The sequence below is a fragment of the Falco rusticolus genome, chromosome 1, assembly GCF_015220075.1.
Source record: "Falco rusticolus isolate bFalRus1 chromosome 1, bFalRus1.pri, whole genome shotgun sequence".
Taxonomy (NCBI): domain Eukaryota; kingdom Metazoa; phylum Chordata; class Aves; order Falconiformes; family Falconidae; genus Falco; species Falco rusticolus.
In genome coordinates this window covers 108,858,231-109,102,023 of record NC_051187.1, presented here as the reverse complement: position 1 = coordinate 109,102,023, position 243,793 = coordinate 108,858,231, and the positions used below count along the sequence as shown (strand labels likewise).

General features: G+C 41.7%; 1 protein-coding gene across 5 annotated transcripts; it reads right to left on the bottom strand.

The window, feature by feature from the left end:
- Nucleotides 1-520: 520 nt before the first annotated feature.
- ARHGAP24 (Rho GTPase activating protein 24) lies at nucleotides 521-221,019 on the bottom strand. 5 transcript variants are annotated; one of them, XM_037395508.1, is made up of 10 exons: nucleotides 220,696-221,019; nucleotides 185,014-185,213; nucleotides 142,606-142,693; nucleotides 36,553-36,675; nucleotides 23,707-23,914; nucleotides 12,134-12,266; nucleotides 9,851-9,924; nucleotides 8,942-9,063; nucleotides 4,319-5,387; nucleotides 521-3,591 (listed from the first exon to the last, which is right to left on the bottom strand). In XM_037395508.1, the coding sequence occupies exons 2-10, from the start codon at nucleotides 185,191-185,193 to the stop codon at nucleotides 3,348-3,350; spliced, it is 2,241 nt and encodes a 746-aa protein (XP_037251405.1). In that variant the 5' UTR covers nucleotides 185,194-185,213; nucleotides 220,696-221,019; the 3' UTR covers nucleotides 521-3,347. The 5 variants fall into 5 exon arrangements, with proteins under 5 accessions (XP_037251405.1, XP_037251420.1, XP_037251411.1 ...); XM_037395523.1 differs by lacking the exons at nucleotides 142,606-142,693; nucleotides 185,014-185,213; nucleotides 220,696-221,019 and adding an exon at nucleotides 87,168-87,489; XM_037395514.1 differs by lacking the exons at nucleotides 36,553-36,675; nucleotides 142,606-142,693; nucleotides 185,014-185,213; nucleotides 220,696-221,019 and adding an exon at nucleotides 32,337-33,709.
- Between the last annotated feature and the right edge of the window lie 22,774 nt (nucleotides 221,020-243,793).

Genomic DNA, 243,793 nt, shown 5'->3' with positions numbered 1-243,793 from the left:
CTCCAGGAAATGGACCACTGTGGGCTGAGCTGAGTGATAATAGCACTAAGCGGTAGGATACAGCAATAAGTGGCTGGAAGGTGACAGTACCACCAAGAATGATTTTAAACCCATCAGAGCCAAAATGAGCTCGGCCAAATGGACAGAAACCTGAGCTGCTGCTCTGCTCCAGGGTAACAAAGACTTTCCTGGAAGATACTCTGACTAAAGAGTTTTACTTCTGTGTCCAGGTAACTAAAAAATGCTAGCTAGTTTTAACAACTATAATTGTGTGGATGGTTTGTATTTTCTTCCAAGACTAAGTCCTAATTTCAAAGCAGGTCAAGATCCCTCTAATACATGAACAAAACAAAAATTCTGATTTCTTCACCTGGCATCAGTCAGGAGGAAGCAGGTCTACTCCAGCCTAAGCCCTACCTAAAATTCACATGGAGAACCACCTTCCCAGAGTCCCTGCAAAAAGGACAAAAAAAATTTTTTTCAAGGATCATGCCCTGAAGAAATCAATGCAGTAGCATCATTCAGTCTGAATCAAGAGTGTTTAATGGCAGTCCTCAAAAAGAACAATACAAAAATGAGGAGGATCTATATACACCAAAAATTAAGAGTTTTCACTGAAATAGTTTGTCTTATAAACCATCTTGGCCATGGTGAATGCAAAGACCTGAAGATAAGCAAAAATCCACTCTGAACTGTGCTCTTGTAGCTGAAGATAAGAAAAAAATCCACTTGGAACTGTGTTCTTGTAGTTTGTGGGTAGACCAAGAACTAACCCTCAGAAAGCAATCACTGACCAAAGAGTCTTAGTTCAGAAACAGGAGTGTACAAAGAAGCCTGTTCAAACAAATAAGGAAAACATGCAGCACATACAAATTAGTGGAAGCCTCCAGTCAGTTCCTGTGAAAACCAAAGATAATCAAAATTGAACACAGAATGCTAAGTACCTGGACTATAAACATCTCCCCTTCTTCCATGCATGTTGTATAGCCTATGGCATTGGAAGCAGATGTGGATGTGAAATAAAATTTATATTCTTTTTCAGTTTCGAATAAGCATCAGAAATAAAATTTTATCAAGTAGCTGTCATTTTTGCCACTGTATCAGCTGATAATTTTGGAGTGGCACCTTTCCCCACTGCCTCACTGGCTGCTTTCTGAAATGATTCCATGACTAAACTTTAGGTCCTCATTTACATAGATCCTTGAACTAGTTTTAGGAATTGTGTATTCCTTTAAATTTTCAGACAGCAACAGAGCTTGAATGACACAGGGACTGCTAGAGGAAATCAAAATGATAAAATTGGCTTACTGGGAATGAGAAAGCAGGACTTTCTCCACCTTGGGATACTGCTACAGGGGATACTGTATCCATCTAGTGTAAAAACATGAATTCCAGTTAAGAAAATATTTATCTCAGAGACTTTGTTGTCATGTCAACAGATGTCAGATACTGCTTAAATTGTGAGTCAACTTTGAGGCCTACTGCATCAGATATCAAGGTCTCATTCAATTAAAAAATCATATTAGCATAGTAATCTGGTTCCTTCTCTCACCATTGTGGGGACATCTTGTGATTGCTGCTAACTGATATAAAACATGCTCCTTCCTATTACCTTGATCTTTCCCTATCTGACTTTTTCTGATTTACACACAGACTGGATGTGCACTAGACATGTTCACAGTACAATAGGCACCCTGACTGGCTACTCTGATGCTCACCAGACACAAATAATGCATCCACAAGCACCATGTGTAATGCTTCATTGTAAGTTAATACTTCTCTGAAATGTAAACCTCATGTTTGCTTCCCAGTATAATTCCCACATCTAGTTAATACTTGTCTAATATATATGCAATAACCAAGAATGTTCTTTGAGGCTACCTTCGTTCTTTCTCAATTAGAATTAAAAAGAATTGCAATATATTTAAGAGACACTAGAGGGAAGCCAAGACATCCCAACAACCCTCTCTAGTAATACAGCTTGCAGTCCTAAAAGCAGTTAAAAACAAAAAATCCTTAACATGGTGTAGAAAATACCAGTTATACTTACTATATATAAAGATGCCAAACAAATTATTAATTTACAGCATGGCTTTGCTGTTTTTTTTTCATTGGCACTCTGCATGCTGTTAGGCTCCAGGCTGTTCCCTCTAGGCATTCCCTTGGTGATGCTGAGAGCCTGTGAACTTTCACAGTTGTAACACTTGACAGTAATCTCATGAAGCATTCAGACAGTATAAATTGCTAATATACACTGTAAATAGGGGTGGTGGATATGCTGGTGTATTTTCTTCCTCATTTGTTGTTTGTTGCACAGTTGCTCCATAATTTCTACTCTGGACTTAAATATTTTGGGGTTTTTTTTCAGCACCCATCACACTCACAACTACCAGGATGTCCAGTTCATCTCCCCTATATGTCCCTTCACCAGCCTTACAAAAAGGACTCTTTCACCCAGAGTACAGAGGCAAGTCACATGCAGATATGGTCAGAACAACTGGTTTATGTTTGTGCTCTGAGCTGCAGTGATCAGGCACAGGGCTTCTTTAGGGTACCTCAAAAAGCTCTGGTTATGTGATTGACACCCCCTTAAGTTCCCCCTTCCCATCTCCCAACTCCTTACTCTGCCACCCACATTTGCTCCCAAACAAGCAGCTGTTTACCCTTTTGCCATTGTCCCCAGTTTTGCTGACTTGATATCCTCATTTGGTCTTTATGATACAGGTGCCCTGATACTTTCTACCTGGGCCATCAATTCCGTTAAAATTAGTACCACTTTATTCTGTGCTGCTGTTTCTCATCCTGCTGTCTTTTTAGAAGTGACACAAATCAAGGTTAACCATCGGCACATATACCATAATATACCTGTTTATCTTCGCTCCCCAGCAAGAGGGGTAACAAAAAACCCAAAACCAAAAAACATTTGATATACAAAATAAGCTGATGGTAACACAATGCCAAAAATAGCTTATTACGTTAAGTGCAAGGGAGAAAAGCCTTGATATAAAGCTTGATTGCAACAACATTTCAAATTACCAGTTTAAATACAAGACTTGCATTAAAATATTTCTTGAGATACATCTCTTGCTCTCTAAGGTGATTTTCTTTTAAATTTATATACACATATCCAGTTGTAACACTTGACAGTAGTCTCATGAAGCATTCAAAGAGTATAACTTGGGTAAGTACACACTGTAGATATGAGTGGTTAATGTCTGTATGATTTCTTCCTTCAAGGGTTCATAACATTATGTTGAGTACTAGCCTCAGACAGGTGACCAGCCACCTGATACAGTATAATACCCGCAAGCCCTTCCCCAAAGTCCCACAGTCTATGCTTCCAATGCTCACTGGATCCAGATGGTATTGCCTCTTTCTGGTCTGCGAGACTCCACTGTCAGTTCTCCAAAAGTGGAGAAAAACTGCTCCATTTCCTTCTGCAACATATCATTCCTCTTCTCTGCATCTTCCTTGGCCCGTTCTGCATTACGCATTTTGATTTCTACCATTGTGAACTTCTTCCGCTCTTGATCCAGTTCTTCATGCAGGGCCATCATTTCTGTCTCCAGGGTAAGATTCCTCTGCTCCAAGCTGCAAAAACGAAATAAAAGCAGACAGCTCCTGAGCAGCACTCCTCACTCACTCGAGCAAAAATGAACACCACCAACAAATTCACACACAGGTCTTTCCATTTAGAAAACTTAGACTGCATTTTTGAGGTGTACCTACAAACCATGGCTTCATCAATGAACCACTCTCATAGGGCAATCACTTCAGTAGCTCATTTAGAAAATGCTTAATAACATCCATTGGCAAGGTGCACAGTAGTGAACAGCTCCACCTAGTTCTCCAGGAACAGGTTAAAGACTCTTTTCTCTTCTGGAAGTGCTGACACCCAGCTCCTGCTGTAGTTGCACTAGTGTCACTTACAAGGTCAGAATAATGCCCTGAATGCCTGTGTTTCACTGCTAATTTCCTTTCTTCACCTGATTTATCTGCTGTATCTATTTGCAAATATAGATCGACAATTTCAGAAAAACTGCAATCAACATATTTTTGTCTAAAAATCTGACCCTATATATATTTTTCATGCCAATAGGATAGCACATCACAACCATGACAAACAATTGCTCTGAAACAAACCCCTTTGGATCATATCACAGAAACAATGTCAGAGTATGTCAGCACCAAAGGATAGGAAACTCAGTGGCAAGCACCCAGTCACTGCACCTAGTGCAGACTGATAGCAAGTCACAAGAGGGAAATCTCGGATTTATGCTGTAAAAGGCAGTCAGATGGTAGAGCCAAACCGTCTTACCTTTTTATCCTTGTCTCATACTCTAGTTTTTGCTTGGCCATCTCTTGCTTTAAGCTGGAGACCAGGCTGTGCAAAGCACTGTGATTGTTAGTACTGTTGGCCACAAACGTTTCACTGTTATCACTGCTGCTGGTGGCTCGGCTGCTGTGGCCCCCCGTACTCCTCCTGTCACTTTTGTTCTCATAGTCACCCGGGTTAGAGAGATCTTCATGTGGTGGTCCATCCAGCACAGAGTCTTCAAAGTTACCTGCATAAAAGTCCTGCTCAGGGCAGGTGGTGGTGGATGAACGACAGGAGTTGGAGTGCTCAGGGAGGGATATTTCACAAGAGGATGTTGACCAGGTTGCACTGTCCACACTCTGTTTGTCATCAGAGTTCACCATAGAGAACTGCTGGTGGACATTGTCATAGGTGGAAAGCCTGTTGTGCTGGCCTGACTCACTCACCGATTCCTTCTGCTTGTTGTCCCTCAGTGTGACGTAGCCATTGGACACCCAGCCTGGGGTCCGGCTATTGAGGGTGTTGCTGTGCCCATCTGTGCTAGAAACACCCATCCGCACACCTCCGTTCTGCACGCTGTGTGTGCCCATCTTAGTCACTGGTCCTTTCAGGGACGACGTTCTCCTGGTTTGCAGGGTACAGTTTGGTAAAGTCTGGCTCTTCTCAGGGCCCTCCACAGAGCTGCTGAAGGACCCATTGGTGACTATGCCACTGCCTTTATTAAAAGCAGGATTTTTTTTCACCATGAGTGGTGGGCTTCTGGTGACATCTAGTTTCTGGATGCTGTTCCTGGGGCTATTTGTCTTGCTGCCTGGCAGAGCAGTTGGAGACTCATTGTCCGTACTTCCCCTTTGGGGAGACTCAGCCTTGTCCCAAGAGCAGCGCCTTACTGCTGTCTCCTTGGTGTTGTTGTTCTCTTTGTTCTGTAGCTGTCCCGCAGTCACTTTCTTTGGCATTTCATTGTTGTTGTTGCACACCTCAGGTCCCATCTGAGGGTCTGCATCCTTGGGAAACAGCTCGTCATGTTTGCTAATCATCACTGACATTAGCTGCTGGACTACTACTGTGCCTGAAAGGACACACCAAGTACATGGTCATTAATGACCTGTTTTGTTTAGGGCATAAATGTACTTTATCCATCAGATCCCACAAATACTTAGCAAATATTCAGCTTATACAAACATTTATGCAATGCATCCATCTGTGTAACACCCTGAATGTTTAACACACTTGAAGCGCCTCTGGCTACCAGGCCAGATCAGCACCACCTCTTTCTTCCATGAAACCAAGCCAGCAGGCCTCACAGACTCTCTAAGAAAGAAACTTTTGCGAAGAAGCTACTACCATGAGAGTAACTGCATCCCAGGCAGACCACAGACGGAGATAATGAGTAGCAAAGGATAACATCATTCTAAATGATGTGTTTCAACTCAATATGATGATCACTTTTAAAAACAATGTCTTATTCTGTCACGGCACTTGTATTTAGTACCCTAACAAAAAACAGGCAGGCAAGGGATTTTTGTTGCTGGAACACAAACGTTTTAGTCTTTGGAGCAAAACAGGGCAGTAATGAGACAGAATTAATTTAATGTGAATGCTTTTAACCACTCCATGGTGAGACTATACGCAATCAGGAAACTATGCCATGTCATAGCACGGTACAGAACTAATGCAGGACCACAGCTTGCTATTTGCTGTAATAAATGGCCACCTTTACTCTTAAAGAGCAACTCCTTGGTGTGCACACCACTTGACTCCACGGTAATTTACATACTAGCATTTATAACTGGACTTGGGGTAATACAGATGTGCAACTCTAATGCATTAAGCAGACTCTCATTAAGGGTTATTAAGAATATTTCAGGAACAGCGTCAAGGTAGTTATAATAATAACCACCCTATTTTTAAGCTCCTAGAGAGCTTTCAGAGGCATACTGTGCTCTTCTAATCAATAATTTCCCACTGTGCAATATTGTTTCACATCAACTAATTTGTAATATTCTGGATCTTTATAACCCACCCTTTTAAATTACAACTACTCAGAGCCAATTCAATGTGGGTACTCAACAACATCTTTTTTTAGTGTTCTTGTTTGTTTGCTAAGGCAAAATCATACATTAGAGCTTCATGGCAGGAAAATTCACTTAGTTACTCCCATGGTACATTAGGTGTATTTCTTCTGAGAACATTAGCTGTTTCAGGCAGAATTTTACTACAAACATTGCACTGTACTCAGGCAACTTTCAGCACTGTGTTTGACAGGAAAAAATTGCCCCATGATTGGAATTCTGGAAAATGTCTCTTGAAGCAAACAAAAAGAGCTCCTCGTCTCCATTGTACAGGTATGGTTACCCATAGCTGCACGTTTGGCTTTGAATGACTGCAAGAAAAGCACGCTGTATCTTCCAAAAAGCAAAGAGCAATGAAGAAGGGTGGCCATGAGCACCAATCAATGTACAGTCTTTGTTATAAGTTCCTATACATTTAACTATGCATAGCCCAATTGCAAATCAGCTTTCTCTCATGTCAAATCTTAAAGTTATGCTTAAAGAGAAGTCATAAATCTGTTCAATCAAACCTGTTTCTCATTAGTTAAAAGATATATGTATTTCCCTTCAGTCAGTGTAGTATCCATGCCATTTCATACAGCAGCCACCATCCTTTTAGGGCTGTTGATAAGCAGGCTGGAAAGTTGCTTCCAAGAACTGGAAAAACATACTACTTTCCCTTTCCACCTGGTTTAAAGAAAAAACAACTGAAAACTTTCTTGCTCAAACTTTCAAAAAACCCCCTCAACTCACAACCTTTAGGCAGCAGCCCATTTGGAAAAATATAAACCTAGAAGGTAGTATTTTATTTAGAAATGTCTAACTCTTGTCTCCCCATCCCAAATCTCCATCTGCCTCCCTTGCCTAGGGTGAGCTGAAGATACATGGTATCCCATCAGTAAATGTCATCCTGTGAGATACTATTCTCATTGACTTCAGTAGTATAAATCAGCTCTGTGACATCTCTCTCCAATTCCAATCTAATAAACAATTTGAAGTACTTTTTATACTATTTAATTCAAAAGCATGGGGAAAAAAGAGACAGTTTGCTGCCTGACCAAAAGAAACATTCACAACAGTTATCTACCAGGCTTCTAAGCTCTGCGGAATTTCAGAGTAAGAGAAGCTACTATTCCAGTCAGTCTGGCAGTTTCATAGGTACAAAGAGACAGGTTGAAAGTGAAGTGATAGACAGCATATGTGCACACACACAAAACCCCTAACTCCTGCAAGAGACATGACAAGATAGTTGAAGAGGAAGGAAACAAAGCAGGAAAGACTCTTGTGTTTCTCTTTCAAAATACCATGGGGAGATGATATAAGATGCATAAACTAGCACTTTAATGACACAGCAAAGCTTATCTCTGCACCCCTATATCAGACAGTCACAGTGCATTTGAGACAGGTATGTACAGAAACCAGGGGGAAGACACAAATGCAGATTTAAGGGTATTTGAAGCTACACAGGTTGATGATACACATGCACCTTCATAATAAACATGCACGTAAATTGGACGCCTGCTCTTGCAAACTCTTTTGAGTCAAATGCATGATCAAACCATTCTCTGTGACAATGAGAATCCAGACATTAAAGTTAAGATGACAATTAAAATCCCTTTCCACATCAGGTTTTCTGCCTTATCTGAGCTGCTGTTCAGATGACTAACCCTGGGCATTCACTGCTTTCATACATGGTTTGGAAGTGCCATGTTTCTGTTCACAACAACATAGTCATTGCGTTAAGAATTAAAAGGAAAAAGAAGGGACCATAAGACTACAGAAAAACAAGTACATGAACAAATGATACGGGGAACTTTATCTGGGAAAGAGAAAAACATCAAAAAAAAAATCCATACGCTCTCAAATAAACTGTGAACACTGCATTTTCAAGTTTTGGTAAGTTTTTCAGTGCAGCATCTGTGTGCAGCCCTAATTTCTAAGAAAGTTAAGTAAATCTTCCATATAAAGAAAAAAGTGTTTCGAGGGAGAAAAGGCATCATGTACTTTATGGACAATCAAGGTCACAAAGATTAAGCCTAGGAGGAAATTAGGGGAGGAGATTATTGTGGCCATATTTTTGTCTTAATTACAGCAAAATGCTACATCTGAACATTGCTGTAAATAACAAAATGCAGCTGACAATTTGATCACTGTTATGTAAGGCACATAATATACCACTGCCTTGTGGGGGTTTCTACATTGCAGTATGAACTTGTACTAATTTTTTCTCATCGTTAAGAATCACAGTAAAATATTAACTGCACTCCAGCTGCACATGCTGAGTAAGAACACGCCATATTTGCAGCAAGTTTTGAGAGAAAAAGTACAATTTTAGTGAAGTGGCCAGGGTAGCACAATCTCATGCAAAGTCTGTTTGCAATGCGCCACGTTTCAGTCACTTTTATAGTAACCTGTGCAAGCTTTAACCCAAACATTCATTTCAGTTGAAGAACTCTGTGTCTATAAAACAGATATACGGAACTTGCTGTACATGTTACATGGACTGGTGTGTACTGTTAATTAACTTAAAGACATTCCTTCTTCTATTACAAGTTCAGTACAGTAAGCTCACCCTCCATGATAGTCAGAGGATCTTCCACTTTGGGGCGAAGGATGTTAGGGCCAAAAACAGTTGCCAGATTTTGCACACTCATTTTGTTTACACCTGAATAAGACTGGACTTCATCAAGGAATCTGTGGGGAAGACAGAAGCCTTTAAGGAACATGTAAAAACGGAAATTAAAAACAAACAAACAAAAAAGCACGTGATAGTTCCTTAACATAGTTCAAGTATTCCCTTCCAATTCCTTACAGAACATCTTGAAAACTCAGGGCTATTCTCTACAACTTCTTCAGATTTTTCTTCAAAATGAGACATTGTTAACAAAATTTAAATCTCAATCTGGACTGATGATGAGATAACTCTCTTGAAGATGGTAACCTTCTCCAGCATAATTAATCAACTGCTTGGCTCATAAAATATCCTCAAAATGCAAACTGTCAATTTTTAATAAAAAAAGTTTCTATCATTTTAAAACACATTTTTTTTACACTGGGCACTTCACAAATTGCAAATGTGTAAGACACATTTTTTAAGATGTTAGATGTATCCTTGAGACTATTCTATATATGACAAGGCATACACAGTGTCCAAGGGTAACATGCTTCAGGAGTGCACAGCCAAGGCCTATAACTGCAGTTAGAAATGGGAAAAAACAGAGGACAGAAAGTATTCACTTCTACCTTCTTGTATTTCTTGCTGAGTGTGGCCCGCTTATGACAGGAATGTCATAACTGTGCACCTTGATAGGGCAAATTAGTAATTGGTCATGCAGTAAACCTGTAATTTTAGTGCATTCACTTGAAGTTTACCAACCCTCCCACAGAGTAATGCTTTTCCTTCAGGGCACATATGCAGACACATAAGTCTGTCAGCTCACACTTACAAACACCATTGTGATATTCTCACAAGAGCACTTACCTACAGATATATTTTAGCAGATTATAATTGACAGCTGGCAGGCTCTTCACTTGCTTCACCAGTTCTTTCAGGCCCTTTAAGTGGTTTAAAAAAAAAAACAAACAACAAAAGAGTGGGGAGTCACAGTTTCTTAGTATCTTACCAGAAAAATATTAGCAATTACAAGACAACAAACACATTGCTGAAACTGCAGCATTAGATGCTATATACAGGTTACCATCAGGAACAGCTTGTAGACCCCATTTTGCAGGGGGAAAGCTATATTTGACTAATAAGGATTAGCTCTGGATAAAAATAAACAAGTAAGTAAATAACTTGGTTTCATCCTGTCTTTCCCTTCTCTCTCACTCTCTTTTTTTGACCAGCAGCTCCTTTCCTCCTGCTGCTGATAAAAAAGCTGAGGCTCCCAATAACAGTTCTTATTTGAACTAGTTGCCATTTTCATATGAGAAACTATTCAGGTATTTTACCCAGCTCTGGTCCATAACAGATTCAGACCATTAAACAGTTACTTCAGTTTGTGCTCACCCTGGGAATGGGACAAGCAGAGTATCACACACTGATTTCTGTGCCCTGTGAAAACAGACCCTGGCTATGCTCTGTACCAATTAGGGCCTTTAGACTCAGATTGGAGTTTTGATGCTTCGCCAGCATCAGTAGGGTTTTGATTAAAATATGGTATGAAAACAAATGCAAATTGAGATGTGTGGACCACGATAGTGCACAAGTCTGCTGTCTGTGGGCTAAGAAAAGAAACAAGATGCACAGTTCTTTCCCCTAACTGTGAACGCACTTTTAACTTCTGCACGGAGAAAGATCAACTGAAAATCTAGTCAGACAACTTTATAGCTGGACTGCTAAGCCACCATAAAGAGGACTGAAGTGGCTCATCACCTATAGTGCTGATTTTTCACAAGCTATCAACACCAATTCCAGCACCAAAAGGCCACTGCAATTTGAATTTTGCTTTCAAAATGAATTTAATAAAGTGCATCATGGCATAGTTGCAGAGGAACTACATAAATACACTTTGGTCTAAGCCAATATAAAATGACTAAAATTTGAATCTGAAAATGAGTGTCACTGCAAGTATAAACTGCTTGATGAACTCGAGCTGTCAGGTGGCTTTACATGGGAGCTATTAAAGGTTAGAGACATATGCAACACACACAAGCAAATAGCTGCAACTTTAGCTCTGAGGATCCCCTGCAATAACTTGTGCAAGTAACAGCTCAAACTAAACCAGCTGAACAGCCCACTCCCACCTTTTGTAAGCAGCTGACAAAAATATGCACCTTGTAGCAAAGGCCAGCAAAGAAACCAATCTGATTTCTGTGGGTGTAAGAGGTTATGACCATAGAAGACAGTTTGCCACAGATCTTTCTTCCCCCTCCCCGTTCCATTTGGATGGGAACAACTGCCACCTCTGCTTGGCAGTCATCAGCTGAGGGCTCAGAAAGGAGACAGACTCTCAGTTAGAAAAGAGGGGCTCCTACTCAATTAATTAATTAGGCAGGAGGGATTCCAGTTCTGGCAGGATTTGAAATGTCAAAAAGGAATTAAACAGAAATAACCACCTTAGAAAGTTAGGGCAGTAGATTGAAATCAACAGAATGAGCCTATTTGTATTTACTTTGAAAATAGCAGGGTTGACTTCATTATCTGTAAGCACACAGAACAATGTAAAAGCAAGCACTTAGTTTCTTATGTCTTCAGACTAATACATAGCAGGACCATGCCACCGCAGGGCGCATTATCGGTCAGAACCCTTATTTTGCTCATTGGGTTATGCTGTTTTAAGAGTTTGGAAGGCGGTCCGCTTCCATCTTCTTGAGGCCTTCTGATTCAATGATAGGCAACGAATAGAGAACATTGGCCTTCAATCAAAAGTCAGTAAAAGTTGGCATCTTTTTGTTGGCACTTCGAAGAAAATGACCCCTGATTTAATAGCAAGAGATGGTTAGCAACTACCCAGACCCTTCCTTTTACATTTCAGAACAATAATCAACAAAAATGTAAGCCTCTTCTGTGTAAAATGGAAGCTATTGACCAAAATGATATTTATTTGAACTGGATTCAGTGTTATGCAACTAATAGAGCTAAGGTTATGCTATGTACCTTTATTTAGACTTGCAAATTATCTAGGTGGCAAAAATTTTCATATAAACCCAGCGTCCATTAATAGATTCACATCTTAAATTAGGATAGGTAATCACCAGCTTCTCTCCTCTTCAAAATCACAACAGGTTATAACACACCAGCCTTTTATTTCATCTTACTCACCGTTTCTTCCTCCTTGCTGAGCATTTTGGCACAGGAAAGAAAATCTTCATATTTTGCGTATGGTATGACTGGTTCTGGGAGTTCCCTTAGGTACAGCTTAAGCAGCGATGCCACCGTGTGCACATCTGTATTGCTGTTGGGTTGGAATACAAGAAGCTGTTACTGTGAATCAGGATAATACTGTGAGATTGACAGGCTAAAACCCCCGCCACTTCACTTTTCCATTGTCACCCCAGATTTTACTCATCAGCACTTCATACATTCATAGACCATATCTATAATCTGTGGGGTTTTTTTAGTTTTGGGTTGTTGGGGGTTTTTTTCCTATAAAAACCTCACAGTATCTCCAAGCAAAAGTGTGTCAACTCTTCTGATTTATTACTATAAATAATTACACATAAGGCCCTATTTGTAGGCACAGATGCAATGAGATCCTGGCTGTCATTGACAGGCATCTTATATCAGGCATGCAAAATCTATCTTAACTGATGCTTTTCATTTTCACCCGACCCAGAAACCAGGCATTATATTTAGACAGTGGGGATTATTGTTTTACCAGAAATGGCCCCAGCTCCCAAAACATGCCCAGCATGTCTCAATTCCACTGTATCACCATCCTCCCTGGTATCACTATTAAGTAAGCAAGTTGTAAAAGAGACTATATATACCACAGGTGTTTAGTTGAAACTGCCTGATCTGAATTACAGTTTTTTCCCTGCCATGCATCTTTTTCCTATGGCCTCCCACAAAATGACTACTGTGCCTTTTAGCTGTACCATTAACACTGAAAACCTGAATATAATTTACACACAGAACTGTAAATCCATGGGAAATTACTTTTAGCTCTATCCTATACCACGTAAGCTAACGTATTGCAAGTCACCAAACTTAGAAAATGTCCGAGTGCTAGCACAACAGGTTATAGGACTGACAGTCAAAGATCTGGCAAGACTTATGCTTTCTCATAATTACATTTGCAGAAACTTAAGGTATTTTTTCGATACAGCTAACAGGTGCCAAGGGTATTTATCAGGTGTACTAAAAGTAAGAAGATGGGGAGAAAGATTTAAAATCACAATTTCTGAGTATGCAGTAAAACTTGCTTAAATGTTCCTGCGGTGTGTAAAGTTACACTATGGTAACTTAGGAGTACTTCTCTGAAAAGAAATAAATAGATAAAAACTACAAGTCTCTTGCGTTACTTTTGACTCTCTGAGTTTAGCTACTCAGGCATTTACTCAAATTCTTACTGGAACGTTCTACATGCTTTCCCTGGTTCAGATAAGGAGTTGTACTACAAGCTAGTATTTTTCCCTCTAACTTCTGAAAAATCAAAAACCCCAGATACTAAATTATGCTAATTTCATTTCTAAGAAACAGAAAATGTACAGACATTTCCACAACATGTATTATTGTGTATTTTCTTTTCCTCTGAAAACTTCACACTTGGAACATTTTTTAAACTCTCAGTCTCTCAAAGGGAACCACTGGTATTTGATGCACTTAAGCTTTGCTAGAGGTATGTTAATCATTATTTTGGAATGATCTGTTAAAACAATAATGGCTTTCACTAAGTTAAATGTTAACAAGAATGATGGGAACAACCTTAGATTAACGTGGTGTGGTATGAGCAATCTAAGTCAAAACAGGCGAGAAATGATAAAACGCTGCATATATTTAAAAGTTAACCACCCCCACCCTCCTTGAAATAAATTCCCAGAAAACATTTCTATTTCAATCGTGAATAATTCCCAGCCAAAATTCCAAAAAGCATTTTCTAGAGAAACTCTATAAACAAAGCACTAATAGAAATCTGCATTTTTAAGGAAGGTTCAAATTGTAATCCCTTGATTGCAACCCCCTACTTCGTAGACTGGCTTGGATTCAAAACAAGAATCCTGTGTTTACCCCGCCCTGCTTCTTGGATGCATATATAACTGTAAGGAACAGTACTATATATGAAACTAGATATAGTTGTACTATTTTATGATATTTCAGATGCTAGCGTAGATTTGGCCTCCAACCTTTGCCTTCTACCTGACCCCAATCCAGATGCAAACTGAAGCTCTTCTTGACGTCCTGGCTAACAAAAATCTTTACAGACTGCACAACCCAAGGGCTTGAAACCCAGACCCCAGCGATCTCTCAGGTAGCTGCTTAAATGTCTGGTTGCCATTGGTGGCATTAGTTTTTAGAGCACAACCATGGCATGCCCAGGCAGTTGCCACTATTCAGCCTTATCCAAAACCCAAATTTTACAAAGATATCTTCAGTTTCCTAAATTGTTGGTACATCAGGAAAGCAAAAAGGATACAGAGGGACTGAGTTTTGCTAGTCAGACTCTGAAGAACAACAGCAGCCACAGAGAGTAGATGTAAACTGGCAGCCTTAAGACAGTGCCCTACATTGCAGCATGAAAGCGGGCACGGGCCATCAATCTGCAGAGAATTTAACTCTGATTCCTTGGCATTTATGATCTTTGTGAAGATTTTAGTGTTAGTATTTTTATTATTTAAACAATGAAACTCCCCAGGACTTGCTGAAGAACTGAACCACATCTTCACGGAGACTATTTACATAAAACTAGAGAGGCCTTTCCAAATACAAGATTCAAACAGGTTGAGTGACACAAATTACTGAAGAACAATTAAAAGTTAGCACACACGTCTCCCAGTGAGGGGATTAAGCAATATCATCTTCCCTTTGTACTTCCAGGATCATTCTTCCTGTAATATATAGGAATAATTTTACAGCAGTCCTTTGGAGTGAAGTGGAACACTTGCTCCTTGAGGGCACAGCAGATGGAGGATAAAAAGACTGAAGAAGGGGGAAAACCCCTGAAAACTGATGCAATTTGCAACTTTCTCCTTTCTATGTGAAGTAATAATAGAAAATCACTGTGAAGGGTTAGTTGAGTGCTAAAAACCGTGGCTCTACCAAGGAAGAACCAAGAGAGAAATGGGAAGGCAGGATGCTGAGGAGCAAGGAAACAATAAGAAATATTGTCTTCTCAAACTAAGCTCCCGAAGGACATGCTGTATACAACCCTGCAGAAAGGTGCTTTCTGTGGGGGTTAGAAACCCAGGTTCTAAATCGTAGACAGGGACACACTCACAATTTATTTTTTTTTTTAAAGTTTTTATTTGCTTCTGCTGACTGGATGTTAGGGCAATACCTCAGGCTGCCACAAGATGGTGGGACTGCAAAGTAAGATTTTGGAAAATTTGTCTTGTTTTTTTCCTAAACTGTATTGGAACACTGCTTAGGACTTAAATCTATCTAGGCAGAAATTACCATACAGATCTTGGCAGCATAAACAAATATATGTACATACACACATATACTGCCTGTAAAGCTCTTTAAGAATTGGGTTTTATTGTTTCTATTTAGCAAGTTAGACAAAAGCTAGAAGCTTTCTTCTTTCAATGTAAATATTGGTATAAAAATGTCAGTATATTTATAATAATGTAACTGAGTGATTCATATAATCTGAAACGTATTGAGACCTTGCAGTCTAGTACTGTGGTTTTTTACCTTTTGTTTTAAAATACAGAGGAAAACTTAAAAACTGGCAGACTTCATTTTATTCCATCTGTATTTTAGGTGTTTCAATCCACAAATACCACTAAGTGCATTTCAGACACAGAGGACAGCTGTGAGTTTCAAAGGAGTGCTGAACTGTAAGCTCTTTTGAGGATCAGGAGCATTTATTTCCCTTTCCGGTCTGCAGTGTAAGTCAACCAACAGCGTTTATGTATCTGCCTTGATGTGGGTCTCTCCAGGACCTGTAGAGGACCTTTCCTCCTGGACTTCTTCCAGCTACAACTGATCAATTTAAGACAAGGCAGTATTTCTCCCTTCAAACCTGACCTTGCTTATATTCTAGGACCATTACAGCCACAGAAACTTAATGATTATACCTATCTTGGTATTTCTTTTCCTATCTGACAGTGTAATATCAGAGTGTTTAATGATTACACGTTCATATTTAACATGATTAAAAGTATTCATTAACAAGTATTAAAATAGTGTGTGTCAGTTCCAGCAGAAAATCCTCTGTTATCTAAATTGGATATCCAACCATCATTAATCGAGGTAGATTTTCTCCAAGTGCACAATGAATAATTACAAGCTTGAAATGGGAATGACAAAGCACAAAGCAGAAAATTGAATGCAACGCAAAAATCATCAGCAGGCTGAGAAAGTCTATTTTGGCATGTCATGCTGGAAAGTCCGAGAAAGATTACTTACCTTACTAAAACATTAATACTGATTTACTGTTGATACGTTTCCAAAGGAGCATCCCCCACTCTGCCACTGTCCATGCAAAGGCATTACAAATGCAAATGCACCACAGCCTCTCCTTAGTCATCAGACTACACATATTTAAAGCCCCATTCATCTGAACTTTGTTATTAATATCCCTCACGGCATTGCTGTTTTGACAGCACTTTCCTTTGTGATACCACAGACGCTGTGGAAGTGGCTGTCAGACCGATTACAATGCCTGGAGTTTTTCACCCTCTCTACCATAAACAAAAATTACTGAAGCCCAGCAGGTCACCAGAAATCCATGCATACCCCTCACACTCGGACAAGCAGACAGAGTGTTCAGAGAGCTGGAGTCAGCGCTTCAGAGCACAAAGCCAACAAGCTCCTCATAAACTCTCAGAGAGGAAATATTAACAGGGCAAGGTCACATTACAAAAAAGATAAATGCTGTGCCAAAAATAGCTCTAGATCATGATGACACATAAACAGTTTGCATAAAGAACAAACAGTAGGAAACAAGCAGCTGTGAGGCTATAATTTATTTTAAGAGTTCTGGTAATAAAACAAAGGAGAACAGTACAGTTCAGTTTGTGTATCAGTACCTCCCAGAATTATTAGAATTACAGCTCTATCAATGTGTCACAGATCACAATCCTGGAAACAGCCCCCCTCACCAACATATCCTGTACCCACCACAACGTTTGCTGACTGCATCCTTGCTTACCTGCATTCAGGTCTGTAAAGCAAGTCCCATACCAGTAGAGACATTTTCCTCACATGCGATTCCAACTGGCTGCCCAGTGTGTATCCTTACTGCCAGTCTGCAGACAGCTTAAGTGAGATACTAGAGCCCATCACATACCAGTGATGAAACACCGAGTAAGAAACATCAAGGGAATATTACAAATGTGCATTAACTACACACAGAGAGAACTGGAGCACTATTACAGCTGAGAAGCCAGTACACTGAGGCTAGGAAGGCAAAGCCTGCGTTCAGTAATGTTACAGTGAATCCAGAGACGTTCAGCTGATTTTGGGAGTCACGCTTTCGTCCAGAAATTAAAAGGTCAGGTCAAATGTATAATGTAACTGGTTGAACGTCCTACGTGAATGTTCCCATGTGTAGGTATCTTCAAAGCATTACTCTCTGTATCATCTCCCTATGTAACGCTTATCTAGTACAAGTAGCAGAATTCATAATCTTAAGTACCAGCTGAAATCTTGCCTGCAACTTGCAAAACATATATGAAAGCATTTACCATTTCAAGTTGTGAGTTGTCTGTCCTCTCCTTGCTGCCACAAGAGCCTCGCTCTACTGCAAGTTAAAACTGATCTCAATTATATTTCTGTTTAGACAGAGAGAAAAACCAAACACATATTCTGCTCATTTATCCTTGTGCTCATGATTTTAACAATCCATGCTACCTTCCAGGGACACATTCAGGGGAGTAAGCAGTACAAGGAATACTGAAAATTGACAGACTCTATTTCCAAGTTAGACATCCACTCCAGTAATTATAACAGCAGCCAACTCATTCAGGTTGAGAGAGTGATGCTTTAAAGGCAGCAATGAAGACAGCAATTTAGGACACAGAGAAGAAAAGACAAGCTCTATGGAAGGACATTAAAAATTACTTAGAAAAATACAGTTTCTTAAAGAGACACAGAAGCGCTTTTAGGTAAGGTGGGCAGAAGCCTAACAATCAGATGGGTTCCCATCAGGAAAAAAAATCAACCAGTTCCAACGAATACACTGCTAAATTATTTTATCATTTGATAGGTTGTTCAGAAAGGTTGTTAAATTTCTACAGGATTGTGCAGGGATTGCAAGTATATAAGAGCCACCGCAAATAAACTACCTGTTCTTGTTTACTGGAAGAGAACACCACAAATCCCTAAGTAAGGGTGCTTTAAAAAACACACTCTCAGACCTTCCACATAGCAACAAAATATCATCCTTTCTTAAAGGTGACCATAGCCATCTAAGAAGTCATTTGTCATTGGCAAGAGAAATACATGGCTGCCTTTTTGTTGTTTGGGTTTTGTTGTTTGTTTGTTGGTTTGGTTTTTTTTTTAATAATCACAGCTGACACACCAACTCCATTTCTAAAACTGAAATTCATGCAAAGCAACTACAAATGTTCATTCACTGCCAGTACCTAAAAACACACACTCCTGCAGCAGGGCACCAATTAAACTGATTTAATGACCCTTGCATCATGCTAGAAACGTGCCTCCTAATGTGTATTTAATTGCTAGACTAGGTCTTTAAGTTGTGCCATATGCAGAGGTTCTTTCTGCTAGCTGGTTAGAAAAAGCTGAAATTAGATAGGACGTGGAAGGGGCTCCAGAGGCATAATTGATGAGCAGATTGTGAGGATCAGGGAAGGAAGCCTGGAACAGGCAGAAATGAACAGGAATTTTCAGCGGCCTAAGGCCATTTGTGTTTGGCAGGAAACAGCTTTCTAGTAAAGACTTCATTTCACATAAAAATGTTTTGTTTTGGGATTACTGTAGTTTCCCACTATGAAGAGAATAAAGCTCATTCCTTGTGGGGAACTATCTGCCTCTAAACAAAGAAATTCTTATATACAGGTTTGTATTTGGAAAAGAAAAGAACAATTTTCATAATCAGTGATTTCCAAGTCAATGTCTACTTCCAGTCTGTACAGTGCCAGTGCAGACTGCAGCCCACTAAGACAGATCCAATTTCTTGCATTCACCAAAGATTTAAAACATTCTTTGTCTCTGGAGGAGAATAAGAATTGTGCACGTGCTCCTTCTCACCTTGAGGATATTATGTTAGTAGTGTCCTCATCATTTTCTTGTTTTGCTTCTTCAGTCCCAGTGATTAAATGCACAGGAACATACCAGTTCTACGTTCTGGATTATTTGACTCCAGTAAACAGCATTTGCCAGCTATCACATACTGCCACTTACATACCCTTTTCCTCAGCTGATTGCAACGGTGACTAGAGCAGCAAGTAATATCTTGTCATATAACGTACTGCATTCCTCTTTAGAGGAATTCATACCCATAAGAGAATGTAATAGGGATGTTGTTTTGTTAAATATGCATTTATGTGCTTTTTTTCTTTCCTGTGCGTACACACAAACACAGGCAGGTCAGCTTTGTAACTAAACTCTTCTGAACTACTCGACTATATACATCAGCGATAGCAGTTACGAAAATCCAAGCCACATACATCAGTCAGTCGCAAAAGTATTAATATTTGATTCAGTGACATTTCCAATATTTATTTGCTCCCTAAGCAATCTTAACTCTCATGTCATCTGGTAGAAATTGTGATGAACTGTAGATGGAAAGAGGTAATATAAAAAGGGAAATCCAATTTTGTACCCCTTCTAGGTAAAAATTGTAGAACAAACCCTTAAGTTAATTTCCTTATGCAGTGCCATATTCTCTGTGCTAATTTTACAGAACAAATAGTTCTAATCCACTTTGTATCATTACCAATGTATGATGTGTAAAGCAGCTGTGGGATTTTAAATTTAAAATATAAGCCACACAAGCAGAGAGAAGCAAATACCATAAGAGCAAGCAAAATGGATTCCCCAGAGGGAACAATTTTACAGAGGTGGAGCTGTACTGGAAATACCAAGGATATTTCAAGTAGTAGCAAGCATGAGTGATTGCCTAATTGCACTATTAGTTCCTTAAAGCAGATTTCACAATACGTTGTTGTGATTTAACCACTGGACATATGTGCAGATACATACAGAGGGAGTGAGGTATTTATTGATTTTTGGTTTTAAACTGACATAGTTTTCAATTGTGGGGTGTTTTTTTCTTCACACAAAAGGCCTCAGCAGTTTCCAGTTGTAGCACTTGTACCTTCCCTTTCCATGACTGCGAGCAATGCTGATGTTCCAGTTTTCATACTGGGAGGCTGGGGTGTTGGGTGTTTCAGATACCGGGTTCTCTCATTCTGTGAGTCTGAGAAATTTCAAACACTGTTTCCATTCTCATACACGTAGCTCACAATTCTTCAGCAACATCTTATCCAACAATAAGATCAAGATCAATTAACACATGAAGGTTTCTGCCACTCTCTGACTTGTCCTGGATTCAATCTGCATTTTTATAACTGACTTCAGTGTTGGAACATCCACACTCATGTGAGAGCTACCATTTGTCAAACTTGTTTTATGTTTAAAAAATGGCTGCGTTTTCTTTTGAGCAAAGCTATTCTTCTTTCGAATGCACCACATTTGTTCCGCTTGCATACGTTCTGTGGTCATCTTTGCCAAAGGGGTGCTGATAGGAACACAACATGGGAGAAGGGCAGGGGCTCCACAAAACTGTGGGCAGCAGCTGAACTCGGGACAAAAGAGCAGATCTGTGCCTTTGACCTTTATCTCCCAACAGCTGTAAGGTGTTTCAAGATTTGCAACCATATTAAAACACATATGACATTTTAAAGGAGTACTAATCATGGCTGTATGGTCTTACCTTTGTTTTTGCTTTTAATTCTACAAGTTACATATTTTAGTGAATTAGCTAAGACAGCACAAAGAGAAGAAGGATTATTTAATAATAATATCCCACACAAACACATTGACAAACCTACACACACATTTCAAAGCATCTTCACCTGCTCTACAGTCTTTTTTTGACTTTTGTGCACTTATACACAGAAAAAATACCAGTATGAAAAATATCAAACTCTTCAAATATCAGCTCTTTATATTAGTTCCTACACGGATGACAGCAGCTAGTCTTTCTCCCAGTCGGAGCCAGTGACCCAGCACCACTACAGAAGTGTGACCTGGATTCCATTGTGTTTTGTGCCCCCTCAACAAAACTGTCAGCTCAGCTCTAACTGCAAAAGTCTTTATTATTATTGATGTATGAGAACAGGAAAAACATAAATTAATAAACAGAACCTTAGTAGATTTTGCACTACCAGACTTTTGACTGATAATAACATATAATTACAAATTAACAAAGTGAATCTGGAGGTTCATGAGAAAAAGTCAGCATGGACCCCTAACATATATATTTTTTTCTTTTCTCCACAGCAAGTTTTCATATTGTGGCCACTTTCCAAGAGCTCAACTTGCCAAACAGGTTGCATCAAACCCAGAGACCATGCCGCTCTTCAGCACAATGAAAAGAAATGTTACCCCAAAACAAGGTAATCACATAGGCACTCTGTACAAACACTGTGAAATGAACTTCACCTCAGAAGTTTAGAAATGGAACAAAAGGTTAGAGGAAAAATGTAGACGATCAATGGAAACAACAGCAGAGATTAGAACTTGTCTGCCTGAATTCTGGACCATTGCTACACCTAAATCATACCTCTCCAAACTCAAACGTGAAAAAGTAAATAGAAAAAGTACCCTTCACAACGCAACACATGGACATACAAGGTCAGTGTTCTATAAATTCTCAGCTTCAGAAGCAGAACTGCAGGACCAGCGATTTATAGGCAACTCCTGCTGATGCTTCTAATTGCTATAGTAGACATTATGTGCCTTCTTCACAGCAGTAGCACGTAAAATCTCTTCTCCATTTCGTCTGCTAAAGCTCAGCTAGCATGCCTATTCCTGGGGCTCATCAGTGTGTGCTACAGATGTTATTAGATAACCTTGCAGGGAAAAAAATTGCATGCAGCTGAGCCCCAGTCTCATTTGTTTTGAACAGATAGAATTTAGGCACCTTTTTCAAGCTGTAGCTCTCAGTGGGGTGTTCAGTACATCATCTTCCTGGAGTTTGGGGGTGGCTTGTTTTCTTAAGCATTTCCTCCACAATTATTTGGCTTACAGGCACAGAAAAAATAACCTTTTGTTTCTGCCACTTGCCTACTTGTATCTCTGGTAGAGGTTGTTCCAGAGACATGACCAGTACTACTTATCTTAACATCCAAGTAAGGAAAATATACCCAATAGATGCTTCTTTACCATTTTTAAGTAAGTTACACAGTATTTGAACAGTCAGTGAGAGTGCTACAAACATCTATCAGCTAACACTGTCACTTCTCACAGTCCTCTGGCTCCTTAAAGCTGTTTTCTGGTCAATTATCCTAACTCTCACATTCTGATGAAAAACTAACAAACCTCATAGGAAGACAATTCACTTTTCTTTTCCAAAGCATTACAAATTCTTGACATTTCTTAAAGTGAGGGACAGGAATGAGGAAACCTCAGAGGGAGATAAAACAGCATTACAGATGTCTGTCTTCGGTGCATCTGTGATATACCTACCTTCATGCATAACGAATATGCTCACTTCATAGGAATAGGGAAAGGACAGAGGTGAATGATTTCCAGCAATCAGGTTCATATCATGGCATGTTTTTGCACTAAACGATCAAGCTATGCTTTCCTTCTCGTTACTTGCATTGCTATCAGTCGAAGGTCACACAAAATAAATGTAAGCTGTCTCTTCTTCCTAATTCACATTAGACCCTCAACGGGAGTGATGTACCCTGATTCCATTTTGGAGGTGTGTTACAGATATCACTTAGGGCATACACTGAAGACTACCACTAACAGTCTCTTGAACTGGAATTTCATTACCATCATGTTAAATCTGATCAGAGTTAAAAGGCTATGTGGCATTCATAATCCACTGGTTCTGTTTCTCTGATTGCATACTCTGAATATGTGGACTACTGCTATCAGTGCTTATAGAAGGAGAGCTGAACTTGCAAAAAGATTAATATTACAAAAGACTGAAGTCATACACAGTTCTGTGAACAGGACTGGGTTCTTCCTTGGCCCAGAAAATTCTCATTAACTTCGCAAAATTGTGTAAGTATTGGAATACCAATTGGACCTGGACCCTCAAAACCACATAGGTTTGTTACTATGGTCACAGTGACTTTTATTTTAAAACCAAAGGCCCAAAATTATAAAGGAATACATAAAAGTAGACTTCTCTTCCAGTTTTCTAGGTAACAGAACATGTTGAAATTGGTGACAAGAGAAATTCTTCCTTTGTCTATTTCAAATGATACTAAGATCAAGGCAATCCAGATATTTTTGATTAAGCCAAACCATTAGCATTACTTTTCCTAACCAGCTTTTCACAAATAGAAATTCTCCAGAAAAGCTTTGAAATCAGACATCAAAGTCGGGGGGGTGGGGTGGGTGGGGGTGGGGGGCGAGGAAAAGACATTTTAGAGTGATAACAGGAAACACACAGAAAAACCTACAAAAACATGTCATTCTGTATGTTGCTGCCACGTGTTTTACAGCACTGTGGGTCAGCCGGTACAGCAGATCATGTCCTGTCTAGACTTCAGGGAGTGGGGACAGCTGGAGGATTTTACCTGTCAAAAGAAGGCTTCTCTCCACAGTCAAATGCATCCTGTAACTCCTTGACAAGATTAGCCTGCCCAGGCAGTCGAAAAAGGCCTTCTTCCTTTAGCCCCCGCTGTCGGATAAAATCCACACACTGTTCCACCAACATAGGAGCCAAGCGGTTCCCATAACGCTTTTCGTATCGAACAGTATCTTCCAGCTTCTGGCCAAAAATACCTGCATGAAAAAGAGAGATGTAACTTGGCTGAGATCCATAAAACATTTGAGGAGCCTGTGTCTTCCATTACAACCCATGCAATTTACAATTAATTTAAATGCATGGACAATTAAGCTACTCTGTTCTTAAGAATAAAATGCTCAGTTTCACCTTTGATACTCTCATGGAAATACAGTGCTGACATATTTCGCAACAATACTCAAAAATATTATTTAAAATAAAATACTATAAACAATTTTTCAGACCATAAGCATAGAAAACATAGAAATAATACAAATAGGATTTTCTGTCACAAAACTTCTATTCAAAAGTGATACGCATCTCCATCTACTTTGTTTCATGCCTAATTACCTATAAAAGAATAAGTACTTCCTGTATCAATTTCAATGGCATATAAATATTACCTTTACACATGGAGGGCAAAAGATTTATAAATACAGCTCAGGATGTTGCTTCTAATACACTGAATTATTAAGTTTTCCACATAAACAAAGATCTTTCCTATAATCTATTACCAATTGCATTATCACCATCTCCTTTAGCAACAATACATTTTGTGTGTGACAAAAGAACCTGAAATGAAAGGTGAAATATATCAGACAAACTGCAGGAAACATGCATTCATACTTAACCTCAGAAGAACATGGAGATTTTTTTGACAGAATTAACTTCAACGCTGATCTGACGGTATCATCGCTACTGCTGGAAAGACAGCAACCCTTCATAACTTATTATGCCCTCCATTTCAAATTGCAGAGCCAGCCATCATAGACAGCATCAGAATAATATTCAGGCATGTCATCTGTGATGGAAGGTCTCTCTTGAGACCACTGTTTGTTGAATACTATTGGTGCTGAAGTGAGGCAATTCAATTTCTATATATAACACCACAATGAATAGTTCTGAAGCAGTCGTGACCAGAAACTAAAGACCAAATAATTATCTATGCTTGGAAGGCTCCTTTTCCAATTATGTATGGTGTAAAGTGGAAAAAAAAAAAAAAAAGTCAGTCAAATTGTGCCCTTCACTGAGCACACAGTGCCTACTGGTTTAAAAATGTTCAACAAGGAGAACAGACTTGCTTTGGTTTGTTTTTTCTAAAGAAAGCCCAAAGTTGAGCTAGTCAGCTTTCGCTTTTGGCCCAAAAACTTCATCCACCCATAAATTACAATTACATGAATAAGTAACCACAAGCTAAGGTAGCATTCAGATTGAAGCATCCTTCAGGGTAACCTTTGATTTTTCTTTCAACAAAAGAAAGGTAACTCACACCTCAGTTGTAAAGGGAAAAGTTGCCTTGCGTATGCTCCAAGATGTTATGTCAAGTGGCTGTCAAGCTGTCAGTCACCCATACTGAAGGTCTGGGGTTTGTATTTAAGTGCAATTATTTTTACTGTAGCACAGGAAATAACTGGAGAGAGTAACTGATGTCCAACTAAGATGTCCAGAAAGTATCCTGAGATGCAGAGCAGCATATTTTGTGATTTCCATGGTACCCACATTTGTGGATGCCAAAACCAGCAGTAGGTAGGGGGACTGATCATCACACACTCTTTATTAGATCACTTTTTTCCGTGTCATACAAAACCCAAAGCCCAACAACTGGCAATTAAAGCAGGATTTTTTTGAATATCAAAGTGAGTCAAGCTCAGAAGAATACTGACTGATGCGGAATATTTGGTGTCCTCAAAGTTCAGCCTCTTCATGCTGGCAGAGGAGTTAAAATATATTTTCTTAATTCTTACATACCTTCCTAACCTCCTGCAAACTGCCTACGGGCATAGCAGGAGTATTAAATGAATTTGGGTTTCTTGTATTTGTCTGAGTTAAGAGTTGCTGCTGGTCAACATAGAGGAAATCCTCAAGTCTCTCCATTTTCTAGACCCTCCTTTTGAAAGTGATGGAATTAAGGAGGAAGGTCCACAGAAAATCAGTTAAGAAATGTGCATGATTATTAGAGTTTGGGGATTTCAAAGTCCTTAATGTACAAGAAGGCTGCTGTTCAGCACCCCCAAAATTGTTTCTTCTCCTGGCCAAACGAGCCCCACTTCCCTGCCTCTCCTCAAAGGGCGTGTGTTCTAGCTCCCAAAAATCTTGGTGACCCTTTGCTCACCTCCCTCCAGTTTTATCTTCTCCCCTGCCTTTTTTGTTTGTTTGGGGTTTTTTGTTTTGTTTTTTATTGGATACAATATTTGGAGTAAGGTCTAAAAAATGCTGAGCAAAGGGTTAATCACTTCCCTCTGTCCACTTTGCTCCTGCTGATACTGCCCAGACCGCTGTCAAAGCTTCCTGGCTGCCAGGTCCACTGCTGTCTCGTGTCAAGCTCAGTGCCCTCCAGGGCACCCAGCTCCTTTCCAGAGCTGTTTACCTGGAGTTAATCCTTCTAAGGTGTAGGATTTGGCCATCCTACTCCAGTTTGTCCTATGAATATACAGTCCAAGCTTCCCTTCAAGAGCCCATGAGATCTCTTGGTTTTAAACACAAGAGTTTTTGCCTCTTTTAAAAAAAATCCACGTAGGATAGGATATTCCAATTATATGATGGATAATTACAACTCATGTCCACTAACAGTACAATTAGTATGAATAAGCTTTGTCCTGTTGGCTATACTTTCTTCTCTCCATGCTAACATTCTTTAATCAGCAATGTGCATATTGCAGCTTACATTTGCAGAGGAAAGAGTAAGTTCTCAAACCTACCAGACTGCTTTGAAGCTCCTATTAGTAATGACACTGCAGTGAAAACACATCACTTTCTATTAATACATTTTTTGGGATGCTGCTTCCCCCTCCCCCCCCCCCTTCATTTCAGATTTGGCTTTCAAAGCATGTCTAACAGATGATGAATAAAATCAGAATATGGGTTTTATGCACAGTGGGAGCAAAAACTGTTCCGATACTATTATAAATTCCTGATGCGCCACAACACAAAATGTATTGAAAACAGGTGGCAGCCATAAAGCATTACAATGTCTGTAACTAGTTTGAAAGAGTAATTTTTAAGACAAATAGAAAGTAAAGAGTGATTCACATACAAAAGGTGACATACATGAAATGGATATGACAAATTGCATTGTTCTATTGGAGCAGCAAATCACACTACTGAATGAAGAAAATCTTAAAAAAATGTATCTGAGGAAAAATAAAACTTGATATGATAGAGAAGTAACCAGTGTCAAGAAAAAAAAAAATAATGCAAATCAGAGACTAAAATTTCCCGGTTCTGGTCCCTGAAGTGGAAACATTGAATTGTTTCTACTACTGACTGCAATAAGGTACACTGTAAATTAAGGGACTTCTGTTGAGACACTTAAAATACACATAGCTGGGAATGCCTGAAGGAGAGGGAGAATAACCACATCAGTTGTCTCAGATTTGACAGATAGGATTCAGATCCTACACAATCCTCAAAACACAGTTGCATTGAGTCTGGCCACATACACACTTCATGGCTGGAGGGGCAGGTGTATGCCCCACTATCCTCACGTCAGATAAAGCCTCAGGGACTTGGCTCCCCATCTATACGAAGGCGATAATACCGTATTTACTTCACGGGCATGAGGATTTCCACACTCAGCTTTGGAAAGCTCATAGGTATCATGGCAATTCTGACAACCATGTAATAACCTAAAGTTAAGACCCTAAGTCTCATGGAAAATCACCAGGTCACACTTTGAAGTGCTTCCAAAGTCACCATTTACTATAGTCTACATTCTCCAATTTGTTTGGCTTTGGAATTCATCTCAGGCAGGCTTAGTTTGGTTTCAAAGTCTAGGCTGAATTTCTCCAAAGGAAGTATTTCCTTCACCTAACAAATGTAGAACACTGCACCAAGCAGCACTTGGCCAAGAAAGGGATCAGTCACGATAAACCTGCACAAATATTGACTCCAAGTTACAGACTTGCTGATGCCTTATGGAATATGTACTTTGTTGCCAGGGGCAGAACTGGCAGGAACATGGCAATTTTGCTTCCACATCACATTGTCATAACTTTTACCTTGTTCATCAACTTTCTGGTGTCTGTTGGGTCTTTTGCTGTTTTAGAATAAAAGCCATGATCGTTGCCCTGCAAGATGCACTTCTTCCACTGTCCCTTTCTAATGCTTTTATCCGCTCTTATGCCATAACTAACTGCTACAGAGATACTGCAAATTAATAGTTTACAAAGACTAAGACATCGACTACTACAAAGCAAGGGCAATGCTGTGAAGAACTGTGGTTGCAAACATACAGTTACCGTGGTGGTTGACAGAGGCAGCAACAGTGAACACTATCAGCTAGCTATACCTGGTAAATACTAGCATCTCCCTCACAAAGAAGCAAGGAAAAGGCAGTCCAACTTACAGAGACTACAGCATAAACCAAAACCACAGAGATAATTTCACAGGCTGTTTTTAAAAAGTGAACTTCCACTACACTATCTAAACAAGAACACCTCTGTGGAGAGGTAAATATAAGCCCTCACAACTCATGTTGTAAGCCAAACCCAAGTTCTCTTCCTAAATATCGATGTCTCCAAAATCCAGAAATGTACAGATGCACAAGTGCTGACCTGCGGTTTCATTTATCCCTGGATAGAGTGCCAGACGGGAAACAAACAAAGCCAACAAGAAAACTTGAGGTTCAGAATGGCAGCAGTTTGGCTTCCCCACAACTGGTGGAAGGCAGGGAAATGTACAGGATTCCAGTTCTGACCAGTCACTAGATTTAATCAGCAGAACTGCTTTTTCGGAGAGGCCTTTGTAGATCTTTAAAGCTATACCAAATTAAGCCAAGATCACGCATAACATCAGAGGAAAATCACATGCTAGAAAAGGGCATGCCGAGTGGTTATTCATTAACTAGAACATTCCCGCAGCAGAAGTTTTGTAAACATTTTGAGAAACTAGATTTCCAAGCCTAACAGATACCTGTAAAGCTTATGAAAGGCATTACAGTGCTAGATCCAAATTCTGCATATGTCTACTCAAAATTTGTGAAAGCCCTGTGGTATTTTCAATGGTATATATTCACAGTTAGAGTATGTTTTTAAAAATCTAAGAATGCTATTAGTCAGTGATTCCCTTAGCTACTGAACAAGGCAGGGGTCACATTTCAAGTCTATCGACTCCAAGCTTCTGATTCAGTAAGAAAAAAGGAGAAAGATCTAGGCAGTGGTTCTGCCTCCTTGCTTTATAAGGAATAGTTTGAAAAAGCCTACCTGCCGCTCTAGCTCTACCACAGCACACGTACTTAGTGAGGCAGAAAGTTTCTGTCTTTCCCAAGCCAGACCTCAGCAATTCAGATGATAGCATAATTTTCAGACAGTGTAAAGCACAGAGGGCTGATGCTTTCAGGAGAGGGCCTATGCCTGTATGCGTGTTCTTTCAGTGTGCACCTGAGCATCTCTGTCCTTCCAAAACAAGTTCTGAGTTTATAGGCTATACTGATCAGAAAGGGTCAGTTAAGGTCAAAGGAATTATCTCAACTTAGGATCTGGATGAGAATTTTAAGCAGCTCTCAACATCAGTAATTCATTGACAGTGAAAATACAAGATCAGGTCAACAGCTTTCAACAGCAGGGCTGGGAACAAAGGTCCTGGAATAACTCAAAGAAGTGGTGGTCATGGCCACATAACACTTAAAATGGAGTTCTAAATTATTATCTATCAGCTTTTTGCTCTGCTGTTCCCCAGCACTAAGTCTCTTAGAGTGGATCAAAGGCAGGGAGTATTTTCTTCTTCTCTAAAGAACCTTGTAATGTACAGAAGAGGAAAATTTCCACCAAGGAAAGCAGCAGCAGAATTTTGTTCCTGCTTGATGATTTTTTTTTTTCCTTCAAGCCTTCTCCTAGCCCACAGTCAATGTGATGCCAGCACTAGATAAGGTAAGATAAACTTCTGCCCTGGAGTTTAGTACAGCTGCACACCAGAGGTTACTGCTTAGAAAAAAACAATTCTGAAACAAGAGCAGAACTAGCTACAGGCAGGAAAGTAAGGAAAGCAATTTTAAAAACATCGCTGGGAAGTTATCAGAGAAGTTAACAGAATGGGAAGTTATCACAGTCTATTACATCAGGGCCTGCACCATTTCTCTGGTCGTGGCCTGTGACACCTCCTCCTCGAAAACTCTCCTCATCCAAGTTCACCATGCTAGTCAATGTTCTCACCACTGCGTGCCAGCAAAGCTACCCCTCAGTTACTGCTTTCTCCACTTACCCTGCATGTGCTCTCAAGAGGTTTCTGTGGTGGTACTTAACAGAGAACATCTTCTCTAAATTGGATTTTAAAGATCTTTGGCTCTGGATCTGCTCAGATGCTGCCCTCAGAGCACTGACTTCTCCTATGACATGATGTCCAAACAGGTCTGACGTTTAATTTTTCGCTGTCTATCAAAATACAGCTTGGATCTGCATTTCCAGGAGGGGTTGTATACCTTGTATCATCAGTGAAGATTACAATGTATCTCTGCCTAAACATACAATGTCATGATTCCCTTGTAGTTCTTCCAATGACTAGCCAATGGTTTTCCCTGCTAATTTTGTTTTCTGCATGGTTTTGCACAGCTGTGAACTAAATGCTCTGCTTTATCCAAGTATGGGCTAGGTTTGCCTTTTTTTGTATTTGGGTAAATACAATCTGCAAATTTAGTTACAAGAATTCAGTATGCCAATTAATAAGACAAGTGTTGTTGCCTGTGCATCCATAGTGAAGACATGACTGAAAGTCCAATTAATGTTCACCTTTCTGTTGACTTCAGTGGGACATGGACCTAGTTAAACATGGGCATCCAGCATTCTGCAGCTCTGATCTAGGGGCCTCTTCACAGAAAATGTGTATAAAAAAGCAACTAAAACAAACAATATGTAGAGAAAAGTAAATGAGCAGCGTGGCTTCCATCCTTCTGTCCTCTGCCCCAAGCACAGCAGCTTCACTTGCAGTTTCAGACATGAAGAGTTTCTGTGTCAGAACATACAGGGAAGAATCAACAGCTGAAGCTCTTCTTGGAGCAGCTAAGGCTGCAGCCAGGCACAAAGGCAGCTGTCTGCAAAACTACCCCTTAAGCCTTTATTCAACTTCCAAACATTTCTCAAATAGTTAAGTGTATAAACAGGGCACAGACAGCTCTAATTCACACCGACACCTTGAAATGCACGAGCATACTTCATACAGACACATCCGTGTCCTCCTGGCCAGCCTCCAAAGGACTGAACTCCAGCAACCAAGGGAAACAATGCATCAAGGGGGGGGGGGGGGGTACAGGGGGGAAACAGCTTTCAATGCAATCTTAGCTGCAGGTGGTAACTGCTCTGTGCTGTAGTTCTGTGGCAAGACCCTCACTGGCTGTGATCCCTCATTTCAAGGCATTGCCCCTGACTGCCTGCACACATAATCCTCAAAAGCAACGATGCCACTATGTCGCTACTGAGTCTTGTGAGCAAAGAGCTGCACAATTTTGCAAAAGGACAAACGGCAGCATGGAGGAACACTTTAGAGACTAACAGGAGACGAAGATGATTGTATAAGCCCTGCGTAAAGATCACCTCTCATACCTCAGAACAACATGACAGTTGAGCCCTTTCACTTAGATTTCTCTGTCCAGCATTGTTTTCAAGGCAGCACCAAAATTCTCTTCCCACACACAAAGTTTTGTCCTTGTCATAGAGGTAGTTTCTCCACGCCAATCGCAAGCACTGTGGCACCTTATCGTCGTTTATCATATCTCTCTCTCTGACATGTTACCTTCCAGTGCTTCCAGCTGACATATTTTGAAAGCCAGCCTCCTCCTTTGCCCTCCTCCCCCCAGTACTGCCATGCTTTGCTTCAACAGGAATATGTGCAATGCAGAAGAAAACTGGCTTTAAACATCTCTATGCAGCAGGTGGAAAGACAAACGCAGGCTGCAGGGCAGCAGGATGAAGTGGCAATGCAGCATTTGCAACAGGACAGTACATTGTAGGGCTACACTTCAATCCATCAGAAATCTCTGAATCCAAGGACTTGAGTCTTCTGCACAGATGCACATTTATCATGTTGCTTTGCTTCCTCTCTTCTCTCCCTTCCTCCCATGCAGACAAAATGCAAACCCAAACTCTTCTCCCTATGTTTTGCCAGACAAACAGGCAGCTCAGAGCATCACAGGTCTGATTCCCCCACTGCTCTCACTGATTTTTGCTCAGAAGCTCTGCAATAATCTTGTGTCAAGCCACCTCATTCAGGCAGCCCATTCATGGGCTGTCATATAGAGGAGACAGTATCAGTCGGCCAGCTACAAACAAATGAACAAAGGAGTAAATAAATCATTCCTGGAATGTTGGCATCTGCATTGTTTAATGCTTTTGCTTCGGGTCTCTCATCTGCCCCTGCACACACAGCCCCCTTGACTTCTCAGAAACCATGGCTTCACGAACAAAGCAAAACACTGCAACAGAATGGACCTACCTTTACGGAAACTAAAACACCGCTTAATTCTCCTATAAGTAGTTTTAGGAATGAAAGGAGCTGCTGCTAAGGCACCTGGGCTGCGGACTCCAGCATTTCTGTCTTCAGGCATCATACAGGCCAGAGCCCCCACGTCCCTCCAAAGCTCTCCTTTACCAGCTGCATCCAGATGAAACACCACGACTGCTCATCATACTGACTGCTGAGGAGTTTTTATAATAGTGTATTTTCCTCTGGAGCTAGAAGATTTGTGGTCTTCTAGATCTTGGGTAGGGCTTGAAGTGATTTTAATGTTCTCTTCTCTGCTTCAATTTTGCTTTGGGGAACAATTTCCTTCCGTCTCTCTATTTCCTTTCGTTTCTTTTATTTCCTGCGGCAAGACAACTGCCTGTTATGCAATGCCACAACAAAAGAGTTTCAGCAAAAAGACGTATCTTCCATTCAAACAGTAGTGTCTGCACAGACAGAGGGGGAGAAAGACCTCTTCCTCCCAGCTGGAACAGGGGGTTGAGTGGCAGAGACTCCAATTCCACAGAAAATGTTAGCGCTTCACGGCGCGCAAGGGGAGAGAGAAGAACAATACCAAAAAGGCCACTGAAGAAAACTCCAGGATACGACACTCCTTGCTGGCTCCCTTTATCTCTGCAACCGAGAAGCAAAAACAACAGCCCCTTCACCCGAAAGGCTCTCTGTCCATAACAGATTCCTTTCAAAAGGCCTTTTATATACCCAGCTCCCTGTCTGATGTTCTCATGGGCTTCTTGCTTGTTTTATTGCCTTCGAACTACCAGAAGCTCTCATGGGAGAGGCGCGTCAGATGCGGCAGCAGCGCATCTTTGCCGGCAGGATCCTGGGGAGCTGCTGAGGAATACGTGCCTGCACACGGGGATGCTCTGCTTGCTCGCTCCCTCCCGGTCCCATGCCTGGCAATGGCAGCCACGGCTGCTGCCGCCGCCTGCGCCAGCCCCTTGCGTGCAGCAGGTGCAGGGAAACGACGTAGAGGAGTGAGCCGCTGCAACGCAGGTCTGCCCGCTCCTGCGGGTGACTTTGCCTTGACTTCAGGCGGCTGCCGTGTGCGGCAGCTTGAAAAGCAAGCAGGCTGTGCCTGGCTCCTGCAGGAGGTGCCAGACCTTACACCGCTACCTCTGCTAAAATGCTTCTTTTCGCCTCCTCCCTCCTCCGTAGTTGCCAGCTCTGCAATTAAAGCTCAGGCCTTTCCCTCCTGTAAAAAATTGCCTTTTTAATCTAATCAGGAAAGGAATTTCGTGTGCAAACAGGCATTACGTGCCCTGGCTCATTTACATCTCTTTTCCCTTTCAGAATTTTTTCCACAGTCACTCTGTTCTTGCGGTGCAAAAAAAAAAAGCTGTTTCTGATCACCTTAGCAGATTCCCACCCGCCCCCCTCCCACCTTCTCTTTCTAGCACAGGTTAAGAAATAACAATTTAATGATATGGTTAATCATTTACAGAGCTCTTTGCTCTGGTACCAGGAGTCCTTTCCCACTGCCAGACAAACTTTAAATATTAGCGGCTCAGACACATCCATTGCACGTGCATGCACGCACACACACAGAGCTTGCTTACAGTGCTTAAAAGAACCCGAAAATTCAAATATGTTAGTCAAAGTGGCACTTGACTTGTATGACACCAGACTATTGTGGTTTACCATCTACTACTGAAATTTAGGAAGCCGATATAAAACGGGTGTTTTGATTTATTAGCTGTCTGAAATAATTTTGTGTTGCAAGTAATTACTTGTTATTGGCTAGTCATCATCACGGGACTGCAACTTTTCTGTATCTTGTTTATAGCGAATGTAATAAAAGTATTTTTAATTCAGTGGCTACAGCTTACAAAGGCAGACTCCTAGACAACTTAACCCAGAAGTGCCCTTCTTTAGAAGGGTCAGACTGTTGCAGCAGCTGTAGCGACATGCATGTAGCAAGGAATTATACGAACGGAGTGTGTCCAGCCACAGACAATTACAGCGCAGTTAATAGGGTTACTGATAGCTCAGGCTGTCAGCTTAAGTAACAAGTAGTTAATAAAATGGGGGACACACTAGAAAAACAGCTCTTAATGGTGACACATCTCACTGCTTTTGCCTTGTTATCATGGTCGAACCTTCCCGTGAATGCTAAACCCAAAATCATGTTCCATCTATTCTCAAGTTTTCCAAGGAGTTAACTGTTTGCTTCCCAATACAAATAACCCTGAGTATTTGCTCAAGAAATCCAATAGGAAAAACAAAAACATGCTTAGAAATGTTATAACTACAAATATATTTAAAATATGCAAATCAGCATGCAAAGCCTTCAGCAAGGTGCTTCCCTCAGTAATTTGCATTGAACACTCCAACAACATTGACGGTGTCCTCAGAATTTTCCTGGTGACTGGAAGGATTCCCAGCTGTAAACCAGAAATAGCTCTTGCCCTATAAAAGTAAATGAGGGGCTGGTGAAGAAAGCATAGGGTCAGGACTCAGGAGACTGTTTCTATTCATAGCTCTGTGCGTGGCTAGAAACGGAGTTTCACCTAATCTCAGCTCCCTACCTGTGAAATGTGGGCACTTCACTTGCAGAAGAAGTGCAAAGGTTGCTTTTCCTCATTATTTGCCAAAGGAAGATACTGTGGTGCTGGAAGCCAAGTGCAAAAAAACTACAAAATGCTCTTCAAAAAATCCAGTTCTGTTATGCCCCCAAATTTATTGTTGCCACAGTAGTTTATGCTGCTACTGGACTGGAGCAAAAGAACACTGAGGAGCTCAACACTAGCCCTGCTTTACAAAAAGAAAATTGGGGATGGGTAGTCTTCACGCTATATAAACAAGCAGTCTTCCTACCTAGCTTTGTTGCAGACGACAGTGCTCCTCCCACCTCCCCTGTCCCAAACCAACTCAGTATGCCTGTAGAAGGTCGCACCTTTTGAGACACTTTGTGGGTTTTAGGGTTTGTTCTTTTTTGTTTTGTTAACCATCCTCCTATAAGACCTACATGCCCAGGTCTTATTAACCTATAGGGCCAGATCCCAGTAAGATGACAGCTTAGCACCATCTTTCGAGTGCGCATTTCCCCAGGAGGAGCCAAAGAGAAGACATTCCTGTTTGAAGAGGTGCCAGGCAGGCCCCAGCTGACCAAGTCCCTCAGAACAGCCTACCAGAGAAGCCAAAGCCTTCTCCTAAGAACTGTGTGGCCTGAATAAAGCACAATGGAAATTGGGTAGTTTACAAGAAAAGTTTTGATTAAAATGATAGTTGACTTCAACCCCTTCCCATCCTCTCTCCTGTGGTCCACCTGGCAGCTGAGAAAAAGACATTTGCAGTCAGCACTCAGAGTTTTCAGTGATAAATGTGCTTCTTGGTCATGAAACAGCACAGGCAATCCTGCCTTACTTTTCCAGCAACCTGCAAACAAGACCAAAAAGCGTCTGATGCAATACAGGTGCTCCTTCACAGTGAAGAAATATTTCTGTCCCCAAACTTGGAGATTTGAGAACTCCAAGGAACAGACTGATTAACGTCATGACATTTTGTGCAAGGATATCAATCATACTTGTATTATAATATTATAGACATTATCACCAGAATAATAATGATGAACATGATGATAAAAATGTGCAGCCCATTCAACATAAGAGAGCTTTTCTAAAAGACAACTAGACATCCAACAATAAATTTTGATCCAGTACTACTAAGTATGCCAATCAAAAGAAGTGCACTATTAGCACTATACAGCTAGTATGAATATTCTGAAGGTTATATTGGAGTGCCTACCTTTATATAATGATATTACTCGTCTTAGCTGTCACTTGCAGGAGAATCACTGACAGCTTCTTACAACAGGCAGTCATGAACGAAATGGATGGTCTTTTAGCTGGTGACCAAAGGAATTACCCCCCACTTCTTCCTGTGAGAAAGCTGATTTCATAGAAGACCAGCCTTCTGTGAAAATTTCCCCTTGCCTTGGTAATGCACTATTATGTGCTATCCTCACCAACAAAGTGGTACCAGTTTAAAGCTTTTAAATTCAGCACTCTGCATGGGAACATGCCCAATACCTGCACTGCAAATGAAAACAAAGGGTTTACTCTACTTTTTTTGAAAGATCTAGACCATCCTCCTCCACTTCAAAACTCTGGCTGTGACTAAGACAACAGAAGAACCACTATGTGTCTTTCTGTATCTGGGAGCCTCGCGTGTTCAGTCACTGACTCACCTCCTCCAAATGGTGCCCATATAACCCTGCGAATGGATTTCACCCAATCCTCCATGTCATTCTGCGTGCTCGCCATAAGAAGGTACGTCTCATGATTAGCTGTCATCCGCTCTCGGTCTCCTCCTGCAACAGAAGATAATTGCACTTATAAACCCTTTTGCTTTCCTGCCCAGCCAAGTTCCTGCCAGACGGACTGCTGAAAGCCATAATAGCAGCTCCATAGCAAGCAGACACAGATACTATGCAGTGGAGTGTTTATCGTCAGACACGGCATGAAAAGAAGGTCCTGTAAGTACATTCCCCATCAGACAGCAAGAAGTTGTCATGCTTCCAAAAGGAAATGAGAGGATAAATGTCATTGGTAAACAAAAACAGCCCCATGGCATTCCAAGAACCATGGGGGCCTGCACTCATCTGTAACCTGATATACGCACTGGAAATTTTGCAGCAGTTATTGTACCATGATGGAGAGAATAAGTACAGAGAGAGATAAGCATGCTTTGAACAAGCGAGGATGAATCCATTTTTATTTTCAGGAACACAATGTGTCACATTCATGACAATGACATTTGATATACCCAAGCGTTGCTGTGAATCTCTAAGGAGAAGGCAGCCAACGCTAGCAGCTGACACGGTACAGCCCACTGCCTTGGATGGGTCTGATGAGAATTAGATTAAGAGGGAACACGCTGCCTTATTATCCTTTATTCAAAGGATGGATCGACACTAAGAAGGTCAAAACCAGAACTTGGCTTGCCACAGCTCCAGGTTTTTACACTTCTAGTACTGCTTTGCCTCCATCCTAACAGGTACTACGTTAGTGCCAGAGCACATGGGGATTCAAGCCACCCTTCCAGCGCTGTAGAAGCAGCAAACCCTTCCAGACAGATAGTGCCAGACATTTTGAAGCCCTTGCATCGAGCCACACACACACACAAACAGGATGCACCTAGAAGTCTCTCGAGTTCTGTGTTGATCTCTTTCCAGCTGCCCCCGTCCCTATTTTTGATTTCAGTCATACCTGAGGCATCTCAGTTCATTACAGCAGGAATACTGCTTCTGAGAGGTCTTCTGAAGAGTTCCATGCTCAGTGCTGCACATTGGAACAGCTATGTTTCTAAAGAGAAATTTTTTAAGGGCTATAAGATCTAACCACAACTTCCTGGCCCAACTGTTCTGCATGAACCTAGTTGTATAGTCCACACTTTACAGAATTAGGATACACAACTGTGAAAGGGACTTAACTGAAAGTTGGTGAACAGAAAAGCTGGATTTTCCCAGACATGGGCAGATCCTACTCAAGACTTATTCTTAAGGTTTACATGATTATTCAAAACTTAAATTTGAACTTAGGGATAAAGAGAGACTCTGGTTCTCTGCTGTGAAAATACAGTAATTTATATACCATATATTCCCCCAAAAGGCATCCAAAGAAGTAACGCAACAACCTGAAGCACAATACATTTTAGGCTATACCACAGTTTAAAAGTCTGAAGAACACTAGTTTTCATCTAAGACATAGTTAGAAGGTAGGGATGAACTATTTTAAGCACCAACACTAGAGAAACATCAGCATGAGCTAAACTGCATTGTATGTTTTTGGAATCTTTTCAGTGACCATCATAAGAATTGGTAGAAAACATGAGTCTAACTTATATGCTATGTTCCATCGTTTTTACCTTTCAAGAAGCAGAGGATGAGGGTATGGGGAGCAGGAAGCATTAGCATTCCAAATGGTAGTACTCCCCATCAACCCTGCCCAACAGAAAGCACGCAGTCAGGCCCTGGAAATTTACTCCCCATCTATACCTTTTACACAGTCATTATGACCAGAAAGGGGACAGATCTCTCTAACTCAAGCACGAAGAGTAGACAGGATACTGTATACAGTCTACTTACACTGGCATATTTTACGCATCGTCTAGAGTTCTCATCCTGAAAAGACCCAAAAATAAGATACAAACAGAAAGCCTCAGTATGTTGCCACAGCTATTAAATACAATAGTAATAAATATAGTATAGAGAAAAAGCATGCAACACAGTTGGGCACTTTGTGTGGCTGATAAAAACTGAAGAAAATTATACATATATACTTTCACATTGTACTGCAGTTTTTTGGGGGTTTTTTTGGTTTTTTTTTTTTTTTGTAGCTGGACCAGGATTCTATAAGATGCTGTACAAAAAGACACATTCATACAAAATACATATCAGATCCAGGAATAAAACAAGAGGTGACCTGATTTTCTTACTAAAGAGACACAAAAGAAGATGACAGCCATAGCCACGTGGTGGTGGTCCTCAGTTGTCTTCCACATTCTTTTAATAGCCTGCATATTTAAATTCAGCAGGGTTTGTGATATTTACTCAGTTACCACGTTATGACAAATGGGGGGGGCGTTCTCCATATAAAGTAGATAAATCCCAGAAGTCTAGATAGTTAATTTACAGTGTGGATTCCAGAGCAGTACTCTAAACAACTCAGGTAAACACCCACTCAGCTAATACACAATGTGTGTTTAATTTTCTAGAGAAGGAAAACATAATGTTTGGTTACATTATCTTTTGGTATGAGAGAGAAAAGCTTTCCTAACAAAAGGAGCTTCACTATTTTATAGCAATTCTGCATCTGTCTACTTTGTAATTCAACTCCTTTCCTTCACACAACAGTATGAGACCTTGCAGGACTCTTCTACTTATGCATTCCTTTAGTTTTTATTCAAGAACTAAGGCCTCACTAGAAGATTTTATGGATACAATAGCACGTGTTGTATTTGTGTTTTACCAAAAATGTTAATTTTTAGTGGATCTGTATTTTAAATACAAAATTAACCAGCTCAGAGGGACAGACAAGAAGAAATTACCATGATTCAGGAAAGAGCCATCTCAGATAAGCAGTATCAGATAAACAAAAATAGAATTAGAAGGAACTTCCCAAATCTTCAGTAGGTTCACAGGACACTTCTGAAAGACGCTGTTTAGAATCTCCACTTCACGTGTTTTTTTTCCTTTATGATATTATTGTTATGATTATAACAAAGCATGAATAGATAACAATCTCCAAAAATCAGACATCTATTCATACCACAGATACTAGCAGTAAGTACACCAACTTGAAAACGGTGCTCAGCATGAAGTCCGTTAAATGTGTGAATGCATCCTTACTCCTTTCCCTTTGGGTGTGCAAATCATAATGTATTTTACCTGTATTGTTACATAGCTCCACATTATGCCTTCTCAAATTTGCTTTTCTGCATTTCCAGTCCAAGTACGAGAAATGCCTAATCTTGTGTGTCACGGCCTGCTTGTGAATAGCCAACTTGAGGGTCTGGAATATGACCCCTGCTTTTTTCTTTTTTTTTTTTTTTTTTTTTTCATCTTTTCCCCTTGTTACTTTGCAGGTGTCATAGGACCTGGAAGGAGCAGAACCCAGTCTACCTGACAGAAGAAGTTGACTCTGGCGTACTGAAGATGAAAACCTGCTGTTTACACAACTGCTGTGTATATCCTCTGTCTTCCAGCCTCTGGTAACAGCCAGAAGTAATTTGATCTATACTGTTTCTCAAAACTACAATATAGTTTCATGTATTTTTATTCCTGCAGCTATAACCAATCCCTAATCTGTTTTATTTTCTTGGCAGCATCAGAAATGAGGTCTTATTTATTGAAGAAATCTAACCATAACATCTATTTGAAGTGGAAATGGTGAAATAGCACAATGCCATGATGAATCTTCCACTTCCAACGTGTCAGATATCTCCTCCTGCCCTCTGGCAGTAGCCATGACTTACAGGTTCCCAAGCGCTTCGTCCTGCCTCCTTTGGGGACTTAGTAACCAGTAAATACAGACTGCCGCTGTGCTTTCTCATCAGGACAGCCTGTAACCACTCAGCCCCATGCTGGGCGCAGCTTTCTGCACCGAGCCAGCGCTGCTTTGATACAAGCAAGGCGAGGTACTTTAAGAACTCTTGCCAGCAACCGGAAAAAAACGGTTAAAATACGGAAAGGCCAATTCCTGCAGGGATCCACTCTGCAGGGGAAAAGAAAGGGAACAGCCTGCGCTTCCTCATACAGCAGCACCACACCACACACTCGGAAAAGCATGAAGAGGTGGTGACTGAATTTAAGAGTGATTGTTTCCTGAAATACCAGGCTCAACAGCTCTCCAGCTTTTTACCTTCAATCAATTAAATGTGAATGCACAGACCTTTTGCATTCAGCTGCGGACTGGGGGGATGTAGAAGTCCTGCAAGATAGTTTTTCTTTGTAGTCTCTTCCTGTCTAACCCAACACCTTACTCTTACCTGAATGTACCCAGGCCAAACTCCACATGAAATAGTTGCTTGTCCTTTAGAAAGCATCTTGGATTTCTTGCAAACAGTAGTTACAGCATTCTTGAGAATGGAATGTGAAGGGATTAAATTCATACCAGCTGTTTAAAAGAGAGTTTTTTTCCCAAGAGGAACATAACATCAAAAACTAGGATTAATCTGATTTTTCAGGCACATGCTAAGCCAAGCAGCCAAGCATATGTTCTTACAGATGTGTTGGTGAAGAGGATGTAGGGGCATTGAATTTCTGCCTGTCAGCTGGGGACTGACTTCTGATGATGCAGGTGTAACACAGAGCTTGCAGACAAGAGCTGGTGGCATGGCTTTTGGTTTTTCTGTTGTTTTATTTGGTTGGTTATAATTCTTAAAAGCTTTATTCTGCACATGCCTGACATTGCTCTTGGTCTTCCTGACTGTGTAAAACTTTACCAAATATTTACAGCACGCTCTTGGTTCAACTAGGATGAAAAAAGGAGTACATAGCCAAAGTTCCAGTCACTGCCACCTTTTTCTTTTATCACAAAATTAAGGTAGTCTGGAGAACCAAGGTCTTAATGGTGCTGCAAAAACTCACACTGAAAAGGACAAGACACACTATGATTATCAGAAACAAACACTCTGTATTTACAGGAGTTTCAGCATTACTTTTGAAGTGACTTTTTACAAAATATATGCTGTATCTTCTCATCAGAAGAGACCTGCTCCATGGAAACTATACAGAACATCGTATTTTCCAGCAACACTCAACTTCCTTACAACTTTCATGGCACAGCTTGTAGAAAACCTCTATATCATGAAGGAGGAAAGATGTCTGTGAACTGAAGATGAGATGCTGGACTTTGTGAAGCTGAAAATCAACTGGGAAGGCTAAGACCAAGGCAGGCGAGGGGAGAGAGCTTGAACATGGAGTATAAAAGAAAGCACCCTGGAAAGGTCTCTATTTAAGAGACATTATCGGAGCCACCAATGATGGAAACCTCAAGAGCCAAGAGAAATACAAAACTATCACTAAGGTAAACTGAGGAAGTTACAGGCTCCTTTGCATGCTAACCAATCAAATCCTAAAATGTCCGATCATTTTATCTTGCGCTGAGCTCCCCAGATACTAAATTAAAGATACAACGTGTCAAGTCTAGCATTTCATTCAGATCCACAAAAAACACTGTCTGGCTTAATATCAAAGAGATTTGGGCAATCACATACTTAGCTTATTATTTGATGACTCCTGAAATTTTAGGATCCATGTTTTGAAGACCCTCATGACAAAACCAAGTGCACAAACTTGGTTTTAGAAAAAAAACCCCAAAACTTAAGCTAATAAATTAAATATTGTCACTACTGTAGCATTTCTTAGTATCCATCTCAAGAGATGGTGAAAAAAAAAAATTTCACTTATATATGAAAAAAACCCAAGAATTTAGATATACCAATAATTGAAACAACAAACTTCTCACTGGCCCTATTACGCAATATATGGCAAACAAGTTTCCAAAAATCATAAAGATATTAAGAAGAAACCCCTATGTACTTTACAAGTCTTAATAGTGTTAGGTGAAATAATATGTTGGCCCGTTTTCCACAGATGTCAAGACGGATAAATCCATCTAGATGGCTAGATGTTACAACGCATGAATTGCTATCATAAGAATTTAACTCCTAAGCATTTTCAAAAGGTGTTCCATAAAACTTGAAAAATACCCTCTGTTATTTCTTTTAAAACAGAGCAGTTAGCAGACCCAGTTGATTATTTTGATCTCCACTACATACTTGCATTGCCTCTAAAGCCTTGATGACAGGTAACAAGACTGAGCAGAGGAAGATATACAGATTACAATTTCAATTCTTTTACCCAGGACTGTCCTATTACATTTTCTATTCCTGTTTGGCTCAATACTGCTCTGTCTTCTTAAAGGATATGACTGAATCACCTACATATTTTAAATGACTAATATCACCACCACTGAGAAACCTCAGCTTTGAAATATAGGTATCAAACTCACCATTGTTTTACCACCCAACTACATCAAGTGCACTATTAAATTTCTCTCTTCACAAAGAAATAACACATTTCCTGAAGAGGAGAATTAAGTAACTGCAAACAAGGCAATAATGAAGATACTACTTTTTAAACACTTCAGTACAAATACAGTTTTCTGCTGCTAAATCCAAGCTGATCTTTTGCATTAACAATCTTGAATCACAGTTTTCTGCACCAAGGGTGTATTTGGTTTTGGGGCATATTAGCTTTTCAACATGAAGGCTGCAGCCTAATTTAAGTGCTAAATGGGAAAAGACTGCTAACACAAGTACATTCCCTGATGAGCATTGTGCTCTATCACAATTTCCCCACTTGCAGAATGCCTGGAAGACAGCAGGGCTTTTTCAGTAGGAGGAGTTGTTTTCATGAAGCTCTGAACCAGCTGCTGTTGGATCAGGAAATCAGGCTCAGGAAATTTATTCCTCACGTGTAACACAATGAATACTCTGTACAGGTAGCTTTCTTCTGTGGTGCAGAGCTACAGCTGCGGCACATCTGTCCATAAGAGTAAGTTTATTGTCTTGCACAAAAAAAGCATAAAGTCAGTGCCACCTTTAAGCATTCTGTTTACTGCACAGCTACCAAGTGTTTCTCCTAACATAATAATTATTGCTTAAATACCTGAGCAAAAAAACTGTGATGCTTGCTCATTATCAGTTATAATTGTGTTATTATACATGTGAATTCAAATCATCCCTCGTACAATACAAAAGTGCTGATTTTTTTCAGAGACTTAATCTTTTCAGGCATGTCTTGTTCTTCCTCCCCCTTAATTTTGCTGCCCTTCCTTTATTCCTAGTTTGTACTTCCACTGTACTTGAGATTTCATAATTATCCACCTCATCCTCAGACACACATCCCAAGTGTACCTATTTTGTAGAGTCCGTTCCTCCTACCCTTCCCTGTCACCAAGATGCTGGTGCCAGCACAGTGAACTTTTGTATTTTGCCCTTCCCCAGTGCCATTCCCACCTGAAAAAGTCTCATCTCTCTTCTTGCTCAAGGCACACCGCCCAGAACATTTTGTTTACAGGTTGCATTAAAAGGCCATCAAGCTGTGTGGACTATCACAGCTCTATGCTTCACCAGCTGCTGAGCAGCAGCACACATCGCTGCCTTCGTAGTTAATCAGTACCATGTGGAAGTCAGAGGCAACTTCTTTTGGAGTGTTGTTGATAGTTTTCAGCTTTCCAGAATTTTTCAATGTTGTCAGCATTGTTGTGATATAAAACGTGGTCTGAACCGTTATGTTTGCTGTTCTATTATTGTGAATGTCAGCTGTTTTCAGAGTTGCTGGTAGCGTTTTCAGCACTCATTAATGATTCCACTTTCTTATTTATGTGGAAGTTCTGTCAAACCACACAACAGCAAAACCCCACATTTTTTTACATTTCTTTCAGCCATACTGAGATGAAATCACGTTTTTCTGCCTGTATAGCGAAGATGGTGATGAACTCACAGAAGCAGATGGATCAGGGGGAAAAAAGGTCAGATTTAAAGTATGTATTATATCTTTACAGAAAATAAATTGCTTCAGTGCAACTGACTGCAGATATCCTAAACACACACTCTGGCACTCACAACAAACCTAGCAAACATTCTGACAAAGCATGTATTGTAATTCTACCTGGTCTTGACATACTATTACACTTAGTGCAGGGAAGTGGAGAAATAATTTGGTGGATCCACAAAAGACACAGTCAGCATCACTTCCCAAGAAGGCTTCTCACTCTTTGTCTCTTCTAATGGAATCTCACGTGAACTTTTTTGGTAAGAAGATGTGGAAAATATAAATAAACAAAAAAAACAGACACTGGCCATAAGAAACCCACTCCTCTATGTCCTTCATTACTACTAGGATTTGAAACATACATAATATTGATCCAGTTACAGAAAAAAACCCCAACATTGCAGGCCACACTCATCAATGGACACGTATAGTGCCATCACAGTGCCCTATTTTCAAAATTTCAATCACAAAGAGCTTTCCTTTGAAATTACGAGTTCAAGAAAGTAAAAACAAAGCCGTCCTGCCTAATGTCATAAACTATTAAAAATACACTGTGGCTTTTTTAGTCAAAACTTGTACATACAGAAGTTATAAAATCAAAATGTCAAGACCTTATTCTTTTTTTTTTTTTTTTTGGACAAAGAAAGTGGTCTATGTCCGTATTTGAGTTTTCTTCCCCCATTCTTCTCATATTGTCAACAGTTTCCTGGGGACAGAGACAAAAGAGATTTGCTTTCTGAACTATAGCTTGGATTCTTACAGACTGAACTTACTGGTGGCCTTCCAGAAGACACGACAGAGAGAACATGGGTTTTTCAATGACTGCCATCCTCAAATGTTTCACTGTTTTATTTCTACTACCTTTGTACCAGGCTATGTCATTTCTACGTCTGGACTGCAATAACCGAGACAGGGGTGGATTGCTACAGCCAGGTCTCAGCTCTGTGGCACAGCTTTTCGTACCCCCAGCCACTGACTACCAGGGTTGTATTTGATGCTGTGCCTAGAGGGTAGGTGATTTTAAGGAGGAACACAGAGTTATTCAATCAGATGTCAAAAGTCCTCAGCACTGAGGAGTTCCACCAATAAGACATATTGTTTCTAATAGGAAAGCTTCACAATGCAACTGAAACCTTTTTCTGTTACGTGTATTACAGATGGGGGAGGGCAAAAGTACAGAAACGGCTCCACATTTAACTGCTACATCTGCCTACTGTCTGCTATCTGATCATTGGAATATTGCTGCAGTATCTACAGTTTCTCAAATTTAACAATTCTTAGCCCCTAAAAATACTATTTTACTTACTCCTTCCAAAACCAGTTAAAATATGTGGAAAAATATGGCTTGTTATATGACTTGCCAAGAGGAATCAATGTATTTATGTAGTTGAGAATGAGTGTGAGGGTCACAATGTCAAACGTTAATGGTGGTGCCAGACTTAGTAGATGACTTCACTGTTACCTGTTGTAACTGGTTTATTCTAAAGAGAAAAGCATAAATACAAATTATCATAGCACACTTATTTTCTCTGTCCTACATGATACACCTTAAACATAAATTACTGCACTCCTGTCACTTGACAACAAGAACCTTCTTCGAAGCATCTCAAGTTGGACACCCAAAATGACCATTATGTCACTTGAAATTTGGCTGACCTCTAAGTTTATTTTAGAGAAAGTCTCTGCAAATATATATCCATCTCAGTTTCTAAGGCGAGAGGGGAAAGCGCCCCATGGATCTGCTGGTCAAGACATAGTCAATGATGTTGAAAGATGCTTTAGAGGAAGTTAACTGCAAGGACTCTGTTTTGGCAAAATCAAGATCCTGGAGCTGTTGCTGCTAGAGAGATGGCTGCTCTGTGCTTCAAAATGCTTTCTTTGGTTTTCAGCCTCACATCATGAATTGCACTGAAATGCAAAGACTCAACTTGAAATGGATTATTTTTAAAGTTTAAAGTTCAGTTCCACATCACAATTGGTATGGCATTTTACCGAGAAGGAAATTAAAACTTCTGATGATTTTAAGTAAGGAACGATCAATACCTGAACATCCTCAAGCATAAATTCACCCAGGGACTGGGAGGACTTGCCTATATACATTGGCACATGAACTTTAGGTGGCAAAACTAGCATGCCAAGATGCCAGACCTAGGATGTCCTCAGAGTCTAACAAGAACAACACTCAAAGCACATGCTCACTTCATCTCTTCAGCATCTACTCATGAAGCTCTGCGATCCTCTTGAATATGGACTATCCTGAGCTTTCAGCAGGTCCCAGTCAAGATGCTCTCTTACCAGTCTAAATGCGCTCTTGTGTGCACAACACAAGGCTGGGGGGGATTAACTCAGTACAAACCAAAGATGAAGAGCTAAATACTTGTGGTATTTCTTTAGAAAGATGCCAGCCAAAAAGAAGGCTTTAGTTAGGATGTAACTATCCGGTATCCTGGGACAATCAACTGTGGCTAAGCCCTAATTTGAGCCAGTCTTCTAAATTCTGTCTCATACAGTGGCCTATGGCCATTGCTGCATGCAGACAACCAGACAATGATATTGTTTATTAATTCTCAGGGAATAAAACTGACCTGTCAAGCACAGAAAATGTTGTATTTCTGCTAATTTTACAGACAATTATATTGTAAACAGACAAAAAAGATACCGTGTTTCCAACAGCTTCCAAGAAAAGCAGTTTCCCTTCTCCAGCAGGAACTGACCGTACTCTTCCAACTTCTGGACACAGTGCTTTCCAGTCTGCACTGAATTACGCCCAAACATAGAAATACTTCATTTCTCCAGAGAGCAGTCAGTTATTTCAGCTCATATCTGACTTCAGTTTTGATCACAGATAAAAATAGTAGCTCTTTGTGGCATAGATAGAAAGCCAAAAGGATGCAAATATCCTAACTGAGCAAGTGCATATTATGCATACACACAATTTCACCATAACACCACTTGTTTAGTAATGCAAAGTCATGTTTTTAGCAGTTTAGAAAATAAATCAAGAATTAGTTATTCAATAAAACATATGGGCTAACTGACATATGCAGAAGACTATTCAAGAAGACACAGTCAAGTATCAGCATAACACTGTCTTGGTTATCTAAAGTAGCATGAGATTTTAGCCATTAGTTCAGGACCTTTATTACACAGCTGCTCTGAAATCAACCATTTCCAGCAACACTGTGCCTCTCAGCACCATTTTGGGATATCAGTTCAATATTAAACTCGGACAGAACATGCCATTTAATGAATTATCAGCTCAATTCTCCAGTCCTTTTAATGTCTCTGAAGTTTCTAATACAAGTACAGCTTTGCTCAAGAAATAGCCACCAAACAGCAGTTATCTGCAGAGTACAGACAGTGCTTATTGTTCTGTAAATCTCCACACCTTGCAGTAGAGCAGATCAAGCTAAGAATGAGCAGAAACCTAATTTCAGCTTTGTTTTGTTATATATATGCCACAGACAGACACACGTTGATAATACAGTCCACATTTCCCCTTCTCATTCATGGGCACAGCATGATCCAGAGTGCGTATATTTCTAATTTGGGTAGGTCTATACTCTTGCCTTGACACCTGGCGCCTATATACCACAGGATGTCTCTCTCAGACAGAGATCACTTGGGTCTCATTTCTGGCAGTGTACGCTAACAGAAAGTACTTGCAAGGAGAAACCCAGTATATTTTGAGGTACTGCTTTTTAAAGGGCATTATACAGGATGAAATGCTAACTTGGTTGACAATACAGAAAAAATGTTAAATGGATAATATACATACATCTTCACAGATAGATCTTGTACAAAGAAAATGTTGTCTTATGTCTACTTGCCATTTCTTTGAAACACTGGAAGAGGACCACTGATGAGGTGAGACTCCTGCCAGCCACAGATCTGTCTCTGACAGGTGAAGATGGCCCCTCCTTCCCTCTACACTGACACTCGGTCAACTTCCCACACAGAATAAATCCACAGAAACCAGGACACACATAGCAAACTCAAAACCTCTTTGCCAGCAGCATGCACAACATGGGAGACGCCCATTGTGGGTCCACTCCTCCTTAGGAAAAGTACCAGGAATTCTTCAGTCCCAAGAAATGAAACAACACTTGAAGACTGATGCCACCTGTATGAACAAGGAAACAGCAGACATCAATGCCCTCCATCAGGCAGACATGGCAAGGAGGGATAATATTACGCTTAAGTCCAACAGTAGCTGTTTGGCATAAAGGAAAATTGTTTCTTGTTTCACAAGTACATCACTGGGCTAGTCAGAGAGGGCCTAGCAAAGACTTTAGGCTCAGCTAGTCATAGGCTTGAATGGTTTCAGGGCCACTGTGAACGAGTGGAGCTTCAACTCCTCATACCAGTGGTTTTGCCCCCAGATCCTCATTCCATCTGAGAACAACTCACAGATATGCTCCTACGATACACTTTAAGAAAGCAGTCAGATAGTTAAATCTGAAGCAGTCACCATTCTTTCTATGGCAAGGAAGAACTGCCAGAATGTGATTCATCTGAGCTATCTTTGGAGCCTCTTCTAGGATGAGATGAATCATACTGTAGAGATATCACTTCTCTTCTGAGCCATTCATGCAGGCACACTCGCACACTCACATTAGCTTTGTGAGTTCATGGATGTGTGCACATGTGTCTGTGTGCACACGCATGCTTTAAGGATTCATTTCCACATGTGAATGTTAGCACCTTGTTCCCTGGGCTGTTTTGGACCACACACCAACTTTTAGACTCACATGATTGTGAGGACGCAAAGAAATACTAGCATTTCTTAAATGGCTGGTGGTTGAAAACATATCCCACAACATCTACTAATGATTTCCTTAGTAAGAAATATCAGAAAATGTACAAAGTAAGTAAACTTTAATTAAGCAGAAAAAGTTAATCAGACACTTGCTCTTCCTACTAGGAAATCAAGAAAAACTTCATATAATAAAAGTCATGATAGTGCATGAGAGGTAACCACTACGTATTTCTGATTTTGGCACATGATTTTTGGCAAAATTCTGTGCATTGGTGGAAGGATTCAAACTCTGTTAATAGGAAAAGTGACAAAAAAAATCCATCAGTGACAACCTGGACACCAGCTGGATAATATTGAAAAGATGGCATCTATCCTTCAGGTAATCACTGACCCTCTCTAGAAGCACAAAGCTTCAACCAGGAAAAATGTATAAGCTTGGGGTAAGGACTTAATGATGACATGCAAATATCTGCTGCTGACCAAGAGACAGGAATTTAACTGCCATCAGTTCCTTTGAAAAAGTTACTGTTCTTACCCACATCCCACACTGTAAACTGAGGCCTCTATATAGAAGATAGTACAACTTCCTGATGTCCTCACAGAGTAACAGAAGAGCATGCTAATGTTAGTTGGAAGTTAGCAAAAAATATTCCGCTGAAATTTAACGAGATTCTCTAGCTATGTTGAAAGCTACAAAATCATTGAATAGTAAGTTATGTTCTTTTGATGGATTCTTTAAAATTCTGCCTTACGCTTAGTTTAAGTTTATTAATTCAATCAAAGGGTTACTCATTCATTGACAAGTTACTGTTCGCTAAGGATGTTATTCCATATGGAGAGTATGGAATATACTTTTGTTATGTGTGCTGAAGACAGAGACAGCAAGCAACTGTCCCTAAACCATGCAGCATATATGGCAAAAGATATTTTTATAAGAACAGGAATAAAAATTATATGATAAGATAGAAGTCAGTAAGAGATATTTGCCAATAAGATGACTAAACTCATCACCAAGACCTCCTATTCCTAATATAGTGGGAACTGCAGGATCCCATATCATGCTGTGAATGGAAGTTGCCAAATCCTAAGTGATTTTTTTGAGAGGTGACTGGTATCTTAGACTCTCTCAGTATCAATGGCACAGCTTCAACTGGCAAGTATCAGAAAACTTGTCAGAGAGATGGCTCTTGTAATCTTTTCCACATAATTTCTAGAATTTAAGTTTTCTGATAGGGATACAAACTCTCTGATGTTTTTCCAAGCTGAAATGCTGAGCCCTTCCTCCTGAACTACGCCGAGGCACTCACCACGGGCAGAGGGAGGCTGCCCTCAAGAGCAGGGTGTTTTTAAGTGACACAACCCAATGTAGGGGCACAGCTGTGCTCCAGAGAGCTGAGCAGGTAAGCCTGACACAGCGCTTTAAAATTATTTCTCCAAGTATTTTTTGGTGTAGCCAGCAGCTGCCAACGAAAGAGAAGTTCCCCATCAGAATGAAAGCCAAGTTGCTTCTCCCATGTGCTACAGAACAGCCTCAGACTTTACTGGATGCTGTGGTCAATCTATCAGACACACCGCAATTCACCCCCCCCCATTTGAAATAGTTTCCTCCCTTGCAGTTTTCTGTCCGAAGTTAAACGCTCAGTTTAACACTGTTTTATGCACCCACAGAGCTAAACTGTAAGTTTGTTACCTAGCCCAAAGCCAACAACAGCAGGCGGTGCAGTGGCCTCGGAGCAGTCTGTGGGAACGACTGCAGTTTGGGGGTCCTGCTGCTCCTACATGGAGACAGAGTGCAACCAGTCTCACTCCACCCTTCTCCGAAGGGCTGCTCAGCCAGTACCAGGAGATGCAGAAGAAGTGCTTTCCTACATAGCTGCGTCTGCTTCTGTTTTCAAAATGAAAGAGAGCAAATGAAAATACTTGAAAGATGATGTTTAGATGAGACCCATCCATGTGTTGCACTTGCAGCACCGTTTTCACTTCCTTTCAAAGAATTCATCTTCAAAACATCTCTATGGTCAGAAATATGGCATCTTTATGAGTAAAATAATAAAAGCACCTAAAAGGTAAATAATTTTTTGCAAAGCTTTACAGAAAAAAAAAAAAATTATCTACTGTACAGCTCTGGGACAAACAGCGTAATATAATCTCTAGGGCTGTCCTTTCTTTGCAAGCACACTTCCCCTGTCACTTTCCAGACTCTCAAGAAAATAAATTGGATACAAAGTCAATTTGAATGTTCAGGTTTTTTAAACTGATTACCTAGAGCTGTGTTCTCTGTTTCTGTGAGCATTCTACTGTAAATACATTTACTGATAACAAGGTGAACAGGAATACAGTTTCCATCCCACATGCTACGTTTTGAAGTTGTAAGCACAAATATTCCTGGAAGAACTACACAGTAACTCTGCTCTGCAATAGGAAAACCCAAGTTGATTAGGGCTAATTAAACAGGGAAAGAGACTAAAACTTACTACAAACTTAATTTTGCAGATCTCTATAAGAGATCTTCTTGCCTTAGACAGATGGTCAATATCCAGTTAATCTTACCATGTTCCTTATATATTAAATACATCAGCTGATGCCCAGTATTACAAATTACTCTGTGACTACACAGCACTGCAGTGGAGAGACTAATGCTTGACTGCCCGGTTTTGAGCAGTAAAGACTTGTTTGAAATGAATGGCACGAGAACTGACTTGAGTGACCAAAGGACACCCTGATAAAAAGACAAGAAGCCACATTACTCCCCAGTTTATCTGTCTGGAGCTGCTACAGTACCCACAGATGGAGAAAGAAGTGACCTGGGCAAGGGGAGGAAGCAACGCAAACCAGGCTAAAAAAATCCCACCTTCGAAGCAGGGTACATAATACAAGAACCAGGCTGTACTGAGATGTGTGCTGGCTGTGGCCAGGGTGCCAGCCACACCTGAGTGAGCCAAGTCAAATCTCACCTTGGTAAACCTATGTGACAGTCCAGGGACAACACTTCAGAAAAAGCCCTTAACGTGGAAGGGCTAGTCAGCCTGTGAGAAATGCTGCGCTGCCCTGCTGTAAGATGGAGTTGCTGCCCAAGTCAGCTGTGGCAGGGGAGTTTGTTTTCTGCCACAGTTTCTCACTCTGTCTCTGACCAGACTCACTTTTCATGTAAAATCACTCCCAGAGAATTAGATTTTAGCCCTTGCTTCTGAGAAGGAAAACAGCCTGTTTGATTCTCAAATTCGTCTGTTCTGTTACTGGTATATGCAGAGTAAAAAAAATCATTTTATACACAAGAACTTGATTTCTTCTCTAATGGAGGATTAACTATCAATGTCCTGAAAGGCATCTGGCAGCAGTAATCTGCAAGCTTTCCTTCTTAGGGGGCTGGACTACTACAGAAAAAACTTCGGTTCCAGCCGACAGTGTGCAGACAGATCAACAAATGGATTAACACAGTCCCAAAGGCCCACAGATCCAGCCCTGTATCCCAGTGACCGTGTTGGTGCTTCTCTCCACTAGCCAGTTACTGTAGTAGTTATGCTGTGTAGGCCCAAACCACCGTATAAGTTTTTCAATAGTTGGACACAGGAGAGGAGAACAACCTCGTTTTCCACAGTCACATAGCTCTTTGCTACTGTCTTGCCCAGGAATCTCAGAGAAATCATGCCATTTTCCTGAGCTTCAGATACCATGTTAGCAAAACCGGGATGAATGCCTTGTGCCTTACTCTGTTCATTATTTTGAGATTAAACACTCTGTTTAAATGCTGACAAAATAATTATAAATGAGACAACCGCCTACGGAAGAGAAAATGAAAAAGGCAGTGTAGTATCTGAGGGGAGAGTATAGGTTAAATCAAAACGATGGTGGAAATATAACGATACAATTAGAGTGGTAAACAAATCTAGAGGTAATTAATTACTATATTAAACTAAATGTCACTGTGCATTCTTACTGTGTAGGCATAATTCTCACAAGGATGCCTTAAATAACTCTGAAGAACTGAAATGCACCAAGATTGCAATTTAAAAAACTAATAGCAAAGTCTACCATTCAGGACCGCTAATAAGATTTCTGCAGTTTAATAGCTTTTTTTCCCTTAAATAGATCTTTCTTAGCCATTTAACTAAGCTCACAGATCTCTGCTCTCAACTTTTGAGGGCAACTTCCATGACTGTACTAAAATACACACCATACTGCTAGGTCTGGGAGACAGATTTGTTGCCACAGAGGCTGGGACACTGAAAAGTTAATTTCTTTCAGTAACTGCTTCTCAGCAAGGCTCAGGTATGATGTCCAACAGCTCTGCTCCAGTGTGCAGTGATAAAAAAAAAGGCGTTCATTTATACATGAATGGAACCCTGTTTGTGGGTTCCTACAGACCCATCTAGGCATCAAGACTTGAGGCTTCCAAAGCAGATATTCCCAGAAATACGGGAGTCTCCTACTGCAGGGTGCTCTTGAAGCCTAAGGCCTCATGAAAAAAAATCAAACTCTTAGCTAAAATGAGGAACAATATCACCACGTTTAGAAGAAGTTTTTAGCTACAACACAAAAGTATTATTTCTTTCAATCCAAACAACCTGCTGTAAAAGATGCATTCTCAAGGGCTTTTTTTTTTTTCTTTTTTCCTTCATTTATTTTTCCATAGGCATCAAGTGACCAGCCATGAGAAGGTTCCTTTGGTGATACAGCCACAAGGCATCCTTCCACACAGCTCAGAAGAACAGTAAGCTTGGGGCTCTCCCCTGGAACTATCGAAGTCTCTACTCCAGCACAGTTCAGTGGTCTGAGCTTTCATGTTAGCTTAGCACATGGCTCTGTCCTTGTTTGCAAACCTCTGCTGCAAGCAAAGGGCTGGCTCAGTTTACAGCACAAAACGTCCTGAGCCTCTGCCAAGGAATTCTAGATGGCGAGAAAATGAAGCACAGGTGCTCAAACATGTTTTAGTTCAGCATTTACATGCACGGTGATAGAGTAGAAGATAAAATATTCATGGAATACCAACTAACTTGCTACAATTCAGTTTACAAATAGTTTAGAAAAAGACTGACCATTTAACACTTACTTCAACAAGAAGCTAAGAAAACAGTTAGGCATTATCAAACAATGTTAATCTAGTGGCAGATAAATACAATCGCTCTCATTTCACCTCCCATTTAGCTCTTTATTTTCTCCCTACTTATTCTGTGTCCCAAGCCACATAGCCCTGATCCTTCGTTCTTGTTTTTCTTTCATCCATCACCCTGACTTGTTTTACTTCTGAGGAGTAGGTCCACTACTCATACACTCAACAGTGATGATCTGTGAAATCCATTGGTGGACTTTCTGAAATCTGTCTGGGAACATGAATAACTAGTCTGAAAGCTGTTTTCTCATCAAATGCCTCCATTTGTGTATCCACTCGAAACTGCCAGGACTAGGGCCCATCCATGCCAGACCAGAAACGATCATGAGCCATTATATTCATTACATGAGTCATTACATTCAGCAGCTGCTGCTTCTTTGGAAATTTCCTTGGACTACATGTTTGCTCGAGGAAGAAGAAAGTATTTCCACTCTTGTGAAGAGGGAACATGCAAAAATAATCAGGAAGGAAAAGTTACATCCATATGACAAACACAAGCAACAAAGGAAGGTTTCAGGAGTTGTCAGAGATGCAGGAGCAAACCTTTAGGTGAGAGGGACAGTCTCAGACCGCAATGGGCAGCTTTCACCTCTGCCAGAGGCAGAGAAGGTTCGCCCTGAGTGACTTGCCCACCTGCCATCCCAGACTGATGTGCAGAGAGTTCATACATGAAGGACAGACCAAACAAAACCCAAAACATTTAGGAATGCTACTGATTTCAGATGACTTCTAATCTCTTGTGCTTTATCCTCAAGCAAGCAAACACAATTGTGTGCTTAGTAACACCACACAATGTCTAGCTATATTTTTTAATTATTTTTTTTTTAAAATGTGATAAATGCTTCTGACCTTACGGGTCTGAAGAAGTAATCCGTAAATTGCAAGGCTATCACCTGTGGAGAGAGCCCACAAAAGGTTGTGTTTGTACTAAGACAGGATCTCAGGAGTGACCTCTGGGGGTGGGATAATGGGTGCAAGTTTCAGCTCCAGGTAGGAGTTACTGGACAAGGACACACATACCCTGGAAAAACCAAGGGAGGGGAGTGTGACAGCAGTGCCTGGGCTCTTTCTGTTTAGACTCCAGACGTCTAAAGCAGCTGGGATTCCCCATCCAGCAAACCTGGCCCTCAGGATGACTCTGGATCAACACTTCACATACGTGTAATGTGCTCATGTGAACAGCCAACCAAAACTGAACAACTGGCTCTGCTCCATTACTTGCTTTAACTCAGGTACCCCATAAACCCAACCATTTCCAATAATAACTTCATCTAACTTTGCTATTATTAATATTACTATTAATATAATATTATTATATTAAAAACCTAACATTTACTTTTCCCAGGCTAAAACAAACATGTTGAAATCTAACAACCAACTGCAGCACATGTGAAATAGCTTCACTCATCCTCCAGTCACACAATGAAAAAACATGTCTTGCCCAAGGACCACCAGATATACACAGCCCAGTCACACCGAATCAGGAGAGAGGCACCGTACTGCAACTGGAGAAGAGCATCTCCTCCCAGCAGCACAGACCACCTCCCTTACAGCTCCATAAAACAGACGGGCACAGGAAGAGATCTGCTCATCCATTAACTGCCACCCTGACTGTAAAAGGTATAATGCTATCACCTACACACCAGCACACTGCCACTGCACATCCCAAAGTATATGGTTAAGTTAGCCTCATTCAGCTCCACTTAATAAGCAAATCATGGCCTCTTGCAGCAGTTTCAGTTTATGAGTAGTCTTAAGATATGGCACCATGCAGAGCTCATTACGGTAATCCCCTCCTGAAGTAATGAGATGTTGGATGAATTTGGTAAATAGTGCCATAGAAAATAGTTATATTCTAATGAGGTGCAGATGGAAAGCAAGCAGTGGGTATAATAATCACGTAAGACACCCTATTCCAGCTGCTCTTTTCTCTACATTTTGGACAAACAGTGTAAACTCCAATTCCTTAATCCAGGAGTCCCACTGCTTCATTACCCTGCCACCTCTCCCAACCCATCTTGCATGGGCCTCAGGTACCAAAACAGTTATCCAAAGGCCAGGCTTGCATGTATACTGCATGAAATCTTCCATTTCACTGTGTGCTGGTGTGAGACAGCTGTGACACTGACATGTTTGACAAATGTGTCCACTTATTTTCTTTTGCTAAGCTTTGAAATAAGGCTTCAAGCCTACTGAAACAGCTACAAGCTGCCTCAGTAAGACCTATGAACCAAGAGCGTGTTTGCAAAACAAATTAAATTTCTCTTGGACACTACCAAGGTCCATTCTCTCTTGGAGATAGCAACAGAACCACTTGAGTTTCTCTATTAGCATTCAAACATACAACTGGGGAAAAAACACAGCTGGGTACCAAGCCTGTTCTGTCATAGCCTGTGACTGTTAGACTTCCCTCAGAGACTGCTGTAGGAAGGTGCCAGGCTCACACTTTCAGCAGATGCTGATTCTCAGCTGCCTTTCATGCAGGTGGGCTCTCTAAAGGCACTGAAAAGGAAGTTATTGCACAACATTTCTGCAGAGCACTGCACTTCAGAGCCATCCTGGAGCAGACTGTACTTACCCACCTCAGTTAATATAGTCCTTTGGTAACAAGTACTGGTATGAACCAAGAGAACCCTTTTACTGCTACCCACAGTACTGTAGAGGCCAGAGATACATGCCGCCGGCGTTACCTTCAGCAATGGAACATACTCTCCCTGTTGTCACTTGCCAGGAGTTGTAGCTATGGGTCCCTAACTGGACTTCGCCTGTCCAGAAAACGGACTGCTCCGACCACTTCCCCCCACCATCACAGCATGGCTTACCAAAACCCCAGAACACCACTGGAAGTTTTACATACCTTGCAGACCAGCTCACCTCGGCCCTCGCTCCTGTCAAATCGGGTTGTATGGTTCTCACAGAGACCCTATTTTACAAGTGGGAACAGGGAAATGCTGCTCAAAATGTGCTAATACTGTATGCTGCCTGTAGCTCAGGTCACAAACAACTTTCCAGCCAGCTCCACAGATTTTTGCGGTGATATCCTATGCACAGAATTCACCTGTAGTTTCTTGCAAAGCACATGTTTCTTTGCAGTCTGCCTCTCCGTCTCCGCTCCCTGCAAGGAGTGAAGGAGGCTTATAGTCAAAAGACAACAGACAAGGATATCAGCAGCCTACCAAATCTGCTCAAAGCCATGCAAACAACAGCTCTGACCTTGGAAGCAGTCAAAACAAAGTAGCATCTTATCTTGTACCCTGCTGATTAGCTGGAAGAACACTTAACATGGCAAGGAAGAAGTACCCCTCACTACACACAGAAAAATCCTGCCTGCGTTCAACAAACCAACCCAATGGTAAATTCACAAGAGTAAATCCACAACAGTTACTTTATGAAAGGAGGTGGCCGAGTCCTCAAAGTCAGCTACCTAGATGCCATCCTATCACCAGGTATTAGGTCACTTGCCATTCCAGCCTTAGAACTCAGTGTCCTTGTGTATCAATTATTTGTAAAGGTATTGTTAGCCTTGAAAGCGTAATTATTCCTTGGACAAGAATGAAGAAGGACAGAATGCTTGGAAGTATTTCTCAAGGGTGCAAGAAGGTTTCTGGTGTGTGCATGGAGGTGCAGGAACCACACCGGAAGGTAAAGGCAGGGAGACCAATTCCAGTGCTGGGAAACCGCAACAGGCAATTCCATTAGAGAAGAGTTTAGGCTGGTAGACTACATTTGGGATGAACCGCTAATCCTATCCCATATGCAGGGTTAGAAAAGAAATTGGGAAGTTCATGTCATTTGCATCACAAACTATACGGGTCAAAGTTTCTTTGCAGTAAGAAGGTGAGGTGAAACAGTTCAGCTAGCTGAGTGAAATGAGGAACTTCATTTTGGGGTTAAGATGCAGGTCTGGGAATTGAAATGTAGCTGTCATCTAAAACATCTTTGCTGGGTATTTCGTTTGTGTGTTCATTTTTTTTTTTTAAAGGAATTAAACGCTATCCATAGAAGTTATCCCAGTGCGTGCATTATCAGGTATGTAACAAACTTCCTCTGATGCCAAAAAACCCTACTGCAAAAAGGAGCAAGTTGAGGGAGACCATAGGATTTGCAGCAGCCAATGGTTTAAAAAAAGCAAATCCTCTCTGAAGACAAACCATGCTGAAATTGTTCCCAGGCTCGATTCGGGGAGGGGAGGCGAGGAAAAATGCATATACTGGATCAAGTTCTGAAAGAAAACCTTGCACTTTCTAACCCAGGCAAGTGTACAGAGGCTTCCTTTAAAAAACAAACAAACAAACAAATCAGCCAAATGTGTTTCCTATACCTCAGCTCACTTCCTCTGTATTTAGTCTCTGAGCTGTTAATTTAAGGGTAAAGGAGTTTTTGATCCAACCATGGACTCCATAAAACAAGTAACATTCAGAGAGCCATTTTTGGCAGAGATACCAGAGAAATTCCTAAGTCTCACAGCCAAGTTCTGGGAACCAGTAATTTACGTGTTCATTTGTGAAGGCCAGGACCTGGAAGCTACAGTGCATGAGAAATTTATGACTTACCAAAACACAGAAAATTAGATTCATAAAATGTCAGATGACAATGTACTTGTTAACAGTAATTAATGAATGGCAAGTATATCACCATCCCGTACACCAGGTGATGACATTTGGGTACATTTACCCAAGCAATATGTTCTCCTTTCTGTACCCTGTATGCTGAACACACTGCTACATGCAGTACCGTTTCCCGCAGTGCCATCACCAGAAGTTCAATATACTGGAAAAACAAGGAGGCTGCTATACAGATCTGCAATACAGGCTGATGGCAAGACATTTATCTATTGTTGTGCACAATTTCAATAGCTTTTTCAATCATGTCATCTGCAAATAGTCAAAGCTGAGCAGAAACATTTAATTAAAAGGTGTCTGAATTTTTCACTGTTTGTGATGACTTGGAAAATAATGAGCTACTTCAGCTCCTGATCAAAGTAAGCTCCGTGAGTGGTCTCTGAGGTTACAGAGATAGACAAGCAGAATTTAGCCCTATTGAGTAAGCACAGACTTTCCACTGGCCTACCACAAGAACAGAAATTTACTGACGCACCAGTTTTCAAGGCATATATGATGGTTACTGATATGAAGAAGCTGCCACTGAATGGACTGTATATTGCATGCAGTCACGGAGCTGTTCTCAGCCTAAATCCTCTGCTGAAAATACTGTGGTTTTTTAGTACACAGTCTGTACTTGAAATTAAAAGTAAAAAAATTATTTGATTCATAAAAATAGAAACAAAAAGTCCCAACAAACAACAGAAACTCCAAATAAACCCAAAGCATAACTTCTCTATCAGAGAAATTAATGCAATTAGAGAGTCATAAAAATCATTGCAAAGCACCCAAAGGACCAACTCAGCAGTTCCTCATGTCTCCCTGAGCCTGCTGAACGCTGACTGTTTACAGTGGAGGCATTTCAAGCTCAGCTGCCCACTGGGAACCTCTGTCCCATTTTGAGCTTCAGGATCCAGTTTCAACAGGAAAGCTGACGTTACTGAATCAACAGGGCTGAGCTGCCGTGCCCTCTGTGCCCCCCATCTCCTCCCTGCCTGGTGAGCTGCACCAGCCACACAACAGGAGGGGAGAGCCACTTATCAGAAGCAGCATTAACTTCTTCTGTGAGAACAAAAGCCTCAGGTATGGGCCACAAAAAGATAAGCATCTGGCTCCTTCTGCACCGGGAATAGCTGGTATTTAGACCCCGGTGCGTCCTGAAGGACACACTTGAGGATTTTAGCAGGCTGTACCTGCCTAGCAGCAATGGGCTGAGACTTGCTTCCTTGCTCTTAACCAAACCTAGAAAAGCTCTTGTGCCCCCCTTGAAAGCACAAACATGAGTGAAACACAGCAGTGGGAGAGTGCAGGAGTCAGGCATCTGAGGTTTTCAAAACCACTGATCCTGTGTGAGATGTGGTAGCACCATCTGCAAGCCTGAAACATAAAGAAAGGGCAGGTCCCAAGTGACGTTAGTATGTATGCTGTGAAACAGAAAACTGGGCACAGAGAACCTCCCTGGGTTGAGAACCACTGAGCTGGGTGAAATGCCATGTGCTGGGGTTATTTCAAGGAAAGAAAAAAAAAAAAAAACCAAAACAAACAAAAAAAGACAGAACTGCAGTTGTAGCAGACATGCACCCAAACCTATCCACACCCCCAGGAACCAGGGACTGCAGTGATTCTGCGCTGCAGTGGGGGGAGTCAGGGATGGAAATCCCCAAGTATTATCAGAAATTACACCCATCACCAGTGGGGCACAGACCTTACCACTACAGAAGGGCCAGTGGCTGTAATGACCCTGTGACCCATTTTCGACACCACGCTCTGCCCCAGGAAGGCTGCCCAGGCTGCTCCTCCTTCCATTCAAGACTGGCCGAGAATTCGCTCAAAAAGGTGCTGGGGATTAATCTGCTCCTCAACAAACGAATTCCCTCTCTGTAACAACCTCAGTGCCAGACTGCATCAGCTGACCGAAGTCAGATGCAAGATTAACAGCTTTCAGAGACATCCATTAACAGCAATAAAATATAATCATTATGTGTTTTACAAACTCTGGGTAGGTGATAAGATTTTTCCCTTGTGTAGATCAGTCTATAGCAAATTAAATCCCTAATGTCACTACAGATATTTGTATTAACTTCTATCAAGCTTGATTTTAAGCTGCCCATTTCCCTTGAGACACCACTGTTTCACTGATTACAATCTATACATAAAAACACGTTTCTGGATCGACACTTTTTCTGTATCACATATGGTAACAGTTATATTATGGTACTACACAACAAGCAACCAGCCAATTCCAACCCCAGCACAAGGTGCAAGTTGGGAATATTTCCAGTGAGAACAATAGGGTTAAACTGGTCCAAACATATTAGCAGCCAGCTTTTGCAAGCTAATGTTTTAACTAACAATAAAAATGTAAACCTCTCTCCTGTTTCTTTCTCTAACACCTGTTGGTACGAATGGCAGTCATGTCATGGAAGAACGCACAACTGAATATATCTGAGCCTAAAACATTGCTCAAAAAAATCTTAATTTTCAGTTTTATGGAAAACACCACTGTCTCTCTCATTTGGCCTTCATAAAGATGAATTGATTTTTCTTTTTAATCAGCTGTAAACATACGTTTTACTTTCTAATTATGTCTTCAAACAAACTTTATCAGGGAAACTATTCAGAGAAGAAAAGTAACAGCCCCCGAACACTGTGGCAGAGTTAAGGATCACACAGAAGAAGAGATACTGTTCTGTTACACCATTTCATAACAGCAGTCAGAAAATCCCATTTTCTTTTTCTCTGAAAAACTCACCTTACAAATCCAGCAGTCACAAGCAACACCGCAGCCAGCTCCTGCAGTGACACTGCACGTGCACACCACGTCGGGATGTGCTCCAGAAAACCCTTACGACTGCGAAGTGCCTGTGTATCATCAAGCTTATTTCAGTGCAAGAATCCTGGAAAACTTAGGCTTCAAACCAGGCAACTGATCCACCCTCAGCTTTGCACCCCAGAAACTCAACCTTCTGATGTCTCTGCTGACTCCTGCCGCCCTGACAAGCCTGGGCATACAGCACAATGGGCCTTGGCACGCCATTTCTGTGCAGGGAATTCAGGGCAGCCACTCTTACCTTTGATGCTGTGTGCTTTTAAATGCCACCATGTCAGCCATGTGCGGTGGGGTTTCTCCCACTCGCTAAATGTAAATCGAAATAAGTTCTTAAATCACCAGATGAACATCTACTCTGAAACATATTCAAATATTTATTAATTTTAACTGGACTTTTTAATCCTTTAAAGAGGACCTTTCAGGATAACTCGATTGTCCAGGGTTAGGCATTTTCATTGCATTTATCTCTGGACTAAACCTAGCTAATCAAGCTGCATTCATTAACCACAGACAATTACTTAATCCACTATTTTTGTAACAGGGGCCAGATCCCACACAATGTTGTCATACCACTTATTCTTTCCTAAGAGGGGAGATGTAAAAGAAAGGATGAATCAGGCATCAATATTGATCCTAATTGCCAGAGTTACAAAACTCCAGTTTGCAATAGAACTTTCTTCACAGTTTGGGATTTGCTTTGAATTTACCTCTCATTATAACATATGTAGCTGGTATGCCCACCACCTGCTAAATATCCTGCTAAGGGCTATTTAGAGTAGAAAACCTTTTTAACGATCAAAATTACATTTCTATTAGATTTGCTGCATACAATTTCTCTACGGGAAATCTGAAACCGAGTGTCATTCAGTGCTACAGCCTCTGTTCTGCTGACAGGCAAAGGGTAAGCCAAAATGAAAAGCTGATTTGATTCCTAATTTAAATAAATTACAAGTAACTTTCTGCTTTCTTTGCCAATGCCTTAAACAACTCAGCAGTAATGGAGAGACTTTGCAGCACTCCTGAAGCTCTTAGAAAAATAGGATATGGTAATTCAGCAGTCCCTGTAGAAATCTGAAGTATTTTCAATAAGGTTATGACTGAACATTAATAAAGGAATCCACAGCTTGCGATACAGTATTGCTGACAATATTTCATTATTAAAATTCCTAGAGGGCAGCAGGGATCCATCTATGAAGACAGCACTAACATCCACAGCTCTGAAAGGAAGAAAGCAGAATTTAGGCTATCGTTTATTAATAAGCTTTTTACACTAATTCAGAGCTCATTCTGTCAGTTCTGCAGTCCACCTAAAGCATATGTTAAAGCACAGTGGATGGTATTTCAAGTTGGTGTGCAGTTGTCTTCCAAACTTTACATTAATAGACATTTTACCTTAGTTTTGATTCATATAATGGCCACAGCAACTTCTGATAGAAAGAACAAAGGCTTTAAACCATGTCGTTAGGTGTCTGTACAGACTGATGTGACAGGCATATTAGTATTGCACAGTGACTGCAATACCTATCGAAGACGGTACTTCCAACTTGGCATATTGTGTCTGTAATCCAAGAGTGGTACTTGGTAACACATAACCTCGTGCACACAGTGCTATAATGAGTAATTAAAAATGGGATGGAATTACAATCTTAATTTCCCCTGACATATTTGAAAAAAATACACAGTTAGTAAATTGCTAGATCACAGGAGTAGACATGGTGAGCCTGGGGCTAGAAATGTAACGATTCACAGGAGTAGACATGCTGAGCCTGGGGCTGGAAATGTAACGATGTACATCGTGTCACAGTTCCTAGTCTGAACCTGCAAGTGGTCTGCACAAGCTGAGCTGGAGTGGACAGGATAGAGGCATGAGGTGACTCCTCTGGCTCCAAGTCACCCAGTGACCATGATGGCAAAGCAGTTTATTTCACTGCTGACCACTGTAGGACAGCGTGTAAGCCCACGTCCACCAGCTCTTCCTCTGGCACTTTTCATAGGGGCTACACACGATGTATTTGCCTGCAAAGCTGAAATTAACAGTAGTGAGATGGAAGAAAGTAACACAGAAGGGTGTTTCCCTAGTTTTCTGTATTCAAGATATTGCAGACAAACATTAACTGGCAGCTGCAATTTCTGCCAGGTGCTTTAAATTATATGGATAAATATGTGCAGCCATAATTATTGCAGATGGGTCCCCTAAAGACCGTACAGAGCGGTGGTGGGGAAGCAGGCAGTGGCTCAGTGTAGGCAGCAGGCAGGAACCTGTGTCCAGGGTAAGTGAACACTTTGCTTATTACCTCCTCTGGTGGGAGAGCATCTGCTCTGAACAGGGTCACAAAAAGCCACCTGTCTGCTCTGCCACATGGGCATCAAAGGACCTCCACAACCTGCCGAATCTGCCACATTTCTGATCCAGTCCTGTTTCAGCTGTGGTGCTTCAACGGTCACAGTTAAGCTTGATTACTGAAGAAAAAGTCTCTAAAACCTACTGAATACAGCACAGAAACCAGAGGAAGAAATCAACCGGTCTAGAAATATGTGCACGTATGAGGTGATGTTTGGTCTTGTTCATGACAACTAAGGCTAACAAGAGACAGCGCCTGTGGTCCCCAGCCCAAGGCTGGACAAGGCACACAAAGGAGCACTCTGCCCCATTAGTCAGCTGCAGATGACATTTCTATTTTGACAAGGGTTTTACTCAGAATGTGACCCTGTACTGCACCCAACCTCTGGACACCAAATGCAATGCAGGTACCAGTTAGATTTACGGTCCTGAGCTCGTATTTTCTGGTTTGTGTTAAGAGCAGCAAGCATCTGCCAAAACTCGTTTCCCCTCTTCTATGCTTATTTAACCTCTCATTACAGATTCACAAAAGGACCTCAGTAAAATTAGGCTATTACAATCCTAAGGAACCGTGATTTGTTTAGACAATACGCATGAAGAATGAGAATATAAAATATCTATACCAAAAAAATGACATTTTCCATACTACTGTGGCAAAAGAAGAATGAAAACACAGTTTACACTGAATGTCCTTCTCCCAGTAGGTAGAAATTAGATATCAGACATGACATAGTGTTTGAAAAAAAAAAATCCGGTCAGGAAGTTAACCATGCTGTGCTTGACATTTGCAGCTTGAGCCTCTTTTGTTTCTGAGTATGCCTTTTCATACATGTACAGAGGAAAAACACGCAAACCAGCCTGTCCTGGCTTCCTCGGCCCCATTTCTGGTACCATAATTTCCACAGACTCGAGTAGATCATTCTTAAACTTGGTCTAGTTGCATCATTAAAACTTAAGTTCTTGTTATGGTTAATATCTGCACAGTCATGGAAAACGTGCAGGCTCGCACACTCTCCTAGGCTGCAGTAAAACTAACCTGTGCTATTATTTTAACACAGATAGGTAAGTCAGCTTACAACAAGCAATTCTGAACATGACATGCCTGCATACTGCTGATGTGATGGGTGTGGAGATGCCTGGATAAGGAGAGTTGGCCCCAAAGGCTTCATTCCAGTTATGCTCGTAGTTTAGCGTAAGGCCCAACTATATTGGTTCATAAACCAATTGTTTTGTACTGCATTTAACCCTTGTGACACACATTAAACACCTAGATTGTATTAAGAAGCCATTCTTAAAGCACATAGCTGCTATGGCAACGGTTTTTGTAGGAAACAGATATTCTCATCTATCCACAAAACCAGCAGCTACAATGGAACCTTGTATTCTTGGTGATACCCCAAAGAAATACATCCAGTCACAACAACTGAAGCAAGCAGAGTGCTGCTGCCATCAGCAGCGCCTTTTTCTGCAGCTTGATGGGCTTTCACTGGAGATGCTCTTCCTAAATAAGGACCCCTAACGCAGGTTAAATAACCAAGGCTGCCTCACAAGGAACTGCTTCTGACAAGCTGCTCAACAACAGCAGCTCTACTCTATTCTCAGTACCGGCAAAAGGGATTAATAGCCACAACTACTACAGTGCAGAGGCACGGAAAGGTGCTGAACAGCCACGGATTTATTAAAAAACACAGGCCTTCCAGGTTGCTGTGCATCCCTGGCATATTTTAATGAAAGAGCAGAAAGGCAGCCACTTCTTTTCATGATCTCCTGTAGGGGACTTGGCCTCATGCTGGCACAGCCATAGCAACCTGGACAACAACGGAGTATCAAGGCAGATGAAATCACAGAGATAGAAATACAGTAACTAGCCAAGTGAAGCATTTTCATTAGTAGTAGCCCTGGACCAGAAGGCAGCATCTGAGCCCCTACCCCTAGAAATGCTTTGGTAGAGCTGACAGCTGAATCAAGCCTTTGTGCCTTGAATCCACGCTATTTTTCATTTAACACTTGGTGTAAGGCTTGTGTTTCAAACGTTCACGGAGGAGAAGGGTACCTGAGATTTAATCCTCAGCTCTCAGGGTGACAACAACTCCTACCTCAGCACAGCTTTGGCTCACAGCTATGACTTTCCATAACACACATGTGGAGCTCCCCTTTACCAGAGGCCATTATGACTGTGGAAGATAATAAAAGCCAGTTACAAGAAGGTGAAGACTCTAGCTGCTAGCAGATGCCACGTTGCTAATGACCCCACAAAGATGACATCAGAGCCAGGGCTTGACCAACAAACAGCCTCAGCAGATGCCATCGGGGCTGGCTGTCCTGGAGCAACAGGAGGGGATACGGGAGAAGCAGCTACAGCTAGTTCCGAATTGCAGAAGCCTTTGCCTGGCAACCCCGCTGCCCAGACAGCCTTATACCCACCCAGGTAGCTGTTCATTCCCTCTAGGGCTACAAATATTAAAAGAATACATCACATCTGTGTTGTCCTTGAAACACTGCCACTTAATTTTCATCAAATCATACCACCTGCTGCTCCAGAAGGAGAGTCAAGAAACAAACCTCTGCTTCCCTAAAAAGCAAACAAACAAACAAACAGAAAGATGACAAATGGCTCCCTACCGAGCAAAGCCCCCCACTCTACTGATCGCATTTAGCAGCACAAGCAGGCTTTTTCCCCCATCCTCTCTTCAGCGTGGTGTCAACAACCTGCCCCAGGCTCTGTGAATTAACTCCCCACAGGAAAGAGGTGACCTGTGGCACAAAAAAATATGTTTTTATTTTTCAAAATGCATTTCCAGTCCAGCCAGCAAAAAGCAACAGGCTCCTTCAGTAAGGCTGTGAGGTAGAAGGTTAAAGACAGTCTCGAGACTCCTGCAGCAAGGGAGCCTTTAGGAGAGGACAGGCTCTCCAGTCCCTTGGGCTCCGCGTCCCTCAGACACACACACTTACATGGCAAGGAGAGGAAGGGTGAAGGAAAATGTGGTTCAGATAGGAAAATTAACAGCCGTAGAAACCAGGTCTGCTTCTAATTGAACCTGCTCTTAGCTGGGGAAGACTCATAGTGGGAAAGTCAGCATTTCCTAAACTCACCCCACAGCCTGGGATTCAGTCTGCTCTGTACCACCAGGGAGTCTAAGGGACCTCTGCTTTTGTTACTGTTCCTTATGAAAATCTCTCTCAACAAATACCTTTGATCCCCTCATAACTCTATTTTTGAATATCTATCACTGGCTGCCACCCAAAGGCAACACACGCTTTCATATAATCAGGATTTTTCTGTCATATGCATAACTCAATTAAGAAAGGAAAAGACACATATGTGAGCATATTTTTCAGCAGTTTGCTCTAGACTGGGAAAGCAGTTATTTTCTTTAGCTGCTGCTGCTATAAATCAAAATGCGCAGATAAAATATTAAGATATCCTTATTTATAGCTATGTGAATAAGTGAGTTTGTGGAGTGCTGGCCAAAGAAAACAAAACAGTCACTTCACTGACTCAAAATGACAATCTTTTTGGCTTCCTTAGTAAAACAAAACTGAAAATGCTTATTTCAGAGCAGTAAAACTACATGGTAATTCAATACGAAAGAATTTTATTCATGTTATGCCGCATTTTAATATCAATTTCGATAATTTAAAAAGATCAGGCTCTTTCAAAAGGTAAAACAACTCCAAACCTATTATTTGTTGAAAACATCAAACAAAATCTATTCCTATTTTTTACCTGGCCCATCTAGTGAATTCACGTCAACTTCATGTATAGCTTCAGTCAACCAAGAATATCAAATAAGTTTTCCAGCCCTCTTAACACAGCACCCAAACACTGGTTAACATAAAATACTTTTCCTCCCTTTCTAGTCTCAGAAATTTGGTCTTGAACAAACACTGCTTGCAGCAACTGCGCAGTCACAGGCAATGGGCAAGCCCCTCTGTGGCTGCAGGCAGCACTCTCAGCCTGGGGCGCAGCTCCCTGTGGCACCAAGCACTGACTCCAGCCAACATCTGTTTCGATCCTTTCTGCTCTCCTCCATGTACACCAGCCTTACCCACTAGAGTAAAATGAGTATAAACACTTAAACATTCGTTATTACACTGATAACTTGTTCGTGGGCACATTGATGGTTGCTAGTTCAATTTGATACCATGGCAACACATTACCTGGGATCTGGCTGCCAGCTGGGGAATTTCGCTTGTTTTGCAAGCAAGCTGGCATTTTTTAATTCTTAAAACAAGCCATTAAGATGAGTAATTAAATATAAGGCACAAAGAGCAGGAACAATTTCTTTGATCTGTCACTACACCAATCCAGAGAGATGTGGTTTTGTTGTTTGGTTTAACAGAAGAATCCCAGCAGCAAGAAAGGAGATGGCAACTGGCTCCCTGGGCCATAGGTCCAGCCTGAGTTGAAGCCCGTAAAATGCAGCCCAGTTTCTTGACCTGGCTCAAGGAGCTAACCGTCAGCATGAAAGCTGATCTGAACTCTCAGTGTTCCCAAATGATGATTATAAATCTTTTTTTTTTTCATAATGCAAACAAATATTTCTGCCCTCACAGTTTCTGTCGCATTGTATACTCAATAGCCAAACTGAAAAGAAATGCATGATCACCAAGGTGTAAAATGAATAACCACAAACTACTGCTTAATATCCCGAACTGGTGACTTTTGGTTATAAGTCTAACACGAGGATACTTCTGAGATAGTGCCTCTCCCCTAGTTGTTACCCAGTTGCAGTCCCCTTGCAACCATGACATTTCATTGTTATGTTCATTTAGAAAACAAGCAATGTACGTTCTGAAACGTTACCCACACTATAATGCGTTTGCTCCCTTGCACATTGCCAGTCAGCAGTGTCAGCCCTTCACCTGGCTTCTGCCACTGAGCAATATCCCTGTGCAAAGACCACCCCTTTTTTTTGGTACTCGGTGCGACAGCCCTGCTCCAGGTGTTTTCATACCAAGCCCTGGCGCTCCCTGGCTAACCCTGAGCCGCCCCACCTGTAACACCATGATCCCTGCCTTCCCTACACTGGAGGAAATACAAAAGCACGTCTGCTTTTCACACTCCATGTGCTGAGTTAGTCTTCCTTAAAAAGTTATATAGTAAAGGCATAAAGATGACAATCTGTCAACTCAGCAGACGCCAACATCTCTCCCTTACTCTGACATCTCTTGCTAGCTGAGCTCCAGGGGCTGGCACTGCCGTGATGTTCGTTCGGGGGGGCATTTCTTGGGGATCGCCTTCAGCCATAGGAGCCAAAACCGCAGCACCCAGACTGTCAATTCCAGCCTTCGGAGCTGACCTCCAGAGCTGATGCAGGCAATCCACAGCATGGCCCCTTTCCCTCTGCTCTTCCTCATCATCTGCACTTGCTGGTCCAAGGCACCTTTGGGCAGTAACAGCTTCTCCTGACCTTGCGTCTCCTCTCCCTCTCTCCCACCTGTCCCCCCATAGCAACCTCAACCTGATTTTCTCAGAAATGTGTCCATCACTCTCCACCATAGGGAGACCGTGTCCTAGCCCACAGATGGTATTTAACATATTGCAAAATGTTTATTTCCAACTCATTTCCGCTTTGTTATTCTTGCAGTCTTCCATCTCTTGTATTTTCCTTAAGTCCTTCAGCTGGGAACAGAAAGCCCAATCCTAGGACTATAAAACAAGCTTCCACAAGGAAAGCTGTTCTGTGAATTGCTCTTTTAACAAACAGGGAAAGGATTTAAATGCCAAAGAGAAACACAACAGTGATGACAGCGCTGACTGAAACCTGCTTGATAACTCCTGCCTGTATTTCAACATCCCCTCAGCCAGAGCACATAATACAACCATTCTCTTCTGAGCAGTCTCAGTCAATATTAATTAAAGGTGGAGGCATTTTAACACAACCGCCAGGCTGCTTTCTCAGTCTTCGCAACAAAGGCATCTTTTTCTTGCTCCTGCTCTTCCAAAATAATCTCCAACCCTGGCTAAATTTAGATTTCAAGGGAAAATGCAGAAGGTCTGCAAAAACCTCGTTAAAATGCTCCTTTCGCTGGGGCAAGGCAGATGATTTTATTTGCAGAAAACCAAATGGAGTCCCAGGCTAGGGGCAAACATATGCCCCAGTAAGGAGAGAGGTGGCAACGGGCAGTGTGCACTAGCAAGCAGGTTTTGCTTTCTGCAGTTTGCTTCTGCAAAAGGTTAATCCCTGATGCATTTCAAGGAGGCAAACGCCAACCTGTCGTACATGCAGCCGCATACAACGGAAAGATTTTTATGGCCAAGGACAGAAAGGTCAGGGACACTCATCAAGTTCATGCTTCTCCCAGAAAGCTACACTGCACAGCAGATTTCTGAGTACGAGCCTCTGCTCACAGTCAAATGAGCAGGAACTAAGGAATACAAACCTCCAGGTGCTGGGAAAGGGGCAAGAAGGACAATATGCAGGTGCTATAAAGGACCTTGTTTGTCCCAGGCATCCCATATGTTCCCTGTATTGCGCTATCAAGCTCTGACAAAAATGAGCCATTAATATTTCTAAGCGTTTAACAAACAGATTTGGTGCACAGGTGGTTTATACAATACTAAGGCTTGAAAGGCCACATAAATGGAAGAAATCACATCCTGGTGAGCAACACTAGAGCAAAGCAGGACATTTGTTGCCCCCAACATCACATGCATTTAAGCTGAGTCTCACTAGTTATGAAAAATTTATAGACCACATCTTTCAGGCAGCTTAAGACACTATTATCTGGGGGAAATCCCTCTAGCTCCCAGCAGAACTGGTGAGCTAAACCTTGCAACTGAATTACGCTACAGTAATAACAAAGAGCAGAAGCCTGTGCTAACAGCAAAACAGACATTCAGTTTAGCTGTGTTTGCATGGCTTTTCTACACCTTGGGATCCTGCTTCCTTCAGAGGGAGTGGCCTCAGTCGATCCAGATCCCACTTCAGAGTTCACACTCCGTGTGATCGCAATGCAGATGCAGCAACGGTGCGTGTGAGATGCTACTGCCTTTTCTCTGAAGGTGTCGATACAAGCCACTGGAAATGAGAGAAAGCTCAAGCATGAGATCCCACAAGAGTTACCCAGGCAAGTCCCAGTAGCCTAGTGTGTTGAGAGAGCTGAGCCACGAGCAAAACTGCTTTCCTCAGCATCTGGGTTAGAAACAAAGCACAGATGGCTGAACAGACAGGAGGAGCCAGTTCCTTCCAACTCGGTGGTAGCAAAGAGGAGGGAAAAAAAAAAAGCTTACATGCAGTTCAATACCAAAGTCAGCAGAAGACTGAAAATCAGGAGGGGAAAAAATAAGGAATTTGACCATCAGAGTAAGGAGTCTTTCCTATCCAGATGTAAAACGTAACTACTGATCATTGAACGAGTACTACCTCTAACTTCGTCCTGCCCACAGCTTGCAATTTTTCCTGAAACTATATAAAATACCACATCTGTAATCTCTGCAAAGTAGCCTGTCACTTGCAGCTCATCCCCAGCCTCCCTGCAGGAGCTCTGCTTTCAGGCAACTCCTGCATCTGACGCAACTGACCTCTCCTGGCCTTAGATACAACCAGGGTGCAGAGGTGATACATGCAGCCATTCCCTCCATGTTATACTCCCATCTCATCAACTGCTCTATTCAGATGAAAAGGCTGGCAGATGAGGTATAGCACTGTAAGGAAGAGGTGCCGCAAATAAACTTTCCAATATTTCACAGGTCATCCTCTGAGAGACAATCACAATAAATCCCGATTTCTTTCTTGAATTATATTGTTAGTTTTTTCCTCACAGCTGTATTTCAGAATACTCTTGAGTACTTGCATATTTCAGTATGTTATTTCCCTTGCATATTTACAAGAACAACACTTTACCATATAATTCTTTTTTCACCTCATTCATTTTAAATCTGAGCATCTCTTTCTACTGCATAAAATTTCTTTTGTAGCAGGCTTATGTTAAAAAAAGTTGTGCTTTTTTATGAAGTCTCTGACACAAGAAGCTGCTATTATATACGAGATGAGAGAGTTACATTAATGTTGCTGTTTGCTGACAACTGTCCAAACTACCACAATTCTATGCCACTGTGGTGTGTAACAGCTACCGTTATACAGCCGGCATGGCTGCAGCGCAGAATTAACACATTCTTGACTTGTTCCGATTCTGATCTTGTTTGAGGAGTCCAGAGGCTTTTTCCTCAGTCTTGTGATTCATTTTTGATGGGGAAAAAAACCAAAAACAACAGAACCCCACGCACACAAATAATCCTGCCCTTTTATAGGACTTAGTGAAACGAGTCTCTTCAGGAAAGGAAAATCATTTGTATTCTTACTATTTAAAAATCGTGACACTCCTAAACAAGACTTGTCTTCTGTCAGGAGCGCTGGGAATTATTCTTAGCACATGCTGACATATACGCAGGCTTTTCAAGTATGGACACAATGGAAATCCCTCATCAGGAAGCACGGCTCTGCCCTCCAGCTGAAGGTGCATTATAGCCACAGTTCCTACACGCTTATTCTGAGGAACTGACCTAAGCTGAAATTTCCACATTACAGAAAGTTTCAGCAGATGCAGGCTTTTGCAAAGAGATTCCAGTATATGCTGCATTGATGTAAGCATCTTCACATAATTACAAATCACAGTGCTGGCAAACACATTCAACCAGAAACACAATAAACTTCACCTGATGATATTTACCCTGGGAAAACTTGTAGCTTTCAGTATAACATTCTGAAAAAGGGACTTGTCCACTTTACCACAAACACAACGTCCCTCTAACCGCTGTCACTCCTTTTACTCGCACAGTACAAAACCAAAGAGCACACAGAGTACCTCTGCTCATTACTGCTGCTGCTCCTGTCAACTCCCAACCTTTTTTCCAGTTTCTCAGGACAGCAAGATACACTGGTTTGTCCCAGCACAGCCCCACCTTCAGCTGTTAACAGGCCGTATCCGTACTGCTCTCCACCACCGGTCCCATGTCGGTTTTATTCCCATTAGAGCAGCTCAGTCTGCTGCCTAAACAGCCCCGGACAAAGATTACGCTGCCACAGCGGTTTCTACATGGAAGAGCCATTTCTTCTTAATGCCTGTCATGCCTGTAGCAGCGTGAAGCTGCTCTGCACAACCCTATGACCTGAAGTCGGCAGGGGGAGCGAGATGGGGCTGCCTTCAAGTCAGCTGGCTGCCAACCACCAGAGAACAAGCTTTCTTTCCTTCAGGGCTGATGTTCAAGGCTTTTTTAAAAACCCACGTTAGAAAACGCATTTTGATTTGCCAGATGTAAGAGTGGCCTGCAAGGGGGGGTGGTGACGAGGAAGAGAGTGGTCTATTTAAATCCACAGCATTATACAGGTCCAGATACACGCACCCATTTCTTTTATACTATATTAGTACACAGCAACCTTGTTCTCTGGATATGAAGTGCAAAAAATTAATCTAAGGGGATTCTTTCAGTTTAGTCACGCAATTTTGATCAATGCATGGTTTCAGCTGCCCTAAGAGAATATTTTGAATTGTTGAATGTATACAACACACTCAGAATTAGCCAAAATACTGATCCAATACATCAATGAGCTGGAGGTGCTGAAGCAGATACAAGCTACAAAACCCCAAGCAGCATGTAACAAAAGGGATGGACAGCACAGCAGTGATTTTGCAGCCATGACAAGGGATATCGATGCTATACATTACAGAAAAAGAACATGCCTGTCATCTATTTTTGCAGCACCTGGATCTCAGTACTGAAAATGCTCAGGTACCTACCAACAAAAAGGTGTTATTCAGTACATTACATTTTCTAGACTAAAGCTACATTTTTATCCTCCAGCCTGTCAGTTCTCCCCAAACTGGAAGATAACAGCACCAAAGAAAATTTTAAGCCGTGAACTCTCAGCATTTCCTCTTGCAGTTCCCATATGTAGTGCCGGATACGCAGAACTGCATCGTGCCTGCTTATGGCCAAGAAGCATTTCCTCACCCAGACTGTGGCTGCTTAGTGACTTCAGTCGCATTAGTTAGAGAAAAACTCAAGGGGGAAGGATTCTCTTCCCTATGTACACGCTCCACCACTGGGAATCCTAACATGAACTCTGAAGACAGGCTGTCAAAAATAAAGGTCAAGTTCACTCTGTCCTCCTGACCCTCTTCCTGCCTGTTTAAGGGAACAGACTTACCCTAGTTCATGATGCTGGAGAGACACTGGTTCCACCTGCAACACAGCAGACACCACACAGGCAGACAACAGGAAAAAGGGATATGAAGCAGAAGGGTTTGTGCGGCTTTTTTTTTTTTTTTAGGATTTTCTCCCCCCCCCCCCCCCCAAAGAAAGCAAGCTTTTCCAAGTTGGAAGAGTTCTAACACTGAAATTTCCTGCCAGTATTAGTAACCTCTTGCTGTCATGATTAAAGGAATTTCAAGCTTTCTGGTATTTTCAAAATAGTCAATACCTAGAATTAGCTAAAAAACACCCAGGCATTTAACTTACTAATAATAAATTATTTCCTGTAGGCTTAACATCCAATGAAGGCATTGCCAGGTGTGAGGTGCCAGCTCGCAATGCTTTGTTCCATTTCCTTGCTGCAGCAGGGCGTCCTTTTGGGTTTGCTGTGACCTGCAGGGTAGGCAGCAGCACTGCAGGCAGCTGGCACTGCCACGCACAGCTCCTGGCTAACAACTAGAAGCACCATGCGCTGCCATACCAGGCTGCTATCAAGCAGCTGCATCCTCAGAGAGCATCACAGAACCATAGAATTATTTAGGGTGGAAAAGGCCTTAAAGATCAAGTCCAACCATTAACCCAGCACTGCCGAGTCCACCACTAAACCATGTCCCTAAGCACCGCATCTACACGTCTTTTAAATACCTCCAGGGATGGTGATCCCTGGGCAGCCTGTTCCAGTGCCTGATAACCCTTTCAGTGAATAAATTTTTCCTAATATCCAAACTAAAATTTCCCCCTGGTGCAGCTTGAGGCTGTTTCCCCTCATTCTATCGCTTGTTACTTGGGAGAAGAGACCGACCCCCACGCGCCTACAGCCTCCTGTCAGGCAGTCGCAGAGAGCGATAAGCCCCCCCTGAGCCCCCTTTTCTCCAGGCTAAACACCCCGGCTCCCTCAGCCGCCCCTCACAACACTTGTGCCCCAGCCCCTTCCCCAGCCCCGCTGCCCGTCTCTGGACACGCTCCAGCCCCTCAGTGTCCCTCCTGCAGCGAGGGGCCCAAACCTGAACACAGGATTCCAGGGGCGGCCTCACCCGTGCCCAGTGCAGGGGGACGGTCACTGCCCTGGTCCCGCTGGCCACGCTGTTGCTGACACAAGCCGGGATGCTGCTGGCCCTCCTGGCCACCTGGGCACGGTGCTGGCTCATGCCCAGCCGGCTGCCCACCAGCACCCCCAGGCCCTTTCCCCCCAGGCGCTTCCCAGCCGCTCTGCCCCGGCCTGGAGCGCTGCGTGGGGCCGGTGTGACCCCAGGGCAGGACCCGGCACTCGGCCTTGTGGAACCTCATACAAGTGGCCTGGGCCCGTGGATCCAGCCTGCCCAGACCCCTCTGCAGAGCCTCCTGCCCTCCAGCAGATCAGCACCCCTGCCCAGCCGGGTGTTGGCTGCAGACTCGCTGGGGGTGCACTCGATCCCCTCGCCCAGATCACAGACCCAGATCACACGAACCAGGCCCGGCCCCAGCGCTGAGCCCTGGGGAACACCCCGTGTGCCCGGCCGCCAGCTGGATGTGGCTCCATTCCCCACCCCCCTTTGGGCTCGGCCAGCCAGCCAGCCTTTTACCCAGCCCGGAGCGCACACGTACAGGCCACAGGCAGCCAGCTTCTCCAGGAGATGCTGTGGGAGACAGTGACAAAGGCTTTATTAAGGTCCAGGTAGACATCCACAGCCTTTCCCTCATCTACCCAGGTCAGGCTGACCAGCCTGTAGTTCCCCAGGTCCTCCCTTCGGCCCTTCCTGTAGATGGGCGTCACACTGGCTAACCTCCACTCTTCTGGAATCTCCCCGGTGAGCCAGGACTGTTGATAAATGATGGAGAGCAGCTTGGCGAGATTCTCTGCCAGCTCCCTCCGTACCCTCGGGAGGATCCTATCCTGCACTGCAGACTTGTGCATGTCCAAGTGGAGCAGCAGGTCATGGACACCAGTTTCCTCCTGGACTGTGGGGACTTCATTGTGCTCCTCATCCCTGTCTTCCAGCTCAGGGGACCCAGCACCCTGAGGGTAACTGGTCTGGCTGTTAAAGACTGAGGTAAAGAAGGCACAAAGTACCTCAGCCTTTCCCTCACCCTCTGTGGCAGTGTTCCCCCCTTCGTCCAATGAAAGATGCAGATTATCCTTGGCCCTCCTTTTGTTGCTAATGTGTATCTGAAAACATTTTTTGTTATCTTTTATAGCAGTGGCCAGCTTAATGGGCTTTTACCTTTCTAATTTTCTCCTGGTATAACCTCACAACTTCTTTACAGTCCTCTTGAGCTGCTTGCCCCTTCTTCCAAAGGTGGTAAACTCTCCTTTTCCCTGCTGAGTCCCAGCCAAAGCCCTCTGTTCAGCCAGGCCAGTCTTCTCCCCCGCCAGCTTGTCTTTCGGCACACACAGACAGACAGCTCCTGCCGTCTTGAAGGATGCCCAGCCTGCCTGGACCCCTGGGCCCTTCAGGACTGCCTGCCCAGGGATTCTGTCCACCGGGATCCTAAACAGGCCAAAGCCGGCCCTCTGGAAGTCCAAGGCAACGGTTCTGCTGACCCCCCGCTCCTTATTTCTCCAAGAATTAAAAACTACCATCTCACGATGGCTGTGCCCAGCACAGCCTCCAACCACCACACCACCCACCCGCCCTTCTCTGCTCATGAACAGCAGCTCCAGCGGGGCATCATCCCAGGCTGGCTCCCTGACCGGCTGTGCCAGGAGTTACCATCCACACACTCCAGGAACCTCCCAGACTCTTTCCTCCCCGCTGTGTTGTATTTCCAGCGGACAACTGGTAAGTTGAAGTCACCCAGGAGAACAAGGGCTAGCAGTAGTGAGACTTCTCCCAGGTGCTTCTAGAATATTTCATCTCCCTCTTCATCCTGGTCAGGTGGTCTTTAACAGGCTCCCACCAGGATATCTGCCTTGTTGGCCTCCCCCAATCCTCATCCATACGCATTTGACCTTGTTACCATGATTGAGCTGTAGACAGTTGAAACTCTCCCTAACACAGAGGGCTACCCCGCCGCCTCTCTTTCCTTGCCTGTCCCTTCTGAGCAGTTTATAGCCACCCACTGCAGCACCCCAGCCACGTGAGACATCCCACTGTGTTTCTGTGATGGCAGCTATGTCATAGTTTTCCCGCTGCGCAATGTCTTCCAGCTCCTCCTGTTTGCCTGTGCTCCGGGCATTGGTGTAGATGCACTTCAGCTGTGCTATCGATCTCACCTCCAACACGGCATGCTGCCCCCAGGCTCATCTCTAGTGAGCCTGGTTTTACCCTCTTCCCCCTTCATACCTGGTTTAAAGTACACTCAACAAGCCCTGCTAACTCCTGACCTAGGATCCTTTTCCCACTTTGAGACAGGTGAACCCCATCTGTCACCACGGGACCTGGTGCCACATAAACTGACCCATAATCAAAAAAACCCAGAATTCAGCCAGTGACACCAGGCCTGGAGTATGGGTTGGTCTGTTTGCTAATAAAGTGCTTCCCAGTATTTACATACCAGATCACGGGGCTGCCCCTCTTCATTCTGACGTTACTTTTTTCTGGTTTTAAGTGAGTATTACCATCATCTTCTCTTGTTTTATTTTATACTGCCTTAACTCACCCCATAGTCTATCACAGTTCTTCTCTATCAGCCATCTGTATCAACGACACAAATGGTCTCAAGGCAAGAATTCAAAACAATTTTAAAATTATAACTGCTCTTTCAAAACTGAACAACTATCCTGTGGCAGCAGAGTTCAAGGCCATGGAAATCTGTTGCTATAATGCCTCCAGCCTCCACTGCTTTAATGAGGCTTTCTTGCGGGAAGCAGCTCCACTCCTGTGGGAGGGACATGGTTTTATTACTAATCTGTCAAGCTGAAATAAAAATCAGTTGTGTCTAAGCCTTCCTTCTAGAGTCCCAGTAGAAAAAAAAAGGGGGTCCATTTTCTAGGAAGAATAGGAGAGAAAGAAAATATGTGTGCTGCAAACATCAAAGTAATAACACTCTAAGAGTTAACTCCTCATTGATTCTCATTTCACCTTTATCAGCTCATCCAATTTTGTTGTTGCACAAGTGCACTTACTATTATACCTGCTTATGCGTGCTGAGTAAAAGAAAACAGTACAACCACTGCCAAGGACTTCTGTAAACGAGGGTTTTGCCTTATTTGGCCCAGCTGCTGCTCTCTGCTTCTTTGCAACTTCCACAATCAAGAGACTGCTTTGTACAAAGCCAGTGCTTCAGCTCCCAGTGAAGTGTTTCAGAGCACCAACAGCGAGGACTGCCTTCCCATGGCACTTCTGCTGCCCCACGACTGTTACACCAGCGTGAGCACCTTTTTCCCTTTTCTCTCAACAACAGAGCAGCTTGTGTTGATCCCTCTTGATTTTTTTTTTTTTTTTTTTAATTAGGAGAACACAGCCTGCATTCAGGACATTCAAACGCAAAATAAAGCCTCAAAATCCTTTCAACAGTGTCATTAGAGTCATTCCACCTTCAGCAAAAGTAAATAACCAGGTAACCAAGGATAAGGAAGATTTTATATGTGAGATGGATCATAGTTGAAGTGACAGACACAACTAGTGGATTTTCACGGCTGCGGAAGATCAGCAATGATGCCCTGATAAGCTTCCTTCCTTGGTGGTCCTTAAAACTGGTTATTACATATTGTTATGAATAAATGTGGTACCTTCAGCTCAAGCTCTGTGCACTGCCATTTTTCTGATAAAGTGGTCAGCGACAATACAGTTGCAATCTTTTTTTCCTTTTTGTTCAGGACAGAGTCAACAACATCCTGTGATCACAATGGGAACAGGAGCCGTCTTAACACCGCACGTTGCCTCTTCACAAAACCTCCAGTTAATAGGCTTTGCACCAGCAGCCTCGAAGAAGGATCTGTCCCCTCCCTGCATGGCAGCACACCACACAGCAGCTGCGTTGTGCCATCAGTATGGTCCACTCTGTCTGGTCCCCACTTTTCACCAGGCACAAATGCGACAGCCTGACAAGTGCATTAAAACTTAAGCTGTCCAAAGGCAGCCAGACAGAAACTTTGTGTACAGACACCCCAGGGTATTCTTCCTTGCTTTAGCTTCCTAAAAATAGCTCTTTAGAGGGGAATGAGGCTTTCAGGGTTTGCTTGTTGCTTTTTTAACTAGTTTTGAAAAGAATCCCTCATCCATAGGCTTTTGTTGCTTTTGGCAACCCACAGGTCAAAAAGCAGAAGAGGTACTGACAAAGGAAACCTGACCTACATCTTGCCTCACTGTGCGAGGTTACATCTTTCCTGGGCATGCTTATGTAATAAAGGGGGATGGCGCACATCAACAGGAATTTGGGAATCGTGGGCTCTGCTCCTACCTCCTCAGTAGCTTTTTGCCCAGCTTTAATTTTGCCTTTAAAATTTCTCTGCCGAATTTTCCTCTTTCTGCAAAAAGCAATTAAGACTATTTATTGACCTCACAGGGGAGACATAGTCCTTCAGTTAATTAAAGCTTGTAAAGACTTTAAGATCACCCAGTGAAGGGCTTTATAGGAATGCGCAGTGCATCATAAACCCAGAAAACAACCCAGCAGAGACACAAAGGTCATATCCGAAGTGTGTCAAATGAAGATCCTGTTTAGATTTAAAGAAAAAAAGTTGTAACTTAAATTACTACATGCTTTCCCACTGTACCTTAACTAAGATGTTACAACACAGTAATCTGAGAGGTAATAATTTCATATGCTACTTGGTGAACTGGAAGGAATGTGTTTAAAGACGATTTGCAATCAGAGATACATGGCAGAAACTGCTAACTATACATGTTGCCGTATTATCTGCTTGACGCTATAAAAAGACAGTGAGGTCCCACACGAGCACAAGTAAAAATGCCTCTCGCTACTACTTATCACTAGCTTTAAGCAAAAGCCTCTTTAAGTTTTAGTGTTAAAAAAAGAAATCAGCTCCTTTCAATACTTCAGAACCTAAAAGCTGCCAGTGACTGGGTTCTTACAGGGTTGAAGGACAGGATCTCCTGAGCTGCAAAGGGGAGTGAGCAACGTGCAGACAGGGACAGGAGAAAGCATGTGCAAGGGCAGGGGACTGGCTGCTACTTCTACCGCAGCAATCTGCAAGGTTAGTGGCAGATTTTGCCCCCCAGGGCATTTCACGTGTACGGCTGTAAAGCAAGATAGCATGCACCAGCTTTAAAAACCTGCCAGCTGCCAGCCAGCATCACGAGTCAAGTCACGGATAAGGGCAAATACTTGACAGTCCTTGATGTAATAATTACATAGCAGTGGCTGCACCACTTCATGAGAACTTGCTGCTGCCTCAGGACACTTGCTAAGCAGGAGGCGGCAAATGCAGTCAGGACCACACAGCCAGAGAGGGAGGGCTGGCAGGTGAGGACAACCCTTCAAGGAGAGCCTGGGTACCTTACCTTAACAGCCACAGCAAGCACCTGTATTCCTGCTGGAGAGCTGGCCCAGCAAACACTTTTGGCAGTTCACCTGGGTGCCTTTAAAGCTACAGAAAGTTTATGTAATTTGTCATCTCTGCCCTAAATCCCCACAGCATTGTTTCCTTCCCCTAACTCTCCTCCCTATACCACACGTGAACCTTGAAGTGTTACATCAGGTTTCGTAAGGTTGGGAGGAGCACAGGAGAGGGGATGAAGCTCCTAAGCGGTCACCCTTCCTCTTTTCCCTGATGAACAACACACTATTCAGGGAACCCAAAGCCCTTTACAAAGCTGATCTCACCAGTGGCCTCACACCCTTTTGGGACCAGACAGTGACTGTTTAAGGTAAGAACTTGTATGATGAAGGATTTCAGCATCTTCTTTTGCTTCACTTGACAGCTTCCTCTGCTCTTGGGCAGCAGTCTCCCTTTCACCTCCCCAGCCACAAGGCACAGGCTTTGCCATGTATCAGAGTACCCTGGGGGAAAAGCAAAGTGAGCTGCATGTTTCCCAGTCTATCATTGCATCTTTCGGAGATGCAGAAAGAAGGCAAAGATAAGCCCACGTTCATTTGTTCCCCTCAGGATGTCAGTACTTAAATGCACTAGGTTGTGGCTCAAGATTCATTCCTGCCAGCAACGGCCACCAGACAACACATGTGGGAAGCGCGTAAGGTGTGCAACCTAATTTCTACAGAAAGAGTGTGCATGGTACCATTCACACAGGCTGCAGAAAGGCAGATGATACTGTGGTTCAGCAGTGAGGTGGCTGGCACTAACCTGTCACCATGCTGTTTCTGAAAAAAAGTTTGACTTTGCTTAAATCTGACCGATTGACCTTGTATCGCTTCAGCATCTCCTTCTGATGACGGCAAAGCTTCCAGCCACAGCATTTCTGATTCACTCGTATGTGTCCCAAAATCTGATTTACAGGCTTTTGCCAGTAGCAACCAGGATGAAAAAGCTATTTGTGGGTCTGAGAAAGAAAAGATGATGTATAATAGGGAAATATAACATTCAATCCAATTGCACAAGAATGAATTCTACTTTCAAGCCTCAAATTAAGCTTAAATGAAAAAATTATTTCCTGAAGAGCCATTTCTCATTCAAAGCAGCCACAACTCCTGATTCCGAGTGCCTAAATACATTGCACACACCACTTTTAATACAGATTTTTCCATTTTATCTTTGACTATTTACTACAAGCTCCAATTGCATGGCCATCTCTCCCATATTTTAAGTCACTCTGGCCCTACACTTTACACCTTCACCCTATCATTTCATTAGTTTTCATGTTAGGAGTGTGCAGTAACAGTAAGCTCGAAAGCCACTAACCCTCCTTTTCTTCTATACCGACACAAAGACCTCAGTGGCAGGCCAGCGGAGGACACACACACAGGGTGCACACCACCTCTTTCCTCTGGTAACACAACAACAACAACTGGCTCCCCAAGTGGCAGACGTTCAAAATCCACAGAGAAGCATGGTGGGGGTTTACTGCCATAGGAAACATTTTGGGCTTTTGTCTACTTAATATTGGAAACTTCATACATTCTCGTTAAAAATCCAGCTCTTCTGCAAGAGAGATACCCCATGGGGAGAACCAATTGAACCAAGTGAAGCCTGAAGCGGAACGTAAACAGGGAGGCTGAAACAATGCGATGTTGTTAGCTCTTCCACACCACATCTTCAGGAAACACTCAAGTACACAGATAGATAAGTATTATCTGTATTATCTCACACTGGAACGGTTCAAAGTTGCATCTGAGGAGGTTTAGACCAGACATTGGGAAGCATTTCTTTACTGAGAGCGTGGTCAAACACTGGAACAGGCTTCCTGGGGGGCGGGCGATGCCCCAGGCCTGTCAGTGTTTCAGAGGCATTCGAACAATGCCTTTAATAACATGCTTTAACTTTTGGTCAGCCCTGAAGTGGTCAGGCACTTGGACTGGATGGCTGTTGTAGGTCCCTTCCAACTCAACTATTCTCTTCTAGTCTATCCTATTCCCAGGCACATGACACTTGTTTTTAACAAACATTCTTTACTGCTTCTAGCTGCCTCAGTTTTATTCATTGTAAGTGTAAAATGTCTGTTCAGATATTCATTGACATCTTTCCCACCCACAGAAGCTGAGCTTTTTACTTTTGTGTGCAAGCGAGGCCACTTCTTTACCATGCTGCCAGATGGACTGAAAAGTGCACTGGTCAAATCAGCTACATGCAAAGACAGTACCATCCAAGAACAGCACTGGGAAACTGATAACAACAACATGAATCTTGCCAAGTTTGGCTCGGTACCTTTACAAGCTACCAATAACGTCAATCTGCAGTCCTGTCCAACCTGCATATTCTCATAACTGCCACACCACCTCCTTAAGCAATGCCTCCCACGCAGACACTCCTCCTAGTGACTGCACTGTGCAGGCAGCCCATGGGGTTGTTAAGATGTTACCTGCAGAGACAAGCCTGCTCCTGGCCAAGCATCACAACAGGCGACGGCTGTGGGCTAGGAATCCTGCACCCCACTGGCCAGTGCTGCAGCACCTGGTGCTCTGTGCCAGCCCTCAGGGGATGCGTGCTGCTCCCACCCTCACGTCAGTAGCCTTCCTCTTCTTCCTGACCTTAGACACCCATGATGCATGGCCTGGAGACCCACAGTTCAGTCCCCAGCACGCTGGCATGCAACCATCAGACAGGAAAATCTCTGGGAGTCTGAAAATTACTTTTCCATTGACCATAAAATTTGTGGCCGTGTTTTCAAGAACGCCGTTCCCACAGCTGGGGTCAGGTTTTCGCAAGGAGTAAAGAATCTATCTGCATACCTGGAAAAAGAGAAGGTTCTCAGAAGCATCACAGGTGCAGCAGCTCTTGTAACAACCTGAATGACCTGGTCATTTTGGCAGTCTGCCACTCGCTTTCATAGTTAAATCAAAAATGTATTTTTCACAAGATCTGTTCCCAAAAGCAGGCTATAACTGCTCTTCTTCCATGAATGGTGAGAACTTGCAATTTTTACATGCACTGCATTAAAGCACTTCATAAATATGCCTTGGAAGAAGAGAGCGCTGCAGTCAATGGATAATGTTCAGGTTAAGTACTTCAGTAACCTGCTACCATCTGACATTCACAGACAGAAAAGTCAATGACTTAATTTAATGATTTAAGGATTAGAATGAGTTTGGGTTTGTATCAGACTTGGCTTAAGAAGGATGAGCTGGACTCATTAGAAAATGACATTTAATTAATCAGCTACTTCTAGTTAAAATTAGCTAACAAAGTTCGGGGGGGGAAATAACAAAAACAGAAACAGAATGCAGTTTTAAACCAAATTTGTAACTGTGATTTACAGCTCCGCACTTATAGGACATGAAAAGAGAATTAATTTGACAACTGTTCAGATTCACCAATAGATCAGAAACCAGTATTTCTTTGAATTGACATTTAAATGACAAACTTAGTCCAGACTTCAGAGTTTGCTTTTGAGCTGCACTGCTTGGATTTACAGTCTGCAAGAGCTACCAGGTACAGAGCTCATGTGCAATCCATCACTTTTTTATCCCAACTGAAACAATAAAGCTAGAAGGATACTGCATCTCCTTGAACTAAGATTTCTGTCCCATCTCTGAGCCTGCACAGATGTTAAAGTAGATGCGTAACCCCATTTTCGAAAGAGATGGCAGGAGGCAGTGGCAGGCACCTGCAGAGCAGGGGAGAGCAGCTCTGCAATATCCATAACCAGCTCCAGAACAGGGGTGCTACAACACCCTGCAGTACCACCTCCTCCAGCTGTGCTCAGGGCATGACAGCATCTCACCCACTGACCTAATTAAAAGGCTTAAGGGTCTGGGGGAAGAGATAAAAGAGATTTTATATCCAAACACTCTGTAAGCACATGCTCACTTTGTAATAGCTCCCAGGAGCATTCCAACTACTTTCCTCTTACCTCTCATATTGCACCATTCACAATACCAAAAACCAACTCAACTGCTGCTGTTTTGGGCTGCCTTCAAGCAGGGTAGCTGGCAATAACTGTAGGTAGTTGAAAATAACTGTTCATCTTTTGCTTTAAGGTACCTCTTTCCAATACAGAGGTACAGGAATATCAAGATTAGATGATGCAGTAAGTCACATGGACTGTCTCGGGCGCTGAGCTGATTCTAGCACATACTAGTCATATAGCGCATCAGTCACCTAAAAAGGTTTCGGAACTGTACTGTGCAGAAGTATCCTTTGTGCAAATGCAAATGTGGCACTAAGACATACTGGCGAGTGTTTCCAGAAGTGGTTTGTTTGGTACCTGCCCATGAAACACTCAGGATAGCTGGAGGAGGAAGACAGAAAGATAAAATGCTGATTAAGAAACATCCAGCCAAGCTTTCCAGCAATTTGGTGAAGTACATGGATCTGATCACCATGAACAGCTTTAACCTACAGACACATACAGTGTCTCCCAGAGAAATGCTATTTGCCATAGCGCTATAACATTTGTCATTGAAGTTTTAATGAAATCTCACCCACTTCTACCTTTTCCAGAAGAAAACCCAACTCATTCATCTTCCTTACTCAGAAAGTATAACAAGTTCCAGACAACTCAGACTCAAGTTTACTGAATTCAGGGCATGGAGTAACTGACTCTTCATTCCACTTGCCTTCATTGTAGTAACCAGTGCTGAGACTGACAACTCAGCAGTGTTGAAGTCTGTTTCTGGAGAATAAAAATCTGAATTGGCCAGAATCAATGAGAACAAAACAGGGTTTGTTTGTTTGTTTTAAACAAGCCCAAAACCATTAATTATCTAACTGAATATGAACATTCTGATTATTATCTAACTATCTGAACTCAGTTCATGCAAACATAAGCCAAGGCATGCTAGAGCTACTCTGCCTGCACCATCTGCCCTGTTTATGCACAATGCACTCATACAGTGAGAACACACTGAAAACTCGATTATGAAACTGCTGCTTCACCTGTCTTTTCAAATGCACCTAAAGCATAGCTGAGACAGAGAACACGACCACAGCAGTGCAGAGCGTGGTGCAAGAACAGTGCATTTCGGTAACAGCCATTCTAGTACACAGAGGAGGCTGCAGCAGCTCAGCACGCTGAAAGCTAGGCAGGATCTTTAAACACAAGAGTTCATGGGAATTCAACACTTCCCCTTCACTGCATTCTTTACCAAACAACTCAAAAGAGGAGGCGTCTATTTTAAGGTAATGGTATCATTAAGGGTAAAACAGGAGTAGTTATTTTATAACACAGCAATGCAACTAAACTGCATCAAGGCTCACCCCAAAGTCGGGGTCTGACCCTGAAGCAAGGAATTTGCAAACGCTGCACAACCGAGCTAAAACAAAAAGGTGAAAACGCAAGACAGCACTACCCAAGGTATACTGCATATGCAAAAGTTTCCTTGCCTAATTCCAGCCGCTGCTCCAGCACTCTGGCAAAGCTGGGAGCTCCTGTGTGACCAGCAGGCTGAAATCCTCTCTCTTAAAACAAAGCAGGCTTCAAAGCTGTTACGCAGGATCAGCCCTTGTGAACTGAGGAGGTGGTGGGCAGGACGCTGCCAAAATCCGACAGCTCGTCTCTCTAGCAGTATCACAACAGGCTGTGACACAACACGTACTAGTGTCGGTCTAGGAAATAAATCTGAAGCTCTGAGCTCTCACCTGGCACGAGCACAGGCTGGCAGCAGGGTCAGCGCCGGCGCGGGCACCTCTGGCGTGACTGCCAGTGCCTGCGGGGCTGCCAGGAGCCACGGCCAGCCCGGCCCCTGCTCCCGCTATCTGCCGGCTGGCAGCAGTCTCTCCCTGACTCCACCGCCCAGGAATGGCAACCACCTCGCCCCTCGGGACACAGTGCTGCGGGGGGCCCGCGAGGGTGGGGACGAGACACCCGAGGAGCGAGCCCCAAACCTCCCTGGGCCAGCTTCCCTCGCCTGGGACCAACCTGCGGGAAGCACCGCGGGGACAAGCGGGGGTCAGGAGGGCTGCCATGGGGAGACCACAACACCGGGGCTGAGCCGACGCGTGTAGGCACACACTCAGGCACACACTCGCGGAGTTTGCCAGCAAGCCCTCCACCCCCCAGGCAGGTCTGATCAAACCCTCCTCAGCCAGCTGGCTGGTCAAAGGCAGACTATTTTCTTTTACAAGTTAATGCAGTTAGCAGAGAGGAACAGAGTGTAGTACTTCCTACATGCTACTCACCCGGGCGCTGCAACGGCTGTATTCCTTTAAAAGCAGAATGCGTTCGCTTTGAGAAACTCGTTTATGGTCTTTTGCTAACTTGCCCAAGATCCTGTAAAATCCCAGAAAAGGCTAGGAAATGAGAAGAGACGATTTAAAAGCCGACGGTCAGGACAGGAATTTATGGAATGAAATCTTTAAGGGCAGGAGCAGATAGAGCCAGCCAGCTAACGCTTTCATGCCCTGTCTCTTACCAGCAAATTCATTTTGTGAGCAGACCCAGGGTTATAAGACGATTTAAAATACCTGCTTGTGATGTGTGCTCCTCTGCATCAGCTGGCAGTCCTTGGCGTTGCTTGTGCGCTGCCGTCTCTTGTCCTCCTGCCTTTTCCAGGAGACCCTTTGCAATCACAATGTCGCAGTTCCCCAGGCCTTACAATCAAGTGGTTTGTTGTAAGAGAACTAAAAATAGTGCTGAATTTTTCACTGAAGCACTTGCTTGAGTGAACATAGTGCCAGTCAGCCCATGAGTTAGTGAGCTGTACAGACCTTTACTATCAAATATAGCCCAGATCTTCCTGGAAATACAGCAATTGACTTTTTTTGAAATATGTTCTTTTCTTTTAAGAAAGCACAAAACAAATCCTGTTTCTGACTGCTAAAAGACAAAATGAGTGGAGTTGTTTTAAGAATATCCTCTGGGAAAGAGTGAGTCACTTAAGCTGCTTTTATGATAAAAGATCCCTGGAGGAAGTCTATCTCCTTAGCAGTCTCTAGACTGTTCAGAGATCCGTATGCCTCTCTGAAAAACAAAGTTTCACGTTGTTGGGTTTTTCAGTTTGCTGGTGTTTGTCTTTAATAGTCTGAGCACCTGCTTCCACTGCAGAGTTAGCGCTAGCACGAGAAACAGAGCAGAATTTCATTCTGGCTAACACCTCAAGAGGATGATTAACAGAAGCACCTGTCCTGCAGAGCTGTTAATAAGGTCCACAGAAAAGAGTACAAAGTGGCCCATAAGGACACTGCATATGAAAGTATGAAAGTTTACGGCATAGGTCAACAAGTCCAGGAAAAAAAAAAAAACAAACTCAGAGGGAATTATTTTTGCAAAGCTTTTCATTACTGTGGCCTGAAAACAATCACTGAAGACAAAGGTTGCAAAGAATGTCATTCAAGATACAGATGCCAGTGCTGCTGCTGCCAATGTCCAAGCTCGGATCCCAGAAGCAGATTTCGATGCAAATCTTCCAGTCAGCACATACCAGACTCACCCACGTTCCCACAGTGCCATACAGGTGGATAAGCCAAAAAATGAAAAGGTACAGCTGACGGCTGGCAACAACCACTTACAGCATTTTAAAAGGCTTTTAAAGCCACAATCATTTTCCAGGTAGTTGCTTCAGCTGTGAAGCGGGTACCAGAGTACACCTGAAAGCAAGCCAGGATGCCTGAACCACAGAGTTAAGTCTTACTACTGCCAGTGGATGTTACTTTGTAAAGGGATCTAGAAATCCAGACTCATATCACATAATACACACCAGTGAGCAGATAGCATCTATAATGTCAGTCTGTGCTACGCTGAGTCCCTATATGACTACACTTAGTGACTTTTTAAGTCAGCATAAACTTGCAAGACAATTACTTCTTCACCTCAACAAATAAACAGCTGCTGCCAGAGAAGCTTTCCAGAAGTAGCTCTCCAGGCTACAGTAGTACTGTACATACATATTTACATATATGCACGCACACACACACCACCACCACCACACATTAAGAGAAACATATAGATACATTTATTTTAAATGAAAATTTTAGGATGAAAGTGAAGTTGGAGAATTACTGGGAATATCAGAGGAGAGATACTGGTTTTAGTTCATTTCACTGATTTTCTTAGGAAGAAGCTGAAACCAAAAAGATCAAAGGTGGTTATGTGGCCTGTTTGGCTGTTAATGTAAAACTGTCTCCCACATTTTTGTTTCCTCTCAAATATCTTTGAACATCGCTTCGATTTTATTTGTTTTGCAGTAGAACTGCAATATTTTTGCCCTTGTGAAAAGGCTGCCAAATTCCCCCTCCTTTTCACTGCTGACAAAACATGCTGCACGGCAGCACAGAACATACATAGCAGCAGAGGTAGCCACAAACACAACAGCGTCTTCATTCCTGCTCCACTCCCCAAATATTATTTATAGAGAGAAAGAGCATTAAGAGAACGCAAAGTTCTCGCTAATTTAGCCTCACTTTGCCATCTGCTACTTCTCATGAGTTGATCCTAATGAGAAACTACTTCAAAACATATTTGAGGACCAGCTGCACCGTGTGAAGTCACCAGAGGAGGGGAATATTCCCCTTCCAATACATCATACTCTGCTGCTACACAGCAGCTCCTTCCCTGCCGAAATCAAGGAGAACGCTGCCATTAATATGAACACAGCCCTGGGTCACAGCCGCTTGCAGTCATGTTGAGCAAGTATCCCATTCAATATTGTTTTTCTCAGTAATTCACAATTTGCTACCTGGTCAAAGGGGCAATAAGAGAGCTACAAATATCACCCATACCCCCCTGAACAGCCAGCTTTCTGCAGCTGCTTCTCCTGCAGCGCACTCATCTACGGAGTGCTCACAGAATAACAGGTTGGAAGGGACCTCAAGGATCATCTGGTCCAAACGTTCTTGGCAAAAACACAGTCTAAACAAGATGACCCAGAACCCTGTCCAGCCAAATCTTACAAGTGTTCGAGAATCCACGACTTCTCTGGGGAGATCATTCCAATGGTTGAACAATTCCAATCGTTCTCATTGCAAAAAATTTTCCTCTAGTGTCCAACCAGAATCTTCCCAGAAGTAACTTGTACCCATTACCCCTTGTCTTTTCCATGTGATTCCCTGTAAAAAGGGAGTCTCCATCTTTGCAGTCACCTTTCAAATACTGGAACACGGTGATAAGGTCTCCCCTGAGCGGCCTTTTCTCAAGGCTGAACACCCCCAGTCCTCGCAGCCTTTCCTCACCCGGCCAGTCCTCTGGTCATCTTTGTGCCCCTCCTCTGGACCCTCTGCAGCCTGTCCCCGTCTTTCTTGTACAGCGGGGACCAGAACTGAACACAGTATTCCAGGTGTGGCCTCACAAAGCACCGAGGGGGGTAGTGACTTCTTTACCTGTGCTGGCGATGCCCTTGTCGATGCAGCCCAGCACCCCGACGGCTGGCTTTGCCGCAGCGCCGCGCTGTTCACTCGCACTGAGCTTGGTGTCCACCAGGATCCCCCGGTCCCTTTCCGCAGAGCCGCTCCCCAGCCGGGTAGATCCCGGCCTGTCCTGCACTCCGGGGTTATGTTTTCCCAGGTGCAAGACCTTACACTTGTCCTTGTTGAACCTCATAAGGTTCTCGTTACCCACTCTTCCAGCCTATCCAGGCCTTCCTGCAGGGTGGCTCTCCCTTCCGAAGCATCCGCTTCCCCACTCAGTTTGGTACCACCGGCAAACTTCATCAGGGAGCACTTGATCCCACCGTCCAGATCGCTTATGAAGACGTGAAACACCCTTGGGCCCAATATCGATCCCTGGGGAACCCCACTTGTGACAGGCTGCCCGTTTGCAGAGGAGCCGTTTGCCACCACCTCTGGGTGCAGCCTGTCACCCAGCTCTCCCCCACCGCACGGACACTTGCCCAGGGTTCTCTGGGAGGAGGCTGTGGGAAACTGTATGGAAAACCTTGGAGAAATCCAGGTGGACAATGACCACCGCTCACCCCACATCCACCGAGCAGGTTACTTTGTCGTAGCAGGCGATCAGGGTCATCCAGCACCACTTGCCCTTGGTGAATCCGCGCTGGCTTTTCCCAGCCACGTGCTTCATTTGACTTGTGATGGGCCCCTGGAGGATGCGTTCCGTAACTTTCCCAGGGACCAAAGTATGACTGATGGGCCTGTAGTTCCTGGATACTCCTATAAGCCTTTCTTGTAGGCATGCGTGACATTAGCCTTCTGCCAGTCTTCTGGGACATCCCCCCATCTCCACAACTTCTTAGATTATGGAGAGCAGCCTCATGATGACACCAGCCAGCTCTCAACACCCCCGGGTGGCTCTTGTCACGGCCCAGTGATTTGTAGGGGTCAGGTTCCTGTAACAGTTCACATACCAACTTTTTCTCCACTGACGGTGGGTCTGTGTGTGCCTCAGCCTGGACTTTCGTTCCCAAGGCCCAACGAGCTGGTAAAGACAGAGGTGAAGTAAGTGTTGAGAACCTCTGCCTTTCCAGCTTTGTTGTTGGTGACTAATTCACCGCTCCTGTTCAACAGTGGGCCAGTGATGTTAAGTATTCAAGAGGCAGCCACTGCCTGAGGCTTCAGACATTGGCTGGCACTACGCAGGGAAGGAAGAGTGGAAATACAGGACCACGGTTGCCAAGATTTAGATAAGTTCACTACTGAACTTGCAATGAGGTTGCTGCTGCCACTGCCCTGCAGACAGCTGAACCACATCACAGCAAGTATGCAGCACCCGTCATTGGAAGTGCTGAGGTTAAAGCTCTCTGTCCTCCTGAGAAAATACCTTCTAAACATCCACCTAAATCCCTCAGAGTACGACGGTCCCATACAGTGGTGGGACAGACTACAAGATTAATTTGGTTGGGAGCCAGCCCATAATTCTGCTGCATAGTTTGGTCAAAAGCATATGAGTATGAGCAGTAGTCACCTCCTGGGCCCAAGAATACACTTGAAAACAGTGGTTGTTTTTTAACTATTTGAGACAAAACCTCTAAAGCTTCATACTATAGGATTCCTCATTACCAGCTGGGGTTAGCCTGAATCTCCTACATTACCACACTGAGGCGAATCAGCTGGGTTTGGGAGAACACCAAAGCAGCCCAGGGAAAATTGTGCCACAAGTGTGCAGAGCTCCCTGGCCACTTGTTCTACTGGGGGCTCACAAGTGAAGACTCTGAATGCAAATGATCACCAGTCAGATAAATCGCTGCTCCCAGTACAAATTTAGAAGCTATTACCTTCTAATTGCTTTGATGCCTCAATTTGCCCACCTGCAGAACTGTCAAAAGCAACAGAATGGGTCATTAACATGGCAAAGTCACATTCACATCCTTAGGTAAGCGGACTCTGCGATTTGCTGTGGGAAGCTCAGCAATGCTGTTTCTGTTCCCCAACATTTTTCTAATTGGGTGTGTGTATTTACATCTTAACACAGAGGGAACAGGGTAGATGCTATGGGAGCATGACTTATGAAAACACCACCACCAAAAAGTGAAGATTAATCACCGGTGAAAAGTGTAAAGCATGATACAGAACATAACTCCATATTCCGAAGGACTGGTCTAGTAACTCAAAAAAACCCCAACCAACATACAACTAATGTTCAAAACCTATTCAGTGTCTAAATCACAACCTTGAGTCGTCACACTGTGTAAAAGCAGAGGAGTGAGTTACACTTAGGTGACCTTGGCTTTTTTAAAATAGTTTCTAAAGCACAGGAATTACGGCTCCTGATCAAGCACACCAATTCAAGCAGAAAATAAACACCATTTCTGTGTGTAAATGATGAATTACACATTTCCCCTAAGCAAATCAATAGCCTTACAAAGTACACTACATCAGAGATCAGGCTCCCAGCTTCTGAATTCCTTCAATAAGAATTACACTATAAATAGCCTTCCACCTTTCCTGCAGTCCATGGAGAAGGCAAGAAATATCAGTCCCCTTTGTCGTCTCGCACTTCTCCTCTCTGTTGCACCAGGGAACATTTAGAACAATCTTTTGTAAACAGCACGTGTTTCTGTGTCTGCCCCAGCACCGGCCACAGCACCGTGGGGCTGCGTGCCTGAAGTTTCTGAGTATCGGTTGACACCAGGGCTGCCCAGGCAGGGAGCAGCTGTGTGTGTAGGTGGGCAGGGAACAAGGGGAGGGACAGGGCGATGGGAAACTTACCAACTTAACTGCCTGCAAATGTCACCATCCCGACTGCGGCTCGCTGCATCCAGACTGTTTCAGAAGTTTTCCTCTCCTGCCAGCTGGCCAAGATAAGGGGGACTGTTTCGCCAGACATTTTGCTTTCTTCCCTAGTACCATCACCAGAAATAAATTACATTTCTTACCTGATGAAACACACTGCTTAGTAATTTCTGCTCTGCCTCTAAGGTCCAGGGTCTGCTGTTTAAAGTATTTGCCTCAAATTTCCAATGTCCCAATGAAAAGATCCTTCGTTATTACTGGAGCAACTGTAACTGAGCACACTGGGATTATTTTTAATACTTCATGTGACTTCAGAAAGCATTTTTTTTCATAGTGCATGCTTAAATGGGACTTGACCTTCTTCCTCCCTTCATTTTAAGTAGGTTAAGGCAGGAACGTTTTCAGAGGTGTCAGCTGGGCTACACCCATGTGAAAAGGCAGCAACACCCAGAAATGTGAATTGTAAGGATCATACGCTAATGTAAATTTAGCTGGCCAGCATATCCCTTGTGGTTTATGACGTATTTTTAATAGTATGATCACATATATACTAAGGAATGAGGTATGAAGGAAGACAGCTAAGCAGCATAGCTACTTACAGAATACTAATGAGGGGAATCTTTAAAGTACCCATCGGTACCCAACTGCTTAGGGAATTTAGTGTGACAAGAACACTTTGGGTAACACTTCTGTTAAAAGCTCCTAGAAAATGCAGGGATGTACAGATTTGGGTCTGCCCTCCACATTAGCAGCAAGTCTAGCTGTCAATAAAATAATCTCTATTGAAGTAAAGCTATCTGCTTGGCCCTCAAAACTACTAAAAGCAGCAATACAATGACAGACATTACTACACGTTCCTATGAGAAGTCAAACTGTTCTTTTGGTTAATCTACTGGGTAAAACTGTGTTACACACATTCCACGGGTAGGTGAAAAGTCAGTCACATGCACAACCATAGCTGCAAACTAAAGGACATACAAAGAGGGAGACAAGATTACAATCACAGAAAATGAGAATCAGGCACCAAAATGATTTCCTGTGAGATACAGATGCAGCATCTGGTTTTGCATATTCTGACACAGGAGTAAATCTTCCCATGTGCTTTCCTCCATTTCCTTCCAACTTCACTGCAGTCCAAATCCAATTCAGCTGATATGTAAGAAATGAGTATTTTTCCACATGTTTGTGCATTTGGGGTTTGAGTTGGTTGTATTCGTGCAGCCCACAGGGATGCCCAAATAACTCTGAATAAGATATATCGGTATCTTCTCATGGAAGCTTCTGTCAGCTGTACCATGCGAAGGGTTCTCAGCTGCACAACCATTTAACTCGCCCAATGACATTTTTGGCTGCTGTTCTGCCTTGCAACTTAGAGAAACCCTCTCCAGGAGGGAAGGAGTTGCCAAAACACGCTACTTTTCAAAGAGCTTACTCCTAAGGGGAATGGGAGACATGAGAAATGTTATAGCAGGTCTGGAAGAAAACACCAGAAAAAAATTATTGTGTTGATGTAATCCATAAGGACAACATCTTTTCTATCTTCCTCTTACATCTGTTGGTTACATTTCAAGTGCACAGGTTCATAAACACATTTATACACAAATCGCACTTCAGACAAACTCACTTCCAGTTTGGATGCTGGGAAAGTATGGTGTTTGTGCAACGCATCTGTACTTCTGACAAACAGCAGCTGTTATTTGCTTAGTTTAAAAAAATGAGTAAACAAGAATATATTAATTAAATGGGGAATTCAGAAAGCTTAGATGTGGATTCAAAGCTTATTACACAATCAGGTCAACTCTGAGTCAAGGAGAGCACATGAGAGAAGATGGAGCATATTCTCTGTAGTAGTAACTTGGCACTTTATTACATGTGCCACTAACATCTTGTCTGACATAATCAAGGATGGACTTCGGTATTTCAGGTACTTAAGCAAAATCAAGTCATATATATGCTGAGAAGTGGCCATACACTTGCTCCACCTGTGTCTCCTTCTGCATCACTGCGAAATGCTGGTTACAGTACCGTCTCGGTTTCAAATGCAGAGAGGAAATCAGAAAATAAGCAGAGGTTTTGAAACTTAACATGGTTTTGAGGTTCGACCATGAAAAACAACCCTCTAGGTGAGCCAGAAAAACACATCACTTGCTCTTACATGGAAAAATCTCTCAAATTTTTGCCTTTGGGAAACACAGACAGCACAATCCAGCAAGTCACAGGGTTTGTTTCCCAGCAGCTCAGCGACATGTGCCACCAGGGGTACAGTTCATCTGCAATACCACAGTGACGAATCCAGCTCTTTAAAGCTGTTCCCTCTTGGGTCACCAGTTCAAAAAGAGCCCCGATCTGAAATGATGGAAACCTGCTATAGCCTGACACCTGCGAAGCAGCGCTGATGAAATTAGACCTTGGTTTCACTCTCGCTGCTGCTGGAGAAGCATCGCCGTAAAAATGACGGTAATCAGCAGCACCTCTGATACCCAGCTCAATAAAAGAGGCCAAGGGCAGGGCACATGTGGAGGATGGACTCTGACTTTGGCCCATTATTTCTTTTTGTTCTGGACAGAAAGATTTACAGAAGATACACTGCATCTCTGATCTCTTAAAACTCCTGGGTATTTTTTTTGTTACCTGCCAACTCTCAGAGACGCTTGGCAATACTATCATTTCTGCTGGGCCATGCTAAACTAGATACTGATAACCACTGTTCTGCTGAGAGGGTGAAAACACGCTTCCTCAAAAGCGCTTGGGGTTTTTTTATGTCATGTGTGGGACCTTCAAAGGTCCTACAGAAAACTGTGACTTACAGCTAATTTATAAAACGTTAATAATACACAAATCATACATATGGGCTCTGGTAGTTTTCCTAAATTACAGCATCAATGCCAGAAGTGACCTGTCTCATCCTGTGTAACTTAGTCTCTGTCAGGAGATCAAACACTGTTCTTTTCCCATTAGGGCATGGAGTAATGCAAGCTCATATTTATTGCAAAGCTTCCAGGAGAGGACAGGGCAAGAATGAGCTGTGCATCACCACTTCCCAACTCACACACAGACACATCAGCTGCAATTTGACAGCTAGGATGAGTAAGTTATTCCAAAAACATAGACTCGACAGCAAGCTGGAAGGTAAAGCTAGATTTCTATACTTTGCATTGCTCTAAGTTTGAGAAAGTGTCAAGGGAAAACACAGAAAGAAAGCAGAAATCTCGCTTCTCTTCACGAAAGTGCTTTTGTGCAGTTTATAAACAGAGACAAAAGAAGAGTTGTGAATACTCATTTCCTATATCCCTCATAGGTAAATCCTAAAATAATAAGGGTCTACTGGGTATTATCTACCATCTTCCTGGGACTAAGACAAAAAAACAGTTATTCCTATGGCTAATACTAATAAAATATATTTGAAAAAGGAGATAGATAAACAGACTATTCCTCTAGGCTTCAGTAGACACATAAATATTTTTATCCCCTTTCTACAGATAGCAAAACTAATGTAATGCAGCAACAATTCCCTTGCTGTTACCACTACTCACTCCACCACTGTTGCTCCATTGCTAACCAGACTAAAAATAATAAATTACATATTTGCTTTGCCCAGGGTAGAGATGCCCTCAGCAAACACATCCCTGTTCTGCAGTCAATGTGGGGGGGAGCAGTGATCTTAATTCCAATTTGGCTTGCTCAGTATGGGGTGGGCATCCCTGAGGAAACCTGGAATTTATCACTTCGAAGAGCCTCCTACCTGAACAGTCCATTTTTGCTAGCTCTTGGAGCTGAGCTGTCACATTCGCTGCACAACTTTTAGCAGCTACTCAGAAAACCCTAATTTCTTGGTCAGTCCAGGCTAGCAAAGAAAGAAGTTATGAGTATCGCCTAAAGGGCAGGATCAAAACATGCTGAGAGCAGAGTCCTGTCAGAAGACATCTAGGCTTGCTGCCAGCACTCCGTGAAGGATCTATTCTACACACAAACAGGGGCTTGGGGATCGAATCGCAGCTCCAATGTTATTTACCAGCTTTTTACTTTGACGAGGCTTGAAGAACGTAACTTTTTTCACCCCTGAACCAATACAATACACTTCCAAGCTCAGAAGGTCTTAGACTGTTTGGATAACCTTTTCCGATACTTCAATGAACTGCACACTTTTCCAAGGAGCTAAAGCACAATTTCTTTCCCCTTTCATCCCAAACACATAATCCTTATGGAGTGCCAAGAAGCTGAAACGCCCTGAAGGGTGCTATGTCCTACGTGCATCTGTGTCTATTACAAGCATATTGGAAACTCTTAGGAACTAAGGAAAATCAGGCCCAACTGTGTGCTAAGGAGAACCGTTCTCCCCATGTAACACACATATAACACAGAGTCCACAAGTATAAGCACCCACAAAGCCTTGGCTCAGGTATTCTATATGTATCTATATCCTACACACTATCACACTGGGAGACACAACTGTTTAATAACATTTGGAAACAGCCAGTACTACAATAACGAAAATTTTTCCAACTGGTGCAATTGTACAGCAAGGGGCAACCTTCCGACAGGGTATAATGCACAGGGTATGTTATGTCCTGTAACGATCCTTTAAATAATTTCAACTAGAGTACTTAAAAAACATACATGAATTTCTCATTAATACTGCAAACGTGGCATGTTCCAAACTGCAGATGTACATTTGCAATCAGGAGCATAAATTTCCCCTATTTTGTGTATTCTTCTCTACCCCCTTCCTTGGCTTTATACCTACATCTGGTATCAAGCGACTTCTTTATTTGATGCTCATATTGCTTTCTTCCTAAAGCCTCCAGACAAAATGTGTACACAAGCATGGTATTACAGCCAGATTAACAGCACTTACAAAACCGCGGTGTCCTTCCAAGTACTAGATGAGCTACGGTCCGGCATCATCAGGATTCACAAACATGCCTGTCTTAGTTGACATCCTTCCTTCAAACAAACTAAAACAGCTCAACAAATTCCTGTGGTTACAGTGATTACACAAAAACTGAGACCAAAACCAGTGCAAGTTGTGGGTATTTACCAGAAAGCTTGCTACCTCTTGGACAAAAGGTGGCCTAGCTGGTCAAAGACAACCTGATTCATAGCTGTTGCATTTTGAAGAAACTGGATGCATAAATCTGAAGTCAAAGTTATTATTTTTACCAAGTGCCATTATCAGGGAAGAGAATGTGAAGCTGTGTTCCTGCACTCTACCCAGACTACTAGATTTTATCCATAGTTTCTCATGCAGTCATTCAATCTTTTTAAGGCATTTAAATATCCAAGTTCTGACAAACCCTTTTGTTTAGATTCTTGCAACACTTGAGACGCCATCCTGCAGCTGAAAAGGCAGGAAGCAGGCAGCATTTTGCAACAGCACCTTTTAGCATCAGCTCACATATTACAGCAGAAAGATGATCTCACTTGGAGATAAGAGCATTGGCAGACAGATGAGTTACCTGAGCTTAATAGGTCAGTGTACCAGTATAGCAGCACCAGCTCCCAAAAAGCTTCATCTGTTCACCAGCTATTTCAGCTCTGTGTAAGGGGGAACTCAATTCAAGTAACACACCAACCACAATACACTTGCTATTTTAACAGACTGTTGCATGAAAAAGTTGGATCAGCATGCTTAAAAAACCTAAATAAAATTGATTTTGGATTAAAATTATCACTTGATTTCCCTCTTGGCCTTCCTGAGAATTGAACCTCCTTACACAATTGAGTTGTAAAGATTTTCTCTGAACTTATAAAAGCCTTTTATTTATAACCACATCTCATCATATTCACATCCTGCTCTAATCTATTACAAGTTGAAGGGATCACAAATACTAAAGCATAAACTAAATACACTCGGCACATTTATGCATTTAAAGCACTGCAATATTTTACTTATCAATTTCCATTTGAGTAAGAGCAATCGTCTCTTGAGTTGACTATTTTGTACGAACCCAGCAATACATTGCTAGCAAAGAATAAACAAACAAACTATGTGGGTTTTGTTATTAATCTCCATTTCACAGCTCTTCTGGCCTATCTCTCAAGAACTGCCACCAATAGTGGCTGTGCCTGGACAGTCATCTTTCTGCACAGCCACAGCCACACAGGCGGCTCCTGCACAGTCTCTATACTACACTGTCAGTTAAAATGCTGTCTCTTGTTGGCAGAAGCTCCCCAGCATCAGACTTTGCCTCCCCCACCAGTCACACCACTCTTCCACCCTGAGGAATGGCAGCAGCCAGCCAACAAAGCGTCAGCAATGTGGCTGATCTTAAATCTTACAGCACAAAGATCTTAAGGCATATCTTAAATGTTTCTTCATCTGTGGCCCAAACTGACTATTGACTGACATTTAGTTATGGTAAATAAATAATTTTTATATACCTTGTACTACCTGAAATCGACAGTAGCAGTCGTGGCTAGCACTAGGTAGCGATGTGTTAGTAAAACAAGACCTAATATCAAAACCAAAACCATAATATTTTTTTTTGTAGCTCAGAAACAAGGTGCTACAATACATATTTTGTTACAAATACTGACACTTTGGCTTAGTAACCCCAGTGCTCTAGGGTTGGTGCATCAACCTGAGAATAACCTGAGCATGAGGCATTGCTGAATTATACCCTAAATCTAAGAAGCTGTGGAGAGAATTGCAAATATAACCCACCCAGATGGCACAATCTTATCAAAGTTTAACATGTCAGTCTGCTCATTTAATTAAAACCCTTTCCTCTCCATGGTTAATGGCAGGTCTGTAGAGCAGAAATGGCACCAGAACAGATGTTAGTGAATTTGTCAAAGCGGCAGGATGATTGCGCTGACTACAGTGTCTTCTGAAGGACTACTCTATTTACATTCCTACTGATCTCTCATGTTAAATCTGGTAAATATTACCTTTCCTTTGGCTGCTCTACAGGACAGCGTAAGCCAAGTTCCTTGGTGAAAGTTGTTCACTTTGAGAAAACACCAAATGATTACAGGCAGACTTTTTTACGATTTCAGGAGAAAAACCTTTAATGATGAAAGGCATGCCCTAATTTCAAACATGCCTTTCTGCACATCTTTCTTCTTATCTGTTCAGAATTCCTCTGAAAAACTGCAGCCATGAGTTAAGACAGGAAAAAAGAACTTGGAGATTGGCTTGCATAAGACAAGGGCAGGCCAGTATCATAATCCACTTTTTGGTGGCATCAAGAGTGTTTATGGCAAAGTGAAATCTGCAGGTGCACAGAGGAGTCTCTCCGTGCACCCTGATGTCCAAACCAGAGGCGCAAACCATCCATCACCAACCATTCTGTGAGAGCAGATCTGGACACGAGAGGGCAGAGGTGCCTGCAAGCTTTTGCCCCAGGGACTGAACCATGTTAATGAAACTCTTTTAAAATGTTTGCATTACAAAAGGCAATTCAGTTACCAATGAAGGCAAAATAATTGCCAGCAATGTCAAAGGGAGGCACAACCGTTTGAAGCAAAGGTGACCCTACACTGTTAGTGAAGCAGGTTAAGAAAATACTACATTTTGATAGGGTAACATTTTCTTTTCTAGCTAGGGAAGTTACACTTCCAAAGACTAAAATATGCAATGTATCACAGTGAACAGTTTTATCTCAAAATCCTGTTCAAGGAGCCAGAGGCACACAGGAGCGCTGCAGGGTCAGCCACGCAACGGGGAAGGACAAGGTGCTTCCAAAAGAAACAGTTAGGGCCGTCAAGTTGCAAAGGAGGCACTATACAGAAGTGCAATCCCCTCTTACCAGAGACCTGCCTGTTTGAACAAAGACCATTCCAGGCGGAATATGCAAATTTTCTCATTTTTGTAATTCTGTGCAAATCTCCTTGCATCCGAGATGCTCCATGATAATGAGAGCTATAGTTTATGAATGAATTGTTAACAGAGACTTTACCTGTCTTCCGCAAGAACTGTTCCGAGAGCTTTTCAAACTCAGTTACCATCACTTCAGTTTATTAGTATGCAAATTAAAGTAATTAGACACTAAGTGGCTCACTTAATTTCAAGTGAATAATAAAAGATAAGAAGAGGCTGAAAAACAACCTGGGTCCACGCTAAGGTGATTCACAAGCCGTAAATGTCAAATTATACTTTATAGCACTAGGGAAGGTGCAAAAAGAAGAGGAACAAAACTTTAGAAGGATCTGAACGGATCTTCAGCATCTTTTAACATCATTGATCCCACAGAACCCATTTATAAAATTACCATACGACTTCACTTTTTCCTTCTACACCCACCTTCGAGCATCCCATTACTCACACTTAGCTGGAAACCAGCAAATGCCAACTCATTTGACATTATCTAAGCATGCATTTACGCAGAACCATTGAATGAGCAGCTTCCTTCCGAAGGTTCTCTCACACGGGTTTTAAGGTACAGCTCAGCATGAGAGCTGCCTTGGCTTGGCCCTAGACTCCCTTCACTTCACGAGGTGGACTTTGTCATGCCCACAACACAATGAAAGAAGAAATGAACTATTAGTTCCTATAAGGAAACACATAATGGATGTCTTCAGGAGCCAGAAAAGATTTCTTTTTAGCTCAGAAAAGGGTTTAGTCTTGGAGCCTGAAGATGAGCAGTTCACAGGCAGGTGGATTAGGATGTAAAAGGACAAGACTAAAAGGCTGGTCCAGCCGTGCTCCACCAGCGTAAAGCAGCAAGTTGGTGCTCCAGCTGCAGGCTGGGGATTCACAGACCACTAGTTACCCTGCCATTGCCGATCCCCTAGTTGTGCCCTATATACACATTAACGTTTTTCTGCTCAAAGCTAACGCACTAAAGGCCAACATAAAGGAAATGAACTTGGAGCAAGTCCCCTGATGGATTAGGGACTGGTTATTTTGTTATATACAAAAATATATATTGTATATATAATTTCACCAGCAGTAATTCCTTCCTCATTCGGCACTTATTCTTAGCTACTTTATGGCAAAATCCAACTGTACTCATCTCTTAGAGAAGACGGAGTACCTTTTTGCAGAAGAATAGGAGGTAATGCTGAGATGCCCACATCTCTCTAAGACAGCTGGTAAATTATTCCTTAATTTTCAAGTTTACTGAACACAACTATGTACTTCTGTCTCAAAAAAATAAGATCCTGTGCAATCACTTATTTTCTACTTGCTTCTTAGCATAAATGGGTATAAATGTTTCATGAACCATAAATGTTTCCAGAAAGAGATAAATGTTGAGCAATTACAAATGTAATCTTCCTCCATTTTAATGTGATATCTATTTGCACTAAGGGCAGATGGATCACTTGAAACATTATGCATCTGCAGTAAGTGGCATGGTACCCAGTTTTGCTCCCTGTATAGTCTTTTCTTTCAAAAAACATTCTAAAGCTATTATTTGTTTGCTAATTTAATAACAGAGATAAAGATAATTCTTGTAAGTAGATGTACCTCGAGTTGTCCTAGCTCTGATCTAGGGGTGACAATCTTTAATTAATGTCCATTAGCAGAGGAATTACCCTTGCTGGGAAATGGCTGAGCAGTAATTTCTTTGGATAACATATAGAATACATAACTGGGAGTAATAAAGGAATATGTGAGTGTAGGAAAGCATATATTACAGCACACTTCTCCAATGTAGCTGTAAGTAAAATAAACTCAGATCACTGCTTTGTTTTGATCTTGTATGGAATAAGCAACTGTGTTGTGAAAGGGTTCTATCATACCGCTATAGCTCTAAGAAATTTCTGGATCTTACCCCAAAACCCTCCCGGGTGCAGGGAAGGCACACACCACTGCTGGTCCAAGGAGGGCTGAGCCTCACAAAGAGCCAGGCAAAGGCAGGTGACCCAAAGACATGTGCAAGTTCAGACTGTGGACTCCATCCCCAAAAGTGGGAGAGGACAAGCACTGTGTCAAGTGGAGAGCAGGCAATGCGGTACTCCAGCAGCAGTCCAGTATCCCAATGCCACCCATCTCCACTTAGCTGATAACACCCTTGCCACTTCTCCGCTGCTACCTTGCACAACTCATTACTCGGAGGATGACCTACAGAGCCGGTTCTGCTTTGCGATACGGTTGACTGACCTGCTGCTGGAGAGCCCTCCCAGGCCTGCAGTTACCGACATCCAAACTACCAGCTGCTTTGTGCTGGGCAAGGGAAGGAAATTCAATACATTCACAGCCATGATACCCATTCTAATTGGTATTACTATGGGGCTTTTTGTTAATTGGAAACTCATTCAAACACTTTCTTCACCTCCAGGAAAAAAAGATTTCCAATAAGAGTTTTATAAAGTTCAAGCTGATCTTACTTACTTTAAATAAGGGTGGGTGGGGGGATGGGTGTGTATAGAAGAAAAACCACACAGGCGAGTAACCTCTCACAGATGTCTTGTTTTACTTCACAGAAAGAACAACCATTTCCCTATACCACTACATTTCTCTGAAAGAAGTCAGGCCAATTTTCCAGTTTTTTTCCTTTCTTTGGTACATACACTCTGGAAGAGCAAGACATCTGTTGAACTTCAGATTTTAGAGACTGCTGAGCTGTAGAGTGATCTGATTATGCAGTCAGATCCTTTGGGAGACAGTAAGCTACTGAACCTTCATATGCAGCAATGTGAATGTGAAGAGATGAACTAAATTAGCATCTAACACATTTATTAAAATAACACCTGGCAAAGTTACCTTTCCTATTAAAAATAATGTCTGCTATGATTTAAAAAAAAACAAACGACATATCGTTTGGCTGTTCACAATTTCTGTTGTCACTTACACTTGCTTTCCTTTGAATTTAGCCCCTGAAGCTTAGTGAAAGCAGTCTGCTCCCTTACAGTATGGTTTACACACTTGGGTTGCACACACTAGTCATGAGAATTTCATAATTGTGTATTTCTCCACTCTGACTTTCAAAAGGCCAACAGAAATATCTTTACTCATGCAAAGTTTTGAAGAACACACCCTTCTATTGCAAACTAACAAGACACCAACTGTGTTAGATTGGAAGAACAATGTCATCTCCAAGTGATAATGTCTTAAAAAAAAATATTGCTCACAAATGGAATAGCAGAGTTCTAAAAAAAAGAAAAAAGTAGTTAAAAAATAAAACTTGCAAGGGAATGTTGCGGATGGAAAACCGTGAAGGAAGCAATCTCAAGTCACTCAGGATTTATTATGATGTACGATTCATTACTTTCACAGATGCAATTTTTGATAGCTTGAATTCCAAGATTCAGCAATTTTAGTGGAAAGATTCATAATAACCTGTGGGAACAGCTGCATTTGCAGCTATTAAACATAGGCACAAGAAAAGATGTTACGCTATGCAGTGACAGCGAACTGAAGGTATTGTGTTAATCAGAGTCCTGCAAATACTATGCTTAAAACGAACATTGTTTGTGGACCCTCTAGCAAACAAAAGACATTTAAGGGGGGGGAAAAATAGTTATCTCCTTCCCTCTTTGGAGAGGTGTGCACCTCTGGAGTTTCATCCCTAAAAAAATACTTGTGTCAACTGCCCATCGTAACCGTAACTCTGTTTTTTTGTTATTATTTTTCAACTTAAAGCAGCATACGTTTCTGATTTTCCCAGAACGTTTCTGCTAAAGGAAGGTTAAAACGTCTCTTGAGATCTGAACATTTGCTCTTAATGATTTAAAGCAAAGCCAGTGGCAGCTGCTCATCACTCAAACTACTGCCATTTTCCCTGACAGCTTAACTGTAACTTGTGACATTTCTTAGAGGAATACAAAATGCAATTTTCTTCTCACACCAATTTCAATACTGTATTATTTTTTTCAAGTAAGTGATAAAAGAAAAAAATAAATATATGACTAAGCATAGAGCTACCGGCTCCCTCATACCTGATGCAGTAGTTGGATTATATCTGCTGTCTGAAAACACAGCAAAACATAAAGTGCCTTCTAATCTGCTGGTATGCTTGTGCTAACTTTCAAAACACTGCACAAGAACAGCAGCAGGGAACAGAGGATGGCACAGCTTTTTGAATCACCTAAACAAAAAGAGTATTATTATGCTAAGCTCGCTAAAGAGCATGTATCCTGGTGGGCCAGTGTAGGGACAGAAAAGCGATGGGCAAAAGCCTCCTGAGAAGGGGAAGGAACAATACGAGAGTGCTCTTGTTTTCATGTGCATATGCAATAACCCCTTCTGATCTACAAATGTCTGATTAGCTGAAATGACAACAAGCTGTGTGCCCTCCAGCTGGTATTTGTGACTGAAGTTTAATGAACCAGCACTGAACCAAAAACATGGAATAGCAGAAAAAGCAAAAACATAACATAAAAACATAGGAAGAAAAATCAAGTTAAGCATAGCTGCAGTTTCCAAATCTCTAGGTCATGGCGAGTGGGAAATTAGATTAATATGTGGTTGTGCAAAGGTTAAGGAGTGGGACTTCTCTTCCCACACTTGAAGGGAAAAAAAAGAAAATGAAAAGTTTTTTCCAGGTCAGCATTTGTTTACGGTTATTAGGATTAAAGGTCTAAGGCTTATGGGAAAAATGTATCTCCAAGTGGATAGCTTCCCCTTTTTTTTGGGACCAGTTTAGTATGGCCTGCCACGGCTGCATTCATGCCAACTCCAGAGCTGAAGCAGTTCTGGGAACAGACATGCCAGAGTGGAGAGCATGCCACTGTCCCTGATCTGCTCTCTCTGTGTCTTCATTAACTTCAGAAAACTGCAAAATTTATTTCATGCACATACAAGATTATGTACTCAGGTTTTTGGTGACTGACTTTCAGTCTCACGCACTGTAATGCCATCACAAACAGGGATTCATGCATTTTGCAACTACACTGGTGCAAGCAGCTATTTCCTCAGCAAAAATTTCCAGACTGGACACCCCCCTACACCCCCCCTGCGATTTCCCTGTATACATCCTCAGTTTGCAGCCAGGTGTGTCAAGGGCAGTCATCCAGCTGCTGCGAGGGGACAGGGAAAGCATGGACAAAGGGCTTGGAAACCAGGATCCTCTTTTCCTGAAGGGGAACTTACCAACTGAAAAAATTAACAGCTTCATAAGCATAATTATTACTGACTCAACCTCCCGGGCATGCATAAGGAATTACTCCTCTTCAGAATTCCCTTTTGCACTCATGTCCTAATTAAAATGGGATTTTATAGATGCATATACAGAGACAGTGTATTATAAAGCACTAACTCTGTCCATCTCAGAGCAATGTATTTTTGGTTCTGCAGTTTTTCGCCTGCAAGAGGACATAAGGGCAGCCCTGCACACAGATTGCTCATTGCCATGGCAGCTGCGCCCTGGAACAATTCAACCGTCCCAAGCAGACAGCACTCGGAAACCTCTGTGACCTCAAATGAAGTTTCCAAATACCATGACCAAAACGAGAAGCGCTACAGGTCACAAGGGAAATACTCCTAAACATACTGAGCACTGAATACTCTGTCCCCAGGGATTCCTTGTCATATAAACCCATGCCGTCCTGCTGGGAGTTCATGCTGCATTCACAAAGTCAGAGCCTATGCGTTACTGGTACTATTAAGCTGTAACATCTCATCTGGTTCATCTGTCCAAAATATCCCCCATTCTTTTCCCAAAATGCAGTCAAGAGTAGGAAAAGCAGTCAAAACAGCACACGCTCCCTTCTCCTGACTTCTACAGCAGACACGCATGCACAGAGCTACGGCACTTCCTGGAGGGAGCAAAGGGAGGGAGAGCGCTGGCTGTGGCACTCCCAGAGAGCTCAGAACCATTCATCACATTATGACCTGGAAACTGGTTTCCTCCTCAGGCCCAGGGCTGACTCATGCATCTCAGCTCAAGCTGTCTGAGCTACGCCGATCTGTGGCATCGCCTACTAGTAGCCTTTTGTAAGACTGTGCAGGCACATTAATAATAGCTATCCGGGAGATTCTGCAGGTCTTTGGGCATCTGTGGGTCTCAAAAAGCTGAGGCTGCTGATGATGGGGTACCAGCCACCCCGATCATGAAAACTCAAGTGAACCCTGATGACCCACTTCCCAACAAAATCCGGTCCCGAGATGATACTTTACATAACAAGGCAGGTTTACCTGTATTTCCCAGCACTCAAGTAACCAAAGGCAGATTTGCAGTTTAAAGTTCCACCAACAATATAGTTTGATCTTTAAAGTTCCATTTGATTGTCTTCATTTTTAGACAGGAAAGAATGGAAAGGTCCTCGCAGCACTGGCAACGAGCTCTTAGTGCATCTAAGTAAAACATGAAAGGGTTTCATCAAAGAAACTCCACTGTCAATTCTTCAAGAGGTGACTGGATACTGCGAGAATGATTTGGCTGATGTTCGCCAGCAGCTCATGGAAAAAAATACTCGATTTATGTTAAACCACAGTAAGTCAGTTTGACAGAATGCAGAATAAAGAAGGCCCTTCCACAGGTCTGGCAGAATTAGCCAAGGAAAAATTCCTAGATACTGCATATAGCAAGACATTTTGCTGTGCAATCACAGCTTCAAAAAAGGCTGAATTTGTCCAGTGTGAGAATCAGAGAATTATTTGTGGGTGTTATAAACATGCTAATCATCAATATCAGCATTTGCAACCACGTGTCACGCACACTAGAAGAATTAAGTGGCATCCAAACTAGACTTCTTTTTTTTGCATACATTTAACTTGATGAGAAAATGCAGCATGCACATGGCAAGGGGGAGTCAAGCAACAGACTATAGGAAAGACCAGGTGCAGAAAGAGTAGCATGAGGGCCTGAGCAAACACCAGGCACCAGTACTAAGGAGAAGCTGCAGCATTGTTACATACATGGTCATCCCAACAGAATACAAAGTCACAGGACATGCTCACTGTGCTTGCTCGTTGTACTTCCAAAAAGTCACTGTCCCCTACCAGAGTTATCTTCTTCTTCAGTAAGAAATTTGGGAAGCGCTCCCCAATAGTGAATATGTCCATTTACTCATTCATGACTGGAGAACTGCTCTACTGACTCTACAGGTTCAGTGTTGAAATTGCTCTAAGTATGCCTTCCAGGAATCACTTCAATTTGCTGACAGGGTAAAGCATCCAGCCACTGAAGAGGATTACCCCCCCCCTGCCCCCCGCCCCGGGTCCTCAAAGCTCTGAAAGCCTCTGAGAATGGTGGCCTTGGCACTGAGAAGCACTGAGCACCGTGCCTGGACAGTCCTCTGTACAGGCATTGCACAGCTCCCTTGCTGACTCCAATTGTACACTCCAGCAGAAGCCGCATGCTGACACTTCAGACTACATTCCTCAGTTCCCCGACTGTTCTGTTTGTTTTTCAACAGAGGCAACAGCCTAAAGCAATGGAAACTGTGGGAATTAGCTGCAGTGTGTGAAAACACCGTTTACAGTACTTCAGTGTTCAGGCCTGTCAGACAATATAAATTCCTCCTGTATGGATGCCTGTTGCTAGCTAGCCCAGTCTGGACACGGCACATACCCAGAAGGATCCCTGGAAGCACTGAAGCCCAGCAGACTGTCCCCGTGAATGCAAATGAAAATTATCTCTCTTATGCAGAAAGGGAAAGTCTGAGTAGGAGAAGGGAGGAAGGTACCGAGCCCATGTGATGCTGTGGGATTTAGGCTGCCTTACTTTGAAGGGAGCAAAGTAAACCTCTAGCAATTATATTGGTGTAAAAATAGGGTGTGCACCTCCTTTGCCTTATCTCTGTGAGGCAAATCTTTTATTCTACTACCCATGATATCAAAAGCCTAGTGTAAAAGCAGTCAACAATGTTAACTCCGGGGGTGGGGGAGATTAAAAATGTATTTCTATCTCTCTTCCCTTCTCTGTACCCTCCTCCATCACGTAGCTGCAGGCAGCAACACCGAGTCCCCTTCGCCTGCTCAAGGCTGAAAAGAGCCACTTCCCTCAGCCTCTCCTCTCACTGCTCCAGCCATTCCCCTAACAAGTTAGTACGTCAGGGTCTTCCTTGTGCTGGAGATCCCCAACCGGACCAGGTGCCCTTCTCTCACTCTGCTGCAGTTGGCCTCCCTAGCCCCAGAACATCCAGCTGAAGCCTGCACAACTCCTCACCCACCATGTCCACCATGTCTCTTTCCAGGGGGTCAGGATTCCTCAACATAAATGTGTCCTTACGTTTCTCTACTGCAAGAACAACTCAGGAGATAAATGTGGAGTTTGGGTAAAATCCATAACTCTCAGAGCACACAGAAAAGGCAGTAGTCTGTATAATGTTTCATTTTGTTAGCTTTCTGTTGTCAGGATGCCAGGAGGATGTGGCCTTGGAAAGGACAGATGGATTTGCCCATGCAGGCAACAGTCACCAACTCAAGTGAGAAATGCAGAGCTCCACAGAAACTCCAGCAGAATGAGTGACACCCATGCGGACTCCAAACGGCACTCACCCAGCCAGCACCAGCTAGGCTGGTTGTACATTCACAGTAGGAAGCACAAGTCTTTAGGAGACTGTGTTGTGTAATAGTGAATACACCTTTTACAAGCTAAAATGACTAGCTGAAATGTATCGGCACCAGAGGAAAGGCAAGACTTTCCATCTAAACTTTGGTGTACAATTAATTTGAACAACTTGAGTAGACAACAGCACTTCCTTAAGCGGTATCAATCCACTTTCAAAAAGCAATGGGAAAACACCCATGTGCACTGCTCACTGAGGAATTAATGTGAAAGATTTCAAAGTGGTTGTCTAAGGTGAACAATGCAGTGACAAGATTAGATAGCCCACATTCCTGCTGCTTCCTGCAGTATAATGCCCTGTTATTTCCCAGTTCCTAAAAATGCTATACATTTTTATAATTTATTACTGTTGGCTCTTGAAAATAGAACTTCAGCTACCTTCAACTACATATAAAAGGAAAGGATGCCATAGTGCATTTAAAATACTCAAATCAAGCTACAGATAAATCCAAACTGTATTTTCTTTAAGCATAAATGCAGTCCTCCTAAAAGAAGAGACAACTGGTAGCGCCTTCAAAGTTAACTACTTGAGCCAAAGGACTGTCAAACTTACGCTACATCAGATTTCTAGTTGCTCAGAGAAACAGAACATTTGCTTGACGTCCTGGTGAAACTGTAACCTTGGACAGACAACATGAAGGTACAAAACCCACAGAAATAACAGCAGGAACCATATCTAATGAACATGAACAGCACCAATACCACCACGTCCCAAAGAGGCAGGTGGGCAACAGCTTGGCAGTGCTTCAAGTTTTCCTGCTTCTTCAGTATGCAGTGAAAGTGCAGGCTGATTTTGTGACCTTTCCACAGAACAGCCTTATTGAATTGCATCTCTTCATGCCACCTGGTGCAAGCCAGGCATAATAAGCATGCTGCATGCCCAGAATAATTTTAAGTTTTCAAAATTAATGCTAATCAATGTCAACACTGCTTACAAGCCCTTTCCATAGCTTCACAAACAGTCCAAATACAGGGGAGATGATCAAGTCTCAGAGCACTGGCATGTTCCAGCTGTTAAGACAGCCCAGGTTGCTAATATTTGGCCATCCTATATAGCAAAGGAGAGATGGTAAAAAAATGGAAAAAGAAAAATAAGAAATTTATGACAAATGAAAACTAAAGGTAGCCTGTAATTTGAAAACACAAAGTACTTTCTCATTTAACTTCAATAGTATCTCAGCACAGGCACCAAGAATCACTTTTTGCTGTCCAAGTCCAAGACACAAAGCTCTTATTTCATGACACATGTCTGAGATGCCTTGGTAGCACGCTCCTGGACTGTGCACGTGAAGTATATACAAATAACAGAAATAACTGCACTTTACTCTTTATTGAATGGCATAGAAGCAGAGTGCTGGAAAAAATGGAGACAACTCAAAATTGGAGGCACTGTAGGTTACAGCCAACTCCTCAGCAAACCTCTGCCAGAGACCGAGGCTCTACGGTGTGCCCTGTTGGGCATGCAAAACACAAAATCACTGTCCCTTACCACTATCTCAGAGGTCCCATATGCAAAACTAACATTTTCATGCAGAATGTGAGCCACTCACCCACCTGCCCATGCCCACTACTGGTTGCTGCTGTCTGCTGGATGGCAGGGATTGCAACAGCCATGTAGCAAAACACAAACAGGCTGCTGGCGAGTACTAGCTGGGGTGTAAAGCTTCCTCGGGCAGCGGCAGACCCATGGGTGTGCTACTCTTCAACGTCCCTTGCAAAACAAAGTTTATCCGTTCCTGACCATGTGTAAATCAACATTTTCTCATCCAAAATCTTCATAAAAACAGATGGACACTATTTTTCTTAATTATTCATTCAGGAAATACAGACCAACAGTACCTCTTAGGTTACGGTGGGCAAAGTACCAGAAGGGATAGAGGAACAGTTTCAAATTCTTGTCCTTCTCCACTGAGAGCAGAACAAGGGTATCAGGCATTCTGAAAGTATTTTTTAAAAAGCTCTGTCAGTCTTTCAAAGAAAGGCAGTACATCATTCTTTTTCTGATTATGACTTGACTTTAAAACATGTACATTACTGAAATAGTTTATTCTCAGTCTCAGCATTGTCACTAAAAACCTTATTAGAAGGAATCCATAAATGTCAGTGAGGGATTGAGAAATATGCAGTGGACCGGACTGATTAGCTATAGTAAGCAGCAAGCTGTGATATTTTAACCATCTTTTCCATTCCAGTACATGCATATTTTGATGTCTTTAGAAATGCATGTGAACTACTTCTGTCCTCATACACTACAGAAATCCAAACTGTGAACACAAATCAGAAGATGTAACACTATCAACACAGACAGGCAATTATACCTCTTCACCTCTTCTAAGTTCAAACTCACAAGTTATTAACTGCCAATCTCTTCAGAAAGTAAATGTACAGTTGATGCTCTGGACATGGTTTAATAGCCTACAAGGGCAACCATTTCTCTGAACAGGAACTAAGGGGATTCTGGCTGTAATATTTAGTTTCTAAGCTTCCTGCCTTCACTGTTTTCTTGAACAGAACAAGTTCAACTAATTGAAATAGCAGACCCACGACAATCCTGTCTCCTCATTACTGAGATTTTTTTAAGTTATTTGTTTCACTGATGATTGAAGAATAAAAGAAAAAAAATGTATTTGTAACATATGTTTATTACATTTTTGGAAGGAGAAAGCAAATAATTTTGCACAGGCAGTTTTATAGATAATTCAGTCTCCCATCTTGGCTTGCTCTGTGTTGACTCTGAGTTCTCCAGCGAGCTACAAATTACATTACCTCCCAGGTTTTACGTCCCAGGGCTCCAATTACAAGAGTGGGCTTTTTCTGGCTTTCACAATTTCCTAGGTTCTTCTGGGATGAAGTGCCCATTCCACGCTGACCCTCCTCAAACAGACTTTTCCACCAGATTTATTAACTCTAATCTAGTTGCCTTTCAGTTTCTATCTGGTGCCTGGAGCATGTGTCTGCTCAGGCACATGTATTTGGTGCTCCCGCAGGAGTAACCAGCACACAACCTGGTCTAAGAGCACACACATTTCGAACATATCAAAGATTTATGCACACAAACACCACATCCACATCTCCTGTAACAAACACCCATAAAAACCTAAGTGTAAAGATCATTACCCTGAAATACTCCCAAGAACACACCTTGCCTGGGGACACGCTGCCACGACAACCATTTCAGCACACCCCCCCACCCCTCCCCACCCCCCACTGAATGCAGTCTAACAGTATCTAAGCTGTCTTATCAGTTTAAAACCACATTAAAGGACAAGGGCATATGCTCACTGTATCTTTCATGACTCATGTTAAACAAGTAAGCAACACTTTTTCAGATTTCTACTTATTTAACACAGAATTTTGATGAAGAGAGAGAGATCTAGAACTGTTCTTGTTCCCAAGATCCCTGCTCCCATCCCCAAACTAGCTTATCAGTGAAGCTCATGCCTTTCTTCCCATTTAGCTCTAACTCTCAGCTGGTCTGAAGCTCCCGAGGAACATAATTACTTTAACATCTAGAATTTATGCTGGATGCGTAAAAAACATATGCAGCATCCGCCACACAGAATTGCCATTTAAAGAAGGCGCAGAAGTGGTTACCACAAAGAATTGCTTTGAGAAGGGCCAGGGACGCCAGGGTAGGATTCATGAGTGTGTCATTTCCCAGAGCAAACATGCATACAGTTTTGGAGGCTTCCCATCTTTTATACATAAAGCCATTCATTTTCCTCCACAAGCAATAACAACTCTCTCACTCCCTGTGTGCTGGCACCTACCCAAAGACAAAAGTGAGCATATCCATGTTATTTTCCAGGAGAAACTGGACTTACAATGCTTCCCTCCTAAGGCTGAGTAACAAAATCCTGCCCAACTACCAGTCATGCACATAAGGTTCAATCACACCCTTTGCAGGGCAAGGCCCACCAGGAGTGGGAATGAAAGGTCACATTGCACCCAGAGCTCAAACCTTCTTGTTCTCTGCAGAAACCAGTGCTCCATTTCATAGTCCCAGCCTTAAAACTGCCTGCCCAGACAAGTTTTGGGCCCAGTACAGGGCCTCTTCAAGCCACTGCTCGATCACGCACTCAGCTATTTACAACAATGACTTAAAGTTAGCACAGGCAAGGGGAAAAGGCAGTGAATAAGTGTCTCTGAAGGGTATTTGTCTCTCTTTTAATAAATCTTTTAATAAACCTTCAATAAATCTTTTTAGCTCTTCTATAATAAATCTCTTAATGAGTAAGTCTGGGAAGTACAAGGCTCAGCAGACTGGAAAATCCCAGCTTATAGAATGATTTCCTCTCTTCCACACCTTATGGCAAATCCTTTATTGTCCAGGGTACCTAATGCCCTAACTGGTGCTAGGGCTTCACTAGGGCATGGCACCACACACATACATAGTTCTTAAGGACCTCCATATAGTGGTCACATCCTAGTAACTTAGGGTATCCATTTATGCTTAACACACAGCTAGGCTGAAGGAAAGCATTGTGTCACAGAGAGGCTTGCTGCATGCATACTGGGGCGCTGGAAATACTTAAGATCAGATCATTGAATTCCAGGCTTACAACAGGCTTAGCTGGCCTGCATATACCACTGCTATAAGACAACTAAAAGGTATGACTCACAGCCAGAAAAAGTGCTTTTATTTGCCAATTTATTCCTTCCTCAGCCTGGTGACGCCCAAGGACCTTCGCGTTTAATAGAACTGAGTGTTTAAGCGCTAATGGAGAAGGCGTGTCTCTCTGCTCCAAAAGGCTACGCTGGGAACTCACACGTACTGGGGCCACCTGTTCCTTCATGCATGATGAATAAATACCACATGGCTCTAACAGGTATTTCAGTGTTTCTGATAACAAAATTCATGCTGTGCATAATACTATATGAAATAATCTCTAAAGCTGGACGCACATTCACACACAAACCCTAACAGCCTCAAAGGAACAATTCCAGACTGTTACAGAGAGGCAGTTGCGAGGCATGTGCCTTATTCTCCTTGTGGCACAAGTCTGAATCTTTCATTGAACAGAATTAATAAACATGGTATGATAAAATCCCTTAGATTTTTTACTTCTTGAAAGAAAAAAATGTATTAAGTCAAATGATAAAAACACATTCACGTGTATTGTCTTAATAACGCAGCATAAGCTGGGATTATCTGTCCTGTGTAAAAGCTTTTTACTGCTGTGCTTTTACTTTATCAACAAAAAATTGAAGGACTAAGCTACAGAATGCTTTTTTTGCTTGTGTGCCTGCAATACCAGTCACACAAATATCCAAATTCCTGACTGTATTGTAAAACTATTATCTGTACATGTATCAAACAGATATCACAGTTATGAGTGCAAGTATCCCATGAATGCAACTTGGCCCCTAGTCATCAGACAATAAAAATTACAAGGAATTAACTACCCAGCTAGTGATGCTAGTTGAATTTCTCTTTTATTTACTTTCTGAGTTAATGTAAAACCTTCAAACAGCCTGCAAAAATTTCAGCTTTGGGGAAATACAAGTGTCCATTGGGCACTACAGTTTGCAGATACGGACTTACTCTCCTAGAAATGAAAATATCTTTTCATAAACCTAAACTTCCATAGGAAAACCTCCTGTACTACAGCATTAACTGCCTCCACTTGTCAAGAAACATTTGTCTTAGGAGGGATCAAGTTAATGTTTATGTAGCACTGAAGACAAATACATTCTCCCATGCTAGATCTTTAGGCTGCATTCTTACTCCCAGAAATAAAATACTGTTTGGTTACCTGTCTTCTAGGGAGAAGTAACAAGCAGACACAGTTGAAAGGATCTAAACATCACATAATGACCCTAACAATAATTATGCTATGAAGAATATATCGGAGCAGAGGTTTTTCAGCTGCTGTCATGCATTTTTGCTGATCTGAATATCTGGGCTAATAATTATTTAGAAGGCCAAGCCATTTCCTACAGTGCAGTAAGTGAATAAGCGTCCAGGTCAGATGTAGATTGGAGACCCAGACTTTGACACGGCTTGCCAGTGGGTGTGAGCTTGGGCTTTATTTGTGTATTGTTTCTGAAAGACTCCTTACATTTGGCTCATTCAACAAAGCATCTGTTAGGTTTCTTTCTGCCTACCTTCTTCCACCAGATTTTAAGACCATGACAGTTCAACAAGGTGAAAAGACCAGCAGACAGCTTGCAGCACCCTTTCTGGGAGCTTGTCCCACAACTCAGAGCTGCACTAGGAACCACTGAAGGCAGTCACGGTGCACAGGTACACAAAACACAGGTGCGTGTTTTGGTTAAGCTTTCTGCTTTTCAGGGCCAAAGTTGAGCAGAATTACATCCGGTTTCATACTACAAAACATACCAGAACACACACAAAACAGAAATAGCACTGTGCCTCTGTTTAGAAAAACTAGGGACTTCGTACAACCTGAACTAAAACTATCCTAGTTTTTACTTTCTGGTTTTAGAATTCTCTTTCAATACAAAATTTCCTTCTTTAATTTTAGAGACTTAAAATGAATAAATGATGCTCTCATGGCTCCCAAGCATGTTCTGACCCCTAAGATAAAGGCATTGCACTCAAACCACAGCCACTATAAGCCATGAATTCATCACAACCATCACACACTCTACACCACCAACAAGAAAGCAATGACATGGTCCAAGCACTTGGAAGAGTATCACCACATGAAGAAGTAGGAGAATAAAACCAGGAAATGACAAACAGAGAGTGGAGAGCCTTAGCAGTAACAAGTTACGAATGAAAACCAAATTTTTCTTACTTTTATCGGGCCAACACAACTTCATTCCAGCAAACATCCACACCCAAAGGAGAAACACAGGTTTTGCTTCCAATGAGCCTGTGCAATCTGAAATGGGACAGGTGCTCCCAATACAGCTGCGGGAGGGCCACTCAGCATCAGAAGGCAGCAGTGTTTGGCCAACACAAGTCAGCTAAAGGGAGCTGGCCAGCCTCCAGGGCTCCTCACCTGCTGATGATGGAGAACTATAGTTGCAAGCCATGTCAACAGCAAATGTCAACACCTCGGCGCCTATATTAACTCTGCTTTTTACGCCCAGTTAATACCACTGAGCGACTCAAACCGCAGCTTCATCTGGTTAATGGTATCAGCAAGGGTTATCTCACTCCAAGGTAAATAGATATAAACCAACTGGCTGTCAGTATTGCCTCCATTAGTGCTCCACCAGCTATGTAAACTGTCCTTTGTGGGCACCTGCTGCTTCCACTGCTTGGCACATACAAGGTGCTTCAGCAGGGAAAGCCTGAAAACACAAGTAGATCCACAAGGGCTGCACAAGTGGGTAGCTGTCGACAGTAAGCTTCAGCAACAGCATGAAGGCAATTTAAATGAGATTCATGACAATTGCACACACTGCAGGAGAAAAGCTGAGAACCCCACGGCCACCAGTGGCAATGGTTTGGCTGCACTGATGTTCCCTCCCAGCAAAAAATTAAGGGCAAGGGGAAGAAGGTGCAAGACAAGCAGCTGGCCCAGGGCCACCATCCCAGGCAGCAGGGGACACTGACAGAGGGGAGCCAAAAGGCAGCACCACGAGGGACAGCATCCCCAGCCAGCTCCTGCTGGATTGCAGCGAGAGCAAGGCCTCCCTGCTTGTGGGACTGGAGATTGAGAACAACAGTTTATTGACCTGCATGTTTTGTTCATCCAATATCCACCAGCAATCACTTCAAGGAAAAAAGGATGCTCCCAGGATCCATATTTCACCAACTAAGCATTGACTCCAACATTCATGAGTGCTGAGAACAGAAGCACATTCATCTACCAAAGATTTTATCACCATTTTTCTCCCAAACCTTGAGCAATCTTGTTTCCTAGGCAGTACAGATCAGGAAGAGGGAAGATCTTGAAGCCTTCCCTTTAATTGCTAGCCCTTATCCACCAGGACACTTCCCCCATTGAAACAGTGTCCTCCTCACTTGGTCCCTCGAGAAAGCAGCTTCTGAAGATGACCAAGATCTTAAGAGTACTGTAAAAACTCAGAGTGCCACCACATAATTTATTGCCTGTGCTTCTCAGAAGCTACAAATACTCCCAAATTTTCTTCCCTCTGGTTCCCAGAACAAATCTGCTGAAAAGCATACAGAATGTCTGAGACATCAGATTGATGTTGGCTGCCTGCTATTCTTGGAAACACCTTTGCCTACAGTCTCCCAGTTACTCCATCAGTAATGAAGTGAATCTAATCACTCTGCCATGAATCATGGAGCTGATGGGCTATATTAGCTAGGAAGTACCAGGGAGCAGCTGTTTATTTTAGTGCTATTTGAAGTCATTAAGTAGCTATACCACTAAATCTTCTGAGAGGGGGAAAAAAAACAAAAAACAAAAAACCCCACTCAGCTCAGAATGGGAAGTGTTTGTACATTAATGCCCTTTTCTTTTTTCTTCTGCTTTCTGCCATTAAAGAAATTTAAAAGTTCATCTTTGGCTGAGCCTCATGAGACATACTGATACAATTTCGTAACGTGCAGAACACTGACAAACATGCTGGCTTGTTAAAGGACAGAGCAAGAATATCTGTATTTCCATATTAACTTCCCTGTAAATTTTCAGCAGCATCAAGAGAAAATCTGAAACCCCCTCCCCCCACCCCCGAAACACAAATACTCCCCCCCAAGCCAGAACGTTGTCAGATTTTGGGTACAGGTAAAAAAGGTGAAGATTAGCTACACTTGAGCTTTGAAGTGGTATTTCTAGAACTAACAAATACTTTATAAAGATGAAACTACACTTGCTTGCTCATTTTAAAATATGGTACTCTTCTATCTAATAATTATTATGTAAAAATCTTATCTTTTAGGGGAAAAAAGTATCCTTGGTATGGAATAAAAATCTTACGCTAGGTACAACACTGAATTGTTAGGTATGTATAGTTTACAGGCAAAAGAGCTTCCCAGGAGGAGGCTTGTGTAGAAGATGGAGGCAGAAGTGGAAGAGTTCCGGTGTTGCACGGTTTGTTTGAAGTTTCTCAAAACCACTACCATGCAGATGGATTTTATCAACACTAGGCACAAATTCTGGCCTCACAAAGGAGAAAGTTGTTTGTTTTTTAAACATCCTCATGTATATGAATAAACAATACCAAGTATACATACATACTTGTATTTATACACACACATACCCCTGCTGAGTATAAACATACCCTGTAGATCCTTTCATTATTAAAACTGTGTTGCTTATCACTTAAATAGGACTTGATATTCGCAAACATCGTTCCAAGTCAATTCAGATAATCAGCTTCTAGCTAGTGAAAGTCAAATTCTTGATGCTGTTCTTATTTAAAGGTCAATGCATTTCAGAGGTAACTCAGCCTCACAGTCATCCTCTTTTTTTTCTTACAATAATAAATTATAGGCAAGGAAGAGCTTAGAGGGCATGACTGTGTGTGTTTCTCCTTACTCTTTTCTTGTAGTTCTATAATGCAATAAGATTCACACACAACAACTGACAAACTTTCAATAGTATTACTTGATTTTCCACTTGAGAACATACTTTCAGAGCTGTGGTATATCTTATTACATATACACATTTGGATGCAAACTGGAACAGACTTCCTGACCACAGGTGGTTATCCAATTCCTTGCAATGACTTGACATACACACCCCCCACACCCCCCCCCCAAAAAAATAATCACATGGAGCAACAGGGAAGAGAGGATGTTTAAACATAGCTATTACGGCTAAACTCAAATCTGGTACTTAACAGTTTTCTACCTAAAATGCTCTTTCCCATTTCAATGTATTAAGGTACTTTCTATACTGTTATAATTTGGCTGCAGTCTTGTTTATATTGAAGTTGCTGAGAATTCTGCCACTGGGATCGGGAGTCACATGTAAAATTCTAAGTGGTGATTTGCCAGACAGACATCATTAAATGTTTCCGATAGATCCAAAAAAAGAGAAAGTACATTGTAAGATTTTTCAAGTATTTGGGAGCGTGCTTCTTGCGAATTATTGGAATCAGTGAGCCAGTCACAAGTAGGATCAACAAACGAGCATCTGACTAAGTTACGTCCCTTCTGCATTAATGAAACCATATGTTTTAGTTGTAACATTGCCTCTTATATAAATATTAAAATACTGCCAACTGAAGATAAGAATATGCAGGCTACATACTCTCTCACAAGGTGCTACAGCACTGAACCGTTCTGTGACAGGATTCTAATTTGTTACAAATTTTGGTTCCTTTCTGGAACAAATTTATTTCTATAATAATATGCAGAAGAGCTTTGCAGTACTGATAAAAATGTAGATTCATCTCCACTGAAAAGTCAGTTTTGCCAAACATTTTGATCATTTTGAAAGATGAGGTGTAGCAGCACAGACCAACACTGCGGCAGCTTCTCAGATGATAAATACTGACTTTCCAAAATGAACCCCTATACATCTGTCCACTTATTATGGAACTACACGTAAAGAGGTAGTTCAAAGACCAGAAAGGTGTCACAGCCCGGTCTTCACATTCACTGAAGTTATTCCTACCCCTCTGCAGCCTGAAGCTGGAGACAACCAGGGAATTTCAAGTCAAGATCACCTTTTATTCTGAGTGCATACATTTCTTTAGCCCAGGCAATACCCAGTGCAAACTTTTTGTTTGTTTTAAACACAGTATTATTGACATTGCAAATACATCAGAGAATGAGAAGATAGCTCCAAGATGACGCTGTGCCAGGACCTGGCATCTCAGGCTGCAAGCTGAGCCCAGTGCCTGGAGTCCCCAAAGAATTAGTATTCTGCCTCCAAGTCTACCATCCACTCTTCTTATTTTTAATTAATATTTAGCAGTAAGTTTCAAGTAAATTGCAATGCTATCTACCCCACTGAACACAGGATCGAGTACTGCCCATCAGAGCGCACAGGGGAAGTGGCAGCCGGAGCTTCTCCTGACAAGCCAGTGTCTGCACCCGTGGAGCTCTCCTCTCTGAGGCTGTGTATCTGGAGGGAAACTTTCCCACTCCAAGTTTCCGTTTCTGCTTTGCATTCTCTATTACAAATTAAACTTGTCTGTGCAGCAGGGTCAGTGAGAGTCAGGCCCGAATACAACATTGTCCAATTTTCCTGAGACAGTATTATCAACCAGAACATTAAAACAAGAAAATAACAAACCCAAAACCTACAAGTAGTCCACTGTACAACATTTGCATAAGATGATTAAATTAACCTCTGTTTAAGAATTATGGTTCTTTTCTTTACATCACATGGGTGAAATACTAGTTAGACTAGTATCTGGAACATTTTACCCTAACCACCGAATATTTAAATGTTTAATAGTGGAACAGGAAAACAACAATAATTAAAAAAAAATCTTCATAGATGCCCAGAGGCCATTTGGGGCCAGACTTTCAAGTATTCCCAGAGTTACACAGAGATTAAGGTCAAGTGTCACGACAAACATTTGACATTCAGCAATCTTTAGTAACTGTGTGGGTGCACTTCCCTTCAAAAAGAAGAGTGAATCATCCCTCTTCAACATAAGCTAGTTTTGAAACATGTCAATACAAGGTGGAACATTTAATTCTTATTTATTATTAAAAATGTATTCAGGAAAGGCTTTTCTGAAATAGGTGCATGTGTCAAAACACATCCTAGGTAAACAATCTATATTCACATAATACAATCAGTCACAGAAATGCTGTAACCACCAGTGTGCAGCATCTCTCTTGTGCACGCATGCTTCTGCGCAAAACGGTGAGCCTAGCTTTTTCCCAGCCCTAACAGAAAGATTATAGCAACGAGTTAGCAGCAGTGCTTCAGGTCTGAGAATAGGTATTCCTAATCTAGTCAAAAATACCATTTCAAAGTTACACTTTACCCTTTTAAAAGCCTGCAGGTGATTGCTGTGACCCTCACAGGCACCACTGCACCTTGTCTTGCTAGCCTGCACCATGCCAGGGCTCACAGCGGTAAGCAGGCCACCGCCAGTTCCAGAATGAAGCCACGTTAGTGCTAAGCAGAGGACCAGAAGCCTAGAGCACTCTGCATTTGTCAGAGAATTTGCTTCTGGAGATATTTCACAGAATGGCTGCTCTGACATGGCTGGGAGCTGAGAAACCTCCAGGATCTCCTAGGGAGACCTAGATATAGAAAGTCCTACAAGACACAGATGTAGAAAGTCATGGAAAACTCTGTTTCGGCACAGCAACTTCTGCACCATGAGCCAGGGTTGGTTTCATTCCCACTGCTGGTCATTAGCCTGAATTCTATGACAATTATGAAGCACTGTTTATGTTACTGTTTGGAAGCCTCCATGCTCTTCTGCACTCATCTTCCAAGCAGAGGAGGAGGTAGAAGAGCTGCACGTTGAGGCTGAGAGCAATTTCAGACTATCTGTTGAGCAGCAACACGAGCAAGACGACCCCCTTAAGAAAACACTGCTTGTCAGAACACGTTGCAGTTGGAAAGAAAATCTCAAGTGTATTGTACTTCAGGTGAATTTTTCTGACATCGTAGCATTAAAGCTCATTTTCACATACCTAAGAGCCTTCTAAGGATGGGAAAGGACTGTTCCCTAGAGAGGAGATACAGGCTATTCAATTTTAGAAACAACAGTTACTTTCCAAGTGGATGCAAGGGATGATTTCAATTTGTGACAACACAGCATGAAGATCGTACATAGTTTTCCACTTGACTACTATTCACAATACAACAGATATTTCAGCCTATAAATAATTCTAATTAATTTAGCAGTTTTATAGCATTTATATGTATGCTTTTCAAGAATCCACTTTAATACAATCTGATTCTCTAATTTTTTTCTTAGTACGTTTTTTAATTCTTGTATTTATTTTCCATTAACTACTTCCATCTGCTAGATGGCTGAACTACTGGCACCTTCCAGAGGCTTTTTCTGATTACCTTGATTTTTTCTTGTACATAGAGATTAATTGGTGTTTATACCTGTTGTCTGCCAACACTTCCTGAAAATTCAGTCTAGCAGCCAGAACCGAGCTTTTTTCTTAAACCCTAGCTGTACATCACACAAAATGGTTACAGCAGCTCCTCTACTACCTCAAATGCTCTCAAATTTTCAAGCAGCCCTGAGCAACAAGACACCTACATCACTAAGTTATTCTTTGTAATTGCACGGTAGCATAGAGAGTGTTTTGGAATATAACTGCCTACCAGGAAAGCAACTGGAAAGCTTTTTATATAAATCAAGCAAGGAGAAACGGAGCAGCCTACTGAAACTTAAAACTTACATTTGTATATGAAAACTTCTTCCTTGCACAAATCAGTGGGGTTTTTTATTTCAAAATAATTTGTAATTTAAATGCAAATTGAAGAAACTGTTTACATATTTACTTTCTCTTCTTGTAAATATATATATTAATTGAAGACACATTTTAATGCCTGTTGAGAGGCAAAACAATCTATCCTCAAGTATACATTCACCTGCTGCCTGTCATAACTTGTTGGCTTTGAGATTATACTAGTGGGAAATTCTATTAAGCATTCATTGCCATTACTTTCTTGCCAGTTTTGCTTCCAAGGCTTGATACAACATCTGAGGATACCCATGAAAACCCTCCATCTGTTCATACTTGATACTCAATTGAGACTTTTTAATAGGATGATTCACCTTGGTAGGTAAACTGCTGGAAGAGGCAAGACACACGAAGTTTTACACAGCTTAATACATGCGATTGAACCCTCCTTTCTTTCCAGCACACAGCATCATGGTTTTATTTTGGCTACCAAAAGACACGTTTCTCTGCCTCTGTCAGCTGGGCATTACTCACAGCTCAGACTACAGAACAAAAAAGTCAGTATCAAAATCACAGTCAGCATCCTATGCTGGTTCTGGCAGCTTCATGACTTGATCATTTCAACTTACTAAATTTAACGTCTCTCTGGAGTTTCTCTACCAGCTTCCCGAAAAGATTATCATTGCTTATGTTTAATTTCTGAACATAAAATAGTCACAGGGGGGGAAATGACAATAATAAAAGTCAAGAATAGGGCTCTGCTGAGAAACATGCAGTCATTACCTGCTGGATAGATTAAAACTGAATTCCCCAGCCTGAAAGTCAAGGCTTGGCTCAATTCTTCCAAGTCATCATACACACAACTACGGGACTTCTCATAATTTGTTAGCAAGTTAACTACATTGCTGGGAAAAGTTTAAATTGAATTACACAGAGGCCAAACTGTCCTCACTTACAATGAAGAAAATGCAGGATGACTTCAATTCACTTGGACACTGTAAATAAATCTAAATACAAAACTTTCAACTTTGAAGAAGAGATCTGTATCTGAATGAGGCAGAGTAAGTTGAGTAGTACATACGCACTCTAACTACGTACACCAGCAAATAAAGGTGAGGTGACAGAATACCACATTCTTTGCTCACATGAGACATTGAGTGAATTAAGTAGTCTGGATTACCCAATACAGAAACAAAAATAGAGCAGGAAAATGTTGTTTGGCTTCCATCAAAGTTATCTCAACAGATCCAACCACTTGTCTTCAGCCCACTCAAAATTACTGATATGAAAAATACATAGAAATCCAACCTTTTCTTCAAAACATCATCCTACCGCACTGTCCAGACAAACAAACAAACTGCTATGGTCATCATCCATTTTCCCAAAATATTTTTTTTGTCCAAGCAGAGAATTTTACTCCTCAAAAAATATCATCTATAAAGCAGTAAGTCGTCTTGCCATGAGCTGCCAGAACTGGTAACAGGCACAAAAAGTGCAAATTTCCAGACAAGAGATGAATGGAGAGCAAAACACAGCTGTGACTGTGTGATGGTACCTACTCGCCATACCCACCACGCGTCAAGTCACTCCACTAGCTCTGCTTCATACGTCTACGTCAAGATTGGGAGCATCCTTAATATGGGCTAAGGCTTAGAGCATCCCATGCAAACCTGAAAAGTCCAGCTTGCTTAACAGCAACAGGAAAGGCTGACTGGGGTGTACAACAGCCTGCTGTCGAAAAGTGCATTAGCAGGCTGATGATGGAAGGAGCCAGCATGACGATAACCCTGCTGAAGGTGGGTAGCTTTCCAGGCTTACCTGGGCAGGGGTGCCCTAAAACAGCTCCCCACGACTGCTGTGGCCACCAAAACGGGAGGCTGCAGAGGGCAGCACTGCCGTGCACTTGACTTGCATTACCCAGCACAGTGTATCATAGGCAATACAAATGAAACATTAACTATATGAACCTCATGGTTGCATGGATCAAAAAATTTCCTTGATTTTAACGTCTCTCTGAATAAACAGTGGACTTTTAACGGTATCAGACTTTGTATATGCTGACACTGTAACTGGCCCTTGATAATGAAAGCTAGGAAAACACCCTTTGCAGTCCTGCCCACACGCCTCCACTGCGAGACTTTCAGGAGCACGGTATTTCACGAGGCTGCATGAAGGCTTTGGTCAGTAAGATCAGGGTGGTTTACAGAGGCTAACTGTGACGTGGAGCAGCAAGGACAAGAGCAGCATTGCCAACTGTCAGAGACCACAGCAAGGGCAGAAATACAGCTAGTTCCAGGTCAGGAAGATGGAGAGAGGAAGCAAAGGCTCATCAGGGACGAAAAGGGAATTGCAATTCTTTCCCTTAGCAGGAAAAAAAGAGCTGGAAAAAGTCACTGAGTACAGGAACAGCCAAAGGCCTGGCTACAATACCACTATTTGCTGCCACAGGATACAAAATCTGAAGTAAATTGGAAGCAGCCACAAACAAGCGGTGCTCTCAGCTAATTGCCTGGCACTGTATCAGGGCAGAGTTCAGCCTATTTACAAGGTCTTTACATTCAAAAGGTCTTTGTATACTACTTCATCACCCACCTCAGCAGAAGGAACAAACGGATTTAGAGGAGCTGATCTGTGAGTACTTAGATTAATTTTAAGGTTGGACAAACTATTTAATAGGCCTGTTTAGTAGCAGAAATTAGGAGAGGAGTTCTTTGTTAAACTGCAGAACAAAATATTGTTGTGGAGCACAGAGGTCAGACATCACTGCCTCAGATGCACAAAAATCCAGCTTCGATTTAAATGTCATTTTGTTTAAGAGCTGGTCGAGATTATAGAGTTAAGTGTATAAATTAGCAAAGCGACCACTAAAAGAACTGCCATACACTCCACATATCATTGATCTAATCACCAATTTACAAAAAACATTTTTGACATTACTGTTAAAGAGAACAGGGATTCTACTAAGCAGAAGCACTGCACAAAACCTTAATACTTTTCTTTGCAGTAAGTTACACCACTGAAAGAGGCAAGGGCAAAATGAAGAGCTAAGCACAGTATTTAATCTTCACCTATTCTCTTCAAAAACAGAAGCAGGTTAAGTACAACAGACCTCCAAGGATGTACTCCAGCTACATCAAGGCTGAAACCATCCAAATGCTTTTGGGAGGGATTTTAGTTGGACTCTGAACTGTATAAATTACCTGCTTTAGTAAATAACAGTATTAATATTACAATAAACAATAATCAAAAAGCATCGAGGCATACAGATGGTGACCAAGTAAAATTACAGGTTTGGGTTCAAATTAGTTCAAGTAACTCAGCAGCATTACATTTGTCTCAATTTCATTTATAGACTAAGAAGCACAAAACACCTTAGGAAAAACACCGTGCATTGCTGCCTCTATTCCAGACACAGGGACTCGAGCAAGGGCTAACAAATTTTGAGGGAATATCACACATGGTATCCAGCACTAGTAATTATTAAATGTGCATCTCCGCATGATAGATCGTATCTTTTCACACAGCAATTTAAGCTGTTGAGTTATGGTGTCATCAGGCAAACACTTAATTACTATGGAATAAAAGCCTTATTAAATCTCTTCCCAGCCTCATAAGCAACAAGGCAACTTATGAATGTGACTGAATCTTCAGGGCATTTCCAGGGGAGTATTCTCTGTCTATTTACTTAAATAACATGTTGTTATGTAGTTGATGCTGTTAAAACAGAAAAGGAATTTAAGGAAAGCTGATGCATTTAAAAAAAAATAGCTACAGGTCCAACAGTACTGAATGATACTCCAAGAACGTAAACCTCTATTATCCCAGTTCTGATGCTGACACTCTCTGCCAAACATACCTGAATTGTGGTTTTATCACTAGATAAATAGAAGTCCAAGAGATCAAAAGCACTTTTAAGTGGAAAATTACTTTCACACTTCTCCCATCATCTGCATGTGTGGACAAAACTATATTCAAAACATAATAAATCACCATATACACATACACCTATTACAGCACCTCCTTTAAGAGAGTCCACTTCTCCACAAACCTATATGGCTTTAAAAAAACTGACATGTAAAAAGCCTTTGGGGATTCTTTAAATGGGTTTTAGTGCACTGAAGTCTAACTCACCTTTGATAAGGCTTTTAAACTCCAAATATGCATTTGGAGTCAACAAAGCAATTACAGCATTTTAAAAATTTACAAAGATTAATAATATGGAACCACAATAAACTGATTTGCAACCATTTGTGGCAAAATACTACTCTTCAATTCGTATGAATTGCCTCTACAGATACCCAGAAACAACAAATCTCTGGAGAGAAGACGTGCCTGTCCATGGGCCCAGCTTCTGCTATAATGACAACTTTCTCAATCAGCACTGCAGACTCTCCTACAGGCCCATGCTGCTGATCTCTGGCTGCTTTCCAGGAAGGACTCCTCAGTGCTCTAATTGTGTGTGGTGCACCATTTCACATGTTCACAATACATTTTTATTTTTAATTAAAGCAGATTTATGTAAGACACACCTTAATGCGATTTTTCCAAAACAGAACAGATGGAAGCTAAACATGCTTTTATCCATCACAAGACTATAACAAACTACAGGCTGCTCTCCCTGCCTGGATTCTCCTTGGCCATTTTGGAAGTGCTCCTCTGCAATATTGCAGATGGAAAGACAGCACACACATGCACGCATGCCTTGAGCAAACGAGCTTTATGCTATGACTATTCATTTGCCTTTACCATAGCTTAACTTGACTTTCCATTGATAAGGAAGTAACAAAGGTATGGCCCAAATTATTTCACATTCCCCCAACAGAAACAATCTCTTTTATATACCTTTTTAGTAGCCTACCGTTTAATTACATTATGCATTCTTAGCTCCAACCACTATTGTCTCTCATACCTTGATTTCACTGTTTGGCTTCCCTGCTCCTTAAGTACTTCCATCTCTGTGCCATTTTATTCCCGTAGCTGACATGTTAGTATTTTGCTCTGTAAGCAAAAGGTGTACCTGGGTGGTTTAGGCAGTTTATCTGAAATTTTTCCTTAAGCCTTTGATTTCTTCTCTGTCCCTAGAAAATTAGGTCCACACTTAGAGATGACAGGAAGCCATAACACAAACTGAAAGGCGTGAGGCTGCAGATGCCCTGTCCTTCTGAAGGAAATCAGCCCCTGGTGTAGCTAATCTTGTTTGGGGCTGTTTACCCAAGTTCAGCAAGGTCTCCACTGAGCCAGCTCATTCTCTCATCAGCCTGTGTAAGCCTCCTGTTATTACCCCTCTAACGTCACTAAGAGCTTTATTGGTGTTATTGTCCTGGACAGGCATATTATTCCACCATGGTTTGGGAGCCTCTTGCATGCCCCATGGGCAAGAAGGACCCACTCACTCCTGGCGTAGGTGTCCTTTCACAGCAAGAGCAGAGAGGCACGGGGTGTCTGAGGCACCCCCCATCTCTCTCCCCCAGCACTTGCACTACTGCAGCATGCAAGGCACAAACACAGTTGCTATTTTACCACCACGTCCCTCCCCGCTCCTATCTCTTACTGAAGACAGCAGCCTAGTGGGCACGCTGCCAACGCCTTACGCCAAGGTCGAGGACAATAACGTGCTGTGTGCCCTCGTGGTTGAGTTGTGCCAAATGGTAGCAGATGGTGTCTCCTCCCCCAAGACCCTGTAGCTGCAGCGATGCAGTTGGCAAGCCACAAAGATCACCCTTCCCTGGGTGTTTTCCTCCTCCCTCCTCCATGTTGGCATGCAGCAGTCTGGCTGACAAGGCTGTCACATTTTCCAAGATCGCCCTGAAAGAAGCCCTTTAGGGAGCGGATCCTCCTGCCAGCCTTGGCTGCACACAGCCAGTGCATGGATAAACGAGCAGGCTGCCCTGGACATGCACCACCCACAACCCACACTACAGAGCGGGAGTGTCAGCTGCTGCATACAGCTTGTTTGAACCCAGAGCAGCAGTCCTGCTCCCACAGAAGAGACTGTTTGGTCTGCAGCAGGAGTCTACATAATACCATCAAGCACTGCTCTTTGACATTATTCCTTCATTAATCATCAGCTAAATTGTAGACCAGCTTCATTAAGACCTGACAGCCAACCTTGCACTTGTAGTTTGAAGCAGTCTCTTCAATAACATATATTAATCACATGTTCCTCCTTTCTATTTCTTCCTGAAAATAAAAGCTAACCACTCGCTGAAGTTACGAATATAGTGGGGATCTGAAATACAGCACAGAAGATCAAGATTTCACAACCAGGTATGCCTATTAGCTTTATAAAAGACATACCATTTAATTAGCAGAGATCTCCATCTCCAGAGGTAGCAGTACAAGCTAGGCCTCCATGAGGAGAGATGAGACAATGTCACCCTGGGCAAAGCCATTACATCCCACAGAAAGGTTTTCCTTTTCTGTCAAACAGGAGTCAGGCTAACCCAGCTTTTACCATGCTGAATAACAAAACAGCACTATGTACTAGTATATAACTGAAAAACTGGCAAATATGAGGTAGAAATTCTGCTTTTAAGCCTTAAATTTGACACCTGTGCTGAAGAAACAAAGACAAGCGAGGTCGTCACACTCACTATAGGCTTAAAAAGTTTTGTCCCACTCCTCTAATACGAGGCTGAAAAAGAAGAGAGATGACACTTTATTTTAAATAAGGATCAATGTTCCTCTAGCACCAGTAATGGGAAAAGGAGGAAGATGAAAGAGCCTGCAGAAGGACTGGATGAAGAGCAAAGGATTTGTGAGCATCTTAACACCCACGGCAGGGCAGAGCATTAGGTCAGGCAGCAACACCCAAGCACATGAGAAAACACAAAGCATATCTGCCTTAAGATGTATAAACTTTAGGAAAATAATCCAATTTCTACTCAGATGACCTAGGCACTAGCAAGTACCTTATTTTGAGGATGTTTGGCTAAACCACCCTTTTACCCAAACACAGCCTGCTTTTCTCACTACTTTCAGAGATGAGAGGGCTACACTGCCTGTGTATTTTTGCCTCCCACATCAGGGGCAGCAGCTCTGTGGTGCACCAAGGAGGTGAGATCTGCCTTCAAACTCAACAACCAGCTTTCCAGATAGCTTCAGGCAAGTCACCTAGTCTCTTGTCTTTCCTGCCGTTTTAAGTGGGATACCACCAGCGATTTGACAAAGGAGGTATATGCATTTTCATTTATTTACTTTTCATATCTGCAGAGGTTCTTGATGAAAATGGCAACGAGCATGGGAATTTCATGTTATTACTGCAGAAGACTGGCAGACATCTGTACTACAGAACACCCCACCAGATGTTGATATCTTCAATGTCTATACTTTGGAGCATCCCTCCATAATATTTGTCTCACTTCTTCCTACAATGCTATTGTCATTACTTAGTGTATTCAAATACAGATCATCTTTTAACAAATGAAACACAGAAAAGGCACACAGGTAACTGTAATAAAAACATTATCGTCTTATCATAAAAATTTGCATGTTGACTAAAGCTGATGGATCCTCATTTCTGTGAGCAAACAGCAAAGTAATCATTATCACAATTGATCAAAATAATGCCAGTGATGTGGATATTTATGAAAATCTTTTCTCAAAGAGCTTGACTTACCACTGCCTCTGTAGTGTCCCACTACCGTCTTCCCAATTCACACAATTTGTTTGGGAATCTAAGTTTGAAGCTGTGCTTCATGATGTGCCAAGGATACTGCTGGCATGTAACAAGCTAAAAACTGAAGCCCTGAACGGGGTATCCAACGCAGAGGTGAAACTATTACTTCGTCGGACTTTTTGATGTCGCCACTAGAGGGACATACCACGAAACTAAAAATCATGAAGCTGGTAGCTGTCAAAGATGCCGTTCAGACCTGCTATTGTAGTTAGGAAGATAAAAGTCATTTTGTTTCTTTTGAGACAAAGTTTGTATTTACACACCAGAGAACGCCCAAAGTATCAACACACGTGATTTTGTATTCACAAATAAAACGGTGTGTCCATGGCATACAGTTAACGGACGCAACACAGACATTGCTGAAGACCTGCTGTAGCTTCTCAGCTCTTCAAGCCATACAGTTAGGGTGTGATTCACCTTCAGCCCCACCGAGTCTGCACTATTAAAGTTCAGGACATTCCTCACACCTTAACATAACACTGGGAAAAAGCCAATATTGCCCCCCACAATTTGGTCCCCAAATTACTATAAAAAATTGTCAGAGCAACAAGCTCCAATTACCTTCCTCACTTCCCGCAGACCACCTGGCTTCGTGGCAACTCTCTCTGCATGTCTGGCACTACCTAAGCCATTTGCTAACATTGATGTTGATTGTCAAGCTCCAGTGCCAGCTGCAGTGCTGAGGCAGAGGAAAAAAACCACCTCATCATTGCTGTGATTACAACTGGTGGCATTTAAAAGAGGGTGGGAATAAACAGAGTCCCCAACTATAATTTTCATGACATAAGCTACATCCTCACTAAGAGCAAATCTGGCGTACATGTATGCTGATAGTGGAAGATGTTCATGACAAATTTGAACTGTTTGCTTTCGTGCCACCTAAGTTTTTAAAGATGCCAGTGCCACTATGTTCCAAACTCTTCTGTGTAGTAGATAATACCACTGGGTCACACAGCGAAGCTCATCCAAACATACCATATTGTTAACTTAACCAATGGAGGAAATACACACCAGAACACATGCACCATGTGTTAAGCGGGGCCAATAAAAGCAGTCTGCTTCTGAATTAAAAGACAAGTGAAAAATAACTTTTTAACTTCAGCTTTATGTACCATGCTTGAGTAATGGCAAAGGCAGGTAAAGAAACTGAGCTCATTCCAAATTTTATAGACTCTGTGCAGTCTTCTGCCACATGAAATTAATGCCACCTAGAACAGATGGTTGAAAAGTAAGTAGAGTTACTTTACAGGAAAGAAAATGAAAGCTACAAGTGTTCAGGAGTTTTCAGAAGTGCTTCATCTGTAACCTATCTTCAAAACAGACCCTAACTAGTAAATAGTATTCAAAAAGCAGGCAACATTACTACTACTTCAATATAAATACACACACTTTTAACCTATAATCTGTACTCAATTCACAAAGATAGAAGAGATCCAAGAGAGCAGCGTTTATATATGAAAATTTGTGATAGCTTTTGTTTCACTGACTTCAAAGTTACATACCCAAGCCCTACGAGTGATCTAGGTAACCTGTTTATTCTGCATATGCTGCATACCTCCAAGACAACATTTAGAAAGGGCTTTTTTAATTCTTACATAGTTCTTGCATCTAGATTTAATTCCTTGAGCTTTAAAATCAGATGGCCTTCACTGCTATGATTTCTATTAATTTTAGGCAGAAAAAATACCCATGAATGAATATTTCTATAAATATAGAAATGATGTTTAGATCAGCTATTGCAGGCTCTTCTCTGCTAGATACAAGTGCTGGAATTCTACCAGAAAAGGGACCGCATCTTCTGAATGGGAAAAGGTGCCCCATCTCCCCTTGCAAGATAAACAAGATATTTTTTGGTAGTTCTTTGGCAGCCCAAGACTGAGTCACACCAATCTTGATCTTTAAACAGATGTGATATCATGAGGGGATCTTCCACATGAAAGAGAGGAAGTAAAACTATTCATATCACTCCGCAATATGTGTCACAGTCCTGGTCTTGCCTGTTCCCCAGACCCACAGTATAAAGGTTATAAAAACTTCTTGTGAGCTATCACTAGTTCAGATTTACATTTACATTCACAAGGCTTATACCTCTCACAGGGATGCAGGTATCATCTCAACTAAACATGGGAGGACATAAAAGCACAGAGATAGTAGTTGGTCCAATATCATGGAAGGAGTCACTGCTGGAACTGGAACAGAAAGCAGGTATCCTGAACTTGGTGCCTTCTCCCGGTGTTGTTCAGTAGCCATGATAACAAAGGCACAAAAAACATGGTTAAGAGGAATATTACGTGCATTGACCTGTAGGGCACGGAGCTTGAAATTAGTAGATTTTATGGTGCCGGCACAATAGCTTGGTAGCATGACCTGTCATCTCATCTGTAGAACTGGGGATGATTTGGATTTTGCTTTTCTAAAAACTGCGAAGGAGGCAAACCTATCATTGGCATGTCAGATATTTGCGCATCACAAGAACTGATGCTTGAGATGGAAAAGAGTTCATTCCCACTGAGCCCTCACCACTAACCTTGTGAGAAACAAGCAGCAAAGCTTCAGCTGGCTTCATTTCTCCGGCTCTCTGACTCCATGCATTTCCGAAGGTCACTTAAAAAAAAGCAGTTTAGAGTTGTTACAGCTTCCTTTGAAGGACGAGAACAGACAGTGTGCGAATGTGTCCACACACAGAGAGGTGGCTCCCTACCAAATACATTTTTGAGAAATCACTGTGTTAATAAGGACGGCCATGTGTTCAGGAGATCTTCAATAGGAAACAAGCAGCACTCAAAGCTGCTTTAGCACACTATGCCATTACATGGAGATATCTGTGCACGGAAAGGCTGGTGCCCATTTGATTAAACAGGCTGCCTGCTCCCTCCAGAAAATATCAGAGGTACAATTAGTTCAGCCGGCAATATCAGCAATGCCCTTGAGGTCCTGTGCTCCTGACAGCTAATGAAGAGGCACTGCTGGCTGTCAGCATGTGCAGAGGGAGGCATTCATCTTTGTGGCAGCACCAATTAAATCCACCAGGGTCACACCAGGAGGAAATAGGAATTCAGTGCAGGGAACAAGTCAAAGCAGCTGACTGGTTTAACTGTTCATTTTTGGGTGTTATATCATGGAGAAATGGGAATCAATCTTGTGCTAGCCATGCTGATGGTGAAGGGAGTACAGAGCATCTGCATGACAGCAAAGGTAGAAACAGTGCTCTGGCGTGAGCATATGCACACTATGGAAAGGCATTTTTCGCAGGAGGGCAGGAAACATTTTAATACATAATTTTCCCCTAAAGTCAAAAGAAGGGAATTTGCTTAGTGCAATGTGTTCCTAACACTCTGCTGAGCCTTCAAGGAAAGATACTTGTCCAACATGTGGGTGTACCCTCACCGTGGACATGGCAGTTTTTCACAAGGTTACATCCTTACAGAAAACAAACTGGTCAACTTCAAAATAAAAGGGTCCAAAGCCTTCTAAAACATTTCCATCTCAAGACATCCTATACCAGTCACAGTCAACCACCTACACCAGTCACAGTCAAACACGCCAGCTAATCACCTTCCCCCTTTGGTGCCTCACTGTAGAGTCTTACCTTTCCCAAGTCCTGCTGTCATATGACTTCTAAGACTGCAAAGTACTGATGTCAGAAGAGAAGAATATTGGAATAAAAGCTACGGTACTTGGCATCCAGCCTGTTAAAGGTACACGGGAAACAATGTAGATACAAACAAAAGTGCTTGTTTAGCCAAAAAAGTTTTATCTGTAATTCTGTTTTGTCTTACTTGTGTCCCTTAGGGAAAACACACAAATGAACTTGCCACAACCACATTTTCCAGGCCTTCATGGATCCTTAATTAAAAACACTGTCAACCAGTAGGTGAAAAGAATTATCACCTAGTGTGGCCTTCCCATTTCAATTGTCTGAGAACTCATGGCAAAAGTCTCAAAGGACTTTATCTACTAAGCACTGCATATGAACATGGAACCAAAGAGTTTTTAATAACTTTACAACACACTGGCAGCCATTTATCTTCTCAAACCTCATAACACACTTGTGGAGGCTAAAGGGCCTGTTTACTGACAGTGAAATCAGTGTGACATACACATATGCTAAACAGATCCTTCCTGACTCAGCCATGGGTGCACAGACCTAGGCAAATCTAAGCTGATTAAATATAAAATAGCTGCCCTGTAGAAACGAAACAACATCGCCCTTTAGAACTAAAAAAATAATCAAGCTTTGGGGAGTGAAAGCCTACTGTAGCTGTGGAAGCAAAACAGTTCCTTACCCAACCATTTACGTAAAGAAAGCTTAAAAAAAAGAAACCTCAACCCCGTCTCATACTCCCATGACAGAACAGTTAATCTGCAGGAAACTTCATTTGCCATATGCTATGCAATTAAAGATATAAAGAAAAAGGCCTGTGGATACCTTTTTTCTTTTTTTTTTTTCTTTTTGTCTTGTGACTAATGAAGAAATAATTCTAACAATTTCAAAGTTCTGGGAATTAATATTTCACTCCTTTGCAGAGATTCTTGAATAAAGTCATGGGCTTTTGGGAAATGCTCTGTAGTCAAAGACTTCAGAAGTCCATAAAGTCAGCCTAGAAACCTGATGAAAGACTGCCTACTGTTCTGAGAAAGCACAGCATAAGAATTTCATGCCAGAAAAATGAGATTCAAACATGCTGTGAACAGTGACAACTGAAGTTGTCGAAAATAATGTAAAAATACTTCATAGGGCACTCTTCACAACAGCTTTGGGGAGCACTTTCCTAACATCAATTTGTAAAACCTATTGCAGACTTCTAAATTACCTGAAAATCATTCTTACAAGAAAAGCTGTGATGCAAAAGCAGCCAAATGTTTGAACAGTATGATAGAAGCAAAGACTGCCAGAGTATCAAAACTAGGTCCTGAGACAGACTTGTACATGGCAGTCCAGCAAAACTCCTTTTGTTTCTCAGCCTTTCCAGCTGAAGCACTTGGGAAGGTCGCTGAAGTATATTAAGTACATACTTTGATGTATATCCCGTACTCCTAGCTGAAGAATTAGTAAGTTGTCTCATCACATCAATCTGTTTGGCATGTTTTCAATTAGTACCACAACGGGAACCAACACTTCTATTGCACAGCATCACTGAGAAACTGCTTTCTGAAAACATGTACGTACAGAAAACTTGTGCACAGAGAGAGCTCACCTAAACCAGAATAAAAACGGTGTGATTGTCCTCAGCAATCTATTTGGGCTTGTTGTCTTGACTACAGCTCTCAGGCCTGACAAACTGACCTTAAACAAGCAAAAGCATACAGTGCTGAAGGTAATTCCTGCCTTCAGCAATCTCCTGCATCCACAACTCAAGAAAGATCTTGCATTCCCCGATGGGAAGGGAGATTAGCCCAGGAGCCATACATACAAGGTATCAGTAGACACAAAGCAGCAGCAGAGACAACAGGTTACTTCCCTGAAATATTAGTTATTTCCTAACAGTCTCAATAACCCCTAAGAATTAAAGCGTGCCTTAAGCTGCAGACACGTAACTTGGGGCTGCACTGAGAATGCTTTTAGAGGGATGAACAGACTTTGGTTAACTCAGTACTACCAAAGTACAAATTCATCCAGTCCGATGCCCATGCTGAACTATGATATTTTGCCAATGGTGAAAATACAGCACAGACATACAAAGTTTACAAGCAAAGGAGTCCACAAGGAGTACTGAAGATCACCATTTGGAAATGTATGTTTTAGTTTAAATAGTAATAATTAAATATTAACACTCATGCAACTGAACAACTCATCAGAGAAATCTTTGGGATATTTGTGTCTCTAGGGAAACTCATGCGTTAGAGCAGAGCATGCAAACAAATTATATGCTAAGGAACGTGGTCCTGTAAGCAAGCTTGTCCTCAGTGCTGTTTTCTTATTAAAACTGCATTGAGGGGACAAAGAAATACATCATTTGATAATATTCAAATGGTGAAATACCATTGGAGTTGTCATCTGGCTTCTTACCCGTGAGGCCAAACTGTGAAATGATTTATCACTCTCATAGAGCTGGACATCAGCTGCCACATAAAGATCTCAAATAACAGCAACTGGGGAGGCAGCAGTATAAGCAGTTCAGTTTTCAGGGTCAAAGTCCAGTCAGTGATGAAGCACATTCCTTCACCCATTCAATAACCATCATCTCTTCTAGGCAATTATCTACATAGTTCCAGAGTATTTTGACCTGGATGTGCTTTCTGAGTGCATCAGGGGATGAGGATTCATGTCCTGGGAGGTACTACAAGCATCCAGACACCCCTGGGAAGGCCACAGGCTCCTACTGCAAGGCTTTCAGTACTGGCCTTGCTCAAAATGCCTCCAAAGTGCAACCCTCAGTAAAGCCAGGGGACTCCAAAAAAATACACTCAAGCTTTGTGTGAAAAACAATGGACAAGTCTGAGCTTCCCACATATCTTGGTGCTCAGCTCCTCCTGGTGCAAATGCGGTACGTCAACTCCATTCAAGCAGGAATCAAGTTTCCCACCTGCAAACCACCACACAGACAAACTACAGTGCTTTCATGTGCCTCTGTTCTGCACCTCTGTACTTTCGGGTGATGTCTAGTTCACTGAAACACAGCTAGGTCACCCGATTCAGTTCTGCGTGAACACAAACTCCTTCCCCCATTACACCTGCAAACCAAGATAAAAACCTCAGGTTGCCTTTCGAAAGGAACAAGCACACAGAATAGAATTTTAATCTTCTAAATAAAACTAGTAGCAATCAGCAAATAAAACACAATCACTTGAACAAACCTACTTACACAATTTTGCTATATGTGCATATTTCCCATTAAAAAAGTATTTATTTAAACTCTCTTGAGTATGAAGCATTCCTGTGAGTGCAAGAGAAGCTGTTAGTAACCATAGATACCACTAATCACCTCATCATCACACTGACTCTGCTACAGAAAACTCCTGCACAGAAAGGCGGCACAGGCCTCATGCTGTACAGCAGACAGTTTCACTCCTGTAAATTAAATTTGCCAGCGCAACAAAAGAAGAAAAAAAAAAAAAAAAAAGGAGCAATTTTTAGTAATAAACTATGTCATGACTTAAGGAATGAACAGAATGTTTTCAAAATGCAAAATAAAGGCATCTGTATTTTAATTACAGCATCAAAACCGCAAGATACTTGTCTCCACACACATTTCTTTCATTCATCTTCAGAGATAGCTGTATACAGAGAATTTCATAGTATAAACCTACTCCCACGTACATTCCCAAAATAATTTACATGTATTACCAATAAACAAAGACACACACAAGTTTTCAGGCTGCCCACAGACATAGATAAAAAGAGGACTTGTCACTATTGCCTTTGGGATTACAACTAAAATTACTTCATCTTTTAATACAAGGAAAACAGAATCCAAGAGCAGTGTGTGCTTCAGTGCCATACATTTAACACAACATTCATATAAGCTGACAAATTTTAAAAAACCCTGCAAATAGAACCTGTTGCTATGCAGCTGTTTTCTCATATGAAAGCTAACAAAGGCTAAACAGAACCTTGGCTACAATATATTTTTCTCTATTACACTCAATGAGCTCAGTTTTGTTGCTGTCAGCCAATAAAACTGATTTTTATACTGAGTCACGAAGAGGCTACAGATGACAAACAGCTCCATTAAAAAAGACCAACAATACTTGCCTTGAGAACCAACTGTGACACAATGATGGCGGCAAAGCTCGCTTCATCTTTGATTAACATACAGCTGACACCACTTCTACAGGTACTGTGATGCCTCCACACTCAGCCTGAGTCTCAATCTTAATTCCATCCCCCAAAGACTGGTGCTGTGGCATGAAATGTCCTAGCTGATTGCCCAAAACCTTTTTTTTTGGCATGAATTCTTAGCATAATATTTCACCAGGAGAACTGTTCCAGTATGAAGTCACTATAGCTACGTGCTTGTTAGGAAGGGGGGAAAACATAAATATACTGGTGCTATCCTAAACACAGTCAAAACTCCATACCCAGAATTAAGAATGCACAAACAAAACAAAAAATACTGTCTGATTCCCAGGGAAGTGCTGGATAAATATTGAAGGCAGCCCAAAAATTAATTGCAAATTACTTTTAAATTTAACTGCATAGAAAGATGGCATATCAAATATTTTGTGAAGTTACAAGAGTGATCATGCTCTCCCATCAGCATTGTCCATCAGTTCAGCAGCTTGCTTTCCCACTGTCAGTGATGCTGCACAGGACTTTGTAACCTGGGGTAGGACGATCTTGGGATGAGGCTTGGCACATAAGGGCTCAGGCTGGAAGAAAATTGAGTTAAAAGTGCCAAGCAATAAACAGCCAAATTATAGGAGCAGAAGCAACACAGATGGTGGCTGAGACAGCATACCGAGAACTCAAAACACGGATGAAACATGGCATTCTCTGGAGGCTTTCTAAAATTTAGGCAACTGCAAGTTACTGTGGTAAAAGCATTCAAACTCAGCAGCAAAGTACCGTTTCACCTCCAAATGTGATGTACACATCCCACCAGACACCGGTGGTGTTTGGGATGGGTTTGTACACAGGAAATGAGTGATCTCTGAGGAAAGTGCTTGAACATGGAGAGGAGGGCCTGCCTTCAAAACGTTAATGGTTGACTGTTCAAGCCTTATTCCATTACCATTTCCTACTATCCTGTTATCGGCCAAGTTCTTTCCTTTCAGGGAAAACTGCAAACTGCATCTGAGGGCGCTTTCTGCAGCGCAGCTCTGGCAGGTCCCACACAGGCAGTGACCCTCTGGTGCCATACAGCTGCCTGCATGGTTGCACAGGAAGGTTTTTGTGCCTACACCACACACACACCTCAGGCCTACAGTTAAATATTCCACACTCGATGCCAAATTCACATAGACCAGAGGCATAATAAGCATACTCAGGGTGAACATCATCAGACAGATAAAGACTGTCATACGAATCAGGACATATAGAACACCAACTTCAGCAAAACCCTTTACATCAATGTCTTCACCTGTGATGTGGCAGCAAAGGTGGCATCGCAGCCATCCTGAGATAGGAACAGCCCATTTTTGTGCACTTCCTTAACAGCACCTTCTAGTTTAACCTGCAGCAGGAACTAAAGGCCCTTCTCCCATGGTCATGTCTATCAGGAGGAGAGAGCATCATCACCGAAATCAGTGCTCCACATCCCCTGCTGCAGAGTATGGACCCTACTTCAATAATCGCAACAGCTACAGCTGCAGCAGCTCAGCTTCTCTCTTTCCCATCTACAACATCCAGAAGAAATACAGGCCTAATTTATGAAATGCCTGATAAGATGTCCCATTTTGCCTGTAAATTTTAGGTAAGAAAGCATTCTGTGTGTTTGGGGAGGAGGGGAAGACAGACAGACACACTTTTTCAGAGCTCTCTTTAATTTTCAATGGAAACAAAATTTTAGTCAACCCTAGACCTGCAATGTTAATAATTGGTTTCTTTCAATATTTCGAAGATATGAAAAAGATACAGACCACAGTGAGAAACTTTTTTAAATGTCATGAATTCAAACTAGGGTGAGCGTTAAGCAAACCTCACAGATACCATGCTTGCTTTCTTTGCATACTAATCCCTTACAGCACGTAGCTTTCATAATAAAATCCCTTGCCATGTATAGAATCAAAATAAAGCTACACTGTGCTGAGCTGCATCTGCAAATTCCAGTGAGCAACTGGCCTTCTTAGCTTTGAAATCTACTTCATATTTCTTACACTTCTACAACATATCAAAATCTCCATGCATTAGTCAAGACAACTACATTTGTGCCTTGGCTCTGAGATGGTTTAAGAACAAGAACACAGAGGTGAGTTTCAATAAGCATTATCCTCTATTTACCCTTTTGGATAGCCACAATTGGAAAAGTAATTGGGTGATTATTGAAAAGTAACAGGGTGATTAACAGAACACATTGAATAAACACAGTGGACTAACTGGGTGTTGCAACATAGAATCATTTAGGTTGAAAAAGTCCTTTAAGATCATGGAGTTCAACCATTAACTCAGCGATGCCAAGTCCACCACTAAACCGTGTCCCTAAGCACCGCATCTACCTCTTTTAAATACCTCCAGGGATGGTGACTCAACCACTTCCCCAGGCAGCCTGTTCCAGTGCCTGATAACCCTTTCAGTGAATAAATTTTTCCTAATATCCAAACTAAAATTTCCCCCTGGTGCAGCTTGAGGCTGTTTCCCCTCATTCTATCGCTTGTTACTTGGGAGAAGAGACCGACCCCCACGCGCCTACAGCCTCCTGTCAGGCAGTCGCAGAGCGCGATAAGCCCCCCCAGGCTCCTTTTCTCCGGGCTAAACACCCTGGCTCCCTCAGCCGCCCCTCACAGCGCTTGTGCCCCAGCCCCTTCCCCAGCCCCGCTGCCCGTCTCTGGACACGCTCCAGCCCCTCAGTGTCCCTCCTGCAGCGAGGGGCCCAAACCTGAACACAGGATTCCAGGGGCGGCCTCACCCGTGCCCAGTGCAGGGGGACGGTCACTGCCCTGGTCCCGCTGGCCACGCTGTTGCTGACACAAGCCGGGATGCTGCTGGCCCTCCTGGCCACCTGGGCACGGTGCTGCCTCATGCCCAGCCGGCTGCCCACCAGCACCCCCAGGCCCTTTCCCCCCAGGCACTTCCCAGCCGCTCTGCCCCAGCCTGGAGCGCTGCGTGGGGCCGGTGTGACCCCAGGGCAGGACCCGGCACTCTGCATGGTTGAATCTGTATTTACAACTCTTCAGGCCCAGCCATCCAGCCACTTTATTCCCCAGTGAAAAGTACACTCACCTAGGCCATGAGCAGCAAGTTTCCCCAGGAGAATGCTTTGGGAAAGTGTCAAAGGCTTTACTGAAGTCCAGGTAGACATCCACAGCCTTTCCCTCATCCACTAGGCAGGTCACCTTGTACAAGGAGATCAGGTTTGTCAAGCAGGACCTGCCTTTCATAAACCCCTGCTGGCTGGGCCTGATCAGCTGGCTGTCCTGTAAGGACGGTGTTCAAGATGATCGGCTCCATAACCTTCCCCAGCATCGAGGTCAGGCTGACAGGCCTGTAGTTCCCTGGATCCTCCTTACCGCCCTTCCTGTAGACTGGCACCTCATTTGCTGAATTCCAGTCAACTGGGACCTCCTCGGTTAGCCAGGACTGTGATCAGTGGAGAGCGGCTTGGCGAGTTCCTCCACCAGCTCCCTTAGTGCCCTGGGGTGGATCTGATGTGACCCCACAGACATGTGTGTGTCCCAGTCGTGTAGCACTGACTGTAAAACTGTTTCCCCCTGGGTTATGGGGGCTTCATTCTGCTCCTCGTCCCTGTCATCCAGCTCAGCGGGCTGGGTACCTGGAGGACAATTGGTCTTACTATTAAAGACTGAGGCAAAGAAGGCATTAAGTACCTCAGCCTTTTCCTCATTCTTTGCCACTGTTTGTCCCCGCATCCAATAAAAGACAGAGATTCTCCTTAGCCCTCCTCCTGTTGCTAATGAATTTAGAGAAACTTTTTTGTTGTCTTTACCACAGTAGCCAGATTAAATTCTAGCTGGGCTTTGGCCCTTCTAATTTTCCCTTGCATAACCTCACAAAATCCTTCTAGTCTGCCTGAGTTGCCTGATCCTTCTTCCAAATGTCATAAACTCTGTTTTTCCTGGAATGCCAGCCAAAGCTCTCTGTTCAGCCAGGCTGGTCTCCTTCCCCACCAGCTCAACTTTCAACACACAGGCACAGCCTGCTCCTGCATCTGTAAGATTTCCTTCTTGAAGGATGCCCAGCCTGCCTGGACCCCTTGGCCCTGCAGGACTCTCTCAACCAGCCCCACAGGCAGGCCAAAAACTGCCTTTAGAAGTCCAAGGGAGCAAAGAAAAGGCTGGCAAATAATTTAAGCAATACAGAGAAGTCAAGAGTACCAGTCAGTTGACAGGGTAATGTTCTTTAAACAAATCTACGCCCAGGAAAAAAACCACCACGCAATCAAAAAAACCACAACTGAAAATAAGTGTAGTGTTTCAAAGCAGCAATGCCTGCTGTTGTTACAATCTGTCTATCCACCCACAGTGACCAGGGAGCATTCTTAAATTATGGTACTGATGTCATCAAGTCCATGTGCTATACTGATAAACTGTTGATGCTAAGTTACAGATTCCTTTGTTACCACAGGACACACTTTACAGCATCCAATATAATCTAAAATAATTACCAAATACACTTGTGCTGTCACTATGCCACTCAGGGGTGCAGCCCCTTGCCATGAACAATCATGCTTTACACTGAGAAATAAAAACCACATCCTTTTCCTACACTGCCCGGAGGTGAATGAAAAAATTATGAATGGAAGTATTAAAAACCAATTTTTTTTTTTCCCCTTAAACTGATTCATTAATCACCCTCAGCTTCTATTCTGTCAGAACACACTACAAAGACTTTTTACATAAAGTAGAATATCCTACCTGGAACAACTTCAAAAAGGAACTTTCCTGGACTTTCTTCATTGCAGGGATGCTCAATTACTCTGTTGCCAGGCAGAAAGATGGTACCCTAAAGAAAAAAAACAACAACAATAAACATGGGATTAAAATGGCTACCACGCTTCTGATAGACTAACGCTGCTTCTTTTTGGACTAGGGGTATACGTGAATTTGTGGTGGTGTGGTATTGTGCCTGGGCAGCTGACTTCCAAAATGAGACTGATGAGGGATTATCCCAAAGCCATCATCATAGATTCCCTTAACCGAGGCGTTCAATAATGGCTTTAGGGTTTTTTTTAATCTCTTGGGTTTTTGAGACCACGTAGATTTTTGTACTAATTTCACTGTGCTGCAGGGAAAATTTGAGACCAAAAGAAAGGGTTAACCTGGCCCTGCCGGTGAAAAGCTATGAAGTTGCACGTGTGAGGCATATGAACTTAACAGCTAGGCTTCTTGGCTCTAGCCAAAGGATATGTGTACAGAAGAGTAACTTCGGTTTGTGGGGTGCATACAGAGTTCCTGCTCTGTGCCCTTTCACCAAACCATTCCCAGGAAGCAGTACAGAGAAAACATCCCACTTTCACCCACTGGCAGCACCAGCAGACCAGCACACCGCAAAGCCACAGCAGGCACAGCAAGAGTCCTGTTCAAAGACGCATTTGCTACAGGCAGATAAGGTGTCGGATCACCTCTGTTGACGGGCACTGAATGCCTTTATCACAACTTTACTACCTTGAGAAGGCAGATGGGGAGTTTTAGCTGTGCATGTTTGGTAACACTCGTTACCAAAAACAATGCCTGCAACCCCCAAAACATTTCTGAGGCTGCAGTGAAGGCATAAATCCCATGCCCACACCCTTGCCCTCACCTCCATTAAACACTGCGATACTTCTTATTGAAAACAGATGAAACAGAACAGTATTCTGCTGAGGTGGTGTTAGCAGCAAGCATTAGCAGTTGTGGGCAGCTTTCTCCACTCACTACATATACAGATATAAGCGTCAACTGGCTTGGTCCAATAACTCTACTAGAAGCTATTTTCCTTTGTTCCCGCTACAAGCAGCAACTGTTAATAGCTGTCACACTCCAAAGCCTTCTGTGAAATAACTTATTAGGCAACAATAGTATCATAAACAAAAAAGATTATACAAACAGGAAAAGATAAGTCACAACATAATTCAACTTCTCATATAACAGCTGGAAAAAAACCCCAGCAAATAAAAGGAATACATTTTTCTGAGAATTACAGGAGACCAGGAATAAGAATCTCTAAAGAGCATTTTTAACTACATTTATTTTATGTCACAGGTAACAGACCATTAAGACTAGTATAATTTTCTTGCCCACTTTGACTTGCAGCTTGAGCTGGTTTTACCTAAAAAAAACTCCACCCAGTACACAGGATAAGCAGATCAGAGTCTGCAGGAAAATTCACTGGCTCAGGAGCTTGTGTGGGTACAAGGCAGGCTAATTATATGTCTTGCTATTCAATTAAACAAAAATACGGAGACCTAGCCTACAGCACTGTAAACTAAAATCAATTTATGAGACAGTAAATGAAAACTCCATTCAACTTTGCTGTTGTTTTAGCAATAGACATGCTGCAGCCTCATTACACTGTGATGCTTTCTGATTCTCTGATGTAAAATCCTTTTAGTATTTACTTCACAGTGAGCTGTCTTAATGACAGATTTTTGAGAACGCAAGGACAAAACAGTCATCATATTTATAACCTTAGCGCCTTCAAACATATTTCATCTACTAAAACATGAAGCCTAAAGCCACACATAACAGCTAAGTTAATACGAAGGGAATCCAGACAGCAACACCATATGGAATGTTGCTGTGGTTTATAAAGTAAAACATGTCCTCAAATGGTAATTTTATTTTATTGTCTATTTTCAGAACTATTATTGGAAACATCAGTGCATATTTAAAAATATATATGGGGTTTTTTTTTACAAATAGGAAAATAGCTTTGTTTGTGCAATCTGCACCTGGATGCCCCAGACTAGCGGGGAAAGCCTACGAGAGCGCTGCAGCTCTTTCACTTCCCATTCTGTCTGCTTTCACACCCATCTGTCTGCCTTCACCGTTCAGCAACACTTCCCCTTTGCTAAGTTTTGTCGCTATCTGCATGACTGTTCCAAGGCTATCTGGAGTGTCCCTTTGTTTAGTTTCTTAGTAGCTGGCAGTGTGTTTCACATGAGTGTGCTGGCAGCCAGGGAACATATCTGCACTGTAACAAAACCCCTGCAGCCCCTCATGTGGCACAGCCCTAGCTGCCGAGTATTTGGTACAAGCAAGGAGACCCCAGTCCCCACATCACTGTCAGTCCCCTTGCTCAGTTGCCTTTGCTGGGCCATCCTTAGAGCTCAGACAATCCAAAGAGTACAGGCTACCAGGGAGTTGCAAAGGTTCAACAAGTTGATCCTCTGGTTTTCCCCTCAAGTATCTAATTCCAGGGGGAAATAAGAGAAAACCACCCATATAGTCTTAAGACAGCTAACAAGACAGTTATTTGCATATAAAAGATGAAGGTGATTTCCAAAGGAAATACATGTTTTGAATTGGGTATCAGTGCATGTAAATGTTCCATAATTAGAAAACTCCACATTGCTTCATATCAAACTCTACAAATCATACACAACTGTTAAAAAAAACCAATAATCTCAACCCAAGAGTACCAACTGGACCACATTAATATTTTTCTTTCAAAAAAGAAAGAAAAAACAATGGTACCAGCAGGGAACAACACATGCAGTCTATAAAAATATAGAAAAAGGGGAGCAGGAAAAAAAAGTGGTCCTGAGCCAAGTCCCTGCTTGCTCCCATAGCCATTCTGTTTGCAGATTGTGCTTCTACCAGGTCAGCAGCTTTTTGCAGAGCTCCTGCTGCATAAGCCTGGGTTGTTTTTCTATTTCCAACACTTCCGTCGTTACCAGGGCAGTTCTGCTTCTCTAGCTGAGTGCTTTGGGTGACTCAATAGGATGCAGGAGAAGACTGGGTTGCTCAAGAACCAACCGATACTTTCCCCTAACCAAGTATCAAGCCCACTTTCAAAGGAGCTTCTCACACACATGGATTTTACTACAGTATGCTGTTGCTTCAACCAAAGATACCTAAATAGCAGAACAACCACCTTTTTGTTAAAATTAAAAATCTGTATATACAAAGCCTTTAACTTAAGAAATAATATGACTACTTAGTTAACAAACAGACTGATAAAATACTGCAGTGCAGCAAGAATGACATAAATCTACTTCGTATTAGAGTCTTGCTCAAAGAGATGTTTTATTCCACACTGGTCCCCTGCAACACTTTCAGCACAATTCAGCAGATGATCTTCATGAGGAAGCATGGAAGAGGAGACAAGGTGGCCACAACACAAATGTTTCACATGACAATCAGTTGAGAAATGGTATTTCAGTTTTGCACATGCCATGTAACACTGTAACAGCAAAGCAACCCTGTGCCTATTTTTGTTTTCCATTACCATTTCCTAGGCACACTTTTCCCCAGCCTTGTTTGAACTTTGTTTTCTGAAGCAGACTTATCACCTGTGTTCAAAAGATACCAGGTTTTCCCCAAGAAAGCTTACAACACAAGGAATTCCCATGCCTTTAAGATGCTCATTGGCAACGACAAAGACATGATTTTCAATGCCTCTGGATGGGTTTTACTGAAGAAGGATGTAGACACATGAGGAAATTTAACTGCTTTCTTGTCAAAATCATGTCCTCAGTATTTAGTCTAATAGAGTTCCTGAAGGCTTAACTGCTCTATTTGCTTGCTTGTAGTTTGTTCTGCCACCCCTTAAAAAAGTTACTTCATAAGTCCATGGTATCAGCATTTATATCAGATGTTCTTTTTGCCCTTCCAACTTGGATGATTTATCAAAGATCACTGAATTCTATTTCAGCTTTCAAACAAAGTGCTGCATTTACATATCTGTTTTTCTTGTTTCATAGGAAACTCTTCCCATGAATTTTTTTCTGGTACTTCGGTATAGTTTCAGTTATCTTAGAGGATCTTCACATAGTTTCTTCCTCCTTTGCCTGTCTGTTGCCAGAGGTTGGTTAGCCACAACATCACAGAAGTGGCTACACTGGTTTGGCAGCAAAGGTTTCCAGGATCTTATCCCTGCCAGAGTGCAGACTCTGAAGAAACACAGCCCAGCTACTCATGCCTCTCTGCAAGAAGGCTCCCCAGTCAGCTGGACTGCATCCCTCAGGAAAACACAGTCCTCAAATAGTGCTAAGGTCTGCAGCCCCATGATCAACTGCTATTCCCCATGCCAAGCTCTCTCCCTCCTTAGATGGTGCCAACCTAAACATCTCCACAGCTCTTAGAAAAGTTTTGCTCAGAGAGGGAGGAAGGGGTGAAGAAGAAACAGCTCTCAGAGACACACTAAGGTCAACACCCAGGAAGGCGGCAGCTGATCAGGAGGATGAAGAGGCAGAAAGGATCTTTGGGTACAGGTATCTGATATACGACTCACAGCTGTGTACAATGCAGTGCTGTTATATAGTTTCATGTATCACTGTTGCTGTTTCTGGGAAATTTTGAGGGTCATACTCAAGAACAACAATGCACTTCAACTTGGATAGCATCTTAAACTGAAAAATGCTACAATTAGCAGATAATACTCTCCAACGCCACTTGTATTTACAGGATCACAGCCTGAAAGGCATCCACTCCACTTCACAGTAAAGCCTGTTAATCAACCTGGATTAAACAATATACCTGGTGCATATGCAGTTATATACATATATGTATATTTCTGCATGTACTTACAGACATCATGTGATGCATAGCAAAGAAGAATAAAGTGAACACACAAACTGATACCGGTTAGAAATCCTCATTCCTTAATTAACTACTGGTTTTGCCTTTAAACTATCACAATAATAGATTACCTCAAATCCAAGTCAGCCCTTTGCTATGGCAGGAACCTATAGACATGAGGTGAGAAAAACTTATAGCACAGGAAGAAATCCCCTTATACCGACGTCAGTAATGAAACCTGCGCTGTGCTCACTAAAAGCACAGTTTGACTGCAGTAACTACTTAAAAATCCAACTTGATTTCCACCATTACAATCTATTTCCAAGATCCCAGTCCAATCACTGCAAAAGGGCACAGAAACTCTGAAAGCCAGCCTACAGAGAGACTTTAACTACTCATTTAACTACCTACAGAGAGACATCGGTATCTCAGACTGGGACTTGGGCAAGTTAACAAGCTGGCTCCAAACCCCAGAGGAGTGCTGTGGCAGAGGCAGAGAACTGCCTTGGCTGCCTCTAGCTGGGCAAAGCCCAGCAGATCCCAAGCACACTTGGACCTGCAGCACAGCATGACCCAGCAATGTTCACAGCACACTGGCCGACATGGCTTGGCTTACTTTGTCCAGCGCAGCATCTCTGGTTTGCTTTCACCCTTGCACAGCTCTGATGTTTGCTGTTACTGCATATCACGAAAGCAAACTTATTTCTAGAGCCTTGTCTACAAAAGCAAGCATCCTCTGCCAGAGGCCAGAGCTCTTTGCTTCAAATTCACTGGCCCCTCTATCCAGTTCAGCAACAACAGTCAATTTCAAAAAATTTCAGTCATTCCTGTTGCTGTCCTACAGTTACCTATCAAGTAATGCGGTGTGATTACATAGCAACAAATCTATTAACAGGTAGCTACCACCAGCGGGCCTAAAAGGTCGTAACTGACTCGGTGTGAATTCTCTGCCTACGAACCCCTAGTGATATTTTGAAGCTATATAATTGCTGTTCTTCCATGTAAACAGAAACTATTTTTGTTCGGAGATCTCTTACCCCCTACATACATTACGGGTTTAAGGTCTTACTGGGAAACACTACATAAAGAAAACAAATTTTACTGATTTTACTGAATTGCCACTGTTAAATATACATACTATCAGATTTTCTAGCACACAACAGTGCGACAACAACGAAAAAGTTAATACAAGCTCTAATTATAAGAGAATGAAGGAACCAAATGTTCTCTTACAATAATTTTTTCCATTGTAAGAGAGTAAGATTTTTAAATTTTTATTGTAAGAGTGGATTTTTATACCACTTAAGCAACCAAAGCTCAGGAAGAACTACAATTACTACAGGAGGTTATGCAGTCTTCGTCTTGCAGATATTGCAGTCATTTACAGGTTTTCAGTATGCACAGGGAGAGAACAAGTGCTATCATATTTGAGGCATCAGGGCAGGGGATGGAGGGGGGCAGCTATTCTGATTTTGGGGAGGTATGTAACAGGCCAGGAATGAAGACGGAGGAGGACAGAGAAATTACAAAAGAAATAGGGTTGGTTGGATAAAATTCAGTCACTACACAGCATACGTTTTTCTGGCATTAATTCCATTGCATTTGACATTTTCTCATCCCACTATGTTAACACATTACTCCAGTCTGTTTCTGTTGAAGAACAAGAATCGCCATTTAGTTCTCAGAAATTCCACAGACCAAAGGATAAAGGAGATTTTTCCTTTACCTAAGGAAAGGTTCAAACCTACCTCATAGCTTAATATTCCAAACAAGAAGTAAATTCACCTCTGTGATGGTGAACACCACATGTACTATTTGTTTGGCAACGAGCACAAAACCATTTCTTCTGACATGAGAGAGCTGGCCCTTTTACTAGGATGTGATTACAGTTTCTTTAAGGATTTTTCTATCTTTCTCTCCACCGCACATTTCACTTAATGGTTGAGTGCCCCTGTCTGCTTGAGAGAAACTTCTTTCCTCAGGAATGAAGTAATCTTGGCTTGAGCAGCCACTAGAAAATACTCCCTTTTTTGTTCAGAAGAGAAAGAAAGCTCATATCAAGTTAAGCTGTAACACCACAAAAGAATTAAGTTTGCCTAAAACCAAAGGCCAGATACCAGCATATCACATGCCTACAATTTCCATTTCTGTAGCAAGGGCAAGAGAGAAGAGTGACCATTTTCTGACCATATTTGAGACAATGCCTGAAATTATTAATTAATCTGTTTCCCAGTATCATCCTGTACCTTACAGTTGAAAGTAAAACTTAACATGCTCTCTTCCCACCTCTAAATTCTGCCTGCTATTTTAAAGAGTTTCAGACAGATCTTGGATCAATATGAAGCAGCTTCCCCTTCTAAAGCAGAATTTCTGTGGTATCTAGAGAAACTTTAGCGCCTCTATTTTACCCAACTTCTCCTGGCTTCTCTCTAATGAATGAGGTTATTCAATTATATTTAGATGGGGTGAGCCAATTCATGAGTAACGCTCTTGAGAGTTACCTTGTGCATGAATGCATGGTGTGCATCTGATCCCACACAAACCTTCCAGAAGGAGTAATTAGGACTGTGATTTGGGAGAGGGAGACACACATGATGGAGACTGAACTCAGTTAACAAAACAGGACAGGTCACAGGGTCCAGCAGCTGAGAGATGTTGCAGGAGCTCTATGATATAAGGTGCTTTCCTGGGGAACCCACTCTGCAATTGCCATGTCGCTTACAGGAAGGACCCCTTGCTATTTTTTGAAGGCCAAGAAAAAGGAGACACGCATAAATAAATTTTGAAACGGCACTGAGTTTAAGGGCTCATAAGTAGAAGCTAAGAACATTATTAGATGCACGGAAGTTTTGATGAAATTAGGCTTCATAATGATTGTTAAATTTTGATCAACAGACAAACAATGGGATTGGGCATTACTGAATTACTACAGGAGAGAAAGGCAGCTATAAAAAAAATGTTACTTCCAGTGGCTCTGGTGAATAAGAAATGTAGCTTTTTATTAGATAAAACTATTTTCTCAAGGGAAAAAAGCCAATAAAGCACAAGGTATCAGAACCAAGGGCCAAGTCTTTCTCTACAGATCTTTTTCACAAAGGAAATTTACTGACTTTAGTCCTAAGAACATCTAGGCCAAAAACCTGCTATTATTCCCCAACAGGATGAGACTTGGCAGGAGAAAGTTTCAAGCATGGCCTCTCATTTATCTGTATCTGTATCTCTGGAGCTCTGTATCTCCAGTGACAGTCTTGACAGGTACAGCAACACTGTGAGAGAATGTAGCATATATGATTGAGCAGGTTAAATCAAGTCAGTCATTAAATACTGAACCAAACATTTTTCAAGATAAGATTCAGAGGAAGCAAAAAAGGCCTTAAAACTGAACTTCCTATTCTCCTTGGTTTCTTTTATTTTGAAAAAGCAGGCAACCAGTGGTCACTGCACACAGTTGCCTTACTTCCAAGAGTCAAGTGGATATCATTTATACACTCTATTTTGTTTCATTCCCACAGCTGATGGAAAGGATTAAGGTCTAGATGGAAAGAAAAACATATAGAGTGACCAGAACTGCTAATGATAATCAAGTGCTTTGCTGGGTCTCACTCTGAATTATGCTTTTGCAATTATGAATTGCAGTAGAATTCATTTAGGGGGAAAACAGTCTAACGACGTGTGGAAACACTAACGCCACTACATCCTTGTTTGAAGAAATACAGCTGGATTGTTATGGTTGGCTTTCAGAGGAGATCGTCAAGACCCGACCCACTGTAACAGTTAACAGATGAATATAAGTGATAGATATCACAACACTGACAGGAGCAAATGTCACCCTGGAGCACAGACGATAGATCAACAAATAACTTGTCTGTTCGCCTCTGAACAGAAACAGCCTCAGCCCCAACACTGGGCCCAGCCCGAGACCCTGTGCTGGAAGGTGGGTGCAGACCCAGCACAGAGAAGGTGGAAAAAAACCCAACACAAGCGGTCAGAGTGTTAAAACCTGCACTCTGTCCCTCAAAGCTGGTCAGTGGGCCAAAGCAGCAGAAGCAATTTGCTCCAGGGTAGCCACTTGCCATAATTTTCTGAAGATCATCAAAAAGGACCAACAGAAAAAATAACAATGCCATAAAATAATAGTCAAGTGAAATCAATAATTAAGATTCCACCATCTCTAAGTTCCATGAAACCCTGTCAGAGAGGCCTTTGCAGGTGAGGCAGCTTACTCAGGTAAGGTCTGAGGCAGGTTCATGGGGAGCCCTGCCAGTCACTCCAATTTAGCACCAGAATAAATCCCCTTTTACTATCATTTAAATACAGCTATCCTAATACACAGAGTCACAAAAATAGCAGTGGCTAAAACCATGGTCAGGTAAATCTGAAGCAGAGGTCAGACTGCTTCTGACCATCAGAAATATTTCAAAGTTCCTCATCTAGGATCATTATCATCATCCTTCTCCCCCTGCTTCCCTGCCCCTTTCTTCAGTACTTCATATTGGCTTAGCTTATGATAACAGCTTTGCTTCTGACAACTTACACTACACTGTTCTTATAAAGCCTACAAAAAGGATAAAATCAAGCTTTTAAAACTAAAAAATCAAATGAGAGAAATTTTAAATTCACAGAAACCACCTTTGTTCCCTAGGTCCAGTGTGAACAGAAGAAATAGTAAACAGCTGGAGAGTACAGCCTCCAGAGACTAGCTCTGAAGCACAAGATAAAGACAAGTATTTATCAGGAATGATTAATATAAAACAGTTCTTGCCCTGAGAAAAGAAATGATTCAAACCAGTTAGTTCAGTTTGGGGTTTTTGTTGTTGGGTGTTTTTTGTTTGGCTGGATAAGGGTTTTTTATGACTTCCATATTGAATTTAAGACATAAAATCCTTTCCAACCCCAACACACAGTTTTCTTCCAGGAAAGCTATACACAGCCAAGTATCCCACCTGAGGACAATCCATTTCCAGGTCAATATGTAGTAAAGGTTGAAGTTGCTGCAGATTTCTTAGAACTTATACATAAAGAACAACTTTAAAAGCATAAATAAAGAAAGATGGCAGACGAGACAATTCCACTGAAGTAGTTTCTTCCTTTCCTGTGCAAATATTCTTCCTGGCTTTTGGCTAGCAAGAATATGCCAGTGGAGCTTGCCTGTCCTGTAAAAATTATCATCTTATTGAAGAAAAGAAATAGAGTTTCACACTGAAAAATTTTATAGCTTAATGGCAACCATTAGCTTTCTTTTGCAAATTTCTTTAATGTTTATATTGCTTGTTGTTTAAACATCTATACTTTGTTTATATTTTGTCTATATAGTAAATATTTTATTAGAATGATTTATAAATGTTACTGCACTATAAATACTGCATTGACACAATAAATAGCTCACTTAACTTTCTGGCATCTAGTGTAAGATACTTTGCTGGTCCTTGTCTAAGGGATTACATTAATTAGCAGTGATCCTATCCCAGGGAGACTGGGGTCATGTCTTCTGTGCTACATGAACAATTACACAGCAGGAAAACTCTGATTCACTGATTACAAATTACTGCTTAAGCAGTACAATTTCTGTACAATAGATTTTTTTCCAGGTTTTACTTTCACTTCACCATATTAGTCTGCCTCTTCCACTCTGTGATACTGTTTCCAATTTACAACTGGACTTCTCAGATAGCTTCTCATCTTTATAACTGATCTGAATCACACATTTTTATAGCTTTTGCATGAGATCTATCTGTTTCTTAATCAAAGCATTAATAATGTGTTGAAAAGTATCCTTAAATATTTTTTTTTATGCAATAAAAATATTTTTGATTTTTGGCTGCTTAAAAGCTGCCTTAAGAACTGAACCATTTGATACTTGATGGATGCAAGTATACAAAACATTGACATGGTTTGCCATGAAAAGCAGAGGCTTCTAGCAAGATGAAGGTGTTCTAAAAACTAGACTCTTGGTCAAAATAGATACCTACATAAATCTAAGAATTAAAACATACTATCACAACATGAGGTGGAATTTTGAAGAGACAACATAAATCAAACACTTGTTATTTGCATCTGGAAGTTACTGCAGGGTGCTATAGCTCATTTTGCCTTAATTCTTTCTTAAGTGCTGGAAAGAAGGGAAGCAAGAGCTTTGTAGAATATGGAACTTGCAGGTTTCACTGTACAAAAATAAAAAGTTTCCTATTATATTTATGTAAGCCTGCTCAGAATACAACCATTGGATGTTTTTTTTGAGGGCAATGCTTAAACTACTAGCTATCATAGAATGGTGTGGGTTGGAAGGGACCTTAAAAATCATCTAGTTCCAACTCCCCTGCCATTGGCAGGGACACTTTCCACTAGACCAGGTTGCTCAAAGCCCCATCCAGCCTGGCCCTGAACACTGCCAGGGATGGGGCATCCACAGCTGCTCTGGGCAGCCTATGCCAGTGCCACACCACCCTCACAGTAAAGAATTTCTTCCTTGTATCTAATCTAAATCTACCCTCTTTCAATTTAAAGCCATTCCCCGTTGTCCTGTCCCTACATGCCCTTGTACAAAGTCCCTCTTCAGCTTTGTTGTAGGCCCCTTTAGGTACTGGAAGGCTGCTATAAGGTCTTCGTGGAGCCTGCTCTTCTCCAGACTGAACCACCCCAACTCTCTCAGCCTGCCTTCATAGAAAAGGTGCTCCAGCATCTTCATGGCCCTCCTCTGGACTGGCTCCAACAGGTCCATGTCCTTATTATGCAGTACTCCTGGTGGGTTCTCACGAGAGCCAAGTAGACAGGGAGACCTGCTGGTCACACTTCTTTTGATGCAGGATAAAACATGCCAGATAAGCCATAATTTAAATAATTATAAAATCCAGCCAGGATTAAGTGGGAGCTGGTTTAGGTCAAGTCAAGATCACAACACTCCCAAACCTCCAGACCAGTTCAGTTATGCAGAATAAATGCACAGTTCTGCAGTTTGATTAAACAGGTTTTGGCGAGGGCTTTTTGTGTACACACGGTTTCTTCATAATCCTCAACTTGCACCCTGCATTCAGGGCTCTTTCAAGTTGGGCCAAGTGCATGAACTGATCTAGACCACAAAATCAGCCTAGGATAATGCAAAAAAAAACACTCAAGGACAATCACAAACAAATCCTCTCACTGCTAGTTTAATCGACCTATTGTTTCCCCTTGGATGTTGCTTTCCTACTTACCTCCTTCGACAGCCAGGACAGGAAGGGCAGTTTGCTACTCCAGGAGGAATTTACAATGTGCATAATGAAAATCATACAGTCATAGGCTAATGCAAGCTGGAAAGGGCTATACTCAAAAGTTAACCATAAGAAAAAAAAAATACTTTCCAGCCTTTATCTCAGCAGTTTGGCTACAAGGATGCTATGGGTGACCATATTCAAAGCCTTGATGAAGCTAAGCTATACAGCTGTTCCCCCCATATCCAAAAGGCTCCAGAAGGACCCAGTCTTGGACCTTACCAGGGACTGTAGGGAGGCTGACCTTTTGAATTAAAGCTGTCTTTTAAAAATAGCCAATATTTTTCAGGATTATGCTGTCTCAAAATAGCATTTTGTTAAGTGAGAATAAATAAGACTTTTATAACCTAGATTTTTACTCACTTCTCCTAATAACACTGAAGGTATTTTACAACATTCTCTAAAGGTACAGAAAGAATAAGTGAGTGTCCTTGGTTTTATTACAGCTTTTTAGAAGTTTTCATATTTAAGTACCAAACTAGCATTTATAAACTTTTCCACAAGACAGCGTGACAAGCTTTCTTCAGAGCTGTTGGGGGGTAATCTTGCAGAGTGCCAGACAGTCTAGGGTAAAAATGGATTCAGGGTGACTGGAGGCCAACACTGTTAACTGCACTGTAGCAGCTGCTCTGTTCCAAACAATATTAATATAAATAGTTTAAATTCCATGTTGCTATTTTAATAAATCACCAAAATATAAATGGCCATGAAGGTCTTCACAGCCTGTAGGAGAGATCACGGCAGCCCTTACAAAAGCAGAGGATGAACTGCAATTTATGCAAAAGGAGAAACTAAGACAAAGTTCACACAGCAGGTGAACAGAAACCAAATTCCAGGTTTTCTGGCAAACACACTAATACTCTGGCCACTGCGCTGCTCCCTGCCTGGAGTTATTTTTGAAAAGGGGCCTCTCCTCCAACTAACAAGAAAAAATAGTTCAGACCAGTCATCAGCTATCAACACTCTGGAGTCTGCTTTTCTGAAAGAGAGACAGCCTTGACACTCTAAGCATTTTTAGATGTACATTTATTTCTGTTGGACATTTTATTTTCTTCAAAGTGAAAACACAGGGCAAAGATGTCAAATCTGTTAGTCCACCAATCTGCAAGTAAAAATGTTTACCTTGGAGCCCAACCAGAACTGGCCCCGTTTTCTGGCATGCCCACAGCTGCAGAGTACACTGACTACAGCTGGAGGCTGGGATCATCATGGGAAAACGAGGTACAGATTATGACATGGCAAAAAAAAGGGAGGGGGTGTCTCAGATTTAGAGCTGCTTGTGACAACTGTCACATTTTGTCACCTCATGGGACAAAATGTAGTTTACTCAAAAGAAAAACAGAAAAGCTCCTGAATTCCTATCTCACACTTGAGCCACTGGCTCAAGGCTGCTTCAAAGCCTATTGAAGTCAGAATAGACAATGAAAGTAATTAATGAGGTTTCATTACTACTTTTAAAGGATTTAATTTTATAACTCGGCGCTGCTAGCAACGGCTATTGTTGATCAAGACCATTACTTTGCCTATGTACCTTATATATCTCTTCACAGGTTTCTCTCTTGCTATTCCACCTCCTTACACACTGCTTGTACTTTTTCTAGCACCTTTCTACCTTCTACATCACTTCTACAACACCAGAGAGCTTCAGTGTGGTCATTGCATAGCTTAAGTAGAAGTTGAGTATTGTTTACTCAGCAAGAAATGTTTTATACATGCACAGTAGGTGAAAGACAATCAAGGAACTACATAGCAAGCATCCACTATGCTCCTGGATGGAAAACAAGAGTGGTGATTCATTGAAGAGCATAGGAAAAAGGATCCTAGGAAGTTGTAATCTTCCAAACCATTGCCAAACTAAAGCCCTTAAGTGACCCACTTAACTTGTCAATGGTAAAAAACCAGCACATAAAGTTTCCATGGACTCTCAGAGGATGGCATTTGTCCTTATGCAGATGTTTCAAGTCCTTGAACATTTCAAGATATTCCACATCTCCTACTTCCCCTCTGAAAACAGGCTGCAGAAAGGACACTGGGGTGAACCCTTCTCCCGCTGCTGCAAAAAAACCCTCCACACTAAGCCCCATCCTACAGAGCTTAATGCACTCAAAGGCTTTCCCTCTTATTGGGTTTGTGAAGCAAGATTTTGCTAGTGAGGGAGGCTACAGGGGGGGCTTCTGTAAGAAGCTACTAGAAGCTTCCCCCCATGTCCAATGGAGCCAATGCCAGCAGGCTCCAGGATGGACCCGCCACTGGCCAAGGCCATCAGCAATGGTGGTAGCACCTCTGAGATAACATAGTTCAAAGGGAAAAACAACCTGCACAGCAAAATTGCCGCAGAAGACAGGAATGAGTGAGAGCAACAACTCTGCAGACACCAAGGTCAGTGCAGAAGGAGGGGCAGGGGGTGTCCAGGTGTCAGAGCAGAGATTCCCCTGCAGCCCATGGTGAAGCCCATGGTGAGGCAGGCTCTGCCCCTCAGCCCATGGAGGTTAACGGTGGGGCAGATATCCACCTGCAGCTGTGGGACCCAACACCGGAGCAGGGGGATGCCCAGAGGAGGCTGTGACCCTATAGGAAGCCCACACTGGAGTAGGCTCCTGGCCAAACCTGTAGAGACAGAGGAGCCCAGGCTGGGGCAGGTTTGCTGGCTGGGCTTCTGACCTCATGGGGAACCCACGCTGAAGCAGTCTGCTCCTGAAGGACTGCACACCGGGGGAGGGACCCACGCTGGAGCAGTGTGTGAGGAACTGCAGCCTGTGGGAAGGTCTTACGTTGGAGAAGTTTGTGGAGGACTGTTTCCCATGGGAGGGAACCCACACTGGAGCAGGGAAGAGAGTGAGGAGGAAGGAATGGCACAGATAGCATGTGATGAACCGACTGCAACCCCCATTCCCTGTTCCCCTGTGCCACTTGGGGGGAGGAGGTAGAGAATTTGGGAGGGAAGTTAAGCCTGGGAAGAAGGGAAGGTGTTCCTAAGTTTTGGGCTTAGTTCTCATTATCCTACCAGATTTGAATGGTAATAATTTAAACTAACTTCCCCAAGCCGACCCTGTTTTGCACATGACAGTAATTGCTGAGTGATCTCTCCCTGTCCTTACCTCAACCCGCGAGCTTTTCATTATGATTTCTCTCCCCTGTCCAGCTGAGGAGGGGATAGAGCAGCTTTGGCTGGCACTTGGCATTCAACCAAGGTCAACCCACCACACTCACTGTCATACCCAGAGGTATTAACACACTAGTACATTTTTGGTTTATTCTGAGAAACATATCTTATTCCATTCAGAAAAATCCAGAGCAACTGATGTCCCAGTAATCTTGTGGCACAATATGAGCTTGGGCATCCTTCATCTCCTGACAAGACACTGGGTCTGTGTGGCTTTGAATAAAAAGCCCATCCTCACGGCTGAGCTGCACAAAAGCTACGTTTAAGATTTAATGGCCGCCTTCACCAGTTTGCTGCAATTCTAATTAAAACACCAGAGTTGCTCCACTTAGAAGCATTTGCTAAATGATATCTCAGAGTGCCTGAGATAAGGGAAATCTCAGCAAAGGCAAGTGACAGCATTAATTTGACTTTTTCTGTTAAATAAAGAACAGTTCATTACAATCTTTAACAGGTGGCAGGTTTGCCACCTCAACTGCATGCAGGTTCTAGACAGATTTATGGTGCCTTTCATTTTAAAACATTTATGTGAACACATTTGCTGAGATAAATTAACTTGTTCACAAAAGCATCCTGTTCAAGGCTGCCGTTTTAACTGTTACATCAATCAAATCATGTTGTAAAAACGTTAGCATCAATTTTGACAATCAGCATCTATTATTTATAGCTTTGGAGCTCTCTTCATTAGTTTCCTATTCCAGTTCTGGTAACTTTTACATTTTAAATATACAATTGTCAAGGAAATTTGGAACACAAACTGGCTTAATGTAGCTGGATGGATAACCTAAGCAAGGCAGACAGTTGAACAGCTTCTGAATGTACCCCCATAACAATCCAAGAAGAGACATCTAGACTCACAGGCAGGTTTTGGAGTTGGATGTGGGGGTTAATATGAAACGCTGCTTTTATGGAAAAGCAAGATTTCAGCCATTCCAAGGCTTTTCACCGAATAGCTGTCCCGGGAAACATCTGTCTAAAGGAAGAGGGATTATGCTGCTGTGATTTCCCATTTTTACTCAGAAATTTAGTTATTTGTGGATGCACAAAAGCCAGGCACAATTCCCACCTTTTCCTATGAGCACCCAAAGGAGAGGTCCCTCCTGAGGCACAGGTCAGGGAAGATTGGGTGCACATAACACTTAGGAACAAGGAACGGGTTAAACATTCCCACTGCAGAGGAAGAACACCGTGGCCTCACATCTCGGATCCCATCCATCCAGCTAGGAAACCTTCACAAATGCTTGCTGTTTAGCCCAACAAACATTTAAATATGAAAAACTAGACCAACACAAAGAGCCACTGAGTGACAGCCTAAACCTAAGATGGAAGACTTTGGTTCAAACTCATTTTCTGCCTATGTCAGTGGACGTATCTGCAGAGGCTTGGAGCTATGCAGAATTAAGCAAGTCATCATAAATTGTACTGCTACAATCCACTGTTGGAGCCCCACTCAAGAAGTGGGACCCCCCTGGAATACACTTAGCACAAACAGAACAAATACGCTCTCCAGCCTGAGAGCTCCCTTGAATTGCGAGATGTTAAACACAGTCACCCAAACACAAATAGCAGCAACTTCATTTGAAGCAATACTATCCATCTATTTTTAGCAGGGTTTGTGTTAGGGTACAAAAGGCTATTTTCCACAACTTTGAATTAGAAACCCCCATCTCTAAACCACCTCCTTTTTCCTTCTCATAAGAGTTTGTATCAATGATCACTCCAGGGAAACTTTTCTTTCTTGTCTTTTTCTCCCTTTAAAGCTGAGAAGATTAACTGACAAGGTACTATTCCACTTTGAGGGACTGAGTAGATTTTTATTGGGAAACACCAATTTGTACTTCAATTTAATGACCTCCCTCCCAAGCATTAAAAAAAGGCTTGTGTTCCCATTTACACAATGATTTTAAAAAGCTTGAAGTGTCAAGAAAAACTTAGGATACAGAAAATTGTGTTCAGACACAAATGGCTTTATCATCTAGGAAAAACAACGCAAGTAAAAAAGCCTGCAAATGCTCCTGTCTGATATTCAGTACACAGCCCTCATCACTGAGTTTCAGAGCATTTTAACTGATACACAGCTATTTTGCACCACATACTCAAGACTTAAGATATCTCTGGCCAAAAGGCCTTTTAAATATGAGTGCCCGTCAAACGAATGACAGCCACCATCAGCCTCGTGGGATTCTTGTCTCTATTGAGACAGCTATAGCATCTATCCAAAGGGTGGGTAGGACACAGCCTCACATTATAGACACCGTAGAGATTTTCGGGGTTCTGTCACTCATTATTATTAGTATCATGCTAGTATCAAAAGAATTGCAGTTTGTCCTGGTCCCTGCTGTCCTGTGCAATGTCTTTGCAACAAACATGACATTGGAAAGTAAGACAGCAGATAGCGGAGCAACAACCACCAAGCCCTTTTTGGCAAATAAACTTTTAAAAATTATTAACTACCATTTTTTCACCCATCCAGTATCAACTCCTGAACTTGCTGTTCTTAAAAGAAGAGTTTTAAAACCAAATTGTCCTCATTTGCACAGGGGGAAAAGGACCCATCTGATAACCCCAAGCTCAATAAAGACACTGCCATGGACATGCTGTATTGAAATTTCTTATACTACTCAAGTACAGCACCCATCTCAGTTTCTTCTCCACTGCACTGTGTTCATGCAGTTTGTTGCAAACTTCAGCTGTTAAAAAGCAAAAAACATTTTTATGTACCTTCTTGCTGACAAAGTTAAATGTCCTGTTTAAAGGTACTCGGGCAAGACTCCTCTCAACAAAACTTTTTACACTGCCCAGTCTGTTTTAACAACCTTGGAATGAATCTTGATCGAGACTAGTATCAATGATCTCACCAAAGCCAAGGTTTAACCATTAAAAACAAAAGCCAACCACCACCACCCAAGACTGCTGGGTTAGTCCACACAGTGTTGGCGCAAAATCCAGGCACAGCACCATAGGTTCACTTCCCAGTTGTAGCTCAGGACTCCAGCAACTGTGAGTTCTGTGATAAAGCTAGGCTAAAAACTTCATGAAGGTGCTCTAAACTATTTTATTCCCTGCAATCAGTTATTACATGTTTTGCTACCAATCTGCCTTCCCAGGCAGGACATAGTCTGCAGTGCTCTTTAGCACAGAAAAGAAAGTTAGCCCTTCGCTGCAGTGATGAAAATGGGAAAGACTGCCAACTTAACCGACTACTCTGCCCACATCTCACAGGCTTCGATTTAGCCCTGCATGGCTGGGCTCTGGGTACTTCACTTGGATGAGATGAGTGCCTGCAACGAGTGTTGCCCTCGTAGACTTGGCCTCGATAGGAGGAGCTTCTTTTCCCACGTCCGAGTTGGAAAGAGCAGCTCCAGAAAGCCAGAGTCATTCACGGAAATATTTTCAGACTGTCAACTGAAGAGTAAAGAGGATTTCAAGAATGCAGCTTGAGGTCACCCAGTTTTTATCAACTACACAAGCCACTCCACTTGGCCAAGAACTAAGAAAGCCTCTCTCCCTAGCAACAAGTCCAGTTGTACATGCTGCTTATTCAGCTGCAAATACGGCTTTTATCCCAGAGGTAATGGACTTAGAGAAGGCTATTCTTAAACACTAATAGGCTAAAAGAACTCAATTATTTTCATTTAAAGACTAACGAGGCTCTCCTGTGAGCTATTCATTTTGCTACTTCAGGAGCCATGCAGCACTTGTACCACATCCAAGTAAATAAAAGGGAGGAAAAAAGTCATCATGTCGGGCCCTTTTAATAGACACAGACCTCCAACAGCGCTGAAATTCCCTTTATTCCCATCAAAAAACCCCTCACAGTACATAGAGCAGTGTGCAAGGGTCAAGCTGTAGACAGAAACGATTATCACATAATTGCTTATCATCCCTAACAGTTCAGGAATTTTCACAGCAACATTTCAGCATGTAAACTGCGTATGGGACAGAAAACACTTGAGTACTGGTTTTCTCAGGCCACTGATATTGACCTGATATCACGATTAGTCTAATGCATAAGAGCTCCTTTCTGACAAGATCAAGAGATTATGTGAGATTACAAGGAACAGGACCAGTGTTATCAGCTTACCACCTTCACTTTGGGGAATGAGTCCTTGTGAAGGCTGCCTGCTTTATCTTCCTCTGTGGCCACCCAAGACTGACTGCTTACAAGCCTCTAAACATACTTTTAAAAACTTAAAACACATAAGGGGGTTGCTAACCACTGGAGGGCAAAACATTATTTCTGGTGTTTGAAAGCACGGTGGAAGACAGCCTGTATCTTGTGTGTGGAAGTAAACTACTGTTTGGTCAGTATCTGTGCACTATTATTATTCCTTCTACCTAACAAATATATTGAATGTTTCTTGCCTAAGTCATGTAGTGATTATGTGGCCTTTGCTGCTGCTAAAGTTTATTAAAACTTCACTGAAAGCATGAAGCAAAAACACAAGGCGGGGGGAGAGAAAATTAAGGCATCATTATTGAGTGCTATGTTTCATGTGACTGCCATCAAGATATAATCTCCATTTCCCAAGTCACTGCGATTTGATTTGTGGCCCTCTAGCTCTGTCTGTTCCTCATACAGTGCTAGCCAAGTACACAACACAAAATGTGCCTCTAGGTCCCTCCTCTGTCTGCCACCACGATAAAATGGCTGTCTACACCTAACTTAGTTTCCTGCCAGCTCAGTCATGACACGTTAAATCCTTCTGACACTACTTTTTTCCCCCATGGCTGTTTACAACCAATAGATATGAGTCTGCTAAGGACGCCTGCACAGACCAGAGAGCAGAGGTAATGGCCAGAGGCAGCAATGCACCACCATTCAATCTCACCTCCACTGCTTCAAGGGTCCTGGGCACCTTTTTCCATCATTTTTGCTCATTCCCGCTCCCATCAATTTTCCATGAAAAGCAAACTATAATAAAACCCTTTCCAAAAGCTGTTTTATTTCTCCAAGAACCAGACCATCCAAAGTTCACTTCCTGGTACTACGTGTTAGACAACAGTTTTGTTTGCAATGCGTGTTATTTTCTGCTCATTTCCTCTTTGCCATTTAATACCTGCAACGTGCCAACGAATGACAAACATCAGAGGGAATGAGACAAAGCTCATCGCATGTCTAATTAGACAGACATATCCATAATTAAGCTCCTCACTAGTATCCACAACTCATGAAACAGGTATCATATATATGTAGAGCAACACGTATTCAAAATAAAAGACTGTTACAGTATTTTCACTATGTATGCAACAGAAAATGTAAACTCCTTATGATCAGTGTGTAACTCACTGTACCCCTCCCAAAGCAGCTTTTCTTTACCAAGAAACACAGCATTCAAGAGCAACATCTTAAGCATGAAAAGCTAACCACAAGATGAATTCTCCATTTAAGTAATAAGGCTCAAGTTCCATAACATTTCCTGGAGATTAATGATCAGCCGAAGGAGTTGATAACCAGAATCAAAGACAAGCGAATTCCCTAGGAAATGTTGCACGAGGCCAGCTCATTACCCACTGTGGAACTGAAAAATAAGGAGACCAAGTTCTAGGGCCCGTCCTTAGGCCTCAGACTCTAAAGTTATTACTACACTTTCACCATTTTCAGAAATGTGCATTTTATTAATAAAAATTAAAAAGCAAATTCAAACAGCTGAAAGACTCCCCTCCAAATGCAAGCCACTGCTGAAACGCAAGTTCTTCTGTCCGCTAACCAACATGGCAGGCAGCTCAGCAGGCACTGAATATTTTCTCATTCATTTTCATAGAACTTTGCTAAAATACAGAATAATTTCCATAGGCACGTGCTTTCTGCAAACAAAGAAAAAAATTTTTTCCATCGCTAATGCCTTATTGATGTATTTTAATTATCCACTGCAGCGTCAGGCTGAGATGATAAAGCAGCAAACTGCAGTTTTACACATTCAACTCGTCCCTGAAAAGAGCCTCATTTTTCATATAGTCAGTGTATCCAACTGAGCACCGAAAACTCATCAGTCATGCCTCCACAAGTTTATCTCAAGTTTTATTTGCACATTCAGGTAAGCAATTTTAAGCAAGCAAAAGGCAATCTGACTCCCAATCTAAATGCACAGGCTGCGGAGTCAAAACCTTTCACAACTCAGTGTAAATGTCGTTAAGAAATGAGTAACAGCTGGTGAGAAAACATCAGCTTCTGGCATGCAATAAAAATGGAAGCAAAATCAGAATTGCCTTATAAAACACAGCAGTTCCCTGCCGAATTTTATCTGGCAACACCTGCAGTCACCCCTCAGTCTGCAGACTCTGAGAAATGGCTGAAAATTAGTCTTATATCAGGTTACCTCACCAAAAATTATGTGACCTCCTGGACAACTGCTCACACTGCCTCCACGCAGGGCAGCTGGTCATGCAGAAGAATGCTCCCCTTGCTTTTAAGACTTTCTTCCCATCACTTCCATGTCATTTTAGGCATCCCACCGTGAACCTCATAACCACAACCAAGGACATCCCTTCTACTCCAGCTAGCTCCATTTTATAGTGCAAATGATGAATGGGGACAGTCGTCCATAATTTATTGGGACTCTCTTGATCCAAAACTGTTGGGAGCTGTCACCCCTGCTCACTGGCCTTCTGTGTTTTAACGAGATGGGACAGGAGAGACACTTCTGGAAAACTCATGCAGGAGTTAGTAAAAAAACCCTGTGGTTTATTGTTTGATGAAATAACTCTGTGGAATTCAATAGGGGATAATATATTCCTTACAGAAATGTTTGGAGGTCATTAAACATTTCAGTATTTCAGAGAAACCTCCAGTATAATAAAGTAGTGAAATTCCTTGCCTGCCCTTTTCATTTTAAGTGATACACAAAATTTCCATAAAGGTTATGAAGAATTTTAAGGTTGGAATAAACAGTTAATAAATTTCAATGTTAACCTCTTGTTCCTCTTTAAGCAGGAACTAGCCTTCAGTTTCACGATCTGATAAAATAGCACAGCAGCAGTATTTGCCTACACAAAGAGTGAACAATCTGTGATAAAAGCGCTAAGTGCAATGCAGCATTGTTTAAAAATCTCTTGCAGTTATCCGAAAAATCTATCAAAAATCCAGCACCGAGAAAAAAATCCAATACATTAACCTCTTAACAGTGTCTGACTGTAAAACTGTTCCTTGAAAAAGAGGTAGAGATTAGCATCCCACAAGAGCATATAAACATACATAACCATGTGGTCTATTTTACAGTGGTATCAAATAGAGCAAGAGAGCATGGTAGGTATTCTTTACGCCTGGTGTTTACATTTTATCATTGACAAATAATAAGACTATCAGCAGGAGGTTATTTTACAGCAAGCAGCAATAGGACACAGTTAAGATACAAAGTATCATTACAAGATTTATATTTCAATAAAAGACTCAATAAGAAGTGGACAGGTTCCTGCACCAACATCTTACCATTCCAAAGCCACGTCCCTTTTACTTTAGGATGACATGAAAGACATCTTTGCACAATGCTAATTAGTCTCCATACTTGCTTAGCTAGGAATATCTACAGGAACTAAACCACCACCTGCCTCTAATACCACAGTGCTAATATCTATAAAAGCATGCACATGAGAAGAGGCCCATTTTCATTTATGACCTAAGCTAGGACAAGAAGGATGTGTATTACCATAGATGATTGGATACATTTGGCACAGAAAGGGATCTGGCGGTACTCCCATCACACACATGTGATTTTTCCCTGCCCATTCAGCTTATGTGACACTGGAAAAGTCACTCACCCACCAATAAACTTAGCAGGCAAAACCAGAGCAGATGGAGAGGAGCTGCCTGGTGCCCACCTGATGCTAAGTGACTACATTAATCCCAGTATTATCGTGCAATTCCGGCAGATGTCATCTCTGAGGAAAACACTTAACATAATTGCCCATATGTAAACACTTGATACACATACTATTTCACTGTGTCACCAGCTCTGTAGAAGCCATGAACACTGTGCAAGGTCCAATGTATTTTACCATTACGCTCTGTAGTAATTATGCACTTCCAGTCTCACAGGAAGTTATAAAAAGTCTTTTTTTTACCCTCCCACAGCTGAAGACACAGGGCCCTTACTCATTTTTTCAAGACAGGGTAGTTACTGTCTCTTTAATGTAATTTCTAATCTCTTACAAGTAAGTTTTCTTTTCACTTTACCCCATGCAAAGCTTACAGTTCCCTCCTGCAGGTGACTGAAATAAGCAACGCAGACCAAAGAAACTATCACCATACCGAAAAATTCTTCTAGTGAAGAGCTACCAAATTTCAAAGGCAGACTTGCAGATTCCTGCCAGCTGTGCTTATGTTCAATTTACTGTTAATTCAAAGGTAACACAAAAGCCATTTTGCTCATCCTTAAAACGGTTACAACTCTTCCAACAGGTGACTGGCACAGGGCTGTAGGCACCAGCAGCCATACCACAGCCTTCAGACACCATGCTGCAGAAGAGGGTATTATCCCAAAGCACCAGCCCACCACACTTGCATTCCCTAGCTCTGGCATGCTTTCACCAACCTGCTATGGACACACTGAAGGCGTATCAAGACATCTATGCAATTCAACCAAGCTCTAAACACATTCAAATCTGTGTTCTTAAGTGGGAAAAGGCAACAGGCAGTCAGAGCCAGGCTGCAATGAAGACTTGCCATTTCCATGGAGTCTTTATATAACACACTGCCCCATTCTCTGCAGCTGCAGAGAGCTCTCCCCCCTTTATCCCTTACAAAATAAACTCTGTGGGTTTAAAAGAACATTCTTATTTTAGGAACCTAACTTTGTAGTTTCACCAGGTTCTTTCAGGTGAACAGAAAAATCTCATTCCTCCATTCATTTTCACAGGGTTGGTTGGGTTGCTTGTGCATGCAAGTGCTGAACGCATGAAACTTTTCATTCCTTCTTCTGAAGGAACATTTTGCCTATTTTCCACTAAAAGGCAGGCCTTGGGCTGACAACAACAATAAAAAATGTGATTCCTGGAACTCACTATAAAATGCTGCAGAACTAAAATAAGTGGGATATTTATTTGTCCATCTTGCTGATGACAGAGCCTCGCATTTGCAATTCCTCCTGCAATGACAACCTCAACCTAGGTTAAAAAACCCCAGTGTCTCAACCACTATAATAGTAGTGACTTAGTTTACCTAATATTTTTTTTTCTGTGTATGCAGCTGACAGTTTTGAAAGGTCTTACCTTAATTAGGTTAGTCCAAGCATGCCACTTCAGGTTCCTGACAGAGTCCGTGGCTTTCTCTTTGTCAGTCAAAAATATGTGTCACAATCAGTGCACAGAAATGTGCATCCTATGTGGATTTAATCCACAGATCAATCTAAATTATCACCAATTCCATTTGATTCTTTTTCAATAAGCTACAAGCCCCCTCCCCCCCCAATAAGGTCTGTATATTTTCAGAATATTAACTACAATTAAATCTTCTTTCCAAACCCTATTAGAATATTATCTCTACCTGCTTTCACTCACACTCTGCAATGTTTTTAAGTTTAAAAAGGGTTTATTATATTATTTGTACACTAAAACTAACTGTGGATAACTGAAAATATCTGAAAACCAAAACCTAGGCTTTTCCTTCTGGGATACTGAATTTCTCCCTACAGAAGATTGCACAAGCCTTCATATATTTTGCAAGCTAGATAGTAAGACTTTCTGAAACGACAGTTCAGAAACTCTAACTGTTCATTCAGATACCTGCCATGCTAGGTTGGGCAGACAATCGTGTAAGGATAAATATTTGTCCAGATCTACACCCTTAGGCTTCCTGCCCTCCTCTCCCCCAGGCCCCCAGCCTCACTTTTATCCTTTCTAGACATTCCCAGTACCCTCCCACCCCTAAGATTTTTTTGGCACATGTTCTTCCACTCCACCTAACGAACACGAGGGTGAGGGAAATGTGAAAGGCCAGTGTTACCTGGAGTAACACTATGTCAAAACACAACTGCATCCTGAGCATGCTTTGGATCAGAGTGCAAGACACAAAATGGGACTTTGTCACCAGAGCTAAGTGACACAGGTATTCAAGTTTCTACCACTCAGGACAAACACAGGCGTACACAGAGCACAACTCTTCTCACACTTACCTGAAGCACACCTTTGTCCAGTGGTTATTCCTCCTTCACTACTGACCTAGTTCAGAAGGAGGCAATCACGCCTGAGTAACAACTCACTGCTTTGAAAGGAGAAATGCCCAGGCCTGAATGCTGGTCACTACAGACTTCTCAAGCCCATCAAGGTCAGTGCAAAACCTGTACCACCAGCAGTCAGGTGACGGGTAGCCCACAGTACACTTCCAAGCTGCCCTAGATGACACAAATGCTGAGAACTCGGTCATTAAAAGATACTGTGCAACAGCTGCATTGCACTACTCGCCCAACTCAGGGCAAGGAGGCTGCCAACACACAGCTGAAGAAAGTTAGCTCTCTAAATAATTAACCCTGGCAAGGCACATAACTTACACCTGACTGTCCTGAATCACAACCAGCTGTTGTCTCCTGTACCCAAAGCTGCTTCTCCTGGTTGTCAGCAAACTGCCTCCCTGCCCCTTTGCTGGTATGCAGAAGAAGCTGTAGCATCTATTTTGACATTCTCCCCATTCCTACTTGTGTCTTCACACCACTTCAACCAAACTCATGCCCTTCCTATGCCTGTGCTTTTCAGAAAAGCATCTGCAGAAATCCTGGCACTGCTGCTCAGAAACTCATCTTCACCATTACAGAATCTGTTTTTTTCATCACTCCAAACTTCTATTGCCCAGCATAATAATAAAAAAAGAAGAGTCATTTCAGATACTACTCTATTTTCATGCCAATGAAAACTTGCCCAGGTACCCGTTTCAGTGCCACCTTCTAAATTTAGTAGTCCCACTGCTGCAAGTGCCCCTGTTTTGGCAGGTAACATCAAGGTCTATTCTGAAATATTTATGCCAGTCAGAAGTCCAGAGTAATCATTATTGTGTACCAGTCTATTACCAACCTTAGTGGGTTTTATTGGTTTTGGTTTTTTTCGTTGTTGCTGGTCTGAGGGTGGTAGTGGGTTTTTTTTTATTTTTGGTGTGGGTTTTTTTTTAAACAAAGTAGAAAGCCAGGATCCACTTTCATAACAGGATTTAAGGTATTTCTCAATAACAATATTTTCACTGTTACTTTTACTGTTACTAAATAGCCTTAAACCAAAAAGATAGCAAAGGAAAAAAAGTCACCATCATGGCCATAAAAAAAAAAAAAAAGACACTGTCTGTTTTTGCAGATACAGAGTAAGGTATTTATATAACTTTGGAAAATTTGTGTAACAGGGTTTACATAAATTAAACTGTACCTAGAGTCATTAAAATGATAGAACATCTGTTATGCCTCAAAAAAAGGAAAAAAAAAAAAAAAAAAAGGGAAATTTAACTCCAAAACTGCTACAGCATTCATAAGCCCCCAGGTGAGACCTCCACTCAGAGACACACAGCTACCAGGTCATCGCAATAGCAAAGGCACAGGTTGCTTTTACATGTTTGACTTCAGGTTCATACCCCTGTCTACTTTGTATTGTGCGCAGACAATGCTTTTCAAAGGACTTAATGAGTGCTATGTCAGTCAGGCTACGTACAAAACCTAAAATATTTTCTACTTCTACCTGAAAACACTGAGGCACTTCTGATCTAGTAAGGCACTTGCCAAATGGAATGTAGTTTCTGCTTGTTAAGATAATGGTGATGTCACCATCCATTACACCAGTCCTACTTCCTCCCCACCCCCCCTAAGTGCTGTAAAAAAACTAGATACACTGATACGCAGTGCTACAAACAGTCATTAAGGAATATGAGGCTTGAGCAGAATTCTACAGTGAAGTAAAGCTGGGATACCTGAAAGAAAACAAACCTTGCAGTAACAGAAGAAACACTGCTAACTGAGCAATCTTCTTTTGAAATCTACTCAACACTGTCAACTAGATTGTGCACATTTTTCACCCCCGACAAGAACAGGTGTGAGATACAGATACAGTCTGCATGTGTGTACCTATCCAAAACTCTCACTGCTTAGTCCTTCCCTTTGCTTTTACGCAAACCAGCCAGGCCAAGAACCAAAGCTTCCCTCTTATCTGCCTGGTTCCCAGAGCCTCTGTTTTAAAATTATTTCTAATCTTTTTACTAGGCTTTACACGTAAAATGGCTTGTCCCAGAAATTTTGGTTTTCTTAGAAAGAGCTCACAGAAAAACACTGGATTCATTTGGAAAGTAACATGAACTAGGAGCTTCAAAGCATCATACAGGATCACTTACACTTCAGATAGGAAGTCAAAAGACTCATCTCTAACACTCTTCCATTAAAATACTATCTTCAGCATTTTCCTTTCAGTCTGTAACATGTTAGAATTCAGGGGTCCTCAAACTATGGTCTGCGGGCCGGATACGGCCCCCCAGGGTCCTCAATCCTGCCCCCGGTATTTACAGAACCCCCCTGCCGGGGGTTGGGAGGGAAACCAAGCAGTCGCAGATGACTGCCTGCCACTTCATCCGCGTGCCAGCCCCCTGGTTAAAAAGTTTGAGGACCCCTGTGTTAGATCTTCTCTTAGAGAACCACAGCTTCTCACCTCCTTCCCAGCTCAGCTCCAGCACAGCCCAAAAAACAGCCAGATCCACAGCCAGCCTGAGCGCAGCAGCCCTTCCCGAAACCCTCCTTCACCCTCTCCGCCATGTCTCACCCCAAAGAGGGCAGGCAATAATGGCACTCCCTGCTCCGGTGACACTGCTACTATCTGAGAGTTATGCACCAGTGGTGCCCATAAGAAAAATTAATGTGGGCTTCCCAAAATTTTGCACAGATAATTGTATCCCTTAGTAAATCTCTTCCTGAAATATTTTAGGTAGAACAAACCCTACCTTACTGCAACACCACCTTCTGAGTCAAGTGAGAAGGCCTCCTTCCAGTACTTAATTCTTGCAGATATCTCTTTCACTCCCCTCCCAATCATTGCATCACTCAAAGCCGATGATACCAGTTTTCCTCTCCAGAGGGACTCTCCAACACCTCTCTCCTGCTGAGCACACAGTGGTGGAATTGTCAGCTGTCTGTGTAAGCAGTTAATAGAGAAATCTGTCATTCAACCTTCTCACTGACCACACATGCATTAATGAACTCCACAACGTGCAGCAATTCTTTTCTGGATAGCATCTACTGTTCACAGCCACCCTACATAAAAAGCCTTTATGCTCCTCCTGAATGTTTGCAACACACTGGGGACCTGCTGGACACAGTTCACAGGATAACAGGGGGTGTGTGGGGGCTGCCTGTAGCTGGTTTCATTCTTCAGCAGCCATTTGTCCCATTGCTGGCATTACCACTGACTAGAGAGAAGCATACATATTATTCTAACATCTCAGGAATGCCTTGGCATTTTACAGTCTGGTATGTTTAACTTTATTTCTTTTGTCAAACATTAATTTAAGAGTGTCTACACAATAAGACTTTGAGAGCGTTCTGTAAAAAAGCCCGTCGTCCTTGGTATCACAGGGCATCCACTGAGCATATCTTCACGAGTTCTACTGTGAGCTGCCTAAGGTTTTAAAAACAATAGTGGCTGAAGTCTTTCATGAGAAAGTACTAGAAGCCAAATGCTGAAGCTAATGCCATTTGCAGATGCACACTGTGTCTCACAAGCTGAGCCAAGCAGAATAATGCAAGCTAATAATTATCCTCTGAAGAAAACTGAGAGAATGTGAAGAATGGTGGTTGACAAATTATTAAAAGTCTTACCAGCTCTTTAGGTCTAGAAGTCCAGCTCTTCCTCCCCACATGCACCTGCTGCAAAACCCTGGTCCTGTCTCTAGCCATCCATTTAACATGCTCTTGTCTCGATCTCAGGTTACATTCTTTGAGCCTACACAACACAGTTAAATTTTCTCACACAAGCCCCTCTCAGCACTCCAGGGTCCTCCCGCACAGGCTCACACGCTTACATTCACATCCCAGCTCCCACAGCACCACGTTCAAGCCCCTCATCTGAGAAAGACTGTAATGCTCTGCATGCATATATTTAACCTCCCTTGGAAATTCCCCCTGCTTGCACCCTCTTGACACCGCCAGCTCGAATCACACTCTGCCAGCTACAAACGTCAATTGGACTAGCTCATGTTGGAGCTACTAGCTCCACAAAGGACTTTCGCCTTAGGATCCCAGTACTAGGCAACATCCATCTCCTCTTGTCATTCTACCAGTACCCCCTTTCCAGCAAAGATAGCAGGACAGGGGTGATGGAAATCCATCATCCCTGCCCTGCAGATGGTTTCAGTCCTGACACATGAATGCTGCTAGAGGAAGCCAAGTATGAACAGTACTTAACAGCTTTTCACCCTTGCCAGTCTCTACTTCCCCAGCTCTGCTCCTCTCCCAAAGCACAGTGCAATGAGACTAGGAGAGGGAGAGGAGCAGGAGCACACTGTGGACATTTAGAGTGGACAAAACAATACGAATTAAAACCAAACCAAAGAACAGACACTTTCTGGCAGACTATCCCAGTCAAGTACACAAACTTGTTCTTCTTTTCAATAGTAATACTTTCTTTTGTATAACAGGGTAACCAGAAAGCTTATGAAGGAATACTTGCTTAAGTACAGAGGTGAACTCAAGCCTTTCAAAGAGAAGAGGGTCTGGAAAGCATCCTGCATTTCTAGGGTCCTGTAGCATACTGGAGACATGTAACGGTTGATCACTGTACCAGATAACAAGTCATATGGCTGCCACTGCAGAGAACATCACACAATTGAATTATCTGCTTTTGAAAGCTGTAATTATTATATTTTTTTTGTAAATACAATGAATATGCATCATTTGAGTAATGAAACCCTTTTAACTTCTGAAACCTGGTGTCTTAAGAGCAGCACCGGTACTGATGGTTTTATAACAGAGACCCCATGTTACACAGAAATACACAGAGGCAGAAACTGAGCAGGACTCCTGGCAATGGAAAGGACTTTGAGAGACACATCTGTAGTACAGACTCCATATGCAACACTCGTTTAGTCAGGACAAAATTGCTCCAACGATTCGAAGAACAACAGCTCACTTATACAGCTATTCTGAACATCACATCAACATTTTCAGCAGGACACAAATAACCATGGTAAGTCCCAATGCTGTCACCTTCCGGGATAACAAGAAAAGCAGCAACCATGTAACCTAGCAGACCTTCCTTCTGTTTAATTAAACATTTAATTAGAAATAGTACTATACTTGTGCATGAGTCATCGTATCAAAAAAGTGCAAAAATATAGCTGTGTTGTGAATGCAAGCCAAGAATGGCTATCTTTGTTTTACTTCATGTTCTCTTCATGTCAGCTTAATAGCTTAATTAGCTTTACTCGCAATATTAAATGCTCTCAGATTTACAACAGAGACCCCATGTTACCCAGAAATACACAGAGGCAGAAACTGAGCAGGACTCCTGGCAATAGAAAGGACTTTGAGAGACACATCTGTAGTAATCAGGCTGTAATCAGCCTTTCATGCATTCAGAGCACTAGATGTGTTTTCTTCACTCAGTTGACTGGATACTTCTTTCCAGTGTGGCAAAGGGACACCAAAATGATCACTGAGTTTACTAGACTAGCTATTACACTGAAGAGGTTAACACAAATGCCATCATGCTCGCCTGGTTTTAAAATTGGATGGAATGTGTTTCTTGCAGTCACAAACACATCCACAGGCCTTGTCAGAAACATCACCTAAAACAAAGGGTCATAATGCATTGGTCCTAAAATCCTGATTTCACACTGGAGTAAAGGCTGGGTTTTCATACTCCAAAGTCACAAGTTCCTTGGAAAATGCAAAGCTCCTGCTTGCAGAGAAGGGAGAAGGATTAGACCTTCTCTTTCTAGCGAAGACTGATCCAGAGCCAAGAGCCAGCGATAGCACTGATGTTTGCTAGACTTAGTCTTTTTATTGAAACAAGTGTTTTATTAGAACTTGGAGACTATTTTAAGGCAAAAAGCTCACTATTTCCTCTCTAGCATGTCCTTGACAGAAGATATGTGAATCCTTGGCTGCAGCTGGCTGAGAACAGCTCGATTACTCAAAATGCAAGGTTTTATCTTCACCTTGGTATGAGCCACACTGTGGAAACTTATTTTATGTGTTTCTTCTTATTGTCACATTATAAAATACTGAAAATTTATTTTTCTCTGTACCCTCCAACTCAGCTCTGGTTAACCTATTAAAAAATGAGGCAATTGGCCAGAAAATTGAAAGCCAAAACCTCCAGTATATCAGAAAGGCTGACACAGATGCTCTGTACGTTTTATTTTTCAGCTGTGACCCGTACTTCTTTTTCCCAGATAGTGCTGGTTATATAAATGACATTATATAAATACAGAAAGAAAATGAAGAAACACACCTGGAATAACAATCAAACCCAGGAAGCAAAAGGAAAAAGATCTTCCATTGATCTGAAGTTAGTTAAATGAAACATATATGTTTTACAGCCTAGACTGTGAATGAAATCTAACACTAGACTTCTTCTAGACTAATCTGTGAATTCTCAAACCAAACAACATAGCTTCAGGAGTCTACTGTGACATGTGTCTCGCTAAGCCTCACTCTTACAGTGTACAGAAAAGCTACACTATGTAGCTTTTTACTCCTGGCAAGACACTTGGGCACAGAAGAGTTTTGATATTGTATGGAATTTAACACACCTTCATTTAAAGGAAATGAAGGTTTGATGCTCATGTGACTGATCTGGCGTTCTTGAAAGGCACAAAGAAGGTTACGGCACAGAGAACTTCACACTGCTACATCTCTTATTCTTTCTAGACACCACTGTACATCTAATCCAAGCTCTACCCATAGCCAATCTCTCTGCTCTTAAACATTTATTTAAGGAATTGTGAAAACAGATTGATCTCATTTCGCCTTTTCTCTTTATTCTTTTCAGAGAAGTGCTAACAGGAGTTGTAACATACCAATCACACTACCATTTCTCATGAGGTGTTTTCTCAAAACAATCTTTCTCCTGTTGAAATGGATTGTTTCTGTAACATGCAAAAGTTCTATAGCACATCTGTCTCACTTATGGGAAACTAGATCATTATGTTGGATTTAAGAGTATGCAGATGAAGAGGTAGTACTGCATTCAACAAAAGACAGCAAGAAAAGCTGTGAAGCTTGCTCCCAGATACTACATGGTTAGTGATTCCATACTAGAATTGAAAGGTTGTATAATAATGTGTACTAAGCACAACTTTATTTGCACAAAAAACATCAGGAGAAGCACAATATATAAATAATTTTCTAAATACACTTTCAGCTTGCAAAACCTAAACAGAGTTTCAGTAATTGCTGGTACACAATGTGGTGGGTACCGCTTTTAAGCCTAGGGAGGAAATCTGGTACCTTAACACTAGGCAGTACGTGGCACACTTTAAAAGGAATGACAGACCAAAGTTTTTAACAATATCCTGTCTCCCTCAATTATTAAACCTCTTGTCCAGAAGCGGAGCATTATTTGTTGCTCTTCAAGTGAGGAAAAGGCAAAGAAGCAAGAGGAAAAAAACTGCAAGTGTGTTTCATTCTCACTGGGGAAATAATTATCTTAGATTCGGACAAGCTGTTCATGTATTTATTTATTTATTGCATCCTGCTAGAGTATTTGTGCTTTTTAAAATGTATTCTTAGGATACCAAAGCTCTGATTAAACAGGCAAAGGGGTTGGTCCCCACCAAAGACCAGTTGGGCAGCCTCAGGTGTACCCTCTATGCTCCTCACAGCATAAGGACAGAAACACACCAATTGCTCTAGTAGATGTAGGACCATGGCATGTAGGCTTTTCATCGCTCCCCATCCTTCACATGTCTAGCACTATTTCGAGGCTGAAACAGTCATCCCTTCAAAGTCAAGGAGACCTGCCATTTTGCCTTTGCTTATGGAATAAAGGAAAACTTAATTTTGAAGCAACAGACGTTATGTAAAGACAGAGGGAAAAGGGGCAGGCAAGCAGTCCTATAACAGAGCTGAAACCTATGGATTAGGTGAGGAAAGTCTACGGTGCTGAGCCATCACAAGAAGATTCTTGTGAGATCTCAAATGTAATCTGACAAATGCACATACAGAGGCTTACTAAAGCATCAGCTCATTACCGAGATTACAGCCTTGTGTCTGTTCTCCATCACCTGCATGACCACACCATTACACTAATGCTTGGTTCACATCAACAGGCTTCTAAAACACATGCCTGTGTCTATGAAAGTCCTCAGTACTCTTGAATTGCTTGTGGTCATTATTGAAGAGTTAAAAGCATTTGCTTTTTTCTCGGAGATGCTGCAATTACTCAGAGCAGGAGCTCTTCATGGGTAGATACATAGGCTTTTAATGGGTTTTATTCTGCAGCCCAAGCAGTAACAGAGAAAGCTCTTGTTAGCCCAACTTTTGTGCTGCAAGTCTGCTGAAAAGGATGTCCCTCCCGCATTAGAAGTTAATTTAGCTGCTTCTGTTACCGTTCAACCCTTGGTCTCTGTTCTGAAGCTGCCAACACAAATACCACCTGTGATGACCATTCTCAAGAATTTGTTCTGTATGAAGGGATTTGAAACGTCTGGCTCAGCTTGTCAGGGAACATGTGCCAAGCCAAAGGCTCTAATAACCAAGACATTGAAGAAGGGGGGGAGGGGTTTGTCCACAGTGTCTATGTTACGTAGCATGTCTTCACCATTTTGCTGCATTTGAACTTGCATAGGATTCAGGTCATTTTTCATGTGATGAGCCTAAGCTCACACGGAAAAGCACTCACACAAGCCAGCTGAATGAAGCTGAAATCAGTGGATTTGTACAAATGCTGCTCAAATTATTGGTAGAATTGGTTCTCAGTTACTACAGCAGTAACATTAAATATGTCCCTTAGCAATACGCAACAAAATAAGCAAGCACACTTAGGATTTTTTTTGAACAGGGACGTTAATTATGGCCTCCACAAGATAACATAGCACCAATTGAACTTTTCCACATCTCAAGCATTCTCTTTAACAGCATACACTAAGCTAAAAGCTACCTGCAGCAGCTCTGGGCTGAGAGTTGATCAGATGTCATGGAATTTAATCAGTCAGGCTCCAAAACAACATCTGTATCTGTTAATTATCTCAAGCGTTTGCCCTTAGACAAGACAAACTTATCACATAGCCTCTGCTACTGGAATTAATGGAGTACAAAAAAAAATATTTACTTTTATAATGGTTAAGGCTCCACATGGGCTTCAAAAAGAACACATTAAATTTACTTAAAGATGAATTTGATGATTGATTTCCATAGTTTCACCCATACCCTCACATGTGCTGTGTAGCAGTATTTATATTAGTTGCTTTACTGGTACAACAGCTATTAAGCAAGGAAAGCTAGAAAGAAACATCTAGAGCAGACCACTGCTGCACATGACAAAAGGCACTGGACTGGCACTGCACTGGAGTTGATAACACAAAACCACTAGCATGATTAGCAATTTACGTCAGCGGTCTTTCCAACAAGAAGGTGGTAGTATGAAGACAATCAGTGACAACCATCACAACATAACAAAGTATTCTTTTTTAACCAGCAGCAGCCTGACACCATCCTTACTCCTCTCCACACAGGTTCATTAACGTGTTAAATATACATTCATTAGCAACCATCAGAAACGCATTTTTCATCTGGTAGACAAGAGAGAAAAGCAGAAAGAGTATCTCCCCTCTCCTGCTCCAAACCCTGCCAACGGGCACAAGCCAGAAACAGAGAGGAAGAAAGATGGTGCAAGCATAAAAAGAAATGCAAGACTCAATACAGTTAGACTGGGTAGCCCCACCACCACAGGAAAGCAGTTTTGTACCACATAGCAGCTTCTTACATCTGGAAGTATTGCTGATCCATGAAATGTGGTGAAGCATAGCAAGCATTTAACTTTACTTCAGAGTTACCAAGCTATTACAAAGAAGCTAGCTCCCTGGTCCCACAAAGCGAAAGGTAGGGGCAGTTCTTTGATCATTTGGACTAAGCAGACGCATTGGCCACTAACAACTGAAATTAAGCTGTTGGCTAGTTTACATCTTATTAAAGTGCCTGTGTTTTCCAGTCTTCCAGGGGAAGGTGGGGTCAGAGCTGGATCCGAAGAGAGAGAACAGCAGCATGCAAGAAGGAGGACTGCACGTGAGAGCTGTTTTGAAAATTCACTTGCATTCAGGGAGAACAAAAGGCTACAAGCCCTCAGGAATGAAGTCTGTGCAGATTTAAAGGAATTGGTACAATAGCAGGATGGTAGTTTGCAGATGCTACAAGTACAGTCACAATGACATGATTGCTATGTGCAAAGCTAAGGGAGACACTTAGCTTTACATTTGAATTTACCTTGCATTTCACTGAAACCTAAAAAACAGCTTTATGAGGGAAATGAATTTCCAACAGCATAAGCTGGGGCAAAGCACTGACCAAGAATTGCTTGATTTTGGCACAGAATCCATAACCTTTCACAGTGTTTAGCTACACTCCTGTAACTACGAGGCAGTTAATGCTGGAGGAGAAAACTTTTTTTCTTCCTATGAAAGTTTTTGAGACTCCTACTGGGTCAAGCCCAAGGCCTCCAAAGTTTTTCAAAGAAACAAAATAAAGAACAATCACTGAAAATTCAAGCTAACGGTTTTGGTCTAAAAGGAGCAGAAAAGGGGATTAAAGTTGGAATTTGATCACCTCCAAGTCGAGCACCTCAGTGACTGATCTTGTGCTATTTGTCTCTGGTTGAGGACAGAAATTCAGTCCTGCAAATTTGAGAAACGTTTCCCAAGAAACAGAATAATGGCATTAGGAACACCCTGGTTTCAAATAAACTTAGCCTTATCACACTAATCTCTTAGTACAAAATTCCCATGGGTATCTACTGACCAAAGTTTATTACATCTTTAATAGCACTTACATAAGTCATTGCAGTCAAAAAAAAAAAAAAAGTGTCTCTATGAGTAAGTTGCTGAAACCTGCAGCAATAAATGATTTTAAAACTTACAAAGGCACACAGGTATTAGAAATAGCAGAACTTGCTACTGCATATAAAAAGCTAAGACCTATCCTTCAATAACCATCCCTGTATTCCAGAAATCTCACTGAGTTGCAAAAAGCCTGCTTATATTCATATACTAGAGGGGCCATTCCCTGAAAACCCATTAAAAAAGGCCCCAAGCAGTTTGGGGGCTTTCCCTTCACTCTCTGCACTGGACAGCCACCACTGGAGCAGTTTACCATGTGACACAGACCAAGCTTCAGATTGCTTTGCCTGTTGCTGTTGCCAGGTCATACCTGTTTCTGCCTCACACAGAAAAACAGCCCGAGATGCAGCCACTCACATTGGACAGGATACAACGCTTCTTGCCTCATCTGAAACTCAATCAGTGACAGAGTTAAGAAGTAAATTTTCAGTTTAAAACTTGAAAGACCCTCATGTTCTGTGGATGGAGATCAAGAATGATCAGAATGGAAAAAAATGCATTTGTCATAAACAGGATAGTATGTTACACAGAGGCTTCTCTTCCTTCAGCTAAGTGTTTCAAGCAACAGGAAGTATCCTTACACCAGGAACACATGGCTAACCCAAAATCTATTGCTAGTTTGTACGATGCGTGCAAAACTCCAACAAACAGCACCTTTAGTGAGCTTATGTGAAGTCAAAAGCCGTGAAAGGAAAGAAAATAAAGGAGAGATCACACTGCAGACTGCTGAATAACAAGGCCACAACTGCATTGAGCTCAGTGTGAGCCAACTGCTCTGCTGTAATACCCAGCAACAAGCACTCCACAAGCAGAAATTATTAGAAGGGCTATACAGTCAGTCACAAGGAGGCTCCATGCAGACATCTGAAAAACAGGGCCACTATTTCTTGTCTACTTTGTATTTTTTTTACACAAATTTCACCAAGACCAGCTGAAAACTTACCAGGACTGCTCCAGAGCATGTACTGTCTCAAGTCATTGGCAGCTGAATGCCAATACCATGCATTTGACTTTTTTTAAAAAATCTTCATTTACGGTGTGTTGGACATCCTTCCATTCCACTGCACCCACATCAACTGTTTAAAGTGGGCTTTCTTTGTGGAAGCTTTTTGTTTGGTTTTTAAGCTCCATGTTCACTACCTTGAAATAAACAAATATATCCAATGGCTAGTAATAGAAAGCTTTTCTGGCAAATCCTTTCATTACTGGCAAAAGTCACTACTGATCTCAAGAAAATCCTATACAATTTCATCCAGTATATTGAGTTTCCGGTGAAATTCCTGAGAAACACGCTTTTGCTATCAACCCCCCACATTTCTTGTGACACCTGCATAATTGTATTTGATTGATTTCTCTCTTACAGTTTGCAATAGGTTTTAGGTTACTCAGCATTTCAAAGCACTGCTCCTACACAGGTGAGGGCTCACCCTGAGCACACGTTCATCCCAAGACCATTTCTGTTTCCTAGACTAATAGCAAGTGTTTTGCCCAAACGTGGGGGAAAAAAAAAACAAGCCACAAAAAATCATCCGTGATCTGGACACTCCTTGCTATCTTCACATCAAGTCCCTGAATTTGCTCCATGAAAAGTGGAGTTTTGAGCAAGGCTCATGAAGCCAAGTCTGCAGAGACTTGGTGCTTCCTATCTTCCCCTACCCAAGACTGAGGGAGCTGCTCTTACAAGTCAAAGCAGTATCTACTGAGAAGCTGTTTTGCTTGCTACAGCGCTCTTCAGTATTTACAGGAAATCTAGTTCTTGTGCCTTTCCAAAGACAAGGACCAAAGCGAATAATACTCCGATCTCCCTTCCTGAAAATCCTCTGGGCAACAAGGAGAGATGGGCATTTCTTGTGATGCAGTTCTAAAGTGCATGTACAATTACGTATTTTCTCCCCACCCAGAAATGTTATCCATTCCTTTTTAACTTGTAAAAAAGCACCATGCTAAATCTTTAATCATATTCAATACTAATACTAAAATATTTCCCCTACTAACAGGCTGTTTCAAATTAAGTAATTATCATATTAATTTCTATTTAACATATTCATTAGAACCTTTATTGTAATTTTAAAATGCAACTGAGTTTTGTCATCTTCCCTATTAATGCCATTAAATGGATTTTTCTGTCAAAGAAATTTTTACACAAATTGAATGAGAAGCATGTATTTTGCCAGAAAGGAATACTTCAAGATATATTCTATTTGTACATCAGAGACAGTCTTTTCCCTTACAGACAAACGGTGACCTGTACTTAAGATTCCATCTGCCACTTGCTCAGTTTCAGTCAAAGACTGATTCAAATTCCACATTTAAGATTCACACCTTAGCATTCAAATCTACTGTCCCTTCCCAGGGTTTGTCTTAAGCTCCTGTGAGCCACTGAATTCTGCTTAGCATCACTTATACCAAACAGTGAAGAGCTTAACAAGCTCCAGAGGACAAAAACTGCACACCAAAATGTTCAGGATGGGATATAAAAAGAAATAGCAGATCACTGTCTGCTTTCAGGCATACACCACCAAGTATTTCTTGAAGGCTAGTTCATAGTTCTTTAAGACCTCTCTACTGTGCACACCTCAAACTGAAGTCCGTAAACCAAGTTGAGCAGCAATGACACTAAATAGGTGCCTAAGCCTAAAACACTGTTTTGACTGGATGAACTTGCCCATTCATGTTCATTTACAACCTCATATCAATGATGCTCCATCAGTACAGGCTACCTAGCTTTGCTCTGATAAACTCACTCACCAGTAAGACCAGGAGAGCGCAACAGCAAAGATAAAACAAGGAGATGATGCTTGGAAGCTCCCTCTTGCTGCTCACAAAACCACAGAAAAGGCACGCTGTCTCACTGAGAAGGCACTGACTTCCTTCTCCCACCTTCAATTAGGAGCATGCCAAGCCAGACACTGCAGCTGGTGAAGTTAACCATAGGCAGAGAAGAAAGCAAGAAATACATTTTCATGGGTTGCATGTAAACAACAGCTATACTGTGAAACATGGAATGCTAAACGCTGATTTCTTTCAGCTGCCCACATTTCAAACTCAAAGCTGACCTTCAGATCTGGCATAATACTAGCTTTCTAATGCATAATGGGCTGTCAGGAGTAAGGTGACCTACGAAGACTGTAAAAAGAATTAACAAGGCAAAATCCAGTGTCACTTCCAAGAAGTAAAAATTACACAGAATTATCAGAAATCAGATTTTATTTCTTCACATGCCTTGTTCACTTATTTGTTAGGGGTTTTTGCCTTCTGGAATTAACTAGATTATTGCAATCTATACTCACATCTTCAATAAACAGATATGCCATCTTTGCCAGATCCCCAGAGACATTTCAAGGACATGCAAGCAAAAAATAGCTGCTATTCTTACTGATAAAACATTACAAGGGAAAGATTCTTGTGCCTGATGATGATAAGCAATCAATGAAAATTCACTGACCTTGACTGTAAAGCTAACAGCTGTGTACCGCTTTTTCTTCTGTTGTTCCTCACTAGCTCTGTGTGCCTGTAGGCATCTGACACAGGTTGGCAGAGACATTTGCCCACACTCACACTGAGAGTTAATGACTTTTAAATGTAATAATCTGACACCAATGAGATGTACACATATTGATTAAAGCATATGTGGTAACTATCTATATTACTAGCAAGAAATGAGCATGCTTCAGCAATTCAAAAGCATTTACTGATGGTTCGGATGCAAGATGGTATTTTTCTTTACTCCCATTATACACAGGCATTTGTAGAATAAAGTCTGACAGATACTAATATTTTTCTGAAATTCAGTTCTTTTCACATCTCCATCACTTTCAAAACCAGAAACATCGCGGCATAATTTCTGGTACAGACTGGACAGAACCCAAGCCCAAATAAGACTTAAGCAGACTAGTGATCAGGATGGCTGCTGAATTCACACCAGAAAGTGGATTCTGCTTTTCTTTAATTTGCATTAAAGCTATAAACATAAACGCATTTGCTTGCCTTGTCCTCTCCTGCAATAGTTCTTCTACTGTCTATAAACATATATACACAAGGTGTGCAATTAGAACATTCCTCAGGATCACTGCTCTTCTGTCTCCTTCCAAACACAACTAACCAACAAGCAAAATGAAAACTATAATCTAATTTGGAAAAAAAAACCTCATTAATTCTCTTCCATTATATTATTGTCTAAAAAAGTTACTGTACAATTGTACATTGTAGAGACTGTACAATCCAGTAGTGAATAAACATGTACTACTCCTATATACAGATCCAATACCTAGATGGCTAATGTAACAAAATACTACTTGCCATTTCCTGATGATATCCCTAAGCACTGAAAATTCATGGTATCAGTGAAGTTCTTTGCTTTAGCTCTCCAGAGTAAGAACAACAGGGTTCCCAGAAGGTCACAGCAATTTTCTTGTCAAAGTTAATGCAGAAAACTCTTCAGTATGGTTACATGGGGGAAAAAAAAACATTTCAGTACATGGCACTGAACCTGAGCCATATTTCAGGAACTGAAATTTGTGCAGTTTGCTTCAGAAACATTCCAAAGGTACACCAAGGTGAGATATTGACTGATCCTAATTCAGACAGACCCATTCATTTTCCAAACCTACTGGCATATTTTAAGTTACACTTCTGTTGGCTTCCCCCCCCCCGCCCCCAAACTTCGTATCTCTAGGTGTTCTTAGGAACTTACTTGAGACAAGTGGAAAACTCAAACATTTAGTTATTTAATCAACTGCTACCTAACTTATCAAAGGTATCAGAAGATCAGAGTCACCACCTCCATTTCACAAAAGTAAATAGGATTTCTGAAGTCACCCCACAGGTCAGTGGCAGACAGACAAGATGATAATTTGGGCTCCACTGTGCTGTACAAAGCTCCACGTGATACACAACCGTGTCACTTCTCAAAAAACAATTATGTCCTTGCATGCAAACATACTGGCAGATGTCAAGTGCTAGTTGTATTCTGGAAACCCAGGCTCCAGCCCATAAACATTTTTATTTTGATGGCTACTTTTTACACTCTTGATTAACAAAATATATACAGTGAAAGATACATTTGATTTCCCAGCAATATTAGCTATTTCCTATTCAAAGCAGTCATACTAACATATACTTCATAAATATGCAGTGTGCTATTAATTAACCTATACTATTTGGGATAGTTTTAAGGGCAAAGAGCTACCAAGGCTGTGAAATTGATACTTAGAAATTAAGTCATACCAAAACCTTCTTTACAATCACCTCAAGATTGAATGGTTTTCTTAACATGTGCACCATAATGCAAGCTGTAAAGCTTGGCAAAGTGTCATGACCTGTTCCATACAGGAAGCGAGATTAGATAGGCTTTACATTTCTGAGAAGCGCCTGCGAAATTCCACATAAAGGTACACCCATCAAAAATGTAGTAAGCGTAAAAGGCATGAGTGCAGATGTATTTAATACCTGCACAGAAGTTACTCAGATGCCAGAGCTTTTTCTGAAATCACAAGCACCTAGGAAATGATTAATATATAGGATTATTATATTCCTGTAGGTGCTAGCACAAGATCTCTCAGCTAACTATCACAGAAGCTCAAGCCTGCCCTGACCTGAGAGGCAGCATTATTTCCCTGCTCTTAAGGCACTCTAGAGATAGGCGGCCCTACAGCATGCTGGTGAAAAAACTAAATAAATAGGAAAATAGAGGAGCATTAAGGAGCCCTAAATCGCCACAACAGAATGAGGCAACAGACAGTGGTCTGTTCCACACTACAGATGGCAATGTATTCAGGCTACAGTCTTACGGGTTTTCCTATTTGGGAAGACACAAAGCAGGGGTACTCCACATTTTAAACAGCAGAACAATAGGCAGTACCTTTTCAAATACAGCTTGTTCATCTGCCTCAATCAAGTCCATCTGACTGACTTTTGCTACTTGAACTTCATGTACACTTTGCTCCATTTAAAATGCTACGGTGAGAAAACCTGACCTGGAAAAGGAAGTTTAGAAACAAGCCTGACGGGTAAACAACACTAACTGCCAAGATCTAACACAATTTTGTGTTCACTATAATCAAAATCCCAAGTTGTACTGAGTCAGTGACAGAGACAGACAGGTCTGGTTCTTTAAACACCAAACAATTCTGCTTGCATTAACTTATTTTCCTCCCTCACCTCCCATCCTGTCTCCTCCTTTCACTTACCAAGGGCTTGGTTTCATCTTCATCTTTGAAATAGTAAAGCTGGTCACCCTTGAGAACAAACCAGCGTGTGTGCCAGGTCTTGACGAAGCCTCCTTGCTTCCTCAGCCACCCACACTTGACAGCACTGTGCTGCCCTTGGCTTGGTGGGGGAGTCTCTACAGAGCCATTGTGTTCTTCCATACTGGGACTGGGCAACTCTCCTGTTGAGAAAACAAGAGGAAAAAGTAAAATAATTAGTTTATTATCCAGGCGGTAACTTGGTCCTTTCAACACAGCTGGAAAAGAAACATGCCCTGACTCCAAGGGTGTGCTAGAAAACCATTTAGCATCTACCTGCTTATTCGTATACTGGCACCCCATCTGCTGAGAGATTACTTGCCTATGAAACAATAATAATAACACACTGAGCTGCTAAAAAGCAGGCCAAAGGCAGAAGATTTGCACAAGTACAGCGTAAGAAATTTTAACTGCCACCGAGGAAGACATCAGCTGCTTCCTGAGGTCAGTTCTGCTGGATTACAGGCAGTAACAAGGAATGAACTTGCAGTATGTTTTCAGACTAAGGAAAGCAGTAACCTTCTCACTACTAGACCTCTTGATCTAATATTCACTGACAAGCCTGGGGCTTTCAGGGAGTATTAAAGAAGCCTCTGCTTCCATGGAGCTTGATCCACCAGACACGCAGGCTTATTTTGTTTTGTTTTACTGAAGTCCATTTAATGGAATGGTGACAGTAAATACAAGAATAGCTGCATATCCCCTCATACAAGAAACCCCCTGACTGAAGTGGGTATGTGTCCGGCCATGCTTATTATAGACATTTTGCAAATCACACAGAATTTTGGTGCACCAGCTCAAGGCATAAGAAGTGTGTCAAAACCAGAGCTGAAGTGTGGAATTAGAGAAAATTCCATGTGGCTTTTCAGCTTTGTTAAAAATATACTTTTTAACCATCTCTAGGCAGTCATGAATCTTTCTGATGGACTTCGTACATACAATCATGCAGTCATATACTTAACCTTCATTGTCAGAAGGCTCTTCCTGATCCCCCATTAAGTCTAGAGCTCAACAAACTCAGGATTTTGAGTTGCAAGCTCTATCTTCAGTTGAAATACAAATCAAACCCACACCTACATGTGCCAAATAGCATATACCTAAACAGAATAAAATGTGATTACAACCACAAACACAGCAGCATGCAAAATTAACGGTGAAATTTTACTGTAAGTGCTTCAAGAACAGCATGTTTCTTTTCTTTCTAGGCTACCGCTGGCATCCTTTCTTGCCTAGTCAGGAACTTAGACAGCTGTTAGGGTTTGGGAAAACTAGCTTCAGAGGTAAGCTATTTATTGTTTCTAAACATCAGGGTGGGAAAAGAATAAAATATTCTAGACGTTGCAGGCAGGAGATGTCTCTGACTAAGAGCAAAGCTTCCTGTTCTGACTTTGGCAAAGGAGATTGGTGAGTCCAAGCCTGGCACTCAAGCTCCAGTCCCCTCTACAGAACTACATTACTGAACGCAGGAACAGGCATCAGCATTACAAAGATGAGTACTTGGCTTCTAAAGCAGATTAAGAACAGAGATCCACATTCATTTGACAGATGAGACCATCCCTCTGACAATACAGGTGCTTTGGCTGGATAGTGCTACATCATTGTAAAATAAATTGCAATATAATCAATCAAGAAGAAACAAATAGATCAATAGATTGCAGTCAAGAGTGTTTTACAGCACATTTTTCCTTTGTCTCCCTTCTTCCTACTGTTCATACTTAACCTTCTTTGGAACAGCTTCTCCAGCTGCCATCTCTGTGTGTGTTTACACCTTCTGCTTTTAATACCCGCACACTGCCTGTTGTCACGTCCCAGCTTTGGGCTGGATCCTGGAATCTGATCTCCATGATTGAAATTCTTAACTGCCCTGTGCCACTGAGGTTACAAGCACAGAGGTTTCATTGCAAGGTACAAATTAGAGGATCAAAACTTAAGTCACTTGGCATTCTTCTCAGAAAAAGGAAAAGACAAATCTTCCTCCTGCCTCTTCACCTACAGCCACCTGGAACACTTGTACTGTTACATTTACTTGAGCAAAGTGTGCCTGCAAAACATACAAACGTGTCTGGCTCTCAACAGAGCAGACAAAGAATTTTTTTGTGCCCAGGGTTACAATTACATCCTAACAGAAACAAACCACCTGATAAACCCCCAGACCACACTGACATAGGGTTTGCGTGAGGGTTATATACAAAGTACACACTCTGAAAACTGCAGCTCTGGGCTGCAGAGTGTATTAGATGCTGCAGTGAGTTCTGAGCAGAACTTTGCTTCCTTCTGATCCGGAGCTGTAAGGGCACATTCAACTACCACTAGAAAAATCAATAGCTTGCTTTCTTAGTGCCTTGTTCATAAATGTCTGCTCACACTTCAAAGTGGTCTGGGCTTTTGTCATATTTTTTATTCACTTCACATTGTAATAATTAACTATGAATGCAACAAAGCAGCGGCCAAGCAGCCTCTGAGAGTCCTACAGCTTTATCCCTGGATGCCCAAGCTCTCTCACTTGTTACCTTAGCTCTTTAAGATGAAGACGACAAGTTAATTGAGATTATTTGCAATAGGCAATGATAAGATAATCTCCAAGAACTGACTTCATCCATACACAGCAGGTTTGGTTAGACTGACTTGTACCCTACCTCTGCTTCTCACTGAGTGTGGTGAAAATATATCAGGAATGAGGACAGGCTGCACTATATGAGATCATTCTCTCCAAAAGGAACGGCACACAACTCATAACTGGCATTTTAAAAATACAAACAGAAATCTCTTAGACGCTGCTGGTTTTTGGCTGGGCCAAAATAGATGCCAAGAAGCAGTCCTCCAACTCACATCCCTAGCAAACGAATTAGCTAATATTTAAGCAAAGCATTGTAAACAGCAGGTAAGGTACTGCAGCTGAAAAAAGGAAGGAACAAAATCATAACCCGTAGGCTACCCCCTGCTCCTTACTGCACAAATGCAGAAAATCACAGCTCTCAGCTGCAGCTAACCTGATCAGTTTATCTCTGCTGCTGCTTGAGCCAGCCTCAAGGAAGGGGCAAAGGAAGAGTTTAAATACAGACATTGTGTGTATCACTGTAGTGCTAAGGACACCAGGTCCTTATTAGGCTTGGACCACAAATAAGAATCTAAATACCAAAGTCAAAAGCAATTAACTCCTTGGATGAAAGGATATTTGTAATTTCATTCCACAAAGTCACATTTCACTGGTGTTGATACCACTGTACAAACTAAGCATTTGGATTTTAGCTAGCCAGGGAAAAATGTTAATTGATCTACATCTCTGTGTCTAGTAAAATTTCTATCTTAAACTATTTCTGCAATACTGAAACAAATGAGGTGTGGGACAGATGACATTCTACCATTCCCAAGCCCTCACAGGCAAGCATAAGATCTCCTTTAAAGCAGCCGTTGATCTTCAGACACTTTCTGTACAAAACAGTTTCATTTCATTTATTAGTGATTTAATTCTCTTCAGCAGTTAAAATTTCAGCCACCTAACTTGCTTTTGTTAAGAGAAATTGTATTTAGTCATGAGTTTAAGTTTATTTGTTGTTTTCCATCTCTCCTTCCCTTTCAGAATCTGCCTACTTACAAACCAGACTCGGAATCAGAAATTCCAGCAGCTGGCTCACTTTCACTAGTTGTTTTTACAGCTGTTTCAACACCAAGATCATAAAAATAAATTGCAGAAATATCAGGGTGCTGGCACTGATGCAGAGAACAGCGAGGTGCAAACAGTATGTAAATAACACATGACAAAGTGTGGAATTACATCAACATACTCCAAGCCCTCTCACTCTTGTAAGACGAGGCAAAAAGCCATGCATTTTCAAGCACTAAATGAGCATATTCCTCAAACCCATCTTCTGAACGGGAAACACAACTTGTACTTGCTGCCAGAGTCAACTCTACTGACTTGGCCAACCTCCAGTTTAGGTAATGACCAGAACTGAACAAATGCTACACAGTCTGTTCATTTGGGGCTGGCTGCAGGCTAACTCTCCTGGGCTTGTCTGGACATTGGGAGTGCAAAGTAAACAAGATGAGAAATGTTCCCTGATGCACTGGCTCTGCATCAACATCTCACGGTCTACAGAGGCCATCACCATTTTCCATTGCTGGCCCCAATCCAGCTTTTTGTGCTGCCATAAGGGCATCTGCCTCTGTCACTAGTCTGTCTAGAAGGCAAATAACTGCACTTAAGTTCTCACCAACACGGAAGGGCTGTGCCAGTACCACGCACAGAAAGCGGTCAAGTGTTTCTTTTCTCCTCAGCTACCACTCACACAATACTTGAAATATGGAATTGGGCAGCTCCCCCAGATCCCAGCACGCTGCCAGGAAATAGTCAGAGAAACTCGTTAAAGCAAAGCAAATCCAGTTACAATGAAAAGTCACAGGATTGCACCAAGACGTTTGGCAAGAAACCCTGATGGTTTGCAGTATGCTTTTATTCTCACTGAAATTTCTCATGGCCAAGATAGCGCATTTCAAGCATGCAAAACATCATCAGTGTTTGCTTCCAGCAACCCTTCTTCATCTTTGCCATCGCTCAGGTGCTGTATCAGGTGCTGTATCAGGTCCTTTGCAGCCCAATATCAGCCTGGCACAAAATAGATAAAGCTGAGAAACCACCAAAGCGCCTGCCCCAGAACCATGCTCCTCCAGCTTGTCACAAGGTCTAACTCCTTTGCCTCTCAAAAGGGTAAGCAACGCAACACCGCATGGAGATGGCTTCTCCATGTCAAACACATTAGCAGACATCCAGTAAAAGGCTGTAATTTTGCATCAGCAATTGACTTGGTCACTGATGAACGTATCTGCCAACTATATATACACACACACACATATACACGTGAAAAATTTGAAAAAAATCTTTGTGACACGACTGTTCTATATAAAATTAGATTACTTCAGTACTGTAACACTTAAATGAAGAGGTATAACTTACTTTACAAGCAACACTTAATTTTGGGTTCCTTTCTAATTATTACCCATGAACTATATAGAGCATAAGTGCTTAAGTTTAAGGTTATTGCTATCTTTCAGGTATGGAGTGCTGCCTCTGACAGTTTCCCTTTGATTTTTCTTGATTTGGTCTGGCTGAGTAACAACTTCGTAAAACTACTTAGTACGTGAAAACAGGGTCTGTATTTATCTTGAAATGTGTTTCAAGACACCTGAATCTCTGCTACAACACAGGCATGCATCTGTAAGCAACTGCTGCAGGAAGCAAAAGACTGGCCTATTTCTCACCATCAGGTTGCTCCAAATCAGTTGCTGCTCGTCTGTTGTGTCAACAGGATATTGCACATGGAAGGAAAAAACATGTCAAAGAGGTAAAAAAATACTTTAAAAGAGACTTGACTTTCTGCTAGTGCTTAGCAACGATTTTTACAAGATGCACATTGCGAGGAACGTCTCAAGTTCTGTCACTGCAAGGACAGATTTTAAAGTATTCCTGTCTTGTTCTTTTTCAAAAGCTACGGCAGTGTGCCTGACAGTAGCTTTCCTCCACAAGCCTTCAGAACAGACATTATACTTTCATCCAGAAGGTTTTTTAAGACATCTGAGAAACCTTTTGTACTACTGGCAGTAACACTTCTAATCACAGATACATCTGGCTGTTCCGCATTCCCCACTCTCATTTTTGTCCTACCAGGGACTGCCTAAAGATATTTTGCTTGAAAGGATTTAACTTCCAAGGCCTAAATAATTACTACTTATTCAATAAAAAGTTGTGAGAGGTGTTACCAGCAGTCAGATTGTAGAAGGCCTGATCCACTGCCCAGTGAAGCTACGGGAAAGACTCATTACTTATCAATGCATTTTGGGATCAGTTCCAAAACAAAGATCAATAGTTTTGCCACAAAATTGAGGTCTTGGTCAAATATAAGTCTTTAGTATGTGATTTGTAGTTCCATGCCAGAACAATCCTACAGAAATTCCTACACTAGCCAAACTTTTACAAGCCCACTGTTTGCTTATAGGAATTCAAGCACAGCTAGAAATAGCCCCAATAAAATGGCACTAGAGAATTTATAAAGAACAACAGAAGGTACTCAACTTCTTGTGAATCATAATGGCAGCTAATTAATAAACTGTCAGGCACCTTTGAAAACATCAGCTTTTGTGTGTGCATATTTATTTGCTGTGGTTGCCAGTAGTGTTTGTATACATATGCATAGAAACCCTATAGATGAGGTCTGGACACTAGTTCACTTCCCCTCACTGTAATCCCACAGTACCAGCTGCATTTATCCCAGTATGAATCTGCCCATGGTCTAGGGTCACTGACAAGACATGAGACCTACCTTTTAGAAGTCACGTAACAGACTAGTCTCAAACAACTTCTATGTTGACAACAACACTCAGCCTAAGCTGGCAGATGGGAAGCTGAAGTGTGCCAAACCTTTGCAATTGCTCTTGAAACAGCAATGATCAATAGTAATGACTCTGTATTTAGTGTGGTCTTTGGTACAGAACGCTGGCAGATACGGGACTGCAGGGTCGGAACCTCTTGCCTCCCCTTTGTCCTTTCTGCAGTCAGCACCGAAAGGAGCTCAGTTAGTCCTAAACACTTAATTTCTCTGCTTGATAGAACGTATTTCTTCCACATAGAGCAACAAAATCATATTGGCTTCCTTGGTAGAGATAACTGGGTAACAAAGTATTTCAAAGTGTCCCCCACGTCTGTCAGCTGCTGCTATGTGAAGGAAAGCTACTGCAGCAGTTCTATGACTGCAGCATCATGCTGTCACATCAGTACTTTCGGTAATTGTCGTAGGTAAACTTCTGCCGCCTTTGCCATTTGGTCCTATCCTCTTTAAATCCATGCAGCAATATTTAGACATGCCCTTTCTTGTCCTTCCACTGCTGTTGTGGCAGCAGGAAGCATAATGAAATTGTCTAGCTAACAGCCCTTTGTCCATCACAGACTCTCTTCTGGCCCCTAAAAATGACATTTTGTTCCCTCCATCACCTCTTAACCTCACTGCCTTTCCTGAATCAAGATGGACTCCACCTGCAGAAGAACTTGTGTAACTCAGTAACACTGTCTTTGCTACACTTCTGCATGTTACTGACACACTTAGGTCCTCAGCTTTTTCCTCACATGGTAGCACACGGTTGCAAGACAAGGTTGCTACTACCACTGGATTGACATAGTGAAGCTACGATTAGAACCGAGTGGTCCCTCATCTTCCAGGTTTCTGCCTAGGCTTCCACTTCAGGTGTCTTATTCTGTAAAACTGGCAATGTTAGGGAGAAATTGCATATAGCGGAAAATCAGCTTTACTATCTGGAGAAGCATGCAGAAAAGACAGAAAGAGCCTCTGGTGGCTGAAAGGTCAAGTGATGCAAGATGGACAAAGAAATGCAGAACAGTTGGCAAGTATCACAAGCTGAAACACTGAGCAGTGAAAAGGTCAAGGAGCAAGTCAAAATCAGCATCTGGAAAAGCAAAAAGATATTCCAACGCAGAGACGTCTCTCCCAACCATAGGGTTATGCTGACACTGAATCTCTGATGCTGAAAAACCTCAAACTCTCTTTACAGCCTCATACTTTACATGGAGAAAGTAATCATAAAAGTAAATTCATCCCCATATGTGAGTAGTGAATACTTCAGCACTTACTGGCTTCACTTACAAAAGAATTGATTAAAAGTTGTGTCCAAGCATGATCTCAACAGATGATCTCTCAAAGTATAAAAATACTCTCTGGCACTAGTTCTTTTTCTGAAAGACTGATGGCAAAAGGCATCCAAGTACAGATGTCCACAGCTCCCTGACAGTCACTGAAAATGGAATAAGGCTCCTTTAGGAAATCCAGTGTAACAGGACTTTCTGTGTTGTCCTATTCACAGCAGCTCAGGCCTTCAACACTCCTTGTAATACTGACCAAAAGAACCAAGATGTTACAAGTTACATTCACTAAGTAAGCTGAGAGGTGGGAAAAATACATTCTAGTTTCTCTATGGCAGCAAAAGCCTCCTCCCAAACCTGCTGCAATTCTAAATCGAAGGAGCACACAGGTTCTGCAAAAAGGGTTTGTGGTTGCTGGAGAGTGGGAAGAAGGAAGGAGAATATTTTCTGCCTGCACCACACTCCAGATTCATCTCTTGCTCTGACCAAAGCTAGCCCCAGCAAAGTTCCAACTCCAGCAACAAGCAGCTAGCACAGCAAGTACTGGCTGGTGACGTCTCTCCCAATACACAGATGTTCAGAGCAGGAGGAACCTGATTTTTGGGTGCCTCCACAGAAGCCACAGTGGAAACAAAGGAAGATTCAACCAACCTCAACTCACCCCAAAATTACCTTTTAAGTCTTACATTAGTTCATATTTGATAAACAGAAGTCTGTGGACTTGTTTTTGACATATTAACATGTCACACAAACTGACCTCCTTCTGCTTTGTTAAGTACAATGTAATGTGTTTCCTTTTCAGTTCAAAGAAGTTCAGCAGCATTTGGTATTCCGCTGAGAGTGCCTTTGAAGTAGACATCTCACACTTGGAAATGTGTTCCCCAGAAGGACTATGGCATCACTGAAATATGCACTTGGGAGCATCCCACCCCAATGTCTCAGAGGGACTGACAGAATCACAGCACCCACCTGCACTGAAGTTCAGAATTACCGTATTCATCTCTCAGCTCCAGAGGCTCATGGGCAGCGCAGCACCTGGGGGCAACTGTAATGGCATGTGTGTTCATGTTACACATGTACTGTATGCATCCAAAAGAGCATCTGGATAGTAAACAGGCAGTCACGTACGGTACACAGGTAGCGAGCACCCCCCAGCTTCAGGGAGTATCTTGGCGCCATCCCAGCTGAAATAAACAGGGGCAGGTCAGAACCAAGGGCTCACACTTGGCATGCTCAAGGGTGCATCCGCTTCCACTCCTACTAAACCCAGCACCAGAGCCAAGATTTGTGTCCTTTCTGCATGCCAGCCCCAACAGGACCTAAACTTACAACAGACCTACTTTTAAACAGAAATCAGTATAGTTTTAATGCTGTTCAGAAATGTTTTATATAAATGGTAATTGCTTCTGACACTTAAAAACATTAACCATACTGACATAAATTTCTGTGTTAGAATACTGGAGACAATATAGTAAAAATTTTTAAAAGCAGATGTGTGTCCTTCCATGGAAAAAGCCAACTCAAAATAAGCACCATTACTTTGTAGTCGACATTTCCATCTTCTGCCTAGGAAAAGCATCAATTTGTACCCATGGAATTAACATCTCACTTTTCTAAAGCCAAGTTCACATCAGAAAAATAGAGTCCACAATCCTTCCTATATTTCAGAAAGCAGTAGTATGTTATGCCATCTAAATTGTTTTTGTAAATGGAAGTTTATGCTACACTAATAAAGCCACTGTGGCACTGCCTTTTCCAGTAAAGCTCTAAGCAAATACTGTTTCCAAATTCCTAAGCCATCAACAAGACACTACCCCTTGACTCTGAAATCAATTCATATGGAGGAAGGCTATACATTCATGTAGTCCTTATCCTTTAAAAATTAGGATGCTAACATGGATGTGCACGGATGCTAACACCTACTTTTCCAGCTTGTAGTAAAGGAACCATTAAAGCCAAAGTTGTAACTCTCTATAAGGTATGCACCTACAGTCTTCAGGCTCTGCTACTATAACCCACAGTGAAAAGGTGAACACACCTTTAAAAGCATGCTGTATTCAAATGTGTCTGTCTGGCAATTACATAAAATGCACAACAGAGCTTAACTGCATGCTGTCAGATCGCGTAACCTTCCTGCTATGTGAATTGAGTGAGAAGCAGAACTGAAGTCAACCAGTTACTTGCTAAAGTGCTCTTATCTTCAGCAACCTGGAAGCTAACTAAAATGATGTAAACATCTTTTTCTGGCATTGCTCTGCCAAAAAAAAAAAAAAAATATATATATACTTGAAACCCAAGTTAAGTTATTCACCTAGTACATGATTCAGAAACAGGAGAGATGCATGTGTTACAAAACTTAAGGTAAACATTTCTTGTTTACTGAAAAAAAAGCACCAGCAAGTAACAAGGCAACATCAGGCACTCTCAAGGTTGTAAGCAGACTACAAGAAGAGAGACAGTTGCATTAACTAGGACTAACACTTCAGAGAAACAATTCAAAGATGGCAGCCCCTGAATCTACAGCCACTTTGAATCTGTGCTAAGCATGTTCATGTTTACATAGTTCAATTTATTCAGCATCTACTTTAAGAGAGGCAAAGTACCCCGAGAATATAAATTCCTTTTATATGAAGGACATGATATGAAGGACAGTGCTCATTAACAGCACAGAATATTAAGAACAAACCAGCAAGACCTGCCTTTTCCTATTATCTCCCTTTACAGTAAGGAGAGCCTGTGTTTTTATAAATCACTACCTGCAGAGCAAAATATCGGTGTGCCTGCAGGAAAGAAGGTTATCACCTACATCCAGAGGGCCTTACTGTCTCTGTACAGACATCATTGCTCCACAGTGTTGCTCCCTTGATTTTTAATTTCTCTCCCCATTTAAACAGCTGTGATTTCACAGGTCTGCAACTACTGCCTTGGATAAGTACACCTTGAAGCATGAACCCCATGAGCAGATTTCTCTAGTTTGTGAAAGGGGAAAAAAAACCTCATTGTTGGGGCTTCTCTTTTTACAAACCTGAACATGCGGAATTTACGTCAATGTTAGTAACGTACCACTCATTTTAATAGAGCTCATCCCCTACAGCATGAAATCACAAGGAATACATACATGGACCTGGATCTGGGTCATCTCTGTAGCACTACTAGAAAGATACAGCACTGTATTAAAGTGTTTTCTTCCCAACACAGGCCCCCTTTTCTTCACACCTAAACTTGTAACACATGGTGCTTAATTCTGAGATGTCTGCAGCACTAGCTTTGAAAACATTACCAGGATATCTCCAAGATACACACTTCCTTTTTGTGACAACATAAGTTACTCATCACACTTCAGCTTTTTTTTCATCTTTCAAAAATTTGCTGACTGTAACTGAACAGGCAAACAAACAGGTTAGGATAACTCTTGAATGATATTATCTTCTTGAGGAGTTGCCAAAGCCACCGGTCATCATGCCAACACATAAGGATGCTTGGAGACCAAGTTACATAAAATTGCACTCTTAATGTCAAGACCATCTCTGTAAATTACCTGCTAGTTTGGTCAGATAGCTAATCATCCCCACCCTCCTGCCTCCCTCCAAATTACCATCCTCAATCATGACTGAATAAAACTCATTCAGCATACCATCAGAAGCAATAAATTACAGGACAGGAGAAAGTAACCACATTCACAGGGATATTACATTTATAAGTTAACAGCAGACAGTCACTGACTTGCCAAGTAAGCGTGGTTTGAGGACTAGGATCACCAGGCTTATCAGCAAACTTTGCTGTGCTAATGGCTCTAGCAACGCTGTCAGCTGAGGTCCTGGCCTCTGTGGCAGCACAGGGTTAGCTTGTTCCTGACTAGCAGGAAAGTACATTCTTGGTCTGTATACAGCCTGCTCTTCCTTTTGCATTGCCCAGTGGAAAAGCAGCATCATGCAACACAACAAACAGGCATTCCTCTCCCAGGGACTCTCCTTTTAGTTCCTAAAGCCTCAATCCTTTCCCGAGACCAGTTCTTTAAAAATTGTCACCGTGAGATAAGAAGCCACAACAGCTCTGTGATACATACAATCAGCCAATGTTCATCAGTAAACACTACAGAATAATAAAGAAGGAAATACAACAGAAAGGCCTTCCTACACATAAAGCAACACTTCCACACCAGAATGAACAGGGCCTTCCCAGCCTAATAAACTCACCGTAAAGCTGGGAGAGACATACTTGCAGTGCAATGCCCACAACAATAAAAATCAAGGAAGCCTGACCACAAATCAAATGGTACAAACAAGGACTCATATTTTAAAAGGACAGAAAACAGAATTGCACTGACGTAATTGATACTACAGTCCAAGACTTGAATAGACATAAAGATGGAGAACAGAAACAGAAGTACAATGGAATGTAGCTCCTTGCACTTAAATATCAAGTATATCTTCCAAAAGCTAATGTCCTAATGAAGAGAGATGTCATGATTCCTGAGTGCTATTTTACAATAATTCCTACCTGTAATATTAATCTCTTACTATTAGATGAACTGTTTATTTCCCTTCTCCAAGGAGAAAGGCATTTCATGCAAGTTGTACACGGTAGTTACCATATCCAGTTTCAAGCTTTGCTCAAGGACCAATTCATCCTCATATTCCTGCAGTTTTGCTCTTCCAGGAGTTTCAGCAGCCCTGAGTAATGCATATGCAAGTTATCTTATCCTTTCCTTCTTTTTGGTGGCTACAGGTTAAGGAAAACAGGACAAAATCAAATTCCTTTCATAGAATAATTATTTTTTTCCTCTGCAATCTACAGCAGGTGTCAAAATATTTGTCATTTCAAAAACATTTATTTTTAGAAAGAAGGAAAGGATACCTTTCTTTCCTCACTTGTAACCTTCAGGTTATCTACAGCCTGTACCAACACCATCCTGCATTTCAAAAGTAACGTATTTAATCTATGCAGGAAACCAACAGCAGTTTAAATCAATGCCTCAAAAATTCAAATAACTCCTTACTTCCCCAGCACTGATTGTTTGACGATGTATTTTTGCAGATTAAGGTGCATTCTGGAAAGTACTAATTACGTGAGGTGACTGCTAAAAGAAATACAGTAATCATCATCACAGTTTATTCCACGTGCAAGTCAGCATCATAAGAGCTGTGTACAAGCTACAACTGTCACTTCTATTATTTTAAAACTATCGAGTTATGTACAACTTTTCCCAAGGAATTGTATTTACAAACAACCTCTAGAACAGACATTGCAGAAAAGCCAATGTAAGGCAATTAAATCTGTTCTTCTAGTAACTTCATACTTCCCTTTTCTCTGCATCTGCAATCCTAACTACACTCTTACTTCTTCATCTACTCTTGATAAGTTAGTGATTTGAAAGTGAGCTCTCTTCTTCCAAGGTAGAAGGCAAAATTTCTAAATATCAGTGCCATAGGAAGTAATTTTTCTCGAAGTTGTCTGCTTTATATCAGCTTGACTCATCACTTACTTAAATTTAGGTGATTTAAAGAATCAGTCACCAATATTCAAGTGAGCGGAGGTTATCTTTATTCAGCAGCGTTGGGTGCATGGAGGAATCACTCCACCAAAGTCATGCACACCCGAAGTGATGAACTATCTCATATTCATACAATAAAACAATGAATATTCAATTAACACCTATACATATTCACCACCTAAACCCACCTCCTCTTGCTTCGTATGTTCATTAGCTTACTAGTCCTTCGCGCTTGTGCAAATTCTTCCAAGAATTGTGGGCAGGGGTCTCCAGGACGTGGGCAGTGGTCTTTGGGAGGAAGGCCATAGGTCTCCCTCATGGTGTACTTCTCACCCTTTGCCTGGAATGTGATGGTCTTGCAAGTTTGCAGTGTTCTTATCGGTCTGAGCTAACTTATGTCCTTGTCAACTATCTGTTTCTTATTCTTGTTTCTTTTAGTCGCTCCCTCTAGATAACTTATAAACAGGTCCCTTGTTAAAGAAAGTTAGAGAAAGAGAAACAGACCCCTTCTTTCACTAGTTATTTCATTCATTATTTCTTTCAAACTATATGGTTACATGACCTAATTACTATACCTACATTCTTTGAGTAAATATATTTACACTTAACTTATTGTCCCTATTCCATACAATTTCTTCATATTATTAGGACCAGGTGTCTTTCTAAAGATAAAAGAAATCCGAAGCCTCGGTAATTAGTACATTCTTTACGTCACCAATTCAAGAATTTAGTGCATCTTCAGAGCCAGTAATGAGGGTCTCTGAAGGTTTATCAACTCTTGGACAAACAAAAGCATGGGCACTCTGTTCTTTAAATAAATTGTACATAGTTCATTATTCATAGGAACTAAGTTTAATTAGAACAGATGCAGATGGAGTAAGATTGTTCAACTTATCTTCCAACAGACACAGTAGTTCTCAAGACAATATTTCAACCTTTATGAATGGAAATATATAATTAACCTTTTTAAAAAAACAGACTAGCCAGTGTAAACAATGGATGACATTGCAGCAACAATTGGGTTTTCTAGTAAAGACAAATAACTTTGCACTTAGGGAGGTTTGCAGACCAGATGCCCTGATTATTGTCTTGTGACCTAAGTTCTCTTTTTAGATTAGCTCTGGAAAAGCTTTTCTAATTCTTCACTTTTTTGTTTTCAATTATTCCTAAGGCCTTTGCCTTTTAGAAGACATAAGACTGCTGGTGCCACTTCAGAACTGTTAAACAGCAAGACTCATCAAAACCAGTTATTTGACCTTGCACTTCCTAACAAAACAGTCAAATGCCCTGGAAGTTTCAAAGAAATAAACAATAGCTTTATACATAAAATTTTCAGAATTGACAGAGAAAAACAAGCACAGCTAACAGATGTCAGACTTATTTTGTTTGTGGATGGCATTCAGCTTCTTTGGCAATAATCTGGTAAAGGAATCTGGACAAAATATGCGCAAAACACACCAAAGCTTACAAGCACCAGATCACTTTGCCTCTTAGGATAACTAAACTTGCCACATGCTTCAGCAAAACAAAAAATAAAACTGCTAATGCCGTTGCTACTTGTGACAAGGCACTGTAATAAAGCAGTAGCATCTACCTACCTTCTGCATCAAGGCCAGCTGAAGAGTCTAAGCACAAGTTACTAAGATATCAAACATCACCAAGTGGCTTCTGTTAGGGTGTGTGAGAAATTGACAGGAGCAGCCAGCTCATTAAGGACTTCCGATCCGCACGCAAATACAGGCATCAAGAGCTGAGCAGCAGCAGGGCTCCTCTACCCTACACCAAGAGCTAAGCTGAACCACGGCTGACCTAATGGCTTCAGCACTGGCTCATTGCAGCTCTCTAGGCTCGGGCCACACCAAAGAGATATGGACCACAACCTATAAATGGGTAAAAGCACCTAGAACTAGAAATCCTCTGTTTACACAAACAGAGGAACAGCTCCAATTTGATGCTTTCGCTCACAAAGTACTTGCAGTTATATTTCATCAGGAACAAAAATATGTTTCCGGTATTGCAGCTTTCTGCTAAATTAGATGCAGATGATGAAGGGTTTTTTCCCCCAGACATATGGAAGACAATGCAGCTGAAACCTCAGCTAGGCCTTGAAAGATCCTGTACATAAAGCATTAAGCTTTCTACAATGCACAGGGAATCCAGGCAGTAACTACTATGATTTCATTTCATAGTGTGATTTAGGACGATATTACAAGACAGAAATGTTAAAAGAAAGTAATAAAAGCCTTTCATGTACTCCCAAATAAAGTCAGATGTTCATGTGTCATGTATCTGGACAATCTCTGCTTTCAATGGAAGCCTGATCTCCACTTCAAAGGGAGGAAATTAGACAAAAGGGGAAAGAATGTACACCTCAGTACTGGCAGCCCCAGGAAACCCAAGACCAAAGGACTAAATCCATCACTTTCCTAACACCCCCAAGACAGACCAAAGCCTACAAGACATTTAACTGAGAGAGAAATTGAAAGCACAAGGACTTGCAGTCCTCAGTCTCAGCCACAAGTATATAAACCTTGCTCATTTTATTATTTGAATAGTCACAGCACAGAAAAAAACCACTTCTGTATGTCCATTGCTAATACAACTTCTGGGTATCGTTGTGAAAAGAAGCTATGCCCTCCACCATGTGTAGGTGGCTTTATTCTTTTAACTGGTGTTGCAGGCAGCAAACGCAAGTTTAACGAGGGTATACTTTTAGCTTCCTTAATGTTTAGTTTGTCCTCGAATATTAAACTAAGGTTGACAAAATCCAAAACGCTAAAAGCACACAGTTAAGTCCCAGCTTCCCAGGCTTTTTGCCCATTCTGAAAATATTTCTACACATCAGAAGTTATTTAATGGTGAATGAATTCTCCTTCCAAAGCTCCATCCTTCAATACATAGCTTGATAGCAATTAGTTTGATCTGTAAGCTCTGCAGTAAGTAGTTTTGACACTTGGGAGTAGAATGCAAGTTTTTCATGTGATGCCTTCCTCTAGTACTTGCTGATCATTCTGAAAATTGGCTATCCATGCTACAAGTTAATGCTTTAGACCTTACACAGAGTATGTTTGAAACTTCCCCAAAGGAGCAGCTATTTCTGACTTAAATGCCACAAAAATTTTGTGAATAGCCTGAAATTTCAACTATTACCATGGCATTTCCAAGCATACACATACACTTTAGTGTTCAAGTGCTGTCAAATATTTCTTACTCACTAAGCAAATCATAGAAAAATTTCACTTGCAACAACTCACATGGTTCTTTAAAGCTTGTTGAACAACCTACAAAGCTTACCATTTTACATAACTAGTATGAATGGGAAAGAGGCCTGGGTTCACATTCCGGATCCAAAAAAACGCAGGTGGAGGAGGAGTGTGTATATTAAAACCATTGATTTTAAACATCTCCCTTTCCCCCTGCCCCCTCCCTAAACAGTACTTCTGTAAATTTAGCTCAATTTATTTTCTGCTCCAAATTGGCAAAAAAACATTCCCTTTGTAAATATTTTGGGACAAACAGAATACATTCCCAGGAATTTACTAGGCAATGATTTAGTTACTAGTACTTTTATCCAGTTCAGTCACACAGCTTTTCCTGCACACCCACATAGGTGATCCAAGCACAACACTGGCACAGCTGTCAGCTGTGTTGAGCCTTTAACAGCTCTACACCTGGTTCAACAACTGAGAAGCATAAGGGAGGCAGGGCAAAGACAGTCATGAAAAATTCCACTTGCCTCTCTCAAACGGCAGCAGAGAAACTAAAACCAGCCTCCACCTACTGTCCCCCTCCTAAACAGACCTGTATGCTGTGAAGAACGCTGTAAGAAAATGCTCCTGTCCTTATGATATGGTTCATTTTTCCCAAGGAGGGTAATGAGCTAAAAATGCACATTTCTGGCAACCAAAAAAAGACCTGTCCACTGTACCAAGAGGACATTTTGATTTGCCAGTCCTGTAACAAGACTGACAATATCTACCACAGCCATGGCTACACAAATCTTTGCAGAAAATGGTGCAACAGAGGTGTTTTCACTGAAAAACAATGCACAGAAGGAGAAGAGATGACACAAAGCAGTACAGCCAAAACCTCTCCATTTTACTTGGTTTTTCAACCCCGAAACATTTACCAACCATTTTGTTGAAGGAGTTTGAAAAAGGCATTCAAGAGAAGCACCTCACTCTCCCAGTGGTATCTGATCCAGACTGCCAATTCTGCAAGATAGAACTAGACTATGAGAACAGATAAGGAACTGGGAACCACAACCCAAGTGTAACTTTAGGGCCCAATCATAATCTTTTCAGTCCCAAAGCCATCATAAAGCACGGATGACACCATATCCAAAGACATCTACTTTTGTCAGAGGGGCAAATGAACCTAGTGACCAATGTACCACTGATGCTCTACATCCAGGGTCTACAGCTACTGTGTCATCACACAGAAGTTACAAGAGACAATTCAAAGTCTGAAGAAAACATGACAATCAGTTCTTTACATCTAGAAAATAACTTTACATCTAGAAGATAATGAGATAGTGATGGGAAAGAAGAGGGTTGTCAGACAGCAGCTCTTTCACAGTATTAAGAGGCAAGATGTATACAGAATTTTAAATGAACAATATAAACAAAGAAGTAGACATTTATCATAGTGACCACTTTAAGTTGATACCTAGTAATAAATCTTTGTATGTGATTTACTGCCAAATCCACGTACAAGCTCAAGTATGCATAACAGCTCCTGAGAAGATGCATAGGATCATTTTAAGAATGTTAAAAGTGCAATTGTGACCTAATCAGACAGTACTGAACCTTAGACATCACATTCTCAAGAACTTCCCCCCACCAGCTTTCTAAATATTTTGTCATCTCAAATTTGAATTCAAGCCCTATTTTTCATCAAAACTCATAATTTCAGAAACACCCTAGTATCTTAAATGTCAACACAAAGTATATTACTTGTTATATTCGACACTAGTTTACAAGATGCTGTCTAAACCATGCAGTATTTCAATTTAAAAAAAAAATCATGCAAATGATAAACCCTCACTAATGGCTACAATTACATGAATAAGTGCCTTCTGGTGGAAAGCGGTTTGGGAAGTTGTTGCCCAGCCCTCTTCAATAAAATACCCAACTGGAGTGTTGCACAACTCCTAAAAAGAGGAATTCAACAGTACGAAAAGGTGACACATGCATCTTCACAATAGCTCTTCTGTGCAGACAAAACACAACTTCAACTCAAAACAGATGTTGAGGGGAGCCTGATCATGTCCCTGTGTCACACTTTACACAGAGGACTGAGACACAGTTTATCCTTTGAATTAGTCACTTGTGAAGAAAACAAAGTGAAAGGAAAAGAAAAGTGGGATGTCATCACAACAGCAGACAGACAAAGTAAGTCCAGACACATCTGGATGTTATGAAAGCAAAATATTTTCAACATGACTTCCAGGTTTTCTCTCTGGCAAATACACATTAGATGTGCTAAACTCTAGTCCCAAGTTATTTGAATTGCAGTTTAAAAATACAAAATAACCCAGAAGCAGCAGCAAATTTCTGCTGGCAAAATCAAAAAGCCTGTGATAAGCAGCATAGCACATGATGGAATGAAAAAATCAAAACCAATTTTAAGAGGAACAGATTTCAACACAGTTTTCCAGAACAAAGCTGCTTTATCATTTTTATTACAGTTCATGGGGGAATTTTACTTGATGTTTGCTGTAAGGAAGGAAGGACGGACCTAAGGAACTCACGCAGCATTGTGGAATTTCCTGAGAGATTGCTGAGAAATCTGGGGTACCCCAGAAGATATCTCATGTCTGGGACTTGGGGAGCATCCTGGCATATTTCACCTCACACTCCAGATTTTTGTAAGAACCTACCATTCAAGCAGCCCTGTGGCAAACCTTTTCCTAAGGAAGTATTTAAAGCTTCAATCTGCAAAGCAAAGCCTTAGCAAGTTGTGCTAGCATCCCTGGAAAAAAAGGCCTTGAGAGCAGTAATTTGGAAGTGATGGTACAATTTACAAAACTCAGGCTTTGTCAAAGCTATTCGGGATTTTTCCTTCACATCCTAAGGCAGTGAGGTCGTTGGTCTTGGACAGAAGCCTGCCTTTGAGATTTTTAAGACAATTTGATCCTCATGAGAACTGCAAGAATCACATTTGATGGACAAAGAACAGAGAAGACACCACAACTCTGGCATTTTTCTTGCAGGATTCACATTTGAAAAATACAGTAGTTCGTCTTTTCTGATAAAAATAGCCTGAAAGGAACACCAAGCAAACAGAGATCTCTTTCCTCATTACAGTTCCCTAACAGTTGTAATATATAACAAATTATTTGCAAACTTATTTTCCATATTCAGTTGGAAAGCACTACATCACATCAACGTATCATCAGAGTTGTTTACAGAGTTTGATTCTTCTCCACTGGAAACAACAAAGACAACTTGGAAGACATTCAGGGCAGAGGAACGAAGATGAGCATTTGCTTGGACTGACACCCTGACAGCCAAGAAAAGAACACAAAACATTCCACAAATGTTTGAAGGGTGCAAACACCAAGCAGAAAAACAACAGCTTAAAGGGGAAGACTATCAGCTCTCATTAGCGGCTTAGGTAGTACATCAGCCATATCCACTGGCAGCAATATACACCACCACAGTTACCTTCCCACAGCATGCTTAAGTGAGTAAATAGTCCCTCGTTTCCAGAACAAAAACGAGCACCACCTTTCCACTGCCCAGCAAAAGCCTTCAAGTGTTCAGTGAGTGACTACTGCATCTAACCATTTCTTCAGAGCCAGAAATGTATGTACACCACTTGGCACAAGTTAATTTTTTCCATGCTGTACACCTTCATCCAAATTTGTACTAAAAAACCCCATGTCCTGAATGGTATTCAAACATCTTTACCATTCTGACAACTATGATTCCATAAGCCCAAAGCTGTTCATGAGGATTCTGTACATAAACACAAAACATATATTCTGAAAACATGCTGCTTTTACTGTTTAGCCAAAAGATTTCTCAGTATTGCTACTGCCAATTGTTTCAGATTTCCCATGTTTTGAAGTTTGCATGATTTCACATCAAGCTCAAGATGTTAAGTATGGTTCTGAATTTATGAAAATACAGAGGTTCAGGAAAACACACCTTAGTATTACTCACTACTAATTACTTCCACAATGTATGAAGAAATCTTCCTATTTTTACAGTGTTTTTCACTAAGACAGCATCCACCCTGTACAGGTCAAATCCAAGGATTGAAGCATATGAACAAACTTGTGGATGTGTGATGGACAAAACAGCAGTAATGAAGAAACATTTCTACCTGTGAACAATTAAAGTAATTTTTATTCCATGAACTACATCACGTTGCGGGAAGTTTTCCTTTTTCATTTCATAGATTGACACAAACAACTGGCATAACCATAAAACTCTGTTCCACATTTCTCAACTTGCTACTGGCTTTATACTTGTTGCTTATACTGTATTTACCTGATTCTTTTTTTACTGTTATGTGTTGCATTTTTTCAGCAATACTTTTTCTGCCTTTTATTGGGTTTCAGGAGATAATGAACACAATATAAATGGAAGCATTTGTTTGGGGGAAAATTACATCAGCTATCAAAAGCCCACAGCAGATGTATCTTGAGGTCATGAATCGAATCCCTCATGCAAACAGAATGCCAAGATATTGTCAGCGACACTTAGGGTAACAACAACAGTACTAAGTCCAATGGTAACAGGTTTTTTTTGAAAGAAAGGTGTGTCAAACTATATTGGTAAAATAGTATAGATTGTGGAGTTGCTGACACCTCTACGGCAGGTCAACATACTGAAAAAAACAGTTCAGTCCAAAAAGCGCTGAAGGCACATTAGCATCCACACGTAACTGCCCGGTTTTCTGCACAGCAGTTAGCTGGGTTTTCTAAGGACTCTGGCAATTTTTAAGAACCTGTCTGAAAGTAAACATGGCAAACTGCAAAACACACTGCTATGTGAAGAGTATAGGTGATGCTCAGTGGAAATGACCCACAATTTCACCACATAAGAGGAACATATTCACCCTAAATCGTGCCATGTATGCTACCTGAATGAAAGCACAGAGTAATGAATGAAACATTATTCCTTCTGGTCTGCTGTACAAAAAGCCTGCAATTAAAACCAACTCCCAGGTAGGTTACAAACATAAAGACACCTGGAAGCTTGCCTTCTGTTGTCTTCAGAGAATTTTTTATTTGCCAGCCCTGCACACCCACAAAGGGGCCAGTCAAAATCTGGCTGTCAAGAAGAATGATAAAAATTTGCTCTTATTATAGCATATTTGTATTCAGCCATCACACAACATACCATTGTACTTTGATAACAACAAAAACCTTTCTGATTAACAGCTTTTCCATTTCAGCTGCAAAAAAACCACAGCAAGATTATTATAACTATGCAAAAAAGTATGTTATCATGAAGACCTTTGCTCTAAATTAATTATTGAAAAATTACTAAATCATTCATAACATACTTTCGAATTTGCTGATGCTTAAGCCTATTTATGTGGCTTTTAAAACACTGTAACATATCCTAAGTGAGACCATGAAATTATGCACGACTAACTGAAATGATGGGGGACTTATTTTCATCATTGCTCAAAAAAAGCAGCAGTTTCAAGTTCACCATTACATTTAAGACAACTCTCAAATCACTAAAATACTTAAGGTCGTTTGTAATCATTTCACTTTTTGTTTTCCCACCCCAAATGCTCAAAGTAATGCATTTTTGTAAAATATCACTCTTAACTATTCAAAGGTTTCAGGTCTCCCAAATTCTACAGCAAGATAAAATCCAGTATTTTGCTTGGTTGTGCTTGATGTTTGTGATCAATAACAAGACATGGTGTCTGTTTCCTGACTGATGGAAAGAATTTATTTTCTTGCAAGGGAACACTTGCAAACTGTTCACATGTAGTATTTCCTTTTCACAAATGCCTTAGAAAGTTTAACAGCTGTGTAGAGACACACATTCATGTTACAAAACGACATAAAGCATGACTATTAACAAGAAGCAAATACACTGAGTAAGTGCCAGCTAGGGGAAAGTGAAGTGGTGCAAAAGCCAGGAGAGCCATGGTATATTGATTTTTCTACCACTGAGATCTTTTTTCCCCAGCTCTGCAAATTACATAATTCTATTTAAACTCATCTGTATGGACAATGAACAATGTTTAAAACAATCCAACGGCACTTCTCAAGGTGGCAGGCTGAAGTGTCTTATTTTTCCTGTAATATGCTTTCCAGATTCCACAACCCATTTCAGCAGAGAATTTGTAGAACCCCACTCTACACATCACAACGACCTTCACTTATATCCCTGAAAATCAAGGTCATTCTACAAGATTTTCTCAGAGTAAGCTAGCATAGCATATAACAGACCAATGGGTGACAAAAGATAAATTGGTAGAAAACCATTATAATTAGGAATTTAAGTGCTTTTAGAAAGTCCATAAGGAAATAAAGTGATATGGCACCAAGAACCAATCACATACATCTGAATTTCATTTGTTAGCTGTTAAAACGTTGCCAAGTCAAACAAAGAAGTTCAATTCACTCACAAGACCAATCTTAAGCCTATACATCACTAGCAGAAATTGGCACCAATGGATCTAGAACTGTTTTCAGGATCTCTAAGACCTCTAAGTATCTCTAATAGATCTACAAAGAAACAAAACATGCAAGAAAAATCACTGCTTCTTGTCCATGGACTCCTTGTCTGAACAACACCAGTTTATCAAAGTCAATTCAATCCTGTCCTAAGTGTAGATGTGTTAAGACCAAGGCTTTCTTCCCCATTTCCCAAGTGCGGAGGCTTTAGTATTGTTCTCCCATCTCTAGAACACCTACTATGAGAAATTTTTTCAACCTCCACAAATTTAATGACCAAAAGAATTAGCCATTCTAATGTTACAATGGAACACCAAGGCTTTAATGAGAAATGCTACTTAATATTAAAGCAATATTTGTTTACTTAATATTAAAGCAATATTTGTTTTTCATTTCAAATGTAATGTAAACCAATGGAACTGATAATTTTATTACACTAAATGACATAGCATATATATGTATTAAACTAGGACAGTAAAAATCGCATAATGTAAAAAAAAAAAAATTCAGATCATTCCAACCAACCAGTAATTTTACCCTGTGCCCTTCTGTCCCAGGATGGCAAATAAGTATCTTCTCTCTCACTAACACCATCTTGGGATTCAGTGTCCTTTTGATGACAGCTTGGTCAAAACTAATGTATTTTCACATAAGCTTTCAGCTAAACCTTCCAGTCTTGCTGCAGAGCTGTTTCAGCACTACCACCACCAAAAATATGACAAATTGTGGCTTAAAAATACTCTCTAAAGAGCTCTGTAAAATTTTAATAGGCTGGTTAAAGAGGGAGAAATTACAGGATCACGTCACGATTTCCACAATACTTTACTTTTTTTCTACCTTATTAGCCTCAAAAAATCTGCAAATGATGGACTAGCCAAAAAACACAGTTTCTTTTTGTTCCACTTTCAATGAGCCTCAGAACAAACTACTTGCTCATATCAGTTTCCAAGCAATCTGTCTAGGCATCCAAGTTTATAAACTAGAAGAACTATTCAAGCCTCCTTTCTTTTAAACATACCCAAACCAAGAAGCTTGTTTAACAGGCCTGATATGCTCTGTGATTTATTCCTTGGCATTTCCAATAAATCATCTTTTTGGTTTTGTGATAAGACTTCAGCCCTTTTATTGCTAGCCATCTGTAGCAGATGCCAAAAAGCTGTGTTTCTGTGTGCTTCTGAAAACACACACATACAAAAAAAAATCTACTTTTTCCAGACCTCCAGGAGCACGCACTTTCTGAGCTCAAGTTTTCATCTTGGTTTTTAAGCAGAGACTTTAACTTCACACTAATCTAAAGAGGACCTTGCTACCACCAGCTTCACACATTTTCCAAGCCAGCATCTGTAAGTCTGCATGTATCCTTTCAGCTGTACTATCATACCACAGCCAATATTCAATACTGGCTGGAAGTGTCAGTAATCTTCCCATACGGAGAGATTTTAGACATGCTTGATACTTGGGTTTCCATGATTCTAGGCAATTCCCGAATACCTCTGGTTATTCTCCAAGGTAGCGTTACCTCTTCACTGCTTCAAAGTGCGGATCAAAGGCAAGAACAAATCTTATTGAGGGATATAAAAGAAAACCTACTCTATCTTACTTATTTACTCATTCTCAAAAGCACTGGGGTGGGCAAATGCAAGACATACAACTGTAGGCACTGCAAGTCACAACTTCTATAGTAGAAATTCCACATAAGTAGAAAAAATGGGCAGAAGAGCAGTTCTTCCTGGAAATCCCGAAGTACCTTACCTTGCTGATACTACTAAATATTCCTTCAGTGGAAGATTTGGCTAATTGTACACCTTTTCTTTTATGTGAACATGCTATAACAGTAAAAATGGGCAGACAGGGACCATCCTTCAAGTAAAATAGATTTCTTTTTTCTTATCTGCCTTTTGATCCCAGATGTAATAAGTGAGAAGACAGAAAATGGAAAACAAACACTGCCTTTCAATACATAAAGATGTAGAGGAGGTATGCCCCACACATATTAAAGAACAGGACTTCATAAAGCTCAGTAACATGCAAAGAGAAACTTTCCATGAGAGAAAGATGTAGACTCAATGGGAGGTATCATAGGAGTTTTTTAGTACTTCAAGACTACTTCAAACAAGATGCACGCAAACCATATCTCCGTGAACACCTGATCCCCGTCTAGGGATGAAAGAAGCAATGAGGCTCTGAATCATTAAGGTACATGACACTGTTCACATTTAAGCTCTTTAAGGTATGTAATGCAGGAACTGAACAGCCTGATGACTTGTCACACACAGAGCAGCCCATCACGTGGCACCTCCAAGGTTCAGAAGAAAATGCTAAACTCTTCTACAAAAAGAAAATAGAACAAGTAGTGTATCTGCGGCTCAAAAATCAAACCGCTGAGTGAAACATGTTATCACAGCTCCCATACACTTTTTCCCGCTCAAGACCCATGTCGTATGGAGATTTGCTGGATATTTTATGGCATTAAAAAATAAATACAACCTAACTTAAAGTATCTTCATAACAGAGTGGCATCACAGGCCCCAGACACTCAGTTTTGCTTTTGTCTGTACCCAGGACATTCCCACCAGCCTAAGACACTGCAGCTATAAAGCAGAGGAGGGTATTCAGCTCCATAATGATGTATGTCATAGTGCCACAACAGTAACCAAAGTTACCAAAGCTAACTTTTCCTCAGAAGCCTAAGCTCATGGGACATCACAGGCTTGCAGCCCAGCTGTGCATTTTGAGCAACATCACCTCCTACAAAACATCTGTTATGAACTACAAATGCTTCCACACAAACCTTTCATTTCCCCTCCATCAAGCCTACTCTCGATGCATAGCCCAGTAGCACAGACCTGCCCTTGCCAGAGAAGGCATAAGCAGCTCTGTATTTTCAAAGAAAAACCTAAGGATCCTTCTTGACTCAAGGTAATAACAACTTATAAGGGAGAGCCAAATGGCAGGTGAAAGCTTTTAATGAACTCTGAGGCAAAAAAAAAAAAAAAAAAAAGGCAAAACCTTTCTGACTAGTCATTTGAGAAATAATTAGCTCCTCGTGTAACATTCCCACATCTATCAACACTTCCCAATCTGTCTACAATTCAGCAGTCCAGCAGCACTATAAGGTAATCAGTCTGCAAGTGAAATTGGATCTATTCCCTGTGATACCTACCTGCCCACAGCAACACCTCAGTGACAACTGCCGGTTTTTCACATCCTCAGAAAAGAAACTGAAATATCACAAAGGCATGTCTCTCTGAAATCTCTCAGTAGTACTGTTTGTATCCCATCATTCCACTCTTTTCTCCCACCACTGCAATAGCGTGACCTTTTCATTGTTGTTTCATCATCCTGGGTTCATTCAGCATTTGGTGTAACAGCACAGCCTAGAAATTATTTCCTTTACTAGGTATTTCCACCAGGTTTTGTACAGTAATTTATCATGACTTACTGGACATCCAAGTAAGGTGCAAAATACTTACTGCATAATCATATTTAGACTAACAATATCTAATGTGTCCTTTTGGCTAAGGCATTATTTTCTAGTAGTCCCTATGAAAGTATGAAATGGCAAAACTCACGTTTCACAGCCTTCTTGTTCATGCTGGGAGATGAAGATCTCCAAAGCAGTGTCCCAGGGGTGATGCCATCAAATAACACGCAGACATCTGAAGGGAATCTCAGCATTTAGGATTTTATTTCTAATGCTAGCAGAGGATCACCCCTATGCCAAACTCCTGTTCTGCACTTTTCCAGTTGCCAAGGAAAGGTGTTGGGAGCTGTGTGAGCCTGTGTTGTACAGCAGTGCTAATGATGGCTTAATCTTGTTACATGATAAATAGTCTTGACGCTGAACGTGCCATGTGGTCCACACTCAGTTGGCTGCTTTAGTCCTTTCCTGGTGTCAGCCAAGAGCACTGTGAGCTTTGTGAGCCCAGCTGGTCAGCAGGAGCACAAGAAGTGCCCGTGGAAATTCAACGCATATTAAACAGGAAAGGACTCAACAGTCAACCACAAGATACTTTAAGTGCTGAGCAAAAGAAACTGTGCCAAGTTCCCCAATTTACAGTCATTATCACAGCTGCCCCCTGCTCCTTCCCAGAAGCTTCCCTCTCCCCTTACGCCTGGGAGAAGGCAGGATTTGAAGGAACTGATGTGGCTACTCCCACACAAAGACCCACAGACCACTGCAAAGGGCAGAGTCAACAACCATTTCTAAGTGTGGTAAAGCCTAGCAGTAACAGCTGACTAAACCAGGAGTCAAATCATCATGGCAAATGACCAGAATTGTTTGTAACATCAATGCTGAAACCTAGCAACTTCTTCAAAATCAGTAAAGTTATGAGAAATTAATTAATAGTTGGCTTATTACAGGACAGAATCATCACAGTGAAAATAAGGGTCCTACTGCAAGCATGTTTATTTACCGTCAGTTTTATTGTTGCCTTGGCACTTCTTATAATACATGTAAAATATTCCTATGGTTAGGGACCCGGCTATCCTTTCACAACTGTCCACACATGACAAACAGGCCTGACAGGACAGGACCTCCCAATTCATTAGGCCCAGCTTCTGAAGCCCCATGGGAGCCAGCAACACAGTTACTTCAGATACTGAAAAAACACCATCAAAACAGCTATTTCAGTATTTCCCCTCACCCCCAACCCAGCAGTCCCAAGCCTACCCAGGAACTCCTTACTCTGTTAGAATTTTTTTTTTCCATCCCAGCACACTCATGGTCAGCCTACACAAATTTACTCCTGCATTATCACCCAAAATAGTTCTGTTCCCTTCCTGATGTTTACCGACCTGATGCATTTATGTGCAGAGATTAAGGCTGCTCTCTCATTTTCAGTGCAATACACAAAGACATTTTCTCTTAAGAAAGAGGTCTGAACCATGGCTGGTTAAGCCTAGGCAGCAGGCATCACACACATACCAGGTTACAAAGAAAACTAAACAACCCAAAAGCACCAGGTCTCTTTTGCTTATGGACAGATACATACTGGTTTTGTAAGCTTTCATTACTCAAAAACACTACTTACAGCATGCGTTCTTACAGTTTCTTGCTGCTTACTTAGTTGCCCCTCTCTCGAGAAAAACCCAACCCAACCTAAGAAAGCCTGCTGGCATCAAGACATAGATCTCTACTTCTACAAATATATGTTTTTTCTAAATATTATTTATTATACATTTATGGAGGATGAAGTTAACTGACTCCAGTCTGAGCCCTGTACTCTCCTCGGAGGCAAAGGGGTTTCAGCATCATGCCCCAAATGTTAATGTTTTACATTCCATTTAATTTATTGACTTCTGAATAATTTTTACTTGAACTGTATTTAAAACGGCACCTTCAAGAATTCCCACAGCCATATAATGGAACTGTATTTGCTTTTTTTAAAACGGTGAATAAACCTGTCTTACAGTGGATGCTGAATGATATTTGGCAACCCATATGAACAGAATTAGTCTCCAGTCTGGAAACCAGCTACCGACCTGGAGGGAGGGAAGGGTTGCTACTATGCTTTCATTCTGAAACTTCATTTTTAGCCACACTGCAAAACTCTGTCAGAACAAGCTTTTTGACCGGGATTTCTCCTATTCACTTCAAAACTCAGCACATTTTACATTGGAGTTACTGAGATCAAATTGATTTAGGTTCCAGCAATGCTATTAAGATCCCCAAAGATTCTGAACTCTCAAAGCCCATTTGCAAAGCTTTCTGAATACAGAGACTGAACAGGCTTTGTACTTGCAAACATAAAGTAAGAATTCACAATCCTTTTAAAACAAGGTACATCACTATCTCCAAACTACAAGTTATTGGAAGTTTTCTCATTCTCCAGGCAGGCCCTTTAACATTTTTCCCTCAGTTCACTTGCTTTTTAGGAGAAATTAAAAAGACCAAATAAAAGAAACATCTGTGGGAACAGCTGCACAAATATTGCAGCTGCCAGAGATAAGATTTCTTTCTAGCATCCAAGATTTCTTGTTTTGTGTTTTGCAAGACCGCTTAGTAGTGGGTAACCACAGTGACTATCCATGCATCTGACATGTAATTTTGATCTCAATCACGGATAAGAGGTAAAAGCTCAACACAAACCCACCATAGAGACACACAAACACACACAACCAGAAAAAAATCAGAAACCCAAACCCTTGAAGGAAATGCCCAGAGGCACCACCATACAAAGGTTATACAGCAAATAAGCTGCTTGCTCTGACTTCTTGTGGACAATCAAAATACCAGGGTAAGTAATTTATAATTATAAGCAGATGTACAGCCCAGCTTTTTCACTGTTATCTCACATTTAACACCACCACTAAGACCCCAAATAACTCAGCACAATTTCCAAGACAATACTTTGGTAATTCGGCGATGATATCATTAAATAAATAGATTTCCAAAAGTCTGTCTTCATCTCCTAGATACATGTCTGTCTTCATATATTTGTCTTTGATTTGCAGCAATCTGTTGTGCTCCAATGGGAAGCATTAAGAATGAGTTTTATCGTACTCTGTGCTATATATTAGTAACTGTAATTCTTATTTCTCAGTCAAAGCCCAAGTAGGTATGATTAGCACTCTATTACAGTATTAATCAGCTGAAGTAGCCAGTTATAAATACATATGGCCATGATGGCCACAAGCTCTTGGAGCTATCATAGAATGCGCAGCTCCTCCAGACTTAGGGATTTACTGAAACTTTTTTTCCTCCTCCAAAATACTGAAAGAATTACCAGACATTTTGGCTGTGGAGGGCAGTCACCACATTTAGCTGATCCACAGCGCAGGATCTGAAGAACAAGGAGCAGAGCTAACTGTCTGCAGCCTCTGCATCATTTTTCTTTCTCAACCAACTCAGGAGGGGCCTTAAGCATACTTTAAGTCACCCTTGACTGTAGTGCTCTCCCATTTGCTAAACAGTCATTTAGCACACTGGGACTGTCAGAGCAGGGTAGCGCTTCAGCTTCTTATTTTTTCACCTCTACAGTGCCAGCTGTCAAGCTGGGTATGTAGAGAAAGACTTTCTACTTAAATAAGCTCCAACATGCTTCAGGGGGTCTGCTCCGCTTGAAATCATGTGATCCACTCTTGTGATTCATTTTCTAAACACTCACCGTCTAAGATTGTGCACGCACGTGCCTACAGCACTACTTGGAAACAGGGTTGTAATCTTTAAAAATCAAAAGCACAAGGATTCATCACAACTTGCTTTGCAACATCAACTCTTATCCTTCCTTACAGCCACACACTTCCAGCTGAAGAAGGCAAGCCTTCACGTATAGCAACAGCCTGCTGTAGTCATTCAGCTCCTTTCCATCAAGCCACAAACAGAATATCAAATTATTTTTTCCCCCTATAGAAGGAACATCCAAACAAAAGAGGGTCAAAACTGAACAAACAGATGGCTACAAGGGGATGGAAAGAGTCCACCCAGCCCAGCATCCTGTCTCTAACTGAGACTAAAGTAAAACCTCAGGGACAAGCAGGGTAACCCAGACAAGCATGCAACAATTTTTTTGGCTAGCTACCCTTAAAGCTGGATTTTCCCTTCACTAACCACAACATTTTCCAGCAAGCCCTTGTGCATCTTGATTACACTTTATTTGCATCTTGTGCACAGTACTATCTCCTTTCATTTGTTTTGAGCCTGCTGCTGTCACTCTTGGATACATCCTGGGATTCCTGTACTGGAAAATGAGGGAAGAACTGGCCTCTGCTCACCCTTTCCTTGCCACTCGTTAATGCAGTTCTCTCGGTCATTTCATCTCCAGGCTGAAAAGCTCCTTCCTGCTTCACTGTTTCTTGGATAGAAGCTGTGCTATGCCCTTGACTGTTCTTCTCACCCTTTTTTAAACCTTTTCCAGCTTAAGCTGCAAACTACTAGCACTTTCAGGCAGCCAGCAACTTCCCTGGTGTCACCACTATCCTCCTTCACATTTTTCTTCTCACAAAGGAGGATGTGGTAGCTGGGGGAGCTTAAAGAAACAGCTAGAAAGGCAGCCTAAGGAAAATCCAGGATGCTACCACTGGAGCTGAGGTCAGGTCATCTGAGTAAGAATTAACCAGAAGGCTACTTTCTCTGCCTACTGAAGGAGCACTTCACCTCCTTGCAAAACAGGGAAACACCTCAAAATATGGAAATAACCAACACACTTTGGCCCAGACCACACTAACGCAGGAAAAAACATGTTTGGTTCTCCCAGTTAGTGACCTAGAGGGATCATACTGCCCTCAAGATACAGACAAACTTCTGGGTTTTTGCGTTTTACTTTTTATAACACTTCATGATTGTTCAATTTGGCAGGCCAAGAATATCAGCCCAATTAAAATTTAAACTGCTCTAAAAGCAAAGACACATGTAGTAAAAAGACAACAGGACACACCAGTTAAATTTTGGAAGCAACAGACGTGCAAGATGTCTTCACTAAAGAGCTACTAATCATAATTGCTATTATACAAAATTGAACAGAATTAAATATAGGAAAATGAATGTTATTTCATGACAAGAAACTGTATAAACATTGCCAAGGAATTCAAGACTTGTTGCTAAATTTTGTCTCATTGAGCCATAGAGAATGAAAGCCCCTCCAAACTAACCAGTACAACAGTAAACAATGCAAGTTTGTTAAAATCACTGAGCTTGTGTGCTCCTTCAAGGCCTCTGGCTTGGTAGAGCATGACACTTTCATTAGGAAAGTCCAATGAAACAAGAGCTGGGCCAGCCAGACAAAATTTATTCAAACAGTTAACAGATAAGTCAAAAACCATGACTGTAAAAAAAAAAAAAAAAAAAAGCATCATACTGCAGGTGGTTTCTAGTCTCAGGGGATCTTATTTCACAGTTTAGCCAATGACTTGGAAGAAAATTTTTTTTTTTAAAAAAGATCATGAGTTAAAAACTGTGCAGGTGACAAGTACGAAGGAAGCCGTTAATTGCAAAGAGGAAATGTGACTAACAGACAGCTGTTTGTGCACCAGCCCATGTGTTCTTGCTCAGCAGACACACAAATTGTGAAGAACTGACAGCACCTGAGAGCATCCTCCTGAAGAAAGAACCAAGGTCCCTGTTCAACACAACAGCCCCATCTCTACTGACATCACAAGACTATTTAACAAGGAAAAAGACAGTATAAAATCATTGTGTCTCTGGGTTTCGCAGGACTACACCCTAAGTATTACCTCCAGCGCTGGTAAACATCTAGAAGCATTCTGGAAAACTGGAAACCATTTATTAAAAGGCTGGAATCACTAAAGAATGGGAGAACATAATGAAGGAACTCTGTTTTCTGCTTTTACAAACAGAAAGTAAAGAACAATAGTAACTCTAGAAGGAGCAGAAATTTGTATTGAGAAGGCTATTAAACGTACAAAAAGCTAATAACAACCAGAGCTAACAAAGCTGGTAGTTAAAGACAGTGAAATAAAACAAGCAGTAAAGCACATAATTTAAGACTGATGATAATTACACCAAGTGAATATACTGCAGAGCACTGAGAGTTCATCAAGTGACTTTCTGTTAGCAAAACAGGATAATTTTCAAAAATAAATGACCTAGCTTATAAATGGGACCTAATCAAGGACCCTTATGGTTCACATTTGATTCGTAATCAAATACAAAATAAATTTACAGCTTCACTCCAGTCCTTAGCATCCACACTCTGATCACAAAAATGTAACTGGCAAAATGCTGAAGTAGGAGGAGTCAGGAAAAGTACAAGAAGCTGCAGAATAGGAAGGAGTTTCTCTGCATGGAGCTCCTCACATCAAGATCTGCCACCTAGACAGGCTGCCACAGCCAGCTTGCTAACCAAAAGTCACTTCATAAACTCAATGCTTGCAGGCACATCCTGGATGTACCTATTGAAAGTGAAGACAACAAAACCATGAGGCTTGGCAAGCACCAGCTGCTGGCTGTCCTAGCAAGGTTGGGACACCACAAGAACCAAAGCGAGCTGCTTCCTAACACTATCCAGCTGCTTCTGGGAGCTCATGCACAGTGCCATGGCGAGGCAGCCTGGCTCCTGGCTCCCACAGTACTGCTGCCACCAAAGGCTGTGTGCCCTCCCCACTGCTATAAGGCTGGGATTTCAGCATCATTTGATTACATCTCTACAGATTAAGGATTTTTATCTGTCTCAGCACAGGACTTGAAGTCTGCTATGCTGCTGAAGCTGACATACACCCATCTTTGAGATGCCTGGTATTTTCATACCCTTTTCATTGCTATAGAACTGAGCCACCTTTTCTCCTCCAATTTAAAAAAAAAAAAGGCAATTAATCAATGTTTTCTAAATAAATGCAGGCAACAACTATAAAAAAATATCTAACTTGAAATCATTGCTTTTAGCATAATAACAGAAACCAACATAGACCAAATCTTACCACTAGTACTTTCTGCAGTCTTACATGTAGGATGAGAATCTAAGCTGGAAATTTAGCCTCTTTTATCTTTTTAAGTTTCTGTTCCTCCCAAGACTAGCAGTGGAGTAACAAGTTTCATAGAAAGCTGTGTGTTTCACTATCATCCAACATTATCGGCCACTCGTCTTAACCTGGAGTCCTCCACATTACAGAAAGTCAAGGTCCAGACAGTGAATGAAGAAACCCTATATACCAGTGTTTTTCTTGTTTTAGAATGCCAACATAAAACCTTTTCTTTTTCTTCCTGGCTGAAAGCTAACATACAGTTCATTCACCTGCAAGACAGTTTACAACACCAATGCCACCCCAATATTATAGTGTCGCACTCTGTTCCAGAAGGTTATTTTTAAAAAAAAACAACTCCTGTCAAGCATTCCCTCTGTCCAATATAGATAAAGCAAGTAAGTAATAGCTCCAGGAATAAAGCATACTTCCAAAGGCCATCAGGTCACAATAAAAACCAAACAGCCTGCAGAGAAGACAGCTAAAGGTAATATAGGATGCAAATCACTTCAAACTACCCACTGTGAATTTCAGCTCCTTCCCTTCCCCCCCAACCCGGTGTGTTTAAAAAAAAACAGATATTGAATCAAGCAGCAAGAGATGAAAAGGTCCTAAGAGAGACCTGTGTACAATAGCTGCACATGGAGCTCGAAGGGGTTTTCTCTATTCTAGTTACTTCTGAAGACATGACCTTATCAGAAGTTCAAACTATTACTTGTGAGGCAATTTCCTTTAAGGGATCTTCATTTCTAGCTTTCTTAACTCCATCTTATGAAAACTAAACCTAGCTATAGGACCACTAATAAAAGCGATCTTTACACACCAGCCTGCATGCAAACACAGGAGAGTCTTTAAAGGAATAACCCACAGGCTCCCTCTCACTTGCACACAGAAGTGCTTTGCCATACAGTGCGAAGAAGTGGTGTCTTCCACACAGAATCATGTTGCTAGCAGAGTTTTCTACATGGCTTTATTTTTTATTTTTTTTTACTTACTGTGGGCCTTTCTTTTTTCCCTTGGGTGGGCAAACTATTTATTCCAAACTAAACTTACTTAATTTCATTAAGAATGAAAACCAAGAACAAGAGAAGGAAAAAAGCAGCTGAGAGACAGGACAACAATCAAAGAAGAGGCAGACAAATAAGTTTAGGCACCATGCACAAAGAAACACGAGTTCGAAGCACATTTATTTTTAACACAAGTCACTGTATCACGTACTAGAAGATGCCTTTTGCAATAACATAACCTGCCACAACATGAAAATTTCATGGGACTGGAAACAAAGCACTTGACTCTCACTCGCTTTTCTCTACCTCTGCTTTTAACTCTACATGTCTTCTTGTGAGTATGAGGTGCCACTTCAATGATTTTTAGCTAGGACTGGATGCTTTGCCCCTTGTATTAATAAAAAACCCTCGCTTATTTCTTACCTCACAGGAAATTCTTTTTCCCCGAATGTACAAAAGTTATTGTCACCTTCCAGGTACAGAACTACTCTGCAACAGAAAAACTTAACCTAACAGCATCTTAATACCTGCTGATCTAATAAGAGCTTTCACCTTCTCCCAGCACCCATGCTACTTAACACAGACAAACAGAATTCAGATTAGACAAATTCAGTGTTATGAACTCACTATGCTACACAGGGAACTAAATTGGTTTCTTGTTTCTACCTATACAGGACAAGGGTACCTATCTAAAAATACCCTGCTGTTTTTTTCCAGTCATCTGTTGTAAAAATGTTTCTAACATCATCAAACATGAATTACTTACTATTGCTGACACTGCTGAAAAAAGAAAACCCCCAAACTGACAACATACGTTCATGTTACTACTATGAAAGATAGAGAGATACATACAAGCCCAACAGAGGGGAAAAAAGGGGAAGCCAATTACTCCATTAAAAAGAAATCCACTCAGTAGCTCAAAAATCCACTGAAGACTCTCAAACTCTTTTGTGATTACTATCAGTGTCCTTGCTGTCGAGTCTGTCCCAGTGAGAACCTTGATTCTGAAAGCCTGCTACAGATATTTGTGTACGAGGAGGAAGATTTTAAGACAACCATCACAAATTCGAAGATGAACACTAACATGGAGATTGCAGAAAGCACAAAGGGCTTTTAGTTATATTTAAGCTAACAAGTAGTCAGATGACACATACTCTGCTTGTACCCCTGAAACCAACAAAAAGGAATCCCGTTACAAAGTATTTGACATTGTTAGGAAATAACAGCACACACCACCACTTCGAGATGCCCCCACACACACACACCCTCCAGCAGGCAAGACCAGCCGTAACACTCACAGACAGCTGCTGCCACTGCTTCCTGGTCTGCAGCAATTACTCGTCCTGCAAAGACCACACGGTTTTGTCACCAAGAGAAAAATCACAGCGATGCTACCTACCCGGGTTTTAGCTGCAGCGCTGACCCAGTCCAGCGAGAGCTCCGGAACTGCCCCAGACCAGGACTCCTACCTTCCACAGGCAGGGTCAATATTCTCACCCATAAACACGGTGGCTTCTTGAGACAAATTCGGAAAGAGTGACAGCTTGTTTCAGCTTGACTGCACTCCGAAGTTTCTTTTCCTTCCCCCTCTCTCAGCCGCTCAGCCGATCCGCGCACACCCAAGGCTACCGCCACCACACAGCAGCTCTGCGCTCCCCACCGTACGTCCTCCAGAAATCCCAGCTGGCGCACGAGGAGGAGCAGCCCAAGAAGTTAAAAAGAGTGGCTGTGTGTGTATGAATGTGTAAATATACAGTACGAGAGGCTGGAACGGCCTCCCAGGGCCAGCCCGCAGACACAGCCCCGCGTTTCAGATTTCATTGGCAGCTGTCAGCTCTGGAGCGCGCCAGCGGCACTGCTGTAGCGCCGGGGAGGAATCCGGCCCCCTTCCCAGACATCTCTGGAAATCCCAGCGACACGGCACCCGCCTCCCCGACAGTGCCTGGAGACCCTCCGTGAGCTGCTTCACCATGCTGCTGGTGCTGCGGAGCGGGGTCTGCGCTCTCAGGGGTAGGACACAGCCGCGCTACGCACTGCGATTCCTCTCAGCGCTACCATGCGCTTCTGCCAGAGACCTTACACGAGCAGCCGCAGCAGCAGCAACTCGATCGTGCCCTTGGGGCAAGGGGCTCCTCTCCTGCTGCATACGGCCACCAACTGACAGAGACACCCTGTGACCCTACACAGATGTTTGCTGCCGCCCACCTCCTTTTTTATTTTCGCCTGTGATGCCTCTTCAGTCAACCAGACACACTCTTAAGTGGTCTTGACTCATCTACTTTCAACAGCCTGCCTCTCTGCGACTGGGTACGATGGTCTGTTTAAGTGGGACTAAGGATTTTACCTTGGGTGGACCTGACAGAGGTCTCCGTGGAACCTGCACAAGGTCTGCATGCCTTTTCCCGCAGGCCCAGCCCCAACTCAGTCACACAGCAGAAATCAGGATGGGAGTTATGATGGGAACCGCAGCTGTAATTGGGTTTCAGGAGCCGCTGTTCCCTCTCTGAATAGCATGACTGTCGTCTGTTCCCGGGTGACTCAGTGAGCGTGAGGCTGCACTCTTCCCCACACTTGGTGCAAGTAATGATGTGTATCCTCTGTCCTCCCTCCCACCACCTCACTCCAGCACATCAGATGCCACAGTACTGGTTTTAGGTGGAAAAACAACCTCTCTTGGAAAATATTAATTGCCCTGTGTTACTGGTCACATCTTTCAGATCCCCATCAGGAGAAAAAGCAGCAGTCTCTAATACTATACCACAATGAGGTTATAAGAAAAAATTACTACTAATAATAGCTGAAAACAGCACAACAGTACACTTTTACACCCAGTTTCCGCATACTGTACACACTTAAGAAAAAAAACCCTGCCCATTTTCAGCTACACATACCAGCCACGTGGTGTTCCTCTAATGACTGGAGCTGGCAAATCTGTAGAAGCTGGAAAAGTGTTTTGCATGACCTAGAATCTCAGCATCTGATGAGTATGCAGTTTGGACAGACCTAGACACACTTCCACCGACTTCCCTCCCATGACCCACTTCTCAGAATTCTGCATTTGCTGGTTCCAGCTCCACCCAATGTGACAGCACTAAAAACTCCTGAGTACTACAAGACATAGTTACAGCCTTTTGCAAGCAATCAGTTTAACAAATTCCTCAGGTCTATGAAGTTTTTCAATAGATGAGGTCTGAAGAACATTTACATACTGTTAACATATGACATGTTATAGCTTGCAGCAGTGATAATGGGATACCACTGCACTGGAGCAGCTTCTGCTTTTAACGGGGGTGGGGGTGGGGTGGAATAATAATAAAAAAATCATTCAACTGCCTGGTTATTCACAGTTCATCAAATCTCTGAACTCTGCCTCTCACTAATACTGCAAGAAGGGTTGAGGCCTGCAGCAGCCAGCCCAGATATCAGCACATGAAGGGGAATACACCCAAGACACCTTCCTCACTTTCCCCGTCTGTCATGAGAATAGTCAGCCAGAAAAAAGAACTATGCAAGCCACTCAGCCCAAGGGCTGGTTCCCACTCCTGTCCCTTGAAAACAAGTCCGCAGAGATAAAACAAGGAGAAGGCAGAGCAAAACCATTCCCATCATCTCTCTGCCAAATTCAGAGATGAGGCCAACAGAGGTCCTCAGCATCAGGGACAGCATGCTGCACCTCGCTAAAATGCAGCTTGTCCCAACAACCACGCCAGTTTGAAGAAACACTAAGTCTTGCTGCCACTACACCAGTGTAATTTTTTTTCCCTCCAAGAGTAAACAGAGTATACAGATACACGGCTGCTCAAGAAGAGAAAGTAAACATGCACAAACTTTAGACAGCAAAGAGGAGAACACAATTAAACACATGCACAGCAGGATACCTGTGCTGGCCTTCGGTCTGGTTAGCTGCCAAAGGCAGGCTCACAAGGAGAACAGCCAGAATGACATACTAGAAAAAACATTTTTTAATGGGCTGGAAAGCCTTCCACCATCAAGGACCATGCCTGCTCTGATGAGGTGCCTGTACATATGGGAGCCTCACTTTATGCATCACAGTAATCGACACTATATAAAAACTTAACGCAGGCACTTCTGTAACTTTCGTCTCCGCAGCTCCGTGCCTTTATTTGAACAACAGCCATATTAACACACAAGACCTCTTGTTTAAATTATAGGAAATTACTGTTCTGTTACTGTACTGTTCTCTTAAGAGAGAAGTAACCCCAGGGAAATTTCCAGCTACCAGAGAGAAAGGAGAGTGGCACAATGTACTTCCTAAGCACAGAGACACACAGGAAGCAAGCTGCAGGGCAGACTGGAACTGCTGGCTGCAGCAGTGGGCACACGCAGACCCCCTGGTCCTGCGCCAGAACTGCTCACACACAGCAGAAAGCTCACAGCCTTGGGCCCGCAACATGGGTGCTTTCAAAAACTGAGCTGCAAAGCCACTCATATCCTAGAAGAACCGCACATTTGAAGTCTGGCTATTAATACATAATTACAACAATAACAATGAGGAGACCTTTTGAAGTCAGATTTCCTTCCTTCTCTTATTGGTGGCCCTTTGCTACTGTTCTTTCTCTCTGCAGCAGTCATGGTTTGCTAGCTGATATCCTTTTCAAGCTGAGTTTCAGAACATAAAACAATTCATATTTGCAGCTTTATGGGCTCATCTGCAAGACACATTAAAACTCTTCACCCCATCTTGTGTTTTCTGTGTGTACATCATCAGTAACATTACTCATTCATTATCTACATCAGCGAAGGGCCAGCAGGACCAGATCTGTAACTGGAAATGGTTTACCCAACTCCATGCAATACACCACTAAGACTAAGAAAAGCCTGGGCTGGTGCTGGTAGGTACCCAGCTAGTTTTCCTTGCCAAGACTGCTCCTATCTAACTTCTTGGATATCTTACCTGAGCAGACTGGGACACAAAGACTTGACCTTTGCGTAGCAGGGAATTATAATTTTGAATCTTTCTGTCTGGAAGAAAAACATGATGGTTTTTTTCAAAACATCTAATGGGACAAACCCGATACACTGTACCAAGCAATCAAACAAATGGGAAGGATGAAAACTGCATTTGCATGGGACAGAGTGAGTCTGCTCAGGCACGGCATACCCATGGGCAAGTGCAGGCAGTTCCAAAGATAACTCTACACCTCTGGACAAACATGCTCCTTTTGCAAGTGGGGTCACTTAGCTGGGGGTCATGGAGTACCTTAGCCAAGTTCCCTCTTCCCTGCTCATCTTATGTAGAAATGGATCTGTAATTACTACCACCACTGAACTATTTACAGTCCACTACTAAGCCTCTTGCCCTTAAAGCCTTTTATACCAGTGGAAGCAGCAAACTGACTTTGTTGCTCTGTGCAGAGCCTCACCTTCTCACCTCATCACTGCAGAAGGCATAACAGGTTATTTGTTTAAAATCTACTGCTAAAGTTAACCGTGTGACTGTTAACACCTGAAGATACACACTGAAAAGTTTTGCCCCACAGGATGCCAAACAACAACAACAAAAAATAATTTCATTCAGTAAGTCTTATTTTGCAAGCATTTTCTGATCTAGCAAGAGGGGGTCTGCACAGCTTGTGGACTTCATAGAGTATACACAGAAGCCTCACTCTTTATGTGTTCATGTGCGTATATACACAGTCTTTGTAACAGGGCTTCTCTGCAGGCATCACTACTGTCTGGTGAACAAACTGGACAAGTGTATAAAAAAAACGGGAAAAAACACTTTTTTCAATATAACTAAACCCTGAAGGCATCTGCTGCCCCTGCAGTTTCTGTTGGCTAGTACTGATGGAGAAGGTGGTACTGAATTCACTACACATTTTGGGAAATATCTTCTCATCCTATTCGCAGCGGTTATGTTGTGCAATAGAGCAGGCTGGATAGTCACTTCCCATATTCAGTTTCATGGAAATCAGTTCACCTTAACCCCTAACCCACTTTACAGATGAAATCTGTCTTACCTCCCCAGTGTCTGGAGTATTTTGGAAGATGTACAATTTTTAAACACTACTGTTCCAACATTTGTTGGCTATTTTTGAGTACTGGCTCACCACTGTTTCCTTCATTCATCCAATATTACAGTCAATAATATTACAGTCAATATTACAGTCAAAAAGAACTGGGATATAATATAGCAGGTTGCAGCAAAATCTAAAGCCACAAGGTAGAAAACACAACCACAGCTCGCTGAATAAATATCGTTCTATATCATTAGTCCCCAGCAAGAAAAGGACAAGCCACACTCAGAATTAATTGACGAAACCTAGAAAAGTGGCTTAAATCTTTACTGTTTCCATAGGGACAGATTCTGCAAGATGTTTCACAAATTAGTCAAGCTACTTACACTAATAGCCCTAAATCAGAGACATGAAAGTGCTCAAAGACAGGGCCAAAACCTGACACATCTGAAAAAGGATTGAAAACTGTAGGTAATCTTCCCTACACACACAGGAGACTTTAGTCATAGTCATCAGGAATGTTTTGATAATCTGTGCATCTTCAAATCTATGAAATCTAGTTGTCCAGCTGGGAATCATTTTATCTCAGAGAACCCACAGACATACAGCCACTTTCACATCCACTTCTCTCAACTGCAGCAAGATATTACTCACCAGTTTGTAGACTTTCTGCTTTCTGTGCCTTACAACTTCTTCCAGCCCTGTGCTCGGCAACTGAACCTCACACACAACTTTTAGTTGCACTCAGCAACATAATTCTTAACCACATGTTCTGTTTTCCAGTCTAGACAACTGGGACTAACGTAAGACAATTAAGATCTGCATGGCATACATCAAGTCACATGGGAGAACCATAATACCAAATTTTTTAAATAATTTACATCATTTCCCTCTTCCTTTCTGTGCAAGTGCTCAGAATAATCTAGTGTTTAGGTTGGAGGTCAGTATTCAGCAGAGAATTTCTCCTCCTCTTATAAGAGCCCAAACAATTTTATCTAGTCTACTTCCTCCAAGTCCAGATTGTTGAGTCTAGAGTTGCACTAAAACCTTACAAAAAACAAAACAAGGTTTTCCTGGACACACACAGAAGGAAGCTGATTCAACTGTATTCTGACTGAGGAAAAGATGATCACCCATCTAATACATGCTTCAAATTATATTAATTCTTTAGAAATTGAAAAGTGTCAGAAGACACAGAAAAAAGCTTCAGTAGATATAGTGATGATTTATGGTGTGACAGATCAATGCACAAAATGTAGAAACAAGACAACCAGGTACATCAACAGAAACCTTTAAAACTAATGTTTTTATTTAAGCACTCATTGACTACAAGATTTGACTTTTTCACAAGGCTGTTGCCAGGATCTCACGTTAGATGTCATTTTGATCTTGGCTTTGATTTCCTAAACATCCTCCAATATTGCTCCAAGATTACTCTGGAAGTAGCCCTTACTAATATGAACATACTATTCTTTCCCAGCCATTAAGCAAATTTCTCCTGGAATTACAGGACAGGCAGAAGGTAACTGACCTTGTGTCTTTGGTCAGAAGCAGAGAACACAAGCATATGTGTTCCTACGAGGAATGGCAGCAGGTAGGAAGGAATGTAATTAAAAATCCCCTCCCTAATGTAGCCATTCCAACAGTGAATCTTAATTTACCATTAAACATCAAAGTTCAAATCAGCAAATTCTGGATCCTATTTGCACAGGACAGCTTAGAACAGAACATTTTACCTCTGTTCCTTTCTATATAGAGAGCAAAACCTTCAAATACAGATATAGCATGGGTTTTCTTCACAGTTTGACAATGGACATGTCAGAGAGTCCTTAGCGACATTCAAAAATAATGTTGGTTCCTTTTAAACACTTAAACCCTCCAGAGAATGGGATCTTTGTAGAAGCTGACATTCACATGGGGGGGGGGGGGGGGGAGGGGAAAAAAAAAGCCAGCTTTTTAGCCTGTCCCTCTTGGGAACACTGACGCTGCAAGAAAAAAAAAATTCTTCCCCTTAAAAATTAACATCTACGCTTACATTCTGCAATACATTACATAAAACTCCTCAGCTGTCTATTTAGCAGCTGCAGCAGCCTAGCTGAAATTAGCAAAACCAAAAATATTACATCAGGGTTTATTTTGGTGATACACTTAAAATGTATATACACAAGAATGCAAGCAGAACTTAAAAGTATAGTTATGTTCCTGCTAACCGGTGTTTAAATGCATAGTTTCCCCACCTTCACATAGATGTAGACTGTGAGCTACTCCACTTTCATAAGCAACATACCAGCTTAAGCAGTAGAAAAAAAAACCTCAAGCTGTAAGAGCTCAGAGGATATCACCACTGGCCAAGCAATCTTCTCAGGTCACTAGGAAGTAAAAGTTATTTATCAACAGTAAACAGGAGCTCCAGTTTACATTGCCTCTCAAGAGGCTGGATGGAAAAACAGAAACATCCATCCCATAAAGCAGCAGTAAATTTTCAAAGAAAAAACAGCACCCCACAGTGAACCTGATCGCAGGAATAAATGCATCCAATGCGAAGAATTTAACACAGTTAAGTCAACAGGTAAAGAACTCAGAAAACCCTCAACAATAAATTTATGTGTCACTGTGCCTGTATTTCACAGTCTCCTTGACTTCTACTGAGCTGTCTGCACGCCCTGTCTGGAGGGCACTAATTCACCTAACTGTCAAGGATCATCTCCAAGCTGAAATATGAGAACACCACAGAGAACATCCTCCTGGGGTGACATTGTACTCCTTTCTATGCTTTCTGGTAAAAACCAGCTTTTACAGCAAGTGCACAGGTACAGTTATTGCACAAGGCACAATTTGTGTCCATTTAAAAATCCCCAAGTCCTAATCTATCACAGCAATGACTTCTGCTGACATCTGCAGCAAAACATTGCCCTCTGAGTCAGTTGCTGTTGCGGTACATCAGTAAAGAACAAGCATAGAGGGGCAGGAAATCTCTCAAATGGCTTTCATTAGGAAATGTCTCTAATTTTTAGCTGAGAAAATGAACACAACTGTTGCATTCTATTTTACCCTGGTGGCACATGAAAAGGAGGAATCTAACAGAATCAATGTTTAACATTGACACAGATTCCCCAAGGGCAGTCCTGACCTGTTGGACTGCAGCTCTGCAGGGTGACAAACCTCATCATATGAGCTACATCATTTAAGATGCACATTGATTAGCTACATTAAAGATGCAAATGGAAAGAGAGGTAGAGACTAACATGATGAGATCACAACAAAAGAACAAGGGAGCAAAAACTAAACATGACTGTTACAATTTGTCCACAGAACACACTTGCATGAGACAACAGGCTTAGTCACTAGGGACAAATCAGAAATTCTGGTTTTGAAGACTCATATAAGACAATAAAACCTCCACATATAGCATTTCTTGTCAGCTTTCATTACTGAGCAAATGTAAGCAAGGATGATGGAAACAAATGACTGTTCCATATCACTGCAGGTTTATTTTTAAAAAAATGCAAAGAGGACCTCTAAAATGCCTTGAATTCATTCAGTGAAGTTACTGTGTCAAGACTGCTACTATCAGGATTTGCACAATGCCTTAAAAACTGAGCATACCGTTTCCCAGATCATGCTAATCTCATTTTTTTCACAGACCTTCTTCCAGATACAAGTATCCTTTCCAGTCTTATCTCACTATATCACTATGTAATAGCAATTGTCACAGGTTAGGTGCCATGAATATACAATACCTGCATGAAATCTAGACCTCCTGTCACCAACACATTGTATGCCAGGGGAACCTCACTCATTTTCAAAGAGCTTTGGTAAAGCCACAGGCAATCTGTTTGCAGGACGTTGCCTGCAAAATCTATACTGTAGTAACTTAAGTGCGTTCCTGGAATATCCACATATGCATGCAGGCTACATCAGAGGCTATTAACATCCACTAATCTTACTACTGCAACAAACATTTCCAGATAAATTCATCATTGCCTACCCCTCTCAACAGCCTACCCTGTCAGTGTGCCATGGACTAATACATCAAAGCATTTTAATATTACTGATCTGCATTTATAGTGGACAATATCTGTTCATTTCCTCAAAATTCTTCTAGGAAACTCACCAGCTTTTTGTTACTTTTATGAACGCATTCTTATTACCCTAGCACTGAAAATGCTTTTATTAAGGCTGCAGTTGCATTCCATCATTTTGCTTTTTAAAATTTTATTTTACTGGTGATATCACTAAATGCCTGGGATTCTTTCAACTGTGTATTAAGGCATATCTCTGCAGTTAGTTACTTAGACACCCACAACAAAAATGGTTAAGAAGTGTTCAGTGCCTCACCAATGTTACTGATCACTTGGACTCTGTTATCTACTGTTTCCCTTCAGCTGTGACCCTGGCTAGATGAAAATGAAATAAAAGTTCGAATTGTTAAAGCTCAGATGCCTTTTACTAGTGATGTGTTTGCTTTCTAGAAAGTCTCACTAACAGTTCTATCTGCACTTCAGCTTTAATGCACGATACATTATTTCTCAGTACTGTAAATGAGGTCTTACTGTGTCCATTATATGATGCTGACCTAAACTAGAAGAGTAAAGCCTAAAAAGAAAATCAGAAAAGATGAAATGCAACCCCACTCATATTTGCTGATTGCTAATCCTGACTACTGTCATTACATTTTCACTATAAACTTGGTTATACTTTGAGTACTAAGAACCTGAGCTCTCAGAGCTGCAGTGGTGTTTGCCATCATGCGTTTCACATGAACTGGAGATAAGGAAAACCAGAGTGCTACTTCAGTCTAGCAGTAGCATAGTACAGCTATCTTGATGGCTCATTGTACAGCTCTGCCTAACTGCAAGAGAAAACCTTCTCGTGTTTGGACACTATGAAGATTGACAGTTAAGAAATATGATACCCATAACTTCCCAAACTCATTAGCATAGCATCTTCCTACAAGAGTTTCTGCAGGTATGTTTGCTCTGCTATGTTTGTCCCCTTTTTCTCTGAAAACAGCATTCAGAAAGGCACCAAGAACAACTAGTGAAATCACATGGATTTAAAGAAGATAGATTGCACACGCTCCTCGTTATTGCTCTGCAGTAAGTCAGCTATGAGCTCTTAAAGGATGACCAGAGATTTTGGGGATAAGCACAAACTATTTGCTGCACTGTAGCACAGAGCTGGGAGCTACAACACACACAGCTACCGCTCCCTGCTTCATCTGGAGAATCAGTTGAGTTTTTAAGCACCAACTGACAGCTGCTTAACATTTACTCTGCTCCACTATTTGCTTTGGGAGCTTTCAGGATCCTCCAATTAAGCTCTTCAAATTCCAATGGGGGATTCAAGTGACAAACAGTTCTAGCAAGAGACTCAATACTAAAAGAAAACACAGCAGTCCAAAGTCCTTTCTCTTCCATTCTTTTGGATGCATCCTGAGGCATAACTGACAGACAATACTCCATCTCAAACAGTAGCACTTAACTTCAAAATATTAGAGAGCTCTTGAGCCATTTAACAGCACAGCAAAATAAGGCTTTTATCTTCATAGTCCAAAAGCCCCATTTGCCACCCTGCATACTTCTTTTTGATCAAACATAAATTGGGACCTCTTTCTGGTATCCCATACATGAAGGCCACTCTAGCATCTGTCTATTCTTCTCCCACATACAAGCTCTTTCCAAGGCTATTCAATTGACTGAGAGTGCTTCCGCTATGTATTTTATGCCTTCCAGGTGCTTAATAAAAGTCTTTCAACAGAAAAAAAACTTCAACTAGCTCTTGGGCTTCTCTCTTGCAATGTCATTGTCATCTGTTCTTCCTCCCCCTAAAACTCTATGGATATTACCCTCTTCAACAAGACCTTTCTTTTACCCAGGAAGAACCCTGCCCACAGGAACAGGATTTTTACATCTGAATATTTTAAAGCATCTCTATTATGCTTGCCACAGAGCTCCATCTTAAACTCTTGTCACAGCTTCCCCAACATTATGCAAAACAGATACAGTGAATGGAGGTGATGCCATGAGTGGAGACTGCATGGAATCAGATACTTAAATAAAGCAACATAATTGGATACCTAATCATAGCAATAAAGGGTGCTGCACTCATCTCCACACACCTCATTTAGGTTTATGTTTTCCAGAACCTAACGTATGTCTGATGACCTGTGTATTCATAAAGTTTTAAATTCCAGATATTTTTATCAAGGTGTCATGGCAAATGACCTCCTCCTCTAGGCAAGCAGCCACAGAAATGAAAAGGGTCACTTCTTGCAACAATGAGATAATTAAAGCTATTGCTTCAAGAAGAAAAAACGCTTCCCTTCCTGAACTACTCAGAGTAATGCCTTCAAGTCACCAAGTTAAAACTGTGGGGATTGCTTATTTATGCAGCATAATCCAGGATGGATGACATACAGACCTTTCACTTTTCGACCCACTATGTCAAGCAATTTAACTAGAGCTGGTGAAGGATCCGTATATAAAGGATCTAGCATACAGGTTGTGCTGTGGGTTTTTTAAAGTTTAATCTCATTTTGCAGTACATCCTGCACGCACAGAGATTATCTGGTGCCCCTCACAGGCAAGCTATGCATGGCAATCAGCAGTCACTGCTCCCCAGCTTCTTCAGGGCTGTGGAAGAAGCCTTCCATGACAGACATCCAGATCCAAAAATGGAGGAACTAAGACTGGACCCATTATTTCCAGAATTAAGAACCTCACCAGCTGCTCCTGGGAAGGGGTCTTGGTCATGCAGTTTTCCTCATCATGAGGGAAGCTGTCACCTTTCATGCTTTGTAGACAGGAGCATTTCTAAGACAGTACACAATTCCAGCATTCAGACTCTACAACAAATGCTGAAAAACAAGGGAATGATCTGACAGAGGCTACCAGTGATTCACACCTGCCTCACACTGCATCACCATCTGTATCAGGGAACAGGAACCAGTGAATAAAAATGTATACTAAAACCCAACAGCTATCAAGTGAGACTAAATAATTACAAACTTCAAATGAGGAATAATATTTACCTTTATGGATAACTATCAATGGGGATAGCTTTCCAACAGTTGCGCTTGACTCTCCATTACTGGAACTCTTTGAAGTTGCAAGATGACACACCAAACAGAAATTACAGCCATCCCAGCTTTAGATACCAGGTTTCCTTCAGGGTCTCTTCGGCACCTGACTGTCTCTGCAATGTCACACGTCCCTTCTGACCCTCTGTCTTTGCTGCTGGAGATCTGCTTATCTCCATTTATGGAGAAGCACTTCTGAAAGACTTTAAGGCAACATCAAAGAACCAGAAATCCTCTACTTACAAGGAACCGGCACTAGGCGTTTGCCATGCAAACAATGGCTGATAGAGGAATAGCACCATCTACCTCATCTCCACCAAGCCTTACATAGGAAATCCCAAGCCCTAACAAGTTAAAAGCCTCTCCTCTTTTTTTCCTGATAAATCACTCCCCGTGCCCCTGCCCCATGCTAGGAAGTCTCAACCTGATGCTCCAATATATTTAATTTATTTTCTGAAGCTCTCTGACTTTTTGAGGTAAAAATTATGCTCAGCAAGTTTTTACTTAAACTCAGGCAAAAAAAAAAAAAATGACAGCCTTCTTCCTGCAACTCACAGAAGATCTGTGTGATAATATTTGTTGAAGTCTACTTCATCCAAGCCCCCTTTACCCACCCAAGCCCCCCTCACCCATCTAATTGAGATCATACAATACAGACTGTAGAGCAGGAAGAAATGTAACTGGCTGCACAAAACCAGAAACTTTCTGTGGAACCAGATCACACTGCATCTACCATTAAGCCCACAGTAGGACTTAAATCCCTTTCAGAGGAGGCTGCCAGAAAACTTGCCAGTTCTCAGCCAGAACCTAGCTGTCAAACACAGACCAGGGCTTTATAGCAACCCGAGCCTTCCTGCTTCCCAGACCTTGGGGACCAGATGCAAGAGAAAATGCTCTTGTGACTAGCTTCCCCACTCCCCTTCCTTAAATAAAAAAAAAAAAAAAAGCCACAATCATTCCTGGCCTGTCTACAGAAGTACAATGGCACGAGGTTTGGCACAACCATCCTACTTCTCCAGACAGCAGCAAGTTGTTACACTGCTAACATGACAATAGAGCTGAAAATCTCAGAGTAGGAAAATGCATCCCAGACTATAAAACCATTCCTACTTATCCTTGTATAGAAGTCATGTACAAGTCAATCCTTTTACTCAAACATTTCAGCAAATCTGGATGCTAACCCCCCCGCCCCCCCTGGTTACTTCCCCCCTTCCAAAATTTGTAATTGTGGTGTGGGGAACTTCTGAATATCCATACTGCAGTGGTAATGTCCCATTAACATCCCTTCAACCTACCTGGCAAGTCCCAGAAATGAGACAGATGTCATGAGTGATATAAACAGAGAACAGGATCCAGCCCAAAAAAAGCTATGAGCTAGGGGCCATGAGATTTGAGCTCTAGTCCAAGTTTCTGCCAGCCAAGCAAATCTGGGCAACCCATGCTGCTATTCTGTGCCTTTCTTCTTCCTCCCCCACTTCTAACACATCTGTTTCAACTTAAGCTCTCCAGGACAATGACTCTCTGTTGCTACAATGCCCAACATGTTGTGCTTCCATTAGGAAACAACAAAGACCTTATATGCATAAGGTGACTGTTGGATATCCAGGCTCAGTTCTCAAAAATTCTGGCACAGGATTTTCTTTTCTGTATTTTCGGCTGCGGAGGAACCAGATGAAGTCACCCACTCGTTGTGCTGGAAGCAAAGTAAAGAGGAATTTGGACTGTGAAACCCATCTCAACAGACCAGGAAACCCATCTAATATCACTTCAAGCAACAGTAAAAAGCACAAGTAAATAATGCCTTGCTGATTTTCACAAAGACCATAAAAATCTGAGAGAACCCACTGATTGTAGGACTTTTTCTGGCACAGGAAAATTCTGGGCTGACCCTCATAATTTTTTCCATATTTGGTGGTACATAAATGGCCTGGAAGAGGGGAGGGAAAAGTAGCCCAATATTGGTCCCACTATGTGGGGTAAACAGTATCTCAAAAAACCAAGTGAGAAGCGGGCATCATTTTGCTTTTATGAACTCTGGGTTGGAAATTGCTTCAGCAAAATAAACACATCTCTTGTCTTGATATACACACTAACAGGAGTAATAAGACTCAGTAACTTAGCCTCTACAAAGCTCACACACACAGGGCCAGCTATATACTGCAGCAGGGCAGAGAATCCTAAGCAGACACACCACTTTCTCTCACCTACCTGTGGGCATCTACCTACAACAATATCCTGATTATTAAAATTATACTGACAAGTGCAACATAGGAAGGGCTTCCCAAAGAAGAAATAGGTATGCACAACACAGACCATGGTTTCAAGGAGAAAAATGAACCATTTTTACTACTGCTCAGCCACATGCATTAAATGCCTTTCAGAATTTAGCTGAAGGAAGAAACATCTCATTTCACAAATGCTTTGACGGTAATATCCCAGTGCTGGTACTTCTGCTGAGCTCCTTTCCAAAGCCATCTGCATTGTACTTATGAACCACATTCATGATACCATCACCTCTGCCAGCCAGCCACCCACTGTTACTGGGAGAGACAAAAAGGAAAACCCCTTAAGTTTAAGTCACTCAACCCAAACAACATCCGAGATGATGTTAGTTACATAACAAATTATAGAATACCTTCCATTTCAGCAAGCTGTGGCCAAAGCAACCTCAAGAAATAAGAGAATGAAAAAATGAGTAAGGACATTGGGAAGTTAAGGTGCCAGGTAATGTACCAAATTGTGCGTAACATACAAACACCTAGGCCCAAGATAAATGTCTCTGTGGGCAAAAACAGCTTTAAGATGCACTGAAGAGGAGATGAAAGCACATTAACACGTAAAAATCACTGAAATCCACAACATTATTTGAGGGCACCTATTACTCCATGGCATAGAGGGTCTCAGCTTTAAAGATCACGGGCACTCCATTGGCACCGCTGATGTGCATCACTTACCATCTGGGAGGACCTCATTACACAGTCTGCTGTCTATCATCTGTACCTTTGGGATGTTCAGATCATTTGTCAAGACAGAGAATGAGAGCACAGACTGAAGTGCCTTTTCTGCAATTCCCAAAGCTCAGACACACCCTCCTCACATACCATCTTTTCTACCTCCTGTTCACCACTCCTTTGCTCCACCTGATGACCACGTCCGCTCTACAGCAGATCACACTCCACACGAGTGCAGATGAGAAACAGGGGGGAATCTCTTCTTGCATTTGACTGAAGTGCTGCGCATCTGTAGTACACATCGTACTGGCCACCTTGTTTTTATTCTCATTATGCCCGTTATTTCTGCACTCCTGTTCCAATGGAACAGTACTGTAGTTAGATAGTAGTGCTAGATAGGACCGGTGTGTCTCCTGCCACACTGCACTTCACTGTTGCTGCTTTAATATTGTTTGTAATTTACAAATATTTTAAATCACTTTATCCAACACTGTGGCTTCAAAGAAGTCAAAAGGTTAAATGCTCTTGTACACCAGCTGAAGACCCTTCTCCATACCATGAAATGTTTCTATGAATTACACTGTTAACATGTGTCATCACCAGGATTAAGAAATACAGGACTTTTAAAGAGAATAATTGAGGGGGTGAATGATTAGCTTTGGCTTCATATGATAAAGTAGCAAAGCAAAAATCTAATACAAGTGAATCACAGTTGGTTTTAGTAAAATGTAATTACATTAAACAGTTGGACGTTTCCTGGGGAAAACAACAAACAAACCACAGTATTACCACAGTAGAAAAATCTTGTTAGCAGACTGAAGGGAAGAAGGTTTTTTTCTATCTCAAAGGTGAAAAAACAGCCATTAGCATTCATGCTACCAGGAGCACTGAACATCTACTACATTCTCTAAATGTTATTACTCTGCAGATCAACCTGGTAACACATGCATCTTAATGTTTTTTTTCCTTGTGTTTCTTTGGCCTGCTTGAACTCAAACTTGTGCTGAAGGGTGCACAGCCATGCTTTTTTGTCAGCTGATGAGATCTGGAAGATTTATACCAGAAAAGAGAAAAATAAGGAAAGTGAGAATTGTGATTACCCTCTGTACCTAAGGACCAGAATATACAGAAAGGAGCAGTTAATGAACAAGGAAAAAAGCGTCTTTGACTAATGCAGTATTGAATAAAATATAATAGATACCATGGTTACTCTCAATTAGAGCCAACTCTGTAGTGTGAAAAAAGTTTCTACAAGTTCTGTCTAGACTGTGATGTCTAAATTTTAACTATAGCTTCTGGTGCCAAACTAACAAAATCTGCATTGTCACAGAACTTTGACAAATTTCCAGATTTAAAATATTATGGAATACTATTCTTAATGTAACTCTGTCCTAAAAGATATTAGTACTAGCAAAATGCCCTTCAAATTCTGTCACTCTTCAACAAAAATTTCAATGAAGCGATGTATATAATAACATCAAACGTATCTTGAACGTCAGTGCTCTGTTATTTTCTATATCTAGCAATTTTTACCTCACAGCAATAGCCTCAGTGTAGCAAACGAACAGATAAGCTTCGGTGTTTGCTAACTCAAACAACAGGTCTGGAATACTAATACTAGTAAGGTTTTTTGCTTGTTTAAAAAAACGCCAAAACCAAACAGTACAACCAGACTAAACAAAGCTTATACTTCTGACCAAACCCACAGTAACTGTTAACTGTCTTTGCAGCAACCAGAATGCTAATCTTCCAAGGAGTTCATTCATAGCCATCAGGCTGTCATGTTTTCCTCTGTGGCAATACCTAGAAAAATAATAGGCCTTGTGAGGTTGCTGTCAAGTAGTTTTCACTAACAACTTTTTCAGGAGCATTATAACCATTTATTTCTTCAGCTGGGGGAACAGAGCCACAAGGGCTGAGATGTTCAAGTCCACAAAAAAGCCCCACATTTCATGTTTAAAAGAAACCAGATTCACTGCTTTGTTATAGCTCCTAGTCATTAGTCTACCTTATCCCTTTAATTATATGGTATTTCATCCTCTGAGCCTTTTAAAGAAGTTAAGCTAGATATAGCACACAATTAAAGCTGAACTTCAGCATTCAGCAATTTTCTATGTGAAAATTGTTATAATGAGACTCTTGTTGCCCAAACAAGAGTGCAAATGTCCTCTTATGACACAGCCAGCGATGAACTAAGAAACGTCCCTCTCATGAAAGCTGCAACCATCTCACTTAGCATTTCAGGAGAATGAAATTATTTAGGTCAAAATTGTCTTCATATTGGATGGAGAATGCCTCCTGAAAAAGTAGTCCCACATTAATGGTGACAAAATAGAAACTGACGCTTTAAGTGTTGAAAGGAAGTGTGCAAATACGAGATGATTATAAATCCACTTAAAGTGTAAGACTGTCAAGGCCAACTGTTGCAAGACATTACTCGCTTATAGCAGCTCAGCATTCCTTCTGAATACTATAGCCACCTCATCAACAGAGGCGATGCGTTTATTTTTTTTTTGCTAGACACACACAGAAGTCAACTTTAAAAACCAAAACAAATGTGACCATGATTTTCCAGTAAAGACTATTTCAGGTTTTGGATTTCTGGAAATAGGTAACAGATATTTCCTAGACACATATATTACCTCCTTGTCCACATGCCACTCTGTGACAACATACAAACAAGCAAAACGTATTTACAGTTTCTTGTAAGCAATACATACACTGTGCAACATGCTAAATTACTGCCCCACACAACAATTCTACCCTTACTCTAAAAAATCATTAAATAACTCAGTGCATCCATCATGCAGACCTTCTGGACTTTTCAGATAAGGTCCTGTACTGTTTGTGTCATGGCAAAACCAGAACAGGTAAAAGACCATTCTTGAAATAAAAGCATATTTCATAACAATGTAATTATATTCTGGACATAATTTTGTTGTCCATTTACTCAATGACAAAGGGTTCATCACCCTTGTTCACTATGAACATGCAATGCTGCTTGAAGGAAATGCAAACTAGACCTCTGTCCTTCCCCAGAGCCCAGGGCTAGTGTGCAAATGGGGCAGTGTGCCAGCTCTTCCCTGTTCTGTCAGGATGAACATTTGACACAGTCTTTCACATGGGCCAAAAATTCACAGTTCTGATAGCACTGGCAGTAATTTAGAAGTTGGCCTTTTATTTTACTTACAGCTAGGATGAAAAGCCAACACTCCAAATTCTGCACACACTGACATACAAATTCTTGTTTGTTAGATGCATAAAAGGTTCCTTCAACACATACTTCCCCACCACCACCCTACCCCCATCATAACAACTATGATCTAATGTTTCAGACATCCATCAAAAAAAATCCTAGAAATTTGTTTCCACCTGTTCTTCATTCTTCATCAGTGTATTTCTAGATCCATCAGTATCATCTTACTTGGAATTCTTTTAAGTGATCTCTAATCTACGACATTTAAGCTCCTTTCACTTTTAATTAATATGGATTCCTACAATGGAAACTTCTCCATCAGTGGGAGCACAGCGGTAGCCTGTTTCAACAGCTGATGCAGGGGGTTTACCTAGAACGTATTTTTATGCCATTGTAATAACACTCCAAGCTTCTGAAGAGAATTAATACTTAAAAGTTTCTTTCCTTCTCAGGTGCTTTTTGTCAAGCAAGGCATGGTCTGATGAACCGAGCAGGCATACCAACACTTGGACAGAAATCATTACAAGTATAGCAACTTAGTGAAACTGAATAATACACTTTCTTTGGTTCATCAAATAAGTACTTACATGAAAACAAAGCATCACTATGTGGTGTAGAATATAAACACCTTGGGCTTTACTGTATGTGTGGTATGATCTTGGCATTCCTTGATGTTAGGACTCTGTATTGCCTTTGCTCCTCCACTTCAAGGCACATTTAGCAGAAAACTACAGCTAATTTTCCTCCCAGCCTGAAGTCCCTTACCAAAAAAGTAAACACACTCCTCCTTTACCTTTTTCCAAAAAACAGCGATTATTGGCAAGACTCCCACAAAATCTTTTTCACTTATTTTGTGTTTTGTCCTAGATTTCACAGGTATTAGCAAAACAATAGCTCAAGTTACAATCTCACCTTCCAGATGGTGAAAAACCAAAGTTCAATGGCCATGGCTTCCTTTACATACAATAATTGCAGTGACATGCTACACTGTGTATTTCCTAATTAAAATCCATATATACATTCAAATCAGTACACCAATTTATGATAACTTGTTGTATAGTTCTCCTTCCCAGCCATGTTTGCAGCTACTCCTGTTGATAAATGACTTTTCTTATTAAAAAGAATATACAAATATCTGCAAGATCAGCCTCCAAGGCCTCTTGTTTTTATCAGCAGCAATATTTCACTAATGTTATTTAACATTACTCAGCCTTGCACAGCATCTCTGAAGTAGTTAAGTTTCCCTACTAGCTGTCACAAGTAATTTTTATGATCCACTGCTTATACAACAAGAAAGCCTCTCTCCATCACGACCATCACACAGAGGACCTCCAGAGCTCTACTTTTAAGAGCTGTCACTGATGCCTGGTACCTCAGCTGAGCTGCTGGCACATGTACGAATGCGATACTGCTACCCGTCTGCTTTACAGTGACCTAAGTAACAGAATCAATTGGTGCCTTCACAGTCAGGCTGGCCGTTTTATGCTGAATAAGATCAAAAGGGTCAGACAGAGCAAGAAAGGAAACTCACACAAAGAGAGCAGGACAATGAAACACACCTAAAGCTGTACAGCAACAGTGCCCTGCGAAGCCAGCGTTCAACCATCTTCTGTGTAATATTTTGGAAATTACCTTTTTACCTGTATTGAATATTATCTCTACTGCAATTTTCACTGTAAGAAAACTGACAAAACACCAATACCAGAGTCACAGCTTCAATCTGCTTTGTATCGCCATCTCCAAAAAGGTAAAATTTGACCTCAGCTTTAAAAAAAAAGAGAAGGGTAAGCCAAATCTTTTTAAAAGAAGCTATAGCCCAAGCATTACTTCTGAAAGCCTTGCTAGCCTGTGGTGCAAGACCACCAGTATCATGACAATGCACTGATACTCATTTTCTTCAGTAACTGGTAGTACACTTGTGCCAATACATCAGCAAACTAGAGAGCAGACTATCCACAGTTCTTAAAGGCAACAGTAAAATGCAGATACTAGAATCTGCTGAGGTATGCTGAATTATTTCCTTCTGATTTATCATTTTAAAAAAAACCCACACTAAGACTGGTATTCACACAAGCAAATGGATTTAGGTAAGCCTGTATCACGGATATCTCAACTGCTCACTTCACATTGTTTTTGAAATCACAAGTTGCTTGTCCCATCCCCATGACAGAAGTCCATCACTGCTCTTTCGTTTGTGGTAATTTTTGGATTAAATGTACATAATAAAGCAAGTATAAATAACTGGCAAAGGAAATGAAGCCTGAGAATGTACAAAATGTTTCAGAGCATGGCTGAAAAATCATCCCAGCTGTCTCTGGAAGCTTCCAAAGGACTACTCCATGCTATGTCAAACTGTAATTAGGAATTGTCTAGAGTCTTTAAAGTACGGTCTATGAGAGAAATGAGACCAGAAGATAATGGGAAAAGGGTCAGCAACTTGCTGGCAAAAAAAATACCATCAAGAGTTACATTAATAGTAGAATACAATGGACACAATGTACAACTGAAACATATTTGCTGAAGCATGCTGAGCAGAAAGGCTAAGCAACATCCAGTCAAGACTAAGCTATTTAATCAGAGAAGAAGTATTTACTGAGAAGCTTGTTTTAAAAGAAAATATAGCAATTGGTGAAGACATGACAGACTTTAAGAACTAGACAGATTTCTGCTACCCAGCAGGTACATGTGCTATACACAGGGGTGTTTTAAATCAGGTAGAAGCCATGTTTTAACAGTCATTTTGCTCAAACACTAGCTAAGCCTATCTTGCCAGCTGAACAGCGGGCAACCTGGTTTAAAAGCTGACAATTTTTCACTGAAGTGCAAGTATCTTACCCAGAGAAAAAGCGTTGATCATCAGCCATTTGCACCTCACTGAGGAAGGATTTGCCACACCAAAGAACAATGTGCTGCCTTGGAAGCTCACTGGAGCAATCCCTTTAAATGTACAGCACAGCTAGCTGGTTGAGGGGGGCGACTGTCCCACTTCACACAGCATTGGTGTGGCCCCACCTCAAGTACTGGGTGCAGTTTTGGGTGCCTCAATAGAAGGACATGAAATTACTGGAGTGTGTCCAGAGGAGGGTGACCAGGACAGTGAAAGGCCTTGAGGGCAAGAATTATGAGAAGCAGCTGAGGTCACTGGGTTTTTCAGTTTGGAGGAGAGAAGTTTGAGGGGTGACCTCATCACAGCCTACAGCTTCCTCAAGGAGGGCAGCAGAAAGGCAGGCACTGGTCTCTCTCTGGTGACCAGCTACAGAACACAAGGAAATAGAATGAAGCTGTGCCAGGGGAAGTTCAGACTGGACATCAGGAAAGGTTCTGAACGACTGGTCCACTGAGAGAACGATCAGTCACAGGAACAGGCTCCCAAGGGAAGTAGTCACAGCACCAAGCCTGTCAGAGTTCAAGGAGCATCTGGACAATATTCTTAGTCATACGGTTTAGTTTTAGGTGGTCCTGTGAGGAGCAGGGAGTTGGACTTGATGATCTTTACAGGTCCCTCTCAACTTCAGATATTCTATGATTCTATTACAGGTCTGACCTGGCCCTACCGAGCACTGTTTGTCCTTCATTCCAAAGCACACAGAAAAAAGCAGCAACTTCCCTAGTTAACGAGGTAATTTCCAAATTATTCTTTCTCAACCTTTTCTAGATTAGTAGTCTGACTTTCTTAATCTTATGTGAGGATATACACAGAAAATGGTTGCTACTTCAGAGTTAATGAGGGCTACAGTTACAGCATCCCACAGTGCCAAAGCATGACTACAAAACATACGACAAGGTATATAAACCACTGGTTCTTTAGGTGAGGAAAAAATGAGCATTTCAAGCACAGGCTCACAGATTTTTACTGATGCTTAGTACTTGCAGCTTTAATAGATTTCACAAGACCAGAGAGGTGTCCAGTATTTCTTGAAAACGTCATGAAGTGAGCATTCAGAGACATCTGTATGAATTACAGCTGCATTTAGGAAACATCCTCTCTGCAAGTGAAGTACTACAAGACCAGCTGTTGGCCAAGTAAGGAGGATTGTGGCAGGTGCTCCATGCTGCAAGGCCAAGGGGACACACCACCACTCATGCTCCTACCAATGCAATTCCCTTTGCTGCTGTACACGAGAGGGAATCTGCCAGACAACTTGGCTTTGCAGCAAAGAACAGCATCAGGGCCCCAGAGCCAAGTTTAGCCCTGCAGACAATCTGTTTCACTGTCCTATGACCCTCAGAGGGCCTTTTTCTTTTTCCAAGATACTGCTTTGCCAGACCCTCAGGTGGGTGTAGTTGGTACTGCTGTGCACACATCTTGGCGTGTTGCTGTTGCTTCAGTCCCACAAACTGGGCTCTATGTTACAAGCACAAAGTGTACTAAAGATACTCTTTTTCATGTCATTGTTTAAAAACCTGTGCTGTATGTTTCCTCTTCCTTCCAAAATCCAGAAGGTAGTCACTGAGCAAAGCCAAAACCAGGAATCTGTTAGCCCACACCTTGTTTAAGTTTCTGACCAAACCTCTTCAAACACTTGACAGGAATAACCTCATGTTTATTATCTTCTGAGTTATCGCAGAAGAAATAGTAGTTACAGCAATATAACCACAGCATGCTTTGACAGCCTAGTCTGCAAGGAGTTTGGTTCATGCAGAACCACAAGCAGGCATGTTCTTGGCACTGGGAAAACAAAGACCTCAGCAGTGAGCTCCTTCTCATGTCCTGCACTGCTGCTCAGCACTCTCATGAAAAACTAGTTTTGGCCCTTCCACGTTTATTGGTCTCTTCTACTAACATTGACTTGCCTGTCTTGTGATTATCCCCTGCACAGAAGATTTCCCTCTTATGTCTCCACCTACAGTGAATGTAAGCATGCAATAAATGACCACAACCGAATCAAGTATGGTCACTTAACTAGAGTATTTTAGCAGACTTGAGACTGTACTCCAGGGCAATAGTAACTCAACTACAATAGCCAGAACATCACTGGAATTACAGTAGTATTTCAGCTCTGAAAGTTGTTGTTAATTATTTTGCACAATGATCTCATTTCAGGATCCATCATTCAGTTGTTTGGTTGGTTTTCTTTTTACTGCAGTATCTGGAGCTTAGTTCGTGAACTGTTAAAGAAAGGGTAGCCTTCACTTAGCCAAACCCACAGGGGGCATTATCAGTAAGATGCAAGAGTTAACTGAAGTTCAGTGAAAGCTACTCCAATTTATCAAAGTGGGAAGGTAGCAAAAAAACTGTTTAACTACAGAGCAGGGTCCCCTTGGCTAGTGCTCGTACTCCCAAATGTGTG

What these genes read in the sequence shown, in the direction of transcription:
- ARHGAP24 (XM_037395508.1), bottom strand. Translation starts at nt 185,193, where the DNA reads ATGGAAGAACACAATGGCTCTGTAGAGACTCCCCCACCAAGCCAAGGG. An exon ending in GAGAAGCCTTCTTTTGACAG is followed by an intron (nt 12,267 to 23,706) that starts GTAAAATCCTCC and finishes CCAACCCAACAG; the next exon opens with CAATACAGATGTGCACACGG. An exon ending in TCCTCTGACTATCATGGAGG is followed by an intron (nt 5,388 to 8,941) that starts GTGAGCTTACTG and finishes GTGTCCTTTCAG; the next exon opens with GCACAGTAGTAGTCCAGCAG.